At 42.7% G+C, this 254,157-nt stretch overlaps 4 protein-coding genes across 14 annotated transcripts; all 4 read left to right on the top strand.

Moving 5' to 3' along the window:
* Positions 1-5,165: 5,165 nt before the first annotated feature.
* Positions 5,166-13,449, top strand: LOC137097910 (protein FAM187B-like). Of its 2 annotated transcripts, none has more exons than XM_067473374.1 (2): positions 5,166-6,040; positions 13,040-13,449. In XM_067473374.1, the coding sequence occupies exons 1-2, from the start codon at positions 5,208-5,210 to the stop codon at positions 13,377-13,379; spliced, it is 1,173 nt and encodes a 390-aa protein (XP_067329475.1). In that variant the 5' UTR covers positions 5,166-5,207; the 3' UTR covers positions 13,380-13,449. The 2 variants fall into 2 exon arrangements, 1 of the variants encoding a protein (XP_067329475.1); XR_010910510.1 differs by lacking the exon at positions 5,166-6,040 and adding an exon at positions 12,065-12,123 and having other exon boundaries at positions 13,040-13,127.
* Positions 13,450-33,133: 19,684 nt separating this feature from the next.
* LOC132780240 (myelin-associated glycoprotein) lies at positions 33,134-136,957 on the top strand. 9 transcript variants are annotated; one of them, XM_067460694.1, is made up of 13 exons: positions 33,134-33,375; positions 81,486-81,572; positions 105,559-105,675; positions 108,705-108,781; positions 110,173-110,541; positions 113,325-113,621; positions 118,337-118,594; positions 120,658-120,918; positions 121,839-122,126; positions 123,644-123,740; positions 124,274-124,373; positions 128,016-128,057; positions 131,775-131,863. In XM_067460694.1, the coding sequence occupies exons 4-12, from the start codon at positions 108,733-108,735 to the stop codon at positions 128,046-128,048; spliced, it is 1,752 nt and encodes a 583-aa protein (XP_067316795.1). In that variant the 5' UTR covers positions 33,134-33,375; positions 81,486-81,572; positions 105,559-105,675; positions 108,705-108,732; the 3' UTR covers positions 128,049-128,057; positions 131,775-131,863. The 9 variants fall into 9 exon arrangements, 8 of the variants coding, with proteins under 8 accessions (XP_067316795.1, XP_067316796.1, XP_067316791.1 ...); XM_067460695.1 differs by having other exon boundaries at positions 128,016-128,053; positions 131,775-131,861; XR_010908729.1 differs by lacking the exons at positions 128,016-128,057; positions 131,775-131,863 and adding an exon at positions 126,459-127,657 and having other exon boundaries at positions 124,274-126,329.
* Positions 136,958-143,108: 6,151 nt separating this feature from the next.
* LOC137094823 (HAUS augmin-like complex subunit 5) lies at positions 143,109-175,793 on the top strand. The gene is made up of 19 exons (XM_067460689.1): positions 143,109-143,283; positions 145,796-145,858; positions 145,953-145,985; positions 146,724-146,748; positions 148,096-148,228; positions 149,967-150,126; positions 150,375-150,447; positions 151,315-151,394; positions 153,857-153,917; positions 155,894-156,021; positions 156,434-156,512; positions 157,526-157,671; positions 159,815-159,977; positions 160,832-160,912; positions 163,095-163,240; positions 164,820-164,934; positions 166,141-166,279; positions 167,930-168,062; positions 169,959-175,793. Exons 1-19 carry the CDS (start codon positions 143,129-143,131, stop codon positions 170,086-170,088), a joined length of 2,043 nt encoding a protein of 680 aa, XP_067316790.1. The 5' UTR covers positions 143,109-143,128; the 3' UTR covers positions 170,089-175,793.
* A 25,932-nt stretch (positions 175,794-201,725) lies between these two features.
* Positions 201,726-250,582, top strand: LOC132780238 (retroviral integration site protein Fli-1 homolog). Of its 2 annotated transcripts, XM_060783832.2 has the most exons (9): positions 201,726-201,894; positions 230,578-230,783; positions 237,221-237,369; positions 237,956-238,159; positions 240,167-240,250; positions 242,915-242,980; positions 244,376-244,435; positions 246,129-246,176; positions 246,829-250,582. In XM_060783832.2, the coding sequence occupies exons 1-9, from the start codon at positions 201,877-201,879 to the stop codon at positions 247,326-247,328; spliced, it is 1,335 nt and encodes a 444-aa protein (XP_060639815.2). In that variant the 5' UTR covers positions 201,726-201,876; the 3' UTR covers positions 247,329-250,582. The 2 variants fall into 2 exon arrangements, with proteins under 2 accessions (XP_060639815.2, XP_060639816.2); XM_060783833.2 differs by lacking the exon at positions 246,129-246,176.
* The last annotated feature ends 3,575 nt before the right edge of the window (positions 250,583-254,157 follow it).

Genomic DNA, 254,157 nt, shown 5'->3' with positions numbered 1-254,157 from the left:
GGTCAAAGGGTTGGTGTTGGGAAACGGCGGTTGGTGGAAGGGCTGAGCTCATCAGCAGCTGTATTATCGAAGGCTTTCGTTGCTGGAATCACTAGGTTCTTGTGGGTTTTTTCGGGCTATAGAGCCATGTTCTAGAGGCATTTCTCCTGCATCTATGGCAAGCATCCTCAGAGGTTGTGAGGTCTGTTGGAATTAGGACAATGGGTTTATATATCTGTGGAATGGCTGGGGTGGGGTAAAGAGCTCTTCTCTGCTGGAGCTAGGTGGGAATGTTTCAACTGACCACCTTCATTAGCATTTGAAGGCCTGCCTGAGCCTGGGAAAATCTCTTGCTGGGAGGTGTTAATCTGTGCCTGGTTGTTTCCTCTCTGTTGTTTTGCTGTTGTAATTTTAGAGTTTTTTAGTACTGGTAGCCAGATTTTGTTCATTTTCATGGTCTCTTCCTTTCTGTTGAAATTGTCCACATGCTTGTGGATTTCAATGGCTTCTCTGTGTAGTCTGACATGGTGGTTGTGCGAGTGGTCCAGCATTTCTGTGTTCTCAAATAATATGCTGTGTCCAGGCTGGTTCATCAGGTGCTCTGCTATGGCTGACTTCTCTGGTCAGATAGATACCTACATAAAAACTCCAACCATCACCCAAGTCAAAAAAGAAGCACCATCAAAGCCTTGGCAGACCGTGCAAAAAGAATCTGCGAACCCCACCTCCTCCAAGATGAACTGAACCACCTCAACTGGGCTCTCCAGGCCAATGGAGACTCCACCTCAGACATCAGAAGAGCTGCAAGACCAAGAACAAGCCACGAGAGTAAAGATGAAGATCCACCCAGAGGAAAAGTGTTCCTGCCATACATCAAGGGAACCATTGACCACATAGGGAAGCTGATGAGGAAACACAACATACAAACAATCTACAAACCCACCAAGAAAATCCAACAAATGCTACGTTCAGCAAAGGACAAGAGGGATCCTCTCACCTCTGCAGGAGTCTACCGTATACCATGCAGCTGTGGACAAGTCTACATAGGGACCACCAAACACAGCAATGCCCAGACACAAATCAAGGAACATGAAAGGCACTGCAGACTACTTCAACCAGAGAAGTCAGCCATAGCAGAGCACCTGATGAACCAGCCTGGACACAGCATATTATTTGAGAACACAGAAATGCTGGACCACACCAACAACCACCATGTCAGACTACACAGAGAAGCCATTGAAATCCACAAGCATGTGGACAATTTCAACAGAAAGGAAGAGACCATGAAAATGAACAAAATCTGGCTACCAGTATTAAAAAACTCTAAAATTACAACAGCAAAACAACAGAGAGGAAACAACCAGGCACAGATTAACACCTCCCAGCAAGAGATTTTCCCAGGCTCAGGCAGGCCTTCAAATGCTAATGAAGGTGATCAGCTGAAACATTCACACCTAACTGCAGCAGGGAAGAGCTCCTTGCCCCACCCCAGCCATTCCACAGATATATAAACCCATTGTCCTAATTCCAACAGACCTCACTACCTCTGAGGATGCTTGCCATAGATGCAGGCGAAACGTCAGGAGAAATGCCTCTAGAACATGGCTCTATAGCCCGAAAAAACCCACAAGAACCTAATCATCAGCAGCTCTTTGAGCCAAGCCTAGAGCCCTGGCGGTTCAAGTGGTGTTGAGGTCAAACCCGGAACTCCCTGCCTTCAAGCTGAATCTGACCAGCATCAGGGAGTTCCTCAGTTCTCCTTTGCCCCGCTTGAGCCAAACTGCATGGCCACAGCAGCAGCTGCAACTCAGAAGCCTTCTTATTACTTCGCTTTCTTCACCCTTCTAACATTGTAACTAATCCCCCCCAATAAAAGTATCAATTAATTGTAACCTTTTCCCTCTCGTGTCCTTTTATTGCCTTGTAACCTCTCTCTACATAAACCTTTCACCTCCCGGGCTACAGACGGCTGCTGGCCCGCCCGGGATGCGATTTTCATGTCCCAGGGAAGCTGAAACTGCATTCTGTTAAACCGCAGATACGGAAACCCATTGGGTATCCGCAAGTCAACAGATCACTTCGAAATTGGTGTCATTCTTCTCCTGGGAGAATTCTAAGACTAACGGCTATCTAGGTTTCATCCCACTAACCCCTCCATCATGGGAAGAACTCTTTTTGTTTCTCAAACCTTGACCTGGAGCCCAGCTGTTTCTCTGAAGACACTGCCTCATTGCCACCATTTTGTGGATGCCCAGGGAACCTGCTGATATTGGGAAACTGTCGCGGTCACCCCATAGGATCCCCAAGATGTTGGCGGGCCGCCTTGGTCCTTGGTGAGGAGGGATCTGTAGTTCTCTCCATGGATCTTGATCTCCAATGCTGGCAGTTGCCTCATAAGAACTCTATGGACTCTGGGACACCTTTTCCAACTTGCCTCCCCTGGATTTTACAACTTTTATCAACTTTCTTCAACTTTGGTGAGACTTTATTTGGGAAAAGTTAGAGAAAAATTGGGGATGCTTCGCTTGTCTCGCCAGGGTTCCGGACTCTCCTTGTTGGGTCTGATTGGTCTTTGCCTCCTGGCAGACCCCCAAATTCTTGCTCGATATCAGTGTTGATCCACATTAATTCCACAGCATAGATGAACCCAGAGTCACTGGGTTGTAAATTTTCTGAGCTATGTTCCAGAAGCATTCTCTCCTGATATTTCTCCCACATCTCTGGCAGGCATCCTCAGAGGTTGTGAGGTTTGTTGGAAACTAGGAAATTTGGGTTTATATATCTGTGGAATGTCCAGGGTGGGAGAAAGAACTCTTGTCTATTGGTGGTAAGTGTGAATGTTTCAACTGGCCACCTTGGTTAACATTTAATGGTCTGGCAGCTTCAAGGTGTGGCTTCCTTCTGCCTTTGTTGAGAGGTGATGATTAGCTGTCCCTGATTCTTTCTTGTCTGGAGTTCCCCTGTTTTTGAATGTCGTTCTTTATTTAATGTCATGATTTTGGAGAGGTCTTTAAAAGAGTTTTTTAACCCAGAGTCAGTGCTCAAGGTATAAGTGTAAAGGAAAACAATGCAAAACCTCATGTAAACAGTAACGATTATATGAAACTTATGTATATGTATATATATTATATATATATATATATATATATATATATATATATCAGGCCTGGGCAAACTTTGGCCCTCTGTGTTTTGGACTTCAGCTCCTGCAATTCCTGGTCTCCTGGCCCTTCCTTTTCCTCCTCAACCACTTAAGTCCTCACAAGCCCTATGAGGAGTGGCTTGTGAGGTGGTCTTTGGCGACCCTTCTGACACCCCCTCGCAACCCCTCAGTGGTCCCAACTCCCAGGTTGAGAAATGCTGTCTTAAGGCCATCCAGTCCAACTCTCTTCACCAGGGTAAGAAAGAATAATCAACACCCTCCTGACAAAGAGCCATCTAGCCATAAATGTCAGTGTTGATGTGGAGATTGTCTGGTTTGCCTACTCTGGAACATGCAAAATATGATTGTTCTTCTTTAGGCTTCCCTTTCAAATCTATGATACTATATCTGTCATATACATATATGTGTTTGTGTTTGATTCATATATATAGATAGATATGAATCAAACACAAACACATATATGTATATGACAGATATAGTATCATAGATTTGAAAGGGAAGCCTAAAGAAGAACAATCATATTTTGCATGTTCCAGAGTAGGCAAACCAGACAATCTCCACATCAACACTGACAAAGAAACAACAAGAAATACTGTTTACCCACAAGCATTAAGAAATGACATATATTAGAAACCAACATTTTTAAATTTATTTTCCAGATCATCAGACCGGGCCACAGCAACGAGACACCTTTTTTCCCATGATAATAGCAACTAACAGGTGTGAATTCCCCATCTTAGTGGTAGATTTATATCACTCCCTGTTGTCCCACCCCGTTTGTAACTATGAGTTGTTTGTAAGTCAGATGTTTGTAAATTGGGGACTGCCTGTATAAGCCTGGGTTTGGTGATATGCATAGTTAACTTCTCCCATATCTTTTTTTATTTATTGTTTTATATATATTTGGCTGGACTTACACTTTAAAATGTACCTGTTCTGACTTACAAAGAAATTCAACTTATTTATTTATTTAAAACGTTTATATTCTGCCCTTTCTCACCCCGAAGGGAACTCAGGGCCAGCATATATACGGCAATTATTCAATGCCAGGACAAGAAATGATATAAGTATGCATGAACATTAAAAACATTTACCAAAATATTAAAATACACAATTTAAAACCGTCATTGGTCATCTGTGTCAAATCTAAATTGGCCTGGTAAAGTTTCCTATCGCTGCCTTATAGCCTTGTCCCGGAAGCTTGGTCCCACAGCCAAGTTTTTACCATCCTTCTGAAGAACAGGAGGGAGGGGGCTGATCTGATCTTACCAGGAAGGGAGTTCCATAGCCAGGGGGCAATCACTGAGAAGGCCCTGTCTCTCATCCCCACCAATCGCACCTGTGACAAAGGCAGGACGGAAAGCAGGGCCTCCCTGGAGGACCTTAATCTCCGCGATGGTTCATAGGGGGAGATGCGTTCGGATAGGCAAATTGGGCCGGGGCTGTTTAGGGCTTTATAGGCCCAAGCCAGCACTTTGAATTGTGCCCGGTAGCAAACTGGCAGCCAGTGGAGCTGGAGTAACATGGGAGTTGTGTGCTCCCTGTATGTCGCCCCAGTTATTAACCTGGCTGCCTCTCGTTGGACTATTTGAAGCTTCCAAGCAGTCTTCAAAGGCAACCCCATGTAGAGCTTGTTGCAGTAGTCTATTCTGGATGTAACGAGAGTGCAGACCACTGTGGCCAAGTCTGACTTCCCAAGATATGGGCGTAGCTGGCACACAAGTTTTAATTTTGCAAAAGCTCCCTTGGCCACCGCTGTAACCTGGGATTCCAAGCTCAGTGATGAGTCCAGGAGAACTCTCAAGCTGCGAACTTGTGCCTTCACTTAAGAACAAGCCTACAGAAATATATTTTAGGTAACTTGGGGACTGCCTATAATAGTAATGACCCCACAATTATGAAACTGGCCTCAAACCAATTAAACAAAACACAGCCCAGGACTGTTGCTAAGAATTTTGCTGCCCATTATGACATCATCCTTTTTCCCACCTCCATTATGATGTTGCCTGAGGTCTGCCTGAATTTGCCTTTTGAATCTATGTTGTAGGTCAGTACCTAGCTGACCATGTCCTTTTGGCCATCCTTTGTGGCTCTCTTCTTGGGCCTGACTTTGGCTATTACTGAAGGTACCTTGTATGGCGGTCACTCCCTGGGATCACCCTGCCTTCCAGGTCAGCCTTGCACGCTAGCCTTTATCTCCGACAACCCAGTGATGCTGCGCTGTCCTCATGGATACTTCAGTGCCCACGTCTCTTGGCAATATCTCGATCCACAGTGGATAAACAGGCAGCCTGCTACCTTTTTGCATGCAGGGATCGCTCCCTTGCTTAGCCACGGCAAGTTGCGGAGGTTGCGGTCCAAATCTCGACTAGTTGCCAACAACCTGTATATACCAAGACCCCATGTAAAGGACTCTGGATTGTATACCTGTCGGGAAGGCGATGCTACCATTGCTTATTATGAGGTAGATTTCCAGGATGCTGGGCACCTCCAAGTCTCGCACGCTGGCCTTGGGGAGACAACTCTGGAAAATGCTACAGCAGAGCTAGAAGATGGGACCCTGGCTGAGCTGTTCACCGCATGGAGTCCTTGGCAAGCTTGTGATCACTGTGGTCATTCTGGAGAAAGGAAGCGGGTGGGCTTTTGTTACGTCCGCATGACAAAAAAGGACGGTCAGGAAGAAAAGCCACTGCCATGTGGGATGGTCAGGAGGAAGCACCCACTGTTGCCACAACGGGGACCAGAACTGAGAGTGGAAACCTGCCACGTTCCCTGTGACGCAGCGCACACGCTTTCCTTAAATGATTCCAGCGCTGTGTCAAGTATGCTCTATAGCACTTACCATCTCCGACCCAACACGACTGCCTTCCTGCACTGCCCAGCATCATCCATTTACAGGTACAATTCTTCAACTAGAATCAGTCTTATCCAGCCCCTATGTGGACAAATGTGTCTTCAATAGTCACATCAGGCATTTGCTGAAAGGGCCAAGCAAGAAAACCAGGTTTTAAAAAGTAACTTCCTTGCATATTTGACAGCTCTACAGAAAATAGCATTTTAACAGGTACAACTTTTCTGGATAGTCCTGGACAAGAGGCAAGTGAAAAGCGGGGAGTGGGGGCAGGGGACAGTTCCACCTTGTCTCCTGTGTTATGCTAATAATATAATACAATACAATATAATATAATATATTGTATATACATATAATATTTATAATATTATGATGTAATACAATATAATACTAATAATATGATATTATAATTGTATATTTTATATTACATATAATATTACAATATAATAATTATTTTTTGTCGTGTCAGGAGTAGCTTGAGAAACTGTAAGTCGCTTCTGGTGTGAGAGAATTGGCCGTCTGCAAGGACGTTGCCCAGGGGATGCCTGGATGTTTTGATGTTTTATCATCCTTGTGGAAGGCTTCTCTCATGTCCCCACATGAGGAGCTGGGATTGATAGATGGAGCTCATCCATGCTCTCCCCACTGAAGCCCCCAGTGGCGCAATGGGTTAAACCCCTGTGCCGGCAAGACTGAAGACCGACAGGTCACAGGTTCGACAATATAATGATATAGTACAATATAGTAATGTATAATACTGATATTGTACTATGCTAATAATATAATATATTGTGTGTGTGTGTGTGTGTGTGTGTGTGTGTGTGTGTGTGTGTATGTATGTATGTATCTTGTAAGCCGCTCTGAGTTCCCTTCGGGGTGAGAAGACTCCATTCTTCTTACCAGGGCCCCCATCCCGCAGTCAACAAATTTTGAATGCGTCCACCTGAGGGTGGGTGACCGGGACAGATTAGGGATTCTGTTAGTGTACCGTCCACCTCGCTGCACTACAGACTCCCTGACTGAGCTAGCGGGGGTGATCTCGGACCTGGCATTGGAGTCCCAGCGGCTGCTTGTGCTGGGGGACTTCAATGTCCACGCCGAGACCACCCTATCGGGAGCGGCTCAGGACTTCATGTCTACCATGGCAACCATGGGGCTGTCCCAACAGGTATCTGGCCCCACCCACAGTGCTGGACATACATTGGACTTGGTTTTCTGCCAGGGATGGGAGGAAGGTGGCGGTGTTGAGGAGTTATCCATCTCTCCGTTGCCATGGACCGACCACCACCTGGTCAGCTTTAGATTAACTGCACCCCCTAACCTCTGCAGAGGTGGAGGACCCATTAAGTTGGTCCGCCCCAGGAGGCTTATGGATCCGGATGGATTCCTGACGGCTCTTGGGGAATTTCCCGCCGCCTCGGTTGGTGATCCTGTTGATGCCCTGGTCGCTCTCTGGAATGGGGAGATGACTAGGGCAATAAACACGATCGCTCCAGAACGTCCCCTCTCAAGTAGCCGAGCTAAACCAGCTCCTTGGTTCACTGAGGAGCTGGCAGCGTTGAAGCGAAAGAAGAGGGAACTAGAGAGCGTGTGGCGTTCGAATCCGAGCGAGCCAAATCGAACACGGTTTATGTCCTTTTTAAGGGCATATGCCGCGGCAATAAAAGCCGCAAAGAAGACCTTCTTTGCGGCCACTATTGCGTCTGCAAAGAACCGTCCGGCCGAACTGTTCCGAGTTGTCAGAGGCCTGTTAAAACCCACCATTCAGGATGGGTGCCCTGATGACTCGGCAGCTCGCTGTGAAGCCTTTGCTCAGTTCTTTGCAGACAAAGTCGCTTTGATCCGCTCTGGTCTGGACACCATATTAACGGCAGTCTCTGAGGATGTAACACGAGCATCTGCTTGTCCGGTTTTGATGGATTCATTTCAATTGGTTCAATCCGAGGATGTGGACAAGGTGCTTGGAGGAATGAGAGCTACCACATGCATCCTAGACCCCTGCCCATCCTGGCTTCTGAAGGAGGCCAGAGGGGGATTGGCCGAGTGGGTGAAGGTGGTGGTTAATGCCTCCCTTCGGGAAGGCATATTTCCAGCCAGCTTAAAGCAAGCTGTAATAAAACCGCTGTTGAAGAAACCATCACTGGACCCCACTCAATTCGTCAACTTCCGGCCTGTTTCCAATCTCCCCTTTTTGGGCAAAGTCCTGGAACGTGTGGTGGCCTCACAACTCCAGGCATTCTTGGTAGACACGGATTATCTGGATCCGGCACAGTCTGGCTTCAGGCCGGGGCATGGTACTGAGACAGCCTTGGTCGCCTTAGTGGATGATCTGCGCCGGGAGCTCGACAGGGGGAGTGTGTCCCTGTTGGTGCTTCTGGACCTCTCAGCGGCCTTCGATACTGTCGACCACGGTATCCTTCTGAGACGCCTCGCGGGAATGGGTCTTGGAGGAACTGTTTTACAGTGGCTCCGCTCATTCCTCGAGGGTCGGTCTCAGAAGGTGTTACTGGGAGACTCCTGTTCAACCCCACAACCTTTGTCTTGTGGGGTTCCTCAGGGCTCAATATTGTCTCCCATGTTGTTTAACATCTACATGAAGCCGCTGGGTGAGATCATCCGGAGTTTCGGAGTGCGATGTCATCTGTATGCGGATGATGTCCAACTCTGTCACTCCTTTCCACCTGCTACTAAGGAGGCTGTCGAGGTCCTGAACCGGTGCTTGGCCGCTGTGACGGTCTGGATGGGGGCGAACAAATTGAAATTGAATCCAGACAAGACAGAGGTACTCCTGGTCAGTCGCAAGGCCGAACAGGGTATAGGGTTACAGCCTGTGTTGGATGGGGTCGCACTCCCCCTGAAGACGCAGGTTCGCAGTTTGGGTGTGATCCTGGACTCATCGCTGAGCCTGGAGCCCCAGGTTTCGGCGGTGACCAGGGGAGCATTCGCACAGTTAAAACTCGTGCGCCAACTGCGCCCGTACCTTGGGAAGTCTGACTTGGCCACGGTAGTCCACGCTCTGGTTACATCCCGTTTGGACTACTGCAACGCTCTCTACGTGGGGTTGCCTTTGAAGACGGCCCGGAAGCTCCAACTAGTCCAACGTTCGGCAGCAATGATACTAACGGGAGCGGAGCGCAGGGAGCATACAACTCCTCTGCTGCACCAGCTCCACTGGCTGCCGATCTGCTACCGGGCTCAATTCAAAGTGCTGGCGTTGGCCTTTAAAGCCCTAAACGGTTCTGGCCCAACCTACCTATCCGAACGTATCTCGGCCTATCAGCCCGCCAGGACCCTAAGATCTTCTGGGGAGGCCCTGCTCTCTATCCCGCCTGCTTCACAGGTGCGGCTGGCGGGTACGAGAGACAGGGCCTTTTCTGTGGTGGCCCCGCGGCTATGGAACGCCCTGCCCTTGGAGGTAAGATCAGCCCCTTCATTGATGATATTCCGAAGAAGATTGAAGACCTGGATGTTTAGGCAGGCATTTGGTTAACCCAATGCAACGAATGGTAACTGACTAAAGGACTGGCAATATGGATGATGAACTGGATCACGTTTTTAGTTAAGAGTCGAACTGGATTGGTATTGATGTATGAATTGTGTTTTTATGTTTTTTATGTTTTTTATGCTTTTAACTTTTTTACTGTTGATTGTTATATTATGTTGTAAACCGCGTTGAGTCGCCGGCTAGGCTGAGAAACGGCGGTATATAAATATAGCAAATAAATAAAATAAATAAATAAATAAATAAAATATAAATGACGTAGATAAATAAATAAGTGCTGAAATTCCCTTTTCAGTGTAATTTAGCCCCCGGTGGCACAGTGGCTTAAACCGCTGAGCTGCTGAACTTGCTGACCGAAATGTTTATTTATTTACTGTATTTATATACCGCCTTTATCAGCCCGAAGGCGACTCAAGGCGGTTTACAGTCAGCACAATTTGATGCCTCCAGGTTTGAATCCAGGGAGCGGGGTAAGCTCCCGCTGTTAGGCCCAGCTTGTGCCAACCTAGCAGTTCGAAAACATGCAAATATGAGTAGATCAATAGGTACCACTCTGGCAGGAAGGTAACAGCTCTCTATGCAGCCACATGACTTAGGAGGTGTCTACGGACAATGCCGGCTCTTCGGCTTAGAAATGGAGATGAGCACCAACTCCTAGAGTCGGACACAACTGGACTTAATGTCAGGGAAAAACCTTTACCTAACCTATGTAATTTATTCAAACATCAGACCTCATAGGTTTTGGACTCTTCTGCTCATCAGTCAATCCATTAAAATATATTGTTTCTGCTATTATACCCCATCATGTTATAGCCCAACAATATGAGAGGCCATAAACCAGCCCACAGCTTAAAAGATTTGAGGATGCTGGGAAAGGTCCTTCCTCGGCAGCCTGGTATGTTTGCTCCTGTGGCAACTCATATCTTAGCTTGCCCGTTCCATGCTGGGAAAGGCAACAGAAACCCTGACCCTTTAACTCACTTTGCTAACTTAGAGTGCATGACTAAGGAACAAAAACCAGAAAAGTTGTACCTCCTGGAAGAGGAAGCAGTTCCATCTAGAATTAATCCTCTATCATACTACCAATGCCTTTTCATCATGTCATATTTAGCTTGCAAACTTCAGAGTAAGGAACTGTTCTTTTACATGCAAAACATCCTGTAATACAGTCACCATTTGCAGTGATAGCATAATAAGGAAATGGAGGAGCTGGATGCTTGAGATCGTATTAGTTCAGAAGCAAAGTTTGGGCTTTTATATACAGTGTTCCGTCTTCCAGGAGCTTGGTTTGCATATTTTAATTGCATAAAATAGCATCCCTTTGCATTTTCCCCCAGGGTTGCTACAGTCTCAGCAGCACCCTGAAAGTTAAACATTAGCAGAGGCTGGAAGCCAGCCTGCAAGCCTTTTGCTGTTATTGGTTTAAAAAGGTATCCCTTTGGTCCAGAGACCGCCCTTTTTCCTGGGGATGAGATCTCCATTTTGGAGAAGCTCTCCTGCCTTCTTTAGTATAGAAAATGCCTCATATGTGCTGGTGGCCAAGCTAGGCAGCTCGGACAGGCCATTGTGAGTACGGTTACCCTCTGGCCTTTGAAACCGGTGCTGAGCTCTGATAGAGAAAGACCTGCTCTTTCTAAAGGATAGCAGCTCAGCGCTGGGGCAGGGAATATCTCAGGATTTTCCTGCCATTGGGAGAGGCTCCATTACTTCATCTCCAAAACTAACCTTGAGCTTAGATAGGGGAAGACCTGCATTTTCTAAAAGATAGCATCTCAGGGTTAGGGTAAAAGATCCCAGGATTTTTCTGCCATTGGGGAAAGTTAACTCAGCAGCTAAAGAAAAGGGGAAGGAAAGAACATCTATATGATTTCACAAGTTGACTATTTGTGTTTGTAACTTCATCAAGCTGTGCCAAGTCTGTCAAGGACTTTGAGAAATAAATGTTTTGTTTGATGTTCAAATCTGGACTGGCCTCAGTTGCTGGGAATTTTGAGCTTCTAAGTAAGGCACCCGCAGTTCACCCGGATAAAGAGAGAAGCACATCTTAGTTTTAACTTTATAGTGTCTGGGTGTGACGGCACATACAGGAAGTCCCCAAATTATGAACAAGATAGTTTCTCTAGGTTTGTTCTCAAACTGAATATCTATGAAAGTCGTAATAGGCAAATTTTTAAAGTAAGTAGTCATACGTCTATTTTTTAATGCTTTGGATACCACAGAAAAAGGTTGACACACCTGTAATGTTTTTGTAATCTGTGCCCCTGTTTAGAAGATTTCATCTCACTTTCTGTCCCTGTCATAATTGGACTTCGAAAAAATTGAAGCTTGATCTCTCACTTAACATCGAAAAAACCCAAAGTTCTCTACCAGACGGGCACAAACCAACCTCTCCGCAATTCCAGCAATGCTTTCCTTTAAGCATGGAAGATTCATGTATGTGTATTTTCAGAAGCCCAAGTTAGTTAATGATTTATAAGGCAAATGAAACTTTACCCTCTGGATCTTTGGCACAAATCTAAGCTGGTGCTTAAAGCAAGGCTCTCAAAAATACACTAGTAGCTAGCAGTCTCTGTGGTGGACCTGGAAATAGTTGAAGGAGCAAGACGTGGTATTGGAAGAAAGCGAGAGGCAACTATGAGAAATGATTGCTACTTTCAGAATCAGAATCAGATCACCACCCTCCAGTGTATAAGAAATCCAGTTATCCAAATCTGCTCATAGGAAATAGGACATAGGAATTTTTTTTTCTCACTATAATTTATGGATTCTGAAAATATTGCAGGTGGTTCTTACTTCCTATATTGCTTTCTATAATATGGACGGCTCAGGTGGTAGATTCTGAGTAAAAGAAAGGGAACAACAAAGTTTCAGAGAAAAGGAGAGAGGATAGTGGGTTGTTGTAGGTTTTTGGGGGCTATTCTCTCCTGACGTTTCGCCTGCATCTATGGCAAGCATCCTCAGAGGCAGTGAGGTTTGTTGGAACTAGGAAAAAGGGTTTATATATCTGTGGAATGACCAGGGTGGGACAAAGGACTCTTGTCTGCTGGAGCTAGGTGTGAATGGTTCAGGTGGTGCAATACCAGCTAAATAGTATAATTTCTCCAGTGGTGAGAGGCATAGACATCCTGTAGTAATGCAGCATGTCTCATTAAGAGCCACATCCAGTGTTTTAATGTGGTGAGATGTGTTCCACACTGGGCATGCATACTCAACAGCAGGGTAGCAGAACGTAAGGGCAACTATTGCTCTTAATCTTAGGTATCTAACTTTATTTATATATTTTTTTGCATTGACAATGGATCTGGACCAAACTTGGCACACATCCCCACCATGGCCAACTTTAACTTCTGATGTAGTTTTGGAGCAATTACTGATCATGATGGGTCTTGCATGTCCTTATCTGATTTTTAATGGGACCATTCATAAAATCCAAAAACAAAAATGACTACTTCTGAGAAATAGCATTACAAATTACTTAACCAGTACATTGCCAGGCACCTAAGCTAGCGTCATATAAAGTGCATTGATTCTTTCTTTTCTTCAGCCCTGTCTACTGGCAAGAAGGTGATACATCGCTGACTCACCTTGAACTTCTCCAGAAGAACAGTTCACACAGCCTGGACAAAGCCACAGGTGGTGGGATCCTACGTGTCTCCTTCCAGAATGGCTCCCACGGTGCTCTCTACCAGTGTTATGTCAATAGGCACCTAGTAGGCAAGTTTTGGGTTGCCTCCCATGGTGCTATGCTATCTCGCATGGAACTGCCTGAGTCGTATTCTCTCGCTGTATCATTGATATTAGGCTTTGCAATGTTTCTTGTTTTCCTGGTGTTCCTCAGTGTCATTCAATCCTGCAGGAAGAAACCAGCAATCGCTGTGGTCTAGGAGGAGCACATTATGCTTTATGAATACCCCAAGGAACATGACATGGTTTGCTGGCCAATAAAGATATTAACTATTATTACATTGACACTTTCCAAAAGAATCACTCTTGGTCTTGCAGCTACATGAGAAAAGGGATGGGCTTGTCTTTAAGTCAATATTAATTCTCTAGGGCAGGAGTTCTCAAAGTATTCTCCGCGGAGCCCTTGGGGCTCCGCAAAGCACATTGATGGGGCTTCATGGTGCCCCTCTCTCACTCCAAACTTCCCCTCCTCTTTCCTGCTCATCACCTCATTCACACTGCCTTCCTTGCCCCAAAAGCCTTTTTTTCCTTGCCTTCCCCACAGTCCAGATCCTTTGCCCCTTACCTTCCTTGCTTCCAAAACCCTATTTCCCTCCCACTGCGCGGGAGGTGCTTTAATTGTGCTTTTCCTGCATGGCAGAAGGATGGTGGACTGGATGGCTACAGGTGGATTCCCAGGCAAGGAAAATTAAACCTGATTTAAGAAGCCCGCTTTTCCAGTATTTAGCACAGCAGTGGTAGCTATAAACAAACCTCCTGCTTCAAATCGCCATACATACAATTGCATGTAAATCCATCCATTTAAGAGTAGGTATTAGGGGTGTGCAATTTTTCATTCATTGTCATAAGTCGTATCAAATTCATTAAATTCGTATTTACGGCACAATAACCAACACGCAAGCGTGGCCCATGCAAAACACTTAAGAATCTAAACTTACCTAATACATTTTTGTTTTAATTTTGTAAATCTTGGAAGCCTCCAAAAGTCTGTTTCACTTTAAGCACAAGGAAGCAAAGCAAAGCCAAAAGAGCTATCTGCGGTCTGGATCTCACTATCAGCGAATTGCTCTAAATTGCTCAATTTTATTACTATCGTTATTAATACAAATACTGGATGGCCATCTGTTGGGAGTGCTTTGATTGTGCTTTTCATGCATGGCAGAATAAAGGGGGTCAGGCTGGATGGCCACAGGGGTCATTCACTGAAATACTGTTAACTTTATGTTGGTGAAAATTGTTCTTCACTTTAAATATTGTATTGTTCTTTCTTTTCTTTTTCTTTTCTTTTCTTTTGAACTGTGTGAATTGCTTCACACAAACACTCTCCATCTATCTGCCACTGCTCTGCCCTGGCCCATGCCTGATATACTGTATACTGTAAAGGTTTTCCCTAGACATGAACTCTAGTCGTGCCCAACTCTGGTCGGTGGCGCTCATCTCCATTTCTAAGCCGAAGAGCCAGTGTTGTCTGTAGACACCTCCAAGGTCATGTGGCCGGCATGACTGCATGGAGTGCTGTTACCTTCCCGCCGGAGTAGTACCTATTGATCTACTCACATTTGCATGTTTTCAAACTGGGGCTAAAAGCAGGAGCTCACCCTGCTCTCCAGATCTGAACCATCAACATTCCAGTCAGCAAGTTCAGCAGCTCAGTGGTTTAACCCAATGCACCACCAGGGACTCCATATATATGTCTATGTATTTGTATATGTATATACACACATATACACATATACAAACACACATTATAGATACACACACATGTACACATATGTGTACACACACACATTATATATATTATATATATTATGTAATATATAAACATTTCTTGAGACTCCATGATAAACTTTTGCTTCAAAAAGGGTTCCGCGGTTGAAAAGGCTTGAGAACCCCTGATCTAGAGAATGCATATGAAAAAAGACCAGATTATCCATGAGATTAAACATTTTTTTAAAGAAATGTGCTTAATTCCACCAGAAAAGGGTCACCATGTCTGCCCCATTTGACATCAGATTCCTAATCTCGGTGGCTGAGGCAAACTTTCCCCAACACAGTTACTATATATCCAAACAGAAGATTAAAGGTAAATGTTTGCAAATGTTTGCAACAAGATAAACAAGATAAACAGTGCTGGAAATGAACGGGATATATAGTTGACCCTTTGTATCCACAGCTGGAAAATATTTTTTTAGAAATCCATAAAGCAAACCTTCACTTTGCCATTATATATATAAGGGACATGTTGTTACTATCTCATGGTATATAATGGGACTTGAGCATCTGCTGATTTTTGTATCCATAAGGTCCTGGAACCAAGCCCCAACAGGTACCAAGAATCTACTAGACATCATATTTATAAACTTGGTGTGCTACCCTTTTCTCCTCAAAGGTAGCAATTGGGGGGGGGGGGGGTTTCAGATCAATCTATAGCTCAATCTACAGAAATATGACTTCTCGTGATACATCTCCTTGAGTTTTGCCCATTGCTATTGCCATCACATCCATCGATTCCATTCTTTTTACAGTTTGTGTATAGCAGCGTTTTTGATCTGCAGTAGGGATCTTTCAAAGTTTTTTTAAAAAAATGTAATCTATTGAACTGGCATCACAGTCTAAAGCAGTGTTTCTCAACTTTCCTAATGCTGTGACCCCTTCATACAGTTCCTCAGGTTGTGGTGACCCCCATTCACAACATTATTTTCATTGTTACTTCACAGCTGTAAGTTTGCTACTGTTATGAATTGTAATGTAAATATCTGATATACAGGATGTATTTTCATTCACTGGACAAAATTTGGCACAAATACCCAATATGCCCAAATTTGAATACTGGCTTGGTTGGGAGCAGATTAATTTTGTCATTTGGGAGTTGTAGTTGCTGAGGTTTATAGTTAACCTACAATCAAAGAGCATTCTGAACTCCACCAACGATGGGATTGAATCACACTTGACACACAGATCTCCCATGACCAACAGAAAATACTGGAAGGGTTTGGTGGGCATTGACCTTGAGTTTGGAGTTGTAGTTCACCTACTGTTAGAAAGCACTTTGGACTCAAACAATGATGGATCTGGACCAAACTTGGCATGAATACACAATATCCCCAAATGTGAACACTGGTGGAGTTTGGGGAAAATAGACCTTGACATTTGAAATTGTAGTTGCTGGGATTTATAGTTCACCTACAATCAAAGAGCATTCTGAACTCCACCAATGATAGATTTGGGCCAAACTTCTTGACTGAATCCCCATGAGCAACAGAAAATACTGTCTGCATTCAGATTTCTAAATTTGCAGGTTATTGATTTAGTTATGTTTTCTCAAGGAATCTTTAGGTTTGCCAGTGCGGTTCTATGGAAGTTGTGCTAGAGGACCTAGAAATTCCTAGAGAGGTGTTTTGTCAAGTAAAAAAATGTATTTTTTTATAAAATGTGGTTTGTCACAGAAGTCCTATGCCTTCATTTGTACTGTACTGTACTTTGGAAAATGATCAGCATTGCACGAGAGGGCACTGTTGCATAAGGTAAGCATAGCACTACAATTTTGTGAGTGAAATAACTGGATGCTGAATATCAGAAGGGATCTTATGGACTGTGCCTATTGATCACCTGACCCCAAATGTGCTCCCCTTAGCTCAATGCTGAATTCATGAAAATTTGGCAACAGTAAAAGGTTTGTGACCAGACTGAAGCCCTAGATGAAGCCTTCTTTGAATGGATGAGCAAACCTGCAGAAAGAAGAGATATACCAGTAATGAGAGATTTCAATAAAGTATTTGTCATATTTGTTGGAAAATAAACTCTGCCAAGAGTACAAAATCCAACAAATTCCTCACTTGCCTTGCAAATAATTTTATTGTCCAGAGAGTGGAAGAAGCAACAAAGAGATCAGCTATTCTGGATCTGATCCTAACCAACAATGAGGACCTGGTAAATGGAGTGGAAATGGTGGGACCCTTAGTATCTCCATGTACTTCTGGAGTTTGAGATACAAAAGAAGGGTGAAATGAATGGCTCATCCACACAGGCCTTATCCTGGAATCTGTTTTGGTTCCTACCACAGGCATCCATATGACATCTCCAGTAAAAATGCATTAATTTGGGACAAACCAAAGTTTCCCTGGTTTGTTCTAAATTAATTAGATACCCCATTAGATCCAAGCCTTCCTGGAAGGCCCAGGTCTTGGACTTGTGGGGACTGACTCCTAGGTAGTCGTGGGTGAGTCCCTATAAAAGAATCAACAATATACTACATCAATATATCACCAAATATCTCACTGCTTGCCGCCAATTATAAAGGAAAATATCCCAACCTGTGACGCGAGGCTGGAGGCTTATTGAGAATATGACTGGGCAGGATGGTTCTTCCCCAAAGATTCACTTTTTCCTCAAAAATCCTACACCTGTGCCTCCAATTTGGTAGTGAGATGTAAACAGATAGTTGTAATGGTAGAGTGAACACTGCTTATCTTTTAGTCTTCTTTTGGTTTAATGCTGCCACCAACCCAAGTTGCCTTAGGATTTTTTAAATGAGTTTTTGAGGTAAACTTTCCCCAATTCTCCCAACACTGCTCTTCCCCTAGCTCCCGGAATGACTATTTGATAAGAGACCTTTCTGTAGTATCCATGTTAAAGATGCTGGAAATATCACAAAGGATTAATGATAGACTGAGGAACGATAGAGACCTTTTTGAAAGTTAAATAGAAAAAGATTTATTTATAAAAACAGACAACTAACTTCTGAGAGGCACAAAACTCTTGGCTTGTTACAAAAGTACTATAGCTTGATGGTTGCTAGAATATGTTTTCTTCGCTTAGTTGCATACAGAGCTAATCAAACAGATCTACTACTAGTAACAAAAATCCCTCACTCAACTTCGGAGAAATAGTAATGAGTTTCTGACTAACCTATTCTAGGTAGTCCCCTGAGTTATCAGCTAACTCTTCCCAGAGTTCTTCCTGCTAATTAACTCAGTCTAGAGAACTAATCTCTTGTGCTATCTCTCACAAGAAATCAGGTTGCTGTCTGGCCTTTCTCCTGTCAGCTAATCAGCCCTGACTGGCACAGACACACTCTCCCTGAAAACCTAGTTTCAAAAATAAACTACTCCCACCAGCTCCCAGTTCTCAACTCCACACAAGCTGAAATCTTTTCCCTCCTCAGACTTGGCTCCTCCCATCTCTTCTAGCCAATCCCAGGAGACCTCAAACTCCTCCCATCTTCTAGCTATCCTCACTCAAGATGGCTGCTTCCCTGGCATACACTCTCAAAGTGGAGGTTTGCCATACTGTTATCCAGGCTTCTTTTCCGGCCTATTAGGTAAGATTCACTACAGTCCCCATTGCCATCTTGCACCTTTTAGGCTCCTGGAGATCAAAGGTGTGGGTGGCTTCATGCAGTGGGGACTGAAATTTGCATCAAAGTGGGTTTTTTAAACCTGCTTTGGTGCAGATTTTAGTCCTGCCTGGAAGTGCTCTAAGAAGTCAAACATTCTAGACTTTATGAGAGCTGACTTCAGGAAATTTAAGGAAATACTGTGATTCCATGGACAGGAATACTAAAAGAGAAGGAAGTTACTGATGCAAACAGTGCCAACAAGGCCAAAAAAATAAGAGAGGTCTAAAGAAACCAGAATGGATGTGCAAAGAACTAAGAGTTAAAAGAAACATGTACAAGAAATAGAAAAGGGGGGAGATCACCAAAAAGGAATTCAAACAAACAAACAACACATGTAGGAAAAAGATCCAAAAGGCTAAGTGCAAACTGAGCTCAAGCTTGTCAGAGATATCAAAACCAATAAAATTGGGTTCTGTGGTTATGTCAGTAGAAAAAGGAAGAAAAGAGAAATTGTAGGGCTTTTGAATGGAGAAGGTGGGAAAATGCTAACAGGATAGGGAAAAGATAGAACTGCCAATACCTTCTTTGCCTCAGTCTTCTCACAAAAGGAGATCAGTGTTTAACCTAAATAATATGGAGTGGATAAGGTAATAAGGGAAATGCAATCCAAAATAGGTAAAGAAGTAGTCCAGGAAATACCTGGCTACTCTGAATTTAAGTCTCCTGGGCCAGATGAACTACATTCAGCAGTATTGAAGGAACTAGCAGACCCACTGGCAATAATCTTTGAGAATTCCTGGAGAACATGAGAAGTCCCAGCAGACTGGAGGAGGGCAAATGTTGTCCCTATCTTCAAGAAGAGGAAAAAAGAAGATCCAAACAATTATCGTCCAGTCAGCCTGACATCAATACCAGGAAAGATTCTGAAGCAGATCATTAAGGAGGTAGTCTGTAATCAGTTAGAAATGAATACTGTGATTACTAAAAGTGGATTTCTCAAAAACAAATAATGCCAGACTAACCTTATCTCTTTTTTGTTAGGGTTACAAGCTTGGTACCCCTGCAGACATTAGGGGGCTCAGTAAGCCTAAATCTGATCAGGTGATGATCGGTCCATGGCAAAGGAGTGATTGTCAGCTCCTCCACACCACCACCTTCCTCCCATCCCTGGCAGAAAGCCAAGTCTAGTGTGTGTCCAGCTCTGTGGGTAGGGCCAGATACTAGTTGGAACAGTCCCACAATTGCCATGGTGGCCATGAAATGCTGAGCTGCTCCCAGCAGGGTGGTGTCCATAAAGTGCTAGATAGGTCTTGGGTGAATTGTAGTCCATGAGGAAAAGCCAGTTAAAGTACAAGCAGGTGAACCAAGTCTTAAATAGTTCAATTAGTTTGATTAATTTGATAGCATGAAAGTACAATTTGATGGTAGAAAAGGCTCCTTGAAAGAGTATATTCCCTTCAACACCTTGGGGTCTTGGCCAGGGATGCCAAGCTCACAAAAAAAAAAAAAAAACCAGGGGAAGGATAGAGGTAGAAACTCAATTTCGCTCCTGGAGCCCCATGGAGGTGAGTCCTATACCGGCACCATCTTGGCTTCAATTTAGGAAAAAAGGACCTTGGAGATCACCTTGTCTAACTTCTTGCTTAATTCAGATGGCAGCTTCAGCATCTCTGTTGACAAATTTCCAGCCTCTTAAATGCTTTCAATGAAGCAAAATTCTTGAATTATACTTCTTCATTTGTGAACATCTCTTAACATGAGGACATCTTCTCCCATGTTTGTCTGAGATCTTTTTTCCTGCAATTTTGAGCTGTTGGCTTTATTCCAGGCTTCTAGTGCAACTGAGAACAGTTCCTTTAGTATTAGAAGGCGGTTTTCATGTCTCCCTTCTTCCGACTAAATATACTCAGCTGTTTCCTCATAGCACTTGGTTCCTTATCTCCTATTCTCCTTGTCCTATTTCAGTTCTGATCTCATGGGCAGTTCCTACTGGAACCATTAATGTCCCTTCCTCCTTCAGCTCAAACTGATTCATTGTGTTCAAAGACATCTGTTAATGTCACCACCAGCAGCACCAAAAGGCACAATGAAGAGACACAGTTTTAATGCTACCCTACCATTTGGAAGTTAAATCCTACTGAAACCACGAGGCTTACTTCAAAGTAAAGATAGTTAGGGTTAAGTTTCAAAGGAACTATTCCAGTGTGATTCATCATAAGCCGGATGGAAGCCCTGGAGAATCCTCTGCAATTTGTTTATTTAATGAATTTCTTAGCTCAAGCTCTCCTTTATTATACAGTCACAGACCCAACAAAGAGATAAAAGAACAAACATATGAAAAGACACACAAAGACAACTAACTGGATTTAAGTAATTTACACAACATATACAAATATTTTTATAGCACAATAATTTATTAAAAGTAAAATTAAAAAAAAACATGTATCTTCAGATAACACGACAGAAAAATACAGTCAGCTTGCAGGTTTGGTTATTTACAGACTTGATTTATATGTCCTCTCTAGGAAACCCAAGACATGAGGGTTTTGTGTGGGAAGTTTGACCCAATTCTATCATTGATGGGATTCAGAATGCTTTTTGATTGTAGGTAAACTAAAAATCTCAGCAACTACAACTCCCAAATGTCAAGGTCTATTTTCCCCAAACTCCACCACTGTTCACATTTGGGCATATTTAGTATTCGTGCCAAGTTTGGTCCAGATCTATCATTGTTTGAGTACACATTACTCTGGATGTAGGTGAGCTACAACTCCTAATCTCAAGACCAATGCCCAACAAACCCTCCAAGTATTTTGTATTGGTCATGGGAGTTCTGTGTGCCAATTTTGGTTCAATTCTATCATTGATGGAGTTCAGAATACACCTCAGCTAAAGTTCACTTTGCTCAAGCACTCATCAGAATGCCCAATGTAGAAAAAATCGGTTTATTGAAAAAGCGCACACAGTAAAAAAGTAAAAAATCCTAATAGGTAAGATAAAAGGAGTCTCAAAGAGAGAGAGAGAGAGAGAGAGAGAAATCTCCAATGCAAAGGTTAAAGCATGAACATAAATCCAAGGAGCAGGGTAAAATCATGAGCTTGAATAATCCAAAGACGAATAAAACATCCACTTAAGTGATCCAAGAATCAAAGAACAATATATGAGCTTGAGTTCATGGTAGAATCTCCAAGACTTGACCAGGACATGACTTGAAGTGGGAACCAAGGCAAGAGTTCCTTGCTCTATCTGCTAAGTTGCTTGATCTAAAAACTGAAAGCAGTTTCTCCCCCTATTAAGGACAGCAATGCATGAAAGCATTCTCTCAGCCGCTTTTTCCCATCAGCGGACTTGCACCTGGAATTCTTCCCCCGCAGGAGCAGTCTCGATTCCCTGTCTAATCTCTCTTCCTCCCTTCTCTGCCTGTCAGCCTGCAAAACAGTTTCATTTTCACACAGAAACTCCACCAAAACCCCCTCCGGTCTCCCAACTGGAGAATTGCCATCCTGTTCCAACATCCCCTCTGTCTGAATGCCTTCAGAAACATCAAGGCCTGCAGACCCTGCACCCCCAGACCCCTCATCATCATCCTCAGCTAGCTGCACTATATCAAACCCCTCGACATCATCCTCAGCTGGCTGAGCTACAACAATGATTGTAGCTGAATTCTAAATCTCAGCAATGATAACTCTCAAATGACAAAATCAATACCTCACCCCCCCCCCCCCCACACACACACACACACACAACCACCATCAGTATTCAAATTTGGGCATATTGGGTATTTGTGCCAAATTTGATCCAGTGAATGAAAATACATCCTGCATATCAGATATTTTCATTATAATTCATAACAGTAGCAAAATTAGAGTTATGAAATAGCAATGAAAATAATTCCATAGCTGGAGGTCACCACAACACGAGGAACTGTGTTAAGGTTTTGTGGCATTTGGGAAGGTTGAGAAACACTGATCTAAGTCCTCCGTCATGTCTCCATGGCCCATGCACAGTATCGTCGATATCTTTTTCCTCTGGGGTCTCTTTGCTTTCAGATTTTCTTCAGAGACCATCACTATCTTTTTGTATCTTGAAGCTTCATGATGGGATGGGCAATGCATGCCTTATAAACCATATTGACCACAACTCATTTGTGCATACACACATATATCTTTTTTTTTAATATTCTTTATTGAAATTTTCATAAAAATAAAATAAAATAAAATAATACAAAAAATAGCAAAAAAAAAAAAGGAAAAAGAGAAAGAAGGAAGAGGGAAAAAAATTAAAAGTTGACCTCCTGGTATCTTCGGAAAATCTTGTCAGTCTTTTTGTAGTTTGTGTTGTTGTTTTTCTTCTTTCCCTCTTTTTGACGTAATTCAGTCTATTTTTATATTTCTTAGATTACTATTTCTTTCTTCTTCTTTTTAAATATTCTGTGACTTCACTCCAGTCCGTTTCTTTCCTTTTAGTTTCTTTGTTCTTTAACAGTAGAAAGGTTAGCTTGTCTAGGTTCCTAATATTCAGCATTTTAGTTACCCAATCATTTATCTCCGGGATCTCTTCTTGTCTCCACACTTTGGCATAATACATTCTTGCTGCTGTCAAAGCCAGGAATAGTATTTTATCCTTATTTTCCTCTAATTTTCTATCATACATCCCAAGCAAAAGGATCTTCGGTTTCAGGGGCAGCTGTATTTTCAGCATACTTTGAATTTCCTTATGTATTCTCCTCCAAAAAATCTTCGCTTTATCACACGTCCACCATGCATGAAAAAAAAGACCCTTCTTTGCTCCTGCATTTCCAGCAGGCCGTGCTGGTATTGTTATATATTCTGCCTAATTTTTTCGGTGTTAGGTACCATTTTTGCGACATTTTCACCCAATTTTCCCTGAGCTCTATTGCGTACGTGTACTTTCATCTTTTTCTCCAAATTTCCTTCCACTCTTCTTTCCTAATGTTTCTTTGTATGTTTTCGTTCCATCTTCTCATATAATTTTTCTCCTCCTTTTGTTCCAGGTGCCATTCTAATATTTTTTTGTATAGCTTAGTTATCAACTTCCTTTCTGTTTCCATGATGTTATCCCAAAGTTCGTTACCTTGTGCAAAGACTAGTTTCCTATCCAATTTAATTTTTTCTTTAATTTGCCAGTACTGAAACCATGTTATATTTTTGTCAAGTAGGACTAATTCCTGTTGTTCTTTTATTTCTGTCACTACTTGTCTAATTTTTAGTATTTTCCTGTAAACGGGCCAGTCATTCCACCCTAGGCACCTTCTTTGCGTCGCCTCCAGAGGCGATACCCAGAGTGGTGTTCTGGTGTACAGTTTTAATCTATACTTTTCCCAGACTTTTAGGATTGCAGACCTTCTGAAATGGTTCCCAAAGTTTTTTTCTTTTTCTTTCCCTTTATACTAAATGTAATGGTGCCACCCCGCTCTTAGAGCGGGGTCACACATATATCTTAATACCTGATTCTACCACTGATTTCGCTCTGTAGTACAGTAACAAAAATGAGGAGTTCCTTTCAATGTTTAATGTTTGAAGGAAAAGGGTAATTTGAAACAAAGTGCAGCTCCAGTGGGGAAAATGCCATGTTTGCCTCTGTCAACATTGGAAATGACATGATAGATCCACCTACAGATACTCTTGTTTCTCCTGTTCTTCCACTACCATCAGATATCTGTGTTTCTGCATTTGTAGAATGGCACTCTTGGACTTGCACATTTGTTTAACCGTGCTTTAAATGTATGCATTCCCAGTTTAATGATAGTAATTGAGGTGTTTAGATTCAATGGGTAGGAGTCTTATATCAGGTCAGACAGAAACTTATTTCCATAGTGAGATAAGGAGATTATTAAAATAACATCATTAAACTATTTTAATAAATATAATGCTGGCCAACCCATATATTTGGTGCCTCAAATGTTAGCCCTATTTCTGGGTATATTTGTTCTAACAATTCCAAAAATGGCACCAGATTATTTATTATTATTTATTACCCCCAGAAGACAGGAGCAGAATTCAAAATGATCTTAACAGATTAGAGAGATGGGCCAAAACTAACAAAATGAAGTACAACAGGGACAAATTAAAGGTACTCCACTTAGGGAGAAAAAAATGAAATGCGAAGATACAGAATGGGGAATGCCTGGCTCAGCAGCAGTAGGTGTGAAAAAGATCTTGGAGTCCTCATGGACAGGAAGTTAAACATGAGCCAACAATCTCATGCGGCGGCAAAAAAAGCCAATAGGATTTTGGCCTGCATAAATAGGATAGTGTCTAGATCCAGGGAAGATATGCTACCCCTCTATTCTGCCTTGGTCAAGCCACACCTGAAATACTGTGTCCAATTCTGGGCACCGCAATTGCAGGGAGATGTTGACAAGCTGGAATGTGTCCAGAGGAGGGTCTGGAGAACAAGCCCTATGAGGAGCGGTTTAAAGAACTGTGAGGGGAAGTCATAGGGAGGAGGGAGCAAGCTTGGTTTCTGCTGCCCTGGAGACTAGGATGCAGAACAATGGCTTCAAACTACAGGAAAGGAGATTTCACCTGAACATGAGGAAGTACTTTCTGATTGTGAGAGCTGTTCAACAGTGGAACTCTCTGCTCTGGAGTGTGGTGGAGACACCTTAGAAACATTGAATCATAGAGTTGGAAGAGACCTCATGGGCCATCCAGTCCAACCTCCTGCCAAGAAGCAGGAAAATTGCATTCAAAGCACTCCAGACAGATGGCCATCCAGCCTCTGTTTAAAAGCCTCCAAAGAATGTGCCTCCATCACATTTCGGGACAGAGAGTTCCACTGCTGAATAGCTCTCACAGTCAGGAAGTTCTTCCTAATGTTCAGATGGAATCCCCTTTCTTTGGAGGCTTTTAAGCAGAGGCTGTACGGCCATCTGTTGGAGGTGCTTTGAATGTGATGTGCCTGATTCTTTGGCAGGGGATTGGACCGGATGGCCTACGAGGTCTCTTCCAACTCTATGATTCCATCCTCTCTTGGGGTGAAGTGGTCTAAAATGCAATGAATGAATGTCTGAAAGGTACTAAGTAGGAGTGAGCTGACAAAACATTTTAGATTTGGTTTCGGCTCCACCCGGGTGGCATTTCTCGAATGAAATGCTGGCGATCTCATTTCCAGGCTATATCACTACTACTTGTTTACAAATAAAGGAGAAGAAGATGAATGCAGAGATGATCCAAGCAGCTGGGAGATGGGATAGTTCAAACCAGAATGCTCTGGGGCCATTTAAAGGGTCAGCAACAGAAATTAAGACAATAAGCTAATTCTTTGCTCCCATCTGTAACAACTGAGTACCCAGGGCACACATTCCCTGCAGCCTTTGTCTCCACAATGAATCACCCACCCGGTGCACACGGTTGCCGTCGACTGACTCATGCCCACTTACAACCACAGCCTTTGTGTACTGCTCCTGGGATGGCACAGCGGGTGACTGACACGGCTCTCTCGCCCTGTGCCAGGAACTGCAAATTGAGCAAGGAGGGCACTTCATCTTTCTACTAAAAGGGAAACAACCCCCTTGCCTGGGTTTCCTTAGGAGAAACCAGGTGCTTTGTGAAAGCTGAGATATTCTAGTCATTGAATATCCCTTGTGGTGAACTGAAAAAAGCAAGCCAATTGTTTTAGCTTTAAGGCTTTCTTGATTTGGCTGCAGAGCCAACACCAGAGACCTTAAAATACAAGTTTGAAACATCCGATTTTTTTTTTCATATCAGGAGTGACTTGAGAAACTGCAAGATGCTTCTGGTGTGAGAGAATTGGCCATCTGCAAGGACGTTGCCCAGGGGACGCCTGGATGTTTTTGATGTTTTACCATCCTAGTGGGAGGCTTCTCTCATGTCCCCAAATGGGGAGCTGGAGCTAACAGAGGCAGCTCATCCACGCTCTCCCCAGATTCAAACATCTGACCTGTTGGTCTTCAGTCCTGCCGGCACAAGGGTTGAACCTATTCCGTCACCGGGGATCTGGATTATAGGACAATGTAATAATAATAATAATAATAATAATAATAATAATACGCCCTATCTCCCCAAGGGGACTCAGAGTGGATTCCAGCATATATACAGATACAGGCAAACATTCAATGCCTTTGAAACACACAATGAAACACAAATACATAGACAAAGACAAAGGCTTCCCCTTTCATCTCTGGCTATAGAGGCGGTACTCATCTCCTGCTCTGGGGAGGTGCCCATCTCACTGCACCACCAGGGACTCCAGATCAGATGGAAATCCTGCTTTCCAAAACATTATCTGAGATGCTATGAGAACACTGACTTTGGATACACATCAAGTAATGGTATACTCCACAAGGCTTTGGTGTTTCACTGAAAGGGCTGCTAGGACTCATCTCCCTGAGAGTGGGTGTCTGTTCCTAGGATGACACATGCTTATTAGCATATCCATGTGACATATTTAAATAGCAACACAAAGAGTAGGTACACAAAGACAGAGATACACATTTCTTCAGTACTGCTTGTCCCAAGCTAAAACCAAATACAGGAACCTGTCCCCTCCTTATCTGACAGACTAGGGAATAAAGCATGTCAGAAAATGGAATTGGGTGAAAAGGAGACCCCAGATTATTTAGCCCCTGAAAAATGTAAGTCAGGAGAGATAGCAGTAGGTAGGCACCAACATAACAATCTATTCAATACAAGTTGTTTCTCAAATGAACAAGACATGCACTAAAACCATTACTGGGTTGCTGTGAGTTTTCCAAGCTGTATGGCCATGTTCCAGAAGCATTCTCTTGTGACGGTCTGGAACATGAGCATACAGCCCGGAAAACTCACAGCAACCCAGTGATTCCAGCCATGAAAGTCATATTTATTAAACGCTAGCTGTACCCGCTGAGCGTTGCTGTTCCTCCCTCTTTCTGTCCTTTTTTTCTCTCCGTCCCTTTTTTTCTTTCCTTCTCTCCTTCCTTCTCTCCCTCTTCCCATCCTTCACCCCTTTTCTTTCCCTTCCTCTTTCCCCCTTTTTTCCCTTCTCTTCATATTCTTGGACTGCAAGTCCCAGCAGTCCTCCTGATCAATCTGTCAGCCTACCTATCTATCTATATCTAATCTATCTATCTTATATATCTGGAGGATTGCTGGAAGTTGCAGTCCTGGAATAGGAAATTGGAAATATGCAGGGATTGGGATGCTCTCAAAGAAATCCAAGGAGAAGAAAGCTTGCAGCTTGGAAGCAGTGCATTTGGGTCATCCTCCTCTCCTAAAGAGGCTGGTCTGGGGGATGCTGGGAGCTGTAGTCTGGAAGAGAGTGTGGATATGCTATTGTGTGTTTTGCTGCCTGGGGGAGTTGTTTTTGCGCTTGCACTGTAGTGTCTTTTTGCTTTTTTGGCTTTTAGCCCTTCCACTGTGTTTTTCAGTGTTTTTCTGAGTGATGGTCACTCGTTGGCCTGAGAGGTGCATTGTGTCCAAATTTGGTGTAAATTCGTCCAGTGGTTTTTGAGTTATGTGAATCCCAGAAATGAACATTACATTTTTATTTCTATAGATAACTCATAACAAGTAATTCTTGTAAGCAAAAAAAATGATGAAATAACAGACCCTTCATCATATTAATGGAACTTGTATGTAATTTGCAACTGTTAAAAGTGTGTGTCATTAGAAATCAAAGCATCAAAAGTGGGAGAAGACTGTAATTTGCTCTGAGGTAACTATTTTCCAATGCGGTTACCAGATCATATAGATTATATTATGTGGGACTACATTTGCCACCTACAGTATATCTTTCATGCTTTCAGCCAATGTTGCAGGTTGGCTGGTTGCATGGTAAGCAGAAACACCCCTATTTGCATAACCATTAAAAGTTGAAGAAGTCCTTCCTAGTTTTTATTGTAGCAACCCTATGTGAAATGACTAGTCTCTACATATTATATTGTTATGTACTTGCACCCCAATTCCAAACCAATAAAGCCACTGCAATTCCCAACAATCTGCAGAGCTAATAGTAAGGGATAATGGGAATACAGTTTTTTTGCACCTGAGAGCCCACAGATTTGCCTCCTTGCAATAAAGTTACCCCAGTGAATACACAAAAGACCAAAAGGTGAGCCACTTGGCTCAAGATGCTTTTCTCTGCAACCCAGTCCTTGTTCCCTTTTCCTATTGGCTCCTGTCAATACACACCTGGACTTCAACGTGTTCTCACGGATTCTGTGAGAATATCTAGTTTGTCTGTTTTTTATTCCCTCCATTCTCAGGCCTAATCTGGTTTCCTGAGAAAACTCCCCATTAGCCCAAGGATTTTCACTTTCCCCTGTTGCCTGAGAATGAGCACAAGAATTCAAATCATTGGTCTCCTCTGCCTCCAATTCTCTCCTATCATACACAGACTCCTCATTTAGAAACCCATCATCCCCCTCATCCTCTGGCAAATCCTCTGATTCTTGCTGTGCTACAACACCGCGCATATAAACATGCATCTCCTCACATCAATACAGAAAAAGGCCTAGCATTATCCCTTTAGCATAAAGCTACCATATAAAACATAATATTTTTTTTATTTCAGAAAGAGAACATTTCTAAGAAATATTGGATATAAAAACAAATTAGACTAAATTATAAAATGAAGGGAGAATGAGCTGTAAAACATGCCATAAATTCATATATTGTTTTTCCCATAAATAATACAAGATTCAGGTGTGATTAATTCAGACACTCAATTTCAACTGATGGACTGTGCTAGTTATGTGTGTTTTTCCCTTCAAGTTGTCATTTAACTTTCCCCATGAATTCCATGGACTTTTTTTTCCTTAGGAAAGAGTATGCAGAGGTCTCTTGCTATTGGTTAGTACAACACCCAAAGGAAATGAGATACAGATCACCTGGGCAGGTAGGAATGTTCACCAGGAGAAGATATCACAAAGTTAAAAAAATGCTTGGTGCACATGCTAGTAGTTTTCATCCTAATCCTGAGACACAAAGGATGTAGGCTTCCCTTGAAGGCGGAGGGTGCTTGCCTCTTTTAAGATAACACCGTGTTTTGAATAGCATCTTTTCCATGAATATTTTTATGTGTATGTTCTGTTCTAGGCCAAAATGTATCTTTCCCAGAAGCATAAGTGCCTTTTCATGCTCTCTCCAGGACCATAAATCCTCTTGTCCTCCTCAGTCTTTGCCACAAAGGACCCAAAGTCTACAGCTTCAGATTAGAAAGCGTTGCTGCTTCTCTTTCGAAGATCCCCCCACCTTCTCAATTCTCCCCAGTGCCAGATATTTCTGTGTCTACGGCTTGACCACATCAACCTGGACAGATAGCAAAAACTTCTAGGATAAGAAATAGGATGTTTGGAGAAGGGAAGAAAGTGATTGACGGTGAAGAAAGAAAGGGGGAACGCTAGAGCATGAGCCATGGCAGATGCCTGATGATATTGCCAACGGGCATTGAGCCAGTCCCTTCCATAGCAGCTGCCCTAGGGGTACAAAAAACCCCAAATTAATTGCTGATCAGGCCTTGAAATAGGAGCCCCCAGTGGTACAAAGGGTTAAACCCTTGTGCCGCAGGACTGAAGACTAATAGGTCGCAGGTTCGAATCCAGAGAGTGTGTGGATGAGCTCCCTCTGTCAGCTCCAGCTCTCCATGCAGGGACATAAGAGAAGCCTCCCATAAGGATGGTAAAACATCAAAACATCTGGGTGTCCCCTGGGCAACATCATTGCAGATGACCAATTCTCTCATACCAGAAGCGACTTGCAGTTTCTCAAGTTGCTCCTGACACAAAAAAAGGCCTTCAAATCAAAATAGAGACCCCATGCATGGGCTTTTCTAGGACAATGGCTCAACAATTAAATAGCATGTGAAATAATGCAAACATTTTCTTGCAAAACACTCATTCCCAGTTCTGGAGCTTTGGCGAGATGAACAACCTGCTGATGGTAACATAAACATAAGGAGATTCTGCAAATAATCGCAGCAAATATGGAAAACTAACTGTACTTGATATTACTTTTGGAGGAGCAGGTCCTTTGGACTATTTAAAGAATTACATAAAACTTGAAAACTGTTCCTCAAAGCCCTTCAAAGTAACTTTTGAAGATATCAAGAGTCTGTTATTTGTTGCACCAGTAAAATAAATTTGCTCTTATTTGTTATATTGGATTTAATATGCACGATATTGTTACACAAAACCAACTAGTTATAGTTAACAACATTACTTGTAACTCACTACTCCTGAGCTTTGAACCCTGTGTTATACTGCCACTCTCTCTTTTTCCCATATTTGTGATTTGGGAAGGATCCAACTTGATTAGCATTGAATGGCCTTGCAGCTTCAAAACCCGACTAGTTGCTGCCTGGGGGTATCCTTTGTTAGGAGGCGTTAGCTGGCCCTAAATAAAGAACAACACTAAAAAAAAACCAGGGGAATTCCAGACAAGAATCAATCAGGGTCAGCTAACACCTTCCAACAAACGATCCCCCAGGCAGCAACCAGCCAAACTTTGAAGCTGTAAGGCCATTCTGTGCTAATCAAAGTGGCCAATTACAACACTCACACTTGCATCAGGCAGACAAGAGTCCTTTCTCCTATCCTGGACCTTCCACAGATATATAAGTCTCACTTGCCTAGTTTCCAACAGACCTCACAACCTCTGAGGATGCCTGCAATAGAATATATAACATCCAAGTTCTCATTTAGATATAACCCTATGCAGACCCTGTGTAGGATCAATTCACAGAACTGGCACCTTGCTAGGAAGAAGTTCCATATAATCAGCTATACATGATGTCATACAGTTTAGACTCCACCATGAACTCAGCACACACATGAACTACTGGCATGACTTCCACAAGCACCCTTGAATTTGGACAAAAGCAAAACACACATTTTCAGACAAGCACTCTGCAATTGCTTGGATGCTCTACTCATTCAACCCAAGCCATTGACTTCTGTCTCTCATAACATATTAAAGATGGGGGAGCTCTCTAAACATGAAAGCTATGGTATCCCCATTCTAACTAAGAGGGCTGAAAGAAAAGTAATGCCTCCACCTTCGTAACTCTTCAACAGATGGCAGTACTGGTATGCGGCAGGTACTGGCAGAGGCGGCCCTAGGTAATTTTCAACGGTAAGCAGTATTTTGGCGCCCCCCCCCCCCCAACCAATCATTGATATATATTTTCTGTTCGTCGTGGGAGTTCTGTGTGCCATATTTGGTTCAATTCCATCATTGGTGGAGTTCAGAATGCTCTTTGATTGTAGGTGAACTATACATCCCAGTAACTGCACTTGCCGCACTTGTTCCCTTGCCTGGCCCACTTTGGGTCCGGAGGCGTGCCTGAAGACCAAAAGTCACCTCGTCTCCTGACTTTCTCCTCAGCCATTGGGACCAAGAGAGAGAGAGAGAGAGAGAGAGAGAGAGAGAGAGAGAGAGGTAGAGATGCCCACCCTTCCTGAAGGTAGGCGCAAAAACAAAGGAGGGAGCGGAGATACCTCCAGCCAGAGGGGCTCTCTCTCTCTCTTGGTCCCAATGGCGGAAGAGAAAGTCAGGAGAAGAGGCGACTTTTGGTGCGCACGCTGTGGTCTTCAGACATGCCTCCGGACCCAATGCGGGCCAGGTGCGGTGGCTCCGCCCCTTGGCCCACCCGTGGATTGGGGAGAGGAGAGGAGGTGGGTGGAGCGCCGGGGGATCGGGAAAGGGAGCCGGTCATGGGGAAGGAATCGAACGCGGAGAACGATTGAGTGCTGGCTCTGCTCACGCACCCGGTGGCCGGGTGGAGCAGGAACGAGAGGGGCTAGGCGAGGCTCAAGGGCACGGCCCTTTTGGGAAGAGGATCACCCAGCAGCAAGGCAAGAAAGCCGAGGCTCCCCCAGACTGCTAGGGCTGTTGTGAGCTGAGGGGGCGCTCCTCAAGTGGCGGCAGAGGGGCATTTACAGAGGCGTCTGTGTGCCCCTGGCAAAAAGAAGTGTTCTGCGACCGCTTACTTCGCGTAATGGACGAGCCGCCCCAGGGTACTGGCTTGTTCAGTAGACTCTCCTCTACAGTTCCATTTTGGCAGGAAGCCTTAGCATTGAACAGCTGTGTTGTGGTGCTTCTGTGAGGGTACCCAGGATGCTGACGCCTGAAATGAAAGCGCACAGATTTGAAACTTCAGAGACTGGATGTCATCACCATACAACATCGTCCATACAGTCCAGATTTAGCACTGTCTGACTTCCATCTATTCCCGATAACGAAAGAAGATCTGCTGGGACATCATTATGCTTCTGATGAAGACATTGAGAGAACTGTGAGACGTTGGTTGCGGAAACAGAGTGTCAGCTTCTTCCATAACGGCTTTAGAAAACTTGTTAATCGTTGCCAGAAATGTATCCAACTGTCTGGTGATTATCTGGAAAAGTGAATAGAGGTAGTTAAAGAGCATGTTCTAAAAATTATTTCTGCATTTGATTGATTAAAAGATTCCCATCCAAGCCCAAGTAACGAAGGTGGAGGCATTATTTTTCATTCAACCCTTGTAGATTCCCATTTGCATTCATAATTCACCCCTTTTCTGTTTTTCTTTCTCGTTTCTCTCCTCCTGATCCATGTTCCCCTCCACTCCCCCCGCCCCCTTCATACTTAAGTCTGGCCACCACGTCAGGCACATCTGTGCATCACTTCATCCTGACATCTCTTGCCACTGCTCCTCCTTACAATGAAGGCTACACAGGAGCCCCATTGTTCTGGGATAGTCTTTGGCTTGCTGCAGACTGATCTGCCTTGGCTTTAGCCAGCCACTGGGGCTGGCATATCCTGGTACCCTCGGCTGAGTCTGAGCCTCGTCTGGCTTTCTGGGACAATACTTGCCGGAGGAAGGAGCAGCAAGGATTCTGCATGGGATTCTAGGTAAGTCTCATTTTGCTGGTTAGTTGGAAGGAGCTTTAGAGATTGGAGGAGTTACTTTGGGCACTGCCAGTGACCTTGATTCCTGGGGATGTAGGATGTTGTTTCCAGAAGAAAAAATAACCTTTCTGGGCTTATGGGAGAGAATGTGCTTCTAAAATGTGCATATCAGTTTGGAGTTAGTTCAGCAAGGAAATTGCAAAAAAATGTTGGCAAATTTACTGAGAAATTCAGTTCCTAGGTTCTTTCTCTGTCTTTGGAAAGAGAGGTGATTGATACAATTTCGAGCACAGCTGGCCAACTGATAGTCAATTGCAATATGGAAAAGTTACTTTGGGGTACTACTTTTACAAATATGTTGAATTACTTTTCCCTATTGCCAATGGGTTCTATATGGTCAATGATGATATAGTATAGCAGTGATATAACAGAATTAATGTTGGTTGTTGCAACATGGGAAAAGTTACTTTGGGGAACTACTTTTACAAATATGTTGAATAACTTTTCCCTATTGCCAATGGGTTCCATATGGCCAATGATAATATAGTATAGCAGTGATATAACAATGATCACAACAGTTAAACAAAGTGAAGCAGGAACCTAAAGTTCTTTGAAAGATGTAATTTCATAGTATTTGTGTACTTATCCTTCCTGACTTACATTGGGTCATCATTTGGGAGCCTCTCCCCTCAACAACAATATAGTAATATATAATACTAATATTGTGCTGTGCTAATAATATAATATATTGTATATACATATAATATTGATAATAATAATATAATATAATAATAATATGAAATAATAATTGTATATTATATATTACATGTAATATTACTAATAATATTGCAGCATACTGGTATAGTACAATGTAGTAATATATAATGCTATTATTGTGCTATGCTAATAATTATAATATTATGTATGCACATATAATATTGATCATAATATTGTAATACAATATAATACTAATAATACAATATAATAATATATAATACTAATAATACAATATAATAATATAATAAATATATACTTTATATTACATGTAATATTACTAATAATATTGCAGTATAGTGGTATAGTACAATATAGTAATATATAATGCTAATATTGTGCTATTAATATAATATTAGCATAGTTCTTTGGGGGGAGAAGGATGGGTGAGAAGGGCGGGATATAAATGTCGTAAATAAAAATAATAATAAATATAATAGCTGATTCAGAAGGTCATGAAAGATCATTTCTAGCTGTTTAATTTGACTTTATTGTATTTTTACCATGAGAGAGGATGGAGGATTGTCTGCAGAATTCTATACTTTGTGTACCCAAAGAACTGAAGTTAACTTTGTTCTGTATGATTATGAGAGAGATAATTGTTGACAAAATGTTTTGGACAGCCCAACAAGTGATTATACCAGGTTATAATCTGTGAGGATAAAATACTCTCCATTGTTTCATTCCTAATGAACAAAGATTAAATGTTTTCATGGGGTGAGAGTTTGTGTTTATGAGAAGCGAGAAGGCGGTCACCCATGGTAAGAGGATCATATAGAACTTCAGACTGCAGGTGTATACTAAGTTGATAGTAGGAGAATATAGATTACAGGTTCAAATGTTTTGCAGTGAAGAGAGTAAAAAATCAATGCTTTGGAATGACTACAATTTTATGTTCTTGAATCTTGGTGAACTTTTTTTTCTAAATTATTAAAACAATATTAGCTAGAGAATATTGTCAGAAATTAAAGCCCTTACTTGTAATTTGCTCAAATGCCCACCCTGCCTAATTCTAAGCACCAAATGTAAAAAGATGAGGGAAAGACAGAGCTTCTAAACATTAATTCTTTTGGACTGTAACACCCAGTAGCTCTCAGGCATGTATCAGAAGGTTTGAATATTGTGTTCCATCACTGCATCTGAACATTCAATTTAAAAAATCATACTAAAATAAATATTATTTTAAAGGTGTTAGAGGACTTCGATTGCTACCCTTCTTTTTAAACATTTTTGGTAAACCCCTTGGATTGCATAGGGATCCTGTAGATGCAGGTGGCTATCTTTGGTTGAGAGACCAGGGACCACCTTGACCAAGGACCACGCTCCAACATTAGTACCAGAAGGGTTACGAATTAGTTTTTGGTCAACTTTAGATTTGGTTTGGTTATTTGGGGTGCTGATTCAGAAATTGCATTGGATAGATCAAATCAGCTCTAGTTTCTGATACAGAAGATATTCCTTCCAGTAGTGGCATCTGCTCCCTCACAAAAAACCAGTTTAGAAAACTCTGGAGTATGGTATTAGTTAGTCCTATTTCTAATAGTAACTCTCAAACAACCAGAAACTACATTTATCCAGGACCTCTCAACCCCCACGGATGCTGGCTAACTGAAAGTCTTCTGCAGTATTTCTCAACCTGGGGGGCAGGACCCCTGGGGGGGGGGTTGCCAGGGGGTTTCAGAGGAGTTGCCAAAGTCCATCAGAAAACATATTTCTGATAGTCTTAGGACCACAGGAAACATATTTCTGATGGTATTGGGAATACAGAAAACATATTTTTGATGGTCTTAGGAACCCTTTTGACAGAAAAGGCTGAAGATCTCTCCACCTATCCTTCTCTGCCTTTTTGGAAACAGCAAATCCTCCCACCAAAAGCCCTCCTCCTGCTGTGATTGGCCAGCCTCTCAGCTGGCCTCTCAGCCAAGGGCAGGGCTGTTTCTGAGACCTCAAGTGGGGAGGAGGGAGCAGGTGTGTAATCCCTCCCAAATCCCTCCAATGCTTTCTGTTGGTCATGGTGGTTCTGTGTGGGAAGTTTGGCCCACTTTGTTGGTGGGATTCAAGGGGCTTTTTGATTATAGGTGAACTATAAGTTCCAGCAACTACAACTTCCAAATGTCAAGGTCTATTTTCCCAAACTCCACCAATGTTCACATTTGGACATACTGAGTATCCATGCCAAGTTTGGTCCAGATCCATCATTGTTTGAATCCACAGTGCTCTCTGGATGTAGGTGAACTACAGCTCCAAAACTCAAGGGCAATGCCCACCAAACCCTTCCAGTATTTTCTGTTGGCCATGGTAGTTCTGTGTGCCAAGTTTGGTACAATTCCATCGTTGGTGGAGTTCAGAATGCTCTTTGATTGTAGGTGAACTATAAATCCCATCAAGTACAACTCCCAAATGACATATTCATTCTCCCCTCCCAACCTCACCAGTATCCAAATTTGGACGTATCGGGTATTTGTGCCAAATTTGGTCCAGTGAATGAAAATCATCCTGCATATCAGATATTTACATTATGATTCATAACAGTAGCAAAATTGCAGTTATTAAGTAGCAACAAAATAATGTTATGTTTGGGGGTCACCACAACATCAGGAATTGTATTAAGGGGTCACGGCATTAGGAAGGTTGAGAAACACTGGTCTACTGCAATACTACAAACCCCAGAATTCTACAGGAGGCAGAAACCGGATTTTAAATGGATTTTTTCTCTAGTGTGATGAAGTTTCTATCTAAAAATGATGTTTAAAAAAGCAGCATAAAACACAGACCAACCCAAAATCAACATGGTCAAGAAAACAATTGAAACTAAAATGCATCCAATGAGGAGGAGAAGCAGTAAACATCACATAGAATATATATTTATAGCCACAGTGGTAGCCTGGAATGACACAACTCAATGGTACAACAGAGTTTCTGTATATTGAAGGTCCCAGGTTAAATCCCTGGCAGTTCTACTTGCAACATCTCAAGTCCTCTAGTGATGTCAGTAAGTGGCAACATCCTACGCTCCATATGTTTTGCAAGGCTTGTTCTTTTTTTATATAAAAAAAGCACTGTCTCTGTTCTCTCCGGTTAAATAGACCTCAGGCATAAGGTGACTTTTCACCTTTTTACACGGTCCTTCTGGGCCATTCATTGTGCCGGCAATCACCGGCGAAAGGGAAGGTGTTCAGGACGACTCATGGTGCCACACATTCCCTCCCTCCTCCCCTCATTACATGGAGGGGATGGGAGAGGATGCTTTCCCTTCTGCCAATCAAATGGCAGAAAGAGCAATGCACGGCCATTACATGGCAAAAAAGGGAGGAAAGTCGGAGCTACCCAAACTACACTTTCCACTTTGGGAGGAATGTAGGTGCGGGACCTGTGATGGCACGCCCGAGCCTTTGGGAAAACTATAGTGCCTGGCTTTGCAGTCGGCCAATTCGCTCATACCAGAAGCGACCCGTAATTTCTCAAGTCACTCCTGACACAACCAAAAAACCATCTCCCCCCAACGGGGACTCAGGACGGCTTACATGAGGCCAAGCCCAAACAGCAAATTACAATACAGTAAAATACAATAAAATAAAACTGAAATGCAAGCAACAACACAGTAAAATAAAAAATAAAAATGATGAATACAATAAGCAATGAAAACAAAACATAAGAATGCAATGAACAATTACAATAACAGTGAGCATGTACAATAAAATGATTTTAAAAATTCAGTGTGAGATAAAAGGAGCAGATTATTTTCAAGGAAGAGCTCATAGGGAAACGGGGTAGAAAACAAGATTAAGACCCTTAGCAGACCGAGGCACTTTAGGCAAGGTGAAACATAACCAAAATGAGTTTACTGCAAACAAGATGAACAAAGGGAGCCTTTGCTGGTTGCAATTATCTCTCTGGGGTCTTTGAAAGCTTCCTGCCTCTGGTGCAAAGTGATGGTTATAAACTGTCTCAATCTTCATTCTTGTGAAGCATAAGCTGGTCATAAGCTTCTGTTATCCTTTGGACTGCTAGTATAAAAATATTGCTGAATGCAGGTGCTAAGGATGCCTGTTTTTGGATTGCTAGGTCCAGGGTTACCAGACAACCCCAAGCCCAAGTCACAGTAGCTCTGCTGTAGAAAGAGGATGAGTCCAGCAAGAGAGCTCTATACAGGAAAAAGGAATAGACCAACTAAGGCTGGCCTCTGGGGGGGGGGGGGGGATTTTAAGCTCCACCCAAAACTAATACAAGGTATCTACATGATTGGGAAAACCTAAATAAGGGGAACTGAAGCAGAGGAGAGGAAAAAGCAGAGCTAAGATTTCACAATGGCGCATGACAGGCCCCGACCTTGCCGTGCATAAAAGCAGCAAAACGGGGCAGAAATGCCTCTTGTGATAAGGTCCTATGTCCCTTTTTGTAACGGACAGTCCTAAAGAACAATCCTCAATGTGAAGGTAGCCTCTAGTATTTAAAAGACCATTCAGAGTCATCTGGTTGAAAGAGAAAATAGAATTAAAAAGAACATGCAAGCCTTAGCACCTGAACATTGTCAGACACAGAGATTGAGCAGCCACAGAGGTGATGCTGGCTGAGGATTTTTTCTTTATTTTATCAGAAGTGACTTGAGAAACTGCAAGTTGCTTCTTGTGTGAGATAATTGGCCGTCTGCAGAGTCGTTGCCCAGGGGATGCCTGGATGTGTTACCATTCTGTGGGAGGATTCCCTTATGTCCCCACATGAGAAGCTGGAGCTGAAAGACGGGAGCTCACCCTGTCTCACAGATTCAAATTGCCGATCTTCAGGCCAGCAGTTCAGTCAGTACAAGGGTTTAATCCATTGTATCACTGTGGCTGGGGATGATAGGTATTGTAGGCAGCACTTCTAAAACAGTTCCCTGACAAAGCGTCATGGGGGCCATCAAACAATGCAGACAGACTTCCTCCTGTTGTCCATGATGCTTCATCAGGGAACTCCCTCCCTAATGAGATTAGATCTGGCTCCTCCCTCATGACCTTCCAGAAGAAGCTCAAACCCTGGTTATGAGATCAAGCGTTCGCCATTAAGCTGTATTTCTGGCATTGGAGAGGGATTGGCTGGTGACTGCTGGAAGAGAACTTTGGTTTAATTGATATTTAATGGGAGACCAAGCTTCTCGTATGCTTCTGCAAAGGTGTTTCGAGTGGCTTGTCGGTCTTCTTCTGAATGTGCACAGATGACACTGTCATCAGCATATTGGAGTTCTATAACATGTTGTTGTGACCTTGGTTTTTGCTTTCAGACTATTGAGGTTAGCTTTCCACCAACAAGATGAAGTATCATAGCAATGAAGATGGAAAATAAGGTCTTCTTCTGAATGTGCACAGATGACACTTTCATCATCATATTGGAGTTCTATAACATGTTGTTGTGACCTTGGTTTTAGTTTTCAGTCTATTGAGTTTAGCTTTCCACCAACAAGATGAAGTATCATAGCAATGGAGATGGAAAATAAGGTTGGGGCAATAGCACATCCCTGTTTGACACCTGATTCCACCTTAAATGGCTCGTTTTGGGAGCCATTGCTGTCCAAGACTGTTGCCATCATGACATAACTCTTCTGTGGAAGGAAAGGCATTACCTGCTCAATCTTTTCTTAGCCTGCACCTGTTAAAGGTTTTTCAATAGAGTTACAAGCTGGGTAGATGCGGGGAATGCCGTGGATGTAGCGTACCTGGATTTCAGTAAGGCCTTCGACAAGGTCCCCCATGACCTTCTGGCAAGGAAACTAGTCCAATGTGGGCTAGGCAAAACTATGGTGAGTTGGATCTGTAATTGGTTAAATGGACGAACCCAGAGGGTGCTCACTAATGCTTCCTCTTCATCTTGGAAAGAAGTGACAAGTGGAGTGCCGCAGGGTTCTGTCCTGGGCCCGGTCCTGTTCAACATCTTTATTAATGACTTAGATGAAGGCATAGGCCCGTCGCAAACTCTGTTCCTGCGGGAGAAAACCTTGCTAGCAAGTCCCTGACGTCACGAGACTCCGCCTCTCGCCCCGCCCCTTTCTCCGCCCCTTTCTCTTTGCCAGCGTGGTTTTTCCTTTGCTAGGGCCGCATTGCCCGCATTTTCTCTCAGTTGGCAGAATTCAACTGAGAGAAAATGCGGGCAATGCTGCCCTAGCAAAGGAAAAACCACGCTGGCAAAGAGAAAGGGGCAGAGAAAGGGGCGGGGAGAGAGGCGCAGGCTCATGACGTCAGGGACTTGCTAGCAAGGTTTTCTCCCGCAGGAACCTAGTTTGCGACGGCTCTTAGAAGGCAGGATCATCAAGTTTGCAGACGACACCAAATTGGGAGGGATAGCCAATACTCCAGAGGACAGGAGCAGGATTCAAAACGATCTTGACAGATTAGAGAGATAGGCCAAAACTAACAAAATGAAGTTCAACAGTGACAAATGCAAGATACTCCACTTTGGCAGAAAAAATGAAATGCAAAGATACAGAATGGGGGACAATGCCTGGCTCGAGAGCAGTACGTGTGAAAAAGATCTTGGAGTCCTCGTAGACAACAAGTTAAACATGAGCCAACAATGTGATGTGGCGGCAAAAAAAGCCAATGGGATTTTGGCCTGCATCAATAGGAGCATAGTGTCTAGATCTAGGGAAGTCATGCTACCCCTCTATTCTGCTTTGGTTAGACCACACCTGGAATATTGTGTCCAATTCTGGGCACCACAATTGAAGAGAGATATTGACAAGCTGGAATGTGTCCAGAGGAGGGCGACTAAAATGATCAAGGGTCTGGAGAACAAGCCCTATGAGGAGCGGCTTAAGGAGCTGGGCATGTTTAGCCTGAAGAAGAGAAGGCTGAGAGGAGATATGATAGCCATGTATAAATATGTGAGAGGAAGCCACAGGGAGGAGGGAGCAAATTTGTTTTCTGCTTCCTTGGAGACTAGGACGCGGAACAATGGCTTCAAACTACAGGAAAGGAGATTCCATCTGAACATAAGGAGGAACTTCCTGACTGTGAGAGCCGTTCAGCAGTGGAACTCTCTGTCCCGGAGTGTGGTGGAAGGCTCCTTCTTTGGAAACTTTTAAACAGAGACTGGATGGCCATCTGTCAGGGGTGATTTGAATGCAATATTCCTGCTTCTTGGCAGAATGGGGTTGGACTGGATGGCCCATGAGGTCTCTTCCAACTCTTTGATTCTATGATTCTATGATTCTAAGAAGACTCTAGGGAAGATGTTTTGATCAGATTTAAGTTTGATTTTTCTCCACTAGATGGCAGCAGGAAGACAGGGCCAAAAATGCACAGTTGCCAAAAGACCTTTGAACAAGTCGCAGTTTCTAGATAGTGTTTGCTCTGAAAGTTTTAGCAGCAGATGGAATACGGAATTGCTCTTTCACACCAAGTCATAGCCACCAACTTGGTGATATGTATTTATATTCTTGCTCTGCTTTCTTTCTTTCTTTTTTTCTTGCTAACTTCGGCTAGGTTAATCAGAGTAAAAAAAAAAGTACTTTCAGTATTGACCATAGTGTGTAGTAGCAGTCGATTTCTTGCATTAAGGGTTGGATGAGATAAAACAAACTACTGCAGCCTTTTATAGTTTGTGTGTGCTACCTGCTTTAAATAACTTTTGCCATCTTGGTCACATCCTGATTTTGCTTGGCCACATATGTCCCAGTTGTCATCTGTGAATGTTGGGGTCTGCATCATTCGATGGTTTCTTAATTTTTGTATTCCCAGGCCTCATTCTGAATATTGTTTTCAAAAACTTGATTATTGACTATAAGGTGTGCTGATATTTTCATACCATTTCTTTGCCCCACATATGGTTTTCAGAATAGGGGACAAGGGAGGCTCAAAGCATAGTCTAACAAAGGCCAACAGGCCAACGTGAAATGTTCTAGCAAAAATGGACTAACAAGACTCCTATCTAGTTGAACCTCCTCCAGTATTATCAATCACAAGTATAGGAATCGATAAAATACTAGAGAAATATAAAGATATTGAACCCTCCCCAAAGTAATCAAGACTATTTGCAATCTACCGTATTTCATCATATAATAGTCGCACTATCCCCTCCTCTTTTGGGGGGGGGAGACAAAGGGGAGTGTTGCCCCCTTGTATAATAGTCACAATTATGAACTAAGGGTGCGACAATTATGCAAGGAATGTTGAAAAACCAAATAGATACCCCCAAAAGGTGGCACGACTATTATGCGAGAAATGTTAAAAACAACCCAAAACTAGGATCCCAAAAAGGGGATGCGACTATTATGCAATGAAATATGGTATTTTACACATTTATTTGGAAGTAAGCTCATATTCTCCAACATTTCACAGGGCACCATGTGGTCAAACAACATTGAAGTGTGGTTACAATGGCCAAGGCTATTCTTTTGATTAAAGCTTGGAGAGGATGCAGCAATCTGCTTTTGCCTTATCCTAATTTTTTCATTGTGTCAGAAGCAACTTGAGAAACTGTGAGAGAATTGGCTGTCAGTAAGAATGTTGCCCAGGGGACGCCTGGATGTTTTACCATCCTGTGGGAGACTTCTCTCAAAGGACCCTGTTGCTGACAGATGGGAGCTCACCCCATCTTGGGGATTTGAACCGCCGACCTTCAGGTCAGCAGTTCAGCCGGTACAAGGGTTTAACCCATTGCACCACCATGGCTCCTTGCCTTAGCCTACTGAGAAGGATGATCTTTCAATTTCCCTGCTGTTTAATTAATTGCTTGCAAACTCCCTTTTCAGATTGAATTCCAGTTTGAGGGCAAAGTGGGAGTTAGAGAAAGAAACTGGGACATTTAGAAAGTTTGTTTTAAAAAATCAGCCAATAGAAGGTTAATCAGGAGACTTGGAGCATACAAAAACTATGTTGACTACATGAAGGGCACTTGTAAGAATCTTGATATTTAAGGATTTTTCAAAATTATTTCCCTTCTTCCTGCAAGTTGGCAACATTAATAATAATTTGCTTACCAGTGTTGAGCCTCCCTGCACCTCAAGCCCAAAGAACAACACTGAAATTCAATTCTCACCTCAGATGGAAAGAATTCTCCCTCTCTTTGTATTGTTGAAGGCTTTCATGGCCAGAATCACAGGGTTGTCATAAGTTTTTTTGGGCTATATGGCCATGTTCCAGAAGCATTCTCTCCCGACGTTTTGCCTGCATCTATAGCAGGCATTCTCAGAGGTTGTGAAGTCTTGTGAGGACTTCACAACTTCTGAGGATGCTTGCCATAGATGCAGAAGAAACATCAGGAGAGAATGCTTCTCGAACATGGCCATACAGGCTGAAAAATCTCCCTCTCTTGTTCTACATTCAGGTGGCCATATTGCTAGTGTTATTTACTATTGGATTGAACACCTTTGGAACAATGCAGTGAACTATGAAATTCTAGAAATCGTGATATATTGAGATAATTGTTTTATTTGCTCAATTTAAATCCCACATTTTGGGCAACAACATGCAGAAGTGATTTATGATAAATAGGCAGATCTTACTTCTTTTGGGAAAGGCTTCAGAATAGTAATTACCTACTGTAGCTAAGAGATAGACTACAGATTTCTATATCTATATAAATAAAAATGTAATGTTCGTTTGTGGGATTAACAGAACTCAAAAACCATTAGACAAATTGACACCAAATTTGGACACAAGACACCTAACAACCCAATGTATGTCCTTCACTCCAAAAAATGATTTTGTCATTTGGGAGTTGTAGTTGCTGGGATTTATAGTTCACCTACAATCAAAGAGCTTTCTGAACCCTACCAACGATGGAATTGAACCAAACTTGGCACACAGTTCTCCCATGACCAACAGAAAATACTGGAAGGGTTTGGTGGGCAGTGTCCTTTGGTTTTGGAGTTGTAGTTCACCTACATCCAAAGATGACTGTGGACTCAAACAATGATGGATCTGGACCAAACTCTACACGAATACTCAATATGCCCAAATGTGAACACTAGTGGAGTTTGGGGAAAATAGAATCTTGACATTTAGGAGTTGTAGTTGCTGGGATTTATAGTTCACTTACAGTCAAAGAGCATTCCGAACCCCACTGATAGAATTGGGCCAAACCTCCCACACAGAACCCCCATGTGGGCCACAGCAACGTGTGGCAGGGGACGGCTAGTAAAATAAATAAAAATGTACTGTTTGTTTGTGGGATTAACATAAGTCAAAAATCACTGGACAAATTGACAACAGATTTGGACACAAGACACCTATCAGGCCAACAAATGACCATCACTCATAAAGACACTGAAAAACACAACAAAGGGGACTTTAAAAGCCAAAACATAAAAAATACACTAACGCTTGTAAACTGGCTGGGATTTCTGGGAGTTGTAGGCCAAAACATCTGGGGTCCCACGGGTTGAGAACCACTAATATAAGGTGACAAGTATCCATAGATTTTGGTATCCACGGAGGTCCTGGAACCAAATCCCACCGTATACCAAGAGTCCATTGACTACACTTACTTCTTCCATTCTTTCATTTTTCCTCAAAATGATCCTAAAATAATATGATATAATAACCTGAGTTTGGAAAGTTTTGCCTCTGAACTTTAACTCCCAAATTCCTCGGCCAAATGCCAGGGAGGTCAGGCAGCTGCTGTACAAAACTAACTTTTCCAAGCTTTCATAGAATCCTTAACTTGGAATAGACCTAGTGGGCCATCCAGTCCAACCCCCTGCCAAAAAGAAGCACCCCTGACAGATGGCTATCCAACCTCTATTTAAAAACCTCCAAAAGAGGAGCCTCCGCCACACTCCAGGGGTAGAGAGTTCCACTGCTGAACAGTTCTCACAGTTAGGAAGTTCTTCCAAATGTTCAGATGGAATCTCCTTTCCTGCAGATTGAAGCCATTGTTCCACGTCCTAGTCTCCAGGGCAGCAGAAAACAAGTCTGCTCCCTCATCCCTATGACTTCCCCTCACATATTTATCCATGGCCCTCATCATGTCTTCTCTCAGCCTTCTCTTCAGCCGTTTAAACATGCTCAGCTCTTTAAGCCACTTCTCATAGGGCTTGTTGGAGCCCCCGGTGGCGCAGTGGGTTAAAGCTCTGTGCCGTCAGGACTGAAGACCGACAGGTCGCAGGTTCAAATCCGGGGAGAGGCGGATGAGCACCCTCTATCTGCTCCAGCTCCTCATGTGGGACATGAGAGAAGCCTCCCACAAGGATGATAAAACATCAAAAATCATCCGGGCGTCCCCTGGGCAACATCCTTGCAGATGGCCAATTCTCTCACAACAGGATGCCCCTGACACGACAAAAAAAGGGGGGGGGGGTTGTTCTCCGGATCCTTGATCATTTTAGTCGTCCTCCTCAGCACACATTCCAGCTTCTCAACCTCTCTTCAATTGTGGTGCCCGGAATTGGACACAGTGTGATTCCAGGTGTGGTATGAACAAGGCAGAATAGAGGGGTAGCATGAATTCCTTGGATCTAGATACTAGACCCCTATTTATATAGGCCAAAATCCCATTGACTTTTTTTGCTTCCCAAAGTTTTCCCAATTATTCCAGTGCCACCCTGTATGTTTTCTGGCTGCATCACTTAATCCTGTCTTCTTACTACTTCACCACACTGTATCTGTATGTTTTGCCATTAACTACATTGTTGCTATATACAAAGTTTGTAAAGTTTGAAAATTAATGCCAACTACAGCATTCCTTATAAATGGCCATCCAGCTGTAGTTTAAATATCCCCATCAAAAGAGAATGCAACACTTTTTTGGAGATTCTCTTCAATTACCAGTAATAATAATAATAATAATATCAACAACAACAACAACAACAACAGGATTGCAGAGAAACAACTGGAAAAGATGACACGATATGAGGATTTAAAGATTGAATTGCAAAGACTCTGGCGCAAGCCAGTCAAGGTGGTCCCAGTGGTGATCGGCACACTGGGTCCAGTGCCTAAAGACCTTGGCCTGCACTTAAACACAATCAGCGGTGACAAAATTACCATCTGCCAGCTGCAAAAGGCCACCTTACTGGGATCTGCGCACATTATTCGCCGATACATCACACAGTCCTAGACACTTGGGAAGTGTCTGACGTGTGATCCAATTCAATAGCCAGCATAGTGTCTCCTGTGGACTCATCTTGTTGTGTTTCAAATAATAAGAATAATATTAATAATATTTTTTTTCATGTCAGGAGTGACTTGAGAAAGTGCAAGTCGCTTCTGGTATGAGGGAGTTGGCCGGCTTCTCAATTTTTAAATCTTCATATGGTGTCAGCTTTTCCAATTATTTCTCTGCAATATTTATTATTATTATTATTATTATTATTATTACTATTATTACATTGCCCTATAATCCAGATCAATGCAGTTGATCCATGTTCCAAGACTGGATTATATGGCAGTGCAAATCCAGCCTCATAGGACTTGCTTTCCAGATCCCTCCTTACCGTTGCTTGCTGTAAGATCTGTACTACTTATTGAAAGTATACATTTCATGGTATCTCATTCCACTTCTCCCACGCCATGAAATGTATTGATCACTGAATGCATATATTAAAAGCTCCCTTGAATCCCTTTGCTTTGCAGGTTGCCCAAACCGGGGTAGTACTAACAGCTATCTGTTCCTCTTCAGTTGTGTTGCTTGGCAAAATCATGACAATTTGTGCATTCAAGGCCTCAGAGACCTACTTAAAAACCCTCAAAATGTCCCTTTAAGTCCTCCATGGAGAAATACCACAGCATAACAATGTAAAAAAAAAAAACCCACAGCAAACCATCTTGTGATATGCCAGTTCTTTAATACCTAACAAGATGAGAGCTATTTGGGTGCAGATGCATCAGGCTTCTGTTTACTTCAACCTGTCTGTAAAAGACAGAGATATTTTTAACGTTCGTATTGTTTTTCAATCTTTTGTTTACAGAAGCTCCAGAGAGAGAGCTTTTTTACTTCTAATTCTACTAGTACTTAGTGTACCTTTTTTTTTTTGCAAGAAATAATCTTGTCTAAATCAGAAAGTTTCTCAGAAAGTTAAGATCTCAATTTCTGTTAAGTGTTCTTTACTTAATATCTTTGGCTTGTTTCTAAAACTTCATTCTGTATTTTTTTATGAAATTATTATTTTTTAAACAAAATTTTAAAATAATACTAAGAAGAAACAAAAACAACTATTTAGGAATAAAGATCCATGTATCATGGATGAGCTCCCTCTGTCAGCTCCAGCTCCCCATGAGGGGACATAAGAAAAACCTCCCATAAGGGTGGTAAAACATCAAAACATCCGGGTATCCCCTGGGCAACGTCCTTGCAGACGGCCAACTCTGGTGTGAGCCAATTCTCTCACACCAGAAACGAATTGCAGTTTCTCAGTTCGCTTCTAACAGGAGGGAAAAAGGGCACTGATTGAGTTGCTGGTTTTAGGCTGCCACTTTTGGACTCTTGCTTGCTGAGATGTTCCTGTGAGTATCTCTGTACATCTTAGAAAGCTGTTTCTTGATTTAACGCATTGGCATGCTGGCTGATATTTGAACAGAGGATGGGCCGAAGATCTCAATGCCTTGGTCCTTTCATTTCTGGCTGCTACTTCCCGGCAGATGCCAGGTGGTGCGATACTGGCTAAACAGTATAATTTCTCCAGTGGTGTGGGGCATAGACATCTTGTGGTTATGCGGCATGTCTCATTAAGAGCCATATCCACTGTTTTAATGTAGTAAGATGTTTTCCACACTGGGCATGCGTACATAGCAGCGGAATAGCAAAGCGCAAGGGCAGATGTCTTCACTGTGTTCAGCCAGAAAGGCTAAAATACTGGAACATGACAGATTTAACAAGTCATTAAATGGTCAGCTTAAAAAAGTCTTGAAGAATGGCAGGCATGATTTTTGAAGAGGAAACATCACTTTCAATACAGAAGGGCATTTCATAGAATCACAGAGTTGGTTGAAACCTTGTGAGCCATTCAGTCCAACCCCCGACAAGAAGCAGGGAAATCACATTCAAAGCACCACCGACAGATGGCCATCCAGCCTCCAAAGAAGGAGCCTCGACCACACTCAGAGGCAGAGAGTTCCACTGCTGAAAAGTTCTCACAGTCAGGAAGTTCTTCCTAATGTTCCGGTGGAATCTCCTTTCCTGTAGTTTGAAGCCATTGTTCCGCATCCTAGTCTCCAAGCTTGCTCCCTCCTCCCTATGACTTCCCCTCACATATTTATCCATGGCTGTCATCATATCTCCCCTCAGCCTTCTCTTTTGAAGGCTAAACATGCCCAGCTCTTTAAGCCGCTCCTCATAGGGCTTGTTCTCCAGGGCTTGTTGATCATTTTAGTCACTCTCCTCTGGACACATTCCAGCTTGTCAACATCTCCCTTCAATTACGGTGCCCAGAATTGGATACAGCATTCCAGATGTGGTCTGACCATGGCAGACTAGAGGGGTAGCATGACCTCCCTGGATTTCTTTCTTTCACTCTTGTTTTGGATTTACTCAGAAATAGGTCTCGTTACTTTGAAGGAGGCTTATATCTAGGTAAGTGGGTAAAGGAGTGCAGCCTTGATCAGTTAATGTATTAATATTCATTTGGTTAATTGAGTAGGACTTCTTTAACCGAGTGCTGAGATTGGGTCTGGATAGAAATTCTAAAAGACGAGTTGAGATTTGGCTTGCTTGGTGTCATTCTGGAATTGTGTCTTGAAAAGCAAGCAAACCCAGGTCCCATCTATACTGTAATATAAAGCAGATTCAGAATGCAGTTTAACTTTGAACCTTGGGAAGTCTGACTTGGTCATGGTAGTCCATGCTCTTGTTGCATCCTGTTTAGACTACTGCAATGCACTCTATGTGGGGTTGCCTCTGAAGGCTCCCCAGAAGTTTCAACTGGTCCAACGAATGGCAGACAGATTGCTCACTGGAGCAGGCTACAGGGAGCATACAACCTCCTGGTTAAGCCAGCTCCACTGGCTGCCAATTTGCTTCCGAGCACAATTCAAAGTGCTGGCTTTAGCCGATAAAGCCTTAAACGGTTCCGGGCCAGTTTACCTGTCTGAACGTATCTCCCTCTACGAACCATCTAGGACCTTAAGATCATCCAGGGAGGCCCTGCTCTCAATCCCACCTCCCTCGCATGTGTGACTGTTGAGGACGAGAGACGAGGCCTTCTCAGTGGTGGCCCCTCGGTTCTGGAACTCCCTCCCTAATGAGGTTAGATCTGCGCCCCCCCTTCCTGGTATTCCAAAGAAAACTTAAAACCTGGCTTTGGGGTCAAGCCTTCGAACAATAAATATAGCATTGGAATGTGATTGACTTATGCAACCAGCAATGGACTGATTCTGGATCATGATTTTAAACTGGCGATTTTAATAATTTTCTAATTTTTGGTGTATTTATAATTGTTTTAATTGTTGGTTAGTGTTAATTGTTAGTACTATGTTCAGCATCTAATGCTTGCTTTCTGTAAGCCGCCCTGAGTCTCGTCATCCCCCCACCCCGCCCCGGGAGTGATAAGGATGAGGTATAAATGCTTGAAATAAATAAATAATGAGATCAGTGGTTCCCAACCTGTGGTCTGTGGACCACCAGTACACCACAAGAACTGAAATATGGTCTTGTGGCCTCACCGTTACTACACTGTTGCAATGAGAGCAACTGGTTTTGTGAAACCCTCTTATAGTACCGAGGCTTATTAAATATGGCTTTCTGTGGGTGAGCAGATGGCAACTACTGGATGGCATATGTTCTGTATCAGAAATGAGCTGATGTGGTCTATCCAATGCAGTTTTCTGAATCAGCAACCCAAACAACCAAATTGAATCGAAAGTTGGCCAAAATCTGATTTGTCAATCTTTTGGTACTAATATTGGAGAGTGGTCCCTGGTCTAAAAAGGTTGGTAATGACTGAACTAGATTATAGGAGTCTAAACTGCCATATAATCCAGCTCAATGCAGTAAAACTCCATTTTGAAATTGCATTATATGACAGTGTAGATGGGGCCCCAGAGTCTCTCTACTTGCATTTCAACCAGAGCCTGGAAAAGTTCATTTTTAATACTCCATTCAGAATGTCCATATATGTGGTTTTGGGGGAAGTAGTAATAGCAACAAAAAAGAGGGAACTTTCTGAACTGAAATGCAACATGCTCACTGGCTGATGTAAGCAGAGGGAGGCTCAGCTTTGCAAGGGACAGCCTGAGTCTTCCTTGGACAAACATCTTTGTTCTGTGACCTTTGCTGGGGTGGCAGTGCCAGGCGGTGCCATTCCAGAGCTGCCGTTTCCCTGGTGCTGCCCTGAGCACAGTCCCTTTTAACTACACAAGCCATTGTCATCCAAGCCGAGGGGAGGAGGAAGACGAGGGAGGGGTCTTCCCATGCAATGAGCTGGTCCATATCTTATGCAGGCAGTTCCCGAGTTACAAAGCCAACTTACAAATTGTTTGTCGTGTCAGAGCAACCAGTCAATTATATTACATTTCTAACAGAACAAAGCAAACAAACAGACAAAATACAACATTTGTGAGTTTGGTAGTTGATTAAATGTCCTTTGACCAGTATCTGGCCACTTGGAGTGCTTCTGGTGTTGCCGCAAGGAGGTCCTCCATTGTGCATGTGGCAGGGCTCAGGTTGCATTGCAGCAGGTGGTCAGTGGTTCGCTCCTCTCCACATTCGCATGTCGAGGATTCCACTTTGTAGCCCCATTTCTGAAGGTTGGCTCTGCATCTTGTGGTGCCAGAGTGCAGTCTGTTCAGCACCTTCCAAGTCGCCCAGTCCTCTGTGTGCCCAGGAGGGAGTCTCTCATTTGGTATCAGCCATTGGTTGAGGTTCTGGGTTTGAGCCTGCCACTTTTGGACTTTCGCTTTCTGAGGTGTTCCAGCAAGTGTCTCTGTAGATCTTAGAAAACTATTTCTAGATTTAAGTCGTTGACATGCTGGCTGATACCCAAACAGGGGATGAGCTGGAGATGTCACTGCCTTGGTCCTTTCACTATTGGCTGCTACTTCCCAGCGGATGTCAGGTGGTGCAATACCGGCTAAGCAGTAACTTAATGACTCATAGTTAAGAACGAGATTGAGACAACAGGAAGTGAGCGAAATCTACCCCTAGGATGGAAGGGAAATTCACTCCTAAAAGAGTTATTATCATGGAGGAAAGGTGTTTCCACTGAAGCTTTCTCACTAATCCTTTTTTCCACAACAAGACTTTTTTTTTCAATATCCAGTTCTCACAGGGACAGAAATAATAATAATAATAATAATAATAATAATAATAATAATAATTGTAGTCTGCCCTATCTCCCCGAAAGGACTCAAGGCAATTTCCAACACATATGGCAAACATTCAATGCCAACAAAGAGACATATTAACAAATTACCTCAAAACAAGACATGTCAAACTATACAGAACAGCCTAACTATAAACTTAATACCAAAGAAAAAATAACCAAAAATAAGACTGAACAACCCTAACAGACATACTCACATAATATGAATTTCAACAGAATAAAACAGAAAGTGAGGTGAAACAGAATTTAATTTGCACAATGAAATTAATTTATTTCCCCAGCACACACCACAAAACAACACACCCATTCCTCCACACCTCAACCATCTCACAATCCGCAGTGCCACATCAATGCAAAACCAGGGAGTTCAACATAGCCACAGCTCTAGGATAAAAACTATCTCTCAGTCTGTTTGTCCTTGCCTTTGTAACCATGTATCATCTGCCAAATGGCAGTATTTTTTTAAAAAAAACAATATGCTGGGTGAAATGGATCCTCAAGAATGTTTTCTTAAGACTGCAGGACCTATTAAATTCTTTCAAAGAGAAGAAAGGGCAACCAATGATTCTGTGTGCATAAGTAGTGATCCTTTGGAGCGCCTTCCTGACTGTCACTGTGCAGTTACTAAACCACATGCGGATGCAGTTGGTTAGGACACTCTCTATAGAACAACAGTAGAAAGTCACCAGCAGTTTTTCATTCAGTTGTTGGTTCCTTAGAAGTCTCAGGTAGCATTCAGAGAGAGGACATCCCTCCTGTTGCATCAGCACCACTGGCTGTCAGTCTGCTACCAAGCACAATTCAAAGTGCTGGCTTGTGAAAACAGGAGCTTAGATTACGTGCATTCATTAATTCTTTTACTGACATCCAGGTTTTGATTATCTAAGATTAGCACCTTTGTCCCTTGAGTTTTGCACCTTTGTTTCCTGGGTTCCATAATTTTGTTTGGCATGGACTTTGACAATTGAGCTAATCAAAAGCTCACCATCATATCTGCACCATTGTTTCCTCCTGGACTGCACCTTCCCAGGCTGTGTCTCTGCAGCCTTTGAAGACTGTTCGGAAACTGCGAATAGTCTAATGCACTGTTGTTAGCTGGGGCATCACACAGGGAGCATACAATCCCCCTGTTGCGTCAACTCCACTGGCTGCCTATTAGCTGTCAAGCATGATTTAAAGTGCTGGCTTTAGCCTATAAAGCCTTAAATGGCTGTGATCCAACTTACCTGTCCGAACATATCTTCCTCTATGAACTAGTGTGTAGATTAAGATCTTCCAAGGAGGTCCTGCTCTCGTCCCCACTGGTCTCACAGGTGCGGCTGGTGGAGATGAGGGACAGGGCCTTCTCGGTGGTGGCCCCACGGCTGTGGAACTCCCTCCCAAGTGAGATCAGGTTGGCCCCCTCCCTCCTGGCCTTTAGGAGACAGCTAAAGACCTGGCTGTGGAACCAAATGTTCGGCCCATCATAGGAATATTTAAAGTGAAAGTGAAAGTTGAAAGTTCAATGACCCAGGGCTGTTTATGACAATCGCTATGTCTCTGCGTGATAGGTGATGTTATTTTACGTTTATGTTTAATATTTTATTGGGGGGGGGGGTGGTGGTGTCAATTTTAATGTTTTCTACTGTTTTTATCAATGGCATTTAATTGTTGCCAACACTGTAAACCGCCCTGAGTCCCCTCCGGGGTTGAGAACAGCAGTATATAAATATTACAAATTAATTAATTAATTAATTAGCATACATTCGCCAGGCATAGACTGGGGGGGGGGGGGTCATGAGGGGGTGTCAGAGGGGTCACCAAATACCATCAGAGAACAAAGTATTTTCTGTTTGTCACGAGGTTCTGTGTAGGAAGTTTGGCCCAATTGTGTCATTGGTGGGGTTCAGAATGCTCTTTGATTGTAGGTGAAGTATAAATCCCAGCAACAACTCCCAAATGTCAAGGTCTATTTTCCCCAAACTCCACTAGTGTTCACATTTGGGCATACTGAGTATTCGTGTAGAGTTTGGTCCAGATCCATCATTGTTTGAGTCCACAGTGATCTCTGGATGTAGGTAAACTACAACACCAAAACCAAATGGACCTGCCCACCAAACCCTTCCAGTATTTTCTGTTGGTCATGAGAGAACTGTGTGCCAAGTTTGGTTCAATGCCATCGTTGGTGGGGTTCAGAATGCTCTTTGATTGTAGGTGAACTACAAATCCCAGCAACTACAACTCCCAAATCACAAAATCAATTTTTGAGTGAAGGACATATATTGGGTTGTTAGCTGTATGCTGTCCCAATTTGGTGTCAATTCGTCCAGTGGTTTTTGAGTTCTTTTAATCCCACAAACAAACATTACATTTTTATTTATATAGATGTTACTGTTTTTAAATGCATTTTATGGTGTTGGGCATTGAATTGTTGCCTCTGTAAACTGCCTTGAGTCACCTGCGGGCTGAGAAGGGCTGTATACAAATACAGTAAATAAATAAATAATTTTGCATGTCTCCATCATTATGTTAGCTGGGGCTCATGGAATCTGCAGTCTGCCTGGCTTTACCCGAAGCACCGAAGCCCTGCTATGGTTCTGATTACATAGAAGGCAATGTGGCTCTGAACTCTTGGTCTTGCTGCAAATTTAATGAAACTGGATTTAAGAGGGTGCGGTGACAGTAGATACTCAGGATTGGAGACCCCATCAAGCTTCTTAAGTGAAACAGGCAGGGACTGCTGTTGTTCCTCTCTTCAGGGAGACTTGGCAGGATATTCAGCAGTAAATACGCCCACCAGGATGAATCCCTGCGTCAGATCATTAATCACCCAGGATCTTCAAAGGTTGTCCTGACTCTCAACTGTCTATTTTGCTTCTATCAATCTCCTTTATAGCGAGAGCGAGAGCAACAGCTCCCCATCAATTTTTGAAGCCTTTGGACTCCCCCCTAGAAAAAAAAAGAGAAGGATGTCCCAAAAGCTTCCAGGAAGCACCATGTGTCCTCAAATTGATTCCAAAACAATCTCAACATTTTTCAAAAAGGCTCACAAGATGGATTTACAAACTCTTAACTAGTGGGGATTCACAGTTAGGCTCATTAACCACCAAATGTGACACACACCCTAACAATCCTACCTTTCCCAGCCTCGTAAAAACACAGCAAAGGGGTTTCTTTTTTAAGTTCTTGTGGGTTTTTTCGGGCTATAGGGCCATGTTCTAGAGGCATTTCTCCTGACGTTTCGACTGCATCTATGGCAAGCATCCTCAGAGGTAGTGAAGTCTGTTGGAATTAGGACAATGGGTTTATATATCTGTGGGATGGCTGGGGTGGGGCAAAGAGCTCTTCTCTGCTGGAGCTAGGTGTGAATGTTTCAACTGACCACCTTCATTAGCATTTGAAGGCCTGCCTGAGCCTGGGAAAATCTGTTGCTGGGAGGTGTTAATCTGTGCCTGGTTTTTTCCTCTCTGTTGTTTAGCTGTTATAATTTTAGAGTTTTTTAATACTGGTAGCCAGATTTTGTTCATTTTCATGGTCTCTTCCTTTCTGTTGAAATTGTCCACATGCTTGTGGATTTCAGTGGCTTCTCTGTGTAGTCTGACATGGTGGTTGTTGGTGTGGCCCAGCATTTCTGTGTTCTCAAATAATATGCTGTGTCCAGGCTGGTTCATCAGGTGCTCTGCTATGGCTGACTTCTCTGGTTGAAGTAGTCTGCAGTGCCTTTCATGTTCCTTGATTTGTGTTTGGGCAATGCTGCGTTTGGTGGTCTCTATGTAGACTTGTCCACAGCTGCATGGTATACGGTAGACTCCTGCAGAGGTGAGAGGATCCCTCTTGTCCTCTGAGAGACAGCAAAGAGGAAACAACCAGGCACATCTTAACACCTCTCAACAAAAGATTTTCCCAGGCTCAGCCAGGCCTTCAAATCTAATAAAGGTGGTCAGTTGAAACAGGCGAAACGTCAGGAGAAATGCCTCTAGAACATGGCCCTATAGCCTGAAATAACCCACAAGAACCTAGTGGTTCCAGCCATGAAAGCCTTCGACAATACATTGAACATCTCTACGGTTTCTTTTTTCTTTTCAAAAATAATTTTATTGTGATTTTCATATGTTCAAATTTACAATTAAAAGGGGGGGATGTAACATTTAGGGTAATTTATGGGATGCCTAGTTGTGCTGGTACATCTGTACCAGGCGCTCCTACTTCATTTTATTTCTATTGAGTGTTTGCATGTATTCCAAGGTTCCATGCATTTTGCAATAAGGTGGTTTCCCTTGCTCTGCAATTATAGGGCCAATGACCCGTCAATCATCATTATGCTCTTTAGTTCCGTTCCTTTCCCCTGGGCTCTGGTCGGGAAAAGAAAGACTTCAGGCAGTCTTTCAGTTTTGGAAGCCCAGTTACAGGATGTGAGCTTTCTCCACCTGTAGAGAAGCTTCGTTTCTCACAACATCCGGGGGGAAACAGCCCTAAAGCTTCTAAGAGCCGTCGCAAACTCTGTTCCTGCGAGAGAAAACCTTGCTAGCATGTCCCTGACGTCACGAGACTCCGCCTCTCTCCCCGCCCCTTTCTCTGCCCCTTTCTCCATGCGAGCGTGGTTTTTCCTTTGCTAGGGCAGCATTGCCCGCATTTTCTCTCAGTTGGCAGAATTCAACTGAGAGAAAATGCGGGCAATGCTGCCCTAGCAAAGGAAAAACCACGCTCGCAAAGAGAAAGGGGCGGAGAAAGGGGCGGGGAGAGAGGCGCAGGCTCATGACGTCAGGGACTTGCTAGCAAGGGTTTCTCCAGCAGGAACCTAGTTTGCGACGGGCCTAAGGAAAACAGTTTTACAGCACAACCCTTGTTGGGGTTAAAGATACAGATCCACATCATTCGTGGAGAAAATCCAAAAGGACTCCAGCTAGAAAATCTACAAGATCTGGACTGGTAGGTCTACTTGGGTAACCAGAAGCAATTGGAGCCGGGAGTAGGGCCCACACCAGCAGAGTCTAGAAAACAGATTGCCCGGGGGGGGGGGGGGGTGGGCCATAAAGGGTTTTCCTTGTTAAAGAAAGAAATAGTTCTCCAAGCAAGGTGCCCACCAGTTGATTCAAAGCCTTGAAGCATTTGTTTAATTTTTTGAAGATCTAAGAAGTATTTGATTGTTTGTTGCAATAATAAAGGGCGTTGTTAAACCTTTCAAGCTTCTAAAGACTCTGTATAGGAAAATCCTTAGGGCCTCCCACTCGAGGTACCCTGGCTTCCCACTGGGAACAAAGAGCACGTCCTGTTCAAAAGGCTATAGGCCCAGCGTGTGACAGCACACCAGTGGTGCAGTGGGTTAAACCACTGAGCTGCTGAACTTGCTGGCCGAAAGGTTGTAGGTTTGAATTCTGGGAGCAGCGTAAGCTCCCTCTGTTAGCCCCAACTTCTGCCAACCTAGCAGTTCGAAAACATGCAAATGTGAGTAGATCAATAGGTACCGTTCCGTCGGGAAAGTAACAGTGCTCCATGCAGTCATGACCTTGGAGGTGTCTATGGACAACGCCGGCTCTTTGGCTTAGAAATGGAGATGAGCACCAACCCACAGAGTTGGACATGACTGGACTTAATGTTGGACATGATTGGACTTAATGTCAGGGGAAAACCTTTACCTTTGGGAGAAAAAGGGAAGGATATATTAGAGAGTGGGAGGGGGAGACCTGAAGGATTTAAGTATGGGGAGAATGAGGAAGGAAAAATAAGGGGGCAATGGGGTTGGGGGAGATTTGTTCTTCCATTCTTCTCTATCATAGTATTGTAAAGTTCAGTATTGTCCTTTATTCTTTTTCTGTTTTCTGCTTTCTCTTCGAATTCCTATCCCAGTGCCCTCACTGGAACTTTCCCCTCACCCCCTCCCCTCTCCCCAATTTTTCTTCTTTTTATATAACTGAAAATTTTCTTAATTAAAATTATTTTTTAAAAAGAATTCCGCAGCACTGCTGGTCACAGCTGACCTCCAGTTACATTGCTCAAGGGCCAGGGCTTCCCACTTCTCAGTGTCTACGCCACAGTTTTTAAGGTTGCCTTTAAGCCCATCTTTAAATCTCTTTTCCTGTCCACCAACATTATGTTTCCCATTCTTGAGTTCGGAGTAGAGTAGCTGCTTTGGGAGACGGTGATTGGGTAAACGTGACCCGGGATAGGGCAACACTGAATCCTTCCTACTTTTGAGGACCTTTTTAGAAAAGACAAGAAACTCTTGTTGTAACCCAGGCAATTGTCCTTATTGATAGCCAATATATGCTTGGTCATGATAATTTATTTATTTATTTGCGACATTTTTGCCCCACTTTTCTCTAGCCCAGAGGCAACTCAAGGCGGCTTTACAACCAGGCAGCCATTTGATGCTTTCAACAATAAGCAACTAAAACAGCATTTAAAATAGAGTAATAAAATACATACATTAAACCTTTAAAAACATATAAAAAAACATCTTCACAATTAGCCTCGTTATCGAAAGTCATCGTCTGGGCCGTTCCAAAATTCAATTGCATATAATTTCATATTTATCTGTTGCAGCACAGGATTTCTGAAGATTTATTTATTTATTTATTTATAGTATTTATATTCCGCCCTTCTCACCCCAAAGGGATCACAGAACAAATATATGGCAAACATTCAATGCCATTATATACTGACAAGACAGACAACTGTACATAGATAGAGGTTTATATAGGCTTTTCCGATCTTCAGCATATTATTATTATTATTATTATTATTATTATTATTATTATTATTGGAGGCTGTGCTCAGTTCTGGCCATGGAAGGGTGTTGTCGCTCCATCTTCCCTGCCAAACCACTTTGTTTGAAAACTTCCTCCTTGACTGATTCGCCGGCATTTTTCTGGCATTTCCTTACGGGTGTCTTAAATACCTCCCCACATTAAGCGGTACCTATTTATCTACTCACCTTGCTGTTTTCAAAACTACTAGGTAGGCAGAAGTTGGGCTAAAGGAAAGGAGCTCACCCTGACCTGGGCTTTGAACTGTCAACCTTTGGGTTGCCAAGATTTACTGCAGGTGATGTTAACCTGCTGTACTAAAGCCCGGCCCTATTTCTATAAGGTTCAATATTATTATCTATTCATTGGGGGGGGGGGGGGGATAGTCATATATGTATTAAACTTCTTTGTTGTTATTATTATGATGCTAGAATGTGGTTTTACCTATTGGGTTTAATACCATATAAACTATTTATTTGGGTGAATGGAACAGCCATTTATGTATTAAACTTCATTGCCATTATTATTATTATTATTATTATTATTATTATTACTACTATTATAGAATCATAGAGTTGGAAGAGACCTCATGGGCCATCCAGTCCAACCCCATTCTGCCAAGAATCAGGAAAAGAATGTTCAAAGCACCCCCAACAGATGGCCATCCAGCCTCTGCTTAAAAGCTTCCAAAGAAGGAACCTCCACCACACTCCAGGGCAGAGAGTTCCACTGCTGAACGGCTCTCACATGAAGTTCTTCCTAATGTTCAGATGGAATCTCCTTTCTTGCTCCGAAAGTCATGTTTTCACTTTTTTACGAAAGGTCAGGAGGGAGGGGGCTGATTTAATATCCCTAGGGAAGGAATTCCGTAGCCGAGTGGCCACCACTGAGAAGGCCCTGTCTCTCGTCCCTGCCAGTTGTGCCTGTGAAGAAGGCAGGACCGAGAGAAGGGCCTCCCCAGACCATCTTAGACTCTTAGATGGTTCATAGAGAGAGATACGTTCGAACAGGTAAGCTGGGCCGGAACTGTTTAAGAATTACAGTTCAACATATCTGATGGAAAAAGAGATGGGGATGACTAGTGAAAGCACTGGGCTTTAGAAGCATCTCTCGGGCAAATGGTCACAGAATCAGTCTGGAATTTGTTGGTCTCCATTACTATTTAGAATTGACTAGAGAAGTGTACTGCAGCTCATGAACCCATATGGAATGACCACCATCACTGTCAGATAATGTGATGCATGCTAAGCAATGTTGCTTTTTTGTAATTGTGCTATCTCTGGCGATTTCATTAACATATGTTGTCAACCCATTGAGAATCACTGTCAACACCAGAATCACAGTTATTTTCTTTCCCCAGAGGTGCTGACTCTCAGTTTGTAAGCCTTAATAGAATGGAAACTGTGCAAAAGAAATATGATTAGCCATCAACCAGGAACTATTGGGAACATAGGCATGAAACAGGAATCAAAAATATATAGGAGTTTAAGATTTCAACTTAGTACCTGCCTGTGGTCCTTCTTAACCTTTGCTTGGACTTCAGAATCCTGAATTGTGTTTCCTGATCAAAATCACAAAATTTGTGTCAATCATACCAAGCTTTGGGAATGGAAAGATTTTGATTTTTTTTGGTCCTTTGTTTGGAATGTTCAGAGATGGGAATAATCTGCATTGGTATCCAAGGGAACCATCCTTGAATGAAAGGCAGACTGATTGATCTAATCTTCCCTCTTCTTCTGTTCCTCAAGACTATTAACCCTAAGTAAGCCTCAAAAGTCTTTGTTCTCTCCTATTTTTAAGCACAGCTGTGACATGTATTGTGACTGACTTCCTGTGCTGAGAGCAGGTCAAAAGAGCTCATCCTCTATGATGGCCAACTGTCTCCGCTCCTAGAGGTGTCTGCGCTCGGTTCAGTAACACATGGCTTCCTTACATCCCATTCAGATTACTGTGGACACAAAGCACTGCAACCAGAGTAAGAAATGGAGTTTGTTACATGCAGCATATAATTCCTCTACTTCATTCTCAACACTGGCTGCCTGTCTACTTCTGGGCACCATTCAAAATTATAGTTGTGACCTATACATCCACACATCATACCTCCACACATGAGGTTGCCTTGATTCTGAGATTCTTAAAAGTGATCCTTCTCTTTACACTGGTGTGAAGGGCCATCAGCACATCTCAAATAGGCATGGACTACTACAGCAACAAGAAATCCAGATTGATATATTGTGAAGTCTTGGCTCTGCCTTTTCCTCTCCTCTGCTTCAGTTCCCCCTGTTTATAAGTTTTCACAATAGTGTAGATACCTTCTTTTGTATTAGTTTTTGGGTGGAGCAAACAATTCCCCTAGAGGCCAGCCTTAGTTGGTCTATTCCATTTGCCTGTATGGAGCTCTTTTGCTGGACTCCTCCCTTTTTCTGCAGCAGAGCTACAGTTAACAGAAGCTTGGAAATTGTCTGGTAATCCTAGTCTCAAGCAATCCAAAACAGACATCCTTAGCACCTTCATTCAGCAGTATTCTTATGCCAGCAGTCCCAAAGACACCAGAAGCTTTTGATCAGCTTAAACTTCACAAGAAAGAAGATTGAGATAGCTTATAACCAACAGCTTGTAAACCATCACTTTTCTTCGGAGACAGAAGACTCCAGAGAGATAACTGCAGCCAGCAAAATCTCCTTTTGTAATGTACTGTTTTAAATTTCCTTATAATACTCCCAGATGGAGTTAACCCTTTATTCATCATGTTTTCAGTAAATTCATTTGGTTATCTTTTCACCTTGCCTAAAGTGCCTCTCTGTGTTAAGGGTCTCAATCTTTACAGATAGCCCCCGAGTAAAGTCAGACACTATAGTTTTCCCCAAAGGCTCAGGTGTGCCATCACATGTATGATTTGTGCGGGGACAAGGACTCTGGAAACCAGGGTTTAATTCACCTTAGGCATGTAAACAGACTTAGGTGAGCCTGGGTAAGTCCTATTTTCTCAGTTTCAGAGACACTAAACCCAGGGTTGCCAGGCACCCTGGATTTTAAGCGACAGTCCTGTATTTAAATAAAATGTCCTGTGTCCTGTTGCATCCCGGGCTGGGACGTCAACTGTCCCAGATTTCTGCCGATCTGAGCATGCGCTTCTGACTGAAGTGAGTCCAGGCTCAGCCAGCCTCTCTTCCTTCCTCAGGTGAAGCAGGCTCCACACAAGCGGCTGTCCTACATCTCAGGTTTTTGCCCTAAAATCTCAAGGATGGGGTTAGTCCTCACCTTGCAATCCTGTCTAGTAAAGCTGTTTCCTAATTCTAATGACTATAAAGAGTATGTGAACTTTCTGCTCTTTTGAAATTTCCCACACCCCCAATGCTTTGAAATTGAACAGAGAGATAAAAACATTTGGAAGCAAAACATCTCCCAAAGAAACAAAAAATATGACTCAATTGCAAGGTCTCTCAGCTCTGTTGCAAACGTATCTGAGTGTGTTAAAGGCACTTCCAACACAGCTGTATAAAATCCACACTGAACTGCATTATATGGAAGTGTGGACTCAAATAACCCAATTCAAAGCAGAGACTGTGCAAGACCGAGAGCAAGCCACGAGAGTAAAGACAAAGATCCACAAAGAGGAAAAGCGTTCTTGCCATACATCAAGGGATCCACTGATCGCGTAGGGAAGCTGATGAGGAAACACAACATAGAAACTATCTTCAGACCCACTGAGAAAATCCAACAAATGCTACATTCAGCAAAGGACAAGAGGGATCCTCTCACCTCTGCAGGAGTCTACCATATACCATGTGGCTGTGGACAAGTCTACATAGGGACCACCAAATGCAGCATTGCCCAAACATGCATCAAGGAACATGAAAGGCACTACAGACTACTTCAACCAGAGAAGTCAGCCATAGCAGAGCACCTCATGAACTAAGCTGGACACAGCATATTATTTGAGAACACAGAAATGCTGGGCCATTCTAACAACCACCATGTCAGACTACACAGAGAAGCCATTGAAATCCACAAGCATGTGGACAATTTCAACAGAAAGGAGGAAACCATAAAAATGAACAAAATCTGGTTACCAGTACTAAAAAAAACTCTAAAATTATGACACTAAATAAAGAACAAAGTTCAAACACAGGGGAACTCCAGACAAGAAGCAATCAGGAACAGATAATCACCTCTCAACAAAGGATTTTCCCAGGCAGTAACAAGCCATACCTTAAAAGTATCAGGCCATCAAATGCTAATCAAGGTGGCCAATTGAAACATTCACTCCTAGCTCCATCAGACAAGAGTTCTTTCTCCTACCCTGGACTTTCCACAGATATATAAACCTCATTTTCCTAGTTTCCAACAAACCTCACAACCTCTGAGGATGATTGCCACAGATTCAGGCAAAATGTCAGGAAAGAATGCTTCTAGAACATAGCCGTACAGCATGAAAAACCTGCAACAACTGAGTGATTCCAGCCATGAAAGCCTTCGACAACGTGTTGTGCATTATCTGCCTTCATATTCTGGGTTTTAGGGCAGTGTGGAAGGGCCCAAACTGCCTGGCAAACAGAAGACAAGACAAACGAGGGAGTCCTATAAGCCTGGAAGATTGCTCTACAACTCAAGCTTCAAATCGAATGCAGAAGACGTCTGAGTAAAAATGCAAAAGTGGCCTGATCACACAAGAGCTGCACATGGCTAAGTGTGCCCAAGAGGGTGTTTGCATGTTCGGGAGAACTCGCGCTGGCACGTAGGTATCAGTTCTGCCTGGTACTCCCTTTTCCTGCCTCAACTGTTAGTGTTAACTTCCCACCTACGAGTAGCAGCTGTGCCCGCCTACCCTTGGCATGAAGCCCAGAGCCTGTGCATACAGCATCTCCGGAGTAAGGGCCCTGGCTGACTTCTTCAGGGAGCAGCCTGCAAGAGGAGCAGCGGCATTGGATGGCAATGTGACTGATGGCTGGGGGTAGGGGAACAGATTTTATATGCACCTGCAAACAGAGCTTTAAAAAGCTTTGTTAGCGTATCTTCTATTTGCTAATGACCAGGGAACTCTTTGCTGGAAGAAATGAAGAATGCTATGTTCAGTACCAACTTTGTTTGTTTTGTTTTTGTTTTTTGCAGTGAGGCCAATAGTGTGGAAGCATTATGGTTTGGAGTATAGATCACAGAATTCCCAGCTAGCGTTGCCAATGGCTTTCTCAGAGGTTACATAAGTGTGTTCCCTCTTGCAAACACACAACGGCCCTTTCTCACACTTCTGATAATGGGTGAGAAGCTTTTTAACACTTGCACAGTGGAGTCAAAGTGAGAAAGCCCTTATACAGAGGCATGCCAAGAGAGGAGAGGATCTTGACCTCTGTCTTGATATGAAGACGCAAATTTTTTTCCTGTATTTTCCTACAGAATTATTTTGCTTCCTTGGAGAAGTTACTTTGGGGAGAATGGGAGCGGCATGAGCTTCCGCTATCAGCCCCAGCTTCTGCCAACTTAGCAGTTTGAAAACATGCAAATGTGAGTAGATCAATAAGTACCACTCTTGCTGCAAGGTAACAGCGCACCATGCAGTCATGCTGGCCACATGACCTTGGAGGTGTCAATGGACAATGCCAGCTCTTTGGCTTAAAAATGGAGATGAGCACCACATCCCAGAGTCAGACACAACTGGACTTAATGTCAGGGGAAAACCTTTACCTTTACTTAGTGTTTTGCAAACTCTGCTTCTCCAAGTGTTTTGGATTTCAGCTCCTAGAAATCCCAGCTAGTTTTACCAGCTCCGAAGAATTGTGGGAGCTGAAGTCCAAAACATCTGGAGGAGCAGAGTTTGAGCAATACTGCACTACAGGATCATCCAATCATATAGACTTCAACATTTTGTGATGAAAACAGAGACATGTATAGTCAGCATGGTGAGAATGTTAGAGAAAGAACACAAAACTGCTGCAGTTTGCTCTTGTCTGAGCCTATTGGAAAGTGAAAAGATTCTATCTCCCTCCTCTTCCCTTTCCCGTGCCAAGATAATTGAGCACCTTGGGTCGCATAATTAAATGAGTACAGACTACAGTGTTCCCTCACTATATTGCAGTTCGCTTATTGCGGATTCGCTGTTTTGCAGGTCTGCATTAAGCGGGGGGGGGGGACGACCCATGGTGGAGGAGGATAAGGAAGAGGAGGAGGGGAAGAGGAGGAGGGGAGGGGAGGGGAAGGGGAGCCAGGTGCTAGGCTTGTCTTCACCCTGGAGCTTGTCTTCACCCACTTGACAGCAGCCTCATCCGGCGATAAGTGAAAATCCGCGAAGTAAGGATGCTCCACACACTTGGCAGCGGTCTCATCCTCTTCGCAGAGTCTGCTGCTCGCCGCCTTGGAGGCCCCTTGGGCTTCGTTGACAGCACTGCAGGCTGGGCAGAGGCCTCAGACCAGGCCTGAGCCCAGCCTAGCAATGCCATCAATGGCACCCAAGGGGTCTCCGAGGCAGTGAGCAGCAGACTCTGCGAAGAGGATGAGACCGCTGCCAGGTGTGTGGAGCATCCTTACTTCGCGGATTTTCACTTATCGCCGGTGGGCCTGGAACGGATCACCTGCAATAAGTGAGGGAATACTGTACTCAGTTTGCAGCTACTGAACAGAAGTCAAAGGACAAAGTGAGAGGAGGAGAAAGAAACTGGGACATTATAATCACAAGAAATGGGACAACATCAGATTAATTGGGACTGTTCCAAATTGGGACATCTGGAGAATATACAACCAGTATAGTTAGGTTTTGGGAGTTGTAGCCCAAAATATTGAAATAACTTATTCAGCCTGTGGAATTGCTCTCCTATGAGGGGTAGTGGTGCATTTGTAAGGGGCCAGAAGACTGATTTAATTATGTAGATTACTCACCTAATAGTTGGTGCAAATTGAACCTATGTGTTATGAAAGTATTAAAGAGAAGGAGCTATTCTTAAAAAGAAGTGGCAATTCAGCACTATACACATGGTTGATCATTCATGGGAATTGAAAGCCAGACTTTTAATGGTTAAGTGCTAAAATCCCTTGAACAAAGAGGTTTCTCCAAAATTTGATTAGTTTTATTTTCATGTTTTTTCCACCCCTAGTGTGAGGAAATGTGTGAATGTCAGTAAAAGAGTTAATGAATGCACATACTCTAAGCCCCTGTTTCCACAAGGGAGCGGCGGACTCTCAGCCTCTGTGAATTGCACAAACATCTTGAGTTTATCTGGCTGGCAAAGGAGATCCTTGCATACACACAATGAATCTGATAATTATCTGGCTTGGGAAATAGCCAGAGGGATTTGCTAACTTTTCCATTGCCAGGAGATTATCTAAACAGGGTCACAGAGGATTGTCTGTCTCTAGGTTACAATCCGATGCATTTTAAGAAGTAGTTTATATACACTTCATATGAGAAATAGATACAGTCCATAGTTTAAAAGATACAAATTACACAAAAATCATCAAATCAATTTAATTTATTAAAGGGCTAGGTACGATATAGTTCATGGGGTACAGCTGCTGCTGGGTTTATTCCTGACCTAAAGCTTAGAACTTGTGCAACTCCTGACTTCCGGGAAAGGTCTTTTTAATAAAAGAGGGGGGAAATCATATTTATTGGTGGTTTAAATCTAATTACCGCTAGTATTCCGCTTGTAGTGCAATCTGTACTAATTTTCTTCTCCCTCATCTGTATGCTGTAATTACATCCAAAGAATTATAGCCTTTTCCAACAACTTTTTCAAAGCCCTCCTGCTAGGTTTATTCCTTCCCTAAAAGACCAAAAGTCATTTTCTGAGCAGATTTAATGCAGAGCTGCAAGCCGCATGGGCCCTCTATCTGACTTGCCAGAACATAGATATTCAGTAAAAGCAGTTACATCTGGGGTTAGACATCAGCCCCCAACCGCCACCCCCGGGACTATCTACTTGAGGATCCACTCACTGGCTGTGACACACAGAATAAAATAGATGTATCTCCAGAGAGTTCTTTTTTAACAGAAAATTTGGTACCAAAGGTAGAAATACTGTGGAAGATACAGGGCTAGAATCCAATGCCATAGAAAGAAGACCAATGTCAGCAGCAGCGTCAACAGCAGCAGCAACCACAACAATTGATAGTATGCATGTGTGAAATGAAAGAACCAGGTCAGGCAAACTTTGCGTAAGTGAACCAAAACAATATGAACATAGAGATATATCCTTTTATCGTGCCAGGAGCATCTTGGGAATATACTGCAAGTCACTTCTGGTGTGAGAGAATGGCTGTCTGCAAGGATGTTGCCCAGGGAATACCCAGATGTATTACCATCCTGTGGGAGGGTTCTCTTAGGTCCTCACATGGGAAGCTGGGCCTGACAGATGAGAGCTCACCCCATCTTGCAGATTCAAACCGCCGATCTTCAGGTCTTCATGTCAGCAGTTCAGCCGGCACAAGGGTTTAATCCATTGCACCACTGCAGCTCCAGTGACCTAGAGATCACTTGAAGGCTTCCCCCAAAATACACCCAAGAATGACCTCTCCCTTGTCCCCACCAATCGCGCCTGAGATAGAGGCAGGAGCGAGAGAAGGGCATCCCCGGAAGATCTTAAAGACCGTGTGGGCTTGTAGGGGAGGAGGCAGTCGCGCAGGTAGGCAGGTCCTGAAATGTTTAGAGCTTTATAGGTGATAATAGATCTATTTTCCCCAAACTCCATCTGTGTTCATATTTTGGCATATGTAATATTTGTGCCAAGTTTGGTCCAGATCCATCATTGTTTGAGTCCACAGTGCTCTTGGATGAAGGCGAACAACAACTCCCAAACTCAGCGTCAATACCCACCAAACCCTTCTAGTGTTTTCTGTTGGTCATGGGAGTCCTGTGTGCCATGCTTGGTTCATTTCCATCATTGATGGAGTTCAGATGCTCTTTGATTGTTGGTGAACTATAAATCCCAGCAACTACAACTCCCAAATGACAAAATCAAATCTTTGAGTGATGGTCACTCCTTGGGTTAGTAGGTGTCTTGTGGCCAAATTTGGTGGCAATTCATCCAGTGGTTTTTTAGTTATGTTAACCCCACAAACGAACATTATATTTTTATTTATATAGATGGAAGGCTGTTATAGTGGGCTCTTTATAGGGGTGGAATTGAGCCTCTATTGCAGTGCAGTGGATGTGCTGAGTGAGGAAAGAGAAGGGAAAATTGAGCTCCCTCCAATTGCAATAAAGTTCAGAATTTTAAAAACCCATCATCTAAATAGGAGTCATTATGTTTATATAAGCTGGGCAATGAAGGAAGCTGCAGGAAGAAAATCAATTCATTTAAATATGGTGCTGGAGAACATTTCTGCCGACATCCTGGACTGCCAAAAAGACAAATGGGTGGCTCTTGGAGCCATCAAACCTCTCACTAGTATCAAAGATGACAAACTGAGGTTGTACTTTGTTGTTGAGGTTGTTGTATTCTGGATTATCATGAGACTACATGACTCATTGGAAAATATGATAATGCTTGGCAAAGCGAAAGGCATTAGGAGTGGAGGGAGACTGCACTGCAGATGGATTGACTAAATCAAGGGAGTTAAAGCACTGGGTTTGGAAAACTGAACAGAGCTGTTAATGACCGGTGGGCGAGGGTGTTGGTTGGTTATCACTCATTCATAATGTTGCCATAAGTTGATGTGACAGCAAAGACAATGACATGTAGCTGATGTAGGAATTGCCAATAAATATCCCAGAATGACAAAAAAATGTTGTCTGATCACTATAAATGCTGCAACCTCCAGCACCATTTGCCACTTCCGAAAGAGCTCCATATTAGTGCTGAGAAAGAAGAACCAGACTTTGGAGATAAATTCCTTCACACATTTAAAACACGAGAAGTCAAATCTGACCATGGTAACTACACACTTTGGTTACATTCTGTTCCAATTATTGCATTTTGAGAAATAAATGAATAATAATAATTTATTTATTTATTATTTGAACTTATATGCCGCCACTCCCCTGGGGCTCGGAGCGGCTTACAAGAACAGGCTAAAATCGAACACAATTTAAAAACAATCAGAGATCAAAGGCCCGTCGAAATAGATATGTCTTACATGCCCTGTGGAAAGCTGATAAGTCCCGCAAGGCACGGACTTCAGGTGGCAGAGTATTCCAGAGTGATGGTGCCACTGCTGTAAAGGCTCAGCGTCTGGTTGCTGTTAGACGCAAGGTCTTGACACTGGGAATTTCCAATAGATCTTGGTCCTCAGAACGGAGGGATCTTTGGGGTTGGTAGGGGGTGAGGTGGTCCCTCAGGTACATTGGCCCCAGACCATGCAAGGCTTAAAGGTGAGTAGCATCACTTTGAAAGTGATCCGGTGCTCAATTGGTAACCAATCCACCTGCAGTAAGATTGGTGTTATGTGGCATCTCATCGGACTTCCCGCAAGAAGCCGAGCAGCTGCGTTTTGTACCAGCTTGAGCTTCTGGATCACCAACAGAAGAAGGCCAATGTAGAGGGCATTACAGTAGTCCAGTCTTGAGATGACTGTAGCCTGGACCACCGTAGCTAGGTCGTCCCTGGACAGGTAGGGGGGCAGCCGTCTAGCCTGCCGCAGATGAAAAAAGGCGGTTCTGCTAGCGGCGGAGACCTGGGCCTCCACCGTCAGCAGAGGGTCCAAAAGGATTCCCAGACTCTTTAATAATAATAATAATAATAATAATGCCTTTCTATCCCAAGATGCTTTATCATCTATATGTCAGGCCGGTGAAGTGCTGGAACAGTTATATGTTGTAGATCAGTCAGAGGCTGATGGTTTAACTGATGATTTACAGGAAAGATTGTGGGCTTTCCTGTAGCACAAAGTGATGGGCCCTCAAGTCTGGGAAATTCAGGTCTGGGTAATAATGGTTGTCTCTGTTAAAAAAACTGGCTCGGAAAGTGGAGGGTTTCAAGGCCAATCAGAGGAGCTGGAAGAAGCAACAACAGATAAGGAATTGAGTGGAGAGAGTGATAAGGAGGGTTTCCAGGAGACACCACCTGTAATTATGGAGATCAACAAAAGTCTTTGTTTACAAATCAGAGCCAAAAATAGAGTATGTCAATCTGAGAGATTACATGGGAAAGTTGTGGAGAACATTCATGGGAGACATAATGCTTTCATGGGTGTGTATTAAACAACAAGTTGTTTACCTTAAGGGCAGTTCAGGCAATGATGCGTTAGAGTGAGAAGCTAAGCCTGAGTTCTCTGGTTCCTAGTTCAAGTCAAGTCTTGGATTTAATATATCCTGGAAGTTTTTATGTTCCTGTTCATGTACTCCTGTTCAAGTTTTTAGTATACCTGCTTGCTTGTGGACTTACGCAGTACCTGTGTTTTCTGGCTGTTCCTGGACATTTTCACCTCTGGAACTTTATGAGATGTTTGGATTATTGTCTAGTTAACACCTGTTGGTAAACCTTTCGGATTATATTACTTTACTAGCCATCCCCTGCCATGCGTTGCTGTGGCCCAGTCTGTGTATGTGTGTTTTGTGTGTGTATATATTTGTGTATATGTGTGTTTGCGTATATGTGTGTGTGTGTGGTTTTGCTCATGTGTTGTAATATATTTTGTTTTTTGGCTTTTTACGTCTCTTCTGCTGTGTTTTTCAGTATTTTTATGAGTTATGGTCACTCGTTGGCCTGATAGGTCTATTGTGTCCAAACTTGGTGTCAATTTGTCCAGTGGTTTTTGGTTTGTGTTAATCCCACAAACCAACATTACATTTTTATTTCTATAGACTAACTGTACCCGCCACACTTTGCTGTGACCAACCTTCCCTCTTTCTCTCCTTGTTTCCCTCCTTCCTTCACTCCCTCTCCTTCCTACCTTCCTTCCTTCCCTTCCTTCCTTCTCTTCCTTCTCTATCTCTTTCCTTCCTTTCCCCTTTTTCTTTCTCTTCTGCTGTCTCTTTTCTTCCTTCTCTTTCCTTCTTTCCTTCCCTCCTCCTTTCTTTACATCTTCCCCCTTCCTTCGCTCCCTCTTTCCTTCCCATTTATCTTTCCTTCTCTCCTTCCTTCCTTCTCTAACTTTCCTTACTTTCCCCTTTTTCTTTCCCTCTCTCTTTCTCTCCTTTCTTCCTTCTCTACCGCTTTCCTTCCTTCCTTCTCTCTTTGCTTCCATGCTTCCTTTTCCCTTCTTTCTTTCTTTCCCTCCCCTTTTCTTCTTTCTTTCTTTCTTTCTTTCTTTTCTCCCCTTCCCTCCCTCTTTCTTCCCTTTTTTCTGTATTGTCATTTAGCTTTTTGGGGCTTTTAAAGTCCCTTCTGTGTTTTTCAGTGTTTTTATGAGTGAAGGGCATACATTGGGTTGTTATGTGTCTTGTGTCCCCCAGTGGTTTTTGAGTTCAGTTAATCCCACAAATGAACATTACATTTTTATTTATATAGATGACACATTTGGATTATTGTTTTGTTAACACCTGTTGCAAAATCCTTTTGGATTATATTTCTTATTTCTGTTTTTTATATGCTTTTTGTGTGTTTTTACAATAAACTGTTTGGATTGTTGTAAGTTTTCCGGGCTGTATGGCCATGTTCCAGAAGCAGTCTCTCCTGACATTTCGCCTGCATCTATGGCAGGCATCCTCAGAGGTTGTGAGGTCTCTAAACTGTTTGCTTATATTCCTGGACTCTTGTGTGGTGTAGTGGTCATAGGTGTTTCCAGACCTGGAGTGCAACATTATACCTGTCAAAGTTTTTCAGTCTCAGTTTCAGTCCATTTTTGAAGAATTCACTGAATTCACACGTCTCTGTCTATGTTAGGAATAGAAAGAACTTAAGGTTTGAAAAAGAACACAGAAGAAAGCCAAAGGAAGAGATTTCTCCACCCACATTCCCAAGAGCTTCGGGTTTGAAATGTCTCCACTTCCAGAGCTTCAGCTTCCACCACATCTCTGTCATCCTCATCATCAAGAGTTGAGTCTATTTCCCCCTAATCCCCGGATCTCACTCGTTGCACCTCTCCGAGCAAGAGTGAGCATCAAAAGGAAGCAGGCCCAAGCGTGTGGCTGTTTATTTGGCTATGAAATCTACGTGATCAAATTCACCATGGCAATGCAGCACGGCACACGAGCCCAGGCAGACGGGAGCTGCTGCTCAGAGGAAGTGGATGCTAGTTTCCCCATATGTTCTGCCGGCTGATGAAGATTCACAGCAATAATTAGGGGTGGATCTTGCTTCCTTTTCTCCACCAGAGGATCTCAACAGGGAGGCTGGAGATGGGAGGGGTAGAATGGGAGCCCGGATCTGTGCCAGTGACTCAGAGTTCGGTACAAAGAGGCTGTGCAATTAAAGCACACCCTTTCGGTGAAGGCAGCGACCTCTGAGAAGGTGGGGAGGACAGCTGGGCCATGGCTACGCTGTCATTTCCCATGAGGATTGTTCAATTCGTGGCAGCACAAAACACTAACAGTTATGCACAGAGGCAAAGCCCAACATTTAAGATCCCAGTAGGGTGGCCTTTTACAGCTGAAAGGTGGTAATTTTGTCAGTGCCAGTTGTTTTTAAGTGCAGGCCAAGGTCTTTAAGCACTGCACCCAGTGTGGCTATCACCACTGGGATTACCTTGGCTGGCTCATGCAAGAGTCTTTGCAGTTCAATCTTTAAATCCTTGTATCATGTCAACTTTTCCAGTTTTTTCTCTTCAATCCTGCTGTCATCTGGGACTGCAACATCGACAATCCATACTTTGTTTTTTAACACGATCGTGAGGTTAGAAGTATTATGCTCCAAAATTCTGTCAGTCTGAATTCAGAAGTCCCAGAGTAGTTTGACGTGTTGTTGTTGTTGTTGTTGTTGTTGTTATTATTATATTATTATTATTATTATTATTATTATTATTATTATTTATTTGAAACACAACAAGATGAGTCCACAGCAGACACTCTGCTGGCTGTTGAATTGGATCACACGTCAGACACTTCCCAAGTGCCTAGGACTGTGTGATGTATCGGCGAATAATGTGTGCAGATCCCAGTAAGGTGGCTTTTTGCAGCAGGCAGATGGTAATTTTGTCAGCGCCGATTGTGTTTAAGTGCAGGCCAAGGTCTTTAGGCACTGTACCCAGTGTGCCGATCACCACTGAAACCACCTTTACTAGTTTGTGCCAGAGTCTTTGCAGCTCAATTTTTAAATCCTCATATCGTGTCAGGTTTTCCAGTTGTTTCTCTTCAATCCTGCTGTCACCTGGGATTGCGACATCGACGATCCATACTTTGTTTTTTAACACGATTGGGAGGTCAGGAGTATTATGCTCCAAAACTCTTTCAGTCTGAATCTCGAAGTCCCAAAGGAGTTTGGCGTGTTCATTCTCTGTAACTTTTTCCAGCTTGTGATCCCACCACTTCTTTGTCGCAGGAAGATGGTATTTGTGGCACAAGTTCCAATGGATCATCTGAACAACGGTGTTATGTCTCTGCTTGTAGTCTGTCTGCGCGATCTTCTTGCAGCAGCTGAGGATGTGATCTATTGTTTCATCTGCTTCCTTGCAAAGTCTACATTTGGGATCTGTCGTCGACTTTTCAATTCTGGTTTTGATGGCATTTGTTCTAATGGCTTGTTCTTGGGCTGCCAGAATCAGGCCCTCCGTCTCCTTTTTCAAAGTTCCATTTGTGAGTCACAGCCATATTTTTTCTTTGTCAATTTGTCTCTCAATTTTTCCCAGGAACTGTCCATGGAGAGCCTTCTTTTGCCAGTTTTCTCTTCTGCTCTGCATTGTGTTTTTACGGTATTTCCTCTTCGTCTTTTGCACTTTAAGCAGTTTATTACTATTGACTCCCCTCAATGTTGATGGGGGAATTATTATTATTATTATTATTATTATTATTATTATTATTATTATGTCAAAGGCTAGATGAGCATGTGTTGGGGGTGGTTTGGCTGACTATATATCCAAATAGCAGCACTCTCAATTCTGCTTTTCCTTGATCCATTCTGGCTGAAAGAGTCTAGACTAGAGCCCTAGTTCAAAAACAAACTGTGCTGTTTCTGTGTGCATGCGCTTGCACATATGTGCTTTGAAGTTTCCCTTTCAACTTATGGTGATCCCATTAATTGTATAGGTTTCCTCCCATAAGATAACCTTGATTAAGATAGTGTCTGCATTCTGACCTTAGGTCGGTTACCTATTCCAGTTTGTTGGCAAGTTCCAATGTGTGGCTTGCTCAGTAACATTTCTGAAGCTAAATAGGTTCAAATAGTGTGTGGCTTCTTTGTTATTTGGGGAGGTGGATCCATTGGAGGATTAGTCTGAATTTTAAAAGAGCTATTGAAGGTGTTCAACTGTATCTGCAAGATCACGTGAGCTTCTCGGATGGTTCCTTTAAAAGCCTAGAGTGGATTCACCAACCCACTGTCATGGGAACTGCCAGCTATTCCTGGCTCTGGTTCAGGCATTATGCCTCGATGGGCATCTGCTTTGGAACTTTCTGTCCTCAGCTTGGAAGAAAGGCGGGATATAAATAAAATGAGAGCACTTCGCATATGTCTGCTGAGATGCTGTAAACATCTCTCCCAAACTGGGTTGCTTTGATTTCAGCTCTGCACTAGATAATTGCATATCACTGCTGCAGATCTATTCAGGTTGCTTGCTACTGAGTGCCACCCCAGAAATGGCTGCTCTTCACTGGTAAAACCCTTTTGGTGTTGGTGGTTTGGCATTTGTGCCAGAGTAATGGTAGTAATAGTGCTGTGCCAGGAAGTTGACTCACATGTCGCAAATAATATCTCTAAGGAGAGAGGAGAACCCGGCAGAAAAGTGAGGGACAACCATATGAACAGTTTGTTTATGGATTCAAGGGAAGAAAAATGATTGTGTCTGCTTCTAATGAGTGGGATACCACAGTGTAGATCCCACAGCTATAGCATTATAGTAGCTTGCAAGGTTGAGTGATGGAGTGAGGAGGCAATAAACAGGGACCTTTTGTGGCTCCCTGTTTTCCGCAGGGGACGTTGGGAGGGATGCCTGCCCACTGGAGAGCAGGGTAACGTGCAAAGAATGTGACTCTGGGCATGCCAAGAATTTCTCCCAGTAGGAAAAGCACCATAAGAGGGAAACTCTTCCAATGAACATGTGTAGATTAACTGAATATCAGGCCAACACAACCCTGACCTATATTGCTTGGACCTTCTAGAACAGTTCCAGAACATTCAAGCTATATCGTTCTCCAATGAATCCCTCCTGCCCACTTCTAGGGTGATTCTTTTGTTGTGATCATACAGAGATTGGCATAAAATGTGCAGTCCAACTTTGGATGGAAGGATGCACCCTGGGAAAGAATTGCAAACATTTCAAACAGTACAGTTCGTCCCGCCGCAGGGACAACGAGTGACCGGATGATCAAAAACTGTTTTATTGATGCTCAGCCAGGATTTATTTATTTATTTATTTATTTGCAGTATTTATATACTGCTTTACTCACCCCTGTGGGGACTCAGAGTGGTTTACACAAAAATAACGGCAAAATTCAATGCCTTACATACATAAATCAAAACTCAAACCAACAACATATTACCTGTCATAAAATCAGTAGGACAGTTCACCATAAGATAAAATAAAAGGACATTCAAAACATGAAATATAAGAATTAAAACACCTAATAAAAGTGTTGCTGTAAGTTTTTCGGGCTGTATGGCCATGTTCCAGAAGCATTCTCTCCTGACGTTTCACCTGCATCTATGGCAGTCATTCTCAGAGGTTGCAGGCAAAACGTCAGGAGATAATGCTTCTGGAACATGGCCATACAGCCTGGAAAACCCACAATAACCCAGTAAAGGTAAAGGTTTCCCCCTGACATTAAGTCTAGTCAAGTCCGACTCTGGTGGGTGGTACTGATCTCTCATTTCTAAGCTGAAGATCCAGCATTGTCCATAGACACCTCCAAGATCATGTGGCCAGCATGACTGCATGGAGCACCGTTAACTTCCTGCCAAAGCAGTTCCTACTAATCTATTCACATTTGCATGTTTTCGAACTGCTAGGTTGGCAGGAGCTGGTGCTATCAATAGGATCTCACCCCGTCCCGCAGATTCAAACCACCAAATTTCCAGTCAGCAAGTTCAGCAGCTCAGCAGTTTAACAGCATATACACCTCTCATTTTCCCCTCACTATTAGGTGTGCTGGCTGGAAATAATGGGAAATGCAGTCCTCCCCCATGAGGAAGGACCCGAAGTTCCTATCCCTGCTGTAAGCAGACTAGGAGGTCAACAACTCCATCCTGTTGTGCTTCCCAAGCAAGACAAGATGCTCCATGTAGCCACTCTGCCATATTGTAATAATATGGACTAGGAGTGGGAATTGAGGGGTCCTCCTTATGTTGTCAAACGGCAACTCCCAAGGTTTGTTGTCTTGGGCTATTTTGGATAGAACTCCCAGCCAGCATGCCCACTAGTCATTAGTTCAAAGAACATGCTGAAATAATTTGAAGGCTCTCATTCCAGTCTTCTGATTCTGAGAGCCATTGGTTATGGCATCCTTCTGGTACTCCTTGCAAAAAAAAAAAAAAAAACACGAGGGAGGTGTTGGCAAGTTTGAGGGGAAACTCTAAATTTGTAGGAGAAAGAGAGAAATATTTAGGGGAGGTAACTATTAGAGAGGGATCCCTGAAACAGCAGGATGGCCTGGTTGTTCCTAGCAGGTATTCATATTTTGGGCTGAGAACAGAATGGCCAGAAAGCCTAAAGAGGGATTGCTCCATGCTGCAACATTTTGTTAATGTTCTCGTCTGTTCCAAGAACTGTTGACTGTGTTCTGCATCTGAAAATAGAGCACTATACTTTCTGACATTTTGCAGACAAAAAAAGAATCTTCTCATGCATATATGTAATACCACCATTTATCCCCCAAGGAACACTGCCTGCATACCGGGTGCACAGAAAATGCGTGGGGATACATAGATGAAAGATTGGCCCCCTTCTGAATGCTGTGTTCACTGGCTGTATAACAGATTGTCTTGTCCTGCCCTCGAAAGCTGGTTCCCCTCAGAATGCAAATTGGATTTGGGTGTACTCCGAATGGAAGGACTGTGGCAACCAGCAGCAGCAGCTCTGTCTATCGTAATTGGCAGTTATGGGAGGTTGGAACAGGAATGGCACACTGGTATTTCTATCTGTGTGCATGCACTTGTGTCCACAAGCACTAGACCAGTGTTTCTCAACCTTCCTAATGCCGTGACCTCTTAATACAGTTCTTTATGTTGTGGTGATCCCCAACCATAAAATTATTTTTATTGCTACTTCATAACTGTAATTTTGCTACTGTAAATATCTGATATGCAGAATGTATTTTCATTCACTGGACAAAATTTGGCACAAATATCCAATATACCCAAATTTGAATACTGGTAGGGTTGGGAGAGATTGGTTTTGTCATTTGGGAGTTGTAGTTGCTGGGATTTATAGTTCATCTACAATCAAAGAGCTTTTTGAACTCGAACAACAATGCAATTGAACCAAAATTGGCACACAGAACTCTCGTGACAAACGGAAAATACTGGAAGAGTTTGGTGCGAATTGACCTTGGGTTTTGGAGTTGTGGCTCGCCTATATCCAGAGAGCACTGTTGACCCAAATTTGAACACTGGTGGAGTCTGGGGAAAATAGACCTTGACATTTGGAAGTTGTCATTGCTGGGATTTAGAGTTCACTTACAATCAATGAGCATTCTGAACCCCACCAATGATAGAATTGGGCCAGACTTCCTACACAGAACCCCCCATTAACCAACAAAAATACTGTGCTTTCTGATGGTCTTTGGTGATCCCTCTGACACCCCCTGGGAACCCCCAGGGATCCCAGCCCCCAGGTTGAGAAACTCTACAGTAAACCAAAGCTGGAAAACTAGATTGTTTCCAGATGCCAGTTCTCTGCCCTCCCAAGGGCCATATAGAGTGATACAAATGCAAAACAACAACAAAATATCTCAACGTCAGAGTAAGCAAAATCTCCACTAGCTGAAGTAGATAGATGATAGATAGATAGATAGATAGATAGATAGATAGATAGATAGATAGATAGATAGATAGATATTGCATGTTTAAGGTTGCGGGGGAGGGGGGGAGAGTGTGGTGTTACAGCCTGTTTACAAAGGATATTCCTGGAGGTTCCAGGAAAGATGATCTACATTTTGGGGACCACAAAAAGGGTAACCTAGGGACCTTGGAGAGATCAGGGATCACAAAAACACTTCCTTGTAGATCATATATGATATCGGCACCAACTTTCTCCCATCCTTGAACTAGTCTGTAGTTCCAATAATACAAAAGAACATAAACCTTTCATATGCCACAATTGTATGCTATCATTCTATAGTAGAGTCTGACTTTAGATCGACTGGCAGAAGGTTGGATAAGCGAAAATATTGGATAATAAATAGGGATTAAGGAAAAACCTGTCGTTGTTCATTCGTTCAGTCGTCTCTGACTCTTCGTGACCTCATGGACCAGCCCATGCCAGAGCTCCCTGTCGGCCGTCACCACCCCCAGCTCCCTCAAGGTCAGTCCAGTCACTTCAAGGATGCCATCCATCCATCTTGCCCTTGGTCGGCCCCTCTTCCTTTTGCCTTCCACTTTCCCCAGCATAATTGTCTTCTCTAGGCTTTCCTGTCTCCTCATGATGTGGCCAAAGTACTTCAACTTTGTCTCTAGTATCTTTCCCTCCAGTGAGCTGTCGGGTTTTATTTCCTGGAGGATGGACTGGTTGGATCTTCTCGCAGTCCAAGGCACTCTCAGAACTTTCCTCCAACACCACAGCTCAAAAGCATCGATCTTCCTTCGCTCAGCCTTCCCTAAGGTCCAGCTCTCACATCCGTAGGTTACTACAGGGAATACCATGGCTTTGACTAGGCGGATCTTTGTTGCCAGTCTGATGTCTCTACTCTTTACTATTTTATCGAGATTGGACATTGCTCTCCTCCCAAGAAGGAAGCGTCTTCTGATTTCCTGGCCACAGTCTGCATCTGCAGTAATCTTTGCACCTAGAAATACAAAGTCTGTCACGGCCTCCACATTTTCTCCCTCTATTTTCCAGTTGTCAATCATTCTTGTTGCCATAATCTTGGTTTTTTTGACGTTTAGCTGCAACCCGGCTTTTGCGCTTTCTTCTTTCACCTTGATTAGAAGGCTCCTCAGCTCCTCCTCGCTTTCAGCCATCAGAGTGGTGTCATCTGCATATCTGAGGTTGTTAATGTTTCTTCCAGCAATTTTCACCCCAGCTTTGCATTCATCCAGCCCCGCACATCGCATGATGTGTTCTGCATACAAGTTAAAAAGGTTGGGTGAGAGGATGCAGGAAAAACCTATTAAACATCAAATTACGTTATGATTTTACAAATTAAGCACCAAAACACCATATTTTAAAACAAATCGACAGAAAAAGCAGTTCAATACATGGTAACATTATGTAGTAATTACTGTGTTTATTAATTTAGCACCAAAACATTGCAATGTATTGAAAGAGCTGTGGATCTGGGCAGGAGGCAGACTGCATTGGATAATACAGAATGTTGGATAAGCGAAGGTTGGATAAGTGAGACTCTACTGTACTTCACAATGATGAGGGTGTGTGGGGCGATTGGCCAGCCTCCGTGGCAAATCCGTGGTGCAATCCCAGCACCCATGCCCCATCTCGTCTGCAGTGACACTTCCCAATCATTTGTGGGAAGGTGTTGCAGCATGACTTCCCCCCGTGCTGGCCCAACGAAGCCTCCCATGTTGTGGGCAAAGCATCATAGGATACTTGCACCACAGTTGATCCATGGAGCTCTGCCAGAATTTAGTGTGCATTGTGTGATGGGCAGAATAGGGCTCCATGGATCAACTATGGATGCTTGTGAAGACACATATGATGAAGTCTCTGGCTACATCCTATGAAGTCCTGTGATTGGCAGTTTAGGAAGCATCTTTTTGGGAAGTGCCCAAGGATGCCAGAAAATGCAGCCATAACAATATCATAGCACTTCAGTTATGTAGTGTGAAATGACCCATAGGTGCAAAATCCTATATGCCATTTCTGTCTGACTTTGCTTTCTCTAGTGACTTGAATCAAAATTAATGTACCCGGAGTACCTAGGAAGGGAGATGAAACTTCAAAGATTTTGTCAGTGTTGTAAATATGGTCACAATAGGGTCACAATAACAAAAGATATTACTTGCTGGAGACTGAAAGAGAAGGAGAGCTTCACCTTACCCTGTGGTCTCTCCGTCTAGCACAGTTGTCCTCAACCATTCCTAATGCTGCAACCCTTAATACATGTTGTGGTGACTCCCAACCATAAAATTATTTTGGTTGCTACTTCATAAATGTAATTTTGCTATTGTTATTAATCATCATATACATATCTGATATGTAGGATGTATTATCATTCATTGGACCAAATATGACACAAATACCCAATATGCCCAAATTTGAATACTGGTGGGTTTGGGGTGTGTGTGTGTGATTTTTGTCATTTTGGAGTTGTAGTTGTTGGGATTTATAGTTTACCTACAATCAAAGAGTATTCTTAACTCCACCGACAATGGAATTGAACCAAACAGAACCCTCATGACCAACAGAAAATACTGGAAGGGTTTGGTGGGCACTGACCTTGCATTCTGGAGTTCACCTGCATCCAGAGAGCACTGTGAACTCAAACAATGATAGATGTGGACCAAACTTGGCACTAATATTCAATATGCCCAAATGTGAACACTGGTGGAGTTTGGGGGGAAATAGACCTTGACATTTGGGAATTGTTGCTGGGATTTATAGTTCACCTTCAATAAAAGAGCATTCTGAATCCCACCAATGATAGAATTGGGCCAGACTTCTCACACAGAACCCCCATGGCCAACAGAAAATACTGTTTTCTGATGGTCTTTGGTGACTCCTCTGGCACCCCATTGAACCCCCCAAGGGGTCCTGACTCCCAGGTTGAGAAATGCTGCTCTGGCAGCCTTTTATATTTTATGGTGAATAATAATAATAATAATAATAATAATAATAATAATAATAATAATAATTTTCGTGTCAGGAGTGACTCAAGAAACTGCAAGTCGCTTCTGTTGTTCCTCTGTCAGCTCCAGCTCCCCATGCAGGGACATGAGAGGCATCTCCTGGGCAATGTCCTTGCTGATGGCCAATTGTCTCACACCAGAAGCGAATAATAATAATAATCATAATCATCTTTATTTATATCCCACCACCGTCTCTGAAAAGGGACTTGGGTGGCTTACAAGACACTCCAAGGTGCAGCATAATATAAACGATACATAAAACAGTATCACATAAAAATTATACAAAGAATGGGGTGTCTATCCCCTGTCAGCTCCCTTGTTTTCTGTGCTATGCCTAGAGAAGGGAGAGCTCACTTGAATTTCTGCTGCCAGCTCACTTTCTCACCTGCATGCCATTCCTTGTCACCTGTGGTGAGCAGAGAAGCAAGGGTATGGAAGTCACTTACTCCTGCTGCCTTTTGAAACGGCACCTTTGACATTCCTGCAGAAGGAGAACATAAGGATAGCCAAATAAAGGCAACTTAGTATGTAAGGAGCAGCAGGAGAGAGAAAAATATGTGTAACTACAATTCCAAACTACGTAGCAATGCTGCCTGGGGGGAGTCTGTAATTAAAAAATAACTCCTTCAAGTTAAGTGAAGTGTCCCAGAGCTTGGTGATAGTGCCCATCTTGCAGAAGTTTCCTGGGTTCATTATAACAAGCCTTTCACTCTTTGCTGGTAAATGGTATAATAAAAGACAAGAGCTGGTGGGTGAGAATTCAGGATCTCCTCCTTTGAGGGGAACACACAACAGGGCCTGGCCTCAATCGCATCCACCCACGGGAGAGGAAGAGAGAGATGTGCTGTGTGAAAAGCACCAATGTACAAAGCAAGGCACATACCCCCACTCCCGCGACAGCAGCCTGTCTTCTCTCTCTCGTTCTCTCTCGTTCTCTCACTCATACACACACACACACACATATTCTCCCCACCCTCCCACCCCCCAATGCGCACACACAGCCGGTGGAATTTGTGTGTGGGCTTTGCTTGCAGAAATGCAGAGCTAACATAGTCGTGCACCCACTAAGACTCGCGTGCCTGAGAATCCTTGCCTGCTCTGCCCAGATTCCAACTACGAAAGGGTCTAACAGAGATCTTGGAAGGTCACGCAAGCAATTGCCCCAGGACAAGACAAGACCAAAACGGAAGTGTAACATCAGATCACCCACCTTAGACCTGGACATCAATTTCTGCGGCATCCATCCAAGCTCAGTATCCTGTCTTATCCGTAGCCAGCAGTGGAAGCACTAGCACCAAAAAGAGGCTCTGTATCCAGCTGTTGCTTTCAAGGTGGACAGTCTGCCCTCCTGCCTCGAAGATGTATCGGATCTGATTCAGCTTGCTTTTGTTGTTGTTCTTCCAGGCTCACCCCTTCCACTCAAACACAGTTTGGCAAACTCGATGCTGGAACCATCACCAGGCAAGATCACCAGTAAGACACTCCTGCAAGGTAAGGTCAGTTGCAGTGGCAGAAATGCATCTGTGGAGTTTGAACAGGACCCTTCTTGGGGGTTGTTTGAGCAAGAGTTTGAAGCTGAAATCACTGCTCACAGTTAAGATTTTTTCCAGCGTTTGCTGTTTCCTCCCTGCTAATGAAAATATCTTTCAAACTCTGCTGAAATCTCAGCATCGGGCCGGTGGCAATCAACCTGCCTTACACTCGGCATGTTTGCCAGTTCTAGGGCCTCTGTGACCCTTGGAGATTCTCTAAAAGCAAAACATCCCTCTACCCTTGGAAAAATGTTGGTTTTTTTTAGTGATACCCAGGGTGAATGTGTCCATTCTTGATTTCCATTCTCTTAGAACAGAGAGAAACGTCTGCAATAGTGAAATTCTGAGTAGTTTATCTCCATCCACAAAAGCAAAATAGCTTGCGCTGAGGTTAGCCTGTTTCCTTTCCTGAGAAACTTAAGTGATATTTGTCTTGACTGTTCTAATGTAGCACAAATCCTCTTTAGAACAGTGGTTCTCAATCTTCCTAATGCAACGACCCCTTAATACAATTCTTCATGTTGTGGTAACCCGCAACCATAACATTACTTTAGTTACTACTTCATAACTGTAATTTTATGTTATGCATCGTAATGTAAATATCTGATATGCAGGATGTCTTTTCATTCACCGGACCAAATTTGGCACAAATACCAGCTATGCTCCAATTCGAATACTGGTGGGGTTGAAGGGGATTGATTTTGTCACTTGGGAGTTGTAGTTGCTGGGATTTATAGTTCATCTGCAATCAAATAGCATTCTGAACTCCACCAACGATGGAATTGACCCAAACTTGGCACACAAAACTCCTATGATCAACAGAAAATACTGGAAGGGTTTGGTGGGCACTGACCTTGAGTTTTGGAATTGTACTTTACCTACATCCAGAGAACACTGGATTCAAACAATGATGGATCTGGACAAATTTGGCACGGATACTGAATATGCCTAAATGTGGACACTGGTGGAGTTTGGGGGAAATAGACCTTGACATTTTGGAGTTGTAGTTGCTGGGATTCTGAAGAACAGAATAGAATTGGGCCAAACTTCCACAGAGAACCCCCATGACGAACAGAAAACACTGTATTTTCTGGTGGTCTTTGGTGACCCCTCTGACACCCCCTCACAACTCCCCCCCCCCCAGGGGTCCTAACCCCCAGATTGAGAAACGCTGCTTTAGAAGAAACCTAGTGTAGGCACAAAGTAAGGGCCTTTTGTGCACCGAGACCTGAGTTCAAATTCTGGCACCATGAGTTAAAAGTACCAGCTGAGGTATGTTTTCCTTCACCTTCATAGTGGTATGAAATATCTTTGCAAAGAGACACAATTTAGAGATCTCCTGCCAGGCAGAGCAAACAATACTGAACATAGAAAAATAGTTTATATGAGACTTGGCTGTTCCCTCTGATGTTATCTGGTTAGAGCAGATGTGTTCTTCAAGATGTGATTGGGCTACAATCCTCACCATCTCATTCCTTCAACTTGGAACAGTGGTGGCGCCATGGATTAAACCCTTGTGCCAGCTGACCTGCTGACCTGAAGGTCAGCGGTTTGAATCTGCAAAATGGGGTGAGCTCCCATCTCTCAGCTCCAGTTTCCCATGTGGGGACATGAGAGAAGCCTCCCACAGGATGGTAACACATCGAGGCATTCCCTGAGCAACATCCTTGCAGACAGCCAATTCTTCAACTGTGCTTGGGGCAGCGGGGGTGGGGGGGGGGGGTGGGCGCTAATTGGTCTTGGAGTCCAACAGCTTTTCTGTCTTGGCTCTGTTTGACAATTCATACTTGAGAGGCTGCCATGGAATACCAGGTTCTAAAACAGTTTCTCAACCTGGGGTTCGGGACCCCGGGGGGGGGGGGTCATGAGGGGGTTTCAGAGGTGTCGCCAAACACAGTATCTTCTGTTGGTTATAGGGGTTCTGTGTGGGATTTTTGGCCCAATTCTACCATTGGTGGGGTTCAGAATGCTCTTTGATTGTAGGTGAACTATAAATCCCAGCACCTACAACTGCCAGATATCAAGGTCTATTTTCCCCAAACTCCACCAGTGTTCACATTTGGGCATATTGAGGATTCATGCCAAGTTTGGTCTAGATCCCTCATTGTTTGAGTCCACAATGGTCTCTGGATGTAGGTGAACTACAACTCTAAAACTCAAGGTCAATGTCCACCAAACCCTTCCAGTATTTTTGGTGGTCATAGGAGTTCTGTGTGCCAAGTTTGGTTCAATTCCATCATTGGTGAAGTTCAAAATGCTCTTTGATTGTAGGTGAACTATAAATCCCGTAACTACAACTCCCAAATGACAAAATCAATCCCTCCCAACCCTAGCAGTATTCAAATTTGGATATATTGGGTATTCGTGACAAATTTGGGCCAGTGAATGAGAATACATTCAGGTATTCACAACAGTGGCAAAATTGCAGTTATGAAGTAGCAACGAATATAATGTTATGGTTGGGGGTCACCACAACCTGAGGAACTGTATTAAGGGGTCATGGCATTAGGAAGGTTGAGAAACATTGTTCTAAAAGGCTGTATTTGAGAGGGAAGAATGACCAACTTCCTCTGCATATTCCAAACCCTGTGGAATTCATGGGGTCACCATAAATTGACAGGTGACTTGAAGGTGAAGAAAAATACACATGCAGTAAGCAGTGGATTTAGGTGCCAGCTACAAAAGTTCAGTGCGTAAAAGCCCTAATTGCAAACATCTTTTTGCAAAGCTTACTTTCTGGAGATATAACAGCACCTGCATTTTTGCATTAGCAATGGGAAAGGCAGCTTGTTTATTACCAGCCTTAATCCCTTCTGGGGAAAAGGAGGGTTAATGCCTCCCCCATGGAATTCAAAGAGGCCCTCGTCTCCTCCTATGTCTCACTCATCAGCAAAAAGGTGGTTGTGTCATGTCCCTTGACACTGGCTGTTATGAGCCAGTCTCTTCCCCAGGGACAGAAAAGAATGTCTAATGACAGTTATTGTGATGGGATTGGGCAGCAATGCCATCCGAAGGCTATTGAATAAATGCAGAAATCTGTGTCCTGAGAGGTGATGGGCAGCAATTATAATAGGACAGGGAGAAGGCTCAGAGTGGAACACTATGAAACCTAGAGGGTCAACATAATTGGCTATCCTTCTATGGTGTGGATGTGTATGCATATATGTATGCATGCATGAGGGCATCATTTGGATTTCTATGGAAAGGGAGAAAGATCCATTATTTTGTTTGTGTATGTAATATATCCTAAATATATCCTAGCCACAGTGGTCCACGCTCTGTTTACATCCCGCATAGATGTAACCACTGGGACTGTGGCACAGCTGGCTAGGAGTCAGCTGCATTAAGATCACTGCTTACCAAAAGGTCATGAGTTCGAAGCCAGCTCAGATTGGAGTGAGCATCCGACCAATTTGTGTAGCTTGCTGTCGACCTTTGCAGCCCGAAAGACAGTTGTATCTGTCAAGTAGGAAATTTAGGTACCACTTATGCGGGGAGGCAAATTTAACTAATTATGAGGCCATAAAAATCTCCAGCAAGTATGCAAAGAATGAGGAAGTACTTCATCTGTGTCACAAGGAGCCCCCGGTGGCGCAGTAGGTTAAAGCCCTGTGCCGGCAGGACTGAAGACCGACACGTAACAGGTTTGAATCTGGAGAGAGGTGGATGAGCTCCCTCTGTCAGCTCCAGCTCCTCATGCGGGGACATGAGAGAAACCTCCCACAAGGATAAAACATCAAAATCATCTGGGCGTCCCCTGGGCAACAGGATGCTCCTGACACGACAAAAAAAAAAAATCAGTGTTACAAATGAAGTAACAGCTCCCCTGGTGGCCAAAATACCCTCAAGAAAAGCTGGAATGTTAAATTGCCTCTGTGTCTTTCTATATATATTGTGTGTCTATGGCAATGAAAGTTTACCATGTATATGTACATTATAATCCGTGCTGAGTCCCCTGCAGGGTGAGCAAGGTGGAATATAAATACTGTAAATAAATAAATAATAGATTACTGCAACACACTCTACGTGGGGTTGCCTCTGAAGACTGTTTGGAAGCTCCAGCTAGTCCAACGCTCGGCAGTCAGGTTGTTCCCTGGAGGGGGGTACAGGAAGCATACAACCCCCTTGTTATGCCAGCTCCACTTGCTGCCTTCTGAGCACAATTCACAGTGCTGGTCTTGACCTATAAAACCCTAAACTGTTCCAGCACAGCTTATCTGTCCGAACGTATCTCCCTTTATGAATCCCCAAGGACCTTCAGATTGGCTGGAGAAGCCCTGCTCTCGGTCCCACCACCATCGCAGTCACACTTGGTGGGAATGAGAAACAGGGCCTTCTTGGTGCTGGTCCCTTGGCTGTGGAACTCCCTCCCTAATGAGATCAGATCTGCCCCCTCCCTCATGAACTTCCAGAAGAAACTCAAACCGTAGTTATGGGATCAAGTGCTTGCAGAATAGATGTTTTTAATGGACTTTTTCGCTGATGGCAATGGATTGATTTGGAAGACGATGTGAAATGGCAAACTGTTTTAATGCATCTATAATTGTTTTTAATGTAGGTTAGTATATTATGCTTGTTTATTATTTGGCACTGAATGGTGCCTGTTGGTAGCTGCCCTGAGTCCCTCTTCAGAGGTGAGAAAGACAGGATAGAAATGCTCCTAATAAATAAAGGCACAAAATCCAATCTGACCCTGGAAAGTAAGCATGTTCATCCCTGGTTAATACTTGGGTGGAAGATCTCCCATGAATACCAGCTGCTTGGGGCTATATTTCAGAGGAAGGAAGTGGCAAAACCTCTTCTTATTCCTTGCCTTAGAAAACACTATGAAATTCATGAGATCACCATAAATTGACAGGGAAATTATAAGTATGTTCAAAAGTAAGTCAATCTATTCTCAACCGCAGCCAAAGTCTGTCCACCAAATTGGGAATGTTGCTGGCAAGCTAGAAATCTTCCCTCTTCTGTTTCGACTCCTTAGCCTCATCACACTAGACCAATGTTTTCCAACCTTCCTAATGCTGCGACCCCTTTAATACAGTTCTTCATGTTGTGGTGACCCCCAAACATAAAATTATTTTCGTTGCTACTTCATAACAGTCATTTTGCTACTGTTATGAATTGTAATGTAAATATCTGATATGCAGGATATATTTTCATTCTCTGGACCAAATTTGGCACAAATACCCGATATGCCCAAATTTGAATACTGATAGGGTTGGAGGGGATTGATTTTTGTCATTTGGGAGTTGTAGTTGCTGGGATTTATAGTTCACCTACCATCAAAGAGCATTCTGAACTTCACCACCGATGGAATTGAACCAAACTTGGCACACAGGACTCCCATGACCAACAGAAAACACTGGAAGGGTTTGATGGGCATTGACACTGAGTTTTGGAGTTGTAGTTCCCCTACAATCAAAGAGCACTGTAGACTCAAACTATTTGTTTGTTTGTTTGTTTGTTTGTTTATTACATTTATATTCTGCCCTTCTCACCCCATAGGGGACTCAGGGCGGAGCACAGCATATATAGGGCAAACATCCAGAATTCATTATATGCATACATAAACATTAAAAACATTTATCTCAATATTAAAATACACTGTTTAAAACCATCTGATGGATGGTTGGATCTGGATGGATCTGGGTGGATCTGGACTAAACTTGGCACAGTGATGCATCTGGACCAAACTTGGCACAATAATGGATCTGGACCAAACTTGGCACGAATACTCAATATACCCAAATGTGAATACTGGTGGAGCTTCGGGAAAATAGACCTTGACATTTGGGAGTTGTAGTTGCTGGGATTTATAGTTCACCTACAATCAAGGGCATTCTGAACCCCACCAGTGATAGAATTGGGCCAAACTTCCCACACAGAACCCCCATGACCAAAAGAAAATACTGTGTTTTCTGATGGTCTTTGGTGACCCCTCTGACACCCTCTCGCGACCCCCCTCAGGGGTCCCGACCCCCAGGTTGAGAAACACTGCACTAGTGCATGGATCTACTTTCAATTTGGTTTCTGCCTCCTGCATAATTCTGGGGTTTGTAGTTTAGTGATACCCAGGTCCTGTCTGGCTGAGCAGTTGAAAAGCCCCTCCTCTAAACTACAAGGCCCAGAATTCTGCAGGAGGCAGAAACCAAATTGAAAGTGGATCCATACTCTAGTGCAGTGTTTCTCAACCTGGGGGTCGGGACCCCTGAGGGGGTCATGAAGGGGTGTCAGAGGGGTCGCCAAAGACCATCAGAAAACACAGTATTTTCTGATGGTCATGGGGATTCCATGTGGGAAGTTTGAGCCAATTCTATCATTGGTGGGGTTCAGAACACTCCTTGATTGTAGGTGAACTATAAATCGCAATATCTACAACTCCCAAATGTCAAAGTCTATTTTCCCCAAACCCCATCAGTGTTCACATTTGGGCATATTGAGTATCCATGCCAAGTTTGGTCCAGATCCATCATTGTTTGAGCCCACAGTGCTCTCTGGATGTAGGCGAACTACAACTCCCAAACTCCCAAACTCAAGGTCAATGCCCACCAAACCCTTCCAGTATTTTCTGTTGATCATGGGAGTTCTCTGTGCCAACTTTGGTTCAATTCCATTGTTGGTGGGGTTTAGAATGCTCTTTGTTTACATGTTAACTATAAATCCCAGCAACTACAACTCCCAAATGACAGAAGCAATATCCCCGCCAACCCCACCAGTATTCAAATTTGGGCCTCCCGGGTATTTGTGTCAAATTTGCTCCAGTGAATGAAAGTACGATCCTGCAGATCATTATTTACATGGCGATTCATAATGTTAGGGTTATGGTTGGGGGTCACCACCACATGAGGAACTGTATTAAGGGGTCGCGGCATTAGGAAGGTTGAGAACCACTGCTCTAGTGTGATGAGGTCCTCCTAAGCTTAATAAGTTTATGTGGCAATCCCTTCCACGGAATCATTAAGAAAGGTATAGGAACTCCCTCAGGCATCAGATGATAGGGGGCAGCAGTGGCAGCTTCCTGAGAGTTCTTCCCATCTCACCATCATTGGAGGACAGAAGTGTGCCAGCCATGAGCGTCCTTCACTAATCAATCTTCAGTTGGGTTCACTTTTCCAACCCAAGTAGGACATTGTTTTGAGCTACCATTCCTGTCACACTTCACAGTGGGTTCCACTGGCATAGAAAGTTGGGAACTGTAGGCCAAAAACATCCGAAAGGTCACAATGACCTTTTCCTATCCTCATGAATATGTTTCTGTACTGGCCTCAATTGTACAAACTTGCAATTAAATAAATCCTCAAACATTTGTTTGTCGAAGGCTTTCATGGCTGGAACCACTGGGTTGATTTGAGTTTTCAGGGCTGTAGGACCATGTTCCAGAAGCACTCTCATCTAACATTTCCCCCCACTTCTATTTATTTATTTATTTGTTTGGTACATTTCTATACTGCCCCTCTCAGCCTTCCGGCGACTCGAGGCGGTTTACAAGGCAAGAATTCAATGCCACTAAGGACACAATTACAATATACAATATTAAAAAAATCAGCAACGATAAAATCAAACATTATAATGAAGCATACTTCAATTGATAATCATTAAAACAATGTCCAGTTTCGCCATATAGTTATTCCATTGTTATATCCATTACTCCGTATTTAAAAATGCCCGCTCAAATAGCCATATCTTAAGATTCTTCCAGAATGATAGGCACGAGGAAGCCGATCTCATCTCCCTAGAAAGGTCATTCTATAGCCGAGGGGCCACCACTAAGAAGGCCCTGTCTCTCGTTCCCGCCAACCATACTTCTGATGATGGCGGGACCGAGAGCAGGGCCTCTCCAGATGATCTTAAAGTCCTTGCATCTATGGCAGGCATCCTCGGGGGTTGAGGAGTCTGTTAGAAACTAGGCAAGTGGGGTTTATATATCTGTGGAATGTCCAGGGTGGAAGAAAGAACTCTTGTCTGCTTGAGACAAGTGTGAATGTTGCAATTGACCACCTTGATTAGCATTGAATGGCCTTGTAGCTTTAAAGCCTGGCTTGTTGCTTCCTGAGGAAAATCCTTTGTTGTGAGGTATTAGCTGGCTCTGATTGATTATTGTCTGGAATTCCCCCTCTTGTCCTTCCTCCACCCAATGAGTTAACTCAATACAAACTGGATTGTTGTGAGTTTTCTGGGCTGTATGGCCATGTTCCTGAAGCAATCTCTCCTGATGTTTCGCCTGCATCTACGGAAGACATCCTCAGAGGTTGTGAGGTCTGTTGGAAACCAGGGAAATGGGGTTTATATACCTGTTGAATATCCAGGGTGGGAGAAAGAACTCTTGTCTGTTTGAGGTAGGTGTGAATGTTGCAATTGGCCACACTGATTAGCATTTAATGTCCTAGCAGTTTCAAGGTGTGGCTTCTTACTGCTAGGCCATTAAATGCTAATCAAGGAGCCAATTGCAACATTCACACTTGCCTCCAACCGACAAGAGTTTTTTTTACCTCACTGGACATTCCACAGATATATAAACCTCACTTGCCTAGTTTCAAACAGACCTCACAACCTCTGAGGATGTCTTCCATAGATGCAGGCAAAACATCAGGAGAGAATGCTTCTGGAACATGGCCATACAGTCCAGAAAACTCACAGCAACCTTAAACATTTTTTATGTTGATGGTTTTTATACCTAATGGTTCTGGCGTAGTCATTTTTTTCCAACTCTGAGCCAACCATCATCTTAAGAGGAAAAACAAAAACTAACATAGGCCTGCCCTTGACATGCAGATCCGGGACATAGTTCTCTTTAATTGTTTATAATGAACGGCACAAACATGAATGTACAAAAGCACTGAGCTGAACAGGAATATAGGTCCTCTTGAGAAATAACTGCATGGGGTTTGAAACGTGATGCGGAAGTGAAGTGTCTTTGCAAGCCCTTCCTTAAAAAGTTCACCCCAGATTATCTGGACATGGAAGTAGAAACTGAATAGGGAATATGTATTGTCTGCAGCAATGTCAACAACTTGACTGAAAAAGTATGAGTTAAGAATACATTCATGTATTTATTTTTAGGACTGCAGCTCCCATTGGCTCTAGTGGGTAGGAAAGGCATTTTGGGAAAGGCAGTGCAATTCTTCCCTACAAAAATATGCTTTCCCCATTCCTGGTGCATGGTACAACTCAGGGAGGAGAAAGCTCTGCAAAGATCCTGGCTGTGTAGGCCATTGTAAAGTTTTAGGAATGGACCAGAATTTCTAACTTAAGGCTTAAAATAGCATTTCTCAACCTGGAGATTAGGACCCCTGCGTGGGACATGAAGGGTCACCTAAGACTATCAGAAAAGACAGTATTTTCTATTGTCATTGGGGTTCTGTGTGGGAAGTTTGGGCCAATTCTATCATTGGTGGGTTTCAAAATGCTCTTTAATTGTGGGTGAATTATAAATCCCAGCAAAACTACAACTCCCAAATGTCAAGGTGTATTTTCCCCGGAGCTCACATTTGGGCATAAGGTGTATTTGTGCCAAGTTTGGTCCAGATCCATCATTGTTTGAGTCCACAGATGTAGATGAACTACAACTCCCAAACTCAAGGTCAATGCCCACTAAACCCTTCCTGTATTTTCTCATGGGGGTTCTGTGTGCTAATTTTAGTTCAATTCCATCTTTGCCGAGTTCAGAATGCTCTTTGATTGTATGTGAACTATACATCCCAGCAACTACAACTCCCAAATGTCAAGGTCTATTTTCCCCAACCTCCACCGGTGTTCAAATTTGGGCATATTGAGTACTCATGCCAGGTTTGGTCCAGATCCATCATTGTTTGAGTCCACAGTGCTCTCTGGATGTAGGTGAACTACAATTCCAAAACTCAAGGTCAATGCCCACCATACCCTTCCAGTATTTTCAGTTGGTCATGGAAGTTCTGTGTGCCAAGTTTGGTTCAATTCCATCGTTGGTGGAGTTCGGAATGCTCTTTGATTGTAGATGAACTATAAATCCCAGCAACTACAACTCCCAAATGACAAAATCAACCCTCCCTCCAACCCCACCAGTATTCAAATTTGGGCATATCAGGGTTTGTGGCAAATTTGGTCCATTCTGCATATCAGATATTTACATTACAATTCATAACAGTAGGAAAATTACAGTTATGAAGTAGCAATGAAAATAATTTTATGATTGGTGGTCACCCCAACATGAGGAATTGTATTAAGGGGTCGCAGCATTTGAAAGGTTGAGAAACACTGGCTTAAAAATATATTAATAATAATAATAATAATAATAATAATAATATGTTTATTTAACTAGTCATATGACCATTTCAAAAGCTTAAAAATATTGAAATCATCTCTGCTATGAAGCTGAAGAGACTAAGCCATCAGCTTGTTATGAGGAGAGCCCTTTCTCCTCTCAGCATGGATAGAAAGTCATCAAGCATCAGTGCTCCTAATCGCCTTTTCCCAGCTTATCCCTCCGTCTTAAGTAGCCCCCTTTCTTAACTCACTAACCCTATCAGCTCCAGTTGTGTGGCTTGTGCACACACACACACACATGGACGCATGGACAAACACAGCTTCCCAGCAACCTGCCCCTTGCTGGTCCTCAGTTCCGCTCCCATCCGAGGGCACACTGGTGATAAGATCTCCCTGTGTACGTAACCTGAGCAGATGCCGGGTGCCCACAAGCGGTTAGGCTCTCAAAGAGACGTGTGTGCGCACAGTTTGGCAGCTTTGCCAAGGCCACAGCCTCCCTGGCACACAATGGAGGGGAATTACTGCTCCAAACATCATGGATCCAGCACAGCCAAAGAGCGGTTCAGGCTGTGGATTGGACTGACAAAGCAGAGATTCTGTGCCAAAAGAATTTTTCCCGTATGTTTTGTAGCAAGCAAATATTTGTAAATACATAGTCTCACAGCCTTGTGACCTATTGGTTTTCAGTTTTGAAACTTCGGCTAATTTCTGCTTTTGATAGATCAGGAATCATTTCATATGTCATAGATTACCAAAAATCTATTTTGGTCATACGCTATTGTTGTCTTAACCGTTTTCATTAGCATTTAGAAGTCACAAGGCAACACCAAAGGAGACTTCCCCTTTTTTCTTCTTGACTGCTATCTGAGCCATGGTCAATCTATCCACATATGTTATACACATATACACATAACAACAACAACAACTTGGGAAGTGTTCTACATGTGATGCAATACAACAGCCAGCAAAGTGATCTTGTCTGCTGTCGAATAAACAACAACAACAACAATAATAACAATAGGTAATAAGGGAAAATGTGTGAATGTGGCAGAAGTATCCACCTGCACAGCTTCCCATCTCCACAAACAGGCTATAGTTCCAAACACTGAGAAGCCTCCAAAGGCACTCTTTCAACAGATATTGCAGGTTATAGCGAGCACCATGAACATGTAGCCCAAACACTGCCAATGTCCTCCCCAAACACTACGGCACACCACCCAAGGGATACTTTCATTCGGGGAGAATTTCATCCTAGATTTGTCATGTTTCCTCCACCACAGGCAGGCATCCCAGGGTTCCTTGTGTATAATTTGCATGACCCCGACCACTGCCTCTCCCTTAACCCTTTCCTACCCTTTCCTGTGGCACACAGCAAACAGAGATGAATTGGTCAGCAACTGAACAGGCACACAGACCCAACATGGCCAACTGTAAATACTGGCAGGATTTGGGGGTGACTGCCCTTAGCATATATGGGAGTTGTAGTTCACCCTTATCCAGAGAGCACTGAGCCCAGCGGACCAGATCTGGACCAAACTTGGAACACACACCCCAGATGGCCAACTGTGTATACAGGCCTGGTTTGGAGAGGATTGACCCACGATTTTGGGAATTGTAGTTCACCCACATCGTTATGTATTTTCTAATGGGAGCATTCATAAAAATGAACTCAAACACTGGCTTTTTCCTAATAAATAATGTTACTAATTAACTAAATGATATTACTTTTCACCCCCCAAAAAATGTCTTTTTCAAATAATCTGGTCAACTCCGGAGACCCAAGCTAATTTGCAATCCTCTTCTGATCTATATCTAAATTGTGAGATCATGGGGAAATGTCCACTTCAGTACAAGTTAGCAACAATGGTCTAGGGTCCAGAGGTGTGCCATCAGACTGCATTGTTTGCCAAATCAGGTAGAGCAGGCATGGGCAAACTTTGGCCCACCAGTTGTTTTGGACTTCAGCTCTCACAATTCCTAACAGCCAGTAGGCTGTTAGGACTTGTGGGAGTTGAAGTCCAAAACAGCTGGAGGGCCAAAGTTTGTCCATGCCTAGAGTAGGGGCATGACGTGGCAACTCGGCAGACTAGAAACTGTCTTTGTTTCTAAGACAATCAGGCAGGGCCCACAATTCTTGCCCAAGGCTGTCTGATGCAAAGAACATGACAGCATCTTAGACCTACATATGGCATGTAAAGCTTTATCTCCCAACAAAAGGAAATAGCCTGGGATTATGGCGAAATACCCACAACTGCTTACTACTACTGGTACCACTGACTACAACCCAGTATTTGCTACCTGAGTAGCTGCTTCACTCTGCTTTGTGATAGAGCCTGCTATGTTCAACAAATCTATGATGAAATCTCCTTTTATTGTGGTTTTTAAACTGGAACTGGATGGCCACTCTGCTGGGAGTGTTTTGATTATGTTTTCCTGCATAGCAGAATGGGAGTGGATTGGACGACCCTTGGAGTCTCTTCCAACTTGGAGCAGGAAGCATGTCCTGAGTGTATAACAGTGATCCCTGGACATTTGCTGAGAAAATAAGCCCCACTCCTATCATAGGAGCTTACAACCAAATAAGACTTCCTGGGATTTGCCTCTGGGCTACAATCAGAAATACATGGAGCTGACAACAAATTCAAGGGACACTTTGTTCTTGCCACATATAAATGTGCTCTATCAACAATGGCAAACATTTGGCTTGTACAAAGGCACCAATGATGTACACATGGTTTCTTTTAATCTATGTGGGGGTTCCTTGGATCAAGGTAGATTTATAATGATAAAGGAATACAGTAATGTCATATTCAGGCCTATATATACATCTGTTGTTGGCTTGATGGTGACTCTTGTGAGACATAGCTGTGAGTACGAATGGCAGAGCTTACAATTCTCATCCTACTTTCTCCTGCTGCCTCCTCTTGGTGCCATTCAAGTATGGTCTTTGGCCTCAAACAGTAACAATGCCTGCTGAGATTGGATTGAACTAAATTCCATACATATTTTTTTTATCTCCACATGGATCTATTGTTTGTGGATTAAATTATACCTTGAATAAAATAGTTTGAAAAGACCAAACAACTCTGTCCCAATGGCAACAATCCATCTGTCCTGTTTTGGCAGCAAAAGTCTCAATTAATCCTCCATCCTCCCATGTTTTTTGTCTTTTTGAATGGCCCAGTTTCTTTTTTCTCCCCCCCCCCCCCCCCCCCCCCCCGTTCTTGTGTTCAACATCTTTGAGTTCCTGTAAACCGAGTTAATAATAATACTAATAATAGTTATTATAATCAGGACCTCAAAATCGAACTGCAAAGGTTCTGGCATAAACCAGTACAGGTAGTCCCAGTGGTCATTGGCACACTGGGTGCCGTGCCAAAAGATCTCAGCCGGCATTTGTAAACAATAAACATTGACAAAATCACGATCTGTCAACTGCAAAAGGCCACCTTACTTGGATCTGCACACATCATTCGAAAATACATCACACAGTCCTAGATGCGTGGGAAGTGTTCGACTTGTAATTTTGTGATACAAAAACCAGCATATAGATCTCGTTTGATTATTATTATTCTGGCACAAAAACATACTGTGTTATTGTATCAGTAAAATAATAATAATAATAATAATAATAATAATAATAATAATAATAATCTTTATTTATATTCCACTCTATCTCCCCAAAGGGACTCAGGTCAGATTCCAAACATAAAAGGCAAACATTCAATGCCCGAATACAATAATACATTCATACTAACAAAATTTAACCAACCCAACATATAAACATGAATTGTTGTTGTTCATTCGTTCAGTCGTCTCCGACTCTTCGTGACCTCATGGACCAGCCCACGCCAGAGTTCCCTGTCGGCCGTTACCACCCTCAGCTCCCTCAAGGTCAGTCCAGTCACTTCAAGGATGCCATCCATCCATCTTGCCCTTGGTCGGCCCCTCTTCCTTTTGCCTTCCACTTTCCCCAGCATAATTGTCTTCTCTAGGTTTTCCTGTCTCCTCATGATGTGGCCAAAGTACTTCAACTTTGTCTCTAGTATCTTTCCCTCCAGTGAGCAGCTGGGCTTTATTTCCTGGAGGATGGACTGGTTGAATTATAAACAACTAAAATTAAATAAAAAAACACAGTCTGTTCTAACAGGCATAAGACAAACATCAAACATTGAATGGAAACAATAATTTCCCAGTTCCTTGGGGCAAATAGATTAATCATTGCTCAAGATATCTATTGAGCTGGTGGGGTGAGCAGGGCACGGATATGGGTGGTAACTATTAATCAGAGATATAATGGTAGTATTACCAACTACTATTCCTCCACATAAGCCAGTGAGCAAAGGTACGTCTTCAGCTGTTTATTGAAAGCAGGGAGGGAGGGGGGCATCTTTAACTTTTTAGGAAGGGAGTTCCAGAGGTGGGGGGTAGCCATAGAGAAGGCCCTTTCTCTTGTTCCCACCAGCCGTGCTTGGGACGGGGGTGGGACTGAGAGGAGGGCCTCTTCCGATGACCGCAGTCCAAGTTGGTCTATAGTGGGAGAAGTGGTTTGTCAAATAGTCTGGACCAAAGCCGTTTAAGCAAAAGTCATTTGCATTTAGTTGACTTGACAGTGGGGAAAGGGAGAGGAGGGGCTGGAATCTTATCTTTCCCAGTTTGTTGTTTATTCCTTCAGTCGTTTCTGACTCTTCCTGACCTCATGGACCGGCCATAGACTTTCCCAGTAGGCTCAAGCAAAAGCAAACTGCTGCAGTTTCTCGTAGTTTGTGTATTCTTCTTGATAAATCATTTTTGCTATCTTGACCATCTCTGATATTGCTTGTTGGTTTTCAGGTTGGAAAGTAGGTGATGGCTTCTAGAGTCCCCCCCCCCCCCTCTCTCTCTTGCATGTTCTCACTGTGCCTCAGATCAACACAACATTAGCTAAGCGGTATCTCCTAAACATTTAATGAAAGGAGGCTCAAAACAGGCATGAACCATAGCCATAGTATGGTTGTCAGGTCTTGATGGTGGCCCAAACATACATCTACAGATAAAGAGCTCACAAACACACACCATTTTGGGTTGTTGTAGGTTTTTCAGGCTATATGGCCATGTTCTAAAAGAATTCTTTCCTGACGTTTCACCTGCATCTATGGCAGGCATCCTCAGAGGTTGTGAGGTCTGTTGGAAACTAGGAAAATTGGGTTTATATATCTATGGAATATCCAGGATAGGAGAAAGAACTCTTGTCTGTTGTGAATGTTTCAGTTGTCCACCTTGATTAGCATTTGATGGCCTGCCAGTTTTTAGGTGTGGCTTAGTGCCTGGGGGGATCCTTTGTTAAGAGGTGATTAGCCGTCCCTGATTGTTTCTTGTCTGGAGTTCCCTTGTGTCTGAGTGTTGTTTTTATTTGCTGTTATAATTTCAGAATTTTTTTAAATACTGGTAGCCAGATTTTGTTCATTTTCATGGTTTCTTCCTTTCTGTTGAAATTGTTCACATGCTTGTGGATTTCAATGGCTTGTCTGTGTAGCCTGAGATGGTAGTTGTTAGAGTGGTTCATTTTGCTAGTGTAATTTGACTGTTGGTCTAGGACTGGGATCAGGGGCGGCTCAACCCATTACACAAAGTAAGCATTTGCAGTATAGTTGATTTTGCCCAGGGGCGGTCTTGAGGCGCTCTTGGGGGAAAATAGACCTTGACATATGCGAGTTGTAGTTAATGGGATGTATAGTTCACCTACAATGAAAGAGCATTCTGAACTCCACTAATGATGGAATTGAACCAAATATGGCACACAGAACTCCTATGACAAACAGAAAATATATATCAGTGATTGGTTGGGGGGGGGGGGGCAAAATACTGTTTGCTTACCGTTGAAAATTACCTAGGGCCGCCTCTGGCTGGGATCTAGGTTGTCAACAGTGAGTCAACAAGCTCACTGGCCAACATTGGATCCATCCCACTCTCTTGCAGACTGGCCTGACTTGCAGGATTGTTGTGAGGATAAAGCAGGGAAGAAGCGAGCCATCTGTGCTACCTTAAAATTGCTGGCGGAAAGCCAGGATATAAATATAGTGAATACATAATCATGTGCCGTCTTCATTGCCCTCACTTCTGTTTAATTTCTGAAGCAAGCAGATTTAGTCATGCAGGAATAAAACTCCTTCTTCCACAGGTCTTAAAGATACAGCAACTACCCTTTCTCCCTCCCTTGTGCATCTAGTCCCAGCATTAGGTCACCAAAAGGAGGGTTTCATGGCTCAAAATACATCTTCTGATCTGGAACACTCTCTCCAGTCCTAATTCCATTGGAAACTCATTTTTCTATAGGTTGAGGTAACAGTAGTTCAAGGGTAGCTGTCTGCACAACCTCAGAGACACTCTTTTCCCTTCCTTCGTACATCCTGTGTTCCAGAACCCTGCCCTGCCAAACTCATTTGCTGCAAACTATCTGAGGATTAAGTTTTCCTGGCCAGTGTCAGTGTCTCTGATTAAGTATCAGCTACATCCGAGCTGCAGGGGAGGGGGCACACGGGAAGGCAAACTAGTAGCCTCAAGGACAAGGAAAATAAAGAAGATATTTTGCTTGTGGCTCCGTGGACTTCTCTGAAGCTGTGGATTTCTGAAAAGGGAAGGATTTCCTTCCAAAAGAAAGAAAGACTGTCTCACAACTACAAAGGTGAGACATGAGGTGGATAGACTGGTGATAAATAGATTGATGTGAATGATCTGTTGTCTAGACATTAATAAATTGATAAATAGATTGATCAGATAGATAGATAGATGATAGATAGATGATAGATAGATAGATAGATAGATAGATTTTCTATTTCCTCTATGCTAAGATGCATTTCCCCCATATAAACATCTCTAAAAACAGGGTGCATCTTAGAATCGTGGATGCTTTTAGACAGGCAGGCAGTCAATGTGTGTCTTACAATTGATCGCATCTTGGAATCAAGGAAATACAGCCAACAGGCAGATAGGGAGAGATGTAGATTATTGTGATCAGTAGTTGAAGTTTTTAAGGGGGTTTGAAGATTTTTTTTATGTTGCAAATAAGTTTTTATTTTGTTTTCAAAGAAAGAGAAAAAATAATTAAAATAAACAATTTTTAAAAGAAAAAAAAGAAGGGAAAGGTGGGAAACATCACATGATATAGTATGTAAGTTACAAGGCCATTTTAGATAAATAGTTCTACACATGATTTTGGCCTGCAACAATAGGAGTCTAGTGTCTAGATCCAGGGAAGTCATGCTACCCTTCTATTCTGCCTTGGTCAGACCATACCTGACATACTGTGTCCAATTCTGGGCACCGCAATTGAAGGGAGATGTTGACAAGCTGGAATGTGTCCAGAGGAGGGTGACTAAAATGATCAAAGGTCTGGAGAACAAGCCCTATGAGGAGTGGCTGAAAGAGCTGGGCATGTTTAGCCTGCAGAAGGGAAGGCTGAGAGGAGACCTGATGAGGGCCATGGATAAATATGTGAGAAGTCATAGGGACGAGGGAACAAGCTTGTTTTCTGCTTCCCTAGAAATTAGGACATGGAACAATGGTTTCAAACTACAGGAAAGGAGATTCCACCTGAACATTAGGAAGGACTTCCTAAGAGCTGTTCAGCAGTGGAACTCTCTGTCCTGGAGTGTGGTAGAGACTCCTTCTTTGGAGGCTTTTAAACAGAGACTGGATGCCCATCTGTTGAGCGTGCTTAGAATGCAATTTTTCTGCTTCTTTGGCAGGGGGTTGGACTGGATGGCCTACAAGATATCTTCCAGTTCTATGATTCTATGAGTTTATTGTATCACCAGAGATATATATAGTTGAAGTTTTCATGGCAATATGAAAAAAGGATACAAAGGGGCTGACAGTGGGAAAGGAACAGTTGCAACGGGACAAGGGGTGGATTGATCTAAATGCCCATGTCACTCTTGTTGTGCATGTGGTGTGGGTTTGGTCGGTTGCTCCCCCCTCACCCCTCCCCACCCAGGCCAGGATCAAACCAGCTCTTGTGCCTCAGTGAGTGAGGCAGGCAAGTGGGTGTCACAACCGTCAGCCAGTCAACAAAAGGAGCCTGTGTTCCCTTTGTTGCTGCTGCATTCATATTTATCCCCACCGCCTGTTCCTTTACATCTGCCTTCCTCTGCTTATGCTGGCATTGCGCTCCTGGCACAAGCAAGGGAAATGTTCAGAAGCACTGGAAGTAATACTTCGTGAAACTCTACTCCTTGTACTTTCAAGAAATGCCCAGTTGCCTGTTCTTCTTTGCTTTGACCTGTTTCCCAAGGAAGTGTGTCATCCATGATGGTCCTACTTGGCCTTTATGCATCAGCAGCCTTGGCCTTGGATTTTCCTGACCTCTGACCAGGAGGTAGCTTTTGTCCTCCAGATGTTGTTGGATTGCAACTCCTATGAGTGCTAGCCAACTGAGCTAGTAGTGTGAGTTTGGGGGGAGGGGTGATGGTATTTGTGATCGAACCACCTTAGAAGGACCACATAATTTCCACCATGTGATAAATCAGTGGACCTGTGGTCAAGAACAAAATTATGGTCTGCAGCCTCACCATTAGTACACAGTTGCCTTGAAACCACACAGCAACGAGAATGACTGGTCTCTCAAAACCCTCTTATAGTGCTGAGGAAACAGATTTTGGGAGGGGAGAGGCTGACTCCCCATGAAAGATTACTACTACCACTTCAGCTCTAGATGATTAAATATGGTTTTCTGTGGGCAAGCAAATGGCGACTGCTGGATGGCATATGTTCTGTATCAGAAACTAGACCTGATGTGGCCTATCCAATACAATTTTCAGAATCAGCACCCCATATAATCAAGCCAAATCTAAAGCTGACCAAAAACTGATTTGTAACCTTTTTGGTACTAATGTTGGAGGGTGGTCCCTGGTCAAAGTGGTCCCTGGCTCTCTTGAAATACATCCTTTAGTTTCAAATGATACAGCATTCCATTTATGCCTTCAGAAGACTGTAACTAACTACCAGTCAACTGGAAATCAATGAATGAGACTTAATTCCAGCCCAGCTTACCTGTCCGAACATATCTCCTCCTATGAAACATCTAGGAGCTTAAGATCGTCTGGGGAGGCCCTGCTCTCAATCCTGCCTGCCTCGCAAGTGCGACTGGCAGAGACAAAGGACAGGGCCTTCTCAGTGGTGGCCCCCAGCTTTTATGAATGCCTGACATCTAATTGTGCCAATCTGTAACCTGCCTTGAGTTGCTGTATGGCTGAGAAAGGCGGGCTATAAATATTGCTAAATAAATAAATAAATAAACTCCTATTATTACCCTGCTGGCCACTAATCTTGTGCAAAGTACTCCCAGGTCATGGTGGAATTCAAATTAGTGGAAGGTAGGCAGGCCCGTAGCCAGGATTTCGATTCGGGGGGGAGGGGGGCTGAGGTTTTTTCAGGGGGGGTTTCGGGGGGGGGGCTGAGTCTGAGTGAAAGAGGGTCTACCCTAGCAAACTTTTTGTATCATTACCCAATACCCCCATGCATATGGGATATATTGAGTATGGTGATCAGATCATGATATGAATAAACATAAAAGTTTAAATGATGCACCAATAAGGCCTTTTCGCGAACCACCATGAGAATTTCGGGGGGGGGGGGGGGGCTGAAGCCCCTCAAGCCCTCCCCCCCCCCCGGCTACCTGCCTGAAGGTGGGGAATCCATAGCTTTCCAGATGGTTTGGTGTAAAAAAATAAAGGGAAAGGTTTCTCCTGACATTAAGTTTAGTTGTGCCTGACTCTGGGGGATGGTGCTCACCTCCATTTCTAAGCCGAAGAGCCGGCATTGGCCGTAAACACCTCCTAGGTCATGTGGTCAGCATGACTGTATGGAGTGCCGTTAGCTTCCCGAAGAAGCGGTACCTATTGATCTTCTGATAGGTGCATGTTAGCAGAAGCTGGGCCCAACAGTGGGAGCTCACCCTGCTCCCCATATTCAAACCACCACCTTTCAGTCAGCAAGTTCAGCAGCTCAGTGGTTTAACTTGCTGTGCTTCGGGGGGCTTCTGGAATTTGAGGCCTCAAACATCTAAGGGCCAAAAGTCCCCTCTTGAGGTAATACATTATGGAACTGTAATGCTTGAGATGTACTAAAGGCACATTGACTTCATGTCAATGTGACAATCTCCAGTTACTTGTTTCTTATTGTTCTCTTCCTGTCCCCAGTCCATTCCAGGCACAGAAGCCAGCTAGATTTAACAATGGAATGTCTTCTACCTTGTCTGCTTGGTTGAGAGGCCCGAAGACAAGCTTAGTGCCATATGAAGCTTTACCTCCAATATCTGATTATATCTGGAGGGATTCCAGAGTAACATTTGGAGGGGAGGAGGATGCACATGCTATCTTGACCATTTGCCTTCCAGTCAAGTTGGTCCACTATTAGGCAATATACTAGATAATATATATGTCCTAACAGTAGCAATTACAACAGACTTGGACAGTGATCATTTCTCTTAAAAAGCATAAGGAAAGGAAATCATGTCAGGCCACTAACCTATTTCTTTCTCTTGCCTTTCTCATTTTGCTCTTTGTGTGGTGCATAGCTCACAAGAGCCCCTCATCAGGCATTTTAGATATGCAGCCTGGTGAGATGTGATTGCCATGCATTTGTGAATCTTTGAACTAGGAACACTGAGAAGTCCAGTAAGCCACTGCAATAGTATCTTATGTCTCAGAGTGATTATAGTATCCAGTATCAAATAGCATTCAATCCAGCAGGGCACTGAACCTGAAAGATCCCCTTTGATCTACTTGCAGCAATGATCTGACTTTGCTTGAGCCGTTTTGTAGTTCTAAAGTGGTTAGTCTTCCCCGACCTGTTAACTTTCTGGAAGTGCTGAACTATAGCCCTAGTCAATCCCAAGCCACCATGAATACACTGGAGGCTGAAACTTAATACCTCTAACCCTTTGTTAGCTCTGCCAAGAGCAAACTCATTGAATCTATGGGATTAAGCTATGGGTTGGCTCAACCTTCAGGAATTAATTGAATGGGTCTACTTTAATTGGAAGTAAACAACAACAGGATGCTGGCCCTGTAGGACTACTAAGCTGCTGTAGATAGTGATCATGTACAAAACCATTTAAGGAGTTTTGCAGTCACAAAGGATTGGAATCAGGACTTTGATCTCTCTCCTTTTCATGAATGTTCCTTTCAGTTGGATCTTACTGTTCATCTGAGGAAATGAATGACTGTGCATTTCATAGAATCACAGAATCATAGAGTTGGAAGAGACCTTATGGGCCATCCAGTCCAACCCCCATGCCAAGAAGCAGGAAAATTGCATTCAAAGCATCCCTGTGGGTGCTCAGATGGCCATCCTGCCTCTGTTTAAAAGCTTTCAAAGAAGGAGCCATTACCACACTCCGGGGCAGAGAGTTCCACTGCTGAACAGCTCTCACAGTCAGGAAGTTCTTCCTAATGTTCAGATGGAATCTGCTTTCTTGTAGTTTGAAGCCATTGTTCCTCGTCCTAGTCTCCAGGGAAGCAGAAAACAAGTTCGCTCCCTCCTCCCTATGAATTCCTCTCACATATTTGTACACGGCATTTAATTCTTCTAACAAACCTGTTGGGTTTGAGAAACAACCTCAGTGAATTCCCCTCTTTGGGGGATTAAGATCTGCAGAATAAAATCCAGGTAGGATACTTAACGAAGAGATTCAGGACCATGGAGAGTTCCCTGCGGGCGATGCTACAGAAGGATCTTGCTTGGATAACTGAAAGGAGAAGCTAAGATGCATAATGCTGGAGAACCAAAGTAAAGAAGTATTGGTCTAATAAATGATGTGCAAGTCTAGAAGTATTGAGGGATACTTCTAGGGTGGACTTGGGGACTGTATCACCACTTCACGATGAACTTTGGGACTAAAAAAAAATCTCAACCTCCCTTTTGCCCCAAATACTGTCTAGGGCAGTTGTTCCCAACCTGTGGTCCATTGATCTCCGTTGATCTGCAAGAATGAAAATATGGTCCATGGCCTCACCATTACTACAACATTGCCTCGAAATTACTCAGCAATGAGAGTGACTGGTGTTACAAAACTCTCTTATAGTGCCGAGGCAATGGGATGTCTGGAGGGGAGAAGCTGACAATCCACAAAAGATTACTACTACCACATCATCTCTAGATTATTAAATATGGTTTTCTGTAGGTGAGCAGATGGTGACTACTGGATGGCATATGTTCTGTATCAGAAACTAGAGCTGATGTGGTCTATCCAATGCAATTTTCTGAATCATCACTCCAAATAACCAAACCAAATCTATAGTTGACTAAAAGCTGATTTGTTATCCTTTTGGTACTACTGCTGGAGAGTGTGCCCTGGTCAAAGTGGTCCCTGGTCAAAGTGGTCCCTGGTAAAAAAAAATGTACTCATGCCCCACTGCTTTAGAGGACATTAGTACATTTTCACAATATTTTAGGGCTGTATGAGGCCTTAAGCTCATGTTTCACAACTTGGACCTCAACTGGTTGCAGGGGAAAGGCCACCCATGTCCAGTACATGGTATTTTGGGGCAAAGAAATTGCCCCAACACAGGCAACATTTTGCCCACTCCCAATCTGCTGATAATGTGTCCCTTGATGGTGATAGAATTCTCATCTACTATTTGGGAAGGGACAGGACAAAGTCCTGAATGTTCTGCTGTGGAGAAAATGATACCTGCCCACATTAGGGTCTTAGTCAAAGTATTATGTGATACTAAAGTATAGAAACCCTTAAATTTTGTGTGTGAATTTTGTGGCCTGCATAAATAGGAGTCTAGTGTCTAGATCCAGGGAAGTCATGCTCCCCTCTATTCTGCCTTGATCAGAGCATACCTGGAATCACACTGTGTCCAATTCTGGGCACCGCAATTGAAAGTAGAGATGTTGACAAGCTGGAATGTGTCCAGATGAGCGCGACTAAAATGATCAAGGGTCTGGAGAACAAGGCCGATGAGGAGCAGCTTAAAGAGCTGGACATGTTTAGCCTGCAGAAGAGAAGGCTTAGAGGAGACATGATGAGGGCCATGTATAAATATGTGAGGAGAAGTCATAGGGAGGAGGGAGCAAGCTTGTTTCCTACTGCCCTGGAGACTTGGATGAGGAACAATGGCTTAAAACTACAAGGAAGGGGATTGCACCTGAACATTAGGAAGAACTTCCTAACTGTGAGAGCTATTCAGCAGTGGAACTCTCTGCCCTGGAGTGTGGTGGAGGCTCCTTCTTTGGAAGCTTTCAAGCAGAGGTTGGATAGTCATTTGTTGGGGGTGCTTTGAAGGCAATTTTCCTGCTTCTTGGCAGAATGGGGTTGGACTGGTCAGCCCATGAGGTTTCTTCCAACTCTATGATTCTATGAATGAGGATTTGAATCCTGGACATTAACTCCCTATAATACTGGCTAATTATATCAGAGGAACCCTTATTGAAAGTATATTTTCCATATTTTCTGCCTAAGGCAAATCAGGTAACTTGGGACCTTCCAGTGCTTTGGACTGCACTCCCCATAATCCCTGCTCATTTGTCTTTCTGATGGGAGCTGTAAAGAAAAATATGTAGAGCAGGCAATTGGTACTAATGAGATGGGGCCATTCAAGGATGCATCCAATTTTTAATATGAAAAGATCTTTATATGAAATGTGACATTTCAGTTGCGGAGAAATGATGAAGCCCTACTCACATGTCAATGTTTTGTTTTTTTTTTGTTCAAGGTAGAAGCCACTGAGGATATTCTGCTTTAGCGCCCAACTCCACTCCAGATCATCTGGCTCTTCTTGAGTGAACCAAAGTTTCCCTGAGTCTACATTTTGCTCATTTTGAAAGGAAGGGTGGGTTTGAAAACAATTTTCACTGGAATCACTCTTTGAATGCCCTATTATTGTGTGAGCTAATGGTTGACATTTCATCCTTTGGCATTATGCTTATTTACTTGCAAATTTGGTATGGTTTATTGTTTTGTTTTTGTTTTGCTTATAACCAGGGATTGTGGGCATGTAATCTGCAACCTGAGCCTATAATTCTATCTTTTGTTACTGCAGGGCTTGATAAGAAGGGTCAATTAACCATATAGAGCAGGTATGGGCAAACCTAGGCCCGGGGGCCAGATGCGGCCCCTTGGCTCTTTTCTCAGGCTTTCCTCTCTCTCAATATCCTATCCTTCCTTCCTTCTCTCTTTCCTTCCTTCTTCCCTTTCTTCCTTCCCTTCCTCTTTCTCTCCCTCTTTCCTTTGCCCCCTGTCATCCTTCCTTCCCTCTCTCCTCCCTTCTTCTCTCTTTTTTCTTCCTCCCCCTTTGTATTTCCTTCTTTCTCTCTTTTCTTCCTCCCCTCCCTCCCTTCATTCCCTTCATCTCTTCCCTCCTTCTCTTTTTCCTTCCTCCTTTCCTCCTGAGGGATGTTTAGCTGGGAGAAGAGAAGGTATAGAGGGAACATGAGAACTGTGTTTCAAGATTTTAAGGGGTGTCGTATTGAGGAGGAGAAGGGGGAAAACTGACTTTCTGCTGCTCTAGAGACCAGGGCACAAGGGAGCAATGGTCTTCAATGGGTTCAAATGGCAGGGGAAAGGGGTAGGAAGAGCTTCCAGAGAGTAAGAGCTGTTGGAGAGTGGCATAGGCTGCCTGGGAGTATGGTGGTCTCCTTCTCTGGAGGCTTTTCCGCAGAAGCTGTCTATTAAGAGTGCTTTGATTGTGCCTTGTTGCATGGTTGGGGGTTGGACTGGATGGCCCTTGAGGGTCTCTTCCAGCTCTAGGATTCTATATCAGGAGAAGGCAATACAGGGTCTAATGGATAGGCTTTTTCTCTCCTGTCCACCATCTCATCTTGACCAAGGTGAACCAAGTTGGGATCCAAATGTTTCCTGTCTTTCCTACACTTTCTGCCTCCGAAAGAAAAAGAGGAAGGGGAGGAAAGGGCCTGAGACTGTTAGGAATTGTGGGAGTTGAAGTCCAAAACACCCAGAGGGCCCTGGTTTGCTCATACCTGCTCTATACTTGCAATGTTAAACTGCAAAAACATTGCCATTACAATATATTTCTATTACATTGTTAGACATTGTTTGAAAAACATTTTACAATTTCACATTGCATGTATTGTCTGATGTAAAGGATACAGGTTTTTGTAGATATGCTTAATGAAAAAGTATAATAAGGACTAGGAACATGTTCTTTCAAAATGGATGGAATTTGTATGGTTGAAGCATGGTGCTTTAATTTGCTTACAGTTATGCAAAGAAGCATCTTACTAGCAGACACTACAACACAAAGAAGTAGAAATTGAATTTTCAGTAGACAACCAATAGATTTGAGATGTCATATTTTAATTTAAAATCATGGTGGGTCTTTTCAAGGTTTTCAGGCAATTTTTTTCCTATGGGGCAGATTGACAGCCCTAGAAATGTAAAAGCCAGCATTTTTTTATGTCATCCTGCCTCTCCCAACATTTAATATTGCAGTAGCTCTTCAGCAAACCCTGCAGAATCCTCATGCCCTCTGCTGGTATCACGGAGCCACGCAATCAGAGGGTTTTACATGTTATGCATTATACTTAAACATTTATATTCCATTTTGGGTAGCAACAAGGAATACCTTTGGGTTGCTGTGAGTTTACTGGACTGTTATGACCATATTCCAGAAGCATTCTCTCCTGACTTTTCACCCACATCTATGGCAGCCATCCTCAGGAATTGTGCGGTCTGTTGGAAACTAGGCAAGTGAGATTTCTATATCTGTGAAATGTCCAGGGTGGGAGATAGAACTCTTGTCTGTTGGAGGCAAGTGTGAATGTTGCAATTGGCCACCTTGATTACTATTTTATGGCCTTGCAGCTTCAAAGCCTGGCTGCTTCCTGCCTGGGGGAATCCTTTGTTGGGAGATGTTAGCTCCCAACAAACATATTATTTGAGAGCACAGAAATGCTGGACTACTCTGACAACCACCATGTCAGACTACATAGAGAAGCCATTGAAAATGAGAAGCATATGGACAATTACAACAGAAAGGAGGAAACCATGAAATTGAACAAAATCTGGCTACCAGTATTTTAAAAAACCCTCTAAAATCAGGTTTTTTTAAAAATCAGCAAATAAAGAACAACAATCAGAAAACAGGAGAATTCCAAACATGAAGTAATCAGGGCCATCAAAACCTCTCATTCTCTCATCAGGAGAGAATACTTCTGGAACATAGCCATATAGCCCGGAAAACTCACAGCAACATTCGACAACACAAGGAATAACTTATCTTGGGGAAAATATATAAAAGAAATATTTAAATATGTTCCATGAAAAAATCCAAAATGGCATGTCATAGAGCAACTTTTAAAAACCTGGTCATTAGTTGCAGCTCACTCTCTGTTCATTCCCCTTGGAATCACGTTCCTTCCTCCTTGATGGTTGGATGACCATCTGGTGAGGGTGCTTTGAATGCTTCCAACTCTATTATTCCATTATTCTCCTCCTGATCTTGTCCATTCAGCCATATTCTGCTGGAGCAACTGCTTATGATAGCTATCTGCCCAGGAAACCACAGATTGATGACATAGTTGAGAGTTTGTTGACATCGTCAAAATGTCCCATGTATTTGTCATTGGTGGCTTTATCCAGCAGATGCATTCCAAGATATGAAATCCTTAGGCAGAGTACTCTTCTTTTGGAGAGATGTTAGCCGCCCCGAGTCCCCGTTGGGGGAGATGGTGGTGGGATATAAATAAAGTTTTTATTATTATTATTATTATTATTATTATTATTATTATTATTATCTCGAGGGCCACCTTTACATGGAACACTTTCCTGCTCCAGGAAGTCCAAACAGTTGTCCCACAATCTGCCGCTGAACCCTGTTTCTCGTTCTTTTTCCTTCTCCAGCCTGCTCCAGCCTTCCCAAATCAACAACATGACATACTTCTACAGGACTCTTGCAGTCTTCTGGGTCTTGATTGAAGGTATCTTTTGGAAGACATGATGCACTATTTTTTCTTTGTTATAGTCTCCCAGTTGGCAAAGTTGCAACCACTGAAATCTGATCCAGTGACACAAACAAGCATCATGGTGCTAAAGAAGCAATACAGCCTTGTTTTAATCTTTTGATAATTTAATAACTTCTAAAAACTTTTAAATACTGAGAACTTACATATTTGTTCTCACTATTGTAAACATCCTTAAGTCCCAAACTGGGGGGAAAGTAAAATGATGATGATGATGATGATGATGATGATGATGATGATGAACAGCAACAATAATAGATGGATGGCTAGCTTCTCAGGGTCCTTCCACACAGCCATATAACCCAGAATATCAAGGCAGAAAATCACACAATATCTGCTTTGAACTGGGTTATCTGAGTCCACACTCAGATAATGTGGAATTTTCAGCCTTGATATTCTGGGATATAGGGCTGTATGGAAGGGCCCTAAGACATGGTCATCATGATTTTCTATGGGAAAGCAGATGGCGACTGGTATGTGGCATATGTTCTGTGTATCAAAAAACTAGGGTTATAGGGGAAAACAAATGCCATTTCTGGAATCACAAAAATGGTGCCTCAAATGTTAGGTGTAGCATTTGAGGCATCAAAATGTGTGTCAGCCAGTGATTTGACCTTGAGAAGAGACAAGCACACAAAGGTCCCATCCAGACAGTACCTCTATCCCAGGAGCTTCTGCAGCAAATAGGAGGGTGGCCAGATGCCATTCTTTGTAAACCTGGAAGCAATTGCTATAAAAGGCAAAAAATGTGAGATTTCCAGGTGTGTGAATATTGTGGTTTTGAGCCGGATATCAGGATCTTCGCATGTCTGTATATCTCTGCAATCAGAAATCATGAGTTTTTTTATCTGGGTTTGTTCCCTGGTTTTAGATGCTTGTTCTTGATTTGTTGGTTCCCAAAAAGAAGGTGACACTTGAGTAGAAGGCAAAAACTTTGTGTGCTAGAAACTTTATGAACCATGTAGAGGGCACAGTTTCTCTGGCTTACACATAGAGCTGAATTCTTGTGCTGATCTGCACAACCAAATCTCCGCATATCCACATATCCGCTTCTCGTGAGTTTTTAAGAAAACTGTTGGTTTCCATTGGAAGTCCTCCGGCAGCCATTTTTGAGCCTCTAAATCTCAAAACAAAGCATCAAGTCTGGACAATGGAGGCAGAAATCCTGGGACCAACAGGTCTGTATGTGGACTTCTCCTGAAGTCCCGGGATTTTTTGCCCCTCACTAAAACTCATGATTTAGTGCTGCCTGGAAGTGCCCAAATTTATCAAGGCATTGATCAGATTTACCTGTCCTTTCTGCCCTACTCATTGCAGTTTCCCATTCTGTTTCTGCCTTTCTTATCAAGGGGTCCTGGCAGGACCATGGAGCGCCTGGATGCCTGAGCATATCAGTGCCTTTGAGGGCACCTGCGTTGTCATCCCATGCCGCTTCAACTACCCTGATGAACTACGGCCCTCAGCAGTGCATGGCATCTGGTATTTCAACAGTCCTTATCCCAAGAACTATCCCCCAGTGGTCTTCAAATCCCGCACCAATATTGTCCATGAGAGCTATGTTGGACGCAGCCGTTTGCTAGGAGAGCTGAATTTCCGCAATTGCACCCTGCAGCTCTCCCGCCTTAGTCCTGAACTCACAGGCAAATACTACTTTCGTGGAGACCTGGGCGGCTACAATCAGTACACCTACCCTGAGCATTGCAACCTCGAGGTCATCAGTGAGTATCAATGCCACAGGGGCACCAGGTTCTAATTCTTCTTTACTGAGCACTGATGATCTCAGAGGAGAGGATAGGATTGTATTCAGTTCCCAAACTGATCAGAACATAAGGCATAACTGTCCTTCAATGTTACAAGTTGTCAGATTTTGCAGTGCAGTTTGAAGCAGTAAAGGTGCAAAGCAAAAATAAAATGTTTCCAAAAATTAAACCCAAAGTACTTATTTTAGGAAAAGGGTGTACAAAATCCATACATATTTCTGTGCTGACCTTATTTAAAAATGGCATCTGATGCAGAAACTGAATGATGAATCCAAGGCTGAGTAACCAATCTGACAAATTCTTCCATTCATCCCTTGCCATCAGACACAGATCCTTTTGTCTGGCATTGGAATCCGCAGTCACTAAATGTTGGGAGGATTTACCGAAACATTAAAGGAGAACATGCCATTTCATTCCAATTTAATTAGCCCAAAATGAATGCAGCCTGACTCTAACCACAGGATGATTAATGTGGCTTCTATTCACACACACACCCTGCTGGTTGGATGTTGGGTTAAATGGGCAACTGATTCAACAAGGCTCTCTTATATTCTAGCTTCTAATGGGAGAATGAAGCGATGAACAACTGTGGTAGGTTCAGAGTATATTTTATATTCCTGCACACACTTATATCACAAGAAGGAGCTGTAACTATTCCAAAATTCAGCCGCCATGCACTACGAGAGGGAACAGGAAATAAATGTGGGTGTCTACTTTTTCCATTTGCAAACAGTTTTGATTGATTGATTGATTGCTGACGAAAAGGTTGGTGGTTCGAATTCAGGGAGTGAAGTGAACTCCTGCTGTTAGCCCCAGCTGCTGCCAACCTAGCTGCTCAAAAACATGCAAATGTGAGATCAATAGATACGGTTCCAGCGGGAAGGTAACTGCACTCCATGCAGTCATGCTAGCCACATGACCTTGGAGGTGTCTATGGACAACACCGACTCTTAGGCTTAGAAATGGAGTTGAGCACCAACCCTAAGAGTCATACACAACTAGTCTTAATGTCAGGGAAAACCTTTACAATTTACCTTATTGTGTTAGAAGCGAATTGACAATAGTTATAATGTATAGAAAAACCACAAAGTTAAAAAAAACTTGACATTATACTTAATTTCCTTTGACTAGAAGTTGGCAACATTGAGTGGCTCTTGTGTAGCAGTAAGGAGGTCGTCCAGTGTGCATGTGGCAGGACTCAGGTTCCATTGTAATAGATGGTCTGTAGTTTGCTCTTCTCCATACTCACATGTCGTGAACTCCACTTTGTGGTCCCATTTCTTAAGGTTGGCTCTGCATCTCGTGGTGCCAGAATGCAGTCTGTTTAGCGCCTTCCAAGTCACCCAGTCTTCTGTGTGCCCAGGAGAGAGTTTCTCATCTAGTATCAGCCACCGACTGAGGTTCCGGATTTTGACCTGCCACTTTTGGACCCTCGCTTGCTGAGGTGTTCCTGCAAGTATCTCTGTAGATCTTAGGAAGCTATTTCTTATTTAAGGCATTGGCTTTCTGGCTAATACCCAAACAGAGGATGGGCTGGAGATTTCAATGCCTCGGCCCTTTCATTACAGGTTACTACTTCCTGACGGATGTGAGATGTTACAATACCAGCTAAACAGTATAATTTCTGCAGTGGTGTAGGGTGTAGACATCTGTGATAATGTGGCATGTCTCATTAAGAGATGTAGTCCATACTGGGCATGCGTATTCAGCAGCAGAGTAGCAAAATGCAAGGGCAGATGTCTTCACCGTGTCTAGTTGTGATCTCCAGGTTGCTGCAGTCAGCTTTTGGAACCAGTTTTGATAATATATCACTGTGAAACATTCCTCCCATCCAAAGCTAAAAAAATCCTTCTTGGAGGCCCCAAGTTATAGAGAAAAACAAAGACCCCCACCAGTTTTGATCATTTTTCATTGTCCAGAATGGTGGGATCATTATTATTTATTTAAAACTTTTATATCCTGATCTTCTCAACCTCTGTAGAGGGACTCAGACCGGCTTACAGCAAGGATTCAATGCTAACCGCACAATCTAAAAACATCATATAATAACGAGTTTAAATATATATCGATTAAAATTACAAATAAGCCAAATCGCCAAGACAAAATCATGTCCAACTCAGTCCGTATGTGTGGCTGGTTTCAACCATTACTCTGGGAATGCTTCCTTCCATAGCCAGGATTTCACCAGCCTCCTGAAGGACAGGAGGGGGGGGGGCAGATCTGATCTGACCACTGTAGTTTTGAATATATTTGTTGTTTTAATGTGTTATTGTAATATGAACTATGATGTTTTACCGATTGTATGTGTTTTTATGGTTGGAAACCGGTCTGAGTCCCTCAAAAGAGGTGAGAAGGTCGGTATATAAAACTTTGAAATAAATAAATAATAAATGATCTCAATCGAGAGAGAGTTCCATAGCCGAGGGACCATTTTTTTAGCTTGGGGGGGGGGGGAGTTCGCCCATGCAGATTTAGGAGAAGGGTTCAGGTGGGCTTTACATGGCCAAAAGGGGACAGGAGGTTCAGTAAGTCCCTTGGGCACATACAACCCACAATCGCCAGTTTTTAACCACCACAGGCTTGGACTATCTTCAGGTTTATAAACTTTGAAAGCTTTGGGGACCAGTTCTGCTCCCCTCCTTTCATAAAGCATTCTGTGCTGCAACTTCTCCTCCTTAAATACAGGCTATAGAAGCTCCAATTTCTGCACCCTCATCTCTGGTTCTTTTCATGACTCATAGACAAACCCACCATCGTGAGCCCCCCAGAAGTGGTGGAAGGAACAGAAGTGGAGCTGAGATGTGTAGTGCCCGACAACTGCCCCGACATGAAGCCCATTATTACATGGATGAACTATGAGACCCTGACTGAACGCTCTGTCTATGCCCAAGTGGAAGAGGAGGGCAGCACCTGGTCGCTCATCTCCCTGCTCAAGTTCATGCCGCAGCGAGAGAACCACGGGCGCGAGTTGGGCTGCAAAGTCACCTACGCCAACACCACTTTTGAGTTTGAAGGATACACCACCTTGGATGTAAAATGTAAGTTTTGTTGCTACATGGCGGATTCTGAGGAAAACTTGGTACCTGGAGGCCTGGGTTACTTGCTCACCAATTACCAATTCTCCAGATTCTCCAATAGGAAAGCTTCTTTGCTTCTACACTTGGATGCTGGTGGAGCACCATTTTTCAATCATCAGCCAGAACAGCGTTTCTCAACCTGGGGGTCAGGATCCCTGGGGGAGGGGTCATGAGGAGATTTCAGAGGGGTCACCAAAGACCATCACAAAACATATATTTCTGATGGTCTTAGCAATCCCTTTGGTAGAGAAGGCTGAAGAATTCTCTGCCTGTCCTCTTCTTTTTTGGACACACCAAAAGCCCTCCTCCACTGTGATTGGCTGGCCTCTCAGCTAAGGGGAGGGCTTTTTCTGAGACTGCAAGTGGGGAGGGGAGATCTAGTGTGCTTGGCACATGGCAGCGTGGTGCACATGTGCGAATGAGGGAGAGCATTCAAGGCTGGAGGAAGCCTTGTGCCAGAGAGTCGCTTCAAGGCATGGGGGTTCTGTGTGGGATGTTTGACCCAATCCTATTGTTGGTGGGATTCAGAATGCTCTTTGATTGTACGTGAACTATACATCCCAACAACTACAACTCTCAAATTTCAAGGTCTATTTCCCCCAAACTCCACCAGTGTCCACATTTAGGCATATTCAGTATCCGTGCCAAATTTGTCCAGATCCATCATTGTTTGAGTCCACAGTGCTTTCTGGATGTGGGTGAAATACAACTCCAAAACTCAATGTTAACCAAACCCTTCCAGTATTTTCTGTTGTATTGTCGAAGGCTTTCATGGCCGCAATCACTAGGTTGTTGTAGGTTTTTCAGGCTATTGGCCATGTTCTAGAAGCATTCTCTACTGACATTTCCTCACAACCTCACCTCACAACCTCTGAGGATGCCTGCCAAAGATGCAGGTGAAACATCAGGAGAGAATGCTTCTAAAATATGGCCATACAGCCTAAAAAACCTACAACAACCCCTCCAGTAAGTTCTGTGTGCCAAGCTTGTTTCAAGTCCATCGTTGGTGGAGTTCAGAATACTCTTTGATTGCAAGTGAACTATAAATCCCAGCAACTACAACTCCCAAATGATAAAATCAGTCCCGCCCCGTATCGAGCATTTGTGCCAATGTGGTCCAATGAATGAAAATACATCCTGCATATCAGATATTTACATGACAATTCATAACAGTTGCAAAATCACAGTTATGAAGTAGCAACAAAAATAAAGTTATGCTTGGGGGTCATTACAACATGAGGAACTGTATTAAGGGGCCACGGCATTAAGAAAGTTGAGAAACACTGAGCTAGAAGCAGAGTTAAAACAATTATTCCCTCCAGAACATATTTCCACACTATAGTGCCGAGTCCTACAGTGTCTAGTCTGTATTCATGCCAAGATCTTTCTATACTATTTATTACTTGGAAAAGAATGCCTCATTACTGCAAAGGCAACCAACAATATTAATGAGTAGCACCCACCTTATAACTCCAACCCCCGTAGTTGCTTCCAGCTTAATGTGATAATGGAAGATTGATTATTAGCTTCCAATTGTGTCACATTTGATTGATTTTTGTTCCTTTCGAAGGGGAAGCTTTAATTATAAGCTTCCTCTTGGTTCCTCCCCTCTCCAAAGATCTGTTTTCCTACTCACATTTATCTGCTTTACAAACAAATCCTCTTCAAGTCTACCCCCAAATACACCCACAAACACCTTATAATTGCAGCTGTAAAAATATGTGGCCAAACTAGACATTTCTGTAATGTGCACCAGTGTCCCAAGAGGTTTTGAGCTGGTCTTCTTTAATGTAAACAGAGAGTAGGATGCAGCAAATATAAAGGGAATGGAGAAAAGTGAAGAAATCCTTTTTTCATCATTGACTACCCTCAGGCTTCAGTCAATATAACCTTGCTACCCATGGGAGAAAAAGCAATTTGGCAGGTAGCGTTTTAAGTGGAAAACCAGCGAGAGAGTATTATGCAATCTCTCTTTGCCTGTCATTCTTCTACTGCAAGCTTTCTCAGACTGCTTTTATTGTTATTAGCAAAAAAATATCAGTCCAGGGAAAGGATAACTGTGTATTTAATGCAGAATCGAATATCTTCTTGAAAAAAATTATTAGAAATAATAATAATAATAATAATAATAATAATAATAATAATAATATCGAACTGCAAAGGCTCTGGCATAAACCAGTACAGGTGGTCCCAGTGGTCATTGACACACTGGGTGCTGTGCCAAAAGATCTCAGCTGGCATTTGGAAACAATAAACATTGACAAAATCATGATCTGTAAATTGCAAAAGGCCACCTTACTTGGATCTGCACCAGGCCCGTAGCCAGGATTTCGTTTCGGGGGGGGCTAAAAAAATTTCAGGGGGAGTTTCGGGGGGGGGGCTGAGTCTGAGTGAAAGAGGGTCTAGCCTAGCAAACCTTTTGTATCATTACCCCAGTACCCCCATGCATATGGGATATATTGAGTATGGTGATCAGATAATGATATGAATAAACGTAACAGTTTAAATAATGCACCAGTAAGGCCTTTTCGCGAACCACCATGAGAATTTCGGGGGGGGCTGAAGCCCCCCGAGCTCCCCCCCTGGCTACATGCCTGATCTGCACGCATCATTCGAATATACATCACACAGTCCTAGACGCTTGGGAAGTGTTCGACTTGTGATTTTGTAGTATGAAATCCAGCATAAAGATCTCATTTGCTGTGACATACTGAGTTTTTGTGTCAGAATAATAATAATAATAATAAAAAGATCAAACTGCAAAGACTCTGCATAAGCCAGTAAAGATGGTCCCAGTGTTGATTGGAACAGTGGGTGCAGTGCCTAAAGACCTTGGCCTGCACTTAAACACAATCGGCGCTGACCATCTGTCAGCTGCAAAAGGCCACGCTACTGGGATCTGCATGCATTATTTGTGATCCAATACAACATAGTGATCTTGTCTGCTGTGTACTAATCTTGTTGTGTTTCAAATAATAATAATAATAATAATAATAATAATAATAATAATAATAATGTATTATCAAAGGCTTTCATGGCCAGAATCGCTGGGTTGCTGTGAGTTTTCCGGGCTATATGTATATATGTTCCAGAAGCATTCTCAAGGAAGCAAATTGCAACATTCACACATACCTCAAGCAGACAAACACCCTCACCTTGGATATTCCACCTCACTTACTTAGTTTCCAACAGATGTCTCAACCTCTGAGGATGCCTGCCTGCCTTCTCCTTCTCCTTCTCCTTCTCCTTCTCCTTCTCCTTCTCCTTCTCCTTCTCCTCCTCCTCCTCCTCCTCCTTAACTTTGGGTTGCTGTCAGTTTTCCAGGCTATATGGCCCTGTTCCAGAAGCATTCTCTCCTGATGTTTCACCCACATCTATGGCAGGCATCCTCAGCAGTTGTGAGGTCTGTTGGAAACTAAGCAAGTGAGGTTTATATATCTGTGGAATGTCCAGGGTGGGAGAAAGAACTCTTGTCTGTTGAAGGCAATTGTGAATGTTACAATTGACCAGCTTGATTAGCATTGAATGGCCTTGCACCTTCAAAGCCCAGCTATTTCCTGCCTGGGAGAATCCTTTGTTGGGAGGTGTTAGGTGGCTCACCCTGAACATTGCAAAGATATATAACCTCAATTGCCTAGTTTCCTACAGACCTCACAACCTCTGAGGATGCCTGTTATAGATGTGGGCGAAACATCAGGAGAGAACATTTCTGGAATATGGCCATACAGCCCAGAAAACTCACAGCAACCCAGTGATTCCGGCCCTGAAAGCCTTCAACACATTATTAATTTTATTTATACCCTGCCTCCCCCCCTCGCCCCCCCCCCCCCCCCCGGAATCAAGTCAGCTAACACTTCCAAACTAGACAAGTTTTTAAAAGTGTAATACAAAAGTTTTAAAAAACCCAATTAAATAGTGACAGTGTGGTAAAAACAGGATTAAAATATAATAAATACACATAAAATGGCCTTTAAAACTCATAGATCCCCCACCCCCACCCCGCCAATCCCACCCAACCTCCCTAAAGCCTGTCTCTTATCCTTCCACAAATGCCTGTTGGCAGAGAAAGGTCTTGGCCTGTCTGCGGAAGGCCAGCAGGGATGGGGTCATCCTGTTCTCCCTTGGATTGCTGTTGTTGTGTACCATCAAGGCGCATCCAACTTATGGTGACCCTAAGGTGAATCTATGGGCCCCCAGTGGCACAGTGGGTTAAACCACTGAGCTGCTGAGTTTGCTGACCAAAAGGTTGGTGGTTCAAATCCGGGGATCAGAGTGAGCTCCCACTGTTAGCCTCAGCTTCTGCCAACCAAGCAGTTTGGAAACATGCAAGTGTGAGTAGATCAATAGGTACCACTTCTGCGCGAAGGTAACAGCGCTCCATGCAGTCATGCTGACCACATGAACTTGGAGATGTCTATGGACAATGCCGGCTCTTCAGCTTAGAAAAGGAGATGAGCATTAACCCTCAGAGTCAGACACAACTAGACTTAATATTAGGGGAAACCTTTAGCTTTACTAAGGTGAATCTAGCATGAGGTTTTCTGGGACCAAGAGTATATAACTCATCTAAAGTCACCGAGTGGGTTTCAAAGTTCAGACCACATATTAGCCCTGATTTTTGTGGAGAGGTACCTGAATATCTACCTGAAATTGATATCTTTGGTTTTCCTTCCCAGTCCCACCTCGTATTGTGCAGGCGAACTCCTCCATGGATGTGATCCATGGCTCAGACGTGGTGCTGATATGTTCTGTAGACAGCAGCCCTATGGCTCTGATCACATGGCTCCGAGAAGATGAAGTCCTACATGAGGACGTGGCTGGGAACCTCACGCTGCATCTAGAAAATGTCACTTACCTCCAGGATGGCATCTACACTTGTATGGCTGAGAACATCTATGGCAAAGACAACCATTCCCTGGCTTTGGCTGTGCTATGTGAGTGCCTAATTCCTGAATTCTGTGGGGCAGATCTACCCAATAGGGTGGGAGGACTACTATGAGAATATGAGTTGAAACAAAGAATCAGGAATCTGACCTTCAAGCATTTCGAACAGTGGTTCTCAACCTGTGGGCCCCAGATGTTTTGGCCTACAACTTCCAGAAATCCCAGCTGTTAGGATTTTTGGGAGTTGAAGGCTAAAACATCTGTGGACCCACTTATTTGGACCTTTCATTATCTAAATCTGGTCCAATCACATTTATGACCCCAGTTTTGTTTGATTTTGTCCTTCAGGTATTATTGTTGGATGTTTATGGTTGTGAGGTTTTTAAAATAATAATAATAATAATAATAATAATAATAATAATAACAACTTAATAATAATTAAAGTTTTAACTGCAAGTACACAAATAAAAGGACAAGATAAAGCAGGGGAAGGAAAGAGAAGTAGGAAGGGAAAAAGTCAGAGTGATGAACATTATTGTCAGCTAGATGTCTGCCTTAACCGAAGCAAGCCATGACCCACAGCATCAATTATTGAAGGGTAAGTAAACACCTACGTTCTTGAGTAAATGATTTTTAATCAAGGTCTAATTGATTAAATGGGTTTTGTTCAATTGGGATTCAAGCCCATATGTGCTCCAAAAAAAAACCAAAAACGGTTGAAGTTAGATTACATCCAACACGTAAGAGCAGAACAGTAAGTCCGTTCAGTGATTGAACACCGTGGTGAACACTTGTACTTTCAGCTTTGGAATATGGGTCTTTTTGTTATACTAAAAGGATGAAGGATCCAACTACGGTCTAATCAACTCACAGGGTTGTATACATAAGCATGGACAAATATCAAAAGATTTTTTTTCTAATACTAAGTGTACTGCAATACGTCCAGCTCCAAAATGACATTCTTGCTCCATTGTTGTGCGCAATAAAGTTCAAGGAAGGGGACAAGTCTAAACCTGCGCCCACCTCCCACACTAGGAACCCCTGGTAGCTCAATTGGTTAAACCCTTGTGTGGGCAAGACTGCTGACCAAAAGTTTGGTGGTCTGAATCCGGGGAGCTGGGTGAGCTCCTGTCTGTCAGCTCCAGCTTCTCTATAGGGACATGAGAGAAGCCTCTCACAGGATGGTATAACATCTGGGTGTCCCCTGGACAACATCCTTGCAGACAGAAGCAATTCTCAAGTCGCTCCTGGCACATACACACACAAAAAACTCCCATACTTCATTTATTTTTAGCATTAATCCTAATCACTTCTAATTTTGGGCCTATCAATCAAGCAAATCCTTTATTTCGATCATATACCAGCACAGGAAATAAAAGTCATTGGCCCTATCATTGGCCCTATCATTGACAATATCTACTCTTCCCCACACAGAAATTATACCTTAGGGAAGCATCACTTTCACCAGAAGAAAGGTTTTCCTTTTACCTCATTATTATTATTATTATTATTATTATTATTATTATTATTATTATGCCATGTCTCCATGTGCAGTCCTGGGAGCCATAGTTTTACAAGGTCCATACCCTTCTCTTAGTGCATTTACAGTATGGAATGAATGCCCTTGCACTCCACTTTAAGTGCCATGGCTCCATGCAATGGAGTCCTCCTGGGAGTTATAGTTTTCCAAGGTTCATACTCTTCTCTGTGGGGCAGGAGAGAGAAAGAGAGTGAGAGACATAGAGAGCATTGCCACTTTCCCTCCCTCCCTCTCTGCTTCCTGAATTGAAACATAACACCTTACAATTTTTCCTCACAAAGAACACAGGGAGGGATGGCAGACAGTGCCTAGCAATTATAGTGTGATGGCAAATCTACTGAAAGAATGCTGAGTATAATTGAGTAACACAGATACATTTAATAGTGTGATGAAGAGTTTCCCTCCTCGGGAAATCATCCATTTAATTTCAAGATTGAGTCAGACTGAGTTCTACTCTACCAAAAACTTCCCAGTTTCAATGTGATGAAGTTCAGAGTTCTGCCAGGGGTATTTTATATTTGTAGTGGCAGAAAATAGAGGATCCTGTCAGTTTTGTTCCCCTTCCCTTCACAGATGCCCCTTGGAAACCAGTTGTGAACACATCCGTGGTGGCGGTTGAGGGAGATCCTGTAAGCATCCTCTGCACCTCGCAGAGCAACCCCGAGCCCACCATCACCATCTTCAAGGAGAAGAAGCCAATGGCTATGGGAGTCTACCAGAACCAGGTGTCCTTGGAGTTTGAATCAGTGTCTCATGAGGATGATGGGGAATACTGGTGCACAGCAGAGAACCAGTTCGGTCAGCGCAGCACAGCCTTCAACCTCACCATTGAATGTGAGCAATGGACCCTGATCCCCGATAATTCCCTTTTCAACAGTGAACCTTAATGGGAACTGTTGCTCATGCTCCCAGGAAGTAATAATACCGGAAATTGTGTTCATCGGAGCACATGCAAAGGTGCTCTCCCACCAGTGCTCATGATGCAAAATTGCATATTTCTCCCCTGCATGTTTGTGTTTTATTAAGGGTTTTCTAGTTTGGAGGCAGTAGGATCTCCCAGGGCCAAAAGCCAATCTGAAACATATTGTTGAAGGCTGAAAACACTGGGTTCTTGTAGGTTTTTCAGGCTATATGGCCATGTTTTAGAAGCATTCTCTCCTGATGTTTCACCTGCATCTATGGCAAGCATCCTCAGGAGTTGTGACCTCACAACCTTTGAGGATACTTGCCATAGATGCAGGCAAAGCATCAGGAGAGAATGCTTCTGGAACATGGCCATATAGCCCAAAAAACCCTACAAGAACCCAATCTGAAATGTTTGGCTGCCTGAACAAAATGGCATTTGCAGATATTGGGTTCTTCCAGATTGGTTTAAAGAAGTGATCGTTCTCATAATATAGCTATTGGGGTTTTGCTATTTGTCGTGACTCCATAACTGCTTATTCCATTATTTTGGGATGTCTTTCTTGGATTCTTGGATATGTTCTAAAACCCTTGCAAAAGTTTTTAAATCTGGTGTGTAGTTTGCTGAGGTGGACCTGTAGAAAGCATCTCATCATTATAATCTTGTAGGACTGCATCTTCCAATAGCATTTGCTACTGGCTATGCTGGCAAAGGATACTAGAAATTCTAATCCTATAGTATCTGTAGGCGGGAAACAAGCAAATCCATTGGACTGGTCCAGTGTTACACTTCAGACTTTTCTCTCTCATCTTCTGCTTCTGATTCTCTCTCTGTCTCTTTCTCTTCACAGTTGCTCCAATTATCCTGCCAGATTCCAAGTGCACAGCGGCTCGGGACACAGTGAAGTGCATCTGTGCGGCCAAATCCAACCCGGAGGCCGTGATCACTTTTGAGCTGCCTACGCGTAATGTGACGGTGAACGAGACAGACCGGGAGTTTGTGTACTCACAGAAAACAGGCTATGTTGTCACCAGCATCCTCACTGTTCAAAGGGAGGTGGACTCCCAGCTGTTCATCGTCTGCTCTGCCAGGAACCACTACGGCACCAAGAATCAACAACTGCAGTTCCATCACTCCAGTAAGAGTCCAGCAAGCTCCTCCTGATCCATACAGTGCAGGCTGACATCAACCCTGATTTTCAGGACTCCTGCCATAAGATTTGTCCTGATCTTCAGTCCCACTTGTTCTTTTCTGTATTTGTCTAGCATGCGAACAAGAACTGGCAGGAGAAAAAGCAGAAACTTTTGCCCATCTACCCAGTTTGGCTGGGACGGTCCTGGTTAATCCTTTAACATTTCACTTTCCCATGCCTTTTTTAAATGCCTCTGTTTCTCTCACTCCCTCATCTCCCCTTTGTTCTCAGCTTAATTCAAAGCAGTTTGCATTCATTTAACTCAGCAAGTGGGAGAAAGATAGAAAAGAGTGGGGAATCCTACCCTTCCCAGTAGGCTCAGGCAAAAGCAAACTGTGACAGCTTCTCTCAACTTGTATGTTCTTACTCATTTCTAAGTAATGAAATTGGCAGGCGTGGGTGCTTTCTGGATCTGCATGCCACACACACGCTCCTTGGAAAGAGAATGTGTGTGTTGCTTGCAGGCCCATGACTGCCAGTGCCTGCAACCAGGCACCTCCTCTAGAGTAGAAACAGTGCTTTTTCACATCACGGAGTAAGAGGCACTTGCAGGCACTGTCAGGTGCAGGCACTTTCTCAGCCTGCACGCCACACACACACACACACACACACACACACTTACTTTTCAAGGAGAATGCATGTGTGGCATGCAGGAGTGCCTGGATCTGCCAGTATGTCCAGCTGAGCGCTTCTTACTCTAGAATAATAGATGCTCAGCTACAGGCACTAACGGTGTGGGTGCTCTGGGCCTGCAAGCCACACATACTCTCTCTCTTTCAAAGGAGAGTACATGTGTGGCATGCAGGAGCACCCATGCCTGCCAGTACCTGCAGCCGAGTGCCTCTTACTCTAGAGTAAGAGACGCTCGGTTACATGAATTGGCAGGCATGCATGCTTTCTGGACCTGCATGCCACACACACTCTCCTTGGAAAGAGAAGGCCCAAAAAAGCATTTGCACCTGCCAGTGCCTGCAACCTGCCAGTGCCAGAAACAGCAGGTAAGGAGAAGTCTCCTTAAAGCACGTCTCAGGAAGGGAAGCATGGGTGGGAAGGCCCTCCCACAATAATGGGCTGATAGAAAACGGATCTTTCGGCACCAAAGAGCAAAAACATATATTTCCTTCTCCCCCCCCCCAATTTTGGGAGTCCCCCAAAATACGGATCAGGCCCCCACCAAAAGCCAGGACACAAAACAGGTCAAGGCTTACTCCAAATGGACAGCCCTACAAACCACCATTCTATGAAATGTATTTCCAAAATCCTGTGCCTTCTCTGTCTTAACAGAGGCCAGATCTATGCTTACAGAAACACCCATTGCTCCCAGCATAGGCCAGGAGACACTTTGAAAGCAAGACTATGGCTGGATCTGTTTTATATATGTTTACATATTTTGCCTCTATTGTATTGGCAGCAACATTATTGCCCTATTGCCTATCCTGTTCTTGTGGCTTTTTCTTTTACAGACAGTCTGATGTGGGCAAAAGTGGGGCCTGTTGGAGCAGTGGTTGCCTTTGCCATCCTTATAGCTGTGGTGTGTTATGTCAGCCAGACCAGGAAAAAGTAAGTTCTTTTTGTTACTGCAAATTATAGCCCACCTTTTCCCCAAGAATAGGATTCAAGGGAGCTTACAAGTGAAAATGCTAACAATATATACCCAAAAGTCAAAATTCAAACACATCCAAATTAAAACAAGTTGCAACATACACATAATGCAGATAGAATACAATTAAAAGAGTAACATTGAAGGCAGCAAGTACTCTCTTAAAATCCCTTTCATTAAAAGCCTTCAGTTCTAAAACTTTCTCTGAATATAAAGAGCCTTGTCACCTAATAGAACGACAGCAGATAGGGAGTGAATCCAAAATTCTTGGAGCAGCGTGTAAATATTATTAGCCTGCAAGTCCCAGTAGCCATAGGCAGGATCGCCAATGATAAGGAATGCTTGGAATTACACTCCAACTAACTCTGGAAAGCTGATGATTCATGCATTAAACCTAATTCTTGGTAGCAAAACTGAACAAAACTGGTTGGATTTATGTGCAGAATTCATCACAGTAAACCCTTGTCATTTTGTTGTCTTTCTTATTTTGCAGGAAAAACACAAACGAAAGCTCCAGCTTTATGCAAACAGACAACCCCCCTGCTGTCTTCAGTGGAGACTACAGGGGTCCAGGCAAACTGGAGAAATCAGAGGTACTGGAAGATGAAAGAGGTAGAAGCTATGCCAGTGCTAGGTTTGGAAGTTCCTGGACAAGATAGTTTGAGGGTGCCCACAGCCCTCCTATAGTTCCTGTAATCTATTCACTTGCTTTTCTCCTTTTGGCCCAGGGCAGGCATTCTGTGGCCCTTCCTCCCTATGTTTTTTGGACTCCAGCTCTCATGATCTCTGCTCATTAGCTAAGCTAACTAGGGCTGATGGGAGCTTCAGTTGAACATATGAAGAGCTGCTTCCTAGCATTAAAGCATTTGCATCTTTTGTCTCTCAGCACTTGCTTGCTCGGATAGTCTCAAGTGAACAGACAGTGGCAATAAGCAAGGAGAAGTCCAGGACCAAAACACTTCTTGTTTTGGAAATGCTTTTCATGGCATGCTCAATAATGTGACTACTGGCTGCCAGACTTTGACCAGAAAGTCATGGTTTGGCATCCAGATGCATCACAAAGACACATATGACTGTGTTACAGATACTGTACACATGCCAGATGGGCCAACCCCAAATACACCCCTTCCCGTCCAAGTTTGAGAAAGGCCATTCTTGAATTCTTCGTCTTCACATGTGGCCCATAATTATGGTGCTTGAAACTAAAATCACAGTTTGAGTCCGGGCCCTTCCACACAGCTATATAACTCAGAATATCAAGGCAGGAAATCCCACGACATCTGCTTTGAACTGGGTTATCTGAGTCCACACTACCATATATTCCAGTTCAAGGCATATAATGTGGGATATTATTAATATGTGTGGAAGGGGCCTCAGAAGAACATCTGGGTAGCAAATAGGATGTGGGTTAAGGAATAGCCTCCATGAATGGAGTAGCAGGAAAAGGGCTGAGAGATACAATGGCTGTGGTCCTGTATAGCACAGCATAGTGTAATACTGGGTTGCTGTGAGTTTTCTGGACTGTATGACCATGTTCCAGAAGCATTCTCTCCTGACATTTTGCCTGCATCTATGGCAGGCATCCTCAGAGGCCCTACAGCCCGGAAAACTCACAGCAACCCAGTGATTCCAGCCACGAAAGCCTTCGACAATACATAGTGTAATAGTTCCACATGCAGAAGTATGCTACACTAAGCCATTCAATATCGCCTGGACCTGTGAATGAGCCACCGCAGGCCCTTTTTCCCATGGCTATTCAGTGACGAGCTGGAAGCAAGAAAGGGAATCAGAGAAGCCTCTGGTTTTGCTCTTGTAGCCAGACATAGAATGGTTAGATCATCCACTGAGAACTATAGAGGTCCTTCAAAGGTCTCATAATTCTGTGTCTAGCTACAGAAACACAACCAGACAGTTCCTCAATTCCTCTCCATGCTCTCCACCAACCTTGCAATGGCTATATAGGGCTGCAGTGGCTGCATAGTAAATCTGGGGAGGGAACCTTGGTCATTTCAGAAGGTGGAAAGGAATACTCACCTCCTAACAGCAAGAACACTCACATGTGTGTGTTTGTGTGTATGTGCAATGTTTCTATCCTGGTGGCTTCATCTAGAATGAACCAATGCCAGCAGATAGCATTGGAATGAATCAGCTCCAGGTATTAGTGTGATTTTTAAAGGAGATACCCAACGTATTAATGCTATTTGGTTTATGAAATCAGAATATTTGTTAGCTTCTAAGACCTGGAGCAAATTCACTGCCCCACTAGCTACTGTTGGGTACAGTTATCATATGGTTAGTGGCACAGATGTCAATTTTAAATTTGCAGGCCTCTATCTTAACAAATGTTGGAAATAGCAACCTTCTAAAGCCTCCTATATTAGTTATTTATTATGTATATAATTGTGAATTGCTTACTATATTGTATGTATATGATTTAATATGCAGTTTTGCCTTAACTCTATGTTGTTTGAGGTTGTGGGAGGTACTGCTGACCATGTGACTAGATCTGAGACTATTCAGACTGAGTCTCCATTTTAGAAGCCAGTACAGTTTAGAGCTGTGGTTCTCAACCTGTGGATCCCCAGGTGTTCTCACCTACATCTCCCAGAAATTCCAGCCAGTTTGCCATCTGTTCGGATTTCTGGGAGTTGAAGGCCAAAACATCTGGGGACCCACAGGTTGAGAACCATTTATTTAGAGTGTTTGCATCAGAAGCAGTACAGTTTAGAAGTTAGTCAGTGTCAGTATGTTGCCGTGATAAGTCAGTCTGTATTGAGTTCAGTAATGTTCAGTAATGTAGACTGAAGAGAGTGTTAGTCTGTATGCAACAGCGAAGAGATGAAAACAGAATGCTTTAGAGAACTTACTGTTTAAACTCTCAACCAATAAGAAATGTACCTGTATGCTGAATACATGAAATATGTAAATAAGTAAATCAACTATATTACTTTTAACTAAGACTACTTATTTTTGGTTTCTTGAGAGCTTGATTTAAAAGCAATATATTTTGTGGAAAGTAGATGCTTTTAGGCAATTGAAATAACACTTCTGAAAATCTGCTATATATTTTGTGCATTGGCATAATAACGTTAATAAAACTTTATTTATAGACCACTCTATCTCCCCGAAGGGACTCAGGGTCGTTTCCAACATATATGGCAAACATTTAATGCCCACGAGAAGACATATAAACAAATTACATCAAAATGGAACACATCAAACAATATAAACTTCATAACATACAAAATTTAACCAGAAAAATAAGCTTAAGCATATCTTTGTTCCTAACAGTTCAGAGAGATAACAAAATACATCAGTCTAACAACTGAGAACCCCAATTTGCCTTGCATGAATACTAGTGGATATTAAGGAGAAGATTAATTCAAACAAGTATTTAAATCTTCTCAGGAAGATCATACTTTACAAAAGGATGTGATTATTCCAAATAGTGTGAGTGCCTATCAATCTCCAAAAGGGTCATGCTTCCAAAACGCTATGGAGATTCCTGGTTTTCTAAAAGGTTATGGTCTCTAAAAGGTAATGCCTTTCCAAAAACGAGGGAGTCCCCAAATTAAAAGCAGCTGGTGATCCATATTAGCAATACAAGTTCAAAACAACTGTATGAATTTTTCATTTTCTGGTTGAAAGAAAGGGCTTCCTGATAGTCTTGAAATTCTGTTGGGAAGGATAAGAGAGCAAAGAGTTTTCATGTGGTTTTCTCCCTATATTTGAATGTCTTGAAGTGTTCCAGAAGATTTTTTAAAAAGAGTCTCATTTAAGAGAGAAAAGGCAGGATATAAACAATAGCAATAATTAAATAATTTTTCAATGCAAAGTCAGGTAAGACGGGGGTTTTTTGCAAAAAAATATGCATAAATGTGTCTAATTCACATAAGTGAAAGAAATAGAATTTTTTTTTGTTTTTGCATGTGAGGATTTACATTCCTAACTAACAGATCCGTTCTAGCAGAAATAGATTTATGTGTTGGGGAATCAGAGCTGTTAGGGTGATTCCAATAAAATATAACAGAGTACCAAAACATCAATTCACAGCCAGCAGAAACGTACATGTGGTGAGCAGAAATAGCCTATGTTTTGGGTCTCTTTGGGAGAGAGACTATCAAGATGACTGGCTTCATTTAAAAATCCACCTCTATCCCACAATTTCTGGCTGCTGTTAAAAGAGATGTCCTTCTCATTGAAGTCACTAGTGACTACTCTTCCTTTTCTAATAGTCTAAGGAGATCTGCTCCCTGGAGAGCCACTGACCCAGGTAGGTAAGTATGGACCCCCCTGTCCACGTGTCACATTATGTCCCGTCCCCCGGTCCCCACGTTTTTTCTGTGCAGCATTTGAGTTGTTGAAATCCAGTCTTCCACATCATACTACCATATTTTGAGAAATCTACAGCTAATTTAATGATGGAGAATCATGACATCACGTTGACATCTTATAGAATCATAGAGTTGGAAGACACTTCATGGGCCATCCAGTCCAACTCCCTGCCAAGAAGCAGGAATATTGCATTCAAAGCACCCCTGACAGATAGCCATCCAGCCTCTGTTTAAAAGCTTCCAAAGAAGGAGCCTCCACCACACTCTGGGGCAGAGAGTTCCACTGCTGAATGGCTCTCACAGTCAGGAAGTTCTGCCTAATGTTCAGATGGAATCTCCTTTCTTGTTCCTATTTGCAAAATAAAATAGGAAATCTAGGGTAGTCATCGGAAAATAATGGGAGAGTTTTCTCTCCGATTTAAATACTAGTAATGCAGTAACTAGTATTTACATATCCAATAGGTGGATCAGAGTGGTTTTCAATCAATGTTACAACTCAATAAGGTCAACTGGTATTATTGTACAATGTAAACACTGTAATGTGCTGGGAAGGCTGATGTCAGTTCTAGTGTTCATTCTATGTTGTTTTGCTCACAATGTTTACATTGTCCTTGTCGGTTTTGATGTTTCTGTTTTGACATTTCTCATGTCTCTGATTTGAAGTTGATGCCAATAATATATGAGTGTTCCTTTGATCTGACAGCAGCTCTCCTGCATTAAAACATTTGCTGCCACAAATCCTGAGAGAGGAAGTTCCTTTCAGTGTCATGTAAAATGCTCTAGATTGTTTGCCCAGTCTCTTTCTGAATGGCCTCCTGCTTCTCCTGCATGGAGTCCGTCCTCGTCTCTGTATGTGTCCTTTCTGGAAGCTTTTCCTACATTTTCTCTTCTTTCTTTTTGCATCTTTGAAGATATGGTTCTAGTGCCAAGGCTCAGGCCTGAAATATCTGATGAAAGAACTAATTGGATGGAATTTTAATGCTAATGTTTTGTATTTTATGTCTATTTACTTTGTTTTTAACTGGACAAATGCTCCATTTGATTATGTTCTTATTTCAATTGCATTTTTGTTTGATGGATTGTTTATTTATTGTCTTATGGACATTTGGTCCCATGTAAAACGCCACAAGTCCCTTCAGGGAGATGATGGCGGGGTATAAGAATAAAATTATTATAGTCCAAAAAAGTAACTTTTCCAAACTTTGCCACTGAACATATTTGTCCTTTGTCATTTTCTTTCAGAAGAAAAGCATAGAGTCTCATCTTACTTCTTCTTTTTGTCCTCAGTTTAGCTCAGTGGCTACAAACTGAGTTCAAAGAATTAAACTTTGAACTCATTTTGGGGAGAAGAAAGAAAGGGGCAGAATCTTGACCTTCCCAGTGAGCTCAGGCAACAGCAAAGTGCAGCATCTATTATTATTATTATGTTTATTATATTAGGAGTACCTGGTGGCACAGCGGGTTAAACCGCTGAGCTGCTGAACTTGGTGACCAAAAGGTTGGTGGTTTGAATCCGGGGAGTGGGGTGAGCTCCCACTGTTAGGCCCAGCTTCTGCCAACCTAGCAGTTCGAAAACATGCAAATGTGAGTAAATCAATAGGTATCGCTTCTTAATGCAGTCATGCCAGCCACATGACCAAGGAGGAATCTATGGACAACACCAGTTCTTTGGCTTAGAAATGGAGATGAGCACCACCCCCTAGAGTTGGACACCTCTAGAATTAATGTCAAGGGGAAACTTTTCCCTTTACCTATGTTTATTATGTTTATTTAGATCCGCTTTTTCTCTCCATAAGGAGAATCAAAGCAGTGAACATTAAAAGCATTACAATACAATTTCAAATATACAAATATTAAAACATCATTAGTATTAAAAACAATTCAGATAAAATCCATAATAATTTAAAAACGACAGCAGCCCCTGACCTGATATTTAAAATCTTCTTCTTTAAAAGCCTGCCTGAATAAAAAGGTTTTAGCCTGTGGGCAGAAGGACAGCAGGGAGTGGGCCATTCTGGCTTCCCTGGGAAAGAAGTTCCAGAGTCGAGGGGTAGCCACCAAGAAGAGAGGCCCCTCTCTCGTTCCCACCAACCATGCTTGAGATGGAGGTGGGACCAAGAGAAGGGCCTCTCCTGAAGATCTCAGGGTTCATACAAGAAGACATTGTCAGCCAAATAGTCTGGACCTGAGCCATCTAGGGCTTTAAAGGCCATAACCAGCACTTTGCATTGTGTATGGAAGCAGACTGATAGCCAGGGGAGCTGCTGCAACAGGGGGTTGTCAGCTCCCTGTAGCAGCCTGTTAGCAAACTGGCTGCAGCTCTTTGGACCAGCTGAAGTTTCCAAGCAATCTTCAAAGGCAGCCCCACGTAGAGTGTGTTACAGTAATCTAGGTGGGATGTAACTAAGGCAGGGACCACCGTGGCCAGATCTGGTTTCTCAAGGAACAGGAGCAGTTGACGCACAAGTTTTAATTGTGCAAAGGCCCTACTGGCCATCACAGATACCTGACTGGTCTCCTAACTGATGTGTTCTTCCTCATTAATATTTTCGACACCTTGACGACACTTTGATGTTGCTTGGCTACATCTTGCCCAGTTTTCATCTAAGAAATATTGGAGAATATGGAAAAATATATCTCGGAAGTTGGCATTCTGAAGTTGGCATTCTGCAGTCTTTCAATTGCATGTCTCAGCCTGCATAGGCAATGGTGAGAAATGCTGGGAGTTGCCATTTAACAACACACAATCCCACACTGGCATATACTATTATGATATGATACAGTGGCTAAGTGGAATCCCTATGGTCACAGGCACTGGGCTGAGGACTGGAGCAGGAGAGAAAGACCTTCTGCCTCAAGGCTTTCCAGCAAGGCATCTGGAAGGGAAGCAAGATGCTGGATGACGTCAGGGGCGGGGAACTATGATCCTTCACATCTAAATATACTGCATCTCCTCTGATTTCCATTAAATGTTGAGGGTTGATGGGAATTATAGATAGGCAACATTTGGTCGAGAGGGGCTTCTTCCGCGATTCCTGTTCTAGAGGGACACCTGACCTCACCTAACTCTTCTGATGATGGCCTTCTGATCCCAACAGTCAGATTAAGTCAATTTGGTCTTGAGCTCTTAATGATCAGGTGGTCTTCTGTCATTTTTCAGAAAGAGTCCATTGTAGAATATTTTAATATAGTTTTAAAAATGCTTTTATCTTTGTATAGTTTTGTCTGCTCATCACATCAGTAGCCTTTGCAGGCTAGATGATACAAAGCCATTTTGACCCCAACAAGTGTAGTTGCTAAGGGGAGAAGGGTAAAATGAGGGCATTTTAACCCAAATATGCTTCTTCCCTTCAATTAAATTTTCTTCGTTCTCAAATTTCCAGCATTGTGGGTCTTTGAAGCTACAATTCACTATTTAGAAACACAATTTAGAGGAAACACAATCCAAGGAAACGATCTGAGCAAAATCAAAGTGCTGCAACTTCTCTTAGCTTGTCTGTTCTTCACTTTTGGAACCTGAAGCACACTCTAATGTTGCTTCATCACACATGTCCTAGGACTTGCAGTCCAGCAACATCTGGTCACACCGTCTCCATGCCTGCTGCAAATTCAAAATGTGAGTTAACTTGTTCTTTTTTATTATTGTTTTCCCCGCTGCAGTACGGGCGCAGTGATAAACGACTCTTGGCCAAGCGCGACGACCTGGGCATCGACTACGCCAACATAGACTTCACCAAACTGTCCACCAAGGACAGCTACACCCTGACGGAAGAGCTAGCTGAATATGCTGAGATCCGAGTCAAGTGAGGCCTTTTCCCACCACGACTACGGCGGCTCCCATGGATCTCCCCCATTGGAACTATTCTAGTCTAATGAACCCCTTAGCTGTGCATATTGGCCTGGCAACCCAGTCGGCCATTGCGTGAGGACTCAGACCCACCAACTGGGCTTGAGGTCCGATGCCCACACTTTTCCATTCCATGTGTTTTCTCTCCCTCCACCCCAACATCCTGAAGATCACTCTCAATGCAGAATAATTTATCTGTATTATTTGCAAAACATTCCTTGGGCCACCCAATCAAGATGGCAATGAAATGGTAAAATGGGGCACCTGTGTGGCAGATTGATTTTATCTAAAGTGTGCCAACTGCATGCTGTTTGTGATGTGTGCAGCTGGGAAATGACTCTAGATTATCTCAATGACAGTGAATAGCCACTCCAGAATAAATAAGATGGTTTTAGGTACCCCCCCCCCACCCCCACCGTGAAGCTCCATGAAGGGATCACCTTTGTGTATGTTATGTGTGAATGAATCAGATCCCCACTTGTACTTGAGTATGATTAAAGCCTGGATGAGTTAACTATGTTGGATTACAACACCCAGAACCCCCAAGTTAGCATTCCCCAGCTCAGGAGCAACTGATGCTGATTAACACAAGTCTGTTTCACATTCCAGATCCAAGTTTTAAGCTCTCAGAGCCTAATTCTACCCAATGCCTTTAAATTAAAAAAAAATAAACAAATACAAAGGTGCTTAGAGGTATGTTGTTCTCTGTATCCTAGGCTTCCCCAAAAGCATATATGAATTTAGAAAGGACTGATCAGAGAAGAAATCAGTTGACAGAAGACTGCCATTGTGGAACACATTAGGCACCTTCTTCAAACTATTCTGATCAGTTATCTTCAATTGGTTTCAATAACTCCCACTTCTATAAAGTGGATGCCCAATTTAATGTTGCCTAAGAATGTTTTCTGTTTTGTAAAAAGGGTTCTCTTGCTTTCTGAACAGCCACCAAAGACTTTCCAGGTATCCCGGATGTCACCTGCCAAAGCTTTTCAGGCTGCTCTGAAAGGGCATGCAGCTGGGTATGGCACAACAGCATCTGCCTGGTTCTGCTGCCTTCTGGCACTGAAGCATGCCCTTTTTTAGAAGGTAGAGGCATTGGGCAAAGAACCTTCTTTTTCCATGTTTTCTTTAGCCTTAGTAAAACACGACACCAATCTTGAAGGTGTCAACACCAAGAAGCTGCCTCCCTTCCCTACCAGTATCTAGTTTTCAACCAGTCAACAATACCATGACCTTCTGTAACTATGTGACTGTATAGTGTAAAAGAGACATATGTAAAGTAGCTCACCATTATTTAGTAAATTAAGGAGCCCCAGTGGCACATTGGGTTAAACACTTGCCTTGGCAGGACTGCTGACCCAAATGTTCAAATCTGGGGAGCAGGGTGAGCTTCTGTCTGTCAGCTCCAGCTTGCAGTGCAGGGGCATGAGAGAAGCCTCTCACAGGATGTAAAACATCCAGGCACCCCCTGAGCAACGTCCTTGCAGACGGCCAATTCTATCACGCCAGAAGTGACTTGCAGTTTCTCAAGTCGCTCCTGATATGAAAAAAAAAATCTGTAGGTCAAAGAACAGGCAAAGATTGGAAGTATCTATGATAATACCTAAAACATACAGATGCCAAGCTTTATTTGGTAATTAGGTAATTACTTTATTAAACCAATCAAAAGCTAATGAAGTCACAAGAAATTGTTAGCGTACTCTATGATGCACCATTCTGGAGAACTCCAAAACTTGCTTGTTGACTTCATTACATTTGGGTTTGTGCTAATTGAAGTACCATGGCATGGTATTAAAAGCAGAATTTCTTATAAACTGGAGTAAAAAGAATTCGGAAAATATTATTTCCTGATCCTTTTTTGATAGACAAGTCACCATTTAGAAACCAGTAACATGAATATTGAAGATGTTATTTTGAAGGATGGTCATAACGTTTCAAAACTAAAAGTGTCAATATAGTATGATCCCCCATAGAATGAAATAGGTTTCATTCCAGTGAAATCCTTCTTTTTATGGAATTTCCATTTCATTGACAGAAATGCCATCCATGTTCTGCATCTTCCAGAATAGGGGCTTGTTTCTGCCATATTCAATAGCGAATGAACAAAATCCCATTCAAACTAGGGCACAGGATGAAGAACAGAACAAAACTGAGGTCTTGCAGGGAGAGATCACTCTTTGTTCTTGGGTATACAATAGAGTCACCAGCCTTCTTCCACTGCCCCAAATGTAATGATTTATCAGTAGCCTGCCATGAGGAAGATATATCTGGAACAAGGGTGAGGAAGGAACAGCAGTGTGTCCTTGGGTTCTAGTGCCCATTGGTCCAAACTGAATGGCCCATGGTCAGAGATCACAGGCATTTAATAACATCTGCAAGGCACTAGCTTCCCCACCAAAGATTTGGGGGTGGTAAATATTTTTGCAACTATTTTCTATGTTGTAGGGTAGGGGGAAGAACCTCAGCTGCTGGGAGGATACCCTTCCTTCATGCTACAGGAAGCCACCAAGAAGTATTAATAAAATCAGGTTTCTGTTCCACTCTTTAAAATGGAGGCTCTTTCCCATCCCATCTTCAACGCACGTATCTCTTGTGTCTGTACTGTATGGAGAAATATTATATGTTGATGATCATGCAATTTGCAAATCACACACACACCCACCCATAAAATACTATCTCTAAGCTGGAATTCATCAAACGCACCTCAGGAGGAGTTCTTTCTTGCCTCTCCATCCAGTAGGATGGATCTGCACCAGGGCAACTGGTGTTTGCCAAGAGCAACTGAATCACTCTGATTCCCAGTTAGCACATTTATGGGCAGTATCTACTCTAGTTTTGTAAAGCAAATCCAAGTTTAACCAGAGATACACCCCAAAGAAACCCCATTTACTCCATGTTTTGTAATCAAGCTAACTCCTCCCATCAGAGCCCCATTGCCTAACACCATTAAGCTTTAACATATGGGACAAAATTAAGGTATATTCTATTTATTCTAAGGGTACTTTTTAAAACAATGACGCTTTGTGTTTGAAACAAGTAGAAAGTCTCCAATCTAACAACTCAATCTAAATTCTGTTTTTAACAACAGGAAGTGATAGAAATCACTTCTTGTTTTAGTTAAAGTTCTCTCCTGGGCCAAAAATAACCCATATATTTCCAATGGGAACATTTGGCAGCAAAAGCATTTACAGTATTGTTTTAAAAAACCCAAAACCGTTTTGATTCCCAGGTATTGGGAACCACCTGAATTCCATAGGTGATACTTAGCCCACTCCCCATCTGAAACCATATTTTTCCACAGGTTGGTTTTATTTTTCTCAAAGGAAGCCACTCCTATTATATATGCTTTGGACAAGAACTGCAGCTTTCATGAAACATTCAGTAACTGAAGGACAAAAACACGCGTTGGACTCAAAATCCCATTAGTCTTAGCCGGCATGACCAATAGTGTGATACTATGGGAGTTACAGCCCTGCACTATTGTTGCTGGATAAACATTCACAATCACTGTAATAAGTGCTACCAAGGCTGACATCAAGTATCACAAAGAAGGAGACCAGGACAATGCTGTAAATAAGATGGAGCACTACAGCTCCCTAACTCCTCCCTGGCCTGAATGAAATCGCTTTGTGACAGGAATAGTGTTAAGACTGGGTTACTGAATCTAAAATGACTTGTGGGCAGTGGCAATTCTAAAATGACATTTGCATGTGGGTTTTAGAAAACTATGCATTATTGCGAGTCAAATCCAACTAGTTCTGTCTTTGCTGACTGGAAGCCACATTCCAAGTTCTTAAGAAATCATTTTCCATAACCTCGCTGTTGTGCCCTTTAATTTTAAAAGCCAGTGGGGGGAAAAAACATTAGACTTTGTATGTATGCAATTCACTGTTCTACAACTCACTTTAGATATTGCAGTGTTTCAAGTTCCATCTTAGGTCTCAAGGCAGAGCTCATCTTTTTGCGAGTCTTATGCCACTGTCCATAATATGAGCTACAGCCACAATTTTTACTTTTGAAGATCAAATCCCTGAACACAGAAAAAGTAATTATTGCATATTGTTGTATTTATCTTCCTTTTGAGAATGAGAACAACTGCAATGATATGGAGACACGGTATAGTCTTTTCGGAACAAGTGCCACTTAACTCAGTGGGATTTTCTTTTGAATAGACATCTCTATGGACTCCAATATTCTAAGATATCACACATGACATACGATTCCTAGGAATATATCCATTTGGATTGCAGACAGGGGAACCAAGTATTCAGATAAAACCCAGTATAGGGAAAAAATAGCATGAAAAGGAAGTGCTCTGCTCATTTTGAGCTTTTTTTTTTCAATATGAAGAACAATTTTAAAAATGTAATCTCCATATGACTCATTTTGCTTTTTGCATCTGAATTGGTTGTGTCAGAACACATATTTTGAATACGTTCCAAAATAATGTCTGACCTGTTGAACTTGTGGACTTTATTACACTCCCAACATGCCATTAAAAGCATTGTGCACATTTGGTGTGTATGTGTGTTTGCATTCTCCCTCTTTTGACAAAGATGAGTAACAAAGAGAAGTATCCATTCAGGTCACTGCTTATTTATATGTTAGTTATTTGTCAAGGTCTCCTAAATGAATATTTTTTGCTTGATTGTAAATAGGGGTCAGATGCATATATTAATTTTCCAGCATACACAATTTGTTCTCTAATGTCTTTATGTACCTTTTTCCTAACGTGTGCATGTGCATGGGGGTGGGATGTTCCTGTGTGTGAATGAATATCAGGTAGATATAAATCCTTGTGGTGATCTCTATGGGCAGTCCAGCCAAGCTGATGAAGTCAAGACTAGGCCACCTATCAGGTTGGAAATATTAATATAGCAAAATGCTGGGCTTTTTGTACATCTCTGGTCCCACCATACAGCAAGTGTTTAATGACTTTAACCCATCTGACTTTGTATTCTGAAAGAAATAAACAAGTCTTTTACAAATCCACAAAGTATCTTGGCTCCTTTCAGGTACACCTTCAGAATGCATGTTTCGCACCATCCAACGTTTCACAGATGAAAATGTGCAGCCAAGTGACATCAGAAGTAATTGTGGGTGCATCTACACTGTGTCACTGATGCAGTTTGACACCATTTTCACTGTCATGGCTCAATGCAATGGGAGTTGTAATTCTAGAAGGTCTTTAGCCTTCTTGGCCTCACCAAACCACAGAAGGCAAAGGCAAGCCCCCTCAGAACAAATTCTATCATGAAAACCAATTGAAGGGAAACATCAACAAATTTTCTCACATAATGAAATCTAGTCTCAGTATAGAATTCTTCCAGCAAATGCTAACATGGAATACTTTTGTACAGGAAGGTGGAAAAATCAATATATATAATAAGTTCAGATAGTAAAAGGGGAGCAGGAAATGTTGCCCTCCAACTGTCCTGATTTGGCAGGAAGAGTTCCAATTAAGCCTCCTTCATTCTCCCCTTCTTGCTGTTTAATAGTGTCCGGTTTCCCTCTCCTCCTTCCATATTCCACCGTTGCTTTTAGGCCCCTTCCACACAGCTGTATAAAATCCACACTGAATTGGGTTATATGGCAACGTGGACTCAGATAATCCAGTTCAATCAAATATTGTGTATTATCTGCCTTGATATTCTGGGTTATATGGCTGGGTGGAATGGCCCTTAGTTCACTTAAGTTGCTGCAAACTTAGTTCAAAATGCAGAAGTAGTTTGCTCTCAGTTAAGGGAGGAGAAGAGAGGAATCTTGCCCTTTCCAGTAGGCTCACACAAAAACCTACTGTTGCAGCTTCTCCTGGCTTCTGTGTTCTTCCTCATGTATAACTTTTGCCATCTTGACCACACCCTGATGTTGCTTGGCCACATGTGTCCCAGTTTTCATCTGTGAAAAGTTGGAGGGCATGAAAAATGCCAGATATGGCTAAAACAGAAGTGGCTCTGTGTCACCTTATTATGGCTGCCTTGTCACCCCAGCTGCTCTGCCCACATTCCAAGAATTTCCTTGTTTTACCCTGTCACAAAAGAATCTATTATTAAGCAACTGGTGCAAAACAATGAACCTATTATATATGGCACCTTAAGAATTAGCATGTATAGTATGGTATAAAATTTCTTTACATTACAGAAGCTAGACCTGGATCTACTGACAGATCTCCACAAGAGCTAGACCACTGTTTCCAAAACTGGGATCCCCTTTGCTCAATGCTGGGGTCACAAAAATTTGGCAAGAGTGAAAGATTTCTGAAGGTCGCCTAGACATTTACACGAATCTGATAGCAACAACTTGCTGTGTTTACAGTGGACTTTACAGAAGATGCTTCAGCTGTACTCCACAAAACAGAAAATCAGCTGGTTAACCAAGCCTAGTAAATGCTGATGTATTTTCAGCAAATATTTGGTTGGAAAACAATTCAAATTGAGTGGAAAGGGTTTAAGAAGCCCTGCACTAGATAAACAACAATAATAAAATAGCCTTTTAAAATAAGCCTTCGACAATAATAAAATAACTCTAAACCTCTGCCTTTTATTATAAACTAGCTTGGATACCCGGTGATGCCTGGGTCTTTTGAAAAAGGCCTAGTTTGTTTTTGGATGTCATGAATGGACCCATTAGAAATTGGTGCAGATCCATGGCTAATGAAGGTACAGTAAATCCCATCGCCTATGGACAATCCTTCCCCCAAATCTCACCAGGATATAAGGTGCGTCATGCAAGGTCTGTGTCTCAGATTTGGTACAGGTCCGCCATTCGTGGGGGTCACAGTACTCTTTGGAGGTAGGTGAAGGTACTGCAAACCCCATCATCCATAGTTCATTCTCCCCTAAACCTCATCATGGGGGTTCTCTGTGCAAAGTTTGGTCTAGGTTAATTGTTGGTGAGGGTCAGTTTCTCTGGAAGTGGGTGAAGGTACTGCAAATCCCATCATCCATGATGCATCCTCCCCCAAACACTGCCAGGATGTAAAGTGCGCCATGGATGCCAAGTTTGGTCCAGGTGCATCATTCGTGAAATCGCAGTGGCCTCTGGAAGTGAGTGAAGGTACTGCAATTCCCATTGACCATGGTCCACCCTCTCCCCAAACTCACCAAAACAATTTTTGATGCAAAACTGCAGCCAAATTGAAGTTTTAGCCCCTCTCAGAAAAGCCCCCTCTATTGCTGCCCATGAGAATTGGATTTTGAAAACAATGGCTTGTTATGCTGTGATTTTCCCAGGCTGTACGGCCATGTTCCAGAAGATGTTGCTGATGTTTCGCCCACATCTATGACTGGCATCCTCTGAGGTTGTGAGGTCTATTGGAAACTTGGCAAGTGAGGTTTATATATCCGTGGAATGTCCAGGGTGGGAGAAAGAACTATTGTCTTCTTGAGGCGTTCTCTCCTGACGTTTCGCCCACATCTATGGCAGGCATCCTCAGAGGTTATGAGGTCTGTTGGAAACTAGGAAAGTGAGGTTTATATATTTGTGGGAATAATGTCCAGGGTGGGAGAAAGACCTCTTGTCTGTTGAAGGCAAGTGTGAATGTTGCAATTGACCACCTTATTAGCACTGAATGGCCTTGTAGCTTCAAAGCCTGGCTGTTTTCTGCCTGGGGGAATCCTTTGTTGGAAGGTGTTAGCTGGGCAACCCTGGACATTCCACAGATATAGAAACCTCACTTGCCTAATTTCCAGCTGACCTCACAACTTCTGAGGATGCCTGCCATAGATGTAGACAAAACGTCAGGAAAGAATGCTTCTGGAACATGGCCACACAGCCCAAAAAACTCATAGCAGCCCATTGGCGAGAAAGCTTCAGTGGAGCCCCCTTTCCCCTTGACAGTAACTCTTCCAGGAATGGATTTCATAGAATCATAGAGTTGGAAGAGACCTCATGGGCCATCCAGTCTAATCCCCTGCCAAGACACAGGAAAATTGCATTCAAAGCACCCTGACAGATGGCCATCCAGCCTCAGTTTAAAAGCTCCAAATAAGGAGCCTCTACCACACTCCAGGACAGAGAGTTCCACTGCTGAACAGCTATCACAGTCAGGAAATTCTTCCTAATGCCTGCTCGGATCCCTGGTCTTTGACCTGTGGGGTAGCGCAAGGCTCCATTCTGTCTCCTATGCTTTTTAACATCTACATGAAACTGCTGGGAGAGGTCATCCGAAGTTTTGGAGTTGGGTGCCATTTCTATGCAGATGACACACAACTCTACTACGCTTTTCCTCCGAATTCCAAGGAAGCCCCTCGAGTGCTAGACAAGTGTCTGACTGCTGTGGCTGTCTGGATGAGGACGAACAAGCTGAAGATTAATCCCGACAAGACAGAGATCCTCCTGGTCAAACGTAAACCGAACCAGAGTATAGGGTGGCAACCTGTGCTGGACAGGGTTACACTCCCCCTGAAATCACAGGTCTGCAGTTTGGGGGTCCTCCTGGATTCTTCACTTACGTTTGAGGCTCAGGCATCGGTGGTGGCCGGGAGGACCTTTGCACAATTAAGACTCGTGCGCCAACTGCGACCATACCTCGGGAAGGTGGATCTGGCCAGGGTGGTCCACGCCTTGGTTACCTCTAGACTGGATTGCTGCAATGCACTCTACGTGGGGCTGCCCTTGAAAACGGCCCGGAAATTTCAGATGATCCAACGGGCGGCAGCCAGATTGTTAACTGGGGCTCCTTTCAGGGAGCAGTCATCCCTCCTGTTCAAGGAGCTCCACTGGCTGCCATTCATCTACCAGACCCAATTCAAGGTGCAGGTTCTTACCTTCAAAGCCCTGAATGCTTTGGGACCCGCCTACCTGCGTGACTGCATCTCTGTGTATGAACCCACACGATCTCTTCGTTCATCTGGAGAGGCCCTGCTCTCGATCCCACCAGCATCGCAGGTGTGATTGGTGGGGATGGGAGAGAGGGCCTTTTCGGTGGTGGCACCTCGACTGGAACTCACTCCCTAACGACATCAGGCAGGCCCCAAACCTGGCAGTCTTTAGGAGGAGCTTGAAGACGTGGTTGTTCCAGTGTGCCTTCCCGGAATAATGATCCCATAGCACTTTGTCCTCCAAAGCACTTTATATTTTTAGGTCTGCTCGTATGTCTTCCACAAATGCCACTATCACCTTTTCGTCCAGGCCTCAGCACTATTTCCAATTTTGATTTTTACTGCGTTGCAGGCACATTTGGTGGGGACACGAGACAGGGCCTTTTCCATGGTGGCCCCCCGTCTCTGGAACACTCTCCCCAAAGATCTTAGACAGGCCCCTACATTGGCAGTCTTCAGAAAGAATTTGAAGACCTGGCTGTTCCGATGTGCCTTTCCCGATAAGGAAATCTCCAATACCAAGTCCCAGACGCACTTTATTAGAATTAAGATTGCCGCACCCTGCACTTGCCTTATAATCCCTACATATCACCTGTCACATCAGCACTTTTTAATCCTGTACCCTTTACTCTGGCCCGGCCTAGTTTTATCCTGTTTGATGTATTGTTTATTGCTTGTGGTTTTTTTGTTTTAATACTGCTTTAATTGTTTTAATTTGCTTTAAGTGTATTGTTATGTTGTGTATTGAGGCCTTGGCCTTTGTAAGCCGCATCGAGTCCTTCGGGAGATTCTAGCGGGGTACAAATAAAGTTTAATAATAATAATTGGCCTTCCCATAGTTTTTAATTTTATGTTTTATTGATAATGTTATATGTTTATCGTCTATGTTTTATTTTAATTGCTTGTATTGTTGTGATTCCAAATATATGCCCCAACCACAGCTGCTGAAGAAGCAGAAGTAGATCAGTTCTATGAGGATCTGCAGGATCATGCGATGTGCGGGGCTTGATGAATGCAAAGCTGGGGTGAAAATTGCTGGAAGAAACATTAACAACCTCAGATATGCAGATGACACCACTCTGATGGCCGAAAGCGAGGAGGAGCTGAGGAGCCTTCTAATCAAGGTGAAAGAAGAAAGCGCAAAAGCTGGGTTGCAGCTAAACATCAAAATAACCAAGATTATGGCAACAAGAATGATTGACAACTGGGAAATAGAGGGAGAAAACGTGGAGGCCGTGACAAACTTTGTATTTCTAGGCGCAAAGATTACTGCAGATGCAGACTGTGGCCAGGAAATCAGAAGACGCTTACTTCTTAGGAGGAGAGCAATGTCCAGTCTCGATAAAATAGTAAAGAGTAGAGACATCAGACTGGCAACAAAGATCCGCCTAGTCAAAGCCATGGTATTCCCTGTAGTAACCTACGGATGTGAGAGCTGGACCTTAGGGAAGGCTGAGCGAAGGAAGATCGATGTTTTTGAACTGTGGTGTTGGAGGAAAGTGCTGAGAGTGCCTTGGACTGCGAGAAGATCCAACCAGTCCATCCTCCAGGAAATAAAGCCCGGCTGCTCATTGGAGGGAAGGATACTAGAGACAAAGTTGAAGTACTTTGGCCACATCATGAGGAGACAGGAAAGCCTAGAGAAGACAATTATGCTGGGGAAAGTGGAAGGTAAAAGGAAGAGGGGCCGACCAAGGGCAAGATGGATGGATGGCATCCTTGAAGTAACTGGACTGACCTTGAAGGAGCTGGGGGTGGTGACGGCCGACAGGGAGCTCTGGCGTGGGCTGGTCCATGAGGTCACGAAGAGTCGGAGACGACTGAACGAATGAACAACAACAACATTGTTGTGATTATTGCTTGTATTGTTGTGTTTGGGCTCGGCCTCATGTAAGCCGCACCGAGTCCCTTGGGGAGATGGTAGCGGGGTACAAATAAAGTATTATTATTACTTATTATTATTAATGTTCAGATGGAATCTCCTTTCTTTCCCTTCCGAGGGGGATGTTTCTCCCACTTCCTGTTGACTCACCCTCGTTCTTAACGGTGAGTCCCTCGTATGTCGCATGATTGTGACTCGGGGGCTGCCTGTACTCTCAAGGCCTCACTCGACTCCCTTGCTTTTCTCCCTGACAGGTCCCAAACCGACCTAATCTTTGCGAGACTGACGGGAAACGCCGCCCTCACGCCACCTCAGGCGCGAGGCCTACCCGGAAGCGAGAGCTTAGGGCCAACATTCGATTTCCCAGCGTGCCTTGCGCGCCGCCGCGAGGCCCCGTGTCCAATCGCGCCGCGCGGCAAAGGCGGGTGGGCGGGGCTTCCTGCAGAGGGCGCCGCCGTTCGAAATGCTTCCCGTGAGGGCGGCAGTTGAGGGCGGAAGGGCGAGTATGGAGGCCGGAGGGCAGCCGCCTCTGCCGCTTCCCCAGGAGCTGAGGCGCTGGGCGGCCGAGGAGATGAGGCTCCCGCCGGGGAAGATACCCCCAGAGAGTGCCCTCCGGCGGTGAGTGACCCACGGCGCTTTCCCTTGGCGCAGAGGCACTCTAGAGCAGGCCTGGGCAACTTGGGCCTTCTCTCCAGGGGTTTTGGACTTCAACTCCCACCATTCCTAACAGCCTCACGCCCCTTCCTCCCCCCCCCCCCCTCAGCCTGTGAGGTCTCCCAACCTCTGAGGATGACTGTCATAGATGCAGGTGAAACGTCAGGAGAGAATGCTTCTAGAAGAGTGGTTCTCAACCTTCCTAATGCCGCGTCCCCTTCATACAGTTCCTCATGTTGTGGTGACCCCCAACCATAACATTATTATCATTCAGTTCTTGTGGGTTTTTTCGGGCTATATGGCCATGTTCTAGAGGCATTTCTCCTGACGTTTCGCCTGCATCTATGGCAAGCATCCTCAGAGGTGAGGTCTGCTGGGACTGGGAAAAAAAGGGGTTTATATATCTGTGGAATGGCCAGGGTGAGACAAAGGGCTTTTGTAAGTTGGGCTAGGTGTGAATCTTTGAACTGACCACCTTGATTAACATACAATGGGCTGACTGTGCCTGGAGCAAACTCTTCTTGAAGGGTGATTAGATGTCCCTGCCTGTTTTTCTCTCTGCTGTTTTTGCTGTTGCAATTTTAGAATTTTTTAATACTGGTAGCCAGATTCTGTTCATTTTCATGGTTTCTTCCTTTCTGTTGAAATTGTCCACATGCTTGTGGATTTCAATGGCTTCTCTGTGTAGTCTGACATGGTGGTTGTGAGAGTGGTCCAGCACTTTTGTGTTCTCAGATAAAATGCTGTGTCCAGGTTGGTTCATCAGGTGCTCTGCTATGGCTGATTATTATTATTATTATGAATGATTATTATCATTGCTACTTCACAACTGTAATTTTGCTCCTGTTATGAATCATCGTGTAAATACCCGATATACAGGATGTATTTTCATTCATTTGGCACAAATACTCGATATGCCCAAATTCAAATACTGGTGGGGTTGAGGGGAGGATTGATTTTGTCATTTGAGAGTTGTAGTTGTTGCGATTAATATTTCACCTACAATATCAAAGAGCATTGTGAACTCCACCAGTGATGGAACCTTGGACACAGAGAGCTCCCATGACCAACAGAAAATACTAGAAGGGTTTGGTGGATATTGACCTTGGGTTTTAGAGTTGTAGTTCACCTACATCCAGAGAGCACTGATGCATCTGGACCCAACTTGGCACGAATACTCAATATGCCCAAATGTGGACACTGGTGGGGTTTGGGGAAAATAGACCTTGACATTTGGGAGTTGTAGTTGCTGGGATTTATAGTTCACCTATAATCAAAGCGCATTCTGAACTCCACCAATGATAGAATTGGGCCAAACTTCCCACACAGAACTCCCATGACCAACAGAAAATACTGTGTTTTATAATTGTCTTTGGCGACCCCTTTGACACCCCCTCGCAACCCCCCCCCCCTGGGGTCCCGACCCCCAGGTTGAGAAACACTGTTCTAGAACATGGCCATATTTATTTACTAGCCGTCCCCTGCCACGCGTTGCTGTGGCCCAGTCTGGTGATCTGGAAAATAAAGTAATGAGAAAGTGTTGGTTTCTAATATATGTAATGTCTTTATGCTTGTGAGTAAACAGTATTTCTTGCTGTTTCTTTGCCAGTGTTGATGTGGAGATTGTCTGGTTTGCCTACTCTGGAACAGGCAACATATAATTGTCCTTCTTTAGGGGTCCCTTTCAAATCTATGAGACTATATCTGTGTGTCTCCCAACCTCTGAGGAGCCCCCGGTGGTGCAGTGGGTTAAAGCACTGAGCTGATGAGCTTGTTGATCGAAAGGTCGCAGGTTCGATTCCGGGGAGCGGCGTGAGCTTCCGCTGTTAGCCCTAGCTTCTGCCAACCTAGCAGATCAAAAACATGCAAATGTGAGTAGATCAATAGGTACCGCTTCGGCGGGAAGGTAACGGCGCTCCATGCAGTCATGCCGGCCACATGACCTTGGAGGTGTCTACGGACAACGCTGGGTCTTCGGCTTAGAAATGGAGATGAGCACCACACCCCAGAGTCAGACATGACTGGACTTAATGTCAGGGGACTACCTTTACCTATATCTCTGTGTGTGAATCATATGTATGTATCTATATCTGGATGGCTCTTTGTCAGGAGGGCTTTGATTACGTTTTCTTGCCCCGGTGAAGGGAGTTGGACTGGATGGCGCATAACATTTTGCCTTACTTGGTGAGCAGTGAATATTCAGTGTTTTAGGTCACTTGCTCCTGTTGTAAATGTGTTCATTGCTTATTTTCTTCATCCTCTCTTTTCTAGTCCCCTTCTGGAAAGGTCTCCAAAAAGATCTTTGCTCTTTAGTCTACCACAGTGTTTTCCAAACTCTGGCCTTCCAGGTGCTTTGGACTTCTGTTTCCAGGAGCCCAAGGCAAATGAGGTTTCTGAGAATTCAAATCTAAAACCCTTGGAGGGCTAGAGTTTGGGAACTGCTTGTCTAACACTTAGTCGGTTCCTTTTCCTCCAGGATGTGCTCAGGTCAGTGTGCTGAGATCTGGAAACACGTCATTCGCCATGTGCATCACCAGAGGTAAAAATCTGAAGGGAAGAACTTGGGTTGGATTTTAGTTTATCTTGCTCCCATTTGGTGTATCATTCTCCTTCTCCCCTTCCTTATGTTGCAGAAATGTAAAGAAGATCCGAGGAAATTTGTTGTGGTATCCTTTTCCATCGGGGGGGGGGGGGGGGGTGCATTGAAAAGTTCCAGAGCTTTTACTTCAAAGAGCTACTTTCTCTCTTCCTCCAGCAATGATGTGGCAAACAAAAGTTCAAGAAATGACATGTCCTTTAGTGCTGTTTACCAAAGAAGTTGCTTCTCCTTATTGATAGACCTTTTAAAAAACAGTCATGACACATGTGTACACAATGACGCAGATTACAAAAAATAGTTTTGTTGAGCTTTCAACCTTTCAAGTGGGAAGAGTTTTATTCATAGGTGGTTGTAGAGATGTAGTCATTTTAAATCAGATCCATCTTTTAGATTTAAGGAGAGACATAAGAAAAGGGGGCACACTAATCTGGGTGACACAATATAACATGTATTGTTATATGACAAACATTTTATCTAGTTGGGTTTCTAAAACTAATGGGAGATACAACAAAGCCTTGGCTGCTAAACACCATGACTAGACAAGGCCGGCTGGGATGGGGTAGTCCTTCAGAATATCCTGATCCCAGACGATGACATCTCCATATGGGGCATAGTTGCAACATTTCAGCTTCATCAAACTTTTATAACCTGCCCTTCTAGGGAGCTTGTGATGTGTTTCCGTGGTACATTTTCACCGCCATTTTATACTTCCCTCACCAATAATGTGAAGGAGTCCTGACTTGGTGGCACATGTGGTGTCTAAAATGAAAATGAGAAGATATTTCCTTAACCTGAACTTGTTTAGGTACCGGCAGATGGAGGAGACTGAGGTAAGAGAGAAAACAATACGCTACTTACTATTCTGGGGTAGGGGATGGAGAACCCTGGCCCTCCAGTTGTTCTTTGACCCTGGCAGGGATGATACAAATTGGAGTTCAGAATCCATGCAGTATTTCCTGTCCATTGGACTTAGGGCAGTAATTTTTAATCTGTAATGAACCTGCCTTATGGAACATGAGGGAAAAACTGAATGGAAATCTTTATTGAGCAATATAGGTCAGAAATCCAGATCTTATGACCTGCCCAGTTGTTATTTGACAGTGAGTCTCTACAGTCCTAGACAGCAAAGTCAATGATGAGAAATTGCAATATCAGTGTCACACCTGGTGTAGATAGTATTGATTTCAACAAAACCAGTGCTTAGGTATTGAGGCAGCTTCGTGTATCTCATGTTTGAGAGAGAGATCTTTCTAGACATTAGCCAGAATTCTACCGTTGTCATTATTTCTTATTGTTTGTCAAATGGACTTCGTCTTAAGACAACCCCAAGGTCCATTCTGAGTCCCAGTCATCAATTATCCTACTCAGGTCTTGTGAACTTAGGGCTGTGTCTTCTTTTATCCATCTTTAGTTCACTTTTCCCTTTTGCTTTCCACTTTACTGATCATTATAATCTGTTCCAATGAGTTTTGTCCAAAATGCAATATGTCTAGCATGCATATAACTTTGACTTTTGTGAGAGTTCATACTAGTTTGCTTTCAGGCCCATTTATTTCTCTTTTTGATAGACTATGGTATCCATTGAACTCTTCCCTGGCAGCACATTTCAGATCAGTGAATTGTTCTGTTGTCTTTCTTCAGCCTTCATCTCCAGTCATAGAAATTAGGAGCACTGTTCCATGGATGATCTGATATTTACTTATTTATCAGCATAGATTTGTGTAATTCCAGCTTATATGTGCATATATTTTGTTTTGTCTATGTTCTAAGGAGCTATTGACTTACTCCCTTTTGTCCATCTGCTACCCAGCAGTTTCCAAGCCCCTTAAGGTGTTGCTATGGCAGTTAAATAGCCAAGAGAAGAAGGGAGGATACCAAGCAATGGGAACTGCCCCCTTTCCTAGCTGCACTTCTCCATGTCATTTTTCCTCTTCTGTTTCTAACAAACAGCAGTGGAAACAGGAGGCAGTTTCTACTGCTCTGTCATTTCCCTCTTTCCCTATTTAATGGCCATTGAATTGCTCCATGGGGCTTCATGGATCTGAAGTGAGGAGTAAAACTGTCCATATGTGGAGCATTGTGCTCTGCACATGCAATATGGAGTCTTCGGCATGAACAACTAGTTCATTGCGAACGATCGTCAGATGGAGTTCTGTCTTAACTATTTATTTCTCTAGGGCAAGTTTAATGGCTTGCAGTCTGAGAAAGAGCGCCGCAAGCAGTTGGTTCAGGGCATTGCACGCCTGCGTGAGGAGCTGCAGAACATTGACCTGCAGATCGAATCAACACAGCGGGAGCTTGTGGCTGATGGTGAGTGGCTTTCTGGAATAAACTCTGCATTCAGTCTAAATTGCCAGCAAGTAATAGTGCCATCTGCATGAAAGATATTATTGATAATTTCTTGGTGTTTCTTTTTTCCAATTTTTAAATTACTTTTTTTAAACAGCAAGCACTTCTTTAATAATGTTTAAAGAAGGCTGTTTGGTGCCAGCAGTGATGCCATCCAATAGCCAAGTGAAAACATACTTTTAGGTCTTCAGGGCCTTGTTGATACCTTCCAGATATATTTATATATACACTTTTAATAATCCTACCATAATTGTTTTTTAAACCATCTTGCTTTATTTTTTTATATGCTTCTAGTTTTTTAAAAATCATTCTTACTATTCCACATTGTTTTAAAGTGTTTGAATTGATTTGTTGAAAACTGGCCTGAGCTCCTTGGATATAGGATGTGTTAGAAAGAAAGAAAGAAAGAAAGAAAGAAAGAAAGACTATTCTTCAAGTCGGCTTTTTTGTCATCTGATCTTGACTTTGACTGCAGTTTTTTGCTGCCAACGCAGGCTACACATTATATAAATATCTGTTGAATCAGGATCTTTATAGACCAACAACTCCAGTTGTTTGTGGTATTGTACTTGGTTTAAAGTGTTCTTGCCATAGTATAGGATTACAGAGACATGCTTATGTCACTCTATCTCTACAGGGCCCGAGTGCACCAGCTCGAGCCTTTAGCAAGTTATAAGTTATAAAGAAATTTTGATCACTTCGGAAATTTGAGTAGGCATTGCCTTGCTTTCTTAATCAGTTTATTCTGTAAACACTCATAGACCCATTCCACACAGCTGTATAAAATCCCACATTATCTACTTTGAACTGGGTTATATGGCAGTGTGGACTCAGATAACCCAGTTCAAAGCAGTTATTGTATGGAAGCAGAAGAGAATACCAAGCACAGAAGAATGGATACTTAAAGTATTTGACATAATCCAAATGGACAACTTTAAAGATTGAAAGAAACCTGAAAAAAACCTGATTGGTCCGATTTCATAGATTTTATTTGGAAGAGATGACCATCATGATAGAAATATCTGACATGTGAAAAATATATATTCTGATTGAAAACTGATAATTCCTATATTGAGAAGATGATTACTCAGAGGGCATTGGGAAGTCAAGTTTTGTCTTTGGGAACCTTCCCTTTTTTTCCTCTTTTTTTTTCCTTCTCTCTCTCTCTCTTTTTGTCTTTTTATCCATTTCATCTCACCTTTCTGTCTTTGCTTAAAAGACATGTTTTTCTTCACATGTTTTTTCTTCACTTTCACTATAAAAATTACTAAAATGCACAATAAAAATACTTTTAAAAAAAGCTGTTATAGTGGATTATTCTGCTTTGATATTCTAGGTTATATGACTGTGTGGAAAGGCCCATAATGGCTTAAAAAAGCTGTTATAGTGGATTATTCGGCTTTGATATTCTAGGTTATATGACTGTGGAAAGGCCCATAATGGTTTAGATCAGTGATTCCCAAACTCTAGTCCTCTATCTGTTTCAGAAGTCTTGTCTGCCTTGGCCAATAACCAAGAATTCTGAGAGCTGAAGTCCAAAACACATGGAAGAGTTTGGGAAATATTGACCTGGATCCTTGCCATTGGAAAAGGGGAGGGCAAAGCAAAAGCATATTAGCAAGTCAAGCACTTTTTGTGGAGGTTCTAAAACAGCCTGAATTGTAATGCACTCTTTTTTCTTTCTCCTTTGCTCTCTCAGAGGTCACAATGGAGACATCCCAGGAGAAGATCCGTGATGCCAAGCGCCGCACCTTGCTTCTGAAGGCCTACTCGACCCAGGTCATGGCTGAGCATCAGCTGTTGCATGAAAAAGTAATGCAAATGAAGGGACGTTTGGAGCAACTAGAGGCAATGAAAAGGTACAGGCCCAGGCTTTTCTTCCTTGTGGGCAGGAATCAGGAGAAACTCTGGGTGGGATAAATATGTATTTGATGAAAAAGAGGATCAGGAATGGCTTCATTTGATGAAGGAAGTGATTGTAGCTCTGGAGCAAACCATCCCCTTAGTCTCTGACTCTGTTTGGGGATATTCATTGAATGTACTGCTCTAGAAATCAGGAATCTGACCTTTCATTTCTAATTAAGCATTAATATGTTTTTCTTGGCAGGAAGGCCCAGACAGCAGTGGTCTTGGGAAAGACTTCAAAGTCTGGATTCCCTGGTTTGGAGCCAGAGGTTCTGGTGAGATCTTCTTGGTTACTCACAGCCAAAATACATTATTAAGTATATTCATTTGCTGCATTTTCTTCATTGGGTTCAAGATGGTGCACATTATTTTCCTCCTCATTTTCTTGTCATAACAACCCTCCAAAGTAGGACAAACTAGTGTGTTTCAGAGTTTGACATGGACTAAAACTATCATCTTCCCTGATCACAGTCCAAGGGTTGTGGCCCTCCAACTATTGCTCGAATAGAACTCCCATAATCTCATAACCCCAAAATATTTACAACTAGTAGTTACGGCATGTACTTGCAGCCTGTCCTTCTACACTAAAAGGATCCAGAGCGAATCACAATACAGATCGCACTCAGATGATAGCAGAACTCTATTGGAGAATTCAATTTTGTATATAGCTGTGGGTTTTTAAAGAAATGTTTTCTGGGGACGGGAATTCAGCTAGCCCAAGGTGTCCAAACAGAATGAAGCATGAAGAGGTCATGCTCTGGTTTCCCACAGTTTATCTACCGCTACCATAGTCAGCTGCCAGAGATTATTGGGTACCTATCCAGTCTAATACAATGCAATGGGTGGCTGATTTTGCATATGAATATAGTGTGTGGTTGAAATATGCCCAGAATTCTTAGTAGCATGCCATGAATTTGCACAATGTGAACATGCTCCCATTAATATGGAAAAGGTTAAAGCAGATAAGGTCATCCGTATGGTGTTGGACTGTAATCTACCATGATTTCTCACAATTTTGTTACATTTGGAATTGCATTCCAAGAGTGCTATTACCAGTCACATGTTCTTCATCCCTGTGTTGACATAAGGGACATCTGAGAAGCATATCTTAAGCAGAGTTTTGTTTTCTGTTTTCTCTCCAGCGAGATGTTCAAGAAGCCTGTCAGCTTCGTTTCCAGTTCCTGAAGACCCTCTTTGAGCGCAGCATATCTGGGAACTTGCCGTAAGAACCCCTTTCCAACTTTCTGGAGCATCACATTTGTTTTTATATGCTTGCCTTAAGTGATGTTGCAGTATAGCTTTCTCCTAAAGCCTGAGAAAGCTTGGTTTGAACCACAATTCCTGGAATACCTCAACTGGGAATAATCATGTGAAGAGCTATAATTTAGAAAAAGAACTTTCCTCAACTCTGTTTTCTTTGACCTTTCTCCCAAATCAGAGAAATCAAAGTTCATGATTTTTTCATATATGTACTAAGACTTCTGTGTTGACTGCCCAGAACAAGGAGAAGTCTTGGAAACGCTTGCACTGAGGACTGGTAAAGCTATCAGTAGCTCTCCTAAATTCTCACTTTCCCAGACCTTTTAATGGAAGAATGTAAGAAACAAATTTGGGGTTTTCTGTAAGTGAAGATTATATTCCGATGATCCTGAGACAATTGTCTAACTTGGAAGGAATGGCTGATTCAAATCGTGGCTAGAAAAATGCCTTACAAGATATTTTGTTGCAGATCTCACTGATAATCATCATTCCCTTCCATGTTCTACATTTTCTTCAAGGAATGTGGAGAAAATGACAATAATAATAATAATAATAATAATAATAACAACAACAACAACAACAACAACAACAACAACAATAATAATAATATCATCACCATCATCAGATACACTGCTGGAATTGTGAACAGGATGCAAGCAGAGCTGGATGATACGGACAGAAAAACAAGAAAACTGATTACTCATTACACCCATGTACTGTTGTTGATAGACTACCTGCCCAGAAAATCAGGAGGCAGAGGGCTTCTGCAAGTAAAACAAATGATAGAACAAGAGAAACACGCACTGGCAGATTATGTGAAAGGAAGTCAAGAACCAACATTGATGGAAGTCAATAGTAGAAAACTGCTTAAAGTGCAAAAGACAAAGAGGGAATGCTGTAAAAATACAGTGCAAAGCAGAAGAGAAAACTGGCAAAAGAAGGCTTTCCATGGACAATTTCTAGAAAAAGTTGAGAGCAAAATTGACAAGGAAAAAACACGAATGTGGCTCACAAATGGAACTTTGAAAAGGAGACGGAGGGCCTGATTCTTGCAGTCCAAAAACAAGCAATGAGAACAAATGCCAAAAAAGCCAGAATTGACAAGTTGGCTACTGATTCCAAATGTAGACTCTGCAAGGAAGTAGATGAAACAATAGATCCCATCCTCAGCTGCTGCAAGATGATCGCACAGACGGACCACAAACAGAGGCAAAGTACAGTAGTTCAGATTTTTTTTCTTTGTGTCAGGAGCAACTGCAAGTTGCTTCTGGCTTGAGAGAATTGGCCGTCTGCAAAGACATTGCCCAGGGGACGCCAGAATGTTTTACTGTCCTGTGGGAGGCTTCTCTCATGTCCCTGCATGAGAAGCTGAAGCTCACACACAGGAGCTCACCCCACTCCTCAGATTCGAACCGCTGACCTTTTGGTCGGCAGTCCTGCCAGCACAAGGGTTTAACCCATTGTGCCACCGGGGGCTCTTATGGTCCATTGGAACTTGTGCCACAAATACCATCTGCTTGTGACGAAGAACTGGTGGGTTCACAAGTCTGAAAAAGTTACAGAAAATGAACATGTCAAACTAATTTGGGACTTCTGAATTTAGTCTGACAGTTTTCATGTGAATGTTTGAATTATGACCCTGGAGAACAGGTTTCAAATCCCTGCTTGGCCATAAAAACTCACTGAGTGATCAAGGGCTAGATCACACTGTCTTAGTTTCAGAAGACCCCCATGATAAGGTCTCCATAAGTCAGAAATAACTTGATGATACACAATTGCAGCAACAATCCTGCCGTCTCTGACAGATAAAGCTAGCTTGTATTTAAAAATCATAGGCTCCATTTACACTGCCATGATAATGCAAATTGAACTGCATTATAAGATTGTCATGGACTCATATAATGCAGTTTAACTACATTGAACTAGATTATATGACCATATAATGCAGTTCAATCTGTGTTATAATGGCAGTGTACATTGGACTTAGGCAAATGCTGTCAAAGGGGAAAATCTGTGGGGTTTTTTCGTAGCTTAAATGCAGTGGATTTCATACCGGAAAGAGGCAAAGTTCTCTGCCCTTCTGTATCAAAGCCCAGTGGAATTGTAAAGCCAGAGTTTGGATTACAGTTCCTAGAATCATCAGGGATTCTGGGAACTGTAGTTCTAAAAAGTTACATTTCAAAGTTCTGCTGGGTTTTTTTCTGAACGTCGAGCCGATGGATAAACAATAGGGAACAGGGTGAAAGAATTATACCCATACAAGACTAAAAACCAGCATCATTAGTTTTATTTTTATGTGTTCTCTGTCTATTACAGCCTTTTCAAAAGTTTGTGCTTTTCATTTTCTCAAACAAGGAGGTTGATACATTCCGCTACTCCTTCATTCTGAAGCATCTTTCTATGCTCTTTCTCTGTCTTTCTTAGCAAGGGGATGAGTGAGGAGCAACTGAATCATTCATACCAGCATTGGCTCAGCATTGCAGAGGTAAGTAAGACAGTGCTTTGTAAGGCTGGGGTAGGGGAATCATAATAATTCCCCCTTAGACATTTCCATGGTCCACACAGAGGTAGCACAAACCTTTTAGGGTGCTGCTGCCACTCTTTATCTCATTATTATGTAACAGGGTTGGAAATCATGCAGTTCCTATCACCATTGTTGTCAGTGGTGGAAATGCTAGCAATTACAACCCAACAATCATACAAGTGGGTATTATTACAGTGAACAATAGGAAGCTAATAGGAAATTACTGGTGTTTTATGCATTGAATGCTTTTTACAGGGTTTTTATAATGTGTGTTAATTGTTTTTAATTTTGTTTGTTTATTGTGGCATCGAATTGTGCCAGTGTAAGCCACCTTGAGTCGCCTTTGGCCTGAGAAAGGCAGCATAGAAATGCAGTAAATAAATAAATAAACAACAAATATATTTTTAAAAATGTCAGCCTGTGATGTTATTTCTTTATTTTATGCTCCAGCACATTCACATTTGGCCACAGATATTTTTTGTCATCGGGATATTATGATATAACGTGACTACAAAAATACTGCTTGTTTTGCAATCCCCCAAGACACATCTTCGGCCCCCTGATGGTGCAACAGGTTAAACCGCTGAGCTGAACTTGCTGACCAAAAGGTTGGCAGTTCAGATCCAGGGAGCAGGGTTAGCTCCCTCTGTTAGGCTCAGCTTCTGCCAACCTAGCAGTTCAAAAACCTGCAAATGTGAGTAGATCATTAGGTACCGCTTCTGTGTAAAGGTAACGGTGCTCCATGCAGTCATTCCAGCCGCATGACCTTGGAGATGTCTATGGATAACTCTGGCTCTTGGGCTTAGAAATGGAGATGAGCATCACCCCCCAGAGTCGGACACGAGTAGACTTAATGTCAGGGGAAAACATTTACCTTTACCTTATGACACCTCCACAAGTGATGTTTGGTCCCTAAATCATGCTTTAAAGCAGCTTGAAAACATGACCGTTTGCATAAAATTAATCCCTAAAATCTTACTAGAAAAGGCTGAAAATCAGTCTAAACATAAAAAGTGATATAGTTGGCAGCACTTCACTATGGCCAACCAATAGGACGTGGAGTGAAAACTGGTTTCCACTTCAGCACAGTGCACCCCACTTCTCTATTGTGCTGCATGGAGGCTCCAATAATAGTAGAAGTTCTGAGTTGTTGTAGGTTTTTTCGGGCTATATGGCCATGGTCTAGAGGCATTCTCTCCTGACGTTTCGCCTGCATCTATGGCAAGCATCCTCAGATGTAGTGAGGTCTGTTGGAACTAGGAAAAAGGGTTTATATATCTGTGGAATGATCAGGGTGGGACAAATGACTGGTCTGCTGGTGCTAGGTGTGAATGTTTCAATGTAGAAGTTCTGTAGCTACATACAAATCTTTTTTAAACGTTGTGGTTTTTTATACATTATAACTTTATTCTCAATTCACTTCTGACACTATAAATAAAATTAAATAAATACAAATCTTTGGCTTCCAGAAGTTTCCACCTACAGACAAATCAGAATTTATTATATCCATGCTGCTAAAACCTTGGGAAGATGTAGCCCCCTAAATCTGGAAAGCCAAATGTTAACCATCTCTGCTGTAAACAAGATCTTTTCCTTGGTCCTGTTCCTCCCAGTTGGGACAAAAAGCTTAGATAACAAACAGTAACTTTGGCTAGAGAAACTACAAAGTCTAGCACTACTTTTAGTCCAATCTTCTCACAGCATGGGGTTTGAAACATCAGTATTTTATACAAATTCAGAGTTACACAGACAAAGTGTGCATGAGCAATATTTAAAGCATATGTGATCATTTTTATTTGAGGCCTATATGATCAACACAGAATGTAGCTGGAAATTTATTTATTGTCAAAATGGTTCACTAAAACAGATTGGCATACAGCTGAATCTTTAATTCTTATTTTATGCCAACACTTCTCCTGTTCTATATCTCCCTTTAGAGAGCTGCTGGCTCTCACCCACCCAAACACATCCTTTTGGCCTTGGAGCACCTGGCCCTTCGGAGTACTCAGCAGTTGCAGGAACTTACCAGCAACATCAACATCCTCCGTGACGTGGAAGCACTCAAGTAGGTCCTGTCCCAAGGCCAAGAGGCTGGTAACAAAGATCTCCAGAAGATCTATCTAATACCTTCTTTTTCTACTTTTTCGTGTGTCAGGAGCGATTTGAGAAACTGCAAGTCGCTTCTGGTGTGAGAATTGGCCGTCTGCAAGGACGTTGCCCAAGGGGCGCCTGGATGCTTTACCATCCTGTGAGAGGCTACTCTCATGTTCCCACAGGGGAAGCTGGAGCTGACAGATGGGAGCTCACCCCGCTCCCCAGATTCAAACTGCCGACCTTTCAGTCTGTAGTTCAGCCAGCACAATAGTTTAACACAATGGGCTCTTCTTTTCTGCTAATGTCAGTGTTGCCCCACCATTCACAGCTGGAACGAACCTTGGCAGCAGCCTAAATGTCTTGCCATTCTGCCCCTCCCTCAGGTTTCGCTACAACAGCGGTCATCTCGAAGATGTCTCAGCCCCAGCCGATGACCTGCCCGCTGTCCAAAGCCTCATGCAGGTGAGGAATTTGGGCACTGATGAGTTTCCAGATGTAATAAGAGGTGGGGTGGCTAGTTCATAAGTATGTGTTCACCTGTCACTTGGAAGAAACATTCTGTGATGGCTTACATAAACACAGATAGGCAACTCCAAGGTGCTGTTCCTTGGAGCATTTTGACAGCAACCCATTCAGCCCCTTTCACAGGTAATCTTGAGCACCAAAGATTACTTCTGGTTTCCTGGCTGCAGTCTGTGTCTGCAGTCATCTTTGTGCCTAGAAATACAAACTCTGTCACTGCCTCCTCGTTTTCTCCCTCTATTTGCCAGTTTTCAATCAGCCTGTTTGCCATCATCTTGTTTTTTTATGTTTAACTGCAACCCAGCTTTTGCATTTCCTTCTTTCACCTTGGTGAGAAGGCTCCTCAGCTCCTCCTCGCTTTCAGCCATCAAAGTGGTATAATCTGCATATTTATTTATTTATTTATTTACTATATTTATATACCGACCCTCTCAGCCCACAGGCGACTCGTGGCGGTTTACAGTCGGTACCAAGACCATAAAATACAACTAAAAACATTAAGATAATATAAAACCATAGTCAATTAAAACATATATCATTAGGGTCTTCTTGTTAAAACCATTGTCCAATCACATCGTCCAGTCGTTCCATTTTCCTATGTCTGTTACACTGTATTTGCAAACACCTCAAAAAGCCAAGTCTTGACTTTTTTCCAGAATATTAAAAGGGAGGGAGCTGATTTGATTTCGCTGGGGAGGGTGTTCCACAGCCAAGGGGCCACCACTGAGAAGTCCCTGTCTCTTGTTCCCACCAGCCGTACTTGTGATGAAGGCGGGATCGAGAGCAGGCCTCCCCAGATGATCTTCTAAGGCTGTTAATGTTTCTTCCAGCAATTTTAACTCCAGCCTTGGATTTGTCAAGCCCCACACGTCGCATGATGTGTTCTGCATACAAGTTGAATAGGTCCTTTCAAATGTTTTTGTTCTTTCTCTCCCTTTTTTTTCTGGGGATAGGAGGGCTGGAGCAAATGTGAAACGCTCCATCTGGAACAGATCTCCCTGCATGCCCAGGAGAGGAGGCTGTCGGCACAGTTGGAAGGAGTTGTCCAAGAGATGCATCGCCAGCTGTCTGATGGCTCAGAGCATTCCATCCTAGCCAGGTAAGATTGCTCCAGTTCAGGGCTCCTCAAACTTTTTAAACAGAGGGCCAGGTCACAGTCCCTCAAACTGTAGGAGGACTGGATTATAATTTGAAAAAAAACATGAGTGAATTCCTATGCAAACTGCACATATCTTATTTGTAGTGCAAAAAACACTTAAAAGCAATACAATAATTAAATTGAAGAACAATTATAAACTTACTGGTATTTCAATAGGAAGTATGGGCCTGATTTGGCTGATGAGATAAGACTATTGTTGTTGTGTGCTTTGAAGTCGCTTAGGTTGACCCTGAGCAAGGGCCAGGTAAATGACCTTGGAGGGCTATATCTGGCTCTCGGGCCTTAGTTTGAGGACCTCTGCTCCAGTTGAATAGATGAACAAGGGAAAAGGGATGGTACACTTTAAACATGCACCCTTTCTCTCCTCTAAATCTTTGGTGTATGGCTATTAGAAAGTTAGCAAGAAGACTGCCTCTGAGATAAAACTGTCTGAAGGAGTTATTTCCCACACTGCCTATGTGGCATTTGGACCCAGAAATGGCTCTCAGGTTGTATACAGTTCACACGTTATACTTCCCACCCTGATCTCTTGAGCAAGTCACACTCAGCCTCTGAGGAAGGCAATGGCAAGCCTCTTCTGAGTATAAAATGGTTCTTGAAGCTCCTCCAATACATTTTCTGTCCCAAAAGCTTTGGCCACCATAAACCAGGCGAAGTTGCAGGCGATTTGTCCCGGGTGAAGTCGTGGTCAAAGGGCTTGATGGCTGGGATAATTAATGTCATCCACAGCTCCTTGGCCTCCACAGCACCCCCCTTTGTCCTCCCACTTCTCTCAGGAGAGATATATCTATAGATAGAGATATTTCCCCTGCCAAATAGTTATTTTACATGATGCCATGCCAAAAGAATGCCCAGATTTGCTCTTGGCCCTCAGCAGCCGCCTGGATGGAAGAGAAATCCTCTTCCCTTTCAAGCCTCAGCACAGGAATGTGTCCTCTTTTAGTCCTTTCTCCCCTTTTACAGGCGCTTTGTCTTGTCTGGCTTTCCAATAAAACAAAACACGGTCCTTCCTGACAGGTTGGCGAGAAGGGCTTCTTCCTTTCCTTTCCTGCCCTGCCTTCCCTCTTCTAGCAAACCCTGAAGGGAGGCAGCTGGGCTTTTCCTGCAGGAACCAAGGCGGGGGGTAAATCTTGCCAAGCAAAACTCTATGATAGGCTTGCCAGAAATTGAAGTTACACACCAGCAAAATTTCAAACTACTTGCCACTATTCCATGCTGGCTCTTCTAGTGCAAACATCCTGGTAATAAATAAGGCATTTTACATATATAACTCAGCATGTTTGATTCTGTTATGCTGAAAACAGGCTGTCTCATAACATTTTATAAACTTATTAGCCGTCCCCTGCCACGCATTGCTGTGGCCCAGCCTGCGTATATGTGCTTTGTGTGTATATATGTGTGTCTATATATTTATGTATATGTGCATATATGTGTGTTTGTGTATATATGTGGTTTTGTGCATGTGTTGTAATGTATTTTTTATTTTTTGGCTTTTTAACTCTCATCTGCTGTGTTTTTCAATGTTTTTATGTGTGATGGTCACTTGTTGGCCTGATAGGTGTATTGTGTCCAAATTTGGTGTCAATTCGTCCAGTGGTTTTTGAGTTACGTTAATCCCACAAATGAACATTACATTTTTATTTATATAGATAATTAATATTTGACCATATGCAAAACTGTCCTGAAACTCTCACATATTTAATTTACCAAGAAGTCATTTACATTCAGGCCTTTGGTACTAAGGTGGGATTCCGGTTTGGATTCTCCTTGTTTTTTGAGCACATTAAGAAGAGTGTCTTGGCAAAGATAAACCCCCCTCACTGTTTATAGTCCTCATCAAGAAAATAGATAAGCCAACGAGTTAACGGCAAGGAAAGCCCTCCCTCCATATCTGCCTGTGTCTCTCTTCTCATTGCTTTGTTTCTGAGCACATGGCAAACCCCTGAGTTCTCAATTTTGTTCTTTTCCTGTGAGCATGAAGAGACAAGATGTCTGCAGAGAGCTAGATAGATAGCTAGGTCCTTACTCCCCCCCCCCCCCCCACCCCTCCTTTGATGACAAGATTCTTACCTTCTCAATGCAGAGCTGTGTTTGAGTTGGAGCTCCGAGCTGTCAGGCTCCGGGGATATAGGAATGGCCTTCTGGATGGCTGCCGAGAGTTGGAAGAGGTGGTAAGGACCCGACGTGAAGAGCTTCAGGGTTTGCAGGCGAAACGCCAGCGTATCCTGGACTTCCGCCACCTGGTCGTAAGTACTTGGAAAAGGATATGTCTTTGTGTCTTTGTGCATATGTCCTTGAGTTAATTCCTTGGATAGTGAGCTGAAATCTTTGTTTACCCTCACATGTGTTAGGTAATTCAATGGAAACACTGCTCCCTTTTTTGAATGTGGTAAGGATTGTTAAAAATGCAGGTTTGGTGAGATATTAAGAGATAGGCAGATATTGTGAGACAATGTAGTAACGTTTTTTTGGAATTAAGACAATGTGATCATTTCCCTTCTCTGTAAATACAAGTTGCTTCCTCCTCAGACTTCCATGCCTAGCTTCAAGCAAAACACAAAGATTTCTTAGGTCGCATACAGCAGATGGATAAAGAAATATCCTTCTACCAACAAAACTGAATCTAAGTCTGGTTGCTAGCCTCAGATAATATAGATCTCCTTGAATAAGTGGGTTTTGCAAAATGTTGATCTACTTTTTTATAGTTGATTCAGTAGGATTGTTCAAATTGGGTCTAACAATTGGATTTTGGCCCTGATATTCAATTTTAGCTTGTTCAGTGGGTAAAACAGTAACTTTTGGTCCAGTTGGTTGTATTGCCTAATATTATAATCTTACACAATCCCTCTTTAGGTTCTTTCTCCAGGGTTATATGCTGCCCTACAATAACATTTATTGCATACATTGTGTTATTGGGAAGTGTGTTCCAGAAATGGGTTTAGTTGAAGACGTTGTGGGAGCATTTAAACAGAGGACAGAGAGGGATCTGTCAGGGATACTGTGGGCGCAAGATTCATAAACCGAGCAGGCCATTAAGGCTAGGCTTCCAAAGCAACCCTTTCAGTTGTGTGGTTTTGTTTTGCTGCTTTCCCTCTCGCAGAATGAGAAACAGCAGCACATCCGGCTGCTCATCAAGGGCACCTCTTACATAAAATCCCAGCTCCGGAAGGACCAGGTTGAGGTGAGATGGCTTTTGTGCATGTGTTTATTGGAAGGGATGGTAATGGGCCGAAGGTTGTTCCTTGGAGAGGAGAAGAAGAGCGTGCCTCATAAGAGAAGCAAAGAAAGGGGCTCAGGTAAGCGGAGCTGCAGGAGGGTTTCAGATCGGATGAGAGTGTAGCCTTATGTTTCAAGCTACTCTTGCCCCTCTGTGTTTAGGAGGGGGGGGGGAGGAAGGAAGGGGGAAGGGAGCAAGGAAAGGAGAAAAGGGGAGAGAAGAGGGAAAGAAAGGAAACAAAAAAAGAAGAGAGGATAGGGGAAAAGAAGGGAAGAACAGGGAAAAGAGGGGAGGAAAGAAGGAAGAAGAAAAGAAAGGGGAAATAAGGGAAAGAAATGAGATTTCTCTCTCCAGGAGATGAAGCCAATGGCCCCCTTCCTTCTGCTACCAGGCCAGCCATCCTTTTCTCTCTCTCTCTCTCTCTCTCTCTCTCCTTGAGCAAAAGTTGAGCAAAAGATAATGACAGAGCTTTTTCTCAAAAGGGCATTTTGGCTTCTCCCACAAATTGCATAACTATTTCATTTTAAAGCAGAGAACGGAGAATACCATCACATGACAGAATTGGCCATTTTGCCCATCTCTATGCAGATAATTTATTTAAAAAGTCACTTGCCAAGCAAGATAACTTATTACAACATTTCAAAAATGCCAAGATATTTCTACCCTACATTTGAAACTTACGTCATGGGATGAACACAGTAGGATGCAGTTTCTTAAGTGAGTGGCTCAGTAGAATTTAATGCATGTGATGAAGTGGTAGGAATCTCTAGGTACTCCGGAAGAACTTTATGGGCAACTTCAATCTGTTCTGTAGACATTAATAGGTTCTCCAGCACAATCCCATGGTCAGCTTCTAGCACAGTCACTGCAGCTATGCTGGAGGACCTAGAACAGTGGTTCTCAACCTTCCTAATGCCGCGGCCCCTTAATACAGTTTATTTATTTATTTACTATTCTTGTATACCGCTGTATCTCAAGCCCGAGGGCGACTCACAGCGGTTTCCAAGGAGCAAAGACAATAAAACAGCAATAATTCATATACAATAACAGTTAAATTACACATTTCCCTTAATAACTAATAAACAATCATCAATACACAGATATCACAAATCCCATCCCCGATCGCCTCACATTGTGGCGACTCCCAACCATAAAATTATTTTCATTGCTACCTCATAACTTAATTTTGCTACTGTTATGAATTGCAATGTAAATATCTGATATTCAGGGTGTATTTTCATTCACTGGACCAAATTTGGCACAAATACCCGATACACCCAAATTTGAATAATAATGGGGTTCAGGGAGGTTGATTTCGTTATTTGGGAGTTGTAGTTGCTGGGATTTGTAGTTCACCTATAATCAAACTTGGCACACAGAACTCCCACGAATAACAGAAAATACTGGAAGGGTTTGGTGGGCATTGACCTTGAGTTTTGGAGATGTAGTTCATCTGCATGTATTGTTTGTGTGTGTGTATGCATGTCTTGTAAGCCGCTCTGAGTCCCCTTCAGGGTAAGAGGGGCGGCATCTAAATGTCGCAAATAAATAAATAAATAAATACACCGCAGACTCAAACAATGATGGATCTGGATCAAACTTTGCACAAATACTCAATATGCCCAAATGTGAAGACAGGTGGAGTTTTGAGAAAATAGACTTTACATTTGGGTGTTGTAATTGCTGGTATAGCTCATGCAAAATCAAAGAGAATTCTGAACCCCACCATGATAGAATTGGGCCAAACTTCCCACACAGAACCCCCATGACCAACAGGCAATGTTGTGTTTTCTGATGGTCTTTGGTGACCCCTCAGACACCCCCTCGTGACCCCTCCCCAGAGGTCGTGACCCCCAGGTTGAGAAACACTGACCTAGAGGTTCCAAGAGAGATATTCTCTCAGATTTTTTTTAAATTCGCTGTGTTTTCACCTTTGCAGTGGTTCTGTGCCTCTGACCCCCTCAAAGTGAAGGATGGACTGACAGATTATTTCATAATAAACACAAAATGTAGCAGAGAACAAGGAAACCTTTTATTCTTTTTCTTAGTGGAATTATTGAGATTGCCACTTCCTACCCCTGGAAAAACATTTGGGGGTCTTTGTTTCTCTTGAGTTCGTGCTGATTCAAATATAACTCTTCATCAGATACAGGACTTTATAGAGATGAAACTACTGCCCCAAGCTCATCAGGTAGAATTGGAAACGCAGAAATTGTATGACCGAGTGAATCGTGAGGTTCAGCAGTTTGGGGCCATTGCCCTTCCTTGCCTCTTGCGCCGCAAGCTCCCTGGGTAGGTACTTCCCAATCTCCTCCCTGTGCTTGAATCATGTTATTGGCTCAGGAAACCCAGGGTTAATGTAACTCAGTGTTATACCAGGGACGGGCAGTAAATGAATGTCCATTGGGTACAATTGCTTCTTTCTTTCTTGGAATCCTGCCAGGGACTGGCAGCCAGTGATTCAAGGACCATAATCTGCTCAGGGACTACCACTTTGAGTAGCCCTGGTTTAGATGACAGTAAATTTCCAAAACTTCTCAGCTTTATTTCTTTAAAAAAAGTTATGGGTAATTCCATGCCAAGTGGTGTAAAATTTTAAAAAGTTTCCACCATCATGTTCTCCAGTTTTGTTCAAATTTAACTGTAGCACCAGTCAGGTGTGAAACTAAGTTTCCCAAAATTTGAGGTCTCCAACTGCAATAGTTGCTGATTTAGACCCCCTTATCTGAGGAGTAGTCAGTCAGCTTGCACACGACATTTAACTACTGGAATCCAGCAAGTATCGTGTCTTAGCGGCCAATAAAATGAATTAGCACGACTATGAGGATGCATAATACATAAATACACAAAATATAACATACATTGACCTGAGTAAAAGGATACTTAATGGTCACATTGCAAACAAAAACATATCAGTCTTGTAGAGCAAATTTTTCTCTTTCAGATTATACTATTCACAAGCATATTCAGGTAGACTCTTTTTAAATAATTGGCATTGCACTTGGGTAGATTTTACCATTTGCACTGACAATGCCAAATTTGAAGAGATCCTGCAGGCAGCTACAGATGCTGGATAGTTGCAAATCTGGCAGTATTATATCCAGCACAAGAATAATGCTTGGTCAGAATTTCAAGTCCGTATTTTCGTTTGCATGGAAATAGTTGCAGTCTGAATATTGGTCAAAATTTGTCACAATGAGTCTCGACTCATGCACACTTGTTTGACTGGATTTTGCATCCATAATGTTGGAATTAATTTCATCCGAATCAGCAGAAAAAACTGGACAGGATTTCGTTTTACAGGATTTCATTTTACTAGCCATTCTTACATATTTAGTTTCCATTTTATTAGACCCCAAAGTGGTATTTTGTTGATTTGTGCACATGCTGACTGACTACCCTTCAGGTCAGGGGGTCTAGATCAGCAACTATTGCAATTAGAGACCTCAAAATTTGGGAAACTTAGTTTCACACCTGACTGGTGCTCCAGCTAAAATTTGAGACATGAATTTGAGACCACTTGGCATGGAATGACCCTTATGCTTTGTGATAGTGTGTAATTTTTAACATCTTCCAAACTTCAGAGGCTGAAAGAACAGTCTGCAGAAAAAGTGAGCTTAGTGAACGGACATGAGCAAAATCATAATAAATGGAGGGAAACTCATGGTAGTAGTGGAATTGTAAGCAGTAAGGTTTGCCTGATTGAAGCCAGTCCCAAAATGTGGCCTTTTTTGCTGCAGAATGAAAGGCTTCATCCAGTGTGGTGTGTAGTCTATGATGACATGAAATGCAAGGGCATTGAGAGCAGAAGGTATTACTTTCAGTGAACTTTGAATTTGAAGACACCTGTCTTTCTTCCCGTATCTTCCAGTTCTAAGTACATTCCTGCCCATGAGCTTTCTATCCACCGCTTGAGCCGGATGGCACCAGCAGAGTACCGAGCTTTTCTCAATGTGTGTAGTGGAGCTGCCTTCCCCCTTTACAAGGTACGTATCTCCCACCATTGGGACACATCTAGAAAAAATCAGAAGTAGCAAATTAGAGCTGAATCATGTCAGGTTAACACAAAAACAATTCCATATAAAGTTAGAAGTAACTGATGGTCATGGACTCTCAAGAGCCGTTGCCCGTTACAATAGATCAAAGTAATCCTGCAAATGTTACACTACAAATCTCATCAGATCTAGCTGATAGTAGGGGATGATGGGAGCCACAATCAAAAGAACCTCTGCAGAGACATAGATTACATTCCTGTATAGTAAAAGAATACTGTTCTGAAGGAATGATAGGCTGCATGCCCTTTACAAGAATATTTTTGAAAGGATGAGAGCTGAGTGTGAAGGGGAGACTCAGGCTGTTTTTTGAGTGCCAGCTTCTTCCCATCCAAAACACTGTTCCAAAACACTTTCAGGATTAGTGATTCTTCTCTAGAGCAAAGTGTGCCCTCATCAAACTTCGTTCCAGTAAAAAAAAAATTGTGGCCATCTCCCACACAATGGCTTTAGCACAGAAGATTAATCACCAGCTGCAGCTGCAGTAGATTTGCCAGTCAAAAGCTTGACAGTTTGATGCTGGGTCAGGGTGAGCTCCTGACCTTCAGCCCAGCTCCCCACCCACCTAGCGGATCGAAAGCAGTCATGTGAGTAGGTGACTAGGAACCACATTAAGTGGGGAGGTATTTTAGGCACTGTGTTTTGGAGCAAAGTTTACAAAGAAAGCTCTTTAGCAAGGAGATGGAGCAACAGCCCACCTCCATGGTCAGAACCGAGCACAGCCTCTAAAAGATGCCGAGTGAGGAGGAAAAGACTATACATACCTCTATCTGTTGTCTGTCTTGTCATTGTATAATCTGCATCGAATGTTTGCCGTATACAGGTTGTGTGATCCACCCTGAGTCATCTTCAGGATGAGAAGGGTGGAATGTAAGTACTGTAAATAAATAAATAATAAATATTTCCAAATCAGACAGGGTTCACACAGGATTGTTGGTTCGGCTTTCCAGAAAGTCTTGGAAATGTTTCCAGTGCTTGCAGCTCAAGAATAGAGAACATTTGGCCCCCCAGAATTTACTTAGGGTTGGAAGGAGTTGTCATCAGGCATCAGGAGGGCTGAACGTATCCCCCCCTTGGATGCAGAAGTGAGCCTGTGTTCTTTCCCCTACCAAACCTCTGCCTTTCTCTGCCCCTCTATAGGCCCCTGAGCAGCTCCTTTTCCACATGGCTGACCTGAAGAAGATGGTCTTTGGTCTGCGTGCCCAACTAACATCCAAACAGCAAGCTTTGGGCAACCTGCAGCACCAGCTGGACGAGGCTCCAGAGCCCAACATTCAGGGTGAGTTGACTCTCCAGTCACAGCTTTGCCCAGTCCTTTACAGAACCAGCAAATCCCAGGGTTACGAGACAGTTTCCAGTGCTTAATACTTCTATGGAGGTTTTTCCATTCCTTTAACAAAACCAAAACAAAATAGTGTTTCATAAAACATAAGTAACAATGAATGGATCCCAATACTATATTTGGCAAGCTTGTTTGGCCTGTCTCTGATACTGAAATATTCTGCAGAGATTGACAATGAAACCAGGAATACCACAGCGAGTTAAATAGATGAGAGTTTAGAATTGTTTTTATCCTGTACATGTGGCCCGCCCATTGTTATTGTGATTGTGCTTATTGGAATGTTATTTTATGATTGTGTTTATAATTTTATTTTATTATTTTTATGTAATCTGATGATGTTGTTTATTGTTTATGCTCTGGTTTTATTTTGTTGTAATATGTTGTCCGGGCTTGGTCCCATGTAAGCCACTCCGAGTCCCCATTGGGGAGATGGTGGCAGGGTATAAATAAAGATTATTATTATTATTATTATTATTATTATTATTATTACTCTTGCAGGATAGATATTTGGACAATGATAGCATATAGTAGTCTGGTGTTCTGTGTGCTATAATGTGTCGTTTTTCAGTGTCTTTTCTGCTTAAATTTTTAAAAGCTATATAAAGGATGTAAATGTTGCTGTAAAGAGAAGTATTCTGATCAAGTCATTTTGACATAAAAAATTGAATTTGGAAATATAATATAGTATAATCCTTGTATCTGATGGGAATATGTTCCAGGAGTTTGCATGGATACATGAAACTACAAGTGGTAGCAAACGAACAGAAATATACCATAGAGCTGCACTGGAGGAATTAGGATATAGCTAGTCATCATTAGGTCCTCTAGTGAGATATCGTAGTCAACATATGGTAAATATGTACCATAGAATGACCTGGGGGATTTAAAAAATGCTGAAGGAAGTCATATTTTGTCAGACGCAGATCACTGAAACTGTAGGTAATTGAAACCCCGGATGTGGGAGGAGCAAAGTTGATGTACAATATCTAACCCATATCAGGGATTCTATATTATTCTTTCTAAATCAAATATTGCAGTTCAAACATGTACACTAAACCAGGTCATTTCTTTAGGCCATTAGGAATGCCCCTAGAATCTTTCTATAAACCTGCTATTGGTAAATTCACAAAAACACATTTCCCTTGCCTCTTTTGTTTATGGATAGAAACTGGAAGTCAGTTGCCAATTTACAAAACTGTCTTACTTGGATTCTGTCTGTGAAAGGTATCTATGGTCAGTCACAAAAACCGAAGCCCATGATGGAAAGTTTTTTAAAAATAATCCCAGTATTCGTACCTCTGCAGTGTGTTTTGTTACTTACTTGAAAGTCATCCGATGTTGTCCAGATTGATGTGGTTGACTTTGCTTATGATTTGAATGAAACAAAGGTTTGGCTGTTAGAACTTAGAGTTCTTAGAATTCCTTCCATATTAAAAGCTGGGCCAAAGGCAACAGTTTCCTAAAACTCCCAAAGTTTGCTGATTGGAAATGTTTGGGATGTCAAACTAAGAGTCAAGTGGGGTCAAATCAGTTCTTACTTCTGAATTCCAGTCCTAATGAATAAACAAACCAATTCCGCCCCTGCAGCCCTCGTGGAAGAGATACAGACCCATGATCAGGAGCAGGTCCGTGAGCTCCTGCCTCGGATTCAGCGACTGACGAAGCAGTGCAGGTGCCACATTGAGTGCTGGCAAGAGGTGCAGAGCACCGTGGACGCCTGGTGAGTAGAAGACTGAGAATGGGGGCAAGGACAAGTCTGGTGTAGTGGCTCAAGAGTCTGGAGGGATGGAGTGGTCAAGGCCCCATCTCAGTTCTCTGCTCAGCCATTAATCCCATTTTGGTCAGTTTCTCCTCCTAATCTACTTTACAGAGTTGTTAGGAAATTTAAGAAAGGGGGTGGGATTGATGTTTTTTGTTAACCTCCCTTGGTGGAAAGTCAATATAGGTTGAGGATCCCTTATCTGGAGTTCTGAAATACTCCAAAATCTAACATTGTCCACATGGGTGGCTGAGATAGCGAAGCCTTTGCTTTTTGATGGTTCAATGTACTCAAACTTTGTTTCATACACATAATTATTAAATATTATATAACATTATCTTCAAGCTATGTGTAAAGGTAAAGGTTTCCCATTGACACTAAGTCTAGTCAAGTCCGACTGGGCGGTGGTGCTCATCTTCGTTTCTAAGCCGAAGAGCCGGCATTGTCCATAGACACTTGCAAGGTCATGTGGCTGGCATGACTGCATGGAGCGCCATTGCCTTCCTGCCAAAGCGGTACCTATTGATTTACTCACATTTGCATGTTTTCGAACTGCTAGGTTGGCAGAAGCTGGGACTAATGATGAGAGCTCACACCGTCCCGTGGATTCAAACCACTGACCTTCCGGTCAGCAAGTCCTGCAGCTTAGTGGTTCAACCCGCTGCGCCACTGCAGCCCCTAAGCTATATGTATAAAGTCTTTTTTAAAAGACTCAAATTTCAACATGAAATTGGTTTAAGAAGCTATGTGTATAGTCTTAAACTAATTTCATGTTGAAATTTGAGTCCCGTTTCCATAATATTTCCTTATCTACATACTGTAGATGTTAATATAGATATTTCAAAATCTCTCCCCCTCCCCCCCAAAAAATCTGAAATCCAAAACAGCTTAAATTTCTGCTAAGAGATATTCAACCTGTATATATAAATGGAATGAAGCAAGGATCTGAGGGAAATCAGCTTGGTCTTATAAAACCAGCCACTGGAGCTATTGGTCTTATCTGAAAGCTGCACTTCTATATACAAATACAGCTCTATCATTTAAGTGCAGAACTTCTGTTTCTACAACACCATTGCACCTACACCTCAAGGCAGTCACCTGACTCTTTCTTAATGTTTTGAAAGCTTCCATCTGCCAACTCACACGTGCAATGAGAGAAGGCGACTGTAGTGAAATATTTTTATTTTTAAATTATTACACTCACACTCCCTTTCATATAGCAAGAGTCAGCATGGTGTCTTCGTTTAAGTGTCAGAGTACATCCGAAGGCCAAGGTTGGAATCCTCAGAAGCCTCTGAGCGCAAAGCAAACCCCCTTTGAACAAATCTTGCCAGGAAAACTCCATTAGAGGGTCTCCATGAGTCCAAAATTATTTGAAAGCACACAGCAACAAAATATAAAATAATTTTGCATGGGGCATACAAGATACAATTTTTCAAAAAACAGTAAAAAAAATCTAAATATAGTCATTAAAACAAAGTAGCTGCACCATGAACTCATTTAAAGGTAGAAATGTATCATTGTTTTAGTATCCTGCATTCAATTGTGAAAGCTAGCAATTCAAGCTTGATAAACTTGCAGTGTACTACATAGTTGACTATGGAAGCCTTCCCAGAACCCTCTGACATGAGCAGAGAACCTTTAGGGGATCCGGGCTATGGCCATATAGCCCGGAAAACCTACAATAACCCAGTGATTCCGGCCATGAAAGCCTTCGACAATACATTGATCCTTAAAGAGTTTGATAACCAGTGATGCTGGGGTAGGTGGAGGTTCAAGTAAGGTGTGTTGTATCTTGGAAACATTTTGTGCAGAAGCTCTGTTTGCTGGCCACTCATCCCAGTCTTCACTTTCTAGGTGGGAACAACCAGGACAGTTTGTGCTGCCTGGCGAGCGCCGTCATGGCTTCACACTGCGGCAGTGGCTTGAGCGCTGGACCTTGGCCTCCAAGACGTTGCAGCAGCAGAAGTTACACAACTGGATCTGAAAGCAGCACAAGCAATGGCAGTGCCACTTGGCAAGGACGCTCGAGAGCCAGGGTGAACATGGCTTAACAGAAGCATGGTTGTTGAGACATTTCTGTACTTTGTTTCACCATTTAGCAGTCACTGACTAAAGGCGAGAGGAGGTTTTGTCTGCACTTCTTGGGAAAATAGCCTTGGTAGGTGTGATTCACAAGCAAGTAGTGTGTCTTCATAATTTCAGATTCAGTTGGAATAAACTGATTTTGGAAAATGTGAAATAATTGCATTTCATATCAAATTATAATTCGTGCAGCGGACAATAGCAAAGCATGTCATTATTGGGAGCAATTGCATCATGTGGACATACACATTTGTCATTGGTTACCTCTTGCTCCATCCCTTAGCTGCCCATCTAGATTTGAGGTTGGTGGGCTACACAAAAGTGGGCTTAACTCTTGTGAAATGTAGATCTGGGCTTGACACAGTTTGAGAAGCAAGAAATGAAAAGGCATTGGACAAAAGGAATAACCACTACCTAGAAATTCAAGTCTTTTTCTGCAGAGAGGGGTGACATTGTTGGACACTTCCAATTCCTTGTTCTACTCAGAATTTTGAAAACTTACCACTTTAGAGTGAAACCCTTTCCAACCAGCATTACCTACCAATTTGCACAAGCTTTGCTTCCGTCCTCCTTGTTGCTTAAATAGATTGATGGGAAATACAGTATTACATTGTATAAGATAGTCAGCGGGTGTGTGACTAACCTTTCTTTAGTTTAAAAAAATAATATTTCTTTTATTCTTTACTTTGTTTTTATTCTGCCTTTCTCCCTGATAACAAAGTGGATAACAATACAATACAAATAGAATGTAAAAACAAAGTAAATACATATACATACATATGGATATAATAATTAAAAATAAATATTTGTGTCACAAATGTAGAAGTTAAAATACAATTAAATTTACATATGTGGGTTTGAAAAACTCCACAAAACTGTGTTGTATTTAAAAGCCTAGCCGTACTTTCTGTGAAATGGAATGACATACTTTGGAGTGGAACTTCAATGGGGTGGGGTAGGGAAGTACAGCCATGTTTGGGCCTCATGACTTCTTGGAATTCTGTCCAGTTCCTGTTAGCTGAGAGCAAATCAATGTGTTGGTCCATGCTGGCTTATTTTGAACCAAACGAGATATTTATCTGTCTCTGCTCCAGGAAAGCCAGGGAGGTCCTGCTGTCAGGGCCATAGCCAGAAAAAATGGGGGGGGGGGGGTTGAAACTTTTTTTTTAGCGAATCATGAAAAGTAGTTTCATAACACAAAATAATTTAAATAGTATGGTTCATTATATATGTTTATTGCAGTAGAGTCACGCTTATCCAACATAAACGGACCAGCAAAACGTTGGATAAGCGAAAATGTTGGATAATGAGAGGTTAAGGAAAAGCGTATTAAACGTCAAATTATGTTATTATTTTACAAATTAAACACCAAAACACCATGTTTTACAACAAATCGACAGAGAAAGCAGTTCAATACATGGTAACGTTATGTAGTAATTACTGTATTTACAAATTTAGCATCCAAACATCGCAATGTATTGAAACAGCTGTGTATCTGGGCGGGAGGCAGACTGTGTTGGATAATACAAAATGTTGGATGAGTGAAGGTTGGATAAGCGAGGCTCTACTGTAAATCTATTTTCAGGTCTTGAAATAACTGAAAATGGCTATTATTTGGTAATTTATAGTTACAAAAGAATACTACAAGTCTGTTGGAAACCCTTGTAAACTGTGTCAATACACTTGGACAGAAATCAGGCTCCATCGATAAACTTGTCTTGAGAGGGCACTCAAGAGTTCAAGTCCAGTCTTTCTTGCCCCATTTTGCTTCTTATGTATGTTTTCAAACATTTAAGAGTTGAAAATGACCCATACAGTATATAGGCATAGCAGTGGGAACCCTACTATTTGGAAAAAGGGAGCGGGGAGCAAGGTGGGAAATGCCTAATGCCCCATTAGTAACCTACTTCATGCTGAAGCAAAGAGCACAGCAAGGAATGGGCGGGGGGGGGGGGGGGAGAGAGCAGCCTTAAATAGCCTGCAGCTCCACTCCTGTCAACTGCCCCCACCAAGTGTGGTCTTCTTCATGAGGGCCTTCAAATCCCCCCTCCAAGTCATGCCTTAGGCTTTGCCTGCCAGTTATGGGTGGGTCAACTTGGTTGCTTCCACTATATCAGCTATTACTGTAATGACCGTGTGAACAAATCGTCAAAATGTACATGAGATAGTGCTTGCAGTTCTTGTTTAATGTTTGCTTCCCATTGACTTAGCATGGGGATTTGGTTAACCAGTTAAATTCATGAGTAACCCCCCCCCCCCTTTGGCTACAGCCCTGCCTGCTGTATTCGCATGTTACAGTAAACAAAGTATAGGTTGACAACCAGTGGTTGGTTTGTCTGCTCCCTCTATAAGCAAGGAACAGGAGCACATGATTCATATACAGTTGTTTGGGAGTTCCATGGACCTCTGAACCATGATCCAGTCATGACGTTACACACACAATTCCAGGTTGTGTGACTTTGTGCCCTTCAGGCTTTATGGAAGGTCATATCCATGACCTTGCACAACCTTATATGCACAAATGCACAACTCTTCTCCCTGCCATTTGGGTTCAGCTCTGATCTCTGAGCTGAAACAGCTATTGATCGGTCAAGAAGATCTGGAGTTTTCCCTTTCAAAAGCATCCCTATTTCTGTTGCTGAAAAGCTGAGAATGAGTTCAAGATGTACAGTTTTAGGTATCTGATAATCTCACAGTCTGGGTCAAAATTATGACATAACCCTATACATTTTGAAGCAATTCATACTGATGTGTTGTCAAAGGCTTTCATGACCAGAATCGCTGGGTTGCTATGAGTTTTCCAGACTGTATGGCCATGTTCCAGAAGCATTCTCTCAATATTTCGCCCACATCTATGGCAGGCATCCTCAGAGGTGAGGTCAGTTGATTCCTCAACCTCTGAGGATGCTTGCCATAGATGTGGGTGAAACGTCAGGAAATAATGCTTCTGGAACATGGCCATACCTCCTGGAAAACTCACAGCAACCCAATTCATACTGAGTTTGGTGAGGATTGATTCCAGGCATGTGGAGATAAAATTGCTGCCCAAGAAACCGACCCATTAGACCACTGTAATCTTCAGATGGATACAAATAGTTAAGTATACAATGTCAGTGATTAAGATCATAGCATTCAGTACATAAAAAGCTACCAACTCTGCTTTCTTTCAAAAAGGGCCTCTGTGCTACATATATGGAGCCTGCCAAGTGTTCCAAACTATTCAATCCACTACTAAATATTGTGAGGGCTTTGACTGTGCCCATTACTCTCTGCAGTTTATTTGGGGTGTATGTATTATTTTCTTGCATTACAATTCATATTATAGACATTATACCAAAATGTCAATAATACTTTAAATTGAAAAACATGAAACAATTCCCCAGCAGAGCAATAGAAGAATATCATAGTTTATACTTCCAGTGACCATTTAAAGATTCATCTTTATTTTAGATGAAAAATCATGGTAAAATGGACAATTTTAGGGCCTGCCTAAAAACTAAAATTGAAGGATGTGATGGAATGAAAATCATGTGTAGTTCACATTCGATCAGCCCACACACTGCCTTGCTGGAGAAAGAAAATATGCCATGCAGATGAACAATAAAGAACAAGATGTTTACTCTCCGTAATTCAGAACAACGTATTTCAATTCATGTGATCGGTGGCACCGACTCACATAATGTCCCTTTATGAGATACTTAAAATGGTCTTTCTTTGTCCATGTGGAGAATCTCCCTCCAGCAGCTCATGAAGCAAGAGCACACTCCAAACTCTGTCTCTCTTTGCTTCTCCCTTCTTTCTACTTTTTTCTGTGCACCTGCATAGCCCAAGCCTGAAAAATATAACAGTATCCAAAAGTCCCAGGCCCAACCAGCTCCCCAGGCGTAGCCCAACCAATCAGCTTCATGCATCTTATTTTACGGTTGACATACACACATTAGCTAACCTTTTACATGCCCAAACAAAAGAGGCAATCAGATCTTTTTTGGTTGGGAGTTCCACAGATAATGTGGCCAATCTTGAAAAGGCCTCAGTGTAAATCCAGTTCTTAGTCCCAACGAGAATATGGACAAGGGAACTTAATAAACTGTTGACTGTGATGGAGGCTTCTTTGGAGGCTTTTAAACAGAGGCTGGATGGCCATCTTTCAGGGGTGCTTTGAATGCAATTTTCCTGCTTCTTGGCAGGGATTGGACTGGATGGCCCATGAGGTCTCTTCCAACTCTATGATTCAATGTTTATGCTAAGCCTGTTACAGCTTTGCTTTGAAGGAGAGCACAAATGATGAAGAGCAGTCTATAAAAGAGCTTCACCTACTATCTCTTCTGGCATTCCAAAGGTTTTTGGAGATATATATAGGTATCAATGTCCTTCTTACATGCTACTTGTGTTCTCTAGCTCCGAATTATTTCAGAAAATTGATCCTGAATGTCACGGACAAAACGATACACGTAGCGCTGACCGCTGGTCTTGTGAATGATATTTTTATGGTAATAATAGCGTAAGCCCCGGCTCAGTTTCTCATAGGTCATGCGGGGCTTGTTCTTCCGTTTACCCCAGCGCCTTGCCACCTAGAAAGGTTTAAGAAGAAGGGAAAAGTTACAGGTTCTGAAGGCACCCAGTGTGCTCAGTCATCTTAGATCAGCATTTCTCAACCTGGGGGTCGTGACCCCTGGGGAGGGTCATGATGGGGTGTCAGAGGGGTCACCAAAGACCACCAGAAAACACAGTATTTTCTGTTGGTCATAGAGGTTCTTTGTGGGAAGTTTGGCCCAATTCTATCATCAGTGGGGTTCAGAATACTCTTTGATTGTTGATGAACTATAAATCCCAGCAACTACAACCCCCAAATGTCAAGGCCTATTTTCCCCAAACTCTACCACATTTGTCCATATTGGGTATTTATGCCAAGTTTGGTCCAGATCCATTATTGTTACACAGTGCTCTCTGGATGTAGCTGAACTACAACTGCAAAACTCAAGGTCAATGACCACAAAACCCTTCCACTATTTTCCATTAGTCATGGGAGCTCTGTGTGCCAAGATTGATTCAATTCAATCTTTGGAGTTCAGAATGCTCACTGATTGTAGGTTAACTATAAATCCCAGCAACTACAACTGCCAAATGACAAAATTTGGGTGTATTTGTGCCAAATTTGGTCCAGTGAATCAAAATACATCCTACATATCAGATATTTACATTACAATTCGTAACAGTAGTGAAATTATGGTTATAGCAACAAAAATAATTTTATGGTTGATGGTCACCACAACATGAGGAACTGTATTAAGGGGTCTCAGCATTAGGAAAGTTGAGAACCTCTGTGGTAGGGGAACCAATCTCTTCTACTAATGTCATTTACACACTATTTGCAACCACATGTGGGTCCTAGTCATATATTATAATGTCTGGGATCTTGTTTTTACAGATACATTTGCTTTTTATGTTACATTTTAAATGTTGAATTGTTTTTACAATTGTTTTAACTGTATTTTGATATTTGTTATGGCATCAAATCACTGCCGACTGTGAATCGCCTTGAGACACCTCTGGCTGAGAAAGGTGGTATACAAATGCAGTAAATAAATAAACGTACTTCTCAAAATACTACGTGAAGTGCTCCAAACATTAGCTGGAACTTTTGTGCCATTCCTTTGGCTTATTTGGCAATAAGATTATTTGAATATCAGAGCCTTACAACATGGATAATTGTAACACCATCTTGCTGACCACAGTGAGAAACCCACACTAGTTGGGCAGGGACGCTACTGTTTACGCCCATTCTGTTTCCCATCTGTTATTCAGAGGTAGTTAGGAATGGATACATTAGTCTATTTCAGTCCATGTTGGTTTCGTATGTGCATATTCTGTACAGCGCTGTCTGTTTCATCATTTTTTAAGAAACGACAATCAAGCTCATAAATATATATTTTAACTTATTTTTTTTTTCACAAAACATGCTTTTCTAAATATACTTATTTTCAAGTTATGTATTTTAAACACTTTGTCCTAAAGTAAGGGTACTTTATATGGTTGCTGAGATATTGTTTAAGCAAAAAGTACTGAAATTCCTTTCTGGTTTGCTCCTTCTAATTTAGGGGATGGGGTTTTGGATGAAAGTGCAGGCTCAACTTTTACATATGGAAAGAATGTTCTGCTAGGTACATAATGAGCAGGTATAACATCACAGCTTCATAAGGTGGAGAGAAGGGGACCTCACCTCATGAGGATCACACAGCTTAAATTCCCAGCCATTCCCTGTCCAGCAGATGAAGGCCTGGCATGAGCCATCCTGCAGCAGTTCCAACAGAAACTGCCAGAGCTGAATGGGTCCAGAACCTGCACAGAAATAAATGCCAATATGAATAAGAGTAAGACCTCCAATGGAGCTTGAACTCAGAGCTGTTGTAATATAAGAGTGCAACTCAAGAACAAGGAAAGCCATTCTTCTGAACCAAATGCAAGATGGCTTCTTTATCTAAATCCCCAGGCAGCTCCAACACTTTCGAAAGGCATGGCAGGAAGGGCATATTACACTCTCCCATGGTCTACTTTCTCCCAACAGTGATTCAAAGCAGTTAAATGGAAATGAAAACTTACTACCTTCAAAACATGATAAACACAAAATTTGACCAGTATTTTACACCTTGTTGGTCACACAAAAAACAGCAGTCCATATGAAAAAGTTCTTGGAAGTCCTCGTGGACAACAAGTTAAACATGAGTCAACAGTGTCATGCGGAAGCTTAAAAAGCCAATGGGATTTTGGCCTGCATAAATGGGAGTCGAGTGTCGAGATCCAGGGAGGTCATGCTACCTCTCTATTCGGCCTTGGTTAGACCACATCTGAAATCACACTGTCCAATTCTGGACACCACAATTGAAAGGAGATATTGACAAGCTGGTATGTGTAGAGCAGGGTGACTAAAATGATCAAGGGTCTGGAGAACAAGCCCTATGAGGAGCAGTTTAAAGAGCTGGGCATGTTTAGCCTGCAGAAGAGAAGGATGAGAGGAGACATAATGAGGGCCATGCATAAATATATGAGGGGAAGTCATAGGGAGGAGGGAGTTGGCTTGTTTTCTGCTGCCCTGGAGACTAGGACGCGGAGCAATGGATTCAAACTACAGGAAAGGAGATTCCACCTGAACATTACGAAGAACTTCCTAACTATGAGAGCTGTTCAGCAGTGGAACTCTCTGGCCCAGGGTGTGGTGGAGGATCTTTGGAGGCTTTTAAACAGAGGCCGAGTGGCCATTGCCAGGGGTGCTTTGAATGTGATTTTCCTGCTTCTTGGCAGGCAGTTGGACACAAGGTCTCTTCCAACTCTATAATTCTATGAAAATATAGCAGAAACATTAAAGATCTGGGAGACCTTCAAAAGCAAGATGTTCTTAAGCTTGGGTGTTGCCACTGCAGACAGAAGGGCCTTTGAAGCTGCCCCTAAAGTCTGGGGTGCCTTATGTTTGGGAGCTTGTATTTTTTAAAGAAACCTAGTTCCAAAGATACCCCTGATGGCACAGCGGGTTAAAACGCAGAGCTGCTTGTTGACAGAAAGGTCAGTGGTTCAAATCCAGGGAGCGGGGTGAGCTCTCGCTGTTAGCCCCAGCTTCTGCCAACCTAGCAGTTTGAAAACATACAAATGTGAGTAGATCAATAGGTACTGCTCCGGCAGGAAGATAATGGCGTTCCATGCAGTCATGATCTTGGAGGTGTCTACAGACAATGCTGGCTCTTCGGCTTAGAAATGGAAATGAGCACCACACCCCAGAGTTAATGTCAACCTTTACCTTTACCTTACTAGTTCCAAATCATTTTGTATTTCAAAAGCACCAGCATTTAAATTACTATATCCTGTACCCTCCTGTTCCAATCCCATATTCCTTATTCAGTGTTACCTGTCTGGGACACAATAGTGGCACCAGCTTCTCTCCATGTCTTTCGCTCTCTTTTTCTCCGGATCTTCTTGGGTGGCTCACAGTGACATGAATCGCAATCTGCAGTGCTGTGTTGGTTGAAGATGGCTGGCTCAGGCGTCTTATCCCAGTAATGTGGTGGCATCACCCTTGAGAAGGCTTGCTCTGAAAGGAACAATGGTACATTAAGGAGGAAACAATTAAAAAGGGATGGAAACAAGTAGGAGACGAGGGTGATTACTTATGAAATCTTTTTTCTCTTTTTTGCTAAATTGTAAAAAATATATACTGTATATGTCGCCTATGATGTCTTCTAAACTCCCTCAGAAGGAAATGTGGTTATGTTATACTCTACTTGTTCGACTCTAATTTTTAAAAAATCTTTTAAAAAATGATTTATGAACATGATTTCTGATAATAGGAGCACAGAGCTTGGGGTTGGGTGAAAAAGAATAGGAATCTTCAATGTCCTCTAACCTATTTTGGACTTTTGGGAAAGAGGATATTGCTTAAAGGCAGGACACACTCTGTACATCTGTAATAGGCAATTGTTGGAAATTTCAACCTTCTCAAGCCTCCGCTAGGTGTTATGTATGTTTTATTTATTTATTTATTTATTTACTTATTTATTTACTCCATTTATATACTGCTTTTCTCAGCCCTTCGGGCAACTCAAAGCAGATTACAGTAGCAAAAATTCAATGCTCAACATTATAAAAATAATTAAAACAATTAAAAACAATGGCATAAATATACAGTCATTACAAAGTCAATACAACATAACTCGTTAGCGTCTCTTAGTTAAAATTGGGATCCAATCTCATCATCTAGTCGTTTTATGTTCCTATATTTGTTACACTGCCTTTTTGAACGCATGCTCAAACAACCCGGTCTTAACTTTCCTATGAAATGCTAAAAGGAAGGGGCCAATCTAATGTCTCTAGAAAGGGCGTTCCATCGCCAAGGGCCACCACTGAGAAAGCCCTTTCTCTCGTCCCCGCCAAATGTATTTGTGACGCAGGCGGGATTGAGAGCAGGGCCTCCCCAAACGATTTTAATGTCCTAGCTGGTTCATTGAAGGAGATGTGTTTAGACAGGTAGTATATACTAATTATATAACAATGTATAATTGCTTACTGTATTTTATATGTGTGTATTGGTTTGCAATTTTAGTTTAACTCTTTGTTATGGGAGGGGCTACAGGCCATGTGATCAGGTATGGGCTTGTTCAGGGCTCAGATTTCACTTTAGAAGTTTTTTGCCTTTAGAAGACTGTAGAAACAGTTCAGCTTGGAGACTTCAGTAGAAGCAGATGTATGCTTTGAGAAGTTAGTTGAAACAGACCACAGAGACTCGATTAGATTCTCAAAACAGAGAGATGCTTTGGACCATGGACTGTTGATTCTAAGAATGATGCCCTGTGTTACCTACACAGGGAAACTACTTCAAATCTACTTGTAACTGGATTGATAAGCAAAGTACCTGTATGCTCAATACATGAAGTTTGTGAGTAAACCTGTTGGAAATAGCAACCTTCCAAGATTCCACCAACTGTTGGTTAATGTATATATTTGTTAACCTGTATTCTATGTGTATGCTGATTTGTCAGTTTGGCAGACCTCTTTGGTGTGGGAGGAGTTATAGAGATGATTGTACTGAGCATGTGCAGACTCAAGACTCCATGTTATGTTCAGTTTGCATCAGATCTCTGTGGAGGTGGATGCATATTTGCTTTTGGATGTCAATGTTACAAGTCTGCTTACCACTTCATTGGAGGTGGATGTGTGTGCTCATGGACTTGAGTGAGTACAGATACACTTAAAGACATTGAAAGATTATGTGCCTGTATGGTGAATATATACAAGTCTGTTAGTAACACTGATATGTTATTTTTCAAAGAATATGACTTAGTTTTGTCACTTGAGTGCATGTTTTAACTAAGAGTTTTTAAGGGAGTGTACATCTTTTTGGGCAGTTACAACTGCAAATTCTACTTCAAAGAAACAACCATCCTCTGCTAACCAGATAAATTTTGTAGTGGCATATCTTTATCCTTGGCCGTTCAAAGACATGGTTCTTCAGTTTAACAGCTGAGCTACCTGTGTGCTATTATTTATTTACTTACGACATTTATATGCCACCCTTCTCACACCAAAGGGGACTCAGAGCGGCTTACAATATATATATATACACACACACACACACACACACACACACATATATATATATATACATACATATATATATATATATACACATACACACACACACACAATATATTATATTATTAGCATAGTACAATATCAGTATTATATATTACTATATTGTACTATACTATTATATTGTAATATTATTAGTAATATTACATGTGATATAAAATATATTATTATAATATATTATTATTATATTGTATTATATTATAATATTATAAATATAATGTGTATATACAATATATTACATTAATACTTTATGAATATTACTTGTCTTAAGAGTTGACTTCTAACAAGGTCATACTTTTCTTTTGACTAGTGATTGTCAGGTGGTCTCAGTGTTCATGGGGATTAACATTTGCCAAACGGAGGTGACTTAATGTTTACCTTTGCAATAAGGTTACAATGCACTGGAATTTCCTATAGATTATGAAATTTCTAATAAAACCAACTATTTTTACTTTTAAAGAAGTTTGCTTATTTATGTCTCTCAAGAGCATGATTTAAAGGCAAATATATTTTAAGGGAAAATAGATATTTTTGGGCAACTATAAAGGAACACTTCTGAAACTGTAGAAGATATATATAAGAATGTATATATGCATAAACTATCTGTCCTCTGCCAGGCGTTGCTGTGGCCCAGTCGGGTGATCTGGAAAATAAAGAAATGAGAAAGTGTTGGTTTCTAATATACGTAATTTCTTTATGTTTGAGGGTAAACAATATTTCTTGCTGTTTCTTTGTCAGTGTTGATGTGGAGATTGTCCAGTTTGCCTACTCTGGAACATGCAACATATAATTGTCTTTCTTTAGGGGTTTCTTTCAAATCTATGATACTATATGTCTCTCTGTGTGTGAATCATATATATCTATCTACATCTATGGCTGGCTGGCTTTTGTCAGGAGGGCTTTATGTTTTCTTGCCCTGGTGAAGGGAGTTAGACTGGATGGTTTGAGAAATGGGGGTTCTGTGTGGGAAATTTGCCCCGATTCTGTCATTGGTGGGGTTCAGAATGCTCTTTGATTGTAGGTTATCTATAAATCCCATTAACTACAACTCCGAAATGTCAAGGTCTATGTCCCCCAAACTCCATCTGTGTTCATATTTGGGCATATGGAATATCCATGCCAAGTCTGGTCCAAATCCATCATTTTTTTGAGTCCACAATGCTCTCTGGATGTAGCTGAACTACAACTCCCATACTCAAGGTCAATGCTCACAAAACCCTTCTAGTGTTTTCTGTTGTTAGTCATGAGAGTCCTGTTTGCTACGTTTGGTTCAATTCCATCATTGGTGGAGTTCAGAATGCTCTTTAATTGTAGATGAACTATAAATCCCAGCAACTACAACTCCCAAATGACAAAATCAATTTTTTGAGTGAAGGGCATACATTGGGTTGTTAGGTCTTGTGTCCAAATTTGACAGCAATTCGTCCAGTGGTTTTTGAGTTGTGTTAATCCCACAAACGAACATTACATTTTTATTTATATAAATATGTGAGAGGAAGTCATAGGAAGGAGGGAGCAAGTTTGTTTTCTGCTTCCCTGGAGACTAGGACGCGGAGCAATGGCTTCAAACTACAAGAAAGGAGATTCCATCTGAACATGAAGAAGAACTGCCTGACTGTGAGAGCTGTTCAGAAGTGGAACTTTCTGCCCCGGAGTGTGATGGAGGCTCCTTCTTTGGAGGCTTTTAAACAGAGGCTGGATGGCTATCTATTGGGGGTGCTTTGAATGCAATTTTCTGGCATGAGAGAATTGGCCGTCTGTAAGAACGTCGCCTAGGGGACACCCGGATGATTGATGTTTTACCATCCTTGTAGGAGGCTTCTCTCATGTCCTCTCACATAGGGAGCTGGAGCTGACAGAGGGAGCTCAACCTGCTTTCCCCAGATTCGAACCACTGATCTGTCGGTCAGAAGTCTTGCTAGCACAAGAGTTTGACCCATTGCACCACCAGGGACTCTATAAACGAGGCGGTCTCCTATGTTCTTACCTTTCTCTTGCTCCGTCCATGGAACTGCAAGCAAAGGCTGCTGTGGGGAGAGTTGCTCCACAGGAGAAGAAAGGCACCGCGGAGAAGTCAAGGGCTGTGGAGCAGCAGGGACAGGATAGCAAGTGGCCTCCATATGTGATGGGACACACTCCTGCTGGAGGACTGGCCTGGAAGCTGAAGGCAGGAAAGGCCAAAAAAAGGAACATCACCAGGAAGCTCATCTTACCACTGTATCCATGTTATCTATACTCAGAACCATCTGTATCTTATGATGATGTTTATTTATTTATGTACTTTGTAGTAACTTTCCAACTACTGTTTCATAGCATTGATCCATAATAGTCAGTGTCGGAACTACATTAATTCTGTGGTTCAGATGCACCTATACCAGGCATGGGCAAACTTTAGCCCTCCAGGTGTTTTGGACTTCAACTCCCACAATTCCTAACAGCCGATAGGCTGTTAGGAATTGTGGGAGTTGGAGTCCAAAACACCTGGAGGGCTGAAGTTTGCCCATGCCTGACCTATACTGATCCTTACCAAATTTTCCTTGGGGTGTTACATTGTTTCAGATCTTATTGTTTACTGTTTAGATCAACTTTCAGTAACAGAAAAGGCAGGAACAATTAAAAATAATACTTTTTCCAACTTAATTGTATGGAGGCATTTAAGTATATTACATCCATTATTTTTTCAATTGTGGGGCTCAAGGGGACATACGAGGATTTTTCAAGCACTCCTATCCAGATATTAAATCAGATTCAAAACTGCTTAACATTGACAAAATGGTTGGCTCTTATTCCTAAGGACAGGAAACATGTCGCCCTCCAGTTATTATGGAATCCATTTCCCATACATGTTTACCATTGGCCACACTTGGTGGGGCAGATGAGAATAGAATCCCAAATTGTTTAGAAAGCAAACAATTCCCTACCTCTACTTCTGCATTGAGAAGATAGCCTCCTTTCCTTTGGTGACCATGAATGCTTTAATGTGCCAGAGAGTTCCTCAATTCCCCACATATGAGCATCTTTGACCTATTACGTCTCAATGAACTCTCACCTCCGTTATATGGTTCCCGGTAATCCAGGCAGGAATAGGTCTGAGTCAGTTCCAGGCAGGTGTTGGTGAAATCAGGGAAAGCTGGAAAGGAAATCAGATTTTTGTTCCACCAGGAGCTCATTTTTTTAATATATATTTTATTGGTTTTCTTAGAATACATCAATACATCAATACCTTCAATACTCTTATATTCCATACTCAATTCATTACATCAACTATAAGTGTATATATATCTTGTAAACTTTTTTTTGTTCACCTCTGTGCCCCCCCCTCCTCTCCTTCCGAGCCACTTCAATTTACATTCTCTTTCCAAAATACCATTTCTTCTTCTGAAGATGCCTGCCCTAGATGTGGGTGAAACGTCAGGAGAGATTGCTTCTGGAATATGGCCATACCACCCGGAAAACTCACAGCAATCCAATCTCATCATTCCTGTTAATCCAAAAATTCAGATATCTGGACCTTGCAAGCCCTGACTCAACTATATAATTGGGCCCTGGCCCCAAAGGAAAAAGGGATGACAAAGAAGCAAACCTCAAACACTTGCTTTTCGTGTTAAATAGTTCATCTAAACAATAAATTAGCTGGGTTGCTGTAACTTTTCTGGCCTCTATGGCCATGTTCCAGAGCATTATTTCCTGATATTTTGCCCATATCTGAGACAGGCATCCTTGCAGGTTGTGAGACCACTCTTAACAACTCGCATGTCAGACTACAAAGAGAAGCCATTGAAATCCACAAACATGTAGACAATTTCAACAGAAAGGAGAAAACCATAAAAATGAACAAAATCTGGCTACCAGTATTTTTAAAAACTCTAAAATTAGGACAGAAAATGAAGAGCAAAACTTCGAAAACAGGGGAATTCCAGACAAGAATCAATCAGGGCCAGATAACATCTCCCAACAAAGGATTCCCCCAGTCAGCAACCACATGACAGGAATAGTTTTTAGTTTTGTTTTGTACCTTTCATGCCAGATGTATGGTGGAATGGCATTTCCTTCTCAAAGCCTTCAAGCTCAGCTAGATAACTTCCAGCAGTCCATCCTGACAGTTGTTGATCCATCTCACTTTCTGGCAGAAACCAGGAATCTACTGTGCCAAAATCTTCCTCCTGAAACATCTTCCTGTAATCTTCTGCAAAATCTTGGAGGAAGAAAGTGAGAGAAATGAATATTTGTTAAGTTTTTTAAATTGGGGGGGGGGGGAGTAGTGTAGCACTCAGCTATCACCAATCCCTGAAAACGTTTTATGAGGGACTAGTCTTGTTCTTCTGTTCCAAAAGAGGTCAACAACCAGCAACTTTTAAATGGGTTGCTGTGAATTTTCTGGGCTGAATGGCCATATTCAAGAAGCATTCTCTCCAGACTTTTCGCAGGCATCTTCAGAGTTTTTAAGGTCTGTTGGAAACTAGGCAAGTGAGATGTGTGAAATGTCCACGGTGAGAGAAAGAACTGTTGTCTCTTTGAGGCAAGTGTGTTAAAGTTGCAATTGACCACCTTGATTAGCATTGAATGGCCTTGCAGCTTCAAAGCCTGGTTGCTTCCTGCCCTGGGGAATACTTTGTTGGGTGGTGTTAGCTGGCCCTGGTAACTTCCTGTCTGGAATTCCCATGTTTTTTGAATGTTGCTCTTTATTTCCTGTACTGATTTTAGAATTTTTAATTTTTTTAAATTAAACATCAGGAGAGAATGCTTCTGGAACATGGCTATACAGCCTGGAAAACTCAGAGCAACCCAGTGATTCCGGCCATGAAAGCCTTCAACAACACAACATTTAAATTTGCAAGCAATCAGACTATCTATGCAAAACATATCCACCACAAGAAGTGAATCGTTGCTCTTTCATCTATCATTTCTATCTTTATTTTACCTAGCTCTGGTTTAACGTATTTTGTGCTAAATAATCAATTTCACAAAGTATTCTGTGCAACACTGAAAGCGCACTTCCAAAATTTGGATACATACCATACTAATAGGCATGTGCAATCCATGGTTCTAAATGGTTCTAACGTACTTACAAAACTAAAATTCTGGTGGTGAAAACTAGGAGACGCTGGTGCTTTGCTTCTACGGTGTTGCTAATGTTCTAGTGGTGAAAATTTCAGAACTCTAACAAAAGTTTCAAAATTTCATTATAAATGGCAGTTCCTAATTGGTTCTGTCATAAAAATATTCAATAAGGTAATAATAATGAAATTTTGAAAGTTTTGTTAGAGTTCTGAAATTTTCACTACCAGAACTTTAGCAACACTGTAGAAGCAAAGCACCAACGCCCTCTAGTTTTCACCACCAGAATTTTAGTTTTGTAAGTGCTTTAGAACCATTTAGAACTATGGATTGCACATGCTACATACTAACACTGGTTCACTCTTAATGAAGAAAAGAAGTTAGATATTGTGTGCCTTCAAGTTATTTCAGACTTAGGGCGACCCTATCTCTAAAGTTTAGGGCAGGGGCCAGGAGGGCCACATCCGACCCTTGGACCTTAGTTTGGGGGCTCTAAATTATTTCTCAGATTGTGGTATTTGTTTCTCTCTATAGTTAAAGAATAACTAGACCCTTACCTGTTACTCCAGTCTCTGCTCCAGTTGGGACCATTTGCAGAGGAGGCTCCATCCAACTTTGCCACCAAGTCTCCATGCCTGGAGTCAGAGGAGGAAAAGAAGCATAGAGAAAGAGCCTCAAATTATAGGGGACAGAACACAATAGCATTTATAGGACCAGTAGTAGTTTATTATTGTTTGACCATAGACCATTCCCATAGAAAAATAAATAGATACAATATAAAATGCAATAATATAAAAAGTATTCCAATAGGTTCTCGGTTAACCTGAACCCAAGCAACTGGAACTTTCAAGCAATGGGCAAAAGTTTATTGATTGTTAAAATTGCATACTATGTTCACAAAGCTATTTTTTTATCATAAAGTAAAACTGAGGGTCCCTGGTGGTGCAGTGGGTTAAAGCACTGAGCTACTGAGCTTGTTGAGCGAAAGGTCGCAGGTTCGATTCCAGGGAGTGACGTGAGCTTCCTCTGTCAGCCCTAGCTTCTGCCAGTTTTTAACCCAAAGAGCCGGCGTTGTCTGTAGACACCTCCAATGTCATGTGGCTGGCATGACTGCATGGAGCACTGTTACCTTCCCACCAAGGCAGTACCTATTGATCTACTCACATTTGCATGTTTTCAAACTGCTAGGTTGGCAGAAGTTAGGCCTAACAGCAGGAGCTCACTCTGCTCCCTGGATTCAAAATGCCAACCTTTCGGTCAGCAAGTTCAGCAGCTCTGCGGTTTAACCTGCTGCACCAACAGGGGGCCCTTTCTTTTGACTAGCTGTATTGAAAAATCAATATCAAGTCAATACAGAGTTTATGGTATGGCATGGCATGGGTTATAGTATTAGTTAGGCCTATTTTTACTAGTTACTCCCAAGCAACCAAAAACTACATTTATCTAGCACCTACCAATCCCCATGGTTGCCGGTTAACTGAGATTCTACCTAAAATAATTGGCATACTCTTCCAGTAGGCCTACCTCCCACCCTGGACATTCCACAGATATATAAACCTAATTTTCCTAGTTTCCAACAGACCTCACAACCTCTGAGGATGCCTGCCATAGATGCAGGTGAAACGTCAGGAGAGAATGCTTCTGGAATATGGCCAGACAGCCCAGAAAACCCATGAATTTTTAACTCTTGTCTGGTATTTTAATCTCTATCCTGTGTATTTAATATGTATTTTATAGAAATATTTTAATATTTTTTTATAGAACTACATTTTAATATGTGTGTTTTTAGAATTTTTTTGCCATGTTTGTGTTTGACTATGTGTTGACCTGCCTCAAGCGACAAGAGCGGGGGGGGGGGGGGGGGTAAGATATATTATTATTATTACTATTGCCTATTCAGATTTAATACAATTAAAATTCAAAACATTAAACATAAACAATATTCAAATTTAAATTAGATAAAATTAGATCTGATAAGAGTATCCTCAGAGTAGTCAACCACAACATCATCAGAAGTGGAATCATAGTGCTATATGTCTGCAGTCAAGCAAGATATGACCAGCAGGGGGCACACCTTTCTAACAGTTCTAACATTGCATGCAACACATACACACACTAACCATCCCCTGCCACGCGTTGCTGTGGCCCAGTCTGTGTATATGTGTTTTGTGTCTGTATATATTCATGTATATGTGTTTGCATATATATGTGGTTTTGTGGATGTGTTGTAATTTATTTTTATTTTTTGCTTTTAAAGTCTCTTCTGCTGTGTTTTTCAGGGTTTTTATGAGTGATGGTCACTCGTTGACCTGATAGGTGTATTATGTCCAAATTTGGTGTCCATTCATCCAGTGGTTTTTGAGTTATGTTAATCCCACAAATAAACATTACACACACACATACACACTATATTTCTACACCACTCTATCTCATCCTGATGGGGATTCAAGAGCGGCTTCCAGTTTTGGCAATTATGCAATGCCACATTAGACACAAGGGAAACAATACATAACACAATTAAACTATAAAAACAATAAACATATAAATACAATTTAAACCATTAAAACATAGAACTATTTTAAAAAATCTCCATAGAAAAGCATTTAGAGAATTCTCCATAGAAAAGCATTGGGAAGGGTCTCCATAGGAAAGCATTGAAAGAATTCTCCATAGGAAAGCATTGGGAAGGGTCTCCATAGGAAAGCATTGGGAGAGTTTGCCATAGGAAAGCATTGGGAAAAGTCTCCACAGCAAATCATTGAGAGAGTTCTCCACAGGAAAGCATTGAGAGGGTTCTCCATAGGAAAGAATTGGGAAGGGTCTCCACAGGAAAACATTGGGAAGGGTCTCCACAGAAAAGCATTGAGAAGGTTCTCCATAGGAAAGCACTGGGAGAGGTCTCCATGGGAAAGCCTCTGTTTAAAAGCCTCCAAAGAAGACTCCTCCACCACACTTCAGGGCAGAGAGTTCCACTGCTGAACAGCTCTCACAGTTAGGAAGTTCTTCCTCATGTTCAGGTGAAATCTCCTGTCCTGTAGTTTAAAGCCATTGTTCCACATCCTAGTCCCCAGGGCAGCAGTGAACAAGCCTGCTCCATCCTCCCTATGATTTCCCCTCACATATTTATACATGACCATCATGTCTCCTCTCTGCCTTCTCTTCTTCAGGCTAAACATGCTCAGCTCTTTAAGCTGCTCCTTATAGGACTTGTTCTCATGACCCTTGATCATTTTAGTCGCCCTCCTCTGGACACATTCCAGCTTGACAATATCTCCCTTCCATTGTGGTGCCCAGAATTGGACACAGTGTGATTCCAAGTCTGGTCTGACCAAGGCAGAATAGAGAGGTAGCATGACTTCCCTGGATCTAGGCAAAAATTCAATGATGCATGACACATATGCCCTCTTACTACAGATATCAAGTATTAAACATGGAACCTTTATTGTATTGTATGTAATATATGGTATCGAATTGTGTTTCTATGTGTGCTGCTCTGAGTCCCCTTCAAGGTTGTGAAGGGCAGGATATAAATATGCCTGTTGCACAAAAAAAAAAACCCTTGTTTTAACAACAAATGGTTTTAAAAGTAGATTCACAATTGGGAAACTTGACCTTGGGGGTGACAACTTCCAGAATCCACCGTGAGGGATTCTGAGAATTGCAGTATCAAGGGGAACATTTCCAAGGTCTGCATTTGTCTGTAAGCAAGTTCAGTTCTAAAAAAACATCATTGCCATCCAACTGATTAAATGTTAAGCAAAAAAGTGGGTGCTAGAAACAATATCATACAAAACAATGGTTTCAAACTACAAGAAAGGAGATTCCATCTGAACATTAGGAAGAACTTCCTGACTGTGATAGCTGTTCAGCAGTGGAACTCTCTGCCCCGGAATGTGGTAGAGGCTCTTTCTTTGGAAGCTTTTAAACAGAGGCTGGATAGCCATCTATTGGGAGTGATTTGAATGCAGTTTTTCTGCCTCTTGACGGGCTTGGACTGGATGGCCCATGAGATGTCTTCCAACTCTATAATTCTATGAAAGCTGACTGGCACAAACAGGGGATCACAACCAGATACAGTGAAGACATCTGCCCTTGTGCTTTGCTACTCTGCTGCTGAGTATGCATGCCCACTGTGGAACACATCTCACCACGCTAAAACAGTGGATGTGGCTCTTAATAAGACATGTCACATTATCACAGGATGTCTGCGCCCTACACCGCTGGAGAAATTACACTGTTTAGCCGGTATCGCATCACCTGACATCCACCAGGAAGTAGCAGCCAATAATGAAAGGACCAAGGCAGTGACATCTCCAGCCCACCACTTGTTAAGATATCAGCCAGTACGTCAACACCTTAAATCAAGAAATGGTTTTCTAAAATCAACAGAGATATTCGCAGGAACACCTCAGCAAGCGAGAGTCCAAAAATGGCAGGCAAAAACCCAGAACCTCAAACCATGGCTGATACCAAATGAGAAACTCCCTCCTGGGCACACAGAAGACTGGGCGACTTGGAAGGCGCTGAACAGACTGTGCATGAGATGCAGAGCCAACCTTAAGAAATGGGGCCACAAAGTGGAGTTCACGACATGTGAGTGTGGAGAACAGCAAACCACAGACCACCTACTACTATGCAACCTGAGTTCTGCCACATGCACAATGGAGGACTTTCTTATAACAACACCAGAGGCACTCCAAGTGGCCAGCTACTGGTCAAAGGACATTTAGTATAATATCAAGTTTCTAAACTTTGTGCTTTTAAGAATACATTACAATTGTACCCTTGGTTTGCTTCTGATACAATAAATTAGGGGAACCAATCTCTTGTGCTAATGTCATAGACACACACACTTTGCAAACACATGTGGGTCCTAGTTATACATTACAATGTCTGGGTTAAACTTTTCAAAATACTAAGTAATGTGCCCCATGTGTTAGCTGGAAATAAATAAAACTGGACATCTAAGAAAAACTATCATGCTTCTCCCCACATTCATTGGTTCTACTCACCTTTTTGTAGTGCTGAAGTATCTGATCCAGGAGTACTTGAGAGAATGCTGCAAAGATCCAGGGATGCTTTCCACTTTTCCTCTGTGAGCTGCCAAACTGGAGAAAGGCAGATGGGTCTACCCTTCCTTGTGGCTGATAAGATCTTGCTTTTTTCCTTATAATAGTGTTGATGGGACCTCTCCCATTGCCAAGGGATCCAGCGGCTGCTACTAACCCTGTCTCCTATTCATAGCCCCCTTCCTCTGCCCTCCCATTGGCTAGCTAGATGACACCAGCCAGGGTTCGTGACTTTTTCCTCAGTTTTGGTGGAGGTGGGGGCTTCCATGTCACAACATCCCTGCGTGTGTCTGTGCTTTGTTGTTGTTGTTTCAGGGTCTGGGTCTCTGCATCACGACTCTGACGTTGCAGAGTGGAGCCCAGGTGGCTGGCTTTCAGAGCTGGAGAGAGGGTCGTGAGAGGAAGTGGAGCCTGAGTGTTTATCTCTAGGGAACGCACACCCAAATCTCTGAAGCTGGCGAGCCACCCCTAACCCTAATAAATCTTGAAACGAGCCACCACAACTTCCTCCTCCTCTGAGGCCCATCTTGAGCAAAACAGGCAACAAATAGAGACACTAAAGAGCCTGCCCCAAACCAAAGCCGCTCTGTGCCCCAAACCAAAGCCGCTCTGTGCCCATTTGAAGGCCAGCGTCTGCCCCAGATGTTTGCAAAGGAGATTGAAATATTTATTTATTTATGTACTGTATTTGTATACTGCCTTTCTCAGCCCGTAGGCAACTCAAGGCAGTTAACAGGGTAAAATTCAATGTTTACAATATCATAAATATAATTAAAAACATAACATATAATAAAAGCTAAACAAATCTGTATAAATAAAAATGTAATGTTTGTTTGTGGGATTGACATAACTCAAAAACCACTGGATGAATTGCTGCCAAATTTGGCCACAAGACACCTACTAACCCAAGGAGTGGCCATCACTCAAACAAATTGATTTTGTGATTTGGGAGTTGTAGTTGCTGGGATTTATAGTTAATCTCAATCAAAGAGCATCCTGAACTCCACCAATGATGGAATTGAACCAAATGTGGCACACAGGACTCCCATGACCAACAGAAAACACTAGAAGGGTTTGGTGGCCATTGAACTTGAATTTGGGAGTTGCAATTCACCTACATCCAGAGAGCACTGTGGACTCAAACAATGATGGATCTGGACCAAACTTGGCACAAATATTGCATATGCCCAAATATGATCATAAATTGAGTTTGAGGGAAATAGTCCTTGACATCTGGGAGTTGTCGTTACTGGGATTTATAGTTCACCTACAATCACAGAGCATTCTGAACCCCACCAACGACAGAATTGGGGCAAATTTCCCACACAGAACCTCATGACCAACAGAAAATACTTAAGGCCATCCAGTCCAACTCCCTTCACCAGGGCAAGAAAGCATAATCAAAGCCCTCCTGACAAAGAGCCATCCAGCCATAGATATACACAGATATATATGATTCACATGCACATAGATATAGTATCATAGATTTGAAAGGGACCCCTAAAGAAGGGCAATTATATGTCCTATGTTCCAGAGTAGGCAAACCGGACAATCTCCACATCAACACTGACAAAGAAACAGCAAGAAATACTGTTTACCCACAAGCAGAAAGAAATTACATATAATAGAAACCAACACTTTCTAATTACTTTAATTTCGAGATCACCACACTGGGCCACAGCAACGCGTGGCAGGGGATAGCTAGTCAATAAATATAAATTCATAGTGTCTCCTTGTTAAAAAATGTTCGGTCTCATTGTCATCATTCCATTTTCCTATGTCAGTTACTCTGCATTTGGAAACGCTTGTTCAAAAAACTACGTCTTGACTTTTTTCCGGAATGTTAAAAGGAAAGTAGCCGATCTAATATCTATAGGGAGGGTGTCCAATAGCCAAGAGGCCACCACCAAGAAGTACGTCACCACCAAACGTACTTGTGACAAAGGTGGTAACGAGAGCAGGGCCTCCCCAGATGATCTTAAGGTCCTAGATGGTTCATAAAGGGATATGCGTTCAGACCAGGTATGTAGCCGGGGGGGGCCTTGAGGGGCTTGCTTTAGCCCCCGCCCAAATTCTCAGGGAGGCCCGTGAGAAGGCCTTACTGGTACATTATTTAAACTGTTACGTTTATTCATATTATGATCTGATTACCATGCTCAATATATCCCATATGCATGGGGGTATTGGAATAACGATACAAAAGGTTTGCTAGGGTAGATCCTCTCTCACTCAGACTCAGCCCCCACCCCCCCACCCCCACCCCCGAATCAAAATCCTGGCTACGGGCCTGGTTTGGACATGCAAGTTGAGCCATATCTCCCCTCGGCACACACACAGTTGAAAGAGTCAAAACCATGCTAGCTGAAATGTTGCACATTTTCAGGTTCTCCAAAGCTCTTCGTCAGGAAAAATGACAAACAAATCAAAGGGGGAAAATCACACAGTAAGAGGGTGGCTGGTATTCGAGGCATAGTTATAAATCTAGAGTCTGCAAAGTGGGAAGAGGCTGCAGATATCCGTATTAATGGGTTGTTGTATGATTTCTGGGTTGTATGGCCATGTTCCAATAGCATTTTCTCCTGATGTTTTGCCTGCATCTATGGCATGCATCCTCAGAGGTTGTTGTGTCTTGGAACATTTTCTCCCCATAGAGATGTCAAAGGCTTTCGTGGCTGGAATCACTGGGTTGTTGCGTGTTTTCCGGGCTGTATGGCCATATTCCAGAAGCATTCTCTCCTGACATTTTGCCTGCATCTATGGCAGTCATCCTCAGAGGTTGTCCGTATTAACTTCACCGAGTACCCATCCCTGGGAGCTCTTGAGAGATTTGCTAGGAAGAGGAAACAAACCAACCAAATCAGGGTTGATTTCCCCATCCTTGAAAATGTAAAGTCCAAGTGTTACTCAGAATTGTTTTGCTGTTTTACCATCTTTGTGGGAGGCTTCTCTCATGTCCCCGCATGGGGAGCTGACTCCCTCTGTCATCATCTTACTGATGATGCTTGGCTATATACCTATGGCCACCTAAGAAGTGTTTTGATGTCGTTCTGTGTGAACGATGTCTTCACAGACACATGTCATTTATCTCTAGCCTGCCGTTTTCTATGGAAATAAGAGAGTAACCATAACTCATCTGTTTCACAATCCTTAGAGAAAGACCCAAGCCCCTTGGACTTAAACAGCCCTAAACCACAAAGCCACCGATGGTGTAATGGCTTGAGTTGGGTAAGCGAGGACAATGTTCCACCCAGCCACCCCATTGCAACTAGAACCCCATACTGCAAATTATCCTAAATGGGCCCTTGGGCATCAACATCCAGATCCAAACTTCTTAAATCAAATCCTAAAAGCTGGAGGTACATCCTTCCCAAACCTCCTCTGATCTCCAGCATGTTTCTCTCAATGTTTCTCTTGACTCTCAGAATCCCCAAACTAGCCTGGTTGGAGGAATCTGGGAGTTTAGTTGAAACTGTGTTGTTAAGGGCTTTCATGGCCAGAATCACTGGCTTGCTGTGAGTTTTCCAGGCTATATAGCCATGTTCCAGAAGCATTCTCTCCTGATGTTTCACCCACATCTATGGCAGGTATCTTCAGAGGTTGTGAGGTCTGTTGAAAACTAGGCAAGTTAGGTTTATATATCTGTGGAATGTCCAGGGTGGGAGAAATAACTCTTGTCTGCTTGCGGAAAGTGTGAATGTTGCAATTGGCCACCTTGATTAGCATTTGATGGCCTTGCAGCTTCAAAGCCCGGCTGATTGCTGCCCTGATTGATTCATGTCTGGAATTCCTCTGCTTTTTGAGTGTTGCTCTTTGATTTTAGAGTTTTTTAAACTGGTAACCAGATTTTGTTCATTTTTATGGTTCCTTTTTTGTTGAAATTGTCCACATGCTTGTGGATTTTAATGGCTTCTCTGTATAGTCTGACATGGTGGTTGTTAGAGTGGTCCAGCATTTTTGTGTTCTCAGATAATATACTATGTCCAGGTTGGTTTATCAGAAGCTCTGGTATGGCTGGCTTCTCAGGTTGAAGTAGTCTGCAGTGCCTTCCATGTTCCTTGATTCATGTTCGGGCAATGCTGCGTTTGGTGGTCCTTATGTAGACTTGTCCACAACTGCATGGTGAGTCCACAGTTGCAGAGGTAAGAGGAACCCTCTTGTCCTTTGCCGAATGTTCCCTTTCAAATGAGTAGAGGCTGTGAGGGAGTAAGAAAAGAGTAAGTAAATAAGGTGAGAAAGGACCTTCTAAGTTCTTTTTCATTTCTGCCCCTGGCCCCTTTCCCTTGCAGGGACAAGCGGGTGGGTTGGGTTCATCAGCCCAAAAGTACACTGTGAAATTGTGCAACGGCCCCAGTATTGAGGCAAGGAGTGCACAACATGGACCGGAAACCACAGGGCCCCACGCCTCCCCACAAAGCGTAAAGCAGGTGCAACAGAGGGAAAAGAAAAAGAGAGAAAGGGAAGGACTCTGAATGGCAAGGTAGTTCATCAATTCCCTCCCCCCCCCCCCCTTTCTAATTTTTATTCTTTTGGTAGCAAGCAATGTTCCCTTGCTCTTTGACTTTTAGGAAAAACCATCCTCTTGTAGTTTTTCCATAAGCATGTGGACAATTTCAACAGAAAGGAGGTAACCATGAAAATGAACAAAATCTGGCTACCAGTATTTAAAAACCCTAAAATCAGGGGAGCAAATAAAGTGTAACACTTAAAAGGGGGGGGGGGGGAATTCCAGACATGAAACAATCAGAGCCAGCTAATACCTCCTAACAAAGGAGTCCCCAGGCAGGAAGCAGCCAGGCTTTGAAATTGCAAGGCTATTCAATGCTAATCAAGCGGGCTAATTGCAACATTCACACTTGCCTCGATCAGACAAGAGTTCTTTCTCCCACCCTGGACATTCCACAGATATGTAAACCCCACTTGCCTAATTTCCAACAGACCCCACAACCTCTGAGGATACCTGCCATAGTTGTGGGTGAAATGTCAGGAGAGAATGCTTCTGGAACATGGCCATACAGCCAGGAAAAACTCGCAGCAACTCAGTGATTCTGGCCATGAAAGCCTTCAACAACACAGCCATCTTCTTTCTTCAGTGTCCTTACTGGCTCTATGGACTTAAGTTTGTTTTTTTAATGCACATGCACAGATTGCATAAAATTATCAACAGTAAAATAAACGAGACACAAAATGCCCTGTATCAATGGCATTTTTTTTCTTTAGGAATTAGTAGCTCTTATGATTCTTACCTTTGTTAAGTAGAAAAGGAATAACTCAGCACCTCCTGTACCAAATAATTCCGTGAAACACCAGGGTAAACAATATTCCTTCTGACTCATAAAATCTGCATATTTTGTGACCAACTGATGATCTCTATTCCTTTTACAGCAAAGTAGGTCACACTGTAGAATTATTGCAATTTGACACCATTTCAACTGCCCTGGCTCAATGCTATACAATCATGGGAGTTGTAGTTTCACAAGATATTTAGCCTTCTCTGCCAAAGAGTAGAAGTACTCCAACAACCTCATTGGGGACTTGAGAAGGTCTGTAATGGAAGTCAAGGTTTTCCCAAGTGCAAATCCTGCAGGGCAGAATGGGGTTGAATTGTATTACTATTGTGGTCTCTTCTAATACTATAATTCTATTTTTTTTCCATGAGTACTGATTCTGTGAAATCACCACCCAAGCCACATTTTCCATGCGACAGATAACAAGCAATCTGAATTCACATTGGAACAGAGTTTAGAAAAATTGTAGCAATCACAACTCTTAAAATCAGAGTCATGCTGTTTGAGGGATGCTGGGACCTGTAGTCAGAACAGGTCACCTTCCCAAGGAGTATAGCCCATCATTGTGATGACTATACAGTCTTACTGTCTGGTTCTGTGCTTTCTTTTTGTGTCATCACTGTATTGTTTTCGACCAATGTGTTGCAGCTGACACACTGACCTGTCATGAAACACAGTTTGGAAAGCTCTGATTTAGAGGATTCTACACCCCCCCCCCCCAACTGTCTAATTTTAGCAAGGTGTCCTAATTAACTCTTTGGCCCTTTCAGAGATTTTTCAAATGTCCCCATTCCTTCTCTCACTTTCTCCCTTATCCTCAGTTTATTTCAGTTTCTGAAAGCCTAGATCAAAACACAAAAGAAGTTTGCACTCAGTTAACTCAGCAGAAATTGTGCCCTTCCTTACTGACAATGACAGGGGTGTGTGCAAGCTACAATTCGACACATCTAGACAGCCAGCAATCTCCCTTATGGTCTCATATTGATGCCAAAAATTTGAGGTTTTCCAAGGACCCGATAATACCGAGGGAAGCCTGGCGAGCTCCGTTAACCGCGAACGTTCCAAGTTGGAAATTTGGAATCTCTCCAAAATGAAGGCGAATGACAGAAGTTTTACTCAATCTTCAGAAGGGACACTTGGACAGCAGTAGGTGCTCAAAGAATACAAGTGTAAAGCACAAGGAAAAAGCAGGCATCTTTATACATAAGAGTTACCATTGCTACAGTTTCCTCCCATTTCTCCGAATAGCCAGTCCCAGAAAACTGGCCGGCATTTTCCAGTCCTCTGATTGATTGGGTGGTGGGCCTTAGCCAGTGCATGTGCTGATTGGTGGAGGTGGTGATGTTGATGTGGCTGGGGATCCCCTCCCAGCTGGGCAGGGAAGCCCTGGGGCTTCCAGTGGGGGTTCAGAGGTGGTTCCTGGAGCTGAGAGGTTTCCAGAAGGCAGAGTCCATCCTGGGTGTGTAGCAATGGAATGCTGAAGACAATGGAAGCCCAGGTCTCGGCGGTGGCTGGGAGAGCTTTTGCACAACTAAAACTTGTGCGCCAGCTGTGCCCGTACCTTGGGAAATCGGATCTGGCCACGGTGGTCCACGCTCGTGTTACATCCTGATTAGATTACTGCAACGCACTCTACGTGGGGTTGCCTTTGAAGACTGCTCGGAAACTCCATCTAGTCCAGCGGGAGGCAGCCAGACTACTCACCGGGGCGTCATACAGGGAGCATACCACCCCCCTGTTGTGTCAGCTCCACTGGCTGCCGATCCAGTTCCGAGCACAATTCAAGGTGCTGGTTTTGACCTACAAAACCTTATACGGTTCCAGCCCAGTGGATCTGTCCGAACGGATCTCCCTCTACGTCCCACCCCGGAGCCTAAGATCCTCTGGGGAGGTCCTGCTCTTGACCCCGCCTCTATCACAAGTGAGATTGGTGGGGACGAGGAGCAGGGCCTTCTCGGTGGTGGCCCCCCACCTGTGGAATTCACTCCCCAGGGAAATTAGATCTGTAACATCGCTCCTTTCTTTTAGGAAAAAACTAAAAACATGGATCTGGGACCAGGCATTTGGACAAGCAGGCAGATAAAGAAAGAACTTCGATGATGACTAGGAAATGATTAATGGATTGGATCTATGGAACTCTGGAAAATGAAACGCTGATTATAAGAATGACTTTTATATGGTGTTTTATATGATGTGTTATGTACTGGTTGTTGACTGTTTTAATTGTGATAACTGTTTTAATTACGTTTTTGTATATTATGTGTAATTTGTATAGGCATCGAATTCTGCCTTTTCTGTAAGCCACCCTGAGTCCCCCTTCGGGGGTTGAGAAGGGCGGGGTAAAAGTACCAGAAATAAATAAATAAATAAATGAGAGTTAAGGAAGATGAAATATGAGATTATGCAGATACCGGGTCTTGGATGCTAGGACAATGAGTGTTACGTACCCCAGACATCTTCCCATGCTGGGAGGACAAAGAAAAGATCCTAGAAATGTCTATTGGAGATGAGTGTGCCATCAGAGTTTCTTCCTTAGTCTTTGTCTAGTGGATAGCTGAGATCCCCCAGAGAGGAAGTTCAGAGTGACAAATGGATTGCTCCCCGCTGGCAGACAGAAAGGCTCTTTGTCGGACAGATTATGTCTTGTCCATACAGGAGGTGGAAGGAGTACCTGGAATGGTGGAGGTTGCTCAAGAGGTTTTTAGAGTTCATTCTGGTCTGCCTTCTATTTCATATAGGTTAGGGTAAAGCTTTTCCCCTGACATTAAGTCCAGTTGTGTCCGACTCTGGGGGTTGGTGTTCATCTCCATTTCTAAACCAAAGAGCCAGCATTGTCTGTAGATATCTCAAAGGTCATGTGGCTGGCATGACTGCATGGAGCACCGTTACCTTCCTGCCAGAGCAGTATCTATTGATCTACTTACATTTGCATGTTTTCAAACTACTAGGGTGGCAGAAGTTGAGGCTAGCAGTGGGAGCTCATGCTGCTCCACGGATTCGAACCTGCGACCTTTCGATCAGCAAGTTCAGCAGCTCAGGGGTTAACTCACTGCACCACCAGTGGCTCCTTATCTATTTCATATAGTTCAATAAAATAAAGTAATAAAATAAGATAAAAATAGAGTTTATTCGATGCTGTGGTATATGTTCATATGTGGAAATAAGGGCGAGGAAAGAAGGGTCTCATCTTGGTTGCATGAAGGATAAGAAAGGATAATTGCATTATTTGTTGTAATTCATTCCGCTACATTCATGCATACATTTGCATAAGGCAAAAAGAAAAGAAAAATAGAAAAAAAGATACTTTGTGCAGTATAGGAGAGAGGCTGGTAATAGTGTTGCTGTCTGGATTTTAACTTTGTTGTGATGGAAATGAGTGGGGCCATGGGGCGATCTCTAGCTGAGCATGTAGCTGGGGGGGGGGGGGGGTTGGTTGGTTTATATTCGGGTTGGCTTATACTCGAGTATATACGATGTATTTCTCTTTTTTATCAGGGGTGAGGGTGGTCATATTCAATAACAATATCAGACTTTCCCAAGCTTCACAAGTGGACATGTGTGGTCAAACAGTATCAGAGCATGACCAACATGGGAAAATGTTATTAAGAGGATAAAATAGGCAAGCTAGGAGAAGTTACAGCAGTTTGCTTTTGCCTGAATCTACTGTGAAGTCAAGATTCTACCCTCTGCTCTCCATTTCCTCTGCTGTGTCAACTAAGTGTAAATGACATTTCCACTTTGATCTCAGTTTGCAGCAAATGAAGTAAACTGAATATAAAGGTGGAAACTGAGAGAGGAACTAGGACATTTCAAAAGCATCTTGAAAAAAGTGAATGTCAGTGGATTCATTGCAACTAACATTACCAAATTGGAACAGGGATATAATATAAACAAAATCTTATATCTCCATGTTATATTCCGTGGCTATGGTTACAAGTAATTTTAGCAATATTGTTCAGTTGCATCTGAATTGCAGACTAATACAGTTTTTCTGTTTGATTTTTCTTTCTGTCATTACAGTTTGGATAGAGGTTGATCAGCACCCTTTTGTATCTTAAGGTTTTAGTTAGTTTTAATATTGTGTCATAGTTGAGATTGAGTTTTTGCTACATATATATATATTTGTTTTCTTTTTTGTGTCTTTCTGCTTTTGTATTTCCTTAATATATATCATTTTGAGCATGAACAAAAAAAGGCTGCGTTACAATTAAGACATTTCTTAAAGAATATTATGTCTCAAGATAACTTCTGACAGTTACATAGTAGTATCGAACTACGTTTACTTTGAGACCCAAACAAGTTATCAGGAGATATCCTTTGAAATGCATACAGACATTTTATAGCTCATTTTGTGACAGTTCGAAGTCGCGAGTTGGGGTGAGCTCCTGACTGTCAGCCCCAGCTTCTGCCAACCTAGCAGTTCAAAAGCATGCAATATGAGTAGATCAATAGGTACCCCCTTGGTGGGAAGGTAAAAGGGCATCTAATGCAGACATGCCAGCAAAAGATCTGAGATGTTATGGATAGTAGGCTCCTTGGCATGGAAATGGAACAAGAGCACCTCCCCATGGCTGGAGTTGAGCATCACTTCCAGATGCCATAGATTAAAAGGGGAAGGCCTTAATCTTATCTGTGTATTGTATGTCACTGTTTGTTGTGTAAAAGGCATTGAATGTTTGCCTTATAGGTGTACTGTAATCTGCTCTGAGTCCCTCTGAGGAGATAAAGTGGAATATAAATAAAGTGTATTATTATTATAAACACAATAAGATGAGTCCACAGCAGACCACTCTGCTGGCTGTTATATTGGATCACATGTTGGATACTTCCCAAGTGTCTAGGACTGTGTGATGTATGCAGATCCCACTAAGGTGGTCTTCTGCAGCTGGCAGATGGTAATTTTGTCAACGCCGATTGTATTTAAGTGCAGGCCAAGGACTTTAGGCACTGCACCTAGTGTGCCGATCACCACTGGGACCACCTTTACTGGCTTGTGCCAGAGTCTTTGCAGTTCGATCTTTAAATCTTCATATCGTGTCAGCTTTTCCTGTTGTTGTGATTTATTATTATTATTATTATTATTATTATTATTATTATTATTATTATTATCCAGACCAGTGCTTCTCAAGCTATCTGATGTGGACAACTGTCAATTATTTTTCTTTCATCCCAAAACCTTCTAGGGAGCATCAGCCTTGGGAACTGGAATGGTTCAGACACGAACACTTTGAGCAATATAGAGCCAGAGTGTATGAGCTTGTTTGTGTTCAACCAGATTATGACTAGAGAGTTTGTATTTGTATCAAGAATTTGGGAGAGTTAACTTTTCCAAGCTCTCATGTGCTTGACATGTCATTTAAAGCACACCCAGGGGAACTCTAAAATGGTAAGCTGAGCTTCTGATCCAAGAGATCAATTTTCAGCCATACATGGGCACCTGAATGTCTGTATTCAGAGTTCAACCCTGGTGTTACTTTGCTTTTGGGAGGTGTGTTGATTAGGAATGTCCTTCTTGCTTCCAGTCCTTGTCAAACAGATCAATAAAATAATCTAGTCAGTGGTTCTCAACCTGTGGGTCCCCAGATGTTTTGGTCTTCAACTCCCAGGAACCTTAACACCTGGTAGACTGGCTGGGATTTCTGGGAGTTGTAGACCAATAAACCTGGAAACTCACAGGTGGAGAACCACTGATCTAGATAAAATATCAGATCAATATTTAAAAAAAACAAAAACAAATCAATAACATAACCACATTAATTTTTGAGAATAAAATTATGTTTTTCCTATATATCCCTACCCGCTAGAACAATCTCTGCTATGGCTCCCTTTTTCTTTCCTCTAGACATCTAACTTCTCAACCTTCTTTGCGATTTGAAGAAGCAGAGGGAGGGAAAAATGCTTGCAAACCAGCAATGTTATAAAAAAAAAGTTTCAGTGCTTGCAAGCTTGGTCACACCAATAGGAAACCAGCCCTGGCGGTTTGTGTGACTTCACTTCCCAAAATTAGACGCACACACACACACACACATACACACACACACACGCCTGTTCATCCGGCCCCCCGTGCCTGAACAGCCCCTGCCCCTGCAATTCAGGCAAGTGCCCATGGAGGTCTAGGCGGGAAGCAGCAGGTAGAGGCGTGCCATGGATTGCACCATCAAGGTAAGTTCTAGAGATGTTCCTCCAGCTTTGTCTGACCAATGGATTCCCTTGCCTTGTCTCTGTTGCAGGCTTGCACTGCGCTGGTCTCCGGTTCAGTTCCTCTCTCTCATACACACCCAGCTCCAGAAACAGGGCCCCCCTCCGCTCTTTCCTTCTGGTACAAAAAAATTTCCTCTTCCTTCCCTTTCGTGGTGGTTGATGTCTCTGAGCTTAAAAAACCCAAACCAAACCACCACAAGAGACGCCTTCAGATCTGAGAGTGGAGAGCCCCTTCCACTACAGAGTCTGACCGATCGAAGGACAGCAGACAAAGGAGGAATTGGGGTTCTCTTCACATTGACATGCAGGGAACAAACTCCTCCAGGTTGTTTGATGGATACAGGGGGACCGAGGCTCCTATATGGGTTTGCCAAGTCCTAGATCTCCAAGGATGGACACAAAAGAACGGGGATTCTTCAGCCGTCCTCCAAACTTGGAGATATCTACCATCGTAAGAGGTCAGTTCCTTTTCTCTGTTGGAGTTCAGATTTGACTATTTCTTCAGCATTTGCCTTCCCCACCCATTTTTCTGATTCTAGCTTTCATCATTACTATTTTAACGATTTTTAAAATTTTTTTCCTATTTATCCTATATTTCTAGCCAGGCTTGCCAGCTAGTCACTGAAGCACTCAGGTGCCCAAGGTCTTATGGATCAGATTGCTAAATATTCAGGTTGACCCAAACTTCTGTGAAGTCTCGCGTTGTTCACCATGGATGTATGACATTCTTAGGGAAAATGGACAGAGCTTTGATTTTGGTGTTTATTTTTAAAATTCTTCTGGACTGATTGATGAATCTGCCCTGAGTCCCTTTGGGGGAGATAGGGCAGAATATAAATAATACTAATAATACTAATTATTACTATTATTATTATTATTATTATTATTATTATTATGTACAACAAGATTAGTACACAGCAAACAATATCGCTATGCTGGCTGTTGTATTGGATCACACGTCGGACACTTCCCAAGTTTCTAGGACTTGTTGTTGTTGTTGTTGTTATTATTATTGGTTCTGGCTTACCTTTCACCATTTCAAATAAATGCTTTAGTGATGATCATGGGAGCTCTTTTTAATTGTGAGAGATCATTTTGGGTTTTGCATTATTGTCTCCAGACTATGTGAGAAATTTCTTTGTTTAGACTGGGTAAAGAATACATTTCGTCCAATCTAGCATTCAAAAAAAGAAGGGCCATGGAACCATTCATAGTAGATTAGATTAGAAGTTGGTTGGAGGCAAGCAAAAGCAGCCATTCCTGGAAAAGGTTTTGTGGGTTTGAATGCTAAGCAAGAATGCTGCCAGTCTCTCTTTGGCCTTCTTCACTGTTCTTGTTTTGGTGCAATGGTTTGAGTGACTGCCCAGTTCATATATACCTTGCTTCTCTTTTCCCATATGGCCTGACATTTGTTTTAATTTCTGTACTATGGAAGTCTCTGAAATGGCCATCATCCGAAATCCAAAATTAATCTTATTTACTGAAAGATCTATAACAGCGTTTCTGAACCTGGGAGTCAGGACCCCTGGGGGGGTCACAAGGGGGTGTCAGAGGGGTCACCAAAGACCATCAGAAAACACAGTATTCTCTATTGGTCATGGGGGTTCTGAGTGGGAAGTTTGGTTGAGTTCTATTGCTCAGAATGCTCTTTGATTGCAGATGAACTATAAATCCCAGCACCTACAACCCACAAATGTCAAGATCTATTTTCACATTTGGGCATACTGAGTATTTGTGCCAAATTTAGTCCATATCCATCCTTGTTTGAGTCCACAGTGCTCTCTGGATGTAGGTGGACTATAACTCCAAAACTCAAGGTCAATGCCTCACCAGTATAAAAATTTGGGCGTATCGGGTATTTGTGCCAAATTTGGTCCAGTGAAGCAAAATACATCCTGCATATCAGATATTTACATCACGATTTCTAACAGTAGCTAAATTACAGTTATAAAGTAGCAATGAACATAATTTTATGGTTCCACAACATGAGGAACTGTATTAAGGGGTCGCGGCATTAGGAAGGTTCAGAACAACTGGTCTATAAGGACAAGAATAGGTTTAAGGGTTGGGGTTTTTAAAGATTGCCAGCTTATCAGGAAAATGACTCTGCTCTGCTCCTCAGTCTTTGAATAGCAATTTATTTTGCAGAGGTTTGCAGGGGAGGTTTTGATTGAAATAGCTAATAATGAAACAGGAATCCCTTCTAATGTCACTTTTCCCAGCCCCGTGCCATCCAAATCTTAAACTGTAACTCCTATAATTCCCACTCAGGGTAGGAGTTGTAGCTCAACTGGTCTGAATGGGAAATAGTTTTCTAACTCCGAAGGCGGGGGGGGGGGGGGGCAAAAAAAAGATTGATAGTTCGCACTCTGGTGGTACGTAATTGAATCTGGTGAACTCCTTTCCAGCTTATCAATGGGGAGAGTAATACACCATCTGTAAAAGTACTTTCCTATTACTAGTTGTGTTGGGAAGATAAGGATGGCACACATATTAGGGTTGTGATAAAAAGCATGAACTGAGTAAATCTGCCATTTTAAAAAGGTCTTGTCCCTGTGTATCTTGACTTATAGAGAGGGCATGAAAGGAGTAATCTTTTACTTTTCAAGCTGTTGTTTATATATATAAGCAGACACACTAGAAATCATCAGTTTTACACCTCCCAACCACCAAATGACTGTTCAAATTTCAGGCAATCCCTTGGTCGCTTGGCAAACTATAGCATCTTATTGTAAAACAAGATGAGCAGCTGTCAGCCTCCAGGTGCTTTCTGGATAGCAGTTTCCAAAATCCCTTTCCAAGTGGCTATGTTGCAGACTGGAGTTGATGGGAATTGTATTTCAACAATATCTGGAAGATCTGAACATCTTTGATCTATAATACCAGACAAGTAATATTTGATATCTATATAAATAAAAATGTAATGTTCATTTGTGAGATTAACATAACTCAAAAACTATCACTCCCTATGACTTCCTCTCACATATTTATATAAATAAAAATGTAATGTTCTTTTGTGGGATTAACATAACTCAAAAACCAATGGATGAATTGATACCAAATTTGGACACAATACACCCATCAGGTCAACAAGTGACCATCACTCATAAAAACACTGAAAACACACACACATATATACATACACGCAAACACACATATATACACATATACACAAAAATATACACACACATATACCCATACAAAACACATATACACATACTGGGCCACAGCAATGTGTGGCAGGGGATGGCTAGTAAAGTAATAAAGTAATTTGTAATGAAGTAATAAAGTGGCGTGAGCTCCCGCTATTAGACTCCAGCTTCTGCCAACCTAGCAGTTCAAAAACATGCAAATATGAGTAGATCAATAGGTACTGTTCTGGTAGGAAGGTAATGGCATTCCATGCAGTCATGCTGTCCACATGACCTTGGAGGTGTCTACCGACAATGCTGGCTCTTCAGCTTAGAAATGGAGATAAGCACCAACTCCCCTCCCCCCCCTCCCCCCCCCAGATTCGGACACGACTGGACTTAATGTCAGGGGAAAACTTTTACCTTTTTAATATTGATGTAAGGTAAATTCTGCTGGTCTGGGGACAATCACATTTATATTCCAATAACATGTAGAAGATAAGAAGTTGCACTTTCCTAATCTATAATAATGGATAAGTACTGACTTCATGAAAATCCTACTGGTCTGCCCAAAGGAACACCCGGACAAGGCCAACATCTTGGTTTCATGAACGTTGGAAAATTCTTGTTGATACATTTCCCCCCCTATGAAAGTCTTTGAACTGAGTGGCCATTGTGAAGCCTGAATGTCTGTTTACATATGTATAAGGCTCTTTTATCTGCTCTGCTTTAAAAAGGGACCAGAATGAAAAGGGGGAACCAACATTTGCTGAAATTCCTAAAAAGTACAGAAACCTCCCTTAGTTTTCAGTCTAACGGACCTGGTTATAAGAGTTGAGGTGGATTTCATGTTATTTGAGTTGAAGTCCATAGCACCCAAAGGGCAAAGAATTTATCTAATGTTAGGTTGTTGTGATTTTTCCAGCCTGTATGGCCATGTTCCAGAAGCATTCTCTCCTGATGTTTTGCCTGCATCTATAGCAGGCATCCTCAGAGGTTGCCTAATGTTTCTTAACTGAAACCGTGTGTCTATGGCCCCTTCCACAGAGCTGTATCGAACTGGATTATATGGCAGTGTGGACTCAGATAATCCAGTTCAAAGATGATATTGTGGATTATCTGCATTGATATTCTGGGTTATATAGTTGTGTGGAAGGGCCGTATAACACTTGTGTAACATGCAGAAACCTAGCTATGTGGACTGTCAGTGGTGGATTCATTTCTCCTGTTATTTAAATATTTTCTCCTGTTATTTAAAAGTCTCAGAAGCCATTCAAAAAATAATTTAAAACTCATCTACTCTAGATCAGTTGTTCCCAAACTGATTAATTGGCAGTGATTCTGGAGCTGATGCCCAGAACATTTGGAGGACCAATGTTTGGTACCCACTGCGCAAGATGGGGAACCTATAGCTCTCCAGATGTTGGACTTTAAGTCTGATCAACCCTAGCCATTATGACCAATAGTCAGGAATTTTTGGAAGTGTTGCCCAACCACAGCTGGAGGTCTATAAACTCTCTACCTTCCATGGACAGCGGGGATGAAACATAAATATGAAAAATTCCTAACCCGTCTTTTCCTATTGGTCCCACTCCATATGTCCTGCTGATGCTCCAATATTGTTGTTCTTGTGTGTCTTGAAATCAGCACTAACTTATGATGACCATCATAGATTTTTATACCACTGCTTTCCTCTAAAGCTGAGAGAGTGTGACTTGCCCAAGCTTGGCCAGTGAGTGTCCATGGCTGAGAGGGGATTTAGATCCTGGTCTGTCATAGTCCTTGTCTGGCACTTAAACCACTAAACCGTACAGACTCTTGGTTCAAATATTAGTAGCTGACAGCTAGTGTCTTCAACTGCATGCAAAGTTCATTCCTGCAGATCAAGTTGCCATTGTTAAGTAAGCAACCAGACAATCTATTCTGTTCAATCAGCAGCCTATACTTGGGCTACTAGTAGGTTGGGCCTAAAGTCTTGATAAGTACTGTTGGCGCCCCTCTAAGTATATAAACTGCATTATTACTCTGAGGATGCCTGCCATAGATGTGGGTGAAATGTCAGGAGATAATGCTTCTAGATTCTAGAATATTTACTATTATTTATTTATTTATTTACTATATTTGTATACCGCTCTTCTCAGACCTGGGGCGACTCAGAGCGGTTAACAATAGCAAAATTCAATGCTCAAAAACATCATAAAACAGTTAAAAACAATTAAAAACAGTAGCATAATAAACAGTCAATATAAATCAATAAAACATCTCATTAGCGTCTCATAGTTGAAATCAAGATCCAGTTTCATCGTCCATTTGTTCCATATCCCTATGTTCGTTACACTGCCTATTGAAATGCCTGCTCGAACAACCAGGTCTTCACTTTCCTCCAAAATGTCAACAGGAAGGGGGCCGATCTAATATCTGTAGGAAGGGCGTTCCACAGGCCAAGGGGCCACCACTGAGAAGGCCCTGTCTCTCGTCCCTGCCAAATGTACTTGTGACGCAGACAGGACCAAGAGCAGGGCCTCCCCAGACGAACTTAACACCCTAACTGGCCATACAGCCCGGAAAACTCACAGCAACCCAGTGATTTTGGCCATGAAAGTCTTTGACAACACACAACATCTCTTCTTCGCAGATCTGCAAATGAATTCTAAGCCGGCAGGTACTGGCTAGGAAAAGGATTTTGGTCTTCATTTCAACAAAAATGTTTGTCGCAGCTGCAAATTCCACATTTGGAAGCATTAGGAAAGGAATCGTACATTTCAAAAGGCCGCTATTTTCATGCCTTTCGATGGTGCAACAGCAATTGGTATATTTGGAACCATTATCATCATCACACCAGAAAGGAATAGGGCAGTTGGAACAGAGCAAAAGGACCAGTTTTCATCTCTGGGACCATGCAAGGCTGCACAACAGCCAAAAATACCCCTTCATCCCCACCGGATGTGGCTAGTAGCCAACTTTTTTTGAAAAACAAAGTATTTAAAAATGTGAAGCAGGGAGATAGGGGCTAATCTACTTAAAAGGTCACTTAAAGGATGAACTCCTTGAGGTTTCCAGTAAGAAATGTGATGTATTGTCCTTTTTGTGTTGTCGAAGGCTTTCATGGCCAGAATCACTGGGTTGCTGTTAAGTTCTTTGGGTTGTATGTCCATGTTCCAGAAGCATTCTCTCCTGACATTTTGCCTGCATCTATGGCAGGCATCCTCAGAGGTTGTGAGACCCACAACCTTCAAGGATGCCTGCCATAAATGCAGGTAAAACGTCAGGAGAGAATGCTTTTGGAACATGGCCATACAGCCCGAAAAACTTACAGCAGCCTGTTGTCTTTTTTGCTTTTTGGCTTCAGTAGATCAGTCTTGAGAGCTGTACTCTGCTCCCCCCACTCAGCTTGAAACAATCCTAAAAATGGTGGCGAAAATGATTAAGGCCCATAATTCCTCTATGAAAGATTACAGAGCTGTTTAGCTAGGAGGAAAAGGGAAAGGTGATATAACCGTATAAAATTATGCACAAAGTGCAGAAAATGGACAAAGAGAAATCTTCTCCCCACTTCCAGTATCCAACCAAGAGATTTAGTTTTTGTTAACACTTTGGTTCAGATTCATGAGCTTCTTCAAACTTATTTAGACTGAGCCCCTTTTTGGTGTCCATCCCCCCCCTTTTTTAAATTATTTTGGACCCCTTCATGCTCACAATAATTTGGTATCATGACCATGATATGTGTGTTTGTGTGTGTGTGTACATTCACTAGATAAAAAGGGAAACAATAGCTGGAGAAGGGAGATCTGGCGCTGACTGATACCCGACCACCACCTCAATGTACAGGATTTCAGTAACCAAACAGGAAACGGTGTCCCCATTCCTCACTGCCCCCCGCCCCCCTCTGCCTTTCATTATGGAAGATGGGAGAGCTATTTAAAGCCCCCCTGGCGAACCGGCCAGCTTCAAGCCCCAGCTCCCTAGTTCGGCAGCCCTTATCAGCGAACAACAGAGGCTTCCGGCTTTGTGGCCTCAGACTTCCTGCCTTGGCTTCCTGTGTTTTGCTGTCCCACCAGCACCTCTCTGAGCTGCACGAATTGCCACCTCCTCCCACCACCCTCATCTCCACCACTTCAACCAGTCTGACTTCTGTTTCAGCAAGATGGCCCTGTCCCTTTTGCCACTCATTCTTGCCCTGGCACAAATGGATTATTGCTATCCACAAAAGTGTGAGTGTTCCCCACAGTTTGACTACATTCACACTTATAGAGTCTTCACTTTTGCTCTTGTCCCTGGTTCACATTCAGGGGAGCCCCTCTTGGGCCAAATGCTCACTATGCCCTCCATGATTTTCTTGTCCCCATTCTCTCCCCAATCCTTCAAGCTAGTCCAGACTCCACACTCTTTGTAGAAACTCTTTCGAGGTGACTGTGTCCAGAGGAGGGCAACTAAAATGATCAAGGTTCTCGAAATCAAGCCCTATGAGAGGAGTTCTAGCTATTAGGCCCAGCTTTTGCCAAACTAGCAGTTCAAAAACGTGCAAATGTGAGTAGATCAATAGGTACTGCTTCTGTGGGAAGGTAATGGCGCTCCATGCAGGCATGCTGGCCACATGACCTTGGAGGTGTCTATGAATAACACCAGCTGTTCAGCTTAGAAATGGAGATGACTACCACCCCCAGATTCAGACATGACTAGACTTAATATCAGGAGAAACCTTTACCTTTAAAGGTAATTGGGGTGCCCAGAATTGGATACAATATTCCGGATTTGGTCTATCCAAGGTGAAATAGAGGGGTATCAGGACTTCCCTGGATCTAGACGCAATAGGAATCTAGTGTCTAGATCCAGGGAAGTCATGCTACCCCTCTATTCTGCCTTGATTAGACCACACCTGGAATATTGTGTCCAATTCTGGGCACCACAATTGAATAGAGATATTGACAAGCTGGAAAGTGTCCAGAGGAGGACAACTAAAGAGCTGGGCATGTTTAGCCTGAAGAAGAGAAGGCTGAGAGAGGACATGATAGCCATGAATAAGTATGTGAGAGGAAGTCATAGAGAGGACGGAGCAAGCTTGCTTTCTGTTGCCCTGGAGACTAGGACGTGGAACAAAGTCTTCAAACTACAAGAAAGGAGATTCCATCTGAACATTAGGAAGAACTTCCTGACTGAGAGATGTTCAGCAGTGGAACTCTCTGCCTCGAAGTGTGGTGGACGCGCCTTCTTTGGAGGCTTTTAAACAGAGGCTGGATGGCCATCTGTTGGGGGTGCTTTGAATTCAATTTTCCTGCTTCTTGGCAGGGGGTTGGACTGGATGGCCCATGAGGTCTCTTTCAACACTATGATTCTATGAAATAGTTACTGTTCTGGTCCTCTGTGCTTTTTTTTTTTTGTCAGGAGTGACTTGAGAAACTGCATGCCAGAAGCGACTTGCATATTCTCAAGTCACTCCTGATACACACACACACACACACACACACACACACAACTGGTTACTTCACATGTGAAACTGGTGCAGCCAATCTCTGCATCTGATCAATACAATCTCTCTAGTCATTTCCTCCTCGACTGCCGTAATTGTCAATCAGCATCACTTGTCAACTTCAGCTGAAATAAGGGAGGATTTCTAGTTTGTTTTAGGTGTGGTACAATGTGAAACAGGCAAATAAAGTTTTTTTAAAAAGACAATTGCTTAATATGGCAACGTTATGCTTCTGGTTTGGAAATCATTGCTGCAACTGAGTGAGGTGGAAGTATAACTGACACACACACACAAATTCAGAGTGTCCCAAAAGTTGCCATACACAGGGAAAATGGGAATTTGCGCTAAATGTGTCTTTATTTACAAAATATTTACAAAATATTATCTATCAGTGTTTCCCAACCTAGGGGTTGGGACCCCTAGGGGGGGTCACGAGAGGGGTTTCAGAGTGTTCACCAAAGACCGTCAGAAAACACGTATTTCTGATGCCCTTAGGAACTCTTTTGGCAGAGAAGGCTGAAGATCTTTCCACCTATCCTTCTCTTCCTTTTGGTGTTGGTGAACTACAACTCCAAGAATTCAAAAACAGCCCCTCCTCTATGCCCATCAATATTCAATGTTGGCCATGTAGGTAGTGTGCCAAGTTTGGTGCAGACCCGTTGTGGGCTGGGTTCAGAGTGCTCTTTGATTATAGGTGAACTATAAATCCCAGCAACTACAACTCCCTAAAGTCAAGATCTATTTTCCCCAAACCCCACCAGTGTTCACATTTGGGCATATTGAGTATTTGTGCTAAGGTTGCCCCAAATCCATCGTTGTTTGAGTCCACAGTGCTCTATGGATATAGGTGAACTACAACTCCAAAACTTGAGGTCAATGCCCACCAAACCCTTTCAGTATTTTCTGGTGGTCATAGGAATTCTGTGTGCCAATTTTGGTTAAATTCCATCATTGGTGGAATTAGAATGCTCTTTGAATGTAGGTTAACTCAAAATCCCTGCAGCTACAACTCCCAAATGACAAAATCAACCCCCCCCCCCCAATCCCTCCAGTATTGAAATTTTGGCATATCAGGTATTTGTGCCAAATTTGGTCCAGTGAATGAAAATACACCCTGCATATCAGATATTTACATTATAATTCATAACAGTAGCAAAATTACACTTATGAGCAATGAAAATAATTTTAAGGTTGGGTCACCACAACATGAGGAACTGCATTAAGGGGCCATGGCATTGGGGAGGTTGAGAACCACTGATCTATGTGTTGGCAACCTTTTTCTACACACACTTCTTTCCCCACTCATGACTTTGGTTTCCCATTCTCCTATGTATGGCAACTTTTGGAACACCCTGTATATCGGTTATTCTAATTGAGAGGGTAAATGTTATGGTTGCTAAACAACCATGACCTGTCTTCCTTCTTCTCTGATTCCAGGAAGAGGGGGAAAATTCCCAAATGCTAAAGCATTGTTGTGGCAACAGAAGGGCCAGCTGGAAGGAAATGCTCTCCAAAGAACTTGGAAAAGTAGTTTCTTGGGACTGCGGTCGCCATTCTAGTTGGGGATTCCCAAGAACGTTTTGGTGGGCAAGAGGCAGATCCGAGCTGAATTAGGCAGGAGAATCACACCTCATCACACTAGAGAATGAATCCACTTGAAATCTGGTTGCTGCCTCCTGCAGAATTCTGCGGTTTGTAGTTTAGGGAGGAGCCTTTAACAGCCTCATTAAACTACAAACCCCAGAATTCTGCAGGAGGCAGAAACCAGATTTCAAGTGGATTTATTCTCTAGTGTGATGAAGCCAATTCTCCTGCCTAATTCAGCTCGGATCTGCATCTTGCCCACCAAAACGTTTTTGGGAATGATATTTCTGGTGCAACTTTGGCTCCAAAAGGAGATGGATCACCTTTTAACTCCTTCTAGTGAAATTCTGGTCTGTGTGTGCACACAATATAGGTGAGTGTCATTGCCTGTCTTTCTGTGGCTTCAAAGACCAGTTTGGTTCAGATTAAAATAGGTTTAATGGGGTTAAACCAGGTCAGGGTACATACACTGGAGATGAGAAACAGTGCCTGTGTAGATTCAGCCAAATAATCAGGTAATGTACCAACTGATTTTTTTTTTCATGTCAGGAGTGACTTGAGAAACTGCAAGTTGCCTCTGGTGTGAGAGAATTGGCTGTTTTTACCAATTGATAAAGCAATCACAGATTAGCATTTATCATTCAAAGACAAACACAGCGCAGAGCACCTGATGAATCAACCTGGATACAGCATATTATTTGAGAACACAGAAATGCTGGACCACTCTAACAACCACCATGTCAGACTGAAATCCACAAGCAAATGGACAATTTCAATAGAAAGGCGGAAACCATGAAAATGAACAAAATCTGGCATTCAAAAAATTATAAAATCATGACAGTAAATAAAGAGCAATATTAAAAAAAACCAGGGGAATTCCAGACAGGAATCAATCAGGGTCAGCTAACACCTCCCAACAAAGGATTCCCCCAGCCAGGCTTTGAAGCTGCTAGGCTATTCAATGCTAATCTAGGTAGCCATTTGCAACATTCACTCCTCAAACATACAAGAGTTCTTTCTCCCTCCCTGGACATCATTACACAGATATATAAACCTCACTCACCTAGTTTCCAACAGACCTCACAGCCTCTGAGGATGCCTGCCGTAGATGTAGGCAAAACGTCAGGAAAGAATGCTTCTCGAACATGGCCATACAGCCTGGAAAACTCACAGCAACCCACAAACACAGTGGTTTTTCAAGAGATAAGTGCTTCAGCATAACCTGTACCTCACAATATAGGACCCTCAAAATGTTTTTGTCACCTGTGATTCTTAAAATTAGCCATGCTTCCTGCAGATGTTGGAAGCTGTAGTCCAAAACATCTGGAGAATACCAGGAGCAGGATGACTGCGCTAATATGTATCTTTTAACCTTGCACTTTTTTATCAACAGTGCAATCCATAGCAAGGCCAAAACATTTTGCTGCCTGAGGCAAAACAACAAATGGCATGGCTACATTATGTTGTTTATTTTATTGTAATTTGTATTTTATTTTATAGTAACTTGATTGATGTTTGGGCTTGGCCTCATGTAAGGTGCCCTGAGTCCCCGTTGGGTGAGATGGTGGCAGGGTACAAATAAAGTTTATTATTACTAGGTTCTTGTGGGTTTTTTCGGGCTATAGGGCCATGTTCTAGAGGCATTTCTCCTGACGTTTTGCCTGCATCTATGGCAAGCATCCTCAGAGGTAGTGAGGTCTGTTGGAATTAGGACAATGGGCTTATATATCTGTGGAATGGCTGGGGTGGGGCAAAGAGCTCTTCTCGGCTGGTGTGAATGTTTCAACTGACCACCTTCATTAGCATTTGAAGGCCTGGCTGAGCCTGGGAAAATCTTTTGTTGAGAGGTGTTAAGGTGGGCCTGGTTGTTTCCTCTCCTCTCTTGATTTACTTACATTGCATGCTTTTGAAATGCTAGGTTGGCAGAAGCTGACAGTCAGGAGCTCACCCTGATTTGTTTCTACTTTTTGCTTGATATTCAGGCAGGGATTCTTGTATGTCATAACACAATCCAGAGTGACTCCCAGGTATTTGGGTGTGCTGCAGTGGGATTCCTTCCCAGGTAATCCTCAGAGCTCGGGATGCTTGTCTGTTCTTAAGGTGAAAAACACATGTCTGGCACAACCTGGGGATCACAACCAGACACAGTGAAGACATCCGCCCTTGCAATTTGCTACTCTGCTTCTAAGTACGCATGCCCAGTGTGGAACACATCTCACCACATTAAAACAGTAGATGTGGCTTTTAATGAGACATGCCGCATTATCACTGGGTGTCTGCGCCCTACACCACTGGAGAAATTACACTGTCTAGCCGGTATCGCACCACCTGACATCCGCCGGGAAGTAGCAGCCAATAGTGAAAGGACCAAGGCAGTTACATCTCCAGCTCATTCCCTGTTTGGGTATCAGCCAGCACGTCAACGACTTAAATCAAGAAATAGTTTTTCAAGCTCTGCAGAGACACTCACTGGAACACATCAGCAAGCGAGAGTTCAAAAGTGGCAGGCTCAAATCCAGAACCTCAATCAATGGCTGATACCAAATGAGAGACTCCCCCCTGGGCACACAGAGGACTGGGTGACTTAAAAGGCACTGAACAGACTGCACTCTGGTACCACGAGATGCAGAGCCAACCTTAAGAAATGGGGCTACAAAGTGGAATCCACGACATGCGAGTGTGGAGAAGAGCAAACTACAGATCATCTGCTGCAATGCAACCTGAGCCCTGCCACATGCACAATGGAGGACCTTCTTATAGTAACACCAGAGGCACTCCAAGTGGCCAGCTACTGGTCAAAGGACATTTAATCTTTTAATCAAGCCTGAAAATTTTGTGTTTTGTTTGTTTGTTTGTTAAAAATTGCAGTACAACCGTTTGATTTGCTCCTGACACGATAAATAAATACCCTGATTTGTGGCTTTGAACTGCCAACTTCGGGTCAGCAGCTTTCCTGCAGCTAACGGTTTAACCTGCTGTGCTACCACGGCCCTAGAAATAGACGATTGCCAGTTTTGTCAAGTGTTGTGTATCCTCAACTCAGGGAGCAAAATGCTTTAATGTGGTTCTGGGGTGGAGGGAGTTTTTCGAGTTGGGTGAGGCAACTTTTCTCATGGACATTTTTCTCCCAAAACAGTTCATTGTCTTATTATAAATATTGACTATGGTGACTGTGGGACTCTGGGGATTAGAGTAACATCTCTTCCTTCTCCCCAGCCTCTTGGAAAAGGCATGTTTACCTAGGAAACAAAGAAAACCCTTAACAATGAGGTTTTCATGGGAATGTTTGCAGTGATTTTTCTTATCTCAGTACAGACAGAAGCTTCGCAATATGATATGAAGACCAAATGATGGGAGGTGAAATACCTGCTTAATCTCTGCATGACAGTCTGTTGTTCAAGGCAGCTAGCTACCCTGATTGCAATGAAGAGAGGGAAGGTTTCGCATGTTTCCTTTTAAATGTTATTTAAGTCTTTTTTTTTCTCAGCTTGCTGTCAGGGGTCATCTAGGCAGGCATGGTGCCAATTAGATGAAATAATACTGGCCTAGCATGCTTCTGTGCTCTTTTAACAGCGATTTGGCATATTTGAAAGATCAGGTAAAAACCTTTTCATATCATGGAAATAAATGGGGCATGTTAACAATATACTACTTCTTTTTATACTCAATCCACAGCAGTTTGTGGTGACCCTATCCTAAGATTTGTTCAGAGGAATTTGCTATTAACTTCCTCTCACATCACTCTGAAGAGTGAAGGATGTCTCACAATGGTTAACTCTATTGGGGTTACATATGAGGGTTGAATGAAAAGTAATGCCTCCACCTTCGTTACTTGGGTTTGGATGGGAATATTTTAATAAATCAATGCAGATATAATCCTTAGGATGTGCTCTTTAACCACCACTATTCATTGTTGAAGGTAGTGACTTCACTACCTTCATGCCTCACTACCTTCACACCTCACTACCTCTGAGGATGCTTGCCATAGATGCAGATGAAACATCAGGAGAGAATGCCTCTAGAACATGGCCATATAGCCCAAAAAAACCTACAACTACCACTATTCACTTTTCCACATAATCACCAGAAAATTGGGTTCCATACTTTGCACTTTAACAACACAACCATTCAATGCTAAGACTTCCTGCAAAATGGAAATGAAGAGGAGAGTCTATTGAACAAGCCAGTACCTGCTGCATACCAGTACTGTCATCTGTTGGGCAGTTACAAAGGTGGAAGCATTACTTTTCATTCAACCCTCATAGAAGCAGGGAAGAGTATGGTAGAGTATGTTTATCACAGTGCTCAGTCATACTCCATTTTGAAATGAAATGGATGATTTTCCTACCTTTATCACACTGTTAAATCTATCCCTGTTACTCACCCATTGTTTGAGTAACCTGAAGTGTCCTTCTTCTATTGGTACATCTACACTGAACACTTAACATGGATGGAAGGCATCTTGAAAATATGGTGTCCAAATAACCCTTGGCATGGCTGTGTGCAGGAACATGCTTTAAAGATCTTCAACTAGAATAAGCAAAATTGTGGGAAACTCCAAAATAGGCCTAGATATAAACATTGTATGGCCAAACCAATTAGGGACAGGCACTCTGACATGCACATTTGTATTGGAAAAAGCACCCAAATCCTCCATGGCCATAAAGCCATGGATCCTATGTGGTGAAATATAAAATAAACCATGTGTAGTTCACGTTTGATCAGTCCACACATTGCCTTGCCAGAGAAAGAAAATATGCCACACAGGTGAACAATAAAGAACAAGTAGTTTACTCTTCGCAGTTCAGAACAACATATGTAGCATGCAATCAGTTGTATCAATTCACATAAAGTTCTTTTATGAGAGACCTAAAATTGCCTTCCTTTTTTCCATGTGGATAAACTCTTTCAGCAGCTCATGAAGCGAGAGCGCACTCCAAACTCTGTCTCTCTATTTGCTTCTCTCTTCAAACTGTCTGTCTCTAAGCACGTGCATAGCTCAAACTTCAACAAAAATGTCACAGTATCCAAAAGTTCCAAGCTCAGTCAGTTTGCTGGTCATTGCCTGACCAATCAGCTTTATGCATCTTATTTTACAGTTGACACACACATGTTTACTGATTGCTTGCATGCTCCAACGTCCTAGGGATCCTGGAACCAGGTTGGAGCCAGACTTTCAGGTGTGGATAAACCCTGCCAAGCCCTGACATAGTTCCATGGCTTTATGTTTTGGTGATTATTAGATGAACATTTGCTTCATTTCCACCTCTACTATTTTTATTCTGTATTACTTGCTCAGTGTAGATGTGCCCTATCTTGACACCTTTTGGGATATAAACTGATACTCTTACGAATGTCTCTCCACCTCTTCTTCTCATAAGTCCTCTCTTAACCTTTCTAGACATAGCTAGGTTAGATCAGCTGCTGAGTTACTATCCTATTATAAGGTGACATTCCTATAAAAAGTAGGTCCCTCCCCCCCTCCAAACCATTGATGTATTTGATCCTTAAATCAAGATCTGTAACTGATGCATGCACTTTCACCTCTATGTTTGGAAGGGAATATAATGTGCTCATGGCCACCACACAGAGATTAAGCCGGTATTTCACCTCCCATCATTTGGTCTCCATATCGTATTGCTAGGTTTCTGTCTGTACTGAGATAAGAAAAACAACTGCGAACATTCCCATTAAAACCCAGTTGTTAACAGTTTTCTTAGGTCCTTCCACACAGGTGTATAAAATCCACATTGAACTGGATTATATGGCAGTGTGGACTCAAAAAATCCAGTTCAAAGCAGATATTGTAGATTATCTGCCTCGATATTTTGGCTTATATGACTGTGCAGAAGGGTACTAAATTTCCTGGGAAAAACATGCCTTTTCGAAAAGGCTGAAGAGAGAAGAGATTGTTGTGCTAAGCGTATTTCAGTCAACGTCCAATGCAGAAGACACAATAACATTGCACCCAGGGAAGAAGAAAAATCAGAAAAACTTTACTCTTAGCAGCAGAGTTAAAACTTAAACTTGCAATATTACAAGCAGTGCAATATAGCCTTTGTAAGCAATACAGAATAAGGCTTCTTCGTCTCCATCCAAATGTGAGAGCAGTAAAAATTATAGAACAAAATGCCTGAGCAAAGGCTCCTCAGAGTAAAAGCTGAACTGTATTCTAAAAACCAGACAGTTATACCCCACCGCATGTGGTCCAAACTTACTAGTTGACCTACGTTAGCAGCTGCATATAATAATTAAGAGCATAAGGTTTTCTTTAACACATAATACTTGATCCTGTTGTGACTTACTGTAACAGAGATGGTTGAGTGGGAATTCCAATTCTGGATACCCATAGTCCAAGAATCACACCTAGTTCTGAATATTGCTTATATCTTAACCAGTGTTTCTCAAACTCTGCTCCTCTGGGTGTTTTGGACTTCAGCTCCCACAATTCTTAACAGCTGGTAAGATTCCTGGGATTTCTGGGAACTGAAGTCCTGGAGGAACAGTTTGAGAAACACTGTAAAACAGTATAAACAGTACTTTTCGCAAGAAGGAGCTCTACTAATATACTTCAATATAGAATGCATTTGTCCAGAACATCCCATTCTATTCCCTCCTTCCCTCGGCAACCAGTCAATATTATGTTCTCATTCAGCATGCTCAGCCCTCATTCCACTCTTTGCAAGTTGTTCTTCCCATTATAGTTCCTGTACCCCTTAAGCTCTGTGCATATGTATGTGAACACATTATTTGAGTGTGGACTCAAATAACACAGTTCAAAGCAGATATTGTGGGATTATCTGCCTTGATATTCTGGGATATAGGGATGTGTGGAAGGGCCCTATGGTAGGATAGCAACTCAATGTGCTGATCGAACTTGGTCATTTTTGGCAATCTAAGCCTGGTGGCCTATTTCTCTTAAGAATGGTGGATCATCTTGTCTACGCAAGCAGCATTCTTTATCTCTCAACACTGGGAGTTGAAGGGTTAACTGGGCAGATCTTCCAATTCCATTCCCTCAGTGCTTTTCTGGCAAGTTCCTCACTTTTTAATTTGGAGAGTATTGTACTTCTAAAACCTAACACTGAAAGTGAAGAGTGCCCAATTCTTGCCTCCAGTTCGAGTTCTTTCATTCACTTGCCACAGTTTTCAGTTCCTGTATCACCAACATGTGCATGCGTATTGTTGAACGAACATTGCAAAAGGGGAAGGCAAAATCTTGATAGATTGTATCAGGCGTCTTTCTGTGGTGTTTTACTGGCACGTGTGTACCGTGGAAGGGGAAAAACACCAAAACTACTCTTGATGCACAATGGCTTCAAGTTTGTATTTCTCTCGCATTTCCTCAGGTGCCTCTGCACATTAATAAAACTCTATCAAGGGCCACAAAACTGTATTATTGGCCTGAATATTGATGCAACAGAGAAAAAAGCACAAATAGACGTATTCATTTATTTATCACTAGTCGTCCCCTGATACGCATTGCTTTGGCCCACTCTGGTGGTCATGAGGGTTCTTTGTGGGAGGTTTGGCCCAATTCTATCGTTGGTGGGGTTCAGAATGCTTTGTGATTGTAGGTGAACTACAAATCCCAGCAACTACAACTCCCAAATGTTAAGATTCTATTTTCTCCAAACTCCACCAGTGTTCACATTTGGGCATATTGAGTATTTGTGTAGAGTTTGGTCCAGATCCATCATTGTTTGAGTCCACAGTGCTCTCTGGATGTAGGTGAACTACAACTCCAAAACCAAAGGACATTGCCCACCAAACCCTTCCAGTATTTTCTGTTGGTTGTGGGAGAATTGTGTGCCAAGTTTGGTTCAATTCCATCGTTGGTGGGGTTCAGAATGCTCTTTGATTATAGGTGAACTATAAATCCCAGCAACTACAACTCCCAAATGACAAAATCAATTTTTTGAGTGAAGGACATACATTGGGTTGTTAGGTCTTGTGTCCAAATTGGGTGTCAATTCATCCAGTGGTTTTTGAGTTCTGTTAATCCCACAAATGAACATTACATTTTTATTTATATAGATATCAGAAGCGGACCAAAAAGTTGTATTGTAGTAGGTTTTTTTGGGCTATACGGCCATGTTCTAAACATGATTCTAGAACATGGCCATATAGCCCGAAGAAACCTACAACAACCCAGTGATTCCGGCCATGAACGCCTTCGACAATACAATTGTATCGCAATAACAAAAAACCAAAAACACAACTTTTTCAAACTTGGCGTAACTATTAAATGTCCTTTGACCAGTAGCTGCCCACTTGGAGTGCCTCTGGTGTTGCTATAAGAAGGCCCTCCATTGTGAATGTGGCAGAGCTCGGGTTGCATTGTAGTAAGTGGTCTGTGGTTTGCTCTTCTCCACGCTCTGCATCTCGTGGTGCCGGAGCGCAGTCTGTTCAGTGCCTTCCAAGTTGCCCAATTTGCTGTGTGCCCAGGAGGGCGTCTCTCATTTGGTATCAGCCATTGATTGAGGTTTTGGGTTTTTGACTGCCACTTTTGGACTCATGCTTGCCGAGGTGTTCCAGCGAGCAAACTGAGGCCCTGGCAAATAGGGTGCCTAGTATTACATGTACTACTCTTAGGACTTGAAAACTTCTGTTGCAAAAAATCAATGTGTTCATTACTCATGACTTTTTTGGGAAAGCATTTCATCATCGTTACATTACTTGTTCAGTTTTATTACTCTGAAACTTCATCTTGAGGATTGGTAAGAGAAACTGGTCCCAAGTAATTTGGAACTAAAAAATCCAGGGAGTCATTTGGAAACAAGGGGTCAATTTTGGAAGCAGCTCTCATAAAGGGAATCTCTGCTGTGTTTTCTTGCCCTGAGAACTCAAGTTTCCACGTGCTGCTATGGGAAGTATAGGTTGGCCACATAAGAAGGGATGGAGGAGGGAAAGAAGAAATAGAAAGAAAAAGAAAGATGGGAGGGAAAGAGTAAGAAGAGATGAAAGGGGGAAATAATGGCATGGAAGGGGAAAATAAGGGACGTAAAGGGGAAAGAAGAGGGATAAAGACAAAGAAGGTAAAAGAAAGGGAGGGGAAAGGGGAAGAAAGGTGAAAAGAAAGGAGGGAAAGGAGAAATACGTGGAAAGTATGGGATGGGAGGGGAAAGAAAGGAAACAAAAAAGACGAGAAGATAAGGGAAAAGAAGGGATGGAAAGGAGAAAGAACAGAGTAAAGAGGGAAAGGAGAGAAGAAAATAGAAAAGGGGGAAAGGAAGAGGGGGAAAAGTGGGGAAAGAAGGGAAAGAAAGGAGATTTTTCTCTCCAGGAGAAGAAGCGAATGCCCCCCTTCCTTCCAATGTCAGGCCAGCCATCCTCCTCTCTCTTTCTCTTTCTCTCTCCCTCTCTCCTTGAGCAAAAAGTGAGCAAAAGGTAATGACAGAGTCTTTTCTTAATAAAACAATACAGCTCCTCCCACAAATTGCGCAACTATTTCATTTTAAAGCGGAAAACGGGGAATCCACCACATGACAAAATTGACCATTTTGCCTATCTCTATGCGAATAATTTACAAATAACTCTTTCAGGAGTGAATTTTCCTTCTGAGTGATTTATAGGTAAAGTAGGAGAAAAATTGTGTAAAAGGAAAGGAGGAAAAAAGAAGAGATAGTAAATTTAAAAACAAAGAAAAAGGCAGATAAAGAAATAATAATAATAATAAAAATAATAATAAATTTGAAAAAAGTATAAAAATGGTAACTTCCATCTAATCCTTTGCAGTTTTAAGCTTGTGCAGTCAGTAATCTTCTGTATTAACAAATAAGGACGAAAAAGAAAGCTTTAACATTGATCTTGATTATGTCCATTCTTTTAACGTTTCTTTTAATGGCCCTTTTGTTTTCTCATTTCTTCGTATTCCTCCAGCTGTGACCAATTTGTTTGTTTGATCAGGTTTCCCCCAGTTTTTCTTTAATAAAAAGTTCATTTGTCCATGTTTTTTTATCTCCCTTATTTTATTTATCCATTTGTCAATATCCAGTATTTCCCTCTGTTTCCAGAGTTTCGCATAGGTAATCCTTGCGGCTGTCATCATGTACACAAATAGGATGTCCTCATTTGAATCTAATAATTTTCTCCTACTTTACCTGTAAATCAAACCTACACCCCCACTTTTTTCTGTCTCCTCTCCCGAACTACTTCAAATAAAATATGATATAACACACACAAAAAGATTTTTATTTCTGAGTGGTAGATTTTTCTCACTTTCTGTTGTCTCACCCTTGTTTGTTACTAGGAGTCATTTTTAAGTCTGATGTTTGTAACCCGGGGACTGCCTGTAAATAGAAATTAGAGCATGGAGTGCATCCTTTTTTGAGTGACACAATTTCCTCATTTTGGGGAGATACGTAACTAGTCACTCAAGGGAAGCCCTTGACTTCCTCAGAAGTTCATCAAGGGCTCTGGAAGAAAAGGGTCACACGGAAAGAGCAGATAAGCCTCCTTGAGAAAGCCTGACCTGCCCTTTCTCCCACAGGACCAGGTTTCTCTCTTTTTTCTCTCTTTCTTAAAAGTTTCCCTGGGAAATTGTGTGTCCCTGGTGCCAAAGTCAAGAGGATCTCGATGAGATCAGAAAGCTCCTGGGCAACGCTCAAAACACAAAACGAAATGCAGGCTACATTTGGGAGTGGGAAAAGATACCAATCCATCCTGAAAGTGCCAAAATGCTGCATTACAACAATCCCATCCCACAAAGGATCTCTAAGACAGAACAGGGCTGCCTGCTAGAACTCTCCTGATTTGTATAATAGATCAACCTGTAAAATAGATCAGCTGTTCAGCAAGAGCAATCACTAACCACAAAATGAGTTATTACAACAATTTGAATTATGGTATTATGAGACTTCACTTCACTTAGGCGATCCCTCGTAGTCTGAGGATGATGGTCCTCCAAGTTCGGTGTTCTGGCGGTGGGTCCGTAGATGACTGTGGAGCCCTATTCTTGATCTGCATCTTCTCCCACAGTGAGGGCATCAGTTTCCAGGTGGAAGATGGTCCCGGTTGGGGTTGGCTTGATGCACCTTCCTCTTGGCACGTTTCTCTCTTTCACCCTCCATTTGTGCCTCTTCAAATTCTGCAGCACTGCTGGTCACAGCTGACCTCCAGCTGGAGCGCTCAAGGGCCAGGGCTTCCCAGTTCTCAGTGTCTATGCCACAGTTTTTAAGGTCGGCTTTGACCCCATATTTAAATCTCTTTTCCTGTCCTCCAACATTCCGTTTTCTGTTATTGAGTTCGGAATAGAGCAACTGATTTGGGAGACTGTGGTCAGGCATCCAGACAACATGGTCAGTCCAGTGAAGTTGATGGCCGAGGATCATTGCGTCAATGCTGGTGGTCTTTGCTTCTAGTAGACTATGGGACTAGTAGACTTTTAAAACAAAAATGTGAGCTCAGTTAGTTCTTTAAACCAGACACTATTGCTTGCTAGTTACTAGCTGCTCAGTTTGGAGAAGTTACTTTTTTTGGACTGTAATTTCATCAAAGGAGCCCTCAGTGGGTTAAACCACTGAGCTGCTAAACTTGCTGACTGAAAGATTGATGGCTTGAAACCAGCGAGTGGCATGAGCTCTCGCTGTTAGCCCCAGCTTCTGCCAACCTAGCAGTTCGAAAACATGCAAATGTGAGTAGATTCAGCAATTGCTCTGGCGGGAAGGTAATGGCTCTCCGTGCAGTCTTGTCAGCCACATGACCTTGGATGTGTCTATGAACAACACCAGCTCTTTGGCTTACATAATTTTGTTCAGTGTATCTGTAGATACTTAAAATTGATTTTATTCATAATTAAAATAAACTCTGAGTAAAACAATGTGAGAGTTATATTAGTAGTCTTAGTTTGCAAACTCCCTTTACTTTCTGTTCCTTGTTACAAGCTGTTAAATACCTCTTTTTGTACTTCCCCAATACCTTTCCTGAGCCTATCAATCGCCCCACCAAAAAAAAAAAAAAAACAACAACCCCCAAACAAAAAAACCCAATTCTCCACTTTTTAAAAATAATTACTGTATATTCAGTCCTCACTCAGCCATGAAATCCATTGGACCTTATGAAGGATTCCTTTCAGTCAAGTCATTTCCAACATATGGCAAACCTATGACGGTTTTTTTTTGTTTGTTTTTTGAGAAATGGCCCCATTGCCATCCTCTGAGGTTGAAAAGGGAGTGGGAATGTTTGGATGAGGCTCAAATGGGGAAATGCAGGTGGCACTGTACTGCAAAATGGTACAATGTGGAATGCTTTGCTATGTCTGTAAATAGATGTAATTTAGCAATCCTTGTCTAAGTTGAATCCATTTGGACTGACACTTAATGCAATTGTAGGAAGAATTATCTCAGGGGTAGTAGTCCTGGTAGTGCAGCAGCTTAAACTACTGAGCTGCTGAACTTGCTGACTGAAAGGTCAGCAGTTTGAATCCGGGGAGCATGGTGAGCTCCTGCTATTAGCCCCAGCTCCTGCCAACCTAGCAGTTTGATAACATGCAAATGTGAGTAGATCAATAGGTATTGCTTTGGTGGGAAGATAATGGCGCTCCATGCAGTCATGCTGGCCATATGACCTAGGAGGTGTCTACGGACAACGCTGGCTCTTCGGAAAAATGGAGATGAGCACCACCCCCCAGAGTCGGACATGACTAGACTTAATGTCAGGGGAAACCTTTACTTTTACTAGTAGTCCTGCAGCACTCTAGATGTTTCTGCCATGACCCATTATTCCCCCCGACTACATCTACTAGGACAGTATTTCTCAACCTTCCTAATGCCGTGACCGCTTAATCCAATTCCTCAAGTTGTGGTGACCCCCAACCATATCATTATTTTCATTGCAACTTCATAACTGTAATTTTGCTACTGTTATGAATTGTAATGTAAATATCCAACATGCAGAATGTATTTTCATTCACTGGACCAAATTGGGTAAAAATACCTGATATGTGGGGGTGGGGGGGATTTATTTTGTCATTTAGGAGTTGTTGTTGCTGGGATTTATAGTTCGCCTACAATCAAAGACCATTCTGAACTCCACCAGTGATGGAATTGAACCAACCTTGGCAAACATGACCTACAGAAATTACTGGAAGGGTTTGGTGGGTATTGACCTTGGGTTTGGGAGTTATAGTTCACAAACCTCCAGAGAGCACTGTAGGCTCAAACAATAATGAATCTGGACCAAATATTGGCACAAATACTCAATATGCCCAAATGTGAACAGTGGTGGAGTTTGGGGAAAATAGAGCTTGACATTTGGGAGTTGTAGTTGCTGGGATTTATAGTTCACCTACAATCACAGAGCATTCTGAGTCTCACCAACGAGAGAATTGGGCCAAGCTTCCTAGGCAGAACCCCACAACCAACAAAAAAAATACTGTGTTTATGATGGTCTTTGGCGACCCCTCTGACATCCCCTTGCGACCCCCCCCCCCCCCCAGGGTCCCGATCCCCAGGTTGAGAAACGCTGCGCTAGGAGTTCCATTTCTATTTTCTGCATCTGGGAGATTGCATAATCTCCATCCCAAATTGCAGAGTAGTTGTATGCATGTCTGTTTGGAAATAAATTCCTCTGATTAAACCAATGGCAAGCAATATATGGTCCTCCTGATATTTTGGGCTCCTAACAGAAATCAGCCAGAGCCAGAAATGAATGGCGAGAGATGATGGGAGTTACAGTCCAGCAACATCTGGAGAGCTATGCACATCTTGTTCTGGTTAAGTACATTTGCATCTGGGTCAAAGTACGGCATTACTATCAGATTTTTGAATTCCACATTAATGGATCCTACCACTAGTATTTCACCTTAAACGATTTAATCTTCAGGCCCTAATATGAAAGTGGAATATTATGCAGAAGAAATAAAACCACAACTCTCTTCTCTCTTTGCTTCTGGTGATAGCATCTCCCTCCAACCGTGTGCCTGCTGAAATGCCTGCTCAGCACCCAGCAACTTCTGCTTTCAGTGCATGAAGAAGTTTGCAACAGCCTAGCATTGGGGGCTGGGAGAACTGTGCCAGAGAAAGTCTCTCTTCTACAATGGGATTTGAACTAGTGCATCCCCTCCCTCCTTTTAAAGCCATAATTCAGTGCCATAGTGTCCAACCATTCGCAGATGAAAACTGGGACAATTGGGGCCAAGATGGCAAATTATTATAGACTGAAAACACACATGTTAGGAGACGCTACAGGAGTTTTCTTTTGCCTGAGCTTACTGGGAAGAGCAAGGTTCTCCCCTTCTTTTTCTCCTCACCTCCACTAAACTAGTTGAGTACAAACTACTTTTGTACTGGGTTGTTGTAGGTTTTTTTTCAGGCTATATGGCCATGTTCTAGAGGCATTCTCTCCTGACGTTTCGCCTGCATCTATGGCTAGCATCCTCAGAGGTAGGTAGGTCTATTGGAACTAGGAAAAGGGGTTTATATATCTGTGGAAAGACCAGGGCGGGACAAAGAACTCTTGTCTGCTGGAGCTAGGTGTTCTTTGTTCCACCCTGGTCTTTCCACAGATATATAAACCCATTTTCCTAGTTCCAACAGACCTCACTACCTCTGAGGATGCTTGCCATAGATGCAGGAGAAACGTCAGGAGAGAATGCCTCTAGAACAGGGGTCCTCAAACTTTTTAAACAGAGGGCCTGGTCACAGTCTTTCAAACTGTTGGAGGGCCGGATTATAATTTGAAAAAAAATATGAATGAGAATTCCTATGCACACTGCACATATCTTATTTGTAGTGCAAAAACACTTTAAACAATACAATAATTAAAATGAAGAACAATTTTAACAAATATAAAATCATTAGTATTTCAATGGGAAGGACCTGCATTTGGCTGATGAGATAGGGTTGTTGTTGTGTTCTTTCAAGTCATTTCAGACTTAGGTTGACCCTGTGCGAGGGCCAGGTAAATGACCTTGGAGGGCCGCATCCGGCCCCCGGGCCTTAGTTTGAGGACCCCTGCTCTAGAACATGGCCATATAGCCCGAAAAAACCTACAACAACCCAGTGATTCTGGCCATGAAAGCCTTCATCAATACTTTTGTACTGGAGATCATGCTGGCAGGACTGCTGACTAAAAGGTGAGCGGTTCAAATCCGGGGAGCGGTGTGAGCTCCCATCTGTCAGCTCCAGCTTTCCATGCGGGAACATGAGAGAAGCCTCCCACAGGATGGTAAAATATCCGGGCATCTCCTGGGCAACGTCCTTGCAGATGGCCAAATCTCTCACACCAGAAGCGACTTGCAGTTTCTCAAGTTGCTCCAGACACGAGAAAAAAACTTTTGTACTATGAGCTCAGTTTGCAATTAGTGAAGTAATCTAAGAACAAAGTGGAAAATTGGAGAGAGAAACTGGAACATTTTTAAAACAGTTGGGAAAAATGAGATGACAAAGGATTAATTAGGATTGTATCTGCCAAACTTGCACAGTTGGAGTCAGGCCCGTAGTCGGGGTGGAGGGGAGGGGCTTGAGGGACTTCACCTCCCCCCCCCCCCAAAAAAAATTATCATGGTGGTCTGTGAGAAGGCCTTACTGGTACATTATTTAAACTATTATGTTTATTCATATCATGATCTGATCACCATGCTCAATATATCCCATATGCATGGGGGTATTGGGATAATGATACAAAAGGTTTGCTAGGGTAGATCCTGAGCCCACCCCCTCCCAACCAAACTCAGCCCCTCCCCCCCCCAATCAAAATCTTGGCTACGGGCCTGGTTGGAGTATTTGCAGTGTCTGATGGCACAGAGAAGTGTAGCTTTGTTTATTTGATACTAGCCGTTCCCTGCCACACGCTGTGGCCCAGTCTGTGTATATGTGTTTTGTGTATGTATATATGTGTATATGTGTGTGTATATGTGTGTGTATATATTTGTGTATATGTGTATTTATTTATGTGGTTATGCGCATACGTTGTAATGTAATTTTTTTTGGCTTTTTAAGTCTCTTCTGCTGTGTTTTTCAGTGTTTTATGAGTGATGGTCACTCGTTGGCCTGATAGGTGTATTGTGCTCATATTTGGTGCCAATTTGCCAGTGGTTTTTCAGTTATGTTAATCCCACAAACTAACATTACATTTTTATTTATATAGATATATTCCTAAACCGTCCTTAAAACTAGGACTCGAGACACAATTTCAACAGGTGTAACTTTCCATGCCAACCCTATTTCTTTTACTTTCAAACTTGATCTAAAGTAAAGTACCATCTTTACTTTCAAAGCTTGATAACTAGAGCAGTGTTTCTCAACCTTCCTAATGTCGCAACCCCTTAACACAGTTCCTCATGTTGTGGTGACCCGCAAACATAACATTATTTTTGTTGCTACTTCATAACTGTAATTTTGCTACTGTTATGAATCGTAATGTAAATATCTGATATGCATGATGTATTTTCATTCACTGGACCAAATTTGGCACAAATACCGAATTTTGCCCAATTTTGAACCCCGCCCCCCATTTGAACTGGGAAGGGGTTGATTTTGTCATTTGGGAGTTGTAGTTGCTGGGATTTATAGATTACCTACAATCAAAGAGCATTCTGAACTTCACCAATGATGGAATTGAACCAAACTTGGCACACACAACTCCCATGACTAACAGAAAATACTGGAAGGGTTTGGTGGGCATTGACCTTGAGTTTTAGAGTTCACCTATATCCAAAGAGCACTGTGGACTCAAATAATGATGAATCTGGACCAAATTTGGCACGGATACTCAATATGGTCAAATGTGAACACTGGTGGGGTTTGGGAAAAATAGACCTTGTCATTTGGGAATTGTAGTTGCTGGGATGTATAGTTCAACTACAATCAAAGAGCATTCTGAACCCCACCAACAATAGAATAAGGTCAAACTCTCACGACCAACAGAAAATACTGTTTTTCTTATGGTCTTTGATGACCCCTCTGACACCCCCTTGTGACCCCCCAGGAGTCCCAACACCCAGGTTGAGAACCGCTGAATTAGACGGTCTCCAATATTGAAGCAGGACAGTGTCACTGTGCCTTGAAAAATTGTTGGACTGACAGCAAATATTCACCTGTTGCATTTTTGGCAGAACAAAATCCTTTTTTTTAACAAAAGTATAGGAAGAAGCTGGGATGAGCTGGTAGCAATGTTTAATATGGCCATGTCTGATTCCAAAATTGTCAGAGCGGTGGCTGGTATCTTTTGTGGCTGGGCGTTCCAGCTTCAGCACTGATGGCGAACGGCCTCCTCCTTGCGTTTCCTGAACCCTGAGGTGCGTCACTGCCCAGGAATTCCATTGTTGAGGAAGGCAGGGTGGTGGAAACCCCACACCGTTAATTCCTCTCCTTGCTGCCTTTCCAAACAAGTCTCTAGAACTACTCTTGAGTGATGGTGTGCCTACCCTTCAAAGGAACCAGTGGGAGTCCTTTGGGATTTCATAGGATGTTATGGTTGCCGTGTTCTTTGCTCTTTTTCCCCTCCATGTGCTCCTTTGTTTTGGCTTGGCCACAGTTCCACATTTCTTAGATTGGTGTCCTTTCTTTCTAGGGCTGGACTTACTTAAAAGGCACCATGAAATGAGCTGGTGCAAGAATTGAGTTTTATACTACAGAAAACAGCAGCGAGCGCGTCCATCTTGTTGTATTTTTCAATACAAAAGACATCATTTTGAGATGCCTTCCTCTAGCACTAGAATAGTAGTTCTCAACCTGTGGGGAAAATGAACTGTGGGAGTTGAAGTCTAAAACACCTGGAGGGCCAACGTTTGCCCATGCCTGATTTAAACTATCCTAAAAGGAAAGAGTCCGAAGCTGTTAGGAATTGAAGTCCAAAACACCCAGAGGGCCAAAGCTTGCCCATGCCTGATGTAAATGAACTTGGAGTGCTGCATCTGGCCTGCGGGCCTTCATTTGAACACCCTGACCTATCCCTTATGCTGAATTTATTGACTGCAAACTCCGTTCACTCTTTGAACTCATTTTGCAGCATTGAGGATGAAGCAATAACTTGGGAGGAGGAGAGAGGAAAATGGACCATTTTAGAAATAAGTTTGGTTTTTGTGTGTGTTTTTTTGTCGTGTCAGGAGCGACTTGAGAGACTGCAAGTCGCTTCTGGTGTGAGAGAATTGGCTGTCTGCAAGGACATTGCTCAGGAGACGCCCGGATGTTTTGATGTTTTATCATCCTTGTGGGAGGCTTCTCTCATGTCCCCACATGAGGAGCTGGAGCTGATAGAGGGAGCTCATCCACCTCTCCCCAAATTCAAACCTGCGACCTCTTGGTCTTCAGTCCTGCCAGCACAGGGGTTTAACCCACTGCGCCACCGGGGGCAAGAGAAAAAGTGGGACTACAGAGGGCTAATTGGAACTGTCCCTGCCAAACATAGACAGTTGGAGGATATGTATTCAATATGTCAGCTGGTCTCTGCATATTTTCTAACATTTGATTTACAAGTGCAGCCCTGAGAGCCTCTTTACCTTTCTTTCCTCAACTCTAGGAGGCGCTGTCAGTGGTAAGTGAGGACCAGTCCATATTTGACCCATCGTTCAGCACTCCGCACCTTTTGAAGACCGAGCTACCCTCTGTGGATGACTATGGTGGCAAGGAAGGCATCGGTTTGGAGGAGCCCTCATGGTCAAACCAGGCTAACAACAGAGTCCATGTAGTGAAGCAGGAAAATGAGCAGGTCAACTGCTCCAGCAGGTCAGCTATTTGGGGTTTGGGTGGCCATGTATGTGCAAATGCTCCAAGAGAAGAGTAATTAACTTTACTTATTTACTTAGGCGATCCCTCGTTGTCCGAATAGGATAATCTTCCAGGGTGGGTCCATAGGTGACTATGGAGCCCTATTCTTGATCTGCATCTTCTCCTGCAGTGAGGGCATTGGTTTCCAGGTGGAAGGTGGTCCTGGTCGGGGTTGGCTTGACGTGCCTTCCTCTTGGCACGTTTCTCTCTTTTACCTTCCATTCGTGCCTCTTCAAATTCTGCAGCACTGCTGGTCACAGCTGACCTCCAGCTGGAGCACTCACAGGCCAGGGCTTCCCAGTTCTCAATGTCTATGCCAGAGTTTTTAAGGTTGGCTTTGAGCCCATCTTTAAATCTCTTTTCTTGTCCATCAACATTCCGTTTTCCGTTATTGAGTTAGAAATAGAGCAACTACTTTGGGAGACGGTGGGCAGGCATCCAGACAACATGGCCAGTCCAGCGGAATTGATGGCGGAGGACCATCACTTCAATGCTGGTGATCTTTGCTTCTTCCAAGATGCTGACATCTGTCCGCTTGTCTTCCCAAGAGATTTGCAGGATTTTCCGGAGGCAGCATTGATAGAATCATTCCAGAAGTTGCATGTGACGTCTGTAGACCGTCCACGTTTCGCAGGCATATAGCAGGGTTGGGAGGACAATAGCTGTATAGACAAGCACCTTGGTATCCCTATGGATGTCCCGGCCCTCAAACACTCTGTGCTTCATTCGGAAAAATGCTGCACTCGCAGAGCTCAGGTGGTGTTATTTTTCGGTGTCGATGTTGACTCATGTGGAGAGGTGGCTGCCAAGGTAGCGGAAATGGTCAACATTTTCTAATGTTACACCATTAAGTTGTATCTCTGACATCAACAGAGTAATCAACAGTCAGACTGTGTCCTTAGCTTGTTTTGCAAAACCTACTCACCATTGGCTCTGCCTGCATTGCAGCGATTTTAGCTAGGACCACAGATAAGAATGTCTGTGCCCGGTGAGCTTCTGCTAAACCAAATCAGGCAGGATAGAGAACAAAGCACTCTGGGTTGAAAGCAAACTACAGAGGTTTATTACAGTTTGGCCAAAAGGGATACAAGTACCAGGTCACCACTCAAAATGTACAAGCATAACTTTACAATAAAACACAAGACATTTTATACACTTTGAGATCTATTCAGACATCCCACACCTCCTCCTGATTGGCTGAGATTGGCTGGAAGTTTCTCTGACGTTACTGACAGGATGAGGGGTCCCCATGGTGGGAAAAAGAACAATTGATTATTGGTAGGTTTAAAGGTCTGTTGCAGATACACAGGTCTCTGCAACAGGTCTGTTACATGGTGTGAAACTGAAGGGGATATGACGTGGATATACAGAAGATTCCTTGATTGAATTACGTGTCCAGTTCTGAGAAGGCAAAAGTGCAAGACCCAGAAAACAAAAGGTGGTAATCCTGGATAACCAGAGGGTTATAATAATAAAATAAAACTTTATTTATATCCTACCCTATCTCTCCTAGGGAACTTAGAGCGGTTTCCACATATACAAAATAATACAAAAACATACAATATAAAACAAAAACACAGGCATAAACTGTTAACACAACATATATATTAAAATCAATTTGAAACCAGTTCTGCTGTCTTCTTCAAGCAAGGTAAGCTGCCAGGGGCCTGGACTATTTGGAATGGACTGGGCCAAGGCTAGTGCAAGGAGAAGGGGAAAATGGGGCTGGCTGAATGCTACAGTGCAAGGATTGGTCTCAGCAATGGCTCTACTAGGGGACCGGGGCCACTCAATTTCAAGGCCAATTAAAGGACTGTAAAAAAGGTCTGGGTTGGAAGAAAAGGTGCCCTCAGATGACAGGGAACTGGGGAATGGATGGGGTAGAAGGTCAGGTCCTAACTGTTGGATCAAGAGCTTCAGATTTGAGACTAGTCATTATCGAAGGCCTGATGAAACCACCAAGTTCTTACGGAAGGAGGTGAGGAATGGGGCCTGCCTTATCTCCTTGGGGAGGGCATTCCAGAGGCCACCACCAAGAAGGCCTTCTCCCTCGTCCCCACCAACCCTCTGAGAAGGTTCATGTGTTCATATTTGTTTTAACCTTCTCTTCCATGGAAACTATACACTTGCAGTCATAACAGGTAAACAGCATATGCCCATCTGTGATAATAAAGGGATTCTTCCTCACATACATACAGAAAGGATATGGTATTATCTGGCTTGGGAAACAGCTGGAGGGACCTTTCTTAATTGTTTAGTGAGTCCGTTCCCAGAAGCTTATGTAAATAGGGGCACTGGGGAAACAGATGCCTTCATAATACTTTTGATACAGTTTTATACATTTAGGAATTGATACAGTACACAAACAATGCAAGTTACACAAGAAATATTATTTTATTACATTTATTAAAGGGTTTAGCTATGATATAGTTTGGGGTACAGTTGTTACTGAGTCCTCCCGAAGCCCCCAGAGGCTTCGACACTGCAGAACTTTGAAATATCGGAAAAGGTTTTAAAAATAAAGGAAAAAATGTATACCTTACTTGAAGTTTCATTAATGTCCACAGATAATTAGGGATGTGTGTGTATGTCATGGCTCAACAACATTATCAGGAAGAGAGAAATGTTTGTTGCCAAATTTTTGGTGTTCCAACTTTGATCTAAGGGGATCACTTTTGAAGTCAGAATCCACAGTTTTAAAAAGCAGAGGGTTGTTTACTCATTGTGTTTTGGAAATTCCTGGGCCCCTAAAAGGCATTTTGGAAATCTGGGGGCTATTTTTTTCTCATGCAAATTGGCCCCTGGGGGCCACAAAAATAACTATGGAGGGCTACATTTTGCTCGCTCCAGTTCTAAAGGCTGTACTTAGGCCCCTTCCACACAGCTGAATAAAATCCCACATTTTCTGCTTTGAACTGGAATATATGGCAGTGTGGACTCATATAACCTAGGGCCCTTTCACACAGCCCTATATTCCAGAATATCAAGGCAGGAAATCCCACATTATCTGAGTGTGGACTCATATAACCCAGTTCAAAGCAGACATTGTGGGATTTTCCACCTTGACATTCTGGGATATAGGACCTGTCTAGAAGGGCCTCCAGTTAAAAGCAGATATTGTGGGATTTGCTGTCTTGATATTCTGGGTTATACGGCTGTGTGGAAGGGCCCATAGATAGCTATTTCTTTCTGCAGTAAGTTGTGAGATTGTACTGCATATTTATTGAACCCAGGGGTATAGTATCTGGAGCTCACCAGACATTGTTGGATACAAACTCCTATTATCTCTGATCATTTGCCATCCAGCTATAGAGATATTATAGCATCACAGGGCCCATATTTTGATGGGGAGAGGAATGAGGCACCCCTTGCCTGGATCTGCCTTGGGACCTGAGGGTGACACTGGAATAGCAGTCCCCTTTTTGCCTTTTCACCTTAGCCATATAAGTAGGTCCTGGACGTATCTTCTGCTAAATTTGTGACAGCTCACACAAACCCACAGGAAACAGCTCACTTCCCCTCATCAAAACAGCTTGTATTAGTAGCCTGGCATCAAAAAATAGGGCAAAAAAGAGGTCAGCACAGTTCAGACCAAGAGCTTTCTAACATTTATTGAGCCGAAATGGAGAGCTGGTGGCCACGGTCATCCGTGCCTGGAGGCCACCATGCCAGGAAGGGTAGCTTGGTAAAGCCTTCAGAAAGGCAAAGTGAGGACAGGGAGACAGATTTTGGAGATATATATCATTGTATTATCTTGAAAATAATTAATGTTTCGATTTATTATATTGGATTTTTAAAGTACCCCGTTGCATTACCCACCCATTGCTTTTTTTGGCTGCTTTTTGTTACGTAAAGTAAAATGCAGTGTTCTAGAATGTATAAGAAGGTGGGATAAAAGTTCCAAAAAGTTCTGTTAAAAAAAATCTTAAAATATGTTAAAAGTCCGTTTAGAAGTATGTTCTTCAAAATGTTTTGAAAGGTATGTAAAAACATACATTGTGATACCTACCTATCATCATTATCATCTTTATTTATATCCCACCTTTCCCCCCACGGGAACTCAAGGCGGCTAACATCTATCCACACTAGACATTTGAAAAGAGCAATGCAAAAGTAAAAAAAACAAACCAATTAAATAGTAACAATGTGGTAAAAACAGAATTGAAATACAGTAACTGGTAGCGCGGCAGGTTACACCACTGAGCTGCTGACTGAAAGGTTGGTTCTCTGAGCAGGGTGAGCTCCCGCTCTTAGGCCCAGCTTCTGCCAACCTAGCAAACATGCAAGTGTGAGTAGATCAATAGGTATGCTTCTGCGGGAAGGTAATGGTACTCCATTGTCTACAGACAATGCTGGCTCTTCAGTTTAGAAATGGAGATGAACACCACTCCCCAAAGTCGGACACGACTACACTTAATGTCAAGGGAAACCTTTACCATTACTTTACTAAATGCACTAAAATGGCCTTTAAAACTCATATCTATAAAGCGACTTTGAGTCCATTACACAGTAATTCCTACCCACCCCTGTAACTCATAACTACAGTATTTGTAACTTCCAAGGCCTGGAGACAAATAAAACTAATGTGAATCCAAGTAAACATCAAGAGTCGAAGAAGTCAGTGTGTGTTTGCATGCAATATTTATAGATGTATTTTTATTTATAGGACAGATATTCTCCTTTTCAACTTTTCAACTCCTTTTCAAAGGAGAAGTACAGCAGTACAGAGTAGCAAACCTAATAGTAGTAGTAATAGCAGTCTCTCAAAATGTTATTTATCTTACATTACAACAACAGCTACAAAACAGTAATGACAACATTCAGCTATTGTTGAATAAACCATGTTTTATCACAACAGAACAAGCCTATTTCCTGACCCTCTCTAAGGCACACACAGTTGAAATTTTCTGCTTCTGTTGTTGATTCACCAGTCATCTGAATCTGAGAAACTATAGTTGATCTTAGGTATGGTTTGAAACAACCAGGAGTGGCATCACCATTAAGTAGACTGAGGCCCCTTCTACTCTGCCATATATAAAATTTATTTATTTATTTTTAGTATTTATATTCCGGATTCAGGGTGGATTATAATGCACATACCCATGGCAAAGATTCAGTGCCATTTAGGCATGCAACATATATAGACAGACATGAGGCGATTTAACATTCCAGCGTTTCCAGCTTCATGTGGGCATGCTTGGTTCTGGCCACAAGGGGAGCTACTGCTTCACCATCCACTTGTGACACCGGGTCCTTTGATGGAGTATTTCCTCATTCTTCTGCATGCTGCTGGAAGGTTTATGGCATCGTAAATTAGTTAAATGAGCCTCCCTGCATAAAATGGTACCTAAATTTCCTACTTGACAGATGCAGCTGTCTTTTAGGCTGCATAGGTCGACAACAAGCTAGACTATTAATGGTTGGGAGCTTACTCCGATCCGGGCTGGCTTTGAACTCATGATCTCTCAGTCAATAGTGATTTAATGCAGCTGTCTACTAACTAGCTGTGCCACAGCCCGGTTATCTGCTTTGAACTGATTATATGGCAGTGTAGACTCAGGCCCCTTCTGCACTGCCATATAATCCAGATTATCAAAGCAGCTAATTCACATTATCTGCTTTGAATTGGATTATATGCCATATAATCCAGTACAAAGCAGATAATCTGGATTTTATATGGCAGTGTAGAAGGGTCTGAGCTGCTACCCAGGCGGCAATTTTTAGGTGTCAGGACAATGCAGTGAATTGTTAGCTATTTCCATTGCTATTATATTTTAACTGCCAGGAAAGGAAAGAGATGTTCAGAATCAATCAGGGCCAGCTAACACTCTCAAACAAAGGATCGTCCCCAGGCAGGGAGCAGCCAGACTTTGAAGCTGCAAGACCATTCAATGCTAATCAAAGTCCAGCATTTCTGTGTTCTCAAATCATATGCTGTGTCCAGTTTGGTTCATCAGAATCAATCAGGGCCAACTAACACCTTCCAACAAAGGATTCCCCCAGGCAGGATGCAGCCAGGCTTTGAAGCTGCAATTCAGAGCCTTATGTTATTGTGTTGTTATTTTTGCTGTTTTGTATTCATTCTATTGTAATTGTATTATGTAAACTGCCCCAAGTCCCCTTTGGGGAGATGGTGGTGGGGTATAAATAAAGTATATTATTATTAAGGGCCAAAATAACTAGTTTACATCAAGATTTTGGGTGGATGTTCCTCCACTTCAGGCAACAAGGCACTTGATCCTGTTGTTTAAAGAACAGATATCTCACAGGCCTTTTAAAAAAAATTCATCATGAAACATAGAAATAATACGTTGTTTGAGCAAAGAAAACTCCTAGTTCTCAAGGACAACATTCAACCCGGCTGTCCAATGAAATGCCCATCTCTTTCCCTTCAGCAAACCATCTCCCGTGGACTGTAGCGTGACCCGGAGGAGCAAGGCAGTTGTCCCTTCCCAGGTATCCTATCCAGGCGGATACAACAACCAGCGTAACAGCCCTCCCATCAACCCTCCCAGTGAGGAGAAGAGAGTTATTGTCCCAGCAGGTAGGTATCAGATGATATAGCCCTCTTCCTTTCCTGACTCTTGCTGAATGTTAGATCAAATTTGAATTGAGACCTGAAGTTGTCTAGATGTTGTTAGGCATCCACTTGCCATTTTGCCTAATATACAGGCAATATGGAGGCACTTTTGGTTTGGGACAAGTAGATGCACCCTATAGAAAGGTCATGCAATAAATGTCTCCTGTCCCCTATGCGATTGCTTTCTTCTAGAACAGGTATGGGCAAACTTCAGCCCTCGAGGTGTTTTGGACTTCAACTCCCACAATCCCTAACAGCCGGTAGGCTGTTAGGGATTGTGGGAGTTGAAGTCCAAAACACCTGGAGGGCCGAAGTTTGCCCATGTTTGTTCTAGAGCCTATTTCATAGTCTTAAGGTTTTGATCAATTACAATTCTTTAAAAGTTCTCGTGAAATCAAAAGCTTATGTTGTCTTATTGCTGAGTTTGACATTTCCATAGTCTTACCTCTCCTTATAGTAGTCCTATATCTCTGAATCCAGTTTGGCAGCTTTGTACTTTGCCCTGCAATATCCTCATGCTATTACTCCAAAATCTGTCTCTCTCCTACAGATCCTGGTGTGTGGACGCATGATCATGTCCGTCAGTGGCTGGACTGGGCAGTGAAGGAGTATGGCCTGGTGGATATCGAGATCAGCCTTTTTCAACATATAGATGGCAAGGAGCTGTGCAAACTTGGCAAGGAAGGTTTCCTACGCCTCACCACACCATACAATGCAGAAGTGTTGCTGTCTCATCTCTCCTACCTGCGCCAGAGTAAGACCCAGGGCAGGATTGTGGTTGGAGACAAATTCCACTCTTGGATATTGGAGCCGAGGTCAGGGAGGTACAGGGTATCCAAAAAGCTATATGAGGCCCATAATCTCACAGGGAAATTTATGTATTGACTATATTTATACCCCACTCTCTCTCTCACCCTGAAGGAGACTCAGAGTGGTTTACAAGTAGGCAACCATTCAGTGCTGCGTAAACAGACATACAAATAAAATAAACATAGCTGGCCACATGACCTTGGGGGTGTCTACGGACAATGCCGACTCTTTGGCTTAGAAATCGAGATGAGCACCAACCCCCAGTCGGACGTGACTGGACTTAATACCAGGGGACAACCTTTACCTTTACTATACATTAAAAACCATAAAGTTAAAAAATAAAAGCATTAAAATCATTTATTGAAACAACGCAATCCAAAATTGTAGTTCAGGAGCGATTCTGGTAATAATTGCATTTAATCCATATCATTTATTGCACTGAATTTACTGTTCAAAGGCTTGCTTCCACATCCACGTGTTTAATCTCTTTCTAAATATCAGGAGGGAGGGAGCTGATCAGATTTTGCTGGGGAAGAAGTTCCAGAGCTGAGGCACCACCACTGTGAAGACCCTGTCTCTCATCCCCACCAACCATACCGGTGAAAGAGGTGGGACTGAGATCAGGGCCTCCCCAGAAGATCTGAACCTCCAAGGTGGTTCATATACGGAGATACGTAAGCTGGGCCAGAACCATTTAGAGCAGTGGTTTCTAACCTTTTTTTGACCAGGGACCCCTTTGACCAGGGACTACTTGATCAGAGACCACTTTGACCAGGGACCACTTGACCAGGGACCTCTTGACCAGGGACCACTTTGACCAGGGACCACTTGACCAGAGACCCTTTGACCAGGGACCACTTGACCAGGGGCTACTTGACCAGGGACCACTTTGACCAAGGACCACTCTTCAACATTAGTACCAGAAGGGTTACAAATCAGTTTTTGGTCAACTTTAGATTTGGTTTGGGGGCTGATTCAGAAAATTGCACTGGATAGACCACATCAGCTCTAGTTTCTGATGCAGAACATATGCCATGGTCAGCGACAGAGAAGGAGTGGCAGGCAGCATGAAAGGAGTACGAAAAAAAAATTAAAAATAAAAAGGAAGGAGACTCACAGACCAGATTTTTGTCCTTGCGGCCCACAGGTTAGGAACCACTGGTTTAGGGCTTTATAGGGTAAAGCCAACACTTTGAATTGTGCTTGGTAGCAGACTGGCAGCAAGTGGCCCCAGCCCAATTTATCTGTCCAAATGCATCTTGATCTATGAACCATCATGGAGATTAAGATCCTCCAGGGAGGCCCTGCTCTCCATCCCGCCAGTGTTGTAGGCACAAATTGGTGGGGATGAGAGAGGGGGCCTTCTCAGTGATTGCCCCTTGGCTACGGAGCTCCCTTCCTGGTGAGATCAGATCAGCCCTCTCCTATCCTTCAGAAGGATAGTAAAAACTTGGCTGTGGGACCAAGCTTTTGGGACAGTACAATAAGGCAGCAATACGAAAACTTACCATGCCAACCAGAGTCGATGCAGATGATTGAGACGGTTTTAACAGTGGTTTTTAATGGTGAGATAAATGATTTTAAAGTTTATGTATGCATATAGTCTATTTATGTCCCGGGATTGAATGTTTGCCGTTTGTATGTTGTGCTCTGCCCTGAGTCCCCTTCAGGGTGAGAAAGACAGAATATAAATGTTAAAAATAAATAAATAAATAAGTTTTGATTAAAGTTTATTTTTAGATTAACATTGTTTATTATTCTTTAACTTTGTGGTCCCTTCTAACAACAACAACAACAACAAAATCAAAGTTGTCCCTGTCAAAAAAAGGTTGGGAACCATGGGTACAGATGATATTGCTAAGTAGACACCATTTATTCCTTTGTCTTTGAGATCAAAATGTCTTGGCCATGTCTTGCTAATCACTTTTCTGTTTTTCTTTCTCCACAACAGGCAGCCCCACTTTTACGTATCCATCTGCTCCAGTCATTACGCAGCAACCACCCCCTCCACCACCAAGAACCCAAGTCAAAACCGGTGAGCTGTTGCTACAGCCATTGCCTATAGTAAAAACATAGTTGTTCTGAACCATTCCGAAGATCCTACTGATAATAGTTGGTCCTCCATATTCACAAAATCTGCACCCACAGATTCTGCCATTGGCAACCTGTAAATATTCATTTTCCCACACACACAAAAAAAACCCAAACAAATATTGATTTTGCCATTTTGTAAAAGGGACGCCACTTTACTGCACCATTTTATATAATGGGATTTGAGCCTTTGGTAACCACAGGGGCCCTGGAACCAAATCACAGTGGATACCACTCTTATGGAGCCTCTGGTGGCGCAGTGGGTCAAAACACTGAGCTGCTGAGCTTGTTGACCGAAAGGTCGCAGGTGCAAATCTGGGGAGCGGAGTAGGCTTCTGCTATTAGCCCCAGCTCCTGCCAACCTAGCAGTTCAAAAACATGCAAATGTGAGTACATGAGAGTAGATGAATAGGTACCGCTCCAGCAGAAAGGACGTCTGTGGACAACGTCGGCTCTTCGGCTTAGAAATGGAGACGAGCACCACACCCTAGAGTTGGACATGACTGGACTCCATGTCATGGAAAAAACTTTACTTTTACCTACCACTCTTATGCTGGCATGAGGTGTATGTGGAATGCATATGATAAATGTGTACTTTAACTTGGCAAGAAGTACCAGTAGATTGAATTGAGGATAAAGACTATTTATTTATTTATTTATTTTTCATGGTAAATCAGTGGTTCCCAACCTATGGTCTGTGGACCACCAGTAGTCCGCAAGAACAAAAATATGGTCCGTAGCTTCACCATTATTACACCAGTGCCTCTAAACAATGTGGCAACAAGAGAGACTAGTCTCATGAAACACTCTTATAGTGCCGAGGCAACGGGGATGTCAGGAGGGGAGAGGCGGACTACCCACAAAAGATTACTACTACCACATCAGCTCTTGTTGCTGTTCATTCATTCAGTCGTTTCCGACTCTTCGTGACTTCATGGACCAGTCCACGCCAGAGCTCCCTGTCGGCCGTCATCACCCCCAGCTCCTTCAAGGTCAATCCATTATTTATTTATTTAATTTATTTCACAGTTTTCTATACCGAGCTTCTCAACCTCATTGAGGGACTCAGCCCGGTTTCCAGCCATAAAAAACATATACACTCATTAAAATATCATATATCACAATTACAAAAACAACTTTAAAAACACTATATATAAAACTACAGTGGTCAGTCGTCCTATTAAGATGGATCTACATCAACTTCCATCCAGGGTCCTATGGTCTTGTCTCATTCATCGAAGGCCTGACTCCACAGCCACGTCTTCACCTGTTTCCTAAATGTTAGGATGGATGGGGCAGTTCTGGCCTCCAGAGGGAGAGAGTTCCAAAGTCGCGGGGCCACCACCGAGAAGGCCCTGTCCCTCGTCCCCACCAGGCGCGCTTGCGAGGCTGGTGGGACCGAGAGCAGAGCCTCTCCAGACGATCTTAGTAGTCTTGATGGTACGTAGGGGAGAATACATTCGGAGAGGTAAACAGGGCCGGAGTCGTTTAGGGCTTTATAGGTCAACACCAGCACTTTGAATTGTGCTCGGAAGCTAATTGGCAGCCAGTGGAGCTGGCGTAACAGCGGAGTGGTGTGCTCCCTGTACCCTGCCCCTGTTAGTAATCTGGCTGCCGCGCGTTGGACTTGCTGCAGCTTCCGGACAGTCTTCAATGGCAACCCCACGTAGAGGGGTTGCCACTTCAAGGATAGCATCCATCTATCTTGCCCTTGGTTGGCCCCTCTTCCTTTTTCCTTCCATTTTCCCCAGCACAACTGTCTTCTCTAAGCTTTCCTTTCTTCTCATGATGTGGCCAAAGTGCTTCATCTTGGCCTCTACTATTCTTCCCTCCAATGAGCAGTCAGGCTTTCTTTCCTGAAGTATGGACTGGTTGGATCTTCTCGCGGTCCAAGGCACTCTCAGAACTTTCCTCCAGCACCACAGTTCAAAAGCATCTATCTTCCTTCGCTCAGCCTTCCCTAAGGTCCAGCTCCCACATCCGTAGGTGACTATGGGGAATACCATTGCTTTAACTATGCGGAGCTTCGTTACCAGTATGATATCTCTACTCTTCACTATTTTATCAAGATTGGTCATTGCTCTCCTCCCAAGAAGTAAGCGTCTCCTGATTTCCTGGCTGCAGTCTGCATCTGCAGTAATCATTGCATCTAGAAATACAAAGTCTGTCACTGCCTCCACATTTTCTCCCTCTATTTCCCAGTTGTCAATCATTCTTGTTGCCATCAGCTCTAGATTATTAAATATGGTTTTGTGTTGGTGAGCAGATGGTGACTACTGGATGGCATATGGTCTGTATCAGAAACTAGAGCTGATGTGGTCTATCCAATGCAATTTTCTGAATCGGCACCCCAAATAACCAAACTAAATCTAAAGTTGACCAAAAACTAATTCGTACCCTTTTGGTATTAATGTTGGAGAGTGGCCCTAGTCAAAGTGGTCCCTGGTCAAAAAAAGGTTGGGAACCAGAGGTAAATGTTGATAAAACACATAGTTGCTTCTCCTGTTTTCCAAAATTGTGCTTTTGAACCCTGCTGTGGATGATTCGTCTTGCCCATGAAATGACACCCTTGTCTAAGTTGGGCAACTTTTCTTCTCTTTTGGTCCAGAGTCTCCATATGAGGAAATACGGAGGAGCAGCTGGGGCAGTGGTCCTATCAGTGCATCTTCCAAAGGTACCATTCCTTTCGCAGAAGGGACATTGTGAAGGTGTCCAATTTTAATTGGATTGAGTCTTGTAGTGAAAAAAAAGCATTAAATAGAATCATAGAATCATAGAATCAAAGAGTTGGAAGAGACCTCATGGGCCATCCAGTCCAACCCCCTGCCAAGAAGCAGGAATATTGCATTCAAATCACCCCTGACAGATGGCCATCCAGCCTCTACTTAAAAGCTTCCAAAGAATAGGCTCCCCGACCCCCAATTTTTAAATGAGAAAAAAGCCTATTTGAAGGCCTTTTAAAAGTTTTTTTTATTATATTGTTTGCCACTACCTCAACTAAACTGCAACTCTCAACTTAACTGCAATCTTCTTTATAATAGCTGGGGAGATATGGACTATATATTATTGCGATTTATCCCTATTGTCTTGGTTTTGAATGAGTAATTGAGGCCTCTTAGTTTGACAAAGACCTGCAAGTCATAGAGAGACTGGTTTATTTTTATTTATTTATTTATTTATTTATTCATGTCAGGAGTGACTTGAGAAACTGCAGAGTTGCTTCTGGTGTGAGTTTATTGATGTACATCAATAAAGCTCCCTCACTCTTTTGAGCCCCCGGTGGCACAATGAGTTAAAACCTTGTGTCGGCAGGACTGAAGATCGACAGGTCGAAGGTTTGAATCTGGGGAGAGTGCAGGTGAGCTTCCTCTGTCAGCTCTAGCTTCCCATGCGGGGAGATGAGAGAAGCCTCCCACAAGGATGGTAAAACATCAAAACATCTGAGCATCCCCTGGGCAACGTCCTTGCAGACGCCCAATTCTCTCAAATCAGAAGTGACTTGCAGTTTCTCCAGTTGCTCCTGACATGAAAAAAACCACTTTAGAGTCTCCTAGAGTGTATTCCTATGGGGCTTGCTGATATAGGTGCCTGCACATAACAATTTAGCACTCTTTCTTGCTTCATTTAAGTTGTAAATAACTCATATGAGTGCTGTTTCAGGAAAATAAGTGTTTCAATTTTTGGATACTTTATAGCCATATACAACTGGAGTAGTGGAGGGTTTCTATCAAGGAATACCAGTCTGAATAGCTTATATGAGAGGTAACTTGTCTCTCTGACCAACACTGAGATAGAACTAATATTGTTGATTCTGCTGTTGGGATTCCACTTGATCAATATGGGATATGCCAGGCTAGATTTGGGATGGACTTAAGAGATTTTGCTTCCAGAAAAAACAAGATGGAGCCCCCGTCCATTTCATGTACTGAAACCGCTTTTCACATATTCCAGCCAAACTCCCCTATCAAAAAGACATAGTGCAGACAGTTAAATAAGGCCATTTAATCACAGAAGCATTGTCATTTGCTGCTCTCTTTAATGCTTCATTTTCTTCTCTTCCACCTTTGAGGTTCCCCACCACAGATCCAGAGTGTGAGTCGAACTCCTGATTCAACACGTGTTGCGCCAGGTAGGTTTCCCCCCAAAGGAATGTCTACCTTTTCCTATCTTAGGATTGCCAGCTATTTAAAAAGCCCCTGTTAACGGTATCATGATCTGTACAGTATATTGCATTTCCATGCTGAGAACATCACTTGGGAACAAGTGGCTCTCCCATTGTTGAATGGCTGTTTCCACCAACTGTTGGCACTGGCCAGATGGACTGAGGATGATGGGAGTCCAGCAATGTCTGGAGAGCAAAAGGTTCCTCAGCTTTAACCTTCTCCTTTCTGTAGATCCCAGTGTTAAAGAAACAAGCAAACTGAGCTGATTTCTTCCTGATCACATGACTTGTGGGGTTTTTGGAATGATGGTTTGATGGTGGCAGTAAAGATGATATTCTTAGAATGGTCTCTAAGCAGCTTCTTTTGCTCTTGTAGATGATAGAAAGGGACACTGTGGATACTTTCACATCACATAGGGCCCATCCAGACAATACCTTTATCCCAGGAGTTTCCGCAGCAAACAGGAGGGTGGCCAGATGCCATTCCCTGTAAACCCAGAAGCAATTGCTACAAAAGGCAAAAAACGTGAGATTTCCAGGTGTGGGAATATCCAGATCTTCATATGTCTGGATGTCCTTGCAATCGGAAATCATGAGATTTTTATTATCTGAGTTTGTTCATGGGTTTTAGATGCTTGTTCCTGATTGGTTGGTTCCTAAAAAGAAGGTGACACTTGAGTAGAAGGCAAAAAGTTTGTTTATGTGCCAGAAACTTCATGAAATGTGTGGCAGGCACAGTTTCTCTGACCTGCACAGACTGGAACTTTTGCGGTGAATCAGATAACCGAATCTCCGCACATCCGCATCTCTAAAAAACTGCCGGTTTCCAACAGAAGTCCCATTTTGGCCATCTTGGGAGCCTCTAAATCTCAGAACAAAACATCATGTCTGGACAACAGAGGCAGAAATCCCGGGACCAATAGGTCTTTATGTGGACCTCTTCTGAAATCCCAGGATTTATTATCCCTCACTAAAACCCACGATTTAGTGCTGTCTGGAAGCGCCCTAAGTAGAGGGCAGAAGAAGGGAAATCACAAACGTGGAGGGTTTTGTCTTTACTGCCTGGATGTTCTGTGTTGTAGAAAGTCAACCTCAACCTTCTTCAGATTTTTTTGTATGTAAAGTAGACAGATAAGATGATCTATCAAATAGAAGATGCCTTCCATTAAGGGACTGTTCTATGTGAAGTAAGACTGACTGCTACCCTAGGCAGGCCAGGAGTAGGACTGTCAGACAAATATTGGAGAAGTCTCCTGCAACTTTAATGATTGCAGGGGATTTCAGCCAGGATTGCTGGTCATGTAAGCAACATCTGGTGGACTTCTGCACAACCATTAAAAGAGCAGGAGCACCAGCTATTATTATGTACCTATCAACTCAGTGATTTGTCTGTGTCCCTGAACATAGAGACAGATACAATATCAGGGTTGTTTCATCTGCTGAGCTGTTTTTATAGAAGCATAGACCTTTTCAGTCCAGAGGTACATTCAGTCATGAGAGAACTGTTTGTATTCTGAAGTAGCCTAGCCCATCAGAGGTAGGCTGAACCTCCAAGTAGGGCTTTCCAGGTATTGGGAAGAGGCAGAGCTGTAGATGGGGAGAGAATCTTGGAGTGCGTTTGACTCTAGTCCCTCTCTGATTCCCTTCTCATTCTTACCAGATCCATACCAGGTCCTGGGACCCACCAGCAGCCGCTTGGCAAACCCAGGTGGGTCCAAATGTCTCTTATTTGGAGGGATTGGGGGACATGTAGAAATTGCTTAGGGGGTTCCTTCTTTTCCATGCAGAGAACATTAGGGAAGAAACATTCTGTCTGTTGAATGTTTGCTATAGTTTCAGATCAAGAAGTCATGGGGTAGATAGCAAATATATGGTATTTGTTGTAGAGGCAATAAATCTAGATAAACTAGCCAAGCCATCTTATATAGAGGAAGCTCAAGCAAAAAAGAATGGTGGGAAAGAGTTATGGGCAAACATGGTTACACTGATCTCCAGTGGTCTTCTCCATCATATTACCCTCTGGATGTGTTGGACTACCAATCCTAGAATACCTCAAGCAAACTGAAAGGTACAGTCCAATACATATAGAGGGCACCAAGTTGGGGAAGGTGAGTGGTTCTCAAACTTGAGGTTCTGAGATGTTGGGTTTGAACTCCAAACAACATGGCCAGTGATCAGGGATTCTGGGAACTGTAGTTAAAAACATCTGAATTCAAGATTGTTCTTCCTGTCTGGCCAGTCTGGTTGGCAATCCGTGTCCTCTCTCTGTGCACTGGTTATAGAAAGGTTGAGCCCATGTGAATTCACTCGGCCTGCCCTGCTACAAACCGAACTTAACGCTGTTGTTGTCTCCCTGACAGGCAGTGGGCAGATCCAGCTGTGGCAGTTTCTCCTGGAGCTGCTGTCCGACAGCAACAATGCCAGCTGTATCACTTGGGAAGGAACAAATGGCGAGTTCAAAATGACAGATCCTGATGAGGTGGCGAGGCGATGGGGCGAGCGCAAGAGCAAGCCCAACATGAACTATGACAAGCTGAGCCGGGCACTACGCTATTACTATGACAAGAGCATCATGACCAAAGTTCACGGAAAGCGTTATGCCTACAAGTTCGACTTCCAGGGCATCAACCAAGCCCAGCAAGGGCAGCCCGGAGAGCCTGCCCTGTACAAGTACCACCACACGGACTTACCCTATCTTCCTTCTTACCACCAGCAGAAAGTGGGCTTCGGCTTGAGCCACACCAATCAAATGCCCCCCTCATCCACTGGCTTCTTTGGGGCACCTTCCCCTTACTGGAATTCCAGCAGTGGAAATATCTACCAAAGTCCCACCATGCCACGGCAGAGTCCCTACTACTAGTCAGCAAGGGGTCCAGAGATACTTGAACTTTTTTCTGTCAAAACTCGCCACTCAAACAACAGTCAATTCCAAGAACCACGAAGTATCATATAAATAAAGAGGGGTGGTGAGTACCTGACCACAAGCAATGGGACTTTCCCTTCCCTCTGCTCTTTCTGCAAAGCCATTTGTTTTTCTTACATACCATGGGACATGGCTGGAACCCCTAAATGGCTGGATCTTCTATTTGCACATATAGTATGGAAGGAACTAAGTGTTAGAAGAAACAAGGAGTTGCATTGTATCTCTAAAATCTGTATCCCTTGGTATGAGGGATTGCTTGCTTATTAATGTTTATTGCCAAATTGCCTTGGGCAATGCCCAGAAGCCAACTGGACTGTGTCTTCATACCTATTTCAAAACCAGTGGAGCAGCAGTGCCCCACACTGTTTCAGAGGGCATCAGGCAAGCTTAGGGGACAAAGTGCAAACCATCTCACACCTTGGTCCAAATATCAGGTCTTTGTCACCATCTGAGGCAGATGCTACAACCTACCTTATGATAGTGTTGGCCCTAAAATTTTCACTTTAAATGTAATAAATTGTAATGCATTCATAGTCATAAAACCAAGCAGTGTACTTCTGTACTGCTGTCAGTCAGTGGCTCAAAGCTGAAGTGGAGAAGTACACAGCCAATGCCATCACTTTTAGAGTCTCACTTATCCGACATAAATGGGTCGGCAGAATGTCGGATAAACAAAAATGTCATATAATACAGAGTCTTCTACTGTTACCTGTCCAACGCGGCACTAGACACTTAGAATACTAAGAACAGGAACTCAAAGGGCCAAGGCAGTGGTTCCCAACCTGTGGGTCCCCAGATGTTTTGACCTTCAACTCCCAGAAATCCTAACAGCTGGTAAATTGCCTGGGATTTCTGGGAGTTGTAGGCCAAAACACCAGGGGACCCACAGGTTTAGAACCACTGGGTTAAGGCATGGCAATGCCTCAGGGCTAGAGCAGCCCAGCAAGAAATGCCCAGATGTGTAAGAGGAGGGAAGGAGGGAGGAGGGAGAATGCTTCTGCTTCCGGTCCTGTCTCTTTTCTCCCTTTCCTCCCTCCTCTTCCTCCTTGTCTTACCTTCACTTATTGGGAATGGAGAGGGAGTTGGGGAGCACTCCTTTAATTGAAGGGGGAATGCTGGAGGAAAAAGGAGGTGTCGGATAAGAGCGTCGGATAAGACGGAATGTTGGATAAGCGAAGGGCGGATAAGCAAGACTCTACTGTATTACATTTTTGGTAAGCTTCAGCTTTTTCAGCATTAGGGCCCATGTTGGGCTCAAATGTACTTTTGTGGGCCCACAGCAATTTTCCCACAGATGTTTTGGTGGTAGATCATCGGAGTAGCCCATCTTCAATTAGCTTTAATGGACTTGACCAATCTCCCAGCAGACCAGACCAGTGCTAGACTAAAAAAGACCAGGGAGAGAAATACACAAGATAGGTGCTCTGATCTTTCTTGTAACATCAAATTTCCTCTGGAGTTAAAAACATTTGGTGGGGTGAGATATAAACGTGATGGGAATGATCCAAAATGGCCTTTACTATTTTGCTTTGTCCTGTAGGCAACATCTGCCATCTGTTTAGGGAAAGAGCAGCAACTGGGGAGTGTCACTACTATTGCGTCTTCCCCCTTATAGCCAGTTTTTTTTTTATTATAATGGGTTGTTGTAGGTTTTTCAGGCTATATGGCCATGTTCTAGAAGCATTCTCTCCTGACGTTTCAAACCCTGCATCTATGGCAGGCATCCTCAGAGGTTGTGATGCAGACAAAATGTCAGGAGAGAATGTTTCTAGAACATGGTCATATAACCCGAAAAACCTACAACAACCCAGTGATTCCGACCATGAAAGCTTTTGGCAATACATTTATTATAATGTTTTCATTTCGTGATTCTTGTTCTTTGGAGAAAGATGAAGTATGACAAAAGATGCCTATAAACACATATGTGAAATTAAATAATAAATTTGGAAGGAAATTTGGTCTGCCTTAAGCATTAGGAAATTAAGAATTCAGCTTAGAACAGATGTGGAAATCTGGCCCTCCAGGTGTTTGGGACCACAACTTTCATAACCCTTTGCTACTGCCTGGTGGGAATTTTCATAGAAACATAGCATCATACAGTTGGAAGAGACCTCATGGGCCATCCAGTCCAATCCCCTGAAAAGAAGCAGGAAAATTACATACAAAGCACCCCTGACAGATGGCCATCCGGCCTCTGTTTAAAATCTTCCAAAAAAGGAGCCTCTACCACACTCCGGGGCAGAGAGTTCCACTGCTGAACAGCTCTCACAGATATGAAAGAAGCACAGTTTCCTGTGCTTCTTTTATATTGAGGTTAAAACTTTTGATTTTCTAGATGTTGTGGAGTTAAATTCCCAGAAGCCCCAACCAGCATAACTAAAGGGAATGGATTGTGGGAGTTGGAAGTTCAGGACATCTGGAAGTCCACGGTTTCTCTACTACTGTTTTACCATCTCCTTTTCCCTCCCCTTCAATGAAGTATGATCAGATTCATTTCATGAAGAGGGAATGATTTAAAACTGCTTTAGTCTGCAGTTTAGATATTCACGAGGTAAAAAGCATGTGACACCAATCTGTAGCAAAATGAGGCAACAGACCACACTGCATCATGTGAAAGACTGGGTTGTTTTTCAGAGTGATCCATAAAAGACAAGTATCTGAAGGACCACATATGATCCACACCTCTTTTAAGACTTTAGGGAGACGGGCAAAATGGGACATCCAGCCAATTATATAATTTGGAGCTAAATTCAGCAAAACAGGGAGACATGCTACCACAACAAATTGAATGTGAAAAGTCCGAAGAGCCTTGGATCTCAGCAAGAACAAAAGGAATGACCGATTCCAAATGTCTGTTTTGTTGTTGTGCCACCTCAATTCCTTGTATGTTCACATTACTTTAGAGTGGGACTTGCTGACAATAATTCAACACAAGGGAATTCTTAGAAGGTGGAGAACAAAAATACCAGAGTATTTTTATTGCAGTTATCAATAATTAAGTCTTAGGATGGGAGAAACGACAAAAATTAGGAAATTGTCAAATAATTGTGTCTTGGGGAAGTGGTGCTCCCATTAAAAGTGCCTAAATATGTAACAAATGTATGCTTGTGAATACACCTTCTAACAAATCACACATTTTTGTTCTTTTGAAATACATTTGTTTTGTACAAGTCCTCTTTGTATTAAAGGTTGTTATAGTATAATACAAGCTTTCTGGATTTGATGGGGAGACTCAAAGACACTTGTTTTAATTGGTGAAAGAATCAAGAGAATGTTAGTGTTTACTGTTATGTTGTTTATGCATGCCATGTACTTTGCCTCCATCGTCTCACTCATCTACAAAACCTATTGTTAAGGCGGCTACAGAAGATCCAGGATAAGCATAAAGCAGTTGTTCCCAACCTTTGGTCCTCCAGTTGTTTTGGACTTCAACTCTCGGAAATCCCAGCCTGTTTACCAGCTACTAGGAATTGTGGTAGCTGAAGTCCAAAACACCTGGAGGACCAAATGTTGCGAACCACTGGCATAAAGGAATCCCACCTGTTCCCTTAGCTTTCCAAACATTGGGTTGTTGTAGGTTTTTTGGGCTGAATGGTCATATTCTAGAAGCATTCTCTCCTGACGTTTCGCCTGCATCTACAGCAGGCATTCTCAAGAGGTTGTGAGGTCAGACCTCACAACTTCTGAGGATGCCTGCCATACATTTTATTCATTTATTTATTTATTTATTTATTTACTTACTTACTTACTATTCTTGTATACCGCTGTATCTCAAGCCCGAGGGCGACTCACAGCGGTTTCCAAAAAAGCAAACACAGAAACAGTAAAAACAGCAGTAATCAATATATCATAACAGTTAAACTACACAATTTCATTTCTAGCAATAAACAAACATCAATACACAGTTATCACAAAAAACCCACCCCAGATCGCCTCATCATCCAAACGTGATCCAAATTCATCGTCCATTGTTCCTTCCTATGTTCAATTTACCAGAGATTGCACTGAATTATTCAAAAGCCTGCACAAACATCCAGGTCTTCAACTTTCTACGGAATGTCATGAGAGATGGTGCCAGCCTAACATCTACAGGAAGGGCGTTCCATAGCCAAATTTGGATCACGTTTGGATGATTTGTTAAGCAACATTTCCCTAGAACCTTTACACGAGCTTTCCCTTGCGTAGCACCCTTGATGTGCTTTGGGTGACAATTCCCACCATCCGCTGCATGACCAACAGCACAAGATACATACTAAGGAGGTGTCAAGAAGTTGAGCATAAACAAAATAACAGCTGGAGGGCAACAAGTTTCGAGTTGCTGTCCTTTGCAGGATTGTGAGGAGAGAACACACAGTTCATGCAAACCTCTGAGTAGACCTGGCATAAAGGTAAACGTTTTCCCTTGATACTAAGTCTAGTTGTGTCCAACTCTGCTGGGTGGTGCTCATTTCCATTTCTAAGCAGAAGAGCCAGCATTGTCCATAGACACCTTCAAAGTCATGTAGCTGGCATGACTGCATGGAGCACAGAAATTACCTTGCATCTACACAGAATATGATTGCATCAGCAATGAACAAGCTGTTTCAAGGAAGCTTATCTAATTTCTAAGCAGAAGAGCCAGCATTGTCCATAGACACCTTCAAAGTCATGTAGCTGGCATGACTGTATGGAGCACAGAAATTACCTTGCATCTACACAGAATATGATTGCATCAGCAATGAACAAGCTGTTTCAAGGAAGCTTATCTAATGTTACTGATTTTCTCACTGGGGAGCTTCTGATAAGGTTCTAAGAAACATTAAGGAACACAGGATGTGGCCTGGTACCAGGTAATAGAATTGGTCGATCAAGTTCAATATAACCTATATGATAGCTGATGACAATAAGATCCAATCCTTACTCTAGACTGACCAGCAACATCTCCCTGAAGCTTTCCTAGACCCATCCAAAGATATTACCTGCTGTATAAACTGGCAAAGTGTGTACTCTACAACTTAGCTGGAGCCCCCGGTGGTACAGTGGGTTAAACCCCTGTGCCAGCAGGACTGAATATCAACAGGTCGCAGGTTCGAATCTGGGAAGAGCGCGGATGAGCTCCCTCTATCAGCTCCAACTCTCCATGCGGGGACATGAGAGAAGCTTCCAACAAGGGTGGTAAGACATCAAAAACATCCAGGCGTCCCCTGGGCAACATCCTTGCTGACAGCCAATTCTCTCACATCAGAAGCGACTTGCAGTTTCTCAAGTCGCTCCTGACACGACAACCCCCCCCCCAAAAAACCCACTTAGCTACACCCTTTTCTCCATAAGATTCTTTTACAATGGTCAGAATTCTCTTAGCAACATATGTGAGTGCAGACCTCAGTTATGTATGCAGCTTTTTTTAATGCTGCAGGGATTGGCAGGCCCCTCACCTGACTATGAAGTCCTTGAAGCCACCTCACACAGCCAATTCTGTGCTTATTTATGATCAGAAGCACATCTGGAAGCTGATGTGAGTCCCCTCTGCGGTGAGATAGAACAGGGTAGAAACACAGTACATAAATAAACATTTACATAGTGAGAAGCACAATGACAAAATCAGCAGTGAGCTTTATGGAGGTGCTCCAGAGGGCTCGGCGCTTTTGTCATCATTGTGTGTCCAGCTACAGCAGGGGTCCTCAAACTAATGCCCACAAACCAAATTGTTTCCTTGCCCCGCACTGAACTTTATACTTACTGCTGCTGCCGTTTGCATCCTGCCACTACCACCACCTTCTTCTAGCTCCCTCTTAACTCTCCTTTCCTCCATTTTCCTCCAAATTGGAGGGAAAAAGAAGGAAAACAAGGAAGAAAAGAAACAGAAAATATGGTGCAGCAATTTGAACCTTTGCTCTGAACCCACTGGGCGCCTTTAGGTTAGTCCCACTCTCTCAGCCTCAGAGGAAGACAAAGGCAAAACCACTCTGAACACATCTCAACAAGAAAATTCTGTGATAGGGGTGCCTTGGGGTTGCCCTAAGTCTAATAGGACTTGAAGGCACACAACAACAACAACAACAAACCATAGCCGCCCCCGCCTCCCCATTAGTCTGAGGGACCCGTTTAAAATGTTTGAAGGTCCCTGGGCCAAGCTATATGGGACAGTTTACACTAAGTTACAGGACGGAATATGGTTCGGTCTAGTGTAGGTCCACACAGATATTTACGATATACTGATGGGAGGTAGGATTGAGGGCAGCGAGTCACATCATTGGTCACCTTAGCTCAATTTTGTCTACAGAAAGATTGCTTTTGGACTATAGCTCCATAGTCCCTCACCACTAGATATTGGGCACCTGCAATCCATGGTTCTAAAGTACTTACAAAACCAGGGGGTGCTGGTGCTTTGTTTCTAAAGTGTTTCTAAAGTTTTGGTGGTGAAAATTTCAGAATTCTAACAAAACTCAAAATTTCACTATAAATGGCAATTTCTAATTGGTTCTGTCATAAAAACATGGCAAAATTTTATTATACTGAGAAAACTTTGTCTTTGTGCAAGGGACATCACCCTATAGCACATTTTGGTTTGTTGAGTCTCCACCAATTTAACAAAGCTTCTGCCTCAAAAATAAAGTTTCTGGAGTAAAGACCACACAGGAAATAACACTTTCAAACCAGGAGCAGATTTTCTTTATTATTAATTATATATATATATATATATATATATATATATATATATATATATACATACACACACACACACACACACACACACTTTGAAAATTCACCAAAAATCAGTGGACAA

This window comes from Anolis sagrei, chromosome X (genome assembly GCF_037176765.1).
Source record: "Anolis sagrei isolate rAnoSag1 chromosome X, rAnoSag1.mat, whole genome shotgun sequence".
Taxonomy (NCBI): Eukaryota; Metazoa; Chordata; class Lepidosauria; order Squamata; family Dactyloidae; genus Anolis; species Anolis sagrei.
This window is presented reverse-complemented; position numbering and strand designations above follow the sequence as displayed.

Excerpts from the sequence above, each read along its gene's own strand:
- LOC137097910 (XM_067473374.1), top strand. The coding sequence starts at position 5,208 with ATGTCCTTTTGGCCATCCTTTGTGGCTCTCTTCTTGGGCCTGACTTTG. Across the intron at positions 6,041-13,039 it reads CCAGCATCATCCATTTACAG|CCCTGTCTACTGGCAAGAAG; the intron begins GTACAATTCTTC and ends TCTTTTCTTCAG.
- LOC132780240 (XM_067460692.1), top strand. The coding sequence starts at position 108,733 with ATGACATACTTCTACAGGACTCTTGCAGTCTTCTGGGTCTTGATTGAA. Across the intron at positions 110,542-113,324 it reads TTGCAACCTCGAGGTCATCA|ACAAACCCACCATCGTGAGC; the intron begins GTGAGTATCAAT and ends CATGACTCATAG. Across the intron at positions 118,595-120,657 it reads CCTGGCTTTGGCTGTGCTAT|ATGCCCCTTGGAAACCAGTT; the intron begins GTGAGTGCCTAA and ends TTCCCTTCACAG.
- LOC137094823 (XM_067460689.1), top strand. The coding sequence starts at position 143,129 with ATGCTTCCCGTGAGGGCGGCAGTTGAGGGCGGAAGGGCGAGTATGGAG. Across the intron at positions 146,749-148,095 it reads GGCAGATGGAGGAGACTGAG|GGCAAGTTTAATGGCTTGCA; the intron begins GTAAGAGAGAAA and ends TTATTTCTCTAG. Across the intron at positions 156,022-156,433 it reads CGTGACGTGGAAGCACTCAA|GTTTCGCTACAACAGCGGTC; the intron begins GTAGGTCCTGTC and ends CCCCTCCCTCAG.
- LOC132780238 (XM_060783832.2), top strand. Across the intron at positions 238,160-240,166 it reads TCTCTCCTACCTGCGCCAGA|GCAGCCCCACTTTTACGTAT; the intron begins GTAAGACCCAGG and ends TCTCCACAACAG. Across the intron at positions 242,981-244,375 it reads TATCAGTGCATCTTCCAAAG|GTTCCCCACCACAGATCCAG; the intron begins GTACCATTCCTT and ends TCCACCTTTGAG.